Source organism: Oncorhynchus tshawytscha, linkage group LG04 (genome assembly GCF_018296145.1).
Source record: "Oncorhynchus tshawytscha isolate Ot180627B linkage group LG04, Otsh_v2.0, whole genome shotgun sequence".
In the NCBI taxonomy this organism is placed as follows: Eukaryota; Metazoa; Chordata; class Actinopteri; order Salmoniformes; family Salmonidae; genus Oncorhynchus; species Oncorhynchus tshawytscha.
The window spans coordinates 25,450,617-25,738,788 of record NC_056432.1 but is presented as its reverse complement, the minus strand read 5'-3'; the positions used below and the strand labels follow the sequence as shown (position 1 = coordinate 25,738,788).

At 42.1% G+C, this 288,172-nt stretch overlaps 6 protein-coding genes and 1 long non-coding RNA gene across 9 annotated transcripts; 1 reads left to right on the top strand and 6 right to left on the bottom strand.

Moving 5' to 3' along the window:
* Positions 1-8,117: 8,117 nt before the first annotated feature.
* On the bottom strand, positions 8,118-19,169 carry LOC112248419 (carnitine O-acetyltransferase). The gene is made up of 14 exons (XM_024417423.2): positions 18,963-19,169; positions 17,752-18,030; positions 17,286-17,404; positions 16,099-16,152; positions 15,327-15,492; positions 15,005-15,179; positions 14,615-14,793; positions 14,398-14,498; positions 10,151-10,270; positions 9,933-10,055; positions 9,685-9,820; positions 9,524-9,586; positions 9,262-9,399; positions 8,118-9,045 (listed from the first exon to the last, which is right to left on the bottom strand). Exons 1-14 carry the CDS (start codon positions 18,984-18,986, stop codon positions 8,830-8,832), a joined length of 1,893 nt encoding a protein of 630 aa, XP_024273191.1. The 5' UTR covers positions 18,987-19,169; the 3' UTR covers positions 8,118-8,829.
* Positions 19,170-19,541: 372 nt separating this feature from the next.
* LOC112248420 (immediate early response gene 5-like protein) lies at positions 19,542-21,540 on the bottom strand (the record flags this gene model as incomplete). Its single annotated transcript, XM_024417424.1, has 1 exon — positions 19,542-21,540. A coding segment is annotated over one exon (915 nt), but the record flags the coding sequence as incomplete, so codon positions are not given.
* Positions 21,541-37,450: 15,910 nt separating this feature from the next.
* On the bottom strand, positions 37,451-41,659 carry LOC112248418. Of its 2 annotated transcripts, none has more exons than XR_002953227.2 (4): positions 41,604-41,659; positions 40,901-41,121; positions 40,404-40,497; positions 37,451-39,848 (listed from the first exon to the last, which is right to left on the bottom strand). It is a non-coding gene; the product is annotated as an uncharacterized LOC112248418 (long non-coding RNA). The 2 variants fall into 2 exon arrangements; XR_006083211.1 differs by lacking the exon at positions 41,604-41,659 and having other exon boundaries at positions 37,451-39,186; positions 39,735-39,848; positions 40,901-41,582.
* A 3,267-nt stretch (positions 41,660-44,926) lies between these two features.
* Positions 44,927-48,430, bottom strand: asb6 (ankyrin repeat and SOCS box containing 6). 2 transcript variants are annotated; one of them, XM_024417421.2, is made up of 7 exons: positions 48,354-48,430; positions 47,692-47,841; positions 47,332-47,513; positions 47,144-47,250; positions 46,900-47,008; positions 46,466-46,552; positions 44,927-45,994 (listed from the first exon to the last, which is right to left on the bottom strand). In XM_024417421.2, the coding sequence occupies exons 2-7, from the start codon at positions 47,796-47,798 to the stop codon at positions 45,273-45,275; spliced, it is 1,314 nt and encodes a 437-aa protein (XP_024273189.1). In that variant the 5' UTR covers positions 47,799-47,841; positions 48,354-48,430; the 3' UTR covers positions 44,927-45,272. The 2 variants fall into 2 exon arrangements, with proteins under 2 accessions (XP_024273189.1, XP_024273188.1); XM_024417420.1 differs by lacking the exon at positions 48,354-48,430 and adding an exon at positions 48,200-48,347.
* Positions 48,431-52,825: 4,395 nt separating this feature from the next.
* Positions 52,826-57,044, bottom strand: LOC112249489 (sphingomyelin phosphodiesterase 4-like). The gene is made up of 13 exons (XM_042320157.1): positions 57,009-57,044; positions 56,754-56,893; positions 56,530-56,635; positions 56,353-56,412; positions 56,083-56,228; positions 55,900-55,987; positions 55,652-55,728; positions 55,391-55,554; positions 55,145-55,290; positions 54,811-55,029; positions 54,597-54,719; positions 54,384-54,512; positions 52,826-53,210 (listed from the first exon to the last, which is right to left on the bottom strand). The coding sequence occupies exons 1-13, from the start codon at positions 57,042-57,044 to the stop codon at positions 52,899-52,901; spliced, it is 1,746 nt and encodes a 581-aa protein (XP_042176091.1). The 3' UTR covers positions 52,826-52,898.
* On the bottom strand, positions 56,817-61,135 carry LOC112249487 (sphingomyelin phosphodiesterase 4-like). Its single transcript, XM_024419315.2, has 5 exons — positions 60,977-61,135; positions 60,785-60,871; positions 58,503-58,639; positions 58,295-58,370; positions 56,817-57,228 (listed from the first exon to the last, which is right to left on the bottom strand). Exons 1-5 carry the CDS (start codon positions 60,986-60,988, stop codon positions 57,136-57,138), a joined length of 405 nt encoding a protein of 134 aa, XP_024275083.2. The 5' UTR covers positions 60,989-61,135; the 3' UTR covers positions 56,817-57,135.
* A 17,986-nt stretch (positions 61,136-79,121) lies between these two features.
* Positions 79,122-275,423, top strand: LOC112248416 (transmembrane protein 132C-like). The gene is made up of 9 exons (XM_024417419.1): positions 79,122-80,150; positions 109,383-110,271; positions 158,417-158,560; positions 212,034-212,220; positions 250,883-251,026; positions 257,317-257,525; positions 268,700-268,973; positions 271,815-272,006; positions 273,548-275,423. The coding sequence occupies exons 1-9, from the start codon at positions 80,075-80,077 to the stop codon at positions 274,733-274,735; spliced, it is 3,303 nt and encodes a 1,100-aa protein (XP_024273187.1). The 5' UTR covers positions 79,122-80,074; the 3' UTR covers positions 274,736-275,423.
* Positions 275,424-288,172: the final 12,749 nt, after the last annotated feature.

Below are 288,172 nucleotides of genomic sequence, written 5' to 3'. Positions count from 1 at the left end.
AGTCTGGGCCACCGAGGCTAGTGCTGCTCTCTTTTCTTGTGACAGCTTCAGAATGTGGTGGTCAGTGCTAGTCATGACAAAATATAAGAGGCAGTGGACTAGTTTATCTGATGGCCCTGCCATACAGAACACACAGAGCACTCCGAATGACATCCGTTCACTGAGGTATACGTTTCAACCCCCTTCTGTCTGACTTCCCATGCTATATAAAAAACTGCTTAGAAGCATACGCAGAGCGGAAATTGCTGTTGTACCAACCTGGGGAAATAGATCTATGTTAAATTTAGTGCTTCATAAAAACTGAATCCCCTCTCCTCTTTGAGACTAGACTCCCCACTAGTACATTTATTTGAGTTGTGCTGCTATTCCAGGGGGGCAGCAGGGTTTAGTAAAGCAGCTCTGTTGGTATAATGCCTAATACCCAGCTGTTAATTCAGACTGACAACAGGAAGACATCTAGCCGACTAATGGCAGATGGGACTGGAATCCCAGCTTTATAGAGATAAACTATGCTCACTGTGAGTGTGAGAGAGAGAGAGAGAGAGAGAGAGAGAGAGAGAGAGAGAGATTCCTGCCTTGACAACAGAGTTCCATGCCTTGACAGAGTTCCAATTTGTCAAACAACATATTAGTGCAAAATATCTAAAACACCAGATTCTTACAGTTTGATAACATTTGGTATGTGCTACTGCATAGCATGTGTTGATTCAGAGAGAAAAATAATCATGTCTTTATTAACAGTAAGTGAATTACACAGACTCTTTTCTCTTTTCCTGTCAGTTAACATTTCTGGTTAATTAGAACATTGTCTGGGAACTATGATCTCAAGAGGGGCAATTATTTCCCCTCCATAATCATGCTGCAGAGTAGGCTGGCTTGAGCACTGTCAGGGTAAAATAAGTCTATTTAGAATTTAAATACTCACTGCTGATATACCAATACCAGGAAAAACATAGAAATAAACCCTAGGGGGTGTTTTTACCCATTTCATTTAATCAAATGCCTTTAATACAACACAATACCCACTGGGCACAAACATCAGGTCAATGTCTATAGTTTTGATTTAAATTTGGTTGAGTTGTCAACTGACGTGAATTCAAAGTGAAATCAACAAAAACATAACACTATATTATTGGATTTAGGTTAACACGTTGGGTGAAAAAAAGAGACGAAATGCCCTCATGTTTATTATTATTTTTTTTTTAGAAGCTAATCAGTTTCCCACGTTGATTCAACATCACATGGATTTTTGTGGTTTGAATGGATGTGGAAACGTTGATTCAACCAGTTTGTGCCCAGTGGATTAATCAAAAATGAATTCATAAAACATCACTTTGAACTAAACAATTCTGTCTCCATGACTAAGCAAGTAAGCATTTAGTTGGACGGTGTATACCATGTGTATCCTGTACATACTAATACAACTTGAACTTAAGTGAAATAGACATACTAGATGAAGTGAAAGAAGAAAGTTCACAAAAGTAGACAATCTGACACAATGTAAGAGCAAACTGACATGATTGAGTATGGCAGCAAAAAAAGCATGTCAAATTTGTTCCTGGATTTAATGGCATTGTTTGGTCTGACCACTTGCTGGCCTAAAATACTTATTTTAATAACTTCTCCACTCATGTATGTTTTATGACAGTATGGCATAAGTAAGATACAGTAGTCTAATGGGTTAACAATCACCCTATATATATACAGTGCATACTCTGTCAGATGTGAGATGTAGCAGGTTTCACCTTGAAAGCTCACCAGCCTGGCAACCAGTTTGTTCTCCTCCTCAGGGCCAACTGGAGTTGCTGGCTGCCCAGTCTGATCTCCCTTCATCCAACACAAGGACAGCAGCAGAAATATCATATTAGATTTGTCTCAAGTACTTTCTAAACTGCCAAAACCTTCAACGAGTTTAAGGTTTGTCACTTCTAGAAGGGTTTGGCACCAATCAACACCTACAAACAGAGATTAGGGTATATCTTCGCCAATCAACATAATTGGTCATCTAAGATTGGACTGTATGCCTAGACTGCAATATTCTCGTAGAGAAAGTACAGACAACTACAGAATATAAGTAGAAATAAAATCTATTAAATTTTTTTTTTTTAAAGAACTGTCTTATTCAGAGGCCTTCGCATATATTTTTTCAGGATTTCATTCTATTAAGTGACAGTCCAATAACATCAAAGGAATATTGGAAAGGGAATTTAATAGCGTGACCTAGATTAATGGAAACTATTTCTATTTCTAATTGAAGTGCATCAAATGATTGTCTTTCAAGTACATTACTGAGGTGCAAGAATTTCATTTTCCACCAATTATACACACAGCTAAATTATATGGTCCAAGGGCTACTTGTTAATAACGCATCAAAAGCACACAAAATTGTTTGTAAAAAAGTGTCCAAATTGATAGAAGAGTGAGAAGCTCAGTATGCTTCACAGCAAAATACTTCCTAAAGCAGTGACGCTTCCAGAAGTAAACCAACAGGCCAGAGTTGAACTGAATATATTTATATTGGAAACAATCATGGAAAAGTCATTGATCCACCACCAACAGAATCCCAACTGAACCCTATAGACCAGTGGAGGCTGCTGAGGGGAGGACGGCTCATAACAATGGACAGAATGGAGTAAATGGAATGGTATCAAACACATTCATGAGTTTGATCATTCATGTGTTTGATACCATTCACTCCATCCCAGCCCTTAGTAGCCTCCACTGCTGTAGAAATCCCACCTAACACGGAACCCAGACGGCTGCGCGCGTGCGCCATCGTGCGCTATCGTCCATAAACGTATTTTGTCCCCCTACACAAAAGGCGATCACGACACCCAGTTAAAATATCAAAACAAACGGCATTAATTTGGGGACAGGTCGGAAAGCATTAAACATGTAGATGCCAATCACTAGATAAGTTCAAAGATGAAAAAGCCTGGAAGGAGGAGAGATGACTAGAAACGATTCGGTTGGCCGTTTTATGTGTGGATAAATTGGTGGAGCTTGTGCATTTCAGGTAAAATAACAACTCAGAATGTTTATATCCCAGGACAAATTAGCTAGCAACAGCAAGCTAGCTAAATAGGACACATTAGCTAGCAACTACAAGCTAGCTAGCTAAATTGCCATACATGTTTAATGCTTTTCGACCTGTCCCCAAATTAACGTCATTGGTTCAGTTTGTTTTGCTATTTTAACCTGCGTGTCGTGATCGCGTTTGGTGTAGGGGGACACAATAAATGTATGCACGATAGTGCACGCGCGCAGCCGTTATGGGTTCCATGTTAGGAGCATTCAGTCCTGCAATACACCTGCAATGTGACAATAGGCCTTGTCTGCCCTCTAGTGGTACCATATTAAACTGATAAAGAATGCACTCTAACCCACAGAATTTATGATACCACTTGTGTGTGTGAATTTATAAGGTCAGTTTATAGTTTCTGTGAAAATGATAAGGCCAAATTAACATCCTGTTATTTTTGTTGATTTACACACCTATTATGCTCCCTTTGAAAGGCATTGGTCTGTCAACAAGTCTTATTCAAAAGCTTCATTACAAATATTGCACACACTGAGAATACAAAACATTAAGAACACCTGCTCTTTCCATGACTGACCAGGTGAAAACTATAATTCCTTATTGATGTCACTTGTTAAATCCACTTCAATCAATGTAAATGAAGGGGAGGAGACAGTTTAAATAAGGATTTTTAAGTCTTGAGACATGGATTTTGTATGTCAAATCAAAATCAAATGTATGTGTCACATACACATGGTTAGCAGATGTTAATGCAAGTGTAGCGAAATGCTTGTGCTTCTAGTTCCGACAATGCAGTAATAACCAACGAGTAATCTAACCTAACAATTCCAAAACTACTACCTTATACACACACAAGTGTAAAGGGATAAAGAATATGCACATAAAGATATATGAATGAGTGATGGTACAGAACGGCATAGGCAAGATGCAGATGGTATCGAGTACAGTATATACATATGAGATGAGTAATGTAAGGTATGTAAACATTATATTAAGTAGCATTGTTTAAAGTGGCTAGTGATATATTTTACATCATTTCCCATCAATTCCCATTATTAAAGTGGCTGGAGTTGAGTCAGTGTGTTGGCAGCAGCCACTCAATGTTAGTGGTGGCTGTTTAACAGTCTGATGGCCTTAAGATAGAAGCTGTTTTTCAGTCTCTCGGTCCCTGCTTTGATGCACCTGTACTGACCTCGCCTTCTGGATGATAGCGGGGTGAACAGGCAGTGACATCGGGTGGTGTAGGTGTCCTGGTGGGCAGGTAGTTTGCCCCCGGTGATGTGTTGTGCAGACCTCACTACCCTCTGGAGAGCCTTACGGTTGTGGGCGGAGCAGTTGCCGTATCAGGCGGTGATACAGCCCAACAGGATGCTCTCGATTATGCATCTGTAGAAGTTTGTGAGAGCTTTTGGTGACAAGCCACATTTCTTCAGCCTGCTGAGGTTGAAGAGGCGCTGCTGCGCCTTCTTCACGATGATGTCTGTGTGGGTGGACCAATTCAGTTTGTCCGTGATGTGTACGCCAAGGAACTTAAAACTTACTACCCTCTCCACTACTGTCCCATCGATGTGGATAGGGGGGTGCTCCCTCTGCTGTTTCCTGAAGTCCACAATCATCTCCTTTGTTTTGTTGACATTGAGTGTGAGGTTATTTTCCTGACACCACACTCCGAGGGCCCTCACCTCCTCCCTGTAGGCCGTCTCGTCGTTGTTGGTAATCAAGCCATTCAGAGGGTGAATGGGCAAGACAAAATATTGAAGTGCCTTTGAATGGGTTATGGTAGTAGGTGCCAGGCTTGTGTCAAGAACTGCAACACTGCTGGGTTTTTCACTCAACAGTTTCCCATGTGTATCAATAGTCGGTGGTGGACCAAAATGCATCCAGCCAACTTGACACAATTGTGGGAAGCAATAGAGTCAACATGGGCCAGCATCCCAGTGGAACGCTTTCAACACCTTGTAGAGTCCATCCCCCGACAAATTGAAGGGTGCAACTCAATATTAGGAAGGTGTTCCTAATGTTTGGTACTGAGTGTATAATGTGATTTCCATGTGCCAACTCTCATGGGATTGAATGGAACTTTCCGTCCTACACTACTACCACGTCACAACAGAATACTATACATGAAACAAGCATGGAGTAGGTTTGTGGACAAATGTACTGTTCTGCACTGTAAATTACATCCTTCAGTGACCAATAGAATAAACATCAGTGTTCACCAACCAGCTGGGCTTACTCTTTTTAACTCAGCCCACATGAAAACGAGGTCTGTCACTTAACTACGGTCCCTGATTTTTTTGTAAACGTGTGTGACACTTCTCCACTTGGCTGGATCCCATCAGACTCAGTCCAATTGATTGTCAAACAGATGTCATCTGAAATTAAGGGTATAAACTTAACAAGCAATGTTCTACATTCCTCCCTCACACTATGCTGTCTGAGTAGCGGTTTGAGAGGACCCAGCTGGCCTTCATGGCAGAGCAGTGCTCCAGCCCCTGTGCCTGTCCCCCAACACTGTAGGATGTCACAGTTGGGCCAAGACACCTCATCAATCGGAATGGTGGGGTGGAGGGACAATAAAACTACTATAGTTTGACATTCTCCCTCCACCCACTATATCCCTCTGATTGTTCCTCATTACCAGGGGATGAACATTGCAGGCAAATGTGGAGAGAGGGAGAAAACATCATTGTAAGCCCTTGGGTCTCAGTTTGTGGATGGGACTCAGTGTGAAACAGACAGTCCAGCTCCCTTGGGTGCCACAACAGCTTGTCAAAGAAGGGATGTGCCAGGTAAACGCCTGCTTGGGTTTCTCCACCTTAGAACTTTCTAAGAGACAATTTGAAATATTATTAGACCTGACATGTCCTCATAAGCTAATGGGCCATAATTTCTACCGGTCTTCCACCAGCTGTTTGGCTGTGATGGAGTGTTGTAGTCTGGGAAGGTGGAGGAGATGGCTCCTCCTGCAGTCTCACCTCTCAGTCTTACAGTGGTGGTCAGGCCAGAGGTCAAGACACACATCACACCTCTAATCATTCTGGAGAATGACCATATCTATCTCCACCCAGTTGCAGTTAATAAACTCTCCTCCCCAGTTTATTTGATTCTCAAAGTACCTCACATTCCTGACCTTGCCAGTGAATGCCACTCAGGTTCACATTGCCAACAGGGAACCTGTCTTCACTCACCTGGGTGAGTATCTGGGGTGACCGTGGGTGGTTTTAAATGCCTCCCCCCAAAAGAAACAAAAGGACAGTAAGCTAGGTGTCAGGTCTTTTTATCCATAGCGGTGTTGGTTAGGGATCAGTATGTTGTGCCTGGGAGTGGCAGCATGTCATTAAACATCACTCACCCCTCTCTGGAGGACAGTCATCTGGTTCACCATCTGTACCTGACCTCCTGCCTCTCATGGAGGAGCTGCTGCTGCCTGGACCTGTTTCCAAAGGAGACACATACAGGTCAGCAGGGAGAGAGACATTCACAGACATGACAAGACACTCAAAACACAATTTACATTTAATTTAGCAGACGCTCTTATCCAGAGCGACTTACAAGAACAATTAGGGTTAAGTGACTTGCTCAAGGGCACATCGACATATTTTTCACCTAGTTGGCTCGGGGATTCAAACCAGCAACCTTTCGATTACTTCCCTAATGCTCTTAACCGCTAGGCTCCCTGTTGCCCATCACATACAGTGCAAGCTGCACAACTGTGAGAGACACCCAAAAAGAGAAGTTTACTGAATCCTCAAAATAGAAATGAAAATAAAGACGATCACTCCTTCTGCAGGTCTATCTGAAATATGGAGAAGCATATGGAGAGCAAACCAGTCTAAACATCACATACCAATTCTATACACCCATTAGTAATAATGCATTTATGAAACGAGATACCCAGGGGAAGGTGGACCGTTGTTACAACATCCTTCTCTGTCACCTGTGGCTAGGGTAAGTTGGACTAGTAACTGAAAGGTTGCAAGATCAAATCCCCGAGCTGACAAGGTAAACAGCTGTCGTTCTGCCCCTGAACAAGGCAGTTAACCCACTGTTCCTAAGCAGTCATTGAAAATAAGAATTTGTTCTTAACTGACTTGCCTAGTTAAATAAAAAGGTAAAATACAAAAATAAGTCACTTTGGATAAAGTTTCATAGTGCTGTGCTGCCTTTGATGTACAAATTATTTTTGACATAAGAGTTGTAATGTCAAACGTGAGACGTACGATTAAACAATCATTTTTTGTTGTGGTAATAGATCATTTTTCCAAAATAAAAGGAGGACACTGAACTGACCTCCAGGACCAACATCCTGCTGGACTCTCCGGTCTCCTGGAAACAGTCTTGCTCACTTACAGCAGTCAGAAGACCTCCAAGAAGAGTAATCACTCATCACCAGGGTATGACGGTACGGAGCGGCCATGGGCTGAAACAGAAGGTATATTTCAATCATGCAGTGATAGAAGAAAAGATTTGGTAGAATGACATGCGAAATTTCAAATAACATGATTTGGTTCATTTAAGACATACCCATATGCCTCTCAGTGTTGCTCCCACAGACTGATGTCCAGCTGTTTGCTCCCAGCAGAGTCATTGAGAATCCAACGATGACCTCAGCTTTGGGCCGTCTCACCTTTCAAGTGCTCATCAATGCCCCTCCCTCAGTAAAGATCAGGATCCAGCCTCTGCACATGGGCAACAGCACAGCAGCCCAGTCCACCTTCATTATGGTGAGGGAAGAGGGAGACAGTTCTGTTTTGATTCTTCAGTATTTCAATGCAAACTATCTAGTTGAGTGTAAATTAAACAATAAACCTTCATCTTGACATGTATGCCATTGTAAAAAACATTATGTCTCCAATACCATCTGCATTACATACGAGATGTAGTTGTCTTGAAGACCAACATGTTCAAGGGCCAACAGCTCTTTCACTACCGCTCAGCTGGAAACATGGCGGAGATAGAATTCCATGGCAAGTACCTGCATAGCAAGGCTTCTGAGCAAAATACTCATTTGTGGAGCCTTGATCTGTGGCTCGCCTTTCTATTATACAGTATTTAATGACATTTAGGCAGTTACTGGAGGACAGTTTTTCCTTAGTTTAATCAATATTGTCAGGTTTTGTAACATTAAAATAAATACTCAGTGTAAATGATTATCATTACAGCAGTCTTTGGTTTAGTTTTTCTAGTTGTATAGAAAACATTTACCAATGTGAATCACAGCAGAAGCACTCAGCAAGTCATTATTATGGCTCATTTGGTATAGTATGGCACACAATTTCATTACTTAAAATAACTTAACTGTTGAACTGATTATTTTTAAAATATGAAATAACAAGTATGTAGGTAAACAAACTGAATAAATGCATGTAAAAACCAGAATAATATTTAAGACAGCACCAACATGTGTAGACTTAAAAAAAATATATATATATTTTTTAAAAACATAATATAGTCACCATGATCTGGTGTGGATCTTTCTTTAACATAAGGTGCCAACTATCTGGAAATGGACAAACCCATATCATTAAACATGAAATGTATTACTTTCCATCAGTCATACTCACTTTTCACTGAAGTACAGATATAGTCTCCTGGGTATAACAGGACTTTCCTTCCCACACATATCAAGTCTACCTGAAGGGCCCACCTAAATCAGTGCAAAGTGCTTCTCCTCTCTCCATGTTACAGCACTAGATATACCAAGGTGGCTTTAGTTTCTCCCACTACATCCAGCACAGGTTCAGTCCCACACAGCCCTACAGAGGAGCCATGTCCCCTGTGGGGTTTCACTGCTTAGCATTAGCCGTTTCCTCCAGCAGAGACCTCATGTCTCTCAGAGCCTTCTTCACACCCCGGCCAAAGTTGGCAGCATGTGTCTCTTCACAGCTGTTGAAGGCTGTAATGGCAATGTTGATGTGGTCAGTCATGGGGTTGTAACACACTCCATAGCCATCCGGCACCATCGGACCGAAGCACATCACACAGTCCGTCTTAGCACCAGCCTGAAGGAGGGAAAAATTACATTTTAGGCATTAGCATTTACAAATGCGGTCCAAACTTTATCATTGTCTAATAAACTAAAATTAGTACCAAACCTTACAAAGTACTTGTATTTACAATGTGTTTAGTCATGTTACCACTGGCTACAGGTCTGCAACTTGTCCTCTTATGTGTTGCATTTTGGGATGCTTAATATCTCACATAAACAGCCTTCATACCTGGCTGGTGGAGAGATGGAAATGTTCAGCCACAGCATAGGCTGTATCCATGAATATCTCTGGCATGGAAGTCAGTTCTTCAATCGCCTGCAACTTTAGGCCAAGGAGATGTCTGTCTATGGCCTGGCCATGAATTGCCTACTCAGTAACGGACATACATAAAAGCACAAAATAAATGTACATTGCAGTGGGTGAGGACAAGCATGTGTTATTACAGTAACTGTAGATTTCCATCAAAAACTGATTGAGTTCCAGTCCTCACCATATGAGTATATTCTCTGTGGGCTTGGCATGCTTTGTCCAATAGAAAAACCTTCTCTGCATTCTGTCAACATATAGTAAAACTTACATTATTGCAGTACAGTAACAGTCAGTGGTTAGTGTCTATTTACTGTCAACATCCAGGTTTCAGAGTTGACTCACCGGTTTAGCTGGGTCCTCCATCGCCTGGACAAAGTTGAGCGACTCGTTGGAGCAGGAGCGAATGGTGTCTGTTCGACCAAGTGCAAACATACGCAAGGACGCACTCTCATAGGTAGAACAGCACATCTTATACATTCTGAAACATGAAAGATCAGTAAGTCTCAAATGTGGCAAAGTGACAGGTTAAGGTCACCCAACTGCTGTTTCAGATGCTGTTTTTTTTATAGTAGAAATGTAATGAAACCCACCTGAAGTAGGCAAGCTGTAGAGCCATTTGTATAAAGGCATCTGGACTCAACTTGTGCGCCCTTGGAACATTTCTCCCATAGTCAGAAAAGAAGACCACGTTCACATCCAAGTCATGTGACATTCTGGGGTTAAAAAAAAAAGTCAGCCAAAGGGTGAGAAACACTTCAGACATGTTTGAATAGAAACTGCTAGGAAAACCGAAACAGAATCTACTTACATGTTCATATTCTGCTTGGCCGACTCAATATCCTTCTTCACCTCAGGTGTGATGTTGAAACGCAGTTTGGGAGGCATGGGCAGAGGGGTCATGGGAGTGCGTACTACCTCCATCCTCCTCCTGTTTAAACACAAAACAAAGGGCCAATCAGTTGTTGAAACAATAACAAAGCCCCGCCACTGTTTCGGTAATAAGCTGAGGGATTGGGCTAGAGAAATGTAATCACTCAAATTCATGGAAAGAGCTATGGATGCAAGGGCTGACGATCCATGATAAAAAAATCATAGTTTTGACCAAGTTGAGGCTATACAGTGTGTTTCCCTATACTTTGTTTACAAACATTGGAGCAAAACAAGCTTAAATTACGACAGTTGAACTAAGCTCATGAGGAATTTACAAGAATAAATATACAGTGGGGCAAAAAAGTATTTAATCAGCCACCAATTGTGCAAGTTCTCCCACTTAAAAAGATGAGAGAGGCCTGTAATTTTCATCATAGGGACACTTCAACTATGACAGACAAAATCAGAAAAAAAAATCCAGAAAATCACATTGTAGGATTTTTATGAATGTATTTGCAAATTATGGTGGAAAATAAGTATTTGGTCACCTACAAACAAGCAAGATTTCTGGCTCTCACAGACCTGTAAGGGGCTCCTCTGTCCTCCACTCGTTACCTGTATTAATGACACCTGTTTGAACTTGTTATCAGTATAAAAGACACCTGTCCACAACCTCAAACAGTCACACTCCAAACTCCACAATGGCCAAGACCAAAGAGCTGTCAAAGGACACCAGAAACAAAATTGTAGACCTGCACCAGGCTGGGAAGACTGAATCTGCAATAGGTAAGCAGCTTGGTTTGAAGAAATCAACTGTGGGAGCAATTATTAGGAAATGGAAGACATACAAGACCACTGATAATCTCCCTCGATCTGGAACTCCACGCAAGATCTCACCCCGTGGGGTCAAAATGATCACAAGAACGGTGAGCAAAAATCCCAGAACCACACGGAGGGACCTAGTGAATGACCTGCAGAGAGCTGGGACCAAAGTAACAAAGCCTACCATCAGTAACACACTACACCGCCAGGGACTCAAATCCGGCAGTGCCAGACATGTCCCTCTGCTTAAGCCAGTAGATGTCCAGGCCCATGTGAAGTTTGCTAGAGAGCATTTGGATGATCCAGAAGAAGATTGGGAGAATGGGAGAATGTCATATGGTCAGATGAAACCAAAATAGAACTTTTTGGTAAAAACTCAACTCGTCGTGTTTGGAGGACAAAGAATGCTGAGTTGCATCCAAAGAACACCATACCTACTGTGAAGCATGGGGGTGGAAACATCATGCTTTGGGGCTGTTTTTCTGCAAAGGGACCAGGACGACTGATCCGTGTAAAGGAAAGAATGAATGGGGCCATGTATCATGAGATTTTGAGTGAAAACCTCCTTCCATCAGCAAGAGCATTGAAGATGAAACGTGGCTGGGTCTTTCAGCATGACAATGATCCCAAACACACCGCCCAGCCAACGAAGGAGTGGCTTCGTAAGAAGCATTTCAATGTCCTGGAGTGGCCTAGCCAGTCTCCAGATCTCAACCCCATAGAAAATCTTTGGAGGGAGTTGAAAGTCCATGTTGCCCAGCAACAGCCCCAAAACATCACTGCTCTAGAGGAGATCTGCATGGAGGAATGGGCCAAAATACCAGCAACAGTGTGTGAAAACCTTGTGAACAGAGATGCTTGTTCTAGGTCCCAAGAAACAAAGAGATCTTCTGTTGAATCTGACAATTAATCTTAATGGTTGTACAGTCGTCTCTAATAAAACTGTGAAGGACCTCGGCGCTACTCTGGACCCTGATCTCTCTTTTGAAGAACATATCAAGACCATTTCAAGGACAGCTTTTTTCCCCATCTACGTAACATTCCAAAAATCAGAAACTTTCTGTCCAAAAATGATGCAGAAAAATTAATCCATGCTTTTGTCACTTCTAGGTTAGACTACTGCAATGCTCTACTTTCCGGCTACCCGGATAAAGCACTAAATAAACTTTAGTTGTTGCTAAATACAGCTGCTAGAATCCTGACTAGAACCAAAAAATTTGATCATATTACTCCAGTGCTAGCCTCTCTACACTGGCTTCCTGTCAAAGCAAGGGCTGATTTCAAGGTTTTACTGCTAACCTACAAAGCATTACATGGGCTTGCTCCTACCTATCTCTCCGATTTGGTCCTGCCGTACATACCTACATGTACGCTACGGTCACAAGACGCAGGCCTCGTTATTGGCCCTAGAATATCAAAGCAAACATCTGGAGGCAGGGCTTTCTCCTATAGAGCTCAATTTTTATGGAATGGTCTGCCTATCCATGTCAGAGACGCAAACTCGGTCTCAACCTTTAAGTCCTTACTGAAGACTTATCTCTTCAGTGGGTCATATGATTGAGTGTAGTCTGGCCCAGGAGTGGGAAGGTGAACGGAAAGGCTCTGGAGCAACGAACCGCCCTTGCTGTCTCTGCCTGGCCGGTTCCCCTCTTTCCACTGGGATTCTCTGCCTCTAACCCTATTACAGGGGCTGAGTCACTGGCTTACTGGGGCTCTCTCATGCCGTCCCTGGAGGGGGTGCGTCACCTGAGTGGGTTGATTCACTGATGTGGTCATCCTGTCTGGGTTGGCGCCCCCCCTTGGGTTGTGCCATGGCGGAGATCTTTGTGGGCTATACTCAGCCTTGTCTCAGGATGGTAAGTTGGTGGGTGAAGATATCCCTCTAGTGGTGTGGGGGCTGTGCTTTGGCAAAGTGGGTGGGGTTATATCCTTCCTGTTTGGCCCTGTCTGGGGGTGTCCTCGGATGGGGCCACAGTGTCTCCTGACCCCTCCTGTCTCAGCCTCCAGTATTTATGCTGCAGTAGTTAATGTGTCGGGGGGCTAGGGTCAGTTTGTTATATCTGGAGTACCTCTCCTGTCCTATTCGGTGTCCTGTGTGAATGTAAGTGTGCGTTCTCTAATTCTCTCTTTCTCTCGCTCTCTCTCGGAGGACCTGAGCCCTAGGACCATGCCCCAGGACTACCTGACATGATGACTCCTTGCTGTCCCCAGTCCACCTGGCCGTGCTGCTGCTCCAGTTTCAACTGTTCTGCATTATTATTATTCGACCATGCTGGTCATTTATGAACATTTGAACATCTTGGCCATGTTCTGTTATAATCTCCACCCGGCACAGCCAGAAGACGACTGGCAACCCCACATAGCCTGGTTCCTCTCTAGGTTTCTTCCTAGGTTTTGGCCTTTCTAGGGAGTTTTTCCTAGCCACCGTGCTTCTACACCTGCATTGCTTGCTGTTTGTGGTTTTAGGCTGGGTTTCTGTACAGCACTTTGAGATATCAGCTGATGTACGAAGGGCTATATAAATAAATTTGATTTGATTTGATTTGTGAAGACTTACAGAAAACATTTGACCTCTGTCATTGCCAACAAAGGGTATATAACAAAGTATTGAGATAAACTTTTGTTATTGACCAAATACTTATTTTCCACCATAATTTGCAAATAAATTCATTAAAAATCCTACAATGTGATTTTCTGGATTTGTTTCCCTCATTTTGTCTGTCAAATTTGAAGTGTACCTATGATGAAAATTACAGGCGAACTTGCACAATTGGTGGCTGACTAAATACTTTTTTGCCCCACTGTACATATCATTCATTTGTAAGTCCAAAAATGGATGTAACAACTGCTGTGGTCATGGTCACAGCCTGGTCATGGTCAGTAAGCCAGGGTCATGGTCACAGCCTGGTCATGGTCAGTAGGCCAGGGTCATGGTCAGTAGATCATGGTCAGTAGGTCAGGGTCACGGTCAGTAGGCCAGGGTCACGGTCAGTAGGCTGGTCATGGTCACAGCCTGGTCATGGTCACAGCCTGGTCATGGTCACAGCCTGGTCATGGTCACAGCCTGGTCATGGTCACAGCCTGGTCATGGTCACAGCCTGGTCATGGTCACAGCCTGGTCATGGTCAGTAGGCTTCAAATGATAGTTAAGAGTTTTTAAAAAGATGAGGCACTATCTGAACATGACACACTGGAAATCTTCAAAATGCTTGCTATGCTCAGGCACAATGCACCTGATCCGGTTGGAAAAATAGCCATTGCAGCCAGCAATCTGTGCCAAAGTTCTTCTCTAAAGTACACAGTACCCACAGAAATACTGTGTACCATTAATTAATTAATTAAATATATTCTGTAATGCCTTACATGTACTCAACCACATGGTCCACCAAGAACACAATGGGTGGGCCTTCAGCTGGGGCATGCTCATACACCAGACCACATGTACCATCTTCACCCACAATAAACTGGGGATTAAATAACAAACATTATAAAAATGTCAAGAGACTTGTGAATTAAAATATGAAGCACAATATCTAGGAGGATGCAACCTTTGTTCTATAGTTCTAATCTCAGAGCTCACCTGTAACGTCTTATCAAACCAGCGGTTGCCACTGTTCCAGCGACTCCCTCCACCATGCAGCATCTGGGCAGCGACCCGACTCTGGTACCGCTGCTCAGACATCTGTGGCATGGGGGCGTCTAGACACACCGTGAATATGCTCTTCTGGATAGCACGGACAGACTCCTTATTTGTCTTGTCTAGGGGGAAAAAACGACAATAAGCAACCCAACAAGGACCTAGAGGAAATCATTGACCAATAGCTCTAAAACAGTGTGTCCAAAGGGATAGGTTGCTTCCAGTTACTCTTACGTTATGGCTCAAGAATGGCTTTTGTATATTTGGTGAGTCACCCAATATGCTCCTCTGAGCCCTCACTGTCAAAGTGATGTCCCCCCTCCATTGCCACACCTTTGATGAGGTTGTTGTAGGCTTTGCCCCAGGTGTTGCGGTGCTGGGAGGTCAGGATGCCGATAGGCTCCTTGTTGCTCTGCAGGGACGAGTTCCAGACCTTCTCCAGTTGCATGTAGATCTGGTCCACCGTCAGTGGGGAGCCATCGCTGTTATACACATCCAGGACAAAGAACTAAGGCCAGAGGGAGAAGGCCAATCAGCATTTGAGATTTGGTTAAGTGTGTTACAGCCAAGAAACTAACAATACAACAACGTGATTGATCTCCTCTGTGTTGTAGCAACATAAAGCAGCAGCAAAGAGAGCAAAGCTCTAGTTTACCTGGAAGTTATGGACCACAGTGATGTGAGTAGGGGCCACTTTCCCGACAGCGTGGTTGACCACAGTGTCTCTCTTTGGTCCAGGGATACGACAGGAGGACAGGATCTGGTAGTACTGGTCCATACACAGAGGCTTCCCACCCAAATACTCAATAGGCAACGTCTCACTAAGACACAGAGTTAGAGTCAGCCGGGGTGACGAACACGTTAGATGTACAGGTTACTGCCAAAATAAAGGAAACACCAACATAAGGTGTCTTAGTAGGCCATTGGGCCACTACAAGCCAGAAAAGCTTCAATGCACCTTGGCATAGATTCTACAAGTGTCTGGAACTCTATTGGAGGGATGCGACAATTCTTACAGAAGAAATTCGATAATTTGGATTTTTGCTGATGGTAGTAGAAAACGCTGTCTCAGGCACCACTCCAGAAGTGTTCAAGTGTTCAATTGGGAGATCTGGTGACTGAGACGGCCATGGCAAATGACTTAGATCGTTTTCATGCTCATCCAACCATTCAGTGACCACTCGTCCCATGTGGATGGCGGCATTGTCATCCTATGGGGGCGTAGCCATGGGTAGCTAAAATAATTGTCTGCCCTGCATTTTTATACATGACCCCAAGGATAATAGGATGTTAATTGCTTAATTAACTCAGGAAACATCTGTGTGGAAGGACCTGCTTTCAATATACTTTGTATCCCTCATTTACTCAAGAGTTTCCATTATTTTGGCAGTTAACTGTATATCATTAAAATAGATAATATTACTAACCTGTCAATCATTTTTTTGAAGTCCAAAACCCCTGCAATCAATTTTGCAGCAAACCTGAGCAGAAAACAATGTTGAATTAATAATGAAACCATATATGGTATTTCTTCATCCAACTGACACTCAGTCTTTCACCGCTCCCCATCTCATGTTCTATTCACATAATCTACTCCGATACACTTTAGTGCACTATTTTGTTTTCCATGGCCTCATATCTAGTCTAGTGGTTAGGAGTGTTGGGCCAGTATATGAAAGGTCGCTGGTTCGAAAACCCGAGGCGACTAGGTGAAAAATCTGTTGATGTGCCCTTAAGCAAGTCATTTAACCATAATATGCTTCAGGGGAGCCATGCTGCTATGGCTGACTTTGTAAACAACACATTTCACTGCATCTATCCAGTGTATGTGACAATAAAAATGTATTATTTATTATTATATCTCCAACCAGACTTGCTTACGTCAGACTCAGGACCAGGATTATTATAAGAAACATCTGTCTATTTTGATTCTATATCTCCGAATTTCGTGTACTGTCTGTGTCACTCTAGTCTAATTGCTAAGATGGTGTACAGTACAGTATATTGTTGAATAATTGGCTTTTCATATGAGCATTGGAGTCTGCTCTAGTATCCTCTTCTAGCCTACTGTATAAGTTTGGCACTGTCCGTAATATCGAAGCAGTACCACATAGCGGCAAATATTTTGCACGAATGGTCCAGCTGAAGCGAACTCAATGGCAGCACACTCTTACACCCATGTGTGCGTGCTCTCTCTATAGTACATTCACCGACACGTTTTGCTCAACAAAAAGCCACGTAAAACCACAATGTAGACTGCGTACCTTATGGATCACGGTGGTCCAAAAAAGCTGAGCAATGTTTTGAACAGTGAATGTGCCTAAAATAGCCAGCACGGAGGGGAAGTCTGTCTAAAGGTCATTATGAAACTCAAGCCTATTCTCAAGTTCACAAGAGCTATGGTGTAATACAACACTAAAGTCAATCACTTTCTACTAACTTGCTTTTTAAGAAGCAGTAGGCCTATAAAACGTGCTTTTCATTGATGTGTAGGACAGCCATAAAGACCTTTCAGTGATGGAGGACTAATGGAGGGAAGGCATCTCAACGGTCTCGTCACAATGGCTGGTTTTAGTACAGTGGTCTCAAACACGCATGGTTCCTTGTTGCTCACCTCATTTGTCCTTGACGATCTTGGAAGGTCATGCGGGGCAGGGCCACCCCTGGGCTGGAATAGACTGCCACAGGCATCCGGGAATCCAGATAGGCTGACTGCATCCACCACTCTGTGAGCTACATAAACAGCAACAACAATGCTATAGTCCACCAAACATCAGATAATTTTCTCCTAAACACATTCACAGGTTATGACATATGCAAGGGAGTAAACCTATGGGTTAATGTTAAATGTAATCTGGAAAAGTGCAGGAAATGGATGGAATTAACATCACATTTACATAATTGCATAATGGATGTAATACAGGGATCTTTTCCTGCCAATCAACACAGATCTTTAGCTGCCTGTATCCCTCCAAGGACTTATTGTACTCTTCTTTCAACCTCTATGGGCCATGCACTGTCCTAACACATAAACCTCTTCTTTATTTGACCTTCTCTGTTCAACTACAGTATGTACCAACCCAGTTTCCTTTGTTGCTGGCTCTGCGCTCCAGGCTTCTCTGCAACCTGTCTCCCACCCCACCAGGAATGAGGAACTCCTTGACCAGCTTGCGTGTGTGATCCAGCTCCTCCTCACTGAGCAGGGGCTCCAGCATCAACAGGTAGCGCTCAAATGTCTGCCTCAGTGGAGGCACTGGCAGCTTAGGCAAATTATCCTGGTGGTGCGAAGACCTCTCTGGGAGGATAGTCACTGACACTGGCTTGACCAGGTGATATGGCTTCACCAAGCCTGACCTTAGCTAAAAAAATAAAATAAAAAATCTGTCTTTGCATTTCTAATAAATAATTTGTTCTGCAATCAATATGACATAATCCAATACATGTCTAGGATGATATGTTGTGTCTTAAAGTATCTAAAATATTAATATCCACAGTTGATAATCCCATTGGCATATAAAATATATCAACAATGTTGGTTGACAACCACAGAGCTTATTTATAGGCCTATATTTGCCAGCAACTATCAACACCATGACAGAGTGCCATTGCAACAGAAACCATAACATAATAAAAACAGACAAAACTATGATTAACAAAGTGATTAACATTTATTTACATTCGTTTCAATGTAAAAAGGTGTGATCAAAATAATCCTATTTCATGAATCCAAAAACCTTTTGAAATAACAGATTGTTAGAACACTGTATGATCTAATTTTATGACAGAAACTTGAGACCAAAACAGATCTATCAAGTTTAGTATGTTGTTAGGACTATTTGTTTGGACTGTGCTTGGCTGTCAAGTTTCCTGATAGCTTTTTAAAGTTAGAATATAAATAGCCAGTTCTGCTACAGTGCGTGAACACTTGCAATGAACATGCACCACATCTAAAACGCAATCTGTTGGCTTTTTAAAATTGTATGATAGTTTAACCCACTGTTTTATCTTGATCTGATATAGACAACCATTAAACCTTGAAACTGACGGCTATCCATGTTGTAACCTAATATAGAGACTCGAGTGGTAGCTACAATGGGGTAAATGCTAATTTGATATGATTTTCGTGGAGAAATTCGGAGTGGCCTGACTTCACATTTTAGGCTACAATTATAACAGTTGCCTAACCTGGTGCCCCACCCTCATTTACAACAGTAATAGTGAACGCGCTGCTCTTACTTATGGGCGCACAACTGCGCACTCATAAATTAGGTTATACAAACGTTTGACTCACCACTGCTCTCACAAGACCCAGCATTTTTTCATAGAAATGGCCCCGCAAAAAGGCTTTGCTTGTTTGTTTTTTTAAACACCTCGAACTGTCATTTCATTCCTCAAGGACGTAGCCTACGCCAGACGTTTGTTACTCAAATATCGGTGTTCTCCGCAGCCCCCGTCCTTAACCCGAACCTATGGCTAGAGCTGGGTTGTAATCATTACTCCAATTCTGTTGCAAAACGTTTCGTCTGGTTTTGCAACAGAAACAGTCTACTCCAAAAGGAAAGCGTAAACGATAGTTTCTATTGGACAAATTCAAGTAGGTCCCTCCCCGTTTCCGTTGTTAAACGGCAAAAGGTTTCCTTAATGAATACATCCTTGGAGAGGGCTAAGTTGTTGCCTTTTTCAATCGGCCTTCGCTATCTGGAATCCTTGGGAGGTCCGTACCCCTCATTAAAGGAGAAGGCACAGATAAATGTGAAGCATCCGGCTGGCGTTTTCCACTCACTACCAAATATGGTGATGAGAGGAAGCCAAGTGGGAGAAGATGAAGCGAGATGGATTTGGCCGACGTTCTGTACATTTTTCTCATCGATGAAACATTTCATCTCCACACAGTTTGTTACCTAAATTAAAATCTCTCTTAAAAAGTAAAACAGGATAGACTGCTTTTTGTAGACTTTACCCTTTGCCAACGTTTCTAAAAATGGCGTTGTTTAGAAAGAGCGCAAAGGCGAATTGAGTTATTGCACACGCGCACTAAACAGAGTAGGCGTTCCTTAACGGAAATATGCAAATAAATGTATTCTTCAGTTACAAAAAAATTATAGTCCCAAATTTACTTGGTCTACAGGCCTAATTAAAACAGCCTATACTGGTCTATGAAATGCATAACACACCTGCTAATTTTCTTATAATTTCACGGGAGTTATCAAAATGCATTTGGCAATAAATTGGTGTAGTTCTTTTCCATCATCGCATGGTGGAGCTGGTTCTGCATCACACATTTGAGCAAGGCATGCAAGGCACATGAAGGCAACAACTTGGTGCAGGAGAAAACACTATATCCAATGAATTACATATACACACTAGAAAACATTTTGGATGCGCTGTGTTGAAGCCACTGTGCCTCCATCTTGGCACTCCCCCACCAGTGTAAAGAAAAACATTTTGGAAGCTATATAAATGCATTTTTTGCCCACATTCGATTGCTACATGTATTTTATTACAGACACCTTAATGTAAGATACACATTCAAAATGTAAAAAAGATGTTTTAAAAAATCCTTAAAGTATATTTTTTGGGACATTACTAATGTTACTGTCCCCAATAAAACGACACAAATACTTACATACATTTAATTGTTCCCTTGAAACATTTAAATGAAATGCTGTGAAATTCCATTAATTGCTACCGAGGACTGCACGTACTGGGGAATGCCAATATGGCCGGCCCGTGGCTTCATAGCCTCTAAATGGCCAATAGGCATACATAGCATCAGCAATCCATGGTTAGCATAGGTCATCGCACATATTGCGCGAGCCCTCTCCCCAAAGTACAATTTAAATTGAGTTCAACAGCTTTTAAATTGAAAAAGAGCAGAACAGTGTTTAAGTATATCAATTATGTATTTTTTTTGAGACCACCAATGGTTTGTAGAAAAATGTTAGGTGTGTCAATCAAAAAGCCTCAATTGCTCTAGTCCATGCACCGCTGCCCGCCAGTGCTTGTTTACAACAGTTTGTTTGTCCGTTTACTACCTGTTCCACGTCCGTTTGCCAGTTCAACAGCTCAGTAAACCCCGAGCCTAACACTGACATGAGGTTGGAGATGTTCGGTGTGTCCAGTTGTTCAGAATTACAACAAGAAACGTCATCAGACCTAATGCGTTTGCATGACATGGGCACAAAGTCTGACAGATAATCGGAATCAGAAGCATCACTTGAATCCATTTTTCGTTTCTTATGAGAACTTTGCGGGCCCTGACCATGTTGTTTAAATGACACGCAGTAGTCTGGGGGGAGATATCCATTCTCGACAGTAGTCACCACATGTGTGTCCAAGTCCAATACAGTCTTTTGGTTGTGTGTGTTTGAGACAGGAATGTCCTGGTTGGCTGTGTAAGGTTCCGCATAACAGTCCCAGCAGACCCCCGAGGACTTTAGGTTAGGGTCACATTGATAGACAGGAGCCATGAAACAGGCAGGTGCCGTTTGGATCTGCGCATCGGGCACCATTGCTGGGTGGCTAGCCGATTGTGGCGCTGCGCAGTGGTAAGTGTCCAACACATCCCCTGTGTAGTTGCAGCAAAACTCACCAGCTAGATCCTCACAGTTCCCGGTCATTTCAAAAGAGTCCTGCTTTTCATCACAGACAGTCCTCATCTCTCCGTTCTGCTGTAGGCAGCTATACATTTCTGCAAACTCCATGCTCATGTAAAAATCTCTAGCGTTTTTCAGGACATATGTGACCAGCAAGTTCTTGTGGAGCTTGATACCTCCTCTCTGCGTTCTGGAGTTATGCATTTTCCGCAAAGAAATAGAGATCAAATTCTGTGCGTCAACTGCACACGCCATGATAATAAATGTACACTTTTATTTGTTACCTACTCTAGTGAATAAAATAGACTGTCTTCTGGACGTAAAAATATAAGTAATTTGCCTATTATAGAAGTAAATTCGTGGAGAAAATCTGAACATGCTTTATCATGCTTTCTGGGTAGGGGCATGGATTTACGCCCATTTTTGCTGTGAACAATTTAAAGACATCTCACATAGGTTCCTCCCAATCACGGGTTCCACCAACGAAACCCCAGCGTTGTCAAAGACGGACCTTTTTTCCTCGGCTTATAGTTTGTACTGGCCAATAAGGGAGAGGCGGTTCTTCGCTACCATTCAAATATATGTGTGCCAAAAGCGTACCAAGATGCACAATTGCGCATTACGTATAAGTAGGCCTTCATTTCTCCCCAATTATAAAACGTGGAAACTAGTTGTACTTCTGGTATTGCTATTTATTTAGTACATCTTCAAACATTTAAATTAATTAAATTACTTACCATTTCAACTCATCACACACTCACACAGACACACAGACACACAGACACACACACACACACACACACACACACACACACACACACACACACACACACACACACACACACACACACACACACACACACACACACACACACACACACACACACACAGACAGACAGGTTGGGGATGAATCAGTTAATCTGCACCTGGAGGTGATGTCAAGTCCCAGTGATTCACGGAAACCTCTCTGTCACTAAGCATTTATGTCTGGTTGGGAATGCTCCCTGTTGATAGACTAATCAGTCAACTGAACTGCACATCTGCTGGTAGTAGACAGATGGCTGACATCATACAGCACACCTGCACATGGCGTTCATGTTCTGCCAAATAGGTTACAGTAATAGAGGTAGGCCTAACCACTCAGGTAAAAAGTCATAAAGAACCATCTTTAAGGCTATTATGGCCTGATAATACTGTTTGTAAACTTGGTGTGATGGTATGTCTGTCAGTGTAGCATTGTTGTCAGTGTTAGGCAGTGTATTTTTTAATGCGTCCAGAATGAGGTACTCAAATGAGTGTGACTCATTATTGCTTTCTTTGAAGTTTGACACAAGTGATTTCCCCAACCCACAAGTTGATCACTCAAATATCTTTAAAATATAACACACTGGCAAAGAAGGAGGCATCGTGAGAACCATACAGCATACTACCATTATACTAATGTCAGTGTTGTTTGAGTGTAGTAAAATGTAGTAAAAGATAGGAATGAAAGAAAATACCCATAAGAAAACTTGAATGCACCTGTGCAATGACTGAAAGTGCTCAATCTCATCCACGGCCATTTATTTCCTTTTTTTTTGACACTGACATTGCAAATGTCAAGTCAGGGCACATACACTATGACAGCCGCACACAGTTAACATCACTGTCAGAGTGGGGCATATAACAGCACCAATCACTACCAGGATGAAGGTCAAATGTTTAACACCATGTCACCATCTCTGGCAGACAGAGAGACATCTACAGTGGTGCTAATGCGGATATGTGGCCTGCAGCGATACGCCCGTTGTCTAACTCTAAAACTCTTGTCTAACTCTTGTCTAACTCTAAAATAAATTAAATATTGGCATTTAAAGGATGCATAAGCACTCAGATTGTATTTTACACTTAAGCAGCAGTATAAAAATGTCCATATTATAACATGTTAATTACTTTACTTGCCCTTAGCACAATTGATAATAACTCCATTACTTGTTCAAACAGCTCAATGGTCAAACCAAGGAGAAACCATGGAAGGAAGTAGACAAGTAGCCTCAATTTACTCAGCGAGAAAGAATGGGCTTCAGAAATTAGTGATCAGTAAGACGGAGAAACGGCAGCTAGTGACAATGCAGTGCTTCTGTCTGTTTTAACAGAGAAAATAGTCAGGATAGAGATGAGGGTGGAACAACAAGGGGAGAGAGCGCGATGTAGGGGGAAGAGCAGAATAGAGATGAGGGTGGAACAACAAGGGGAGAGAGAGCGATGTAGGGGGAAGAGCAGGATGGAGATGAGGGTGGAGGGAGAGAAATTCTGTTTTATTAATATTTTACCAATCCAGGTCCAGGTAGCATCCTTATGATAGACAGCAGAAGAGACTACCTTCTCAAGAAAAAGTAAGGTATACAATACTTCTTGCAAATTGAATAGCCAGTTTTAAACCTGATACTGTATATTGCCAGAATTCCACTTTGTTAATGCTACACTCCCATTTCAAAACTCTAACGAAGAAAGCAAATGTTAACCTGTCAGTAACCCATAAGAGATTGCTAGACATCTTAATATAAAATATGACTAAAATGTATTGCTGTGGGCTCATTATGGAGCCAACACCTCCTTGAACCATAATACATACCTAAGTTTTACCATCAGTCACTGGTAAATATACAGTATGCAAGGTGTGTTGAAAGTGGCATAGGTTCTATATGACGCTGCATCCATTAAAAATAAAAACTTAATGAACAGGCTGGATTTAGCTTTAATTACCACATAACGTGGATATACAGTATGATCCAATTCAGACCGTTGTACTATAGAATGTTTTTTGATGTTACATGTGGAAAACAGATGTATGTAATTAAATTCATTCACACATGAAAACATATGTTAAATTTAACACGTGCTATGAAAAGGGGGAGAAATCAGTAAAAAGTCTGGAAATTGAGCTTTTTTTCCACAGAGCTTAAGCTTTAGACAAAATATTTCGGTGTGTTCTGTATGTGCACGGCCCACAGAGAGAACAAGAAAGAAAACACTCCAATCCTAACCACATGCAATGGATTTTTCTGAGGCTACATAAATCAACCTTGTGTTTCAGATCTTTCTCACTATACCCTTTATGTTATTCCCAAGATATCCTGTTACTAGTTTCCTCCACAGTTTTCCATTTCCTGTGCGTAGGATCACCTGTACAGAATGCTCTGGTTCCCTGCCCCATGCTCAGACTGGAAAACAGGAAAAAGGGTTCAAGGGTGTCCAACAAGTAGAATACTACTCCCACACACACAGCAGGGAAAACCCAGCATGGCAGTACTCCCAATTCTTAGACCAGTACATTGTGTTTTAAGAACATTGAGCTTCCTTGCCTGAACACTGCCAGAAACAACACGAACTGAGGTGATTTCATTGCTAAATGAGGTACATTTATATTTTTCCACACTGCCTGGACACGCTGTTTTATTTCTCATATATACAGTCACCTTGGCTTAGTCCAGCCAATCAGCATAGCCAACACAATGGTTCACTGTTCTGAGGGGCTTCATTCTATGTATTTTGACATTACACTGTGATCAATACCATGGTGCCCTGTAGGGTGTCCTCTTGACCATGTGCATTTCTGACAGTCAGTCACTTCACTGTTCAAGTGGGGCTCTCTCGCTCGCCTGTGGAAGCATGCAGATTTATTCCTGAGCGATGCTAGCTAGCTCCTGCATATTTGATTTAAGCCTTGTTTGCGTAACCTCTCTTTCGCTCCATCTTCCTCTCCCACTTTCTCCCTCTCCCTCTTTGTATTTTTCTGAGGCATCACTTTAATATGTATGCAAATAGTTGTGCTGCTCCATGCGTTAATTGGTGTGGCCTCCTGCAGTCGATCAGTCAGGCAGGCAGGTGGGCGGATGGTCGGTCGCTGTGGGGAATGTGTTTGTATTTATGAGGCTGCATCAGTCCCTGCCAGCCTAATGTGAGGGAGCGTGACTGGCAGAGAGAGGCTCTGCAGTGCAGCCAGAGTGCAACCTTGCTGCCGCTCTGTGGAAGCCATGCTAGTCACAAACGATAAGTAGAGGTGACAATGTGTATGCCAATGCACAGTCCTACTATTCTTTCCACTTCAATACCTGCCTTAATGAAAATATTACTCCCTGTCATGGTACAAGAACATACAATATATACTGTACCTATAGATTCATTTGGTGGAATGATTTTTAGATCTATCAAAATTAAACAAGAAGCTTTCAGTGACAAGAAAATGTAAAAAAAATATGCATTGAAAAAAAGTGACTGCAAAGTTTGTTGCTGCAAAGTTTGTTGCCCAAGAAATTGGTGGCCTGTTGGCAAATCTTATTGGAAGGAAGGATTAGAGTAGAATATAACTCAATTGTGAGCAGAAGACAAGACATGTCAGCAAGTTGTTTGACTGCTTCAATCATCCTGTCTAAACTGAGCCCAGACGCGTCTGTCATTCAGTGGGTTATTCTCCTGGATTGCCCTTCAAGTTGACAATTTAAGACCTCAGTCTTTGACAGTGATGTGGTTTATCAACTCCCTTCATGTCAGAAACATGCAGATATGAACACATTCATAATTGGACATACAATGCCTTCAGAAAGAATTCATACCCGTTGACTTATTCTCTCACCCATCTACACAAAATAGCTGACAATGATAAAGTGAAAACATGTTTTTAGAAATGTTAACACATTTAATGGAAATGAAATAAATAAATATCTAATTTACAAAAGTATTAACAACCCTGAGTCAATACTTTGTAGAAACACCTTTGGCAGCGATTACAGCTGTGAGTCTTTCTGGGTAAGTTTCACACAGGCTTCCAAGTGGCGCAGCGGTCTAAGGCACTGCATCTCAGTGCTTGAGGTGTCACTATAGACCCTGGTTCAATTCCAGGCTGTATCAAAACCGGCTGTGATTGGGAGTCCCATAGGGTGGCACACAATTGGCCCAGTGTTGTTGGAGTTTGGCCTGGGTAGGCAGTCATTGTAAATATGAATTTGTTCTTAAATGACTTGTCTACTTAAATGAAATGGAGTTTTTCACACCAGGATTGTGCAACATTCGTCCATTATTTTTCAAGCTCTGACAAATTTGTTGTTGATCATTGATAGACAACCATTTTCAAGTCTTACTGTATATTTAAGTGAAACATGTAATTCGGCCACTCAGGAACATTCACTGTCTTCTTGGTAAGCAACTCCAGTGTATATTTGGCCTTGTGTTTTAGGTTATTGTCCTGCTGAAAGGTTATTTCATTTCCCAGTGTCTGGTGGATAGGAGACTGAACCAGGTTTTCCTCTAGGATTTTGCCTGTGCTTAGCTCCATTCCGTTTCTTTTTTTTATCTTGAAAAACTCCCCAGTTCTTAACGATTACAAGCGTACCCATATCATGATGTAGCCACCACTATGTTTGAAAATAGTGGTACTCAGTAATGTGTTGTATTGGATTTGCCTCAAACATAACACTTTGTATTGCAGTATTACTTCAGTGCCTTGTCGCAAACAGGATGCATATTTTGGAATATTTGTATTCTGTAATGGCTTCCTTCTTTTCACTCTGTCAATTAGGTTAATATTGTGGAGTATCTACAATGTTGTTGATTCATCCTCAGTTTTCTCCAATAACAGCCATTAAACTCTGTAACAGTTTTAAAGTCACCATTGGTGGCCTTCATGGTGAAATCCCTGAGTGGTTTCCTTCCTCTCTGGCCACTGAGTTAGGAAGGATGCCTGTATCTTTGTAGTGACCGGGTGTATTGATACACCATCCAAAGTGTAATTAATAACTTCACCATGCTCAAAGGAATATTCAATGTCTGCTTTTTTACCCATCTACCAATAAGTGCCTGTCTTTGCCAGGCATTGGAAAGCCTCTCTGCTCTTTGTGGTTGAATCTGTGTTTAAAATTCACTGCTCGACTAAAGGGACCTTAGAGATAATTGTATGTGTCGGATACAGAGATGAGGTAGTCATTCAAAAATCATTTTAAACAGTATTATTGCACACAGAGTGAGTCCATGGAACTTATTATGTGTGCATATTTGAACTCCTCTCTTAGGCTTGCTATAACAAAGGGGTTGAATACTTATTGACTCAAAACATTTCAGCTATTCATTTTGTATTAGTTTTGTAAACATTTAAAAAATATATCATTCCACTTTGACATTTTGGGGTATTGTGTGTAGGCTATTTTAAATTCAGGCTGTAACACAACAAAATGTGGAAATAGTCAAGGGGTGTAAATACTTTCTAAAAGGCACTGTACATACTGTATGTAGGATCTTAATTTGAGCCAGTTTGCTACAGCAGGAAAATAATCCTACAGCAACAGGAAATGTGAATTAGTATGTGGATTATAATTAATGGACATCTTTTAGGGGTTGATACAGTGGGTTGCAAAAGTATTCACGCACTTGGCATTTTTCCTATTTTGTTGCCTTACAACCTGGAATTAAAATGGATTTTGGGGGGGGGGTTGTATCATTTGATTTACATAACATGCCTACCACTTTGAAGATGCAAAATATTTTTTTATTGTGAAACAAACAAGAAAGACTACAAAAAAACGGAAAACTTGAGTGTGCATAACTATTCACCCCCCCAAAGTCAATACTTTGTAGAGCCACCTTTTGTAGCAATTACAGCTGCAAGTTTCTTGGGGTATGTCTCTATAAGCTTGGCACATCTAGCCACTGGGATTTTTGCCCATTCTTCAAGGCAAAACTGCTCCAGCTCCTTCAAGTTGTCCGGACCTCTGGCAGTCTCTATGGGGGTGCCACAGGGTTCAATTCTTGGACCGACTCTCTTCTCTGTATACATCAATGATGTCGCTCTTGCTGCTGGTGAGTCTCTGATCCACCTCTACGCAGACGACACCATTCTGTATACTTCTGGCCCTTCTTTGGACACTGTGTTAACAACCCTCCAGGCAAGCTTCAATGCCATACAACTCTCCTTCCGTGGTCTCCAATTGCTCTTAAATACAAGTAAAACTAAATGCATGCTCTTCAACCGATCGCTGCCTGAACCTGCCCGCCTGTCCAACATCACTACTCCGGACGGCTCTGACTTAGAATACGTGGACAACTACAAATACCTAGGTGTCTGGTTAGACTGTAAACTCTCCTTTCAGACCCACATCAAACATTTCCAATCCAAAGTTTAATCTAGAATTGGCTTCCTATTTCGCAACAAAGCATCCTTCACTCATACTACCAAACATACCCTTGTAAAACTGACCATCCTACCAATCCTCGACTTCGGCGATGTCATTTACAAAATAGCCTCCAATACCCTACTCAACAAATTGGATGCAGTCTATCACAGTGCAATCCGTTTAGTCACCAAAGCCCCATATACTACCCACCATTGCGACCTGTACGCTCTCGTTGGCTGGCCCTCGCTTCATACTCGTCACCAAACCCACTGGCTCCATGTCATCTACAAGACCCTGCTAGGTAAAGTCCCCCCTTATCTCAGCTTGCTGGTCACCATAGCATCACCCACCTGTAGCACGTGCTCCAGCAGGTATATCTCTCTGGTCACCCCCAAAACCAATTATTTCTTTGGCCGCCTCTCCTTCCAGTTCTCTGCTGCCAATAACTGGAACGAACTACAAAAATCTCTGAAACTGGAAACACTTATCTCCCTCACTATCTTTAAGCACCAGCTATCAGAGCAGCTCACAAATTACTGCACCTGTACATAGCCCACCTATAATTTAGCCCAAACAACTACCTCTTTCCCTACTGTATTTATTTAAGTTATTTATTTTGCTCCTTTGCACCCCATTATTTTTATTTCTACTTTGCACATTCTTCCACTGCAAATCTACCTTTCCAGTGTTTTACTTGCTATATTGTATTTACTTTGCCACCATGGCCTTTTTTTGCCTTTACCTCCCTTATCTCACCTCATTTGCTCACATCGTATGTAGACTTGTTTATACTGTATTATTGACTGTATGTTTGTTTTACTCCATGTGTAACTCTGTGTCGTTGTATGTGTCGAACTGCTTTGCTTTATCTTGGCCAGGTCGCAATTGTAAATGAGAACTTGTTCTCAACTTGCCTACCTGGTTAAATAAAGGTTAAATAAAATAAATAAATAAAAAAGTTGGATGAGTTCCGCTGGTGCACAGCAATCATACCACAGATTCTCAATTGAATTGAGGTCTGAGCTTGACTAGGCCATTCCAAGTCATTTAAATGTTTCCCCTTAAACCACTCAAGTGTTTCTTTAGCAGTATGCTTAAGGTCATTGTCCTGCTGGAAGGTGAACCTCCGTCCCAGTCTCAAATCTCTGGAAGACTGAAACAGGTTTCCCTCAAGAATTTCCCTGTATTTAGCTCCATCCACCGTTCCTTCAATTCTGACCAGTTTCCCAGTCCCTGCCGATGAATAACATCCCCACAGCATGATGCTGCCACCACCATGCTTCACTGTGGGGATGGTGTTCTCGGGTTGATGAGAGGTGTTGGGTTTGCACCAGACACAGCGTTTTCCTTGATGGCCAAAAAGCTCAATTTTAGTCTCATCTGACCAGAGTACCTTCTTCCATATTTTGGGGGAGTCTTCCACATGCCTTTTGGTGAACACCAAACATGTTTGCTTATTTTTTGCTGGCCACTCTTCCCTAAAGCCCAGCTCTGTTGAGTGTACAGCTTAAAGTAGTCCTATGGACAGATACCGCTGTGAATCTCCGCTGTGAAGCTTCACAGCTCCTTCAGGGTTATCTTTGGTCTCCCTGTTGCCTCTCTGATTAATGCCCTCCTTGCCTGGTCCGTGAGCTTTGGTGGGTAGCACTCTCTTGGCAGTTTGTTGTGGTGCCATATTCTTTCCATTTTTTAATAATGGATTTAATGGTGCTCCGTGGGATGTTCAAAGTTTCAGATATTTTTTTATAACCCAACCCTGATCTGTACTTCTCCACAACTTTGTCCCTGACCTGTTTGGAGAGCTCCTTGGTCTTCATAGTGCCGCTTGCTTGGTGGTGCCCCTTGCTTAGTGGTGTTGCAGACTCTGGGGCCTTTCAGAACAGGTGTATGTACTGAGATCATGTGACAGATTTTAATGACACTTAGATTGCACACAGGTGGACTTTATTTAACAAATTATGTGACTTCTGAAGGTAATTGGTTGTACCAGATCAAGTGTATTAAAACATGATGCTCTCATATAAGCATAGAAAATGAATCGCATCATGTATTGTCATATCAGCCATCTGTTCGTTAATCATTACAAGTGGTCTAACTCTAATACAGCCAGGTAGATCCTGTGTGCATGGTATTGGAAAACTCTGTACAGGCTCATATTTCTATACTGACAGATTTTATAGAATAGATATTTGATCGTGAAGATATTTTAGCATAGTGTTTTTTGAGAACAAAAAGTCCAGAAAACTCTTAGATGAATTAACCAAACCAAGGAGGGGGGAAATGGTTCTGGTCCACCATATTATGTTCCTGTTCCCCTAACCTCAGCTTTTGGAAAGGCTGTGGTTCTTCAGTGATTGGTGTGGGTTAAAAGCAGAGATTATTGATCTGCTACCTGGGACCACATGGGATAAGGATCACTGTCTGCAGGAGGTGGACTTGACAAGAAAGGTCAGGTCATCCGGCAAAGACGTACCCTTAAACCATCTCATCAGATGCCCACTTTACAAGAAGGTAACAGTCAATAATGTCTTGGTAGCACTGGATGAAGGCGAATGTGCTTACTCAACAAGGCATTTGGAATGGTTATTTAGCAAGAGCTTCCTCTCATCCTTAATATTTGTTAGATCAAACAAATGTTAGAAAGCAAACTGAAAAGCATAGACTGATATTACAATAAATATAGCACTGAAACACGGAATCATATACTGTATGCTTCCATTCCATACTGCCTTCATAGCGTTCTTGAATTGGGTAGTAGGTGAGGCCGATACTGCTGGGAGGACTCTTTACGGATCTCGATCGTATTTGTTGTTGTATCATATCTGAGTGGCAGGCATTGCCATTGCAACATTTCAACGGCTCTAACAGCTTCCATCTTTCACTGACAGCAGTGGGACGGGAGAGAGGAGAAGAACAAGGGAATGGAGAGAGAGTGATGTGTAGAATAGAGAAGCAATGCTTTAAGCAGAGAGATCACAATGATCCAAATAACAATAAAGCCAAACCACACACACACACTTCTCATAAATAAAGCATACAGTGTCTCGTTAGGCTTTCCATGAGTCAGACACAACCCCCACATCTCTCTCCCCTGTTTGGCGTTGCAGAAGTGAAAATATGAATTCGAGTGATGGCCGGCTCCTGTCAGCAGAGCTTGTGGGGGTCTTTGGACATCTTTCCACCTGCCTCCAGAGCACTCAGGGAAGAGCATCTATCTCACTAGGCCTCTCATCCATATTCATCCCCAGTCACAGGCACCTCTCAGCAGCCACCACCTTCATCCTCACCATCGCTATGGTGTCTATCACCAGGTCCGTCTCCTGTAATGGCTGCCTGGACACCCCCTCTACTGCTTAAAGAGACAGAACACCACCCGAACATCCTGATGAAGCTTTTTACATGCATATGACCAGCATATGATTGTTCCTTACCCAACAAGCTGTTAAGCAGGAGAACATATCTAAATGAAGGAATCTAGAGATACAGTCAGAGACATATGAGTCACACACACATTTACACATTTACATTGGGTTCCAGTACAGATATAATCATGGTCTCCTCTGTTCGAAATAACAGGTAAATGTTATATATATATATATATTTTTTAAAACCTTTATTTTACTAGGCAAGTCAGTTAAGAACAAATTCTTATTTTCAATGACGGCCTAGGAACAGTAGGTTAACTGCCTGTTCAAGGGCAGAACGACAGATTTTGTACCTTGTTAGCTCAGGGATTTGAACTTGCAACCTTTCGGTTACTAGTCCAATGCTCTAACCACTAGGCTACACTGCCTCAATATCATGAATCAAAATGTTCACAATAGGCCTACACACATACAATCACACACCATTTATCTGTCTCATACACAGTTTGGCCCGTAATGTTTAGTTGAGGTGGAGGTGCTTGCTGGGCTTTGGATGGAGGTTGTTTAGAGCAGCAATTCCCCTGGGATTAAAGCAGGGCAGGCTGGGTCTGTTGAAGTGGCTATAACTTTCTGTCATGGCATCCCAGATCCCTGTTGATGAAGCCACACTCCCCAGAGTCGTCAAATATGGCCACAGAGGTGGAGGATACACCATCCAAGGATAGTGCTGTGGTTGTTATGGCAAACAGTGACACAGAATGTGCTCTGTTGTACTATTTTAATAAAACCATTTACAGTGCATTCTTGAAAGTATTCAGACCCCTTGACCTTTTCTACATTTTGTTAAGTTTACAGACTTATTCTGAAATTGATTAAATTGATGAATTGAAATTGATTCCCCTCAACAATCCACACGCAATACCTCATAACGACAAAGCAAAAACAGTTTTGAAATGTTTGCTAATTTATAAAAAATTTAAAAAACGGAAATATCACATTTACATAAGTATTTCAGACCGTTTACTCAGTACTTTGTTGAAGCACCTTTGGTAGCGATTACAGCTTCGAGTCTTCTTGGGTATGATGCTACAAGCTTAGCACAGCTATATTTGGGGAGTTTCTCCCATTTTTCTCTGCAGATCCTCTCAAGCTCTGTCAGGTTGGATGGGGAACGTCGCTGCACAGCTATTTTCAGGTCTCTCCAGAGATGTTATATTGGGTTCAAGTCCAGGCTCTGGCTGGGCTACTCAAGGACATTCAGAGACTTGTCCGAAGCCACTTCTGCATTGTCTTGGCTGTGTTGTCAGGGTCGTTGTCCTGTTGGAAGTTGAACCTTCGCCTCAGTCTGAGGTCCTGAGCGCTCTGAAGCAGGTTGTCATCAAGGATCTCTCTGTACTTTGCTCCATTCATCTTTGCCTCAATCCTGACTAGTTGCTCATCCCCACAGCATGATTCTGCCACCACCATGTATCACTGTTCCAAACTTCTTCCATTTAAGAATGATGGAGGCCACTGTGTTCTTGGGGACCTTCAATGCTGCATAAATGTTTTAGTACACTTCCCCAGATCTGTGCCTCGACATAATCCTGTCTCAGAGCTCTAAGGACAATTCCTTCGACCTTATTTGCTCTGACATGCACTGTCAACTGTGGGACCTTATACAGACAGGTGTGTGCCTTTCCAAAACACCTCCAATCAATTGAATTTACCACAGGTGGACTCCAATCAAGTTGTAGAAACATCTCAAGGATGATCAATGAAAACAGGATGCACCTGAGCTCAATTCCGAGTGTCATAGAGAAGGGTCTGAATACTTACAAATATTAAACAAAAATATCTTATTTACATAATACATTTGCAAACATTTCTAAAAATCTGTTTCCCCTTTGTCATTATGGGGTATTGTGTGTAGAATTCTGAAGATGTCTATTTATCTAATCCATTTTAGAATAAGGCTGTAACATAACTAAATGTGGAAAAGTCACAGGGTCTGAATACTTCCTGAAGGCACTGTATATCTAAAGACTATGGTATATACAAATGGCTGAGATGCAAATTACTGAGTCCAACTGATGCTGGTGACAGAGCAGAGATGCATACCTTGGTGGACTGTAGCACAGACAGTAACCATGACCACATGGCAAGAAGAGCGAGAAGCATAAGAAAATAGAAATGGGTTTCTGCTCAAGAAACAGAAGAATATAGAAAGGGGTTTCTGCTGAGACCTGCACTTGTGGCACTACAGCAATCCCTCTAAAGGGTCCAAGAGAAGAGTGAGATAGGGAGAAGTGTAGACAGACAAGCCCTTATTAAACATACATGCCAACTGTCTCCCTCTGCTCTACCCAATTAGGGTCATTTCCACTTGAGGAGCTGAAGCCAGTGAGGCAGAGCAGTGCATGGCGGCATGGATTAGTTCTGATGAAGGTTGCATGACATTCAGTGGTTGACTTGCACTAGCCCAGTTACACCTTTAATGCTTATCAGATGCTATATTGTTAAGAGAGTGTGATAAGTAAAGTGTAGGACGGTGTGCCGAGCAGGTGTGTAGTGCTGGGGGGGCCCGAGATAGCAGCTCACTTTTCTCAATTTGAGAAAACATGGAGCTGGTAAAACTATATCTGGAAAAACAAATTGGATTAAATGTTAAATGATATTTAATTACCACAAAAATGCCATGAAAAACAATAGAATGACAAACCAAATAAACATGTATATCCGCCTAGAGGTAGGTAAGTTGTTGTTGTCTTCCCAGTTGTATCTCTGGCGGTGGAGAATGATTAAGAATTATAGGCTAGTTGTGTGCAATACCGAGGCCCATCAGAGGCCAGTTTTATTGCTTCTTTAATCAGTACAGTTTTCAGCTTTGCTAACATAATTGCAAAATGGTTTTCTAATGATCAATTAGCCTTTTAAAATGATAAACTGGCAGCTTCATTAAATAGCACCCGCAAAACACCAGTCTCAACATCAACAGTGAAGAGGGGACTCCGGGATGCTGGCCTTCTTGGCAGAGTTCCTCTGTCCAGTGCCTGTGTTCTTTTGCCCATCTTAATATTTTATTGGCCAGTCTGAGATATGGCTTTTTCTTTGCAACTCTACCTAGAACGCCAGCATCCCAGAGTCGCCTCTTCACTGATGACGTTGAGACTGGCGTTTTGCGGGTACTATTTAATGAAGCTGCCAGTTGAGGACTTGTGAGGCATCTGTTTCTTAAGCTAGACACTAATGTACTTTTCCTCTTGCTCAGTTGTGCACCGGGGCCTCCCACTCCTCTTTCTATTCTGGTTAAAGCCAGTTTGCGCTGTTCTGTGACGGGAGTAGTACACAGCGTTGTACGAGATCTTCAGTTTCTTGGCAATTTCACGCATTGGAATAGACTTCTTTTCTCAGAACAAGAATAGACTGACGAGTTTCAGAAGAAACGTCTTTGTTTCTGGCCATTTTAAGCCTGTAATCGAACCCACAAATGCTGATACTCCAGATACTCAATTAGTCTAAAGAAGGCCAGTTTTATTGCTTCTTTAATCAGAACAACAGTTTTCAGCTATGCTAACATAATGGCAAAAGGGTTTTCTAATGGTCAATTAGCCGTTTAAAATGATACATTTGGATTATCTAACACAACGTGCAACTGGAACACAGGAGTGATGGTTGATAATGGGACTCTGTACACCTATGTAGATATACCATTAAAAAAGCTGTTTCCAGCTACAATAGTCATTTACAATGTCTACACTGAATTTCTGATCAATTTGTTGTTATTTTAAATGGACAAAAAATGTGCTTTTCTTTCAAAAACAAGGACATTTCTTAGTGACCCCAAACGTTTGAACGGTAGTGTATATATATACAGTTGAAGTTTGCATACACTTAGGTTGAAAGTCATTAAAACTCGTTTTGCAACCACTCCACAAATTTCTTGTTAACAAACTATAGTTTTGGCAAGTCGGTTAGGACGTCTACTTTGTGCATGACAAAAGTCATTTTTCCAACAATTTTTTACAGACAGATTATTTCACCTATAATTAATTGTATCACAATTCCAGTGGGTCAGATGTTTACATACACTAAGATGACTGTGCCTTTAAACAGCTTGGAAAATTCCCGAAAATTATGTCATGGCTTTAGAAGCTTCTGATAGGCTAATTGACATAATTTGAGTCAATTGGAGGTGTACCTGTGGATGTATTTCAAGGCCTACCTTCAAACTCATTGCCTCTTTGCTTGACATCATAGGAAACTGTAACTGCACATGGGGACAAAGACCGTACTTTTGGAGAAATGTCCTCTGGTCTGATGAAACAAAATAGAACTGTTTGGCCATAATGACCATTGTTATGTTTGGAGGGAAAAGGGGGAGGCTTACAAGCTGAAGGACACCATCCCAACAGTGAAGCACAGGGGTGGCAGCATCATGTTGTGGGGGTGCTTTGCTGCAGGAGGGACTGGCGCACTTCACAAAATAGATGACATCATGAGGCAGGAAGATAATGTGGATATATTGAAGCAAAGCTTGATCGTCTTCCAAACGGACAATAACCCCAAGCATACTTCCAAAGTTGTGGCAAAATGGCTTTAGGACAACAAAGTCAAGGTATTGGAGTGGCCATCACAAAGCCCTGATCTCAATCCTATAGAAAATTTGTGGTCACAACTGAAAAAGTGTGTGCAAGCAAGGAGGCCTACAAACCTGACTCCGTTACACCAGCTCTGTCAGGAGAAATGGGCCAAAATTCACCCAACTTATTGTGGAAAGCTTGTGGAAGGCTACCCGAACTGTTTGACCCAAGTTAAACAATTTAAAGACAATGCTACCAAATACTAATTGAGTGTATGTAAACTTCTGACCCACTGGGAATGTGATGAAAGAAATAAAAGCTGACATAAATCATTCTCTACCATAATTCTGACATTTCACATTCTTAAAATAAAGTGGTGATCCTAACTGACCAAAGACAGTGTTACGGTTTTCTAGGTGTGAAGGATAGTCGGACCAAAATGCAGCGTGTAGATTGCGATCCATGTTTAATCAACAAAACGTAAACACGAATCAATACAAACACTACAAAACAAATAAACGTAACGAAAACCGAAACAGCCTATACTTGTGTCAACTAACACAGCGACAGGAACAAAGACACTAAGGACAATCACCCACGACAAACTCAAAGAATATGGCTGCCTAAATATGGTTCCCAATCAGAGACAACGATAAACACCTGCCTCTGATTGAGAACCACTCCAGACAGCCATAGACTTTGCTAGATAACCCCACTAGCTACAATCCCAATACACACACACCAAAACCCCAAGACAAAACACACCACAATACAAAAACCCCATGCCACACCCTGGCCTGACCCAATACATGAAGAAAAACACAAAATACTTAGACCAGGGCGTGACAGACAGGGAATTTTTACTAGGACTACATGTCAGGAATTGTGAAAAACGGAGTTTAAATGTATTTGGCTAAGGTGTATGTAAACTTCCGACTTCAATTGTGTATATATATATATATATATATATAACTTCCGACTTCAACTGTGTATATATATATATACACACATACAATTGAAGTCGGAAGTTTACATACACCTTAGCGAAATACATTTCAACTCAGTTTTTCACAATTATATATATATATATATATAACTAAATGCATATTCCCAACTGATTGAGATCAACCAAATTACATTTAACCGATAAAACATAAATAATTATCATTCACGATTGATAGTAGTGATGGCCTATTTGATATTAGGTATGTCTAATGTGGTGTTTCAGGGTATTAAAATATAACATTTTCTTGAGACAAAGTGTGTGGGCATAGGCAGACTTTGCAATTGGATAGGCTATTCAATAGTCTACATTTGTCGGTACAAACTTTGATTGATGAACTGATGACTTAGTTAACTTTTTTGTTGGTGCACTCCCTTACCTAAAAAAATAGCACTACACCACTGGTGCCGAAGAAGAGACCCACATATACAGTTTAAACTGAATGAGTGTTGATCCGTGCAACAGTGGTGAGCGCAAATCAGTGGATTCTCAGGGCCATTGCTCTCGTCTAAGTTTGAAGTACACACAGACCAGCCAACCTCCAGTCAAAGCCACAATAGTCTGTAAAACTCAGGTCTGCATATCTGTTAAACAGCAGTGCTGCTGCAGTACTTCAGCATGGGATATTATGGGGTGAAAATGTACACATTATTTCCAATCATTAGATAGCTGTATTTTTGTAATATTCAGCTGCATGACCTGCATCTATTAATCGTTTGTAAGTCTTCATCAACTCCACTGTAGTAATAGGAAGGAGTAGGTCTACATTCTTCTCAAATGAGATCACCACATCTGTGGTCTTGGGAGACTCCCCCCCCCTGTCTTGGGAGACTGTCTGTGATTATTCACACGCGAGCACACAAACTTAGAAGATCCCTGCTTTGGACACAGGTTGACGATTATTGTCAGGAATATTGCCCTGGAGGCAGAACTGAGCGACTTCCGCTAGTAAAAATTCCTTGAAACAAAAAATTTGCTTTCTGGTCATACTTTAAGGTGATGGTTAGGCATTAAGGTTAGCCGTATGATTAAGTTTAGTGTTATGGTTAGGCTTCAAATCCAATTTGATTACTTTGTGGCTGTGCCAGCTAGTGACCACTCTGCAGAGCTGCCTCCAGAACAAGGTTAATTATGAAAAACGCTAAGCTGCATTTTGGACAGAGAGTCTTTGAGACCATAACTAATAGGTCTACAAAATGCTTAAAACGAGTGTTGGGGAAGCTACTCTGAAATCATAATTTACCAAACTACCAATTATTTCACACTAGAAGAAGTTACCTACATTAATGCTACCCTTAAGAAAAATATAGTTTTTTTGCAAATTGCAAGAACAGATCACTCTTGGGTCAGATGTTAACCGAGTGTGCAATTTAGCCTATTAAACACAAAAAATAAAAAATAAAACTATAATAATAAAAACACAAAAAACATGTTTCCACGTTGCCTGGAAAATAATGGTAATTCTTGCCTATTTCACCCATTTTTTCTTCTCTTTTTGCAAAAAGAGTAGTGTGTAGTTTCAGTAGTTAGCTACACCACTACATGGCAAAAAACGAATTAACTACACTGTAGTTGAATTACTAGTTGAATTACATGTAGTTCATTACTCCACCAACACTGCTTAACACTAGTGTGTTTGTATGCCTATTCTCTCTTAACCGCTATCCAGCATCAACCTCCCAATGCCCTCTGTCCTGTGTTACTCCACATCTCTCCTTCTAACCATATCTCTCCATGTCTTCTCCTAACCATCTTCTAGGCCATTCTGAGTCCTGACTCTTTCATGGCTTTGGGAGCAGCTGAGTGTCCAGTGGTGTCTGTAATTACCTTGTGTCTTCACATTGCTGGGTGGAAGACATACACGCAAATTGAGACCGTGTTTGTGCAAGGGACTGTAGTAATCTTAGATTTAGAATTGTGTCAATGTTAACCATGACATATGACAAATCTGTCTCTATATGATGGTGTCATCAACTGCCCTAGACACTCAACAACAGCTTGTGTTTTGTCAGTGTGGTGACAATGTTATGTTATCCACATCATTCAGACAATTGAGAGACATGAGGTGCATTTAGAACTAATTTATGCATCAATTCAAATTACATCATGAGTTTATTATCATAATCACTTATTTTCTGTCCTATTTCCCATGTTACCGATTGTTTCATCATTCTTTTAATGTTGTTGTTTTTCTGTCTGGATATTATATGCTTGAACATCTGAAAGGCCACTGTAGGAACACCAACCCTCAAATCTTCTATTCGGCACAACATTTGTATCTTCACTATTATAATAGAATGGGCTCTGCACAAAGCTGATCACAGTTTATTGGAAATCACTTTTTCAAATAGAGGGGAACGGATACTAAACAGGCCATGAAGGATTGACTTACCGAAACAGGTTCACGGAGTATGAATGTCCCACAATTCTCAACAAGCCCCAGTTTCACTTACTGATGTCAACAGTCTTTTGTTTCCACTGAAGCAGAAAGACCAAGGTAGAGGTACTGTAGGAGAGGAGGGGGAACATTGTCAAGTCAGAGCACAACTTGACTGTATTTATTACTGAATGTGACCCTTTGAGGTTTCTTTCTATCCCATTCCCCAAGCAGACACAGCAGAATGGTTTATTTTAGTGGCCAGGTTGTTCCATTTTCTTATTCCCCTTCTTACATTGTTCTCCCAGAATCCCAACTTCTTAATCTCTTTTCTTCTTGACAGTGTACAGTGTGTGACTGAGACAATTGATTGTGTCCTGGACTGGTCTACTGTCCACTGAGGAACCTGCAGTAGTTGACTATTATATTACACTGATAGGTAGGTAGGCATTGTGTTAACCACAGGTTATAACACTGTTACCACAGGTTATAACACTGTTACCACAGGTCATAACACTAATATCTAAGCACTCTGTTCTTCGAAAATGCATACTGGACAATAAACTATCATCTTTTCAGTGTGTTCAGTGGTAATGCTGCTGACAGTTTGAGGTATGTGTGAACATGTGCTTGTAAACGTTTTTATGTCAGAACATTAAAAAAACTATTAGAGCTCAGACTCACCAAACAATCCCTGCTGTATATAGGCCTACTCAGAAGCCTCTTCTCCATCTTTACAACCTCCCTGGGACACGGCTACAGCAGCTGAGGTGGAGGGCTGAAAGGATGAGGAAAATAATGATGGGAGAATAAGCAGATGCAGAGAAACAGGTAACATTCAATGGGTGCTTGAGAGCAGAGAGAAATAACCGAGTAAGTGACAATAATGAAACAAATTGAAATGTGTACAGAGATGGCTGGCGGAGAACAAAGGAATATATTCCTAAGAATAATAAAATAAAATATGATCCACTGTCAGGGAAAGAAAGAAGGTAGAATGAAATAAGGATTCAGGGAGAAGGAGTGAGAGTATGAGCAGATGGGCTTGTACAGACCCTGAGCACGGGGAAGAGAATAGATCAATAACTCAATTTCAGTGGTGAGATTCAGCCACATTGTTTCTCAATAAATGATAGGTAGAGAGGCTTGGCTCCTCTCTCTTGGTTTCTTGGTTTTATCACCTTTTGCTGGCAGCATTGGGTCATCATTGGGGAATGCTATGTATCTGCCTCAGCATGCTTGTTGGCTGGGGTAAGTTATGCCTTGCCAACTCTCCCTGGTGGCCTTCACAGTCCATGTACACACCACCAAATGATCTCTCCTTCTCAAATCCCACACCTGCTAAAATGTGATGATCCCAACGCAAGGCCAGTGGAAGTCTGGGGTTGGTTTTAGGCCAGGGCTTAGGGAACATGAAACACAAGACAGGAAACAGACTGTGTAAACCAAGTTGATCAAATGTATCTCTACTGTATCAACAAAAAAAATGCTTTACTGTATGTCCCTCGGTCCCCATCTCTATCTCTGTAATACTGTGTTAGTTTCCTCTATAGTAGGGTGGCTTGGGGTTAAACACCCCCCCCCCCTCCTGTAATTCTTACAGAAACCCCTGTCACCACATTTTTGACTCTTTCCCTAGATGCCACTAGTTTTGCTTAACTAAAAATCTCATCCGTCTCATCTCAACATTTTACGTCACCCAACAAAACGAATATAATATTTTGTCATTTAGATAAAAGTTATATATATATATTATATAATCTAATTAAGTTAGATCTATACATTTAAAAAAAATATTTACCAGTAGGGGAACCTAAAGATAAATCATCCACATGGTTAAAAAAAATGTAATCCTTTTTTTATTATATATATTTGTTTAATTACCCCCTTTTTCTCTCCAATTTCGTGATTACGATCTTGTCTCATCGCTGAAACTCGTCAATGGGCTCGGGAGAGGCGAAGTTCGAGTCATGTGTCCTCTGAAACATGACGCGCCAAGCTGCGCTTCTTAACACCCGCTTGCTTAACGCGGAAGCCAGCTGTACCAATGTGTCAGAGGAAACACAATTTAACTGAGGACTGAAGTAGCCTGCAACATTTATGAAGATTTTACACTATTGTGGAGAGATGTACTGTTTGGATTCTTTACATACAATAGAAATAAGCGGAATCATTTTTATGTAATTAATTTCATTATTCTTTTGGCCAAATTTCATATACACAAATGTAAATTTACAAACAGAAAACCACATTTTCGTACCCTACAAAAATAAATTGAACTGTATTTTAAGACGGTTAAATGCTCTACTCACAAAAAAGCTGTTAGAATTGTAAGTATATGCATGTCCCTTAAGGTCCTTGTGTAATTGTAATGTGATATTGTACCCCCTAACTCGATTGTCTATTGTTTGTAATCTATGTATGCTTGTGTTCCCTCATGTGCTTTATGTATTGATTTGTTATTAATAAAAAATACAAATAAAATAAAATCAAAAATAATAATAATTAAAAAAGCCTGAAGTAGCCTGCAGGTGCCCAGCCCGACACAAAGGAGTCGCTAGAGCACAATGAGCCAAGTAAAATGCCCAAATAATCGTATCAATTTGATTTTAACACACTAATCTCATAAATATCTTTATTTTATTCTGCATACTTATTTCCTTTCAAAATGTGTTTGCCTAAAGATAGCCGGTATGCACATGTCAAAATCTGACCAAATTTGTCTATTTTCGGACAGAAAAAAACTATCCCCCCCAAAGTTACCCTACTGTTCTCTCTCAAATCTTTTTTTCCTCTAATCCAAACCTCGACCCCACTACAACCCACCCCACCCCCTCTCCCTAGCGGCTGATGTTGGGGTTTCATCAGAGCGTGTGGAGAGATTCAGACAGACAGGAGAGTGAAGTGCGTGTGGAGCAGTTGCCGCTGTAGCTGCCTTCTCTCTTCAGAGGCTATGACCTAGATAAAGAAGAGGAGTCAATGTGCCTGTCTGCGAGCCAGGCAGCCACCGCCAGCAATGTCAGGAGGGGGTTAGTTGTGTAACACACTGTCCTATTTAGTTTGCTAGTCTCTCTCTCAAACGCATTCATACACACTCCGCTAAAACTGCATTAAAATAATGACTCTGTATAGTAGCATCTGTCCATGCATGGCTTCAACAGTAAATGGCAGCAGTGTAACTGCATAGACTTAAGGGTGAATGAACCATACAGAAAAAGACTGAGATGGTGTGTGAATCACACCAGATTTGTTTCAGAATAAACTCTGAATAACCTTTCCACACCAGCAGACAGTCATCACAGCTCCATTGCGTCCCACAGAAAACCACTACTCAACCAAGACTTCTCTATTTACACTACCATCCACAGCAGCTGTTTGTAGAACTGCAATGCATGTGTTGAATACTGCATATCTGTATTCTCAAACCTGACACAAATATTTAGAACAAAATCTGCAATGGCAGGAAATCAATGTATGCATTGTGAAGTACTAAAATGAGTCATGTGTAGAACGTGGGACATTCAAAATTACTTAAGAAGAAAGTGAGTGTAAAGGATTCCATCTACCACACAACTATTTCCTAAAAAGGCAGTGGATATTGTGGATTTCGTAGATGTAGTCAGTAGAACCAAAACAACCACTGGTCTCCCCCACCCCATTGTGTAACACTGCCATCATCTGGCTTCTTGGTCACAGTACAAATAGTAGCAATCCCTTTTCAATACATGTGCTCAGAGAACATTTTAAAGGAGTGTGTTCTCACATATGTACGTTTAGTTCAGTAGTACATTGAGTCTTTAGGGTCAGGGTAAATCAACACAGCAGATACTAAAAGCGCTGCTAATTAGCCACCTAAAACATACACTGCAATCCAAATCAAACTTTGTCACGTGCCAAATACAACAAGCGTAGACCTTACCGTGAAATGTTTACTTACAAGCCCTTAACCAACAGAGCAGTTCAAGAAGAGTTAAGAAAATATTTACCAAATAAACTAACGTACAAAATGACAAAGAGTAACACAAAATAACAATAACGAGGCTATATATAGGTGGTACCGAGTCTGTGTGCGGGGGTACAATTAGTTGAGGTCATTTGTACATGTAGGTAGGTAGGGGTGAAGTGACTATGCATAGATAAAACAGCAAGTAGTAGCAGTGTTCAAAACAAATGGGGGGTGGGTCAATGTAAATAGTGGCCATTTGATTAATTATTCAGTAGTCTTACAGCTTGGGGGTAGAAACTGTTAAGGAGCCTTTTGGTCCTAGACTTGGAGCTCCGGTACCACTTGCCGTGCGGTAGCAGAGAAAACAATCTATGATTTGAGTGACTGGAGTCTCTGAAAATTTTATGGGCTTTCCTCTGACACCATTTCCTGTAGTCCACGATCAGCTCCTTTGTCTTGCTCACACCTTACCCTTACCACCTAGGGGTAGACCGTCAGGAAGTCCAGGATCCAGTTGCAGAGGGAGATGTTTAGTCTCAGGGTCCTTAGCTTAGTGATGAGCTTCGGGGGCACTATGGTGTTGAATGCTGAGCTGTAGTCAATGAACAGCATTCTCACATAGGTGTTCCTTTTGTCCAGGTGGGAAAGGGCAGTGTTTCTTAGGCTGCGTTTACACAGGCAGCCCAATTCTGATTTTTTTCCCACTATCTGGTCTTCTGACTAATCACATCAGATCTTTTTCAGAGCTGATCTGATTGGTCAAAAGACCAATTATTGAAAAAAAGATTACCTTCTGTGCCAGGTTGATCTGCCCTGTAGCTCTCAATAGAACCAGGCTGCCATTCAGCTCAACCTTCTGACTCCGTAGCAACACCAACTCCACTACCAACTCCCATAGTCACCATACACTGCTATACCGTAATGTGTTAATTGTCAAAAATGTTTTACATTTAATCTGTGTCATTGTTTCCTTATTTATTTTAATAGCAATCTAAGCATAATCATGGGCAAACACATAGAGGTTGATGACAAGATTCAATGGCTCATGAATACAAAGAAAATACATGAAATGTGTATCAGATATAAAAATGTGTTTGAAGTATTAATAGATTTCTGATCGTGTCAAGAACACTTGAATATAATATAAATTGTAATTTGACCTCTTTTTCAGCAACTACCTGCTACAAAGAACAACACTGCCATCTTGTGGCCCATCACTATACTTCAACTGTTATCACTGACACAGAAAAAAGATTCAGAATAACTGATCCTGATTGTTTTATTCAGATGACAAAGTCAAACCTTTTCTGCTAATATTTAACAAAAGACTCATATGCACCCTTCCAGCAGTGCAAACGTATGAATGTTACACAACTTATTCTTAAGAAATGTCTGAGTATAAGTGATCTTGATCTCGTGATAGTAAACATATTCAGATTCTTTGTCTGTATGATTTGGCACACACACTTGAACAAAAAAACAAAGGCCTCAATGGCAGGTTCTGAGTACATTGATAGATTGGTGTCCTAACACCAAATCATTACAAAAGGAAAAAGGTCAATTACTCCATGTGTCATCCCCAGTTACCAGTGTAAAAACATGTGTCGTCAGCGTAGGGTACGCTGGGGCTTGAAGCAGTCCCATCCTGGCTTGGGGCTCAGGGTGTGTTCGGGAAGCAGGTACTCCTTCAGTCTGTCAGGTAAAGGCAGAGCCTTCACCCTGTCGTCCAGGGGCCAGGGCTGCAGGTGATCCCGGATGAAGGCCCTGCAGAGGCAGCGCAGGGGGGGAGGGCCGGTCTCCTGCTCCACCACACGCCGATGGAGGTCCCGCAATGTCTGCGCATTGGGGTCTTGGTCTGGCATAGGCAGATCCAGGGGCAGGGCCAGACTTGGGGAGGACACCCGGGCCAAGTCCAGGAGGACCTCAGCCTGCTCCAGGAGCTCAGCCGCCTGCTCTGCATCAGAACAGTCCAGCAGGGCCGTCTGGAGCCTCTGGAATACCAGCCTGTAGCCTGTCCAGCAGGAGGCTCCGTGGCGAGAGCAGTGGAAGGAGGCACCACTCTGCAGCAGCAGCACTGCCAGGGGAAAGAGCCGATCAAAGTGCTCCAGGCTGGTCACTGTCAGGGAGGGTTCCCCATCCTCCTCCCCGTCGGGGGTAAGGCAGCAGCTGGGGTCAGCCCCGTGGGCCAGAAGTAGCCGCGTGGCCCTCAGACAGAAGCTGCCGATCTCAGCTGCATCCTCCACAGAGCCCTCCAGAGCCTCCTTCACCAGAAAGACCAGCGAGGATACAGCCGTCTCTCCATCCAGTGTGGCAGCATGAACATCTGCACCTTAGGAGGGGAACAAACAACAAAGTTTCCTAAATATAAATACATTTGAACATGCTCTGCTGTTGTTGATGTACAAGCATTTCGCTACACTCGCATTAGCATCAGCTAACTGTGTATGTGACCAATAAAATGTGATTTGATGTTTAGCATTTCTGTCTTTCTGCCCATAAGCCTACTCCAAATTAAAGCGGCAATATGTAACCTTTTGGGCAACCTTACCAAATTCACATAGAAATGTGTACGGTCAAGCAAGTGTAAGAAGTTATATGTTCTATCCGTGTGTGGTATTTCTATGCTTCCCGTTCTTAAGTTTAGTTTTTGCGTCTTTCAGTTTTGTAAACCATTCTCTACACTATACTTGCTTGTTTTGTCACAAACTGAAATTCGGGGAAATATTTGAATTTTAGAACCAGGATAATGCAGAGCGATTCTTGCATAGTGCATTTTTAAGGTTATTTTATAGCACAGTACCTCTCTGAAGTAGCAGCCGGATGTTTTCTGTGTTATGCACAGTGAGTCCATCACTGCTAGCTAGGGCATGCAGCAAGGGTGATTTTCCTTTGGGGACAAGATCAAAAAGGCAGTGTTGAAATAGAGGATATACAGTAAATACAGGTCAAAATGTCAACTCACAATTTTTTATTATGACCCACCAAACCGCGCCTCTTAACACCCGCCTGCTTAACCCGGAAGCCAGCTGCACCAATGTGTCGGAGGAAACACAGTTCAACTGACGACCGAGGTCAGCCTGCAGGTGCCCGGCCCGCCACAAGGAGTCGCTTGAGCGAGTAAAGTCCCCCTGGTTGTGATACAGCCCAGGATCGAAACCAGGTCTGTAGTGACGCCTCTAGCACTGCGATGCAGTGCCTTAGACCGCAGCGCGACTCGGGAGGCCCTCAACTCACCATTTTTATCTCTTGCATTCACATCAGCACCCATGTCCAGCAGTGTGCACATACAAGGCAGTCTCTCTGCCTCTTCACTAGCGAGATCCAAGGGGCTACTTTCATGGATCTGCATAAGATACAGTACACTGTGTTACAGAGCCATAACAACACATTCTGTATACAGAGCAAGAAATGTACTGCAGAAAAGACAGAACAGTAGTATGTTTTGCAGCTATAAGTTCTTGCTACCGGTTGTACTCACCCGATCTCGCTTGTTAATGTCAGCTCCATGTCCAGCCAGCAACCTCACCATAATCGGCCTGTTCCTCAGTACAGCAATGTGCAGTGGGTTGTAATAAGACACAGGGTCTGGGAATCAAATTATATTTAGGTCAATAAAATATAGACAAATAGTCTCCTAATATTTGAATGACAAGTCAGTCCTCTCACCCTCAAAGTTGAGATCTGCTCCATATCGTAGAAGGACTTCTGCTGCACAGACTAGTCCCCGTTCAGCAACCTTAAACAGAGCATAGCTGATCCCCTCCTCAAACACAGCTGACTGGGACTCCTTCTCCAGTAGCTCCACTAAAGACCCGCATAGACTGTCCTCATCCTCCGGGCTACGACTCCTGTAAATCCAATAAGAAGACCAAGGTCAAATACAGATAAATACACAATAGAGGTTTCAGGTTAGCTTACACATTGCCATATCGATTGACATTGTGGAACTTGAGTGTCAGTGCAAATTACTATAGCAGTTACTTATCCCTGAACCAGACTCACAGCATCACATTAAAGTAGACTCACCTCTCTCCAGTGCTTGTCCCTTCCTCCAGACCAACAACACACAGCACGGCGTCCACCAGGGGCTGATACTCATATATAATCCTGCGAAAGCCATGGAGGAAAGGCATACTCTTGGCTGATGTGCCACTCTCTGCTGCTTGCGCTAGAACACTGGACAAGTTACACCCAAATGGAATATAATTACTACCTAAACAGGCTGTTATAAGTTATTTTATTGATAGTGCTTATCTGACATTTTCAGACCGTTAAGGGTGGTCTCTGGGATTTGTATTACGTTACGCCCAAAACAAAATAGCATTATGCATAACTAGCTTTATTCTGCAAGTTGTGAGTGCAAACGTAACAATTATTGCCACATGCTAGCTAATATACCCACAAATTAATATTTGGTATGTATGTGGCTAGTTAGCTATAGTCTTTAAAGCCAACATTGAACGCTAAATACGATTTGGCAAGCTAGCTACTGTAGCTCCAGACATGGCTAAAGTTAGTTCATCATTTGTGTTACCTGGAGCAGAACGACAGAACAAGAATTGACATGACGGCAAAACGTGCCAGCTAGCTAACAAGAATAGGTAACTAGCTATTTGGTTTTGCTTTTAAATTACCCAACGAGCTACCTAATGTTAGCTAGCTGGCTTCAAGATGTAACGCGAGCTTACCTTCAAAACAGGAAGTGTACTTCTTCTTCGATGAGGTTTAACGGCGGTTGTCATCCAATAAATGTTGCATTACTGCCACCTACTAGACTGGAGCACAACTCCCTTATACTTTGAGAAAATAAATAAACAAATACCATACCCTCTAACACTACCCTGCTCCACTATTTTTTTAAATCTATTTAAGCCAACAACCTGAAAGGATTGGACACCACCCCCACCCTGTAATTCTTCTGATGTCAAGTCTCGCACACCCAAATACCTCTCTGCAGCCGCCACCACAACCTCAATTTTCTGCGACTTACATTCCATCCCTGCAGTACAGTTGATAACCATTGCTATAAATGCTAAAAGTTTAATCTTATTGAAACATACTGTATATCACTTGTTGGCCTAAGCGCCTTATACCACCCACCACTGCGACCTGTATGCTCTAGTCGGCTGGCCCTCGCTTCATACTCGTCGCCAGACCCACTGGCTCCAGGTCATCTACAAGTCTATGCTAGGTAAAGCTCCGCCTTATCTCAGCTCATGATAACAATACCCATTGTACACACGCTCCAGCAGGTATATCTCACTGGTCATCCCCAAAGCCAACACCTCCTTTGGCCGCCTTTCCTTCCAGTTCTCTGCTGCCAGTGACTGGAACGAATTGCAAAAATCACTGAAGCTGGGGACTTACATTTCCCTCACTAACTTTAAACAACAGCTATCTGAGCAGCTAACAGATCGCTGCAGCTGTACATAGTCCATCTGTAAATAGCCCACCCAATCTACCTACCTCATCCCTATATTGTTTTTATTTACTTTGCTGCTCTTTTGCACACCAATATCACTACTTACACACCATCATCTGCTCATCATCATCTGCTCATCTATCACTCCAGTGTTAATCTGCTAAATTGTCAATACTTTGCAACTATGGCCTATTTATTGCCATACCTCCTCATGCCATTTGCACACACTATATATAGACTTTATTTTTTTCTATTGTGTTATTGACTGTATGCTTGTTTATTCCATGTAAGTCTGTGTTGTTGTTTCTGTCGCACTGCTTGGCTTTATCTTGGCCAGGTCGCAGTTGTAAATGAGAACTTGTTCTCAACTAGCTCACCTGGTTAAATAAAAGGTGGGGGAAAAAATCCCTCTGTACTGGTACAGATCTACTACTCACACCACTCCTCTCAGGATCCCTCCCCCTTGACCCATATTCCTCTACATATGAAAACTTCTGCACTACTCTAAGCCTGGAAACCTCAACCTGCTTCTCTTGCACATGACATTTCTGATCCCCAGCCCCATGTGCACCCCTACAGTCAACACATGCCACTACACATTCCTTTGCCTCATGCACACTTCTCACACCTAGGAACCTTTATATTTAACTAGGCAAGTCAGAACAAATTCTTATTTATAATGCTAGCCTTCTCAGGGAACAGCAGCAGAACAATGTTTTTTTTACCTTGTCAGCTCAGGGATTTGATCCAGCAACCTTTCGGTTACTGGCCCAAAGCTCTAACCACTATGCTACCTGCCACCCCTACCTCCTACATACTCCTGCCACATGCCCATAAGCTTGACACCTGTAACAACGTAATGTATTCGGCACAAGAGCTAACTTTAATATCACAAAAATCACTTTGTCAGGCAAAGACAACATCAAAACTCAATTGAACAGACAATGACTCCTCTATTTCACCTCTCACTCCACACTGTCTGCGTCGCAGCAAATGACGAACATCCCAAACACCGGGAATCTTCTCCTTCAGTTGGTTAACTTTAACATTTACTGCTACACCAGTAATCACTCCTTTCAATGGCGCCCTTTTCTTGAGAGCAAAACAATTCACATCTCTTGCCCACATTCGTTTAACGCAGAGCACCTGTTCCCTCTGACCAGCAGAAACACAAACAATTTTCACAAGACCACTTCTGTTACCCTCACCAATTCCACAGCTTCCAACTCGGTTTTCACCCACCCTGAAACCGCAAATGGATTAGCCAAAAGGCAAGGGTCCACTTTTTCCAAAAACTTCCCTCCTACTGTCACAGGCTCATCTTTACCCTCGGTGCAAGCCTCATGCCCTGAAAACTTCACCACACCTACCACTTATTCACGTCTTCAGCTCACTCTGCTTACACTTTGCACCATTTTCTTTAACAAACCATCTCCCTTTTTTCCACCATTTTTAACCGAGTCATGCTCACCCTCTGCCTCTCTTTTTCCCTCCACTCATCCTCCGTATCCCAAGTATACATCTCCTCATGATAATACTTAACTTCTCCTGACATACATCTTGTTCTCGCCTTCACAAGGGACACCATTCAACCGGCTGTCACAATCTCCATACAATCAGCACAAACCCCTCGGAATGTAGTGCTCAACAGTGCATCCCTCTTATAAAGCAGCTGCTTCGTCTTGATGTCCTTTTTTATCCATAGCTACCATATGTTTTTCCATTTCAAACTAGTGCAACCTTCCAACCACCATCCACCGTCCTAGCTATTCTGATCACAGGAAGTGTACACGCCCACAATGATTTTTCATATTTCCCCTCCCCAGTAACATGTTGATGGTGCTAAAACGTTCCTAGTTGTCACACCCTGATCTGTTTCACCTGTCTTTGTGATTGTCTCCACCCCTCTCCAGGTGATGCCGATCTTCCCCTGTGTATTTATACCGGTGTTCTCTGTTTGTCTGTTGCCAGTTTGTCTTCTTTGTCCAAGTCAACCTGTGGTTTGTGTCTCAGCGAGTGCGGTTTCCAGTCTCTCTTTTCTTGCTCTCCTGGTTTTGACCCTTGCCTGTCCTGACTCCGAGCCCGCCTGCCTGACCATTCTCCCTTTCCCTGAGCCTGCCTGCCAACCTGTACCTTTGCCCTCCTGGATTACAAACCTCTGCCTTACCCTGACCCATTTTCTGTCCATTAAAAGAATATAAAATTGATCAAATACAGTGTAGACATTATTAATATTGTAAATTACTATTGTAGCTGGAAAAGGCTGATTTTTAAAAATGGAATATCTACATAGGTGTACAGCGGCCATTATCAGCAACCATCACTCCTGTGTTCTAATGGCACGTTGTGTTATCTAATCCAAGTTTATAATTTTAAAAGGCTAATTGATCATTGGAAAACCCTTTTGCAATTGTTAGCACAGCTAAAAACTGTTCTGATTAAAGAAGCAATAAAACTGGCATTCTTTAGACTAGTTGAGTATCAGGAACATCCAGCATTTGTGGATTTGATTACAGGCTCAAAATGGCCAGAAACAAAGACCTTTCTTCTGAAACTTATCAGTTTATTCATGTTCTGAGAAATGAAGGCTATTCCATGTGAAACCTTGCCAATGAACTGAAGATTTAGTACAATGCTGTGTACTACTCCCTTCACAGAACAGCACAAACTGTCTCTAACCATAATAGAAAGAGGAGTGGGAGGCCCCAGTGCAAAACTGAGCAAGAGAACAAGTACATTAGTGTCTAGTTTGAGAAACAGACGCCTCACAAGTCCTCAACTAGCAGCTTCATTAAATAATACCCGCAAAACATCAGTCTCAACGTCAACGGGGAAGAGGCAACTCCGGGATGCTGGCCTTCTAGGCAGAGTTTCTGTGTCTGTTCTTTTTCCCATCTTAATCTTTTATTTTTATTGGCCAGTCTGAGAGATGGCTTTTTCTTTGCAACTCTGCCTAGAAGGCCAATATCCCGGAGTCGCCTCTTCACTGTTGACGTTGAGACGGGTGTTTTGCGGGTACTATTTAATGAAGTCCACTTGATCAATAGTTATTGCTCTAGTATCCTATGGTCTCGCTGGTGTCAATGGCACATTTAGTCATTACATAGTCAAAAAAGTGAATTGTTAATAGTTTCCTAATTTTTAAAAAATATTTCAAATGCCATGGTTCTCCGTGGTAGCCTAGACTCTAAAACATTTCAAATTGATAGGCCATTGTGGAGTGGATTTACAAAGGATTATAATGGACATGTACAATCAGATTTCCTGATTTATCAATAACTCAGCCATCTCTTAACCAATCCATTAGCTTTTTCCAGCTAAGTTAAGAGATTTGTCATGGGCCCACATACCACATTTTGGAGTTATGGTTTGATGAGAATATACGTTTTCCAAAATCTCTAAGATGGAAGAAAATCTATCCGTATTGACCTTATGGGTCCTTGAGGCAAATTTGTTCAGCATGAGGCAAGACATTTACATACAAAGTATCAAGACTCTCGATCAAACAGAGCGACGGATATGAGTGTTTAAGTTAGACTGCTTATAATAGCGTCAACTATAGGCCAATGAGTGCTGTTCTTTTTGAACATGTTACTCATGGCCTTTAGTTTCTGTGTACCAAATTAGAAAAAAAGTTACCAATCTATGCTTAAGTTGTTTGTCCATGTCAAGGAAAACAATAAGGAGTCAGAGAATAACAATAGATTTGACAACTTCACTGTGAACTCCTAATTATCAGTCAATTGAAGTTGGTGAGTTCAAAACACCTTTATTAGGTATAACACACACATTGACGCAGAATAACGTTTTTTTACTTTCCCACGTAGACAGTCATGCACAGTCCATACAAAAAGCTCAACATTAAGATGAGGCATGTGCTGAACAGTGGGCTAATAGAAAACAGAGATCCCAGCGAGTAGAGTAACAGGAGAATGAGTAATGTGCGATAACTCGCAAATGTGCGCAGGGTAAGGCGTGGCCGCAGGTGGTAGTCGTCCTGGCTTTGCTGTGTCACTGTACTCCTTGGGAACCTTCCTTTTACAGTGGAGGTGATAAGGTAGTGTTGTCCCAGCCTTCCCAGCAGGTTCTGTTGTGAGCATAGATCGTTCATGTGTCCTTCAAGCTGCAGGACAAAATTCTCAAGTAATTTAGTCAAACCATGTATCCCTGTACTACTACCAATCATTATAGGTAGGCCTATTGTATGCCATATGCACTGAGTATACAAAACATAAGAACACCTTCCTAATATTGAGTTGCACCCCTTTTGACCTCAGAACAGCCTCAATTAGTCAGAGCATAGACTCTACAAGGTGTTGAAAGCCTTCCACAGGGATGCTGGCCCATGTTGACTCCAATGCTTCCCGCAGTTGTGCCAATTAAATATTTTGTTTTGCCCATTCACCGTCTGAATGGCACACATGCAAAAGTCATGTCTCAATTGTCATAAGGCTTAAAAATCCTTCTTTAACCTGTCTCCTCCCCTTCATTTACACTGATTGAAGTGGATTTAGTGACACCAATAAGGGATCATAGCTTTCACCTGGATTCACCTGGTCAGTCAATGTCTATATATATATATATATATATATATATATATATATATATATATATATATATATATATATATATATATATATATATATATAATAGTGTTCCTAATTAATCATAGTGTTCCTAATTAATCATTATAGAAATATTAAATTGCATATAAAGTCAGACCCAAAGGCATCATGCTCATAGGGGCACAGGGGCACGTGACCCCTTAGATTTGTCATGTAAAATAAGAAATAATTTTAAAAAGTTCACATTTTTGTTGTTGTAATACTGTAATACTACTAGCCAACTAGCAATTTTATTAAGTTAGACAAATAGCAGATACTGTAGGTTCCCAATCTCCCAACCTCATAACTAGGTACCAATACGCCATTTCAGGATATCAATCAAGTTCAAGTAGCGAGCTTGTCTAACTGTCTTAGCTGGTATGATTGCTGGCAAGGTTGGTAGACTTAAGAACAGCAAGCAATTACTAAATGTATTGAATAAGACTCACATTCCTTTCAATCTTTTACCCAGATTTTAGCAGAGGTATGCTTAAGAGTAATGTTTATATATGCAGAAAAATAATGATAGAATTAAGCATGATGATTATGGCTCTAGATTGCAAGAAAAAGATGTTTCAGGTGTTTGAAAAATGCCAACTTCTCCAATTTCCACCCCCCAGCCATCCTCACGCACTTTGTGCCCCCTCAGATTTTTGGGGTGCATGAAGCCCCCGGTAAGACTCCCCACTTACTTTGTTATTGATTAGTGTGGCGATCCAAAACATAAGCTGCACCAAGACTGCGTTTTCATAGCTTCTCACAGGCTGCAGCTGTGGGTCCCCTTGATACTCAATATCAAATCTGCGAAGGCCATTGATAATCTGCAATAGAACACAATTACAATGTACATTTATGTATTGCACCGTATGCACATCATTCATTTTGATTGCAGTAGTTATTTTCACCTGCATTCTGCCAAGGTCTGTCAGGATCAGCCCGTTTTCACTGTGAATACAGTCAGGGAGCTGCTTGGATTCCTCCACTGACCCCATGTTCATCATCATCTGAGATAGATGACCTGTGTTGAGCTACAAAACAACCACAAATGATTTGAGACATCACTTTAACATTGGTTAGTACTACTTGATAATAATAACCAATGTCATATCATCTTCTCACATTGAAAACCTGATTGAGGTGGTCCACAGTTTTCTTTAGTAGCTCCACTGTCTTCATGTCAGACTTGGTCATGTCATTCCCCCCACTTTCTGAATTGGTTTTAAGAATCAACCTCTTCCAGGAACAGAGAAACTGGCCAACTGATACATTGGCTGGCGGATCCAATGTGGTTTTTGCAGTCTGTTGGGCCTGCATTAGTCTCTGGACCAGTTTCAGCACCTACAATGTTCAGAATATAGGAAAGCATTTGTAACCACTATCCATATTTTGTAGATTGCAGCACCCTCAGTCAAATTGTCTTTCTTGTCATTCACTTGTCCTTAATGGGACTTACCTCGGCTCGCATTTCTACCCCAAACATTTGTAGTTTCTTGTTATTGATGTGAGTCTTGGGCAGGGCAGCTATTTCAGTGAGCTGCACCTGAGATGCCATCAGAGTGGATGGGAGGAGGGGACCCTGATGCAATAGCAATTTTTCTCCTGTAAACAAAATGTATGGAGAAAACAAATCTTGAGAGGTCTAATGTTGTTCATTGTGACTGAGTTACAGTGCCCTTCAACTAAAAATAATTGTGGTTACCATTTTCAATCAATTCTGGAAGACTGGTTTGGGCAAATACTTTTGTCATCCTGAAAACCATGGTTGCATTGTCGACGTTGACGAGGTCGACATGAGCAAATCTTTTCAAGAAGAAGCTGAATAGCCTGGTGTACATGAGAATATTCTCCTGAATGAAAGAGGCCCTAAGAGACAAAGACAGCTTTATGTTAGCAAACGCACTCTTCAACCCAATGCTGTGTCTGAGCTATAACACTACTGAGCAAATTCAAAATATCTTACCATTTCTCTTTGTTTTCACTGTACACATGTTTTTGGTATCTCCAGGGCTGGATGTAACTAAGCCACGTCTCCAATACCTGTATTGAGAAACGGCTCATTCAAAACCACTTCTCTTATACATACATTCAGTAGGACAGTAGGATACCTTCCAAAACCAGCTAGAAACACTGCAAATTAAGCAATAACATGGCCAAATGTCAAAGACAGACCAAATGTAAATCCAATGTAGAACTTAAGTGTGCACTCACTGCTCTGAAGGATGTCTCCATAGGCCACTGTTTGAAGCAGTGCAGCAAGAGAAGGTACAACCTCTGTACATATTCTGATGTGACCACTCTGAGTTTCAATAACAACATATTGTTAATATCATCATTATCATTATCCTCATCATCATCATCATCATTGTAAAAAACACTAAAGTGGATATTCACCTTTTAAAATCTTCTGAGAGATAGGTTTCTGAGTGGGCAGAAGGTAAGATATCAGACTGGTCTAGTTTTGTTTTTCCAGAGAGGGCATGCATGTGCTTCACCAGCTGTCTCACCACCAGTATGTGCTCCTCTGTGATGACAGAGACCTGCAGGTTTACAGACAAGTGCCTATCATTAAAATGTAGAATTCAGAATCCATTAGATTAACAATGTGAATAAAAGTGCATGTTAGTCATGAAGAATGAGTCATCGAAGGAAGGTAGGAAAGACCTCATTAAGCTTCTGGTGTGTCTCCAAGGGGAAATGTGGCAGCCATATCTCCAAAAATATCTAAAGCAGGGACAATGAACAAGGCCATACAATGACTCAACAACTAAACTTTTGCGAGACAAGCCAAGATTGCTATATTAAAAGTGTCTCTGTCCAACCCAGATTTTTCTCAATCACCTGTAGCATAGTCCCTGATCTCCAGATACTCTGATTGGTTGTCTCAGCGTTAACAGGGCACTGGCATTTCAACAGGCCTTTGCTTGTTTCACTATACCTAGAGGACCTGGGGAACCATCAAAACAAGCGTTATCAAATATTACATTTCATATTTGCCCTATATTGATAGATGATGTGCTGATCTTATAATGCATTGTGAAAGGCACAGGCTAGCTATACAGCACCTTGGAATGTGTGAGGTCAAGGTGCCTTTGACATCTGAGTGAGGGGATCCTTCTGTAGGGAGGAAGTGTTTGAAATATGCATCCACCAAGGCAAAGTAGACACTGTTTGAGATGGAGGTTTGCTGCCCTGAGTGGTGATCCTAATTTAACAATTAAAAACAGAGAACACCCAGGTTACAAAATGAGATAGCATTGGCAATGGATTGACTTTATTAATATTTGAAACAAATGAAATGGAATAGCACTTCAGCCTACCCTCTGTGTAATGACACTTGTGGCAAAATAAAACATGAAGTACTCAAAGGCATCTGGTGACAGTTAAGAACAACGCTAAACTAAAGTGGACAAAGTTCAATAATACTTAGTAATAGTTGTCATTGCGTCAAACATTGTAAAAAAGGATACTGAGTGACAATCTCTGATGATTCTGAGAGGGTAATTTATTGAGGAAAATCCGGCTATTTGAAATGACCCCCTTGTGGATGGAAATTAAAATGAAAGAGAAAAAAAACTCAGCATTCATACAGGAATATAGACCAATAGGCATTTAACTACTGATATTGTGTTGCAATTATTGCTAACGCAATGACATTGTGAAGTATGCTGAAATAACACTGCACAATTAGCATTTACAGTCACATCTGAAAGTATTGGTGCCCTTGATAAAGATGAGCAAAAAAAGACTAATAAACAAATACAAATAAAAATGATTGTCACCTATTTTCAATACTTTGTGTACCCTCCCCTTGTGAGGATAACAGCACTTAGCCTTTTTCTATAATGTTATGTGAGATTAAAGAACACATTGGGAGGGATCTTAGACTATTCCTCCATACAGAATCTTTCCAGATCCTTTCCAGATCCTTGAAACCACAAGTTTTCAAGGGAGACTAATTTTGTGGCCAATTAACCATTGAATGTGTGCTTGGGGTCATTGTCTTGCTGGAAGATCAACTTTCAGGTCAAGTTCTGTAATTCTCCAACTGTGGGACTAGTCTTTGTCTCCCGAACCATCATCCTCGCTGTGCATGGAGAAAAGATACATTTGGGTCCTCTACCAGGCAAGTTTACACCATTCCAGTGGTTTTAAACTTTGTAATTGTTGCCCTAATAGTGGTAAGTGATATATTTGTTTTTTCAGTAGTTTTTTTGTTGTACCTATGGCCTGATTTACGAAAGTCACCAACCATTTCTCTCTTTTAATTTGTGAGTTCTTTGCCTTGGTGACGGATGACAAATGGATTTTACATGTGTGTGACCAAATGTTTATACCCCAGTGAAACAGGAAGCCATGAAAGGTCACAATACAGTTTCTTGAACTGAGATGAATTTAAAACAATATAATGTTAATGCAGATTAAATTGTTTGATTTATTTATAAGAATCGTTACGGTGCCAATCATTTTAACACCAAGATTTTTTTTACTGGTTAAACAAAATCTTTTTCTCTGAGCAATTAGTATAAAATAATATAATATTGCCTACAATATAGCTTGGTACCAATAATTTCAGATGTGACTGTACTGTATGTTGAAAACTTACAGGTAAATTGGCGACTTGGATCTCAAAGTTGTAGTCTTCAGCTTGAAGTTTATAAACAAGTTTCAGCATTGGGCCACTGCAAAAATATTGTATGTTGGTGAAAACTTCACTTCCATGTTTATTAGTATACTGTGAGTGTAATACACATTAGTAATTTAATATTATGGATAGCAAATTGTGGAATGTCTCAAATCACAGACAGGTCCACCTTGGTTGTAGGAACTCCAGTACATTGCTGTAGTCACTGCTGTGGGCTTGCAGAGAAGAAAGACTCCAACCAACAGTGCTGCCATCCAGGCTGCCAACAACCCTCTCCACCATCCAGGGGAATATAACACATAGCTCCTGTATGAGGCCAAACAGCATCGTTAACACACCCCACACTCAGTTTATACATGTATATGCTACGCTACCTGATTTGAAGAGGAGTTGTGCTATGACACAGTGGCAATCTGAAATCTTTGCATACTGAGAAGCTAGAGGACAATTTGCAACAGGAAGCAGCATATGTACATGATACAGCTGTCTGAATGGCTGTGTCCAGTCACAGTAACACATTGTCTACATCAGCATGAAACAGCAACTGGCTGATCCTCTCTGACATTTACTCTACACATGGCCAATAACAAGCAACTTTTTCATACCGCTTGCAGCTTGTGTGTGAATACATAACCCACTTATGTTAAAACATTCAAATACAATGTGGAAATTGGTGTAGTAGCTAGCAGGGGTGCAACTTTGGTTTTAGAAGTGAGGTGGACATACAGTAGCAGACAAAAGTTTGGACACACCTACTCATTGAAGGGTTTTTCTTTGTTTTTACAATTTCTACATTGTAGAATACTAGTGAAGACATCAAAACTATGAAATAACACATATGGAATCATGTAGTAACCAAAAAGGTGTTAAACAAACCTAAATATATTTTACATTTGAGATTATTCAAAGTAGCCACCCTTTGCCTTGACGACAGCTTTGCACACTCTTGGCATTCTCCCAACCAGCTTCATGAGGTAGTCAACTGGAATGCATTTCAATTAATTAACAGGTGTGCCTTGTTAAAAGTTCATTTGTAGAATGTCTTTCCTTTTTAATGTGTTTGAGCCAGTCAGTTGTGTTGTGACAAAGGTAGGCGTGGTATACAGAATAGCCCTATTTGGTAAAAGACCAAGAACATATTATGGCATGAAAAGCTCAAATAAGCAAAGAGAAATGACAGTCAATCATTACTTTAAGACATTTAGGTCAGTCAATGTGTAAAATTTCAAGAACTTTGATAGTTTCTTTAAGTGCAGTCGCAAAAAACCATCAAGCGCAATGGTGAAACTTGCTCTCATGAGGACCGCCACAGGAAAGGAAGTCCCAGAGTTACCTCTGCTGCAGAGGATAAGTTCATTAGAGTTGACTGAACCTCAGATTGCAGCCCAAATAAATGCTTCACAGAGTTCAAGTAACAGACACATCTCAAAATCAACTACTCAGAGGAGACTGCATGAATCAGGCCATCATGGTCTAATTGCTACATAGAAACCACAATTAAAGAACACCAATAATAATAAGAGACTTGCTTGGGCCAAGAAACACGAGCAATGGACATTAGACCGGTGTAAATCTGTCCTTTCGTCTGATGAGTCCAAATTTGAGATTTTTGGTTACAACTGTTGTGTCTTTGTGAGACGCAGAGTAGGTGAACAGATGATATCCGCATGTGTGGTTCCCACCATGAAGCATGGAGGAGGAGGTGTGATTGTGGGGTGGTGCTTTTCTGGTGACACCGTCAGTGATTTATTTAGAATTCAAGGCACACTTAACCAGCATGGCTACCACAGCATTCTGCAGTGATACGCAATCCCATTTGGTTTGCGTTTAGTGGGATTATAATTTGTTTTTCAACAGGACAATGACCCAACACACCTCCAGGCTGTGTAAGGGCTATTTGACCAAGAAGGAGAGTGATGGAGGGCTGCATCAGATGACCTGGCCTCCGCAATCACCCAACATCAACCCAATTGAGATGGTTTAGGATGAGTTGCACTACAGAGTGACGGAAAAGCAGCGAACAAGTGCTCAGCATATGTGGGAACTCCAAAGACTGTTGGAAAATCATTCCTCATGAAGCTTGTTGAGAGAATGCCAAGAGTGTGGCTACTTTGAAGAACCTAAATATAACATATATTTTAATTTGTTTAACACTTTTTGATTACTACATGATTCCATATGTGTTAGTTCATAGTTTTTATGTCTTCACTATTATTCTACAATGTAGAAAATTGTCAAAATAAAGAAAAACCCTTGAATGAGTAGGTGTGTTCATATTTTGAAAAAAATGCAATTTCAGAATGTCCCCAGTGAAAGTAGTGCCCCTGGTAGTTAGCCATAGAATTGCAAGTTGCAACAGCAATACTGTGATATAATGAAATTAATGAGGACGATACTACAGTATTCACATCATCTCTAGATACAGTATAATTCAGTTGATTGTTTAGCTACCTTGACAGGTTTATCATCAATGTCTTTTGTCATCTCTGTGCATTGCTGTGGGAGTGACTTGATTGTCCAATCTGTCTTCAGATGATCCTGCATGGTAGAACACTCAATCATTAACATCAGCTTTCAAATCCTCTGCTAAAATAAAATCTTGAGCATTTTAAGATTTGAGATTTAAGATTTGTCTTGACTCACCGAAGAGGACATGACTGCAATGTAGTATTCCCATAAAACGCTTATCAGGAACAGTAAACAAGAGATGAAAACACAGTATTGAAGTCAAATAATCAGTTTAAAACAATTCCTTTACCATCTTGTGCACTTTTAGTTCAGACCGTTGTGCCAATGTTTTTGTATAATCATGTCGTTAGAGACTTCGGTGTATGACAGCTGTCCTCTGCAACAGTTGCTTGTGGGCCCCCCACATGTCATTTATTCTGCACCCAGCCCCAAGTCTAGCTGGAGGTGGAATATTCCATGTTGATGAGGTTCAGTCAAAGAACCAATTCAGAGAATTTAGCATTTTTTAAAACACCTGAACCAGCTCTCTCCTGCTATGTAGAGCCATAACCATTATGTCTAATTTTATGTCATAAATAAATAAATAATGTCTATTTTTTCTGCGTAGGTTGTCTAAGAATGCCTCTTTGCCATTCAATTGTAATTTTAATTAGGGTTGCACATAGATTTTTTAAAGAACGTTATGCCTTAGGAGTTTAGTACAAGTGCCACATTGGTATATTGTAGGGCTGTGACGATACCAGTATCGCAGTATTTTTTATAATAAATTAAACTCTATAGCAATAAGGCTCAATGGATAGAAGAATCCCACCAATCCATCTGCAGAGTTGAACTCTATTTCCATATGTCCATGGTTATTTCTTGCCAGGATTGAATATTCATTAGATAGTCACACAATGTCACAATAGTATAATTGGTAACATTTCCTATAAATTCCACTCTTCATAATGCATTATGAGCACATTTATAATGCCTCATGAGCTATGCATGAATCAGAAATTAAGACCCACATACAGAAATGCACACACGCACACAAACAAAAGCACAAAGCACTGTACTTTCACTCCATGTGTTCTAAGTTTTAATGTGTATTCATCCATCACAAATGCCCAGTGGAGGCCAAGTTATTTCCCTGAAGTGGAAGGCAAAACACAGCAGTTCAATCAATGGCTGATTAATCATTCTAATTTCATCACTTTCAGCCAAGCATTATTATAATCACATCCCACCCAGGCATTCAATATAGCATTGTTCACTGCAGGAATGGCAGGCTGCTCTAAATCATTCTGATGTGGCTGCAGTGTCCTGCTATTTCCCACCAAACTCAATTTACTCCCCATTTTTATGCCATGTGGTCATGAATGATCAATTTCCCTTCCCATTTTTGGCAAATCTGCCAGAGATGAGTTCCCCGGCCAATATAGTCTTTGTGCACACACCTGTCTACTCGGGTGCTGCTGTGGATCTCAGATCTCAGCTTCATTTAATTGATATCCTCAGGTTTCACGTTTTATTAGTGATATGTACAGGATACACATGGTGTACACCATCCAACGAAATGCTTACTTGCAGGTTCTTTCTCGACAATGCAACAATAATAATACATATTTAAATATAAGAATAGGAACATAAAGTAAATGGCTCAGTAGAAAATATATTTTAAGTATAATACAGGGAAGCACAATTTATAGTACAATATTCACACATGTATCAGAGAAAGGGGGGATTGGGGGCAAGTGTTTAAATTATGCAGTATTAGCTATAGTATGTAAGAGTCTGGTTGCAGCATTTGCGATGTGTGTGTAGCATGAATGTACAGTGTATGTGTGTGTGCGTGTTTGTGCATGCGTGAGTACGTGTGTGGATGTGTGTCTGTCTGGGTGTGTGCATGAGTGAGTGCATGTGTGCTAAGGTGCGGAGAACACGAGTAGGTGGTCAGTCCTGTTCAACTGTTCAGCAGTCTGATGGCTTGTAAATAGAAACTATCTCTGAGCCTGTTGGTATCAGACTCACTGCTCTGATACTGTCTGACCGACGGTAAGGGAGAGAACAAACAGCTTGTGTCTGGGGTTTGTGTGTCCTTGATGATGCTGCTAGACTTCCTCAGCCATCGTTTCAAGTAGATGTCCTGGATGGGTGGGAACAAGCCCCCAGTGATGTACTGGGCCGTCTTCACCACCCGCTGGAGGGCCTTGCGGTTCATTCCTGTACCAGGCTGTAACACAAACGGACAGGTCGCTCTCGATGGGGCAGCAGTGGTTTTTGGAGAGGATGCGGGTGGCATGACGAATTTCTTCAACCTCCTTAGGAAGTATAGGTACGTTGTTCCCTCTTGACAAGAGTGGTGATGTTGTTGGTCCGCATTTTCCCCAGTACTTTTCAAAAGCAGCAGCACCGACTGGGCCAGTAACCTCTCAGTACATTTTTGTGTTACAGTTCGACATTTACCTGATCTGTCGCAGTCTACCATTGAAAACCATTGAAGACTACATGCAGAAAGTTGTGCTATTTGTATTTGAGCAATATGGGGTGCGTTCGTAAATTCACTCTGTCTGTTTGTAAATTCACTCTGTCTGTTCGTAAATTCACTCTGTCTGTTCGTAAATTCACTCTGTCTGTTCGTAAATTCTGAGAATTTAGCTCTCAGAGCTTTCAGAGTGCACACTTGACGCTCTAGCCGTGGAGTAGGGTTGATCCACAGATATTTCACCAGATGTATAAATGGGAAGCATCTGGTTGGCGTTTCCACTCACTACCAAATATGGTGATGAAAGGAAGCCCAGTAGTGGGAGCGAGATGAATTTTGGCCGACATTCTGCTAATTTTCTCATTAATTAAACATTTAATCTCCATAAAGTTTTCTGTTTCCAAAATTGGAATCTGTAACAGACTAGACTGCATTTTGAAGACTTTACCTAAAGTTTCAAAATAATGGGTTGTTTAGGAGTGCAAGGGTGAATTGAGTTATTTCACACATGCACTTCACAGAGTAGACGTTCCATAATAGAAATATGCTAATAAATGCTCAAATGCACCAATAGGATCTCACTAGCTTGTGCTTGGCTCTGCCCTCCTCCTTGTTTGTTCTGCCCACTATGATTAATTTTCTCTCATTGGAAATGACAGACTCTGGTCTATCTTGGATTAGTTATACAAATCTTTGGTTTTTCCAAGTGTTCTGACCTCACAAAGGCAGTCAAGCACCCAAGCTAACTGGCTAAAGTTTTGCTCACCCTAGTAGAGCTGGTTAGAGTGTTTTCGTCTTATCTAGAGGGATAGTGGCTGTAACTGTGTAATGGCAAGAATTGAATTCAGTTTTTTAGCCAATGTTTACTTACACGTGCCATAACAACCACGTAGCGTTCGTAAATTCCTTAATTATTCTGCTCTCTGGCACTCTCAAACCAATTTACGAAAGCACTCATGATTGTCCTTCATTCAAGCACCACTATGCTCACATGAGTCACAACTTGGTAATAGCATGGCGATAACAAAGATGGTCACCTCGCTTCGAGTTCTTAGGAAACTATGCAGTATTTAGTTTTTAATGTATATTTCTATTTCTTAAATTGTAACCCCAGGAAATCTTAAGTCTTATTACAGCTGGGAAGAATTATTGGATATAAAAGTAACGTCAACGTCAACTTACCAACATTACGACCAGGAATACGACAATGGATCTATTTCCAGTAGGCAATCCAAGGGGGCACTCGGAGTGTCGTGCCAGGAAAACAACTTCTCACTCAACGTCAACAAAACAAAGGAGATGATCGTGGACTTCAGGAAACAGCAGAGGGAGCACCCTCCTATCAAATCAAATCAAATCAAATTTATTTATATAGCCCTTCGTACATCAGCTGATATCTCAAAGTGCTGTACAGAAACCCAGCCTAAAACCCCAAACAGCAAGCAATGCAGGTGTAGAAGCACGGTGGCTAGGAAAAACTCCCTAGAAAGGCCAAAACCTAGGAAGAAACCTAGAGAGGAACCAGGCTATGTGGGGTGGCCAGTCCTCTTCTGGCTGTGCCGGGTGGAGATTATAACAGAACATGGCCAAGATGTTCAAATGTTCATAAATGACGAGCATGGTCGTATAATAATAAGGCAGAACAGTTGAAACTGGAGCAGCAGCACGGTCAGATGGACTGGGGACAGCAAGGAGTCATCATGTCAGGTAGTCCTGGGGCATGGTCCTAGGGCTCAGGTCCTCTGAGAGAGAGAAAAAAAGAGAGAATTAGAGAGAGCATATGTGGGGTGGCCAGTCCTCTTCTGGCTGTGCCGGGTGGAGATTATAACAGAACATGGCCAAGATGTTCAAATGTTCATAAATGACAGCATGGTCGTATAATAAGAAGGCAGAACAGTTGAAACTGGAGCAGCAGCACGGCCAGGTGGACTGGGGACAGCAAGGAGTCATCATGTCAGGTAATCCTGGGGCATGGTCCTACGCTCAGGTCCTCCGAGAGAGAGAAGGAGAGAATTAGAGAACGCACACTTAGATTCACACAGGACACCGAATAGGACAGGAGAAGTACTCCAGATATAACAAACTGACCCTAGCCCCCCGACACATAAACTACTGCAGCATAAATACTGGAGGCTGAGACAGGAGGGGTCAGGAGACACTGTGGACCCATCCGAGGACACCCCGGACAGGGCCAAACAGGAAGGATATAACCCCACCCACTTTGCCAAAGCACAGCCCCCACACCACTAGAGGGATATCTTCAACCACCAACTTACCATCCTGAGACAGGGCCGAGTATAGCCCACAAAGATCTCCGCCATGGCACAACCCAAGGGGGGCGCCAACCCAGACAGGATGACCACATCAGTGAATCAACCCACTCAGGTGACGCACCCCTTCCAGGGATGGCATGAGAGAGCCCCAGTAAGCCAGTGACTCAGCCCCTGTAATAGGGTTAGAGGCAGAGAATCCCAGTGGAAAGAGGGGAACCGGCCAGGCAGAGACAGCAAGGGCGGTTCGTTGCTCCAGAGCCTTTCCGTTCACCTTCCCACTCCTGAGCCAGACTACACTCAATCATATGACCCACTGAAGAGATGAGTCTTCAGTAAAGACTTAAAGGTTGAGACCGAGTTTGCGTCTCTGACATGGGTAGGCAGACCGTTCCATAAAAATGGAGCTCTATAGGAGAAAGCCCTGCCTCCAGCTGTTTGCTTAGAAATTCTAGGGACAATTAGGAGGCCTGCGTCTTGTGACCGTAGCGTACGTGTAGGTATGTACGGCAGGACCAAATCAGAGAGATAGGTAGGAGCAAGCCCATGTAATGCTTTGTAGGTTAGCAGTAAAACCTTGAAATCAGCCCTTGCTTTGACAGGAAGCCAGTGTAGAGAGGCTAGCACTGGAGTAATATGATCAAATCTTTTGGTTCTAGTCAGGATTCTAGCAGCCGTATTTACCACCAACTGAAGTTTATTTAGTGCTTTATCCGGGTAGCCGGAAAGTAGAGCATTGCAGTAGTCTAACCTAGAAGTGACAAAAGCAAGGATTAATTTTTCTGCATCATTTTTGGACAGAAAGTTTCTGATTTTTGGAATGTTACGTAGATGGAAAAAAGCTGTCCTTGAAATGGTCTTGATATGTTCTTCAAAAGAGAGATCAGTGTCCAGAGTAATGCCGAGGTCCTTCACAGTTTTATTTGAGACGACTGTACAACCATTAAGATTAATTGTCAGATTCAACAGAAGATCTCTTTGTTTCTTGGGACCTAGAACAAGCATCTCTGTTTTGTCCGAGTTTATAAGTAGAAAGTTTGCAGCCATCCACTTCCTTATGTCTGAAACACATGCTTCTAGCAAGGGCAATTTTGGGGCTTCACCATGTTTCATTGAAATGTACAGCTGTGTGTCATCCGCATAGCAGTGAAAGTTAACATTATGTTTTCGAATAACATCCCCAAGAGGTAAAATATATAGTGAAAACAATAGTGGTCCTAAAACGGAACCTTGAGGAACACCGAAATTTACAGTTGATTTGTCAGAGGACAAACCATTCACAGAGACAAACTGATATCTTTCCGACAGATAAGATCTAAACCAGGCCAGAACTTGTCCGTGTAGACCAATTTGGGTTTCCAATCTCTCCAAAAGAATGTGGTGATCGATGGTATCAAAAGCAGCACTAAGGTCTAGGAGCACGAGGACAGATGCAGAGCCTCGGTCCGATGCCATTAAAATGTCATTTACCACCTTCACAAGTGCCGTCTCAGTGCTATGATGGGGTCTAAAACCAGACTGAAGCATTTCGTATACATTGTTTGTCTTCAGGAAGGCAGTAAGTTGCTGTGCAACAGCCTTTTCTAAAATTTTGGAGAGGAATGGAAGATTCGATATAGGCCGATAGTTTTTTATATTTTCTGGATCAAGGTTTGGCTTTTTCAAGAGAGGCTTTATTACTTCCACTTTTAGTGAGTTTGGTACACATCCGGTGGATAGAGAGCCGTTTATTATGTTCAACATAGGAGGGCCAAGCACAGGAAGCAGCTCTTTCAGTAGTTTAGTTGGAATAGGGTCCAGTATGCAGCTTGAAGGTTTAGAGGCCATGATTATTTTCATCATTGTGTCAAGAGATATATTACTAAAACACTTGAGCGTCTCTCTTGATCCTAGGTCCTGGGAGAGTTGTGCAGACTCAGGACAACTGAGCTTCAAGGAATACGCAGATTTAAAGAGGAGTCCGTAATTTGCTTTCTAATAATCATAATCTTTTCCTCAAAGAAGTTCATGAATTTATCACTGCTAAAGTGAAAGTCATCCTCTCTTGGGGAATGCTGCTTTTTAGTTAGCTTTGCGACAGTATCAAAAAGGAATTTCGGATTGTTCTTATTTTCCTCAATTAAGTTAGAAAAATAGGATGATCGAGCAGCAGTAAGGGCTCTTCGGTACTGCACTGTACTGTCTTTCCAAGCTAGTCGGAAGACTTCCAGTTTGGTGTGGCGCCATTTCCGTTCCAATTTTCTGGAAGCTTGCTTCAGAGCTCGGGTATTTTCTGTGTACCAGGGAGCTAGTTTCTTATGAGAAATGTTTTTAGTTTTTAGGGGTGCAACTGCATCTAGGGTATTGCGCAAGGTTAAATTGAGTTCCTCAGTTAGGTGGTTAACTGATTTTTGTCCTCTGGCGTCCTTGGGTAGACAGAGGGAATCTGGAAGGACATCAAGGAATCTTTGTGTAGTCTGTGAATTTATAGCACGACTTTTGATGTTCCTTGGTTGGGGTCTGAGCAGATTATTTGTTGCAATTGCAAACGTAATAAAATGGTGGTCCGATAGTCCAGGATTATGAGGAAAAACGTTAAGATCCACAACATTTATTCCATGGGACAAAACTAGGTCCAGCGTATGACTGTGACAGTGAGTGGGTCCAGAGACATGTTGGACAAAACCCACTGAGTCGATGATGGCTCCGAAAGCCTTTTGGAGTGGGTCTGTGGACTTTTCCATGTGAATATTAAAGTCACCAAAGATTAGAATATTATCTGCTATGACTACAAGGTCCGATAGGAATTCAGGGAACTCAGTGAGGAACGCTGTATATGGCTCAGGAGGCCTGTAAACAGTAGCTATAAAAAGTGATTGAGTAGGCTGCATAGATTTCATGACTAGAAGCTCAAAAGACGAAAACGTCATTTTTTTTTTGTAAATTTAAATTTGCTATTGTAAATGTTAGCAACACCTCCGCCTTTGCGGGATGCACAGGGGATATGGTCACTAGTGTAGCCAGGAGGTGAGGCCTCATTTAACACAGTAAATTCATCAGGCTTAAGCCATGTTTCAGTCAGGCCAATCACATCAAGATTATGATCAGTGATTAGTTCATTGACTATAATTGCCTTTGAAGTAAGGGATCTAACATTAAGTAGCACTATTTTGAGATGTGAGGTATCATGATCTCTTTCAATACTGACAGGAATGGAGGTGGTCTTTATCCTAGTGAGATTGCTAAGGCGAACACCGCCATGTTTAGTTTTGCCCAACCCAGGTCGAGGCACAGACACGGTCTCAATGGTGATAGCTGAGCTGACTACACTGACTATGCTAGTGGCAGACTCCGCTATGCTGGCAGGCTGGCTAACAGCCTGCTGCCTGGCCTGCACCCTATTTCATTGTGGAGCTAGAGGAGTTAGAGCCCTGTCTATGTTGGTAGATAAGATGAGAGCACCCCTCCAGCTAGGATGGAGTCCGTCACTCCTCAGCAGGTCAGGCTTGGTCCTGTTTGTGGGTGAGTCCCAGAAAGAGGGCCAATTATCTACAAATTCTATCTTTTGGGAGGGGCAGAAAACAGTTTTCAACCAGCGATTGAGTTGAGAGACTCTGCTGTAGAGCTCATCACTCCCCCTAACTGGGAGGGGGCCAGAGACAATTACTCGATGCCGACACATCTTTCTAGCTGATTTACACGCAGAAGCTATGTTGCGCTTGGTGGTCTCTGACTGTTTCATCCTAACATCGTTGGTGCCGATTCCACATCGAAGGGACAGCAGTGGAGAAGGTGGAAAGTTAAGTTCCTCTGCGTACACATCACAGACAAAATGAAATGGTCCACTCACACAGACAATGTGGTGAAGAAGATGCAACAGTGCCTCTTCAACCTCAGGAGGCTCGATGAATATGGCTTGTCACCCAAAACCCTGAAAGACTTTTACAGATGCACAATCGAGAGCATCCTGTCGGGCAGTATCACAGCCTGGTATGGCAACTGCACCGCCCTAAACCACAAGGCTTTCCAGAGGGTGGTGCGGTCTGTACATTGCATCACCGGAGGAAACTACCTGCCCTCCATGCCACCTACAACACCTGATGTCACAGGAAGGCCAAGAATGATCAACCATTCGAGCTACTGCCTGTTCACACTGCTACCATCCAGAAGGCGAGGTCAGTGCAGGTGCATCAAAGCTGGGACCGAGAGACTGAAAAACACACAAGGCCATCAAACTGCTAAACAGCTATCACTAACTCAGAGAGGCTGCTACCTACATTGAGACCCAATCACTGCCCACTTTAATAAATGGATCACTAGTCACTTTATATAATGCACTCTAAATAATGCCACTTTAATAATTTTTACATATCTTACATTACTCATATCACATGTATATACTGTATTTTATACCATCTATTGCACCTTGCCCATGACGCTCGGCCATCACTCATCCATATACTTACATGTACATATTCTCATTCACCCATTTAGATTTGTGTGTACCAGGTAGTTTTGAGGAATTTTACTTGTTAGATATTACTGCACTGTCGGAACTAGAAGCACAAACATTTTGCTACACTCGCATTAACATCTGCTAACCATGTGTAGCTGACAAATAAAATTTGTTTTGAATATATTTGAATTTCTCAAGCACTCAAGCAGTACGGAGATTGATAGCCACAGTACCTTCAGAAAGTATTCATACCCTTGATTTATTTCACATTTTGTTGTGTTACAGCCTGAATTCAAAATGGATCACTCATCTACACACAATACTCCATTATGACAAAGTGAAAACATGTTTTTAGACATTTATGCTAATGTGTGGAAAACTAAATACAAGCATTCACACCCCTGAGTCAATACATGTTAGAATGATCTTTGGAGTGATTACATCTGTGAGTCTTTCTGGGTAAATCTCTAAGAGCTTTGCACACCTGGATTGTACAATATGTGCTCATTATTCTTTTCAAAATTATTCAGGCTCTGTCAAATTGGTTGTTGATCATTGCTAGACAACCATTTTCAAGTCTTGCCATAGATTTTCAGACAGATAACTTGGCCATTAGTCACATTCACTGTCTTCTTGGTAAGCAACTCCGGTGTAGATTTGGCCTTGTGTTTAAGGTTATTGTCCTTCTAAAAGGTGAATTCATCTCCCAGTGTCTGGTGGAAAGCAGACTGAAGCAGGTTTTCCTCTAGAATTTTGTCTGTGCTAAGCTCCATTTATTTTTTATCCTGAAAAACTTCCCAGTCTTTAATGATTACAAGCATACCCATAACATGTTGCAGCCACCACTATGCTTGAAAATAGGGAGAGTGGTACTCAGTAATGTGTTGTATTGGATTTGCCTCAAACATAACACTTTGTAGTCAGTACAAAAAGTTAATTGCTTTGCCACATGTTTTGCAGTATTACGTTAGTGCCTTGTTGCAAACAGGATGCATGATTTGCAGTGATGACCCGTCATTCAGGGCCTGTTGAGAGCCTCACCTGTTTAGCAAAAAAAATACAAAGAGTATATATTTTTGTGTGTGTGTGTTTTGCATGTTATTTTGGCATTACTACGTGTCACATATCAGTTTGAAAACAATGTAAAAACAATTATGTTGAGTTAATAAAGCCGCATAAAAACATGGTCTCTTCTTTGCTTTCTTGAATAAGGCAGCTCCAAAATGCAGGCATTTCAGCCTAGCTCAGTGCTTTTTGTGGTGGAAGGGCTGCATGTGGAAAATACAGAGTGTAGGGGTTGGGAATCTTCTCTAGTTGTGCAGCGATTGGCTCAGTATTATGTCACTCATGGGGACACTACATCACCGCAACATCTACAGGGAGAGCTAGAAAGTTCAACCCCCTGTGGGTGCTGCCATAGATTTACATTAGAAGTGCCCGTCCATGAAGGCTCAAGGTCATTGGCCACAGATGAAAGGACATCAAATCACGCTATACAGCGCATTCGGAAAGTATTCAGACCCGTTGACTTTTTCCACATTTTATTACGTTGCAGCCTTATTCTAAAATGGATTTTTTTTAAATTATCCTCATCAATATACAAACGATACCCCATAATGACAAAGTGAAAAAAGGTTTTTGGAAATTTCTTGTACAATTATTACAAATAAAAAACTGAAATATAACATTTACATAAGTATTCCGACCCTTTGCTCAGTACTTGCTCAGTTTCTCACATTTCTCTCTCTCAAGCTCTGTCAGGATGGGGAGCGTCGCCGCACAGATATTTTCAGGTCTCTCCAGAGATGTTCGATCAGGTTTAATTCCCGGGCTCTGGCCTGGTGTACAGGGAGAATACTGTAAGAATGGCCCATGTTCTAAATTCTGTCACTGTACATTTCAAAAGTGCTGAACAAATATATTGACTACGTTCGTCTTAGCTCGCTCATTAATATCTCAGTCAAAATTACGTATTTACATACTAAAATCGCCACTGATGTTTTGGAATATTTGTAATCTGTACAGGCTTCTTTCTTTTCACCCTGTCAATTAGGTTAGTATTGTGGAGTAACTTCAATGTTGATCCATCCTCAGTTTTCTCCTATCAGAGCCATTAAACGTTGTAATTGTTTTAAAGTCACCGTTGGCCTCATGGTGAAATCCCTGAGCGGTTTCCTTCCTCTCCGGCAGCTTAGTATATTTGTAGTGACTGGGTGTATTGATACACCATCCAAAGTGTATTTCATAACTTCACCATGCTCAAAGGGATATTCAATGTCAGCTTTACTTATTATTATTTTTTACCAATCTACCAATCTACCCTTCTTTGCGAGGCATTGGAAAAACGTCCTGGTCTTTGAGGTTGAATCTGTGTTTGAAATTCACTGCTCGACTGTGGGACCTTACAGATAATTTTACGTGTGGGGTACAGAGATGAGGTGGTCATTCAAAAATCATGGAAAACTATTATTATTGCACACAGAGTGAATCCATGCAACATATTATGTGACTTGTTAAGCACATTTTTACTCCTGAACTTATTTAGGCTTCCCAACACAAAGGGTTGAATACTTTACATTTTTATGAACTTGTAAAATATTTCTAAAAACATAATTCCACTTTGACATTATGGTGTATTGTGTGTAGGCCAGTGACAAAGAAAATCTCAATTTAATCCATTTTAAATTCAGGCTGCAACACAAGAAAATGAGGAAAATGTCAAAAAACATTCTGAAGGCTCTGTACGTTCACACAGGACACAGGACACAGGACACCCAACATGTTCCCCTGCAAAAAGAAGCGCCCATCAATCTATTCTGAACAAAAATATAAACGTAACATGCAACAATTTCAACCATTTTACTGAGTTACAGTTCACATCAGGAAAACAGTCAAGCAACATATTTTTTAATACGACAAAAATGAGTAGCCTACTCTGCTGACACTGACAAACAGATCAGTAAAAACGACCTTGTCTTAAGTGCAACCATCTAATCTTCGAAAAGGGGAGACACAAATTGTACAAAATTATCTCCATCTAGCCCGGAGGATGAAATTATTGTCCCCCAATAAACTTCCCAGTGGTACTGATGCAGTAACAAAGACGGTGAACGTGTATGCCCTTACAGGGGGATATGGCTGATGCTCTCTGCAGGTGCCAATAAGATAGGATACTGTTCGCTAAATTGGAATTTAGATAACTAGAGACAGATTATAGTATTTTATTTATCTTATTTTTTCAGCAATAGCCACGTGCTTTCTAAGCATTTTTCCCCCTACAATTGTATTTTGAAATATTGCGATTGTCCTTGGCCTATTTAATAGCTTTTTACTGACCGCTGAAACTCAGCAATCAGCTATTTGCTGAGCACTCCCCAAACTGCATGCTTCAAACAATCCAAAGCTCAATTTTAAAAGAAGTGAATGATCCTTAGTGGCAGAATCATGCTCTCTGATGTAGTATTTTGAATGATTTGATTTATTTCTGTATCGGCACGAGTAATTACAGTATATAGCTAATTTTGGCAAAAGTACTTCAATTTACTTAAGGGGAAGCATATTGCATAAAACAGCTGACCGGAAGGCTTACAAGGCTGAGTTCAAATGTAGACATCAAATTCAAAGCAATCGGCGCACTGACTAACAGGCTGACCGGCAAATCAAACTGTCTGGCACTGTCTTTGCTCTCTGCTTTCTTAAGGTGAGAGAAAGGCACCAGGCTGGCAGCTTGTCTCCAAGCGATTACCGCATGGCCCTACAGCCAACCATCAAAATGCTAAACAGTCGTTGCATTTGAATTGGTATTGAAATCATATTGGTCTACTTTTTTGTAGCCTACTTTTACATTTTGGTCTTGAGCTAGGTTATGGGGACTGCCATACCCTGCCATACCCACAATGCCAGCTTATTTACCTCCTCCCTATAGTCTGACTCGTTGTTGTTGGTTGTCAGGCCTATATCCAAGTGTGTTGTCATCCTCAAACTTGATGAGGGAGTTGGTGACGTGCAAAGCCACACAGTCGTGGGTGAACAGGGAGCACAGCAGAGGGCTGATGACACACTCCTGGGGGGCCCTGTGTTAAGAGTCAGTGTGGAGGAGGTGTTGTTGACAATCCTCACAGTCTCTGGTCTGCCCTTCAGGAAGTCCAGGATCCAGTTGCTGAGGGTAGTGTCCAGACCCAGGGCTCTGATCCTCAGCTCCATGTGGTGGGCAGGGGCACAGAGCTGCTTGTCAGACTAATGGAACAGTGGGTGGTGAGACACATGTGGTGCCTGATCCTTGAGAAAAGGGTATATACCAGCCTTGAAGCTCCCCCTGTGTCTTAACATTAACTCAGGCCCGGGACAACACATTGATATAGCTTGTGAACATCACAAATGACCAGTAAATGGGGTCACAATAGCTTTGTAAACATAATCTCCTGATGTTCTTCCGTACATGTTCAGTTATCCAAAATAGATACATACAGTATTTGAAGATTGACCTCGGCTACAGTATATTCTTTAAGCTTGCCCACTTTGTGGTTTTATAGAAACAAACATAGACCATTTTGGTGTCATAAAAACATACCAAAACCAAATAGATGGGACATGTTATGTTCACCTTCGAAGAGATAGCAGTTCAAAGGTGGCAGCCATGTGTCTGATGTCGATAAATTACCTTCATTTGGTGGTTTTTGTTTTGTTTCTCCCATCACATTTTCAGCTGGATTGTGAAAAGAAGGGAGCAGAAAAAGAGAGAAGATAACTGCAATTCCAGTCCTATACCACCTGCCGGTAAATTGGCTCCTTATTACATTTAGGCCACATCTATCAATAAATGGAATGGTATCGAAATGTCTTTGTTGGCCACAAATCGTTGGCAATAGATCCGGTCTCTCCTGAAACAAGGCAGCCATTTATTTGGTCCACAGTTCCTCCTTGGGTGAGACGAAGTAGAACACAAGACTTGTATTTGTTCCCTCAGTGATAGATGTGCCCCCGCTGAACCTTTGATTACCAGCAGTAAAGTAGGAATCCATTAGACAATCATTTAGTGCTGCTGGGGCACCTTCAGATTCTCCCTCTTTCATCAACTGGTGCTACCAGGGAGGCCAGAGACACAGAGAAGACTAATGCCATACCCAGCAAACTGAGAGTGTTACCAGGACATAAGGTAAGTTCTAATTAGGTTATGTAAAGCTGAGAGTCATTTTCTAGAGGGCAATGCATTAAAGTCAAGAATAAATGTGAATGAGGAATATAATATGAATATGTAATGAATTAAATATGAGTCAAATGTTCTACGTTCAAATTAAACTATTTGCTCATACACCTTTTATAGCCACAGACTGTATACCATTGCAAGGTAATAGAGTGCCCTTGGCAAGATGAAGGTAGTGGCAGACTGAAATGGTAATCAAGTGAGGGGGAGATTTGGGAAGGTCTCCCCTGTGCTTGGCACTCTGAGCAGTGGATTTATCAGTCCAGTAAGTCTTTACGCAATATCCTCTTGTGCTTGCAGCATATTGAAGAGAAAAGAATCTGGGTGGAAATGATCAGCTGTATGAAAGGTCAGGGAAAGTTAAGCATGCCCTAAGCAGGTCATGACTCTTCTTTCCTGATAAGAAATAACTGCCCATGTAAGGCAGAATGAGGAAAAAAGATAACCTTGTCCCATTTGTCCTATTGAAATTGCTGAACTGTCACTCAAAATGAGAGTCAGTCAACTGGCTTGATCAAAACTCTCTCAGGGGGAGATATTTGGTTCCTAAAGCTGTGCTTATTGAGAAGTTGCATAATAATTGTGCAATTGTTTTTGCAGAATGCATTGACAGATTAGATTTTTCATGTTCATCTGGCTATGAAATGTTTACAACATTAACCATAGACATGGCCAGTCCACTTCAGGTCTGTATGTTATTTGAAATAGAAGATGTTATTTTGTGCTGTGTCTAAGTGAGTCATATTTGCTTTAAAGGTTAGGCAACAAGAACAAATCAACAGGAGAGGAGCAGTAGCATAACACACCCTCCTGTGACTTACTGAGGGTCATAGGAAGGTCACTTTATTCTTCCCCTGTGGGCATCTTCCTGGCACACAGAGTGAAGATAATAAGTAAATACAATTTTAATGGCCTTCACTCTGAATAGGTGGCTGTAATCTGCACAGGCTCAAGGTGTACTGGGCACCAAAGGAGACAGGGAATAGTCTGCAGTGCCAGTGGTTATTATTAGCGCTATCATAGATCAGATAGAGGAGGAGAATGAAGTGTGATGATGAATTTGGGGCTCCTGTCAACTTCTGTGGGGCTGTCAGGGCCAGTAGGCAAGGGAGCCTGGCTAAGGTCATGGATAAAGGATGCCACCTCAGGGTGGCCCCAAGGGAACTACTCACTACATTACACATATAAAGGGGGAATATATTGCAACTCTGAACTAAAGGTCAGAGGGGGGAACAAAAGTTTCTGTTCACACATGGAGTCACTAAGATTCGTCCCTAAGAGTCAGGTAATTCCCAAAGGTACATAGGGTGATTTATTCATAGATTTATAAATAGAATGATTATTCAATGTCTTTATCTACAAATCTCTCTTAGGTTCCTTTGTCTTTAAACCTCCCCATCCATCTTCATTTCACATTCCCTTACATCAGTCTGAAGTAAATTGATGTGGTGTGCAGCTGATGCCAATGTCCATGTTAAAAACCTAACCACATGTACAAAAACATTCCCTTAACCAATAGACCTGAATACTAATATACTTAGCAGATGTGGATCTATGGGGAGTTAAAGGTATATTATTGTATTTCAAAATGACTTGCAGCCACAGACCGTGTAACCCTAGACATTGAGGCCCAGTCTGGAGCATATGAAAACCTTCAGAAGTAGAATAGATCTCAGTGTAGAATTGGCTTCCAGGGCTCAGTGGGGCCCAGATGCACATGTGCTGCCTCTGGGCTGGCGCCAGCTTTCATGTGAGTAACATGCCAGTTCACCATTACTGCTGAAATACATTTTTGTGAGCCAATGCTTTCTCCTTCCAACTCTTTTAATGTTTTTCACAGATGTTCGAGAGTGAATTTGTTTCCCTCCCAGAGATCACATTTCATACATTCATATGGAACCAAAACATTGGTTCCACGTGGGGAGGGATGGAATTTGAGATAGAACCTGAAAGCATAATAAACAGCATAAAAACAATTATAGTGTGCGAGCATTGTAGAACGAGTATAGCTGATTGAAATGCAGTGGTGGTGCCAACTGTATATCAATGCTGGTCAATGGATCCTAGATATGTGAACACCATCACAAGGTACTGAGGATGGCAGGATATGCTCAGCTTGAGCTCACTCTATTCTGACTTGCATCTGAATAGATAGCAGATTGATCGAGGTACAGTACAATCGAGACTTTTATGATATGGGTCTGTTTCATGTTTAATGTATCTTTCCTACCTACGGACAGAATAGATGCAGGCTGCCCTGTGGATGTTATCCTCACCTCGTGTATTGGGCTTGAAAAGAGATATCAGAGCACTCAGAAAGAGCGAAGAACATGAAAAGAACGACTGAACTAGGCAGATTATAATTGCATTTAGCGCTCATATTCAATAGGATTTTGCTTGGGATTCTCCTTGTCATTCAAAGAAGGCAACATACTTCCCATTGTGAATTCAACTGTATGGTTTTCAAAATGTAATTAATCATCTGGTGAGAGCAAGCTGACGCACACTTCATGTCTGTGTGTGATAGAACATGTTGTTGAATCAATGGCACTACTGATTGAGGGTTAGTCCCTGTCATGTAGAATTGATTTTGAGCATGACAAAATAGATGGGTTTATGATGTGTTTGTGTCTTGGTGGCATTTCGGTCACTCTGAATGCTGGCAGGATACAATTTAACCTATTCAGGTTGATCTTCAAAGTATAGCGACAATGTCACATCATGCAAGATGCCCTGGCAGTGATGATCAGAATACACGGGTTAGATTGATTCATGTTGGCTACCTTGACTTTTTAAAAATTAAGGTTATAATTAATTGTCCTGTAGTTAAGGTTTTGCAGTTGACAATATGTTAGCACTGGTAATAACGGTCTATATCATGAAATGAACGAAGTTAATACATCTATGAACAGTTGTATTCTAAGGATGTACAGGCCGGTCTCACGTTGGGTCTCCGACTATAGTGACTACAGTTGGCTAGATGGAGAGGCTCGGTCTGCGTCTTTCAATGTGTCATCAGCCCCGTACATTAAAAAAAAACATTTATTGTAGTCCACATGGTGTCGCTGTTGCCTGTCAATCAGCATAATCTTGAGAAGTGGACAGGATTTTAGATTGAGAAGAACAATTGAATATACTCAACGTGAGAATCCTGAACCGTTTGGCAATTTACATGGTAAATTTGCTTTTGAATATTAGTTTGTAAGAAATGTGTTAGATATGGTAACAACCCGTTTCCTAAATATCTGCACTCTAGGCTAGAGCTTGGCTACTGCGTGAAGAAGAAACAAGACAAACCTGTAGCCTAGCCAGTTGTCAAGTTGTCATTTATAAATGTCAAAGTAATTCTCACATATTTTTCAAGGCTCTCGAGAGGTCAGATTGGAAGAGATACTTCTACAGCCCAAAGTCGACATAAGACAGAGACAATACAAAACCACACGTAATTGTTGCGATTTGGGCGTTTTGCCCCATGTTAGATTCTTACCCAGGTAGCCTGGGGCTATAGGCTATCCAACTACAAAAATATATATTTCCTATAGCATAAGCAGCAGTAGCAGAGTTATGTGTATGCAGATTGTTTGGCAAATTTAATAGCAGGACCATTTGTGAGTGCGCTAAAGTTTCTAAATGCTTTGCGTAAAATGCACAATATGCTTTGCGTAAAATGCACATATATCTATGGGACGCCTGATCACTGCCGGTTGTGATACAGTCCGGGATTGAACCAGGGTCTGTAGTGACGCCTCTAGCAGTGAGATGCAGTGCCTTCGACCGCTGCCTCACTCCGGAGGCCAAATGTTCAACATTTTAAGTGCGTGCGTGGGGTGCTGAGCAGTCGGTCCGCCTTTACTCCACACTACACGCCCCCTAGACCAGCATTTGCCAATACAAGTTGTGATTTGTGTTCAATTCCCTCTTATTTTTATACAAAGGATGTTGACGATGTGCATTATGCCAGGAGGATGGATTTAAGAGGGCGGAGTGTCAGGTCTTTATAGCTTGGGTATATCTGCAGCAGGGCACATGGATACAAGCGGATACAAATGCAAATAAGTATTTCATACTGCATAGTCAGCGGCCACATGGAGTGCCGAAGTTTGATAAAAAACGGATATAAAACAACAACAACTAACTGACCGCTATGTTGTACTGTATCCGACATGGAATTCATCTTTGTTCCCGCTGTAAATAACACGTATTGGAGTTAGCCGACTCGTGATTTGAAACATTTATTTTTCGACGGGTGACAGGACATCTGAACAACTATATGAAAACACTTTCTTGTGCATTTCTATCACACCGTGAGTCTTTTGCAGCCAAAGTATAATCGATTCTCAGTGAAATTCTTGAGGTTCGACGATAAGAGCTATTAAGCATCGCCAAGAAACTTCACATCGGTCTGCAAACGATGCAGAGGAGACAGGGATGACAAACTGGTGAAGACTGGATTTAAAATCCAGTAATATAATCCCTATGTAAAAATTGTATTTTTGTGACAACGGCTTCCATGGGTGATTTTTCATGATCCCATGTAGCAGAAAACCAATAGGCTACTAATACTATTTTGTCGATAGGTAACGCTGAAGTCACCGTGCGTTATTCAGTTATCTGGAAAGCAATATGCATGTAAACTGCAACTTTTAACAACTATTTTTATGACTTAATATTTACTACATATTGCCACGTTTTCATTTACATTCGATATTCAGATATGGTCACCTTTTGCTGAAGGCTGTTCACATTGGATTATAGAAACGGGCATGACTTTTTGGAACTTAATAAACTATCCATTTGGATGGTCAGTGGACATTTGTAAAAATCCAGAAGTCAGTTTTGATGCAGCCAAGTCTATGATTTGAATCCCCTTTGATTTATCCATTATCACTAAATCTAAATGGATTTTTTTCAAGAGGCGAACAGAAACATGTTGCATCTCCATGCGCTACAATCAATCATGGTACTTTTAGGGGGTAAGTGTAACATTATTTTAAACCATGTGTTTTGTGACCAATGCACACATGCAACTCATTTTAGCTCTATGATTTTGATATTTGAAGAATTTAATATTTTATTCATTCTGGGATGCTTAAGCTTTACAATTGTGTTTTATGTTTCTCTTATTATAAACATCATTTTATGGGGTGTTCATCTAGTGAATTGGGTCGTACCACCAATACTGTGCCTTTTGAGATGTGTAACTTGGTGAAAAAACCCCCATTAGATTTCACTTAATTTTAACATTCTATCATAAAGAGAACACGTTCAACTTTAATAAAGAACATGTTTTTCTAAGTGCCTATTAAGTGGCAAATAAAATAACAGGGTTGACCTTAACAGGGTTGATCATTTCATCTTAAAGCAGTTGTTAATTATTTTACAACATGTTATTATAAGGTTCCTCACCCTGAAAGTAGTCTATGAGCCAGGATACATTTTAACCCATTGTTCGGTTTCTTTAAACAACCACTGCAAACTTTAGCTAAATATAGCCACCGCCAGCTAAACATCTATGGTAGTAATAGTGAACATTTGATTTGGCCATTTAAAAAAATAACAGGAGTTGATTTGAGTTTATTATTTTGGGGGGTTACAGGGGATGTGATGCCCTGTCATTTCCATAGCTTTTTAGCTAACGGTGGCTAAAGTTAGCTAAAGATTGTAGTGGCTGTTTAAAGAAAACCGAACCATGGATTACTGGCCCACAGCCTATTGTCAGGGAAGGGAACCATCTAACATAATGTTGTAAAGTAGTGAACTACTCCTTTAAATCAGTCATAAATCCCCTTCTGACAGGGGAACTGGAAGCTTGTTTATGTGCAACAGGGAGGGGCAATCAAATGCAAGCTTAAAAAATAAATGAAATTGTTAAAACATTTCTAGCCTGTCTATGTATGGGTAACAGGATTGACCAACTCAGTTTTCCACCCACAAAACAACAGAAAAAGGCCCAAAATAGTACAACCAGCTCACCTGCTTTTACTCTATGATTGGATTATTAGCTTAGATGTTCAATGTTTCGTATGAAATAATTATTTAAAAAGGAATAGTTTCCCCATATTAAAATGAGTTCAGTTCAGAGTTGACCTTTAAAATGAGGGACAGGTTTTTCTTTCTTTTTTCACTTTAAAATAAATCACTAATGACATTTAAATACATAATCTTCAGAAATGACTTTGTCAAAGCAACAAAATAACTAGGGCTTTCTAATGATGGTGAAAACAATGGTGATGATGGTGACATGTGGTGAAGTGTTTGGGATAAGTGGGTTAAAATCATTCTGGAAGTCAAGAGGGTGCATGTCAAAATTGTGCATTTTTGCACTTTTTCAGATTGATTGAATTCTACATGTGGTCTGTATTAAAGGGCACGTCAATACATTTAAAAGGCTTTTAAAATTCAAGATTTGTGCACAATTTATCATTGAAATATCAAAGGAACACAAAAGGCACTCATTTCGTAGAAGGAGCCAATTATAGTTGACCAATATTAACGCCTCACACGGATAGCTTCGTCATGGGAGTCTTTCAACATAATTCTTAAGGCTAAGTGCTTACAACAGAAATTCAAGAACCAACTGATTTTCTGTCAGCATCAACAGTTCTCTACACCCCATTCTCAAACCCAGCTACATGTGACAGACATAGGGTTGGGCGGTATCTAGATTTTCATACCGTTATACTGTTTCTGTACCATACTGGGATGTACGGGATTACCGGACGTGCAGACAAGGGGAGTTATAAAAAATTATAATAATATCCAGTACACTGGGGCGGCAGGGTAGCCTAGTGGTTAGAGCGTGTGACTAGCAACCGGAAGGTTGTGAGTTCAAACCCCCGAGCTGACAAGGAACAAATCTGTCGTTCTGCCCCTGAACAGGCAGCTACCCACTGTTCCTAGGCTGTCATTGAAAATAAGAATTTGTTCTTAACTGACTTGCCTGGTTAAATAAAGGTAAAATAAGTTGGACACCAAGGGTTTTTCCTTATTTTTCCTATTTTCTACATTGCCTTGATGACAGCTTTGCACACTCTTGGCATTCTCTCAAACAGCTTCATGAGGAAGCTCTTGAAGGAGTTCCCACATTATGCTCAGCACTTGTTGTCTGCTTTTCCTCCACTCTGCGATCCAACTCATCTGAAACCATCTCAATTGGGTTGAGGTCAGATGATTGTGGAGGCCAGGTCATCTGATGCAGCACTCCATCACTCTCCTTCTTGGTCAAATAGCCCTTACAAAGCCTGGAGGTGTGTTGGGTCATTGTCCTGTTGAAAAACACATGATTGTCCCACAAAGTGCAAACCAGATGGGATGGGACATCGCTGCAGAATAAACAAAACATACAGTAGAAAAAAATAAAACAAAACGTCTATATACAGTGAGTGCAAATGGAAATAAATATGCCATGGTGGCGAAGTAATTACAATATAGCAATTAAACACTGGAATGGTAGATCGGCAGAAGATGAATGTGCAGGTAGAGATACTGGGGTGCAAAGGAGCAAAATACATAAATTAATAAATACCAGTATGGGGATGAGGTAGGTAGATAGATGGGCTGTTTACAGATGGGCTATGTACAGGTGCAGTGATCTGTAAGCTGCTCTGACAGCTGGTGCTTAAAGCTAGTGAGGGAGATGTGAGTCTCCAGCTTCAGAGATTTTTGCAATCCGTTCCAGTCATGGGCAGCAGAGAACTGGAAGGAAAGACAACCAAAGGAGGAATTGGCTTTGGGGTGACCAGTGAGATATACCTGCTGGAGCGCGTGCTACGAGTGGGTGCTGCTATGGTGACCAGTGAGCTGAGATAAGGCGGGGCTTTACCTAGCAGAGACTTGTAGATAACCTGTAGCCAGTGGATTTGGCGATGAGTATGAAGCGAGGGCCAACCAACGAGACCGCACAGGTCGCAATGGTGGGTAGTGTATGGGGCTTTGGTGACAAAATGGATGGCACTGTGATAGAGTGCATCCAGTTTGTTGAGTAGAGTGTTGGAAGCTATTTTATAGATGACATCACCGAAGTCGTGGATCGGTAGGATGGTCAGTTTTACGAGATGTTTGGCAGCATGAGTGAAGGATGCTTTGGTTGCGATATAGGAAGCCGATTCTAGATTTAATTTTGGATTGGAAATGCTTAATGTGAGTCTGGAAGGAGAGTTTACAGTCTAACCAGACACCCAGGTGTTTGTAGTTGTCCACATGTTCTAAGTCAGAGCCGTCCAGAGTAGTGATGCTGGACGGGCGAGCAGGTGCGGGCAGTGATTGATTGAATAGCATGCATTTAGTTTTACTTGCGTTTAAGAGCAGTTGGAGGCCACGGAGGGAGAGTTGTATGGCATTGTAGCTCGTCTGGAGGTTAGTTAGCACAGTGTCCAAGGAGGGGCCAGAACTATACAGAATGGTGTCGTCTGTGTAGCGGTGGATCAGAGAATCACCAGCAGCAAGAGCGACCTCATTGATGTATACAGATAAGAGAGTCGGCCCGAGAATTGAACCCTGTGGCACACCCATAGAGACTGTCAGAGGTCCGGACAACAGTCCCTCCGATTTGACACACTGAACTCTATCAGAGAAGTAGTTGGTAAACCAGGCGATGCAATCATTTGAGAAACCAAGGCTGTCGAGTCTGCCAATAAGAATGTTGTGATTAACAGAGTCGAAAGCCTTGGCCAGGTCGATGAATACGTCTGCACAGTAATGTCTCTTATCGATGGCGGTTATGAAGTCGTTTAGAACCTTGAGCGTGGCTGAGGTGCACCCATGACCAGCTCTGAAACCAGATTGCATAGCGGAGAAGGTATGGTGGGATTCGAAATGGTCAGTAATCTGTTTGTTAACTTGGCTTTCGAAGACCTTAGAAAGACAGGGTAGGATAGATATCGGTCTGTAGCAGTTTGGGTCTAGTGTCACCCCTTTGAAGAGAGCCTGATTCATGCCGTCTCCTCTGAACAGTTGATGTTGAGATGTCTGTTACTTGAACTCTGTGAAGCATTTATTTGGGCTGCAATCCGAGGTGCAGTTAACTCTAATGAATTTAACCTCTGCAGCAGAGGTAACTCTGGGTCTTCCTTTCCTGTGGCGGTCCTCATGAGAGCCATTTTCATCATAGCGATTGATGGTTTTTGCGACTGCACTTGAAGAAACGTTCAAAGTCCTTGACATTTTCAGGATTGACTGACCTTCATGTCTTAAAGTAATGATGGAATGTCATTTCTCTTTGCTTATTTGAGCTGTTCTTGCTGTAATATGGACTTCGTTTTTAGCCAAATAGGGCTATCTTCTATATACCACCCTTATACAAATGATTGGCACAAACACATTAAGAAGAAAATAAATCCACAAATTAACTTTTAAGAAGGCACACCTGTTAATTTAAATGCATTCCAGGTGACTACCTCATGAAGCTGTTTGAGAGAATGCCAAGAACGTGCAAAGCTGTCATCAAGGCAAAGGATAGCTACTTTGAAGAATCTAAAATCTAACATATATTTGGATTTGTTTAACAGTTTTTTGGTCACTACATGATTCCATGACTGTTATTTCATAGTTTTGCTGTCTTCACTATTATTCTACTATGTAGAAAATAGTAAAAATAAAGAATCTCTGGAATGAGTAGGTGTGTTCAAACTTTTGACTGGTACTGTATATATAATATATGTGTATGTCTGTACGACACACAAATAGAAATGCAAAATGGAACAATTTCAAAGATTTTACAGAGTTACAGTTAATTTAAGGTAATCAGTTAATTGAAATGAAGTCATTAGGCCCTAATCTATGGATTTCACATGACTGGGAAAACAGATATGCATCTGTTGGTCACAGATACTTCAAAAAAGGTAGGAGCGTGGATCAGAAAACCAGTCAGTATCTGGTGTGACAACCATTTGCCTCATGCAGGCTGTAGTTTGTAGCCTGTGGAATGTTGTCCCACTCCTCAATAGCTGTGCGATGTTGCAGGACACTGGCGGGAAATGGAACACACTGTCGTACACGTCAATCCAGAGCATACAAAACAAGCTCTGGGTGACATGTCTGGTGAGTATGCAGGCCATGGAAGAACTGACTGATGTCGCGAGAGTGCGCGACTCCCAATAGATAAGCTTGGAGATGCATGCTATGGAGCAATCTAAATTAAACACAACCCACACACCACAGGATGTTGGTGGCACCTTAATTGGGGAGAATGGGCTCGTGGTAATGAATGGAGTGGAATCAGTGGAATGGTATAAATTACATTAAACCATGGTTTCCAGGTGTTTGATTGCATTCCATTTGCTGCGTTCCGGACATTATTATGAGCTGTTCTCCCCTCAGCAGACTCCTCTGCTACACACAGAGGCCAGGCAAAAACAGACACACCATGCACAGCCGGGGCTGGGCAGACCAAACCAAGCACACCATGCACAGCCGGGGCTGGGCAGACCAAACCAAGCACACCATGCACAGCCGGGGCTGGGCAGACCAAACCAAGCACACCATGCACAGCCGGGGCTGGGCAGACCAAACCAAGCACACCATGCACAGCCGGGGACAGGCAGACCAAACCAAGCACATCATGCACAGCCAGGGACAGGCAGACCAAACCAAGCACATCATGCACAGCCGGGGACAGGCAGACCAAACCAAGCACACCATGCACAGCCGGGGCTGGGCAGACCAAACCATGCACATCATGCACAGCCGGGGCTGGGCAGACCAAACCAAGCACACCATGCACAGCCGGGGACAGGCAGACCAAACCATGCACATCATGCACAGCCGGGGACAGGCAGACCAAACCAAGCACATCATGCACAGCCGGGGACAGGCAGACCAAACCATGCACATCATGCACAGCCGGGGACGAGCAGACCAAACCAAGCATATCATGCACAGCCGGAGGAGGCCGTGTCTTTTAATTACATTTTTCTGATCCTTGCTAATAATTGGAGACAGACACAGCTCTAACAGCATTCTGAATGTTAGTACATAATTAAATAGGCTAATTCACTTTCACCAAAATATATTTGCATTCACAAATCTAAATAGTGTTCATCAGGCTTCCATGAGATGAGAACATTGTGTAGAGACATTTTGGGAGTCTTTGAATGCTTGTATGGTATATCTACATCCTAGTCTGGGTAACCAGATCAAGAAAAATGCATGTTTTTAGATAAATAGCCGAGACCTTTTTCACTTCCCAATCTCTGGTGCTCTCGGATTTGGTGTAAAAAAGGATACATAAGACATGGGAATGTATCATCATGGCAGAGCAGGGGACGTTGCTGTTACTGTTTCAAGTGTTTGGTTGTTGTACTTTTTCACTGACATTGTAACTGAAGGATTAGTAACCATAGCAGCACAGCACCACTCTAAGGCCTCTGTCTGTGGATCACTGCCAGTAGTGGGTGATGATGGTAGTAATGGCAAGAGGACTGTTGTTTTGTTTCTGAAGTATTTTGAGTGAGATTTTTGCTGGGGTTGTGAGGATTTGTACGCAACTCAGAGGGCGAGAGAGAGAGAGACGGAATGGGTTCGAATTCCATTCAACAGGGTTGCCTTGGGTAGACATCATAGGGTTTTTTATATTTGGTTTGTTTTTAGTCCCATCCTTCAGCGCCACTCAACCCCTCCCATCTATCTCTGAACATCATCCAGTTTTGATTTCAATTTGCCATGTATTTTCAACTGTTGTGATGTTTCATAAAAGTTCTGAACCTTTCTATTCTCATAGATTCTACATATTGTATCACAGATTATTCATTTTATATTCTAACAATGGATAGGTAGTTGAGCATGAAAATGAAATTAACTGTCTGGTGCACTTAAAATTGTGATTGAGGCAGTCAAATTAGCGGCAGACAGATCGTAAAAGAAGCAGACAGTGATGAACTAAATTATTCAGAGATACATTAATATCTTCATACATTTTGCATCCAATTTGAATCACATTGTAATCATTTTCTCTGGCTAATCGTCTGTTATCCTTGGGTTCATTCATTCTCAGTGTTCTGTAGAGACCCCATCACATTTGTGTTAGAGGGGGCCCTGGGGTGAGGAGGGGAGGAGAGAATGCAGGAGCAGATAGTGGTGTAGAGGGGAAGGTCGTGCTCCGTGCCAAATCAACCTCTTCTGCACGGAGCCCACAGAGCTCTGTGTTGCGCTGGACGCTGTGACTGCCAGGGCGCCCCTGACTCACTGATGCCACACGGCCATGACAGAACTGCCCAGGAGTCACAGGCCCCTGGCACAACAAGGACACGGCAACTGCTGTGTAGGATCAAACAGCTAAGACAGGACGGGAGGGTAGCAGGATGGAATTTGTGTTTGAGAATGTTCTGCATGTAGTACAGCCACGTAGGCCACCATTTCGTTGGCTAGAAATGAACAGGACCAGTGCACAGACACGGTTTCTGACTGAATGTGGCCTCAGTGGTTTTGGTGTTCTTTGTTTAAAATAAGTGTAGACGATATGAACATTCACTCAGTGGAGTTAATGAAGACGAACCAGTTCCTGTGTGAAAGGCAGATGTACTGATTGAGCTCCGAGTGGCCATTACCTCCACTCTGATTAGGAGCAGAGGATTATGGCACGTTGATTGGAGACACAGAAACACTCAGGCTTTCCAATTACACTCAGAACCTCACTCCTAGTTACACTTCTGTTCCTCAGGCCATTTACATGACTGATTAGAGTTGGACACAAACACAATCAATCAGTGAGTCTATTTCTTCTGTAGTTTCAACAGATCACATGATGCAATTCTCAATAAAAGCTGGTGTACAGCACATAAAAAGCAGAGGATGTTTTAACATTGACCACACAGCCACCAGTGAACGGACAGAGAATGTATGGGGCAGATAGATGGTGTGAGTCATGGTTTCATATATCCCGGCCTGGTGAGTAAACCCCTCCACTGCACCACTCTGATCCAAATCAGAGGGAGATGGCAGAGGCTAGAGGGGGCCTGTTTTGGCAGGAGAGGAGAGCGATATGATTTAAAGTCTTGTAAAATCGCCTACTAAAACAACCTTCAATGTAAGGGTTATCTGAGGGTCCGTGTTTGGTTTGACATTGAATCTTCAAGCACAAGAGTAGCAGATATATTCGTGTCCTGTTTATTATCTTTAATAATTTGTTATCCTTATCTCTTTTTTTCAGTTATTTTCTTAAAACTGCATTGTTGGTTAAGGGCTTGTAAGTAGGCACGTGACGAATAGAATGTGATTTGATTTGATCCAATAAAGCAGCCATGTCCATCCATTTAGCTGTTGTCTCCCTGTACAGGTCCTGCCCAAATACCCTTTCTGTCCATTACCACAGACTGACATTTTGATTAAAGTCCAACCGTTTTAAAAAAAGTGCATTCCATCACAGATAATGATACCCTGTAGAAGGAGCTTTTGTATTTGCTGAAGTCAACAAAGAATATTAACCGTGTATAAAATGTGACACAAATATCTGGCATTATCAATTTTCAACATGATAAGCAAATCTACAAATCTACTTGGAAGATCTCCAGCCTGAGAATGAGAAATGCACTTTCGGCTAACCTTTTTGTTTCTAAATGCTCTCTGACTCACTCATCCCCAGCTCTCAGTAACAGCCTCACTCTGAATCACAGAGAGGTGTCAAGACTCCACACTTAACATAATCCTGACAGTCTATACACCTCACCACAAAGAAGTAAATGGCCCTTGAGAATATACACCTGTCATTGCCTCTTCTAATGCATTTAGCTCTGATTCCTCCAATAGATGCTGACTGTTACTCACAGAGACTTCCCTCTGATGGTCTGTAAACCTTCGTCCAGCCACCTGTGCATAATTTTTCATTCCGAAAAAGAGATGCAAAACAAATGTGCATGCCAAAGATGGATCTATCCAGCAGAGATGCATTTTTGGGGAGAACAATTCAGATATCTATACAGCTTGCCTTGAAATTCAGCAGGGTTGATGGGTGGACACCATACGATTTATACCAAGATGTAAATCATCTTTCAGTGTCCCAGATTATGCATTTTTATATTCTAACAATGGATAGGTAGTTGATCATGAAAATGAAATGAACTGGATGGTTCACTTAAAATTGGGATAGAGGCTGTCAAATTAGAGACAGACAGATTGTAAAAGAAGCCGACAGTGTATGCAATGAAGCGTACAGGTTAACTTAAATGCCTCCAAGCGCATGTTGCATTAATATCTAATATCATGTTGTGCTGGTTTAGTATTTTCTCCAAGGCTGTCTGCAACTGTAATACCATCTCTAGTAATGCAGTAATGAAAACATAATACCTTTGCTGCTTCAAAGTCATTTTGAATACCTCATAATTAGACACGTTTCAAATGTAGCTGAATGTTTTTTTTCTTCTGTATGTTGGACCTAGACACCAACAGTCAGATCTGTCATATGTACAGTAGGAAACCAGCCAAGCAAAACTTGGACAATCTGATATGAAGGTTTGTGAACTTCAACTTGAGTACAGAACATCTTTTTTATAAAGAAACTGGGCAGTAAGTAGCCAGTGATAATGTGATTATCCCAATTCTGAGTGTATGCCTTCTACAGTCAGTAATGAGTTGGGTGGTCCCACCCCACACAGTAATGAGAGCCCAGTTGTAAATGTTGCATGGTAAACCATAGCTTTGAACCCAGACAGATTGACAAGCCGGAGGTCCTCTGTTTTGACCTCACAAGGCTGGAGAAGGGATAAAGCACAAACACTGAATCAACAGGTTGTATTTGGCGCACGTGATTTGATTGTAATTCCTAATTCTATGGGTGAATCATATGAGAGTGGATATCACACTCATAGTATACTCAACAAAATTATAAACACAGTATGCAAGAATTTCAATGATTTTTCTGAGTTACAGATCATATAAGGAAATCAGTCAATTAAAATAAATGTGTTAGTCTCTAATCTATGGATTTCACATGACTGGGCAGGGGCACAGCCATGGGTGGGCCTGGGAGGGAACCCCAGACCCCCCGGGCCTACGCACTGGAAAGCTTTATTGCAGACCCCCCCCGCACCCCCCTCTGACAACCCTGCAGGTGAAGAAGCCGGATGTGGCGGGTCCTGGGCTAGCATGGTTACACATGGTTTGCGATTGTGAGGCCGGTTGGATGTACTGACAAATTCTCTAAAATGACATTGGACGCTGGCTTATGGTAGAGAAATGAACATTCCATTTTCTGGCAACAGATCTGGTGGACATCCTGCAGTCAGCATGCCAATTGCATGTTCCCTCAAATCTTGAGACATCTGTGGCATTGTGTTGTGTGACAAAATGGCACATTTTAGAGTGGTCTTTTATTGTCCGCAGCACAAGGTGCACCTATGTAATGATCATGCCGTTTAATCAGCTTCTTGATATATCACACCTGTCAGGTGAATGGATTATCTTCTGACAGAGCTCCAGAGTTTGTCTGTTAAGATGGGTCAAACTTACAGAAGGACAACCATCTCTGCAGAACTCCACAAATCATGCCTTTATTTTAGAGTGGCTAGACATAAACCACTCCTCAGTGAAAGGCCTTGACAGCCTGCTTGGAGTCTCTCAAAAGGCATCTAAAGGACTCTCAGACCATGAAAACAAGATTCTCTGGTCTGATGAAACCAAGATTGAATTCTTTGGCCTGAATGCCAAGTGTCATGTCTGGAGGAAACCTGGCACCAACCCTACAGAGAAGCATGGTGGTAGCAGCACCATGCTGTGGGGATGTTTTTCAGCAGCAGGGACTGGGAGACTAGTCAGGATTGAGGGAAAGATAAACAGAGCAAAGTACAGAGAGATCCTTGATGAAAACCTGCTCCGCAGTGCTCAGGACCTCAGACTGGGGCGGCAGGGTAGCCTAGTGGTTAGAGCGTTGGACTAGTAACCGGAAGGTTGCAAGTTCAAATCCCCAAGCTGACAAGGTACAAATCTGTCATTCTGCCCCTGAACAGTCATTGAAAATAAGAATTTGTTCTTAACTGACTTGCCTAGTTAAATAAAGGTAACATAAATAAATAAATAAACTGGGGCGAAGGTTCACCTTCCAACAGGACAGCAACCCTAACCACACAGCCAAGACAACACAGGAGTGGCTTTGGGACAAGTCTCTGAATGTCCTTGAGTGGCCCAGCCAGAGTCTGGACTTGAACACGATTGAACATCTCTGGAGAGACCTGATAATAGCTGTGTAGCGACACTCCCCATCTAACCTGACAGAGCTTGAGAGGATCTGCAGAGAATAATGGAATAACTCCCTAAATATAGCTGTGCCAAGCTTGTAGCGTCATACCCAAGGAGACTCGAAGCTGTAATTGCTGCCAAAGGTGCTTCAACAAAGTACTGAGTAAAGGGTCTGAATACTTACAGTACCAGTCAAAAGTTTCAAAGGTTTTTCTTTATTTTTACTATTTTCTATGTTTTTGAATAATAGTGAAGACATCAACACTTTGAAATAACACATATGGAATCATGTAGTAACCATAAAAGTGTTAAACAAATCAAAATATATTTTAGATTGGAGATTCTTCAAAGCCGTCAATGACGGCCTTTGCCTTGATGACAGTTTTGCACACTCTTGGCATTTGGCCAGAGCAAGGAGTCTGGGTAGCCAGGCAAGGTTATTAATTGACAGGGATACAGTTAATGCTGGGACAGTCACAGTAGCTGAAGGAGGAGACAGCATGGTTTGTGTGCCTATGCTGCCAAATGTAGACTATCCATGCTTGATCCCGAATTGCATCTGGATGAGAGGTAGGGATGGAAGATGGGTATTTCTCCTAGCCAGCAGTCCCATTGGGACACCGTTCAGTAGTTTTCAATTAAAAGAGGGGTGAGGTTGAGAAAAACATATTACAGTTTGAACTTTGGGGGGGAGATATGAGAAAATTAATTTCATTAAATAAAATAAAAGAATGGGTATGTTTAGCCCTTATAAATGACTGTTTTATGAGGTAGCAATTTGCCTATTCTGAATGTACTATCTTACAGTAGGATTCAATATATTGAGTCAGTGCTTTTCCTCCCATTCCATTTATGTTTTCTGTGTGTGTGCTGTAATTAATGTGCATAACCTCCACCAACAAATGTGCACACACACAAATTGTCTGTCTGTCTGCCTCCTCCCTCCCTCTCCCTCCCTCCCTCCCTCCCTCCCTCCCTCCCTCCCTCCCTCCCTCCCTCCCTCCCTCCCTCCCTCCCTCCCTCCCTCCCTCCCTCCCTCCCTCCCTCCCTCCCTCCCTCCCTCCCTCCTCCCTCCCTCCCTCCCTCCCTCCCTCCCTCACAGATCTATGAGCTGAGCCGGAAAGCTGTTTTTCTTCATTAATAGTGGAAATGCAATCTATGAAACATTTTCATCAAATCAGTGAAAATGTATAGTTTCCAACTACAGTAATAACTTGCTTAATACATATACAATAAATACAGACCCATAGATGACAAGCAAAGAGCTGAACAGTTTCAGACAAAATATGATATAAAATCTACTTAGTCCTCTCCCTAAACATCAACCAAATGAATGAGCTTATCATGGACTACAGCAGACAAAGAGGGAGCATGTCCCCATCCTCATAGACGGGACCACAGTGGATAGGGTCAAAGCTTAAAGTTCCTTGGCGTGGACATCACTGAGGACCTGAAATGGTCTCACCACACCGACACCGTGGTGAAAAAGGCATAACAGCACCTCCACAACCTCAGGCGGATGAAGAAATTAAGAATGGCCCCTTAGACCTTCACGGATGGGCTGGCGAATAACCCAAACGTCTAGCAATTAAAATGTTGCGAGTTTGAATCTCATCACGGATAACTTTTCAACTTCTTAAAAGTTTTTAGGTACTTTGCCACTACTTATCATGTTAGTTAACCCTAACATTAATCATTTTACCCAACTCCTAACCTTAACCTTAACCCCTAGCCTAGTTAGCCAGCTAGCTGTTTACATTTACTTTGTTGACCACCATTGGAGTAAAACAAGTTTATATTTTGGGTTATGATGGTGTACAACAGTTGAACTAAGTTCATGAGGCATTATAAGTTAAATTCTTCAAGAATCAATGGGTACATTAATTTATAAGTCCAAAAATGTATGTAGCAACTGCTGATTGCCCCTTTAAAACTACAAGGGAACATCCTGGTATTGCAGTGATTGGCAATGTCCTATTTTAAGCTCTATATCAATTTTTTTGTGACTCAAAGGGGCTATAGGTCCTCATTATGAGCAATAATATTGGAGCATCTCACATCATTGATGATAGTATTCACTGCTTTTTTACTTCTTGTTTTTAACTTTAGCTTTACCATGAAAAGCTCCATGGTTGTGGAATGGGAGAGATAACAGCATTGTCCCGGTAGCATTCCTCAAGACTAGATTGCTTGACTGTCCATCTTGGCAGTCAGGTAAGAGGGCTTTGAAAATAAAATGTGCTCAGCATTGCCCTTCGCACAAATATTTATTTTTACTTAAGAGACATTGTCTGAAGCAAGACAGCACTTTTCCTTGTGATCTAGTCTGAAATAGAATACTCCCTCTCCCCTCTCCCCTTGTTGTGTCCTTAATGGCTTTCTTCTCCTGGAAAAAAATAGAGCTACTTGGTTCCCACTGACAGCTTTTGGGTTTAACCACAGATTTAGAGCCAGTCCATCTGGAGCTGCAACAAAGGTTATTTTAAAAAGGAAAGAGCCACAGTGAGGTGAATGCACACTTCCTCTTTAGATAGATTATTCTACCGCATTTTCAATAATGGGTTATGAAAATAAATAATTTAAGGCTATTTGTATGTTTTGTAATGGCTTTCGCATTCAAAACCTACTGTCTGTGGATTTTTTTCTTCAAAGGATTGCAATATTTCCATAGATACATAACTAAGATAGTAAGGTTCTGTTTTCAGTAAATGCCAAATTAGCAGAAACTATGAAAAGACGGATTAAGCCAGGAGTAAGGTCTAGTAGAAAAAGTGATTTTTCTGGTCTGGTTCCCTTCATAGAAATGCAGTGTTGTCATGTTGTAGAATGTATTGTCCGGTAATATGGGTGACCCTGGGAAAGGTTTACCAATATATTCAGGAGGGTAGAAGGGCCTGTGTGAATGTAAAATAATACTGAGCTACCATGCTGCACTGGCTTTTAATGCACCAGCTCACTATTTTAAAGCTTGCGTTCCTTCACCTGCGTTCCTTCATCAGCTACAGTACAGCCACAGTACCCGGTTAGTAAGAAACTCAAGTCATGTGAAACAAATTATGAAAGGAATATCTGGTCAGCTTTGTAGTTCTAGACAGATGTTTGATTGTAGTTGTACTTTGGTGTGAGATACTAGCTTCTCTTCCCTGGCAGCCTAGGATGATCTGATCTCAGTGAGGTGTCTGAACTGTGGTGGCGTATTAAAGAACATCCTGAGGCTGAATCCAACTGACACGTCCTCCATCCTCTAATGTGAGCTGCCCTCCATTTCTCACAGCCATTAAAGAAGCCTGTAGCTCAGTCAGTCATTGGCTTTAAACCCGCACACTTCCTTCCACCACCATGCACAACAAATGGTTGCTACTGCTACACTGAGGTGTTGTGTTGTTATAGTCACATGTAGAGACCTGTACTGTAGAAATATCCTGTTAAATATTTCACATTTTTTAAATATCTATTTGACAGATTTTAGCATTTTGAGGGGAAATGACTAACGGGAGGGTTTGAAAAGGTGTGTGTGGCAGTGTGCAGATTACTTTCTTGCCTGCCGTCACACAGCCACCTATTTGATATGCCATTTTTAGACTCTGGGTATGTGTCTTCTGTAGTAGAAAGAGGAGAGGGTTACATGCCAAGCTAGATGCTTAGCCTCTGACTGGAGAAGTAGCTATTGTCCTCAGGTCTCTTAGGCAAGTGATTGTTCCACAGATCCTCTTACTCCTCTGTATACACAATTATCATTAAGAGTAGTTTTGATTACTTGTCATCAATGACATTGTGTGAAGTCAGTAGTAATATTTTTTCAATATTCTGTAGATGTCCTGATTTGTGATAAGATGACAGGAGGTCAACTGGTACTGTAGGTGTTATACTGTCCCAATGAAGAGAGAGTGAAGTGGTTTGTCATGGCCACTTGTAGCTGTTAAGGACCAGAGCAATAGACTCGACTCTGGTAAGGACTATCCTTGACTATCCCCCCCAGCTGTTATCTTTTTGGTTTCTGTCATGTTAGGAGGTAATATTGAAAAGGCAGCCACATTCTCTCCACAGCTCCACCAATCTGTCTCCCATTACCTCGGTCCACACGGTGCGTATTGTTCTTACTCTGCTCTTCGCCATCATTGTTTTCGTCTCACGTGCTGAGTGCTCTTTGACTATTGGCAGTAGTCCTTGCCCAATTGTGTCGTAGCACTGCTCATACTACAAGATGCACAACCAACATTTCTGACAAGGCAGATAATTATTGGGAAATCTGTCACGGGTCTGGAGAACGGAACAACAGTGCGTCCTTTACCCGCTCAAACGACGCGAGTCTTGACCTACCTGATCCTAGCCCAAGTTTATATGATTTCACCCGAAAGCAAAAATGTGTCGAATTCATGGAAAAATCGGTTAGTGTATGCCCGACATAATGTAACAGCCCGATGACGATAGTCACTACAATTCCTTATATTACAGCAATGTATCTGATCTTTTTTGTCTTCATATTTTACACTGTAAATCTTCTGCAATGAATATTGCTGAGCTTCAAGTTGTGGTCTGAGAGCAATCCTTTTGGGTGATATGAAAGTGTAATCAGCATTTTATTGACCTGTGCTTAGTCAGATGTGGCGAGAATGAAGATTTCAGTGTGTGTTTCCTGTAGTGAGACCGGCGGAGAAATGAACTATATCTTTTTTACAATTAAAATGTTTTGCATTTTCTCATCTTCGTAATGTTTACTGGAACATTTTTATTTGGTTACATACTTAATTTTTTTACACCCGTTGTGCCCTGCACCGGGCAGTGTGTTGTCTGGGCAGTGTGTTGTCTGAGCAGTGTGTTGTCTGAGCAGCAGCGTATAGATCTTTGGTGGGTTTGTGTCCACTTATTCCCCTGGTCTGCTCTCATTATTAAATGTCCCTCAGTGCACACAAAGAGGCCGACTCACTCTGCCCTCCGAGAGGCCCTGTGTTTGCCCTGATTTACGATATCACTTTGCAATAAAGGGCAGTGTGAGGGCAAGAGATTCATTAGGCGGCCAGTTTATGTTTTAGAAAAGTCCGGAGTGGCCCTGGGAATACTGATTGGCACACAAATCTGTGCTTGTCTCATCCTCCCTGTCCAGGCCAAAAGCTCTCTGGCCTGGCCTTGTATCCTCCCCTACAGCCGTGTGCTCTGCCTGCTCTGGCACAATGGAGCCCTTCTTCTCTGCATCCAGGAGACCAGTAATGTCTACAGCCCAGCCCAGGTCACTCACTGATTGATAACCTCTGTGATAACAGTGTTCCAGACACATCAGGCCTCATCCCAGCACCTGAACGTTCCTTTTTAGAAACTAATGGTGTCCCCGCTGTCTCTCACAGCGAGGCACATTGGGACGAGAATGTGGTGGCCGGGGTTCTTCTCTTCTCTGCCCCACAGCTTTACCAAACACATCCAAGGAGTACAGCTACTCCTGCTGCTGTTTACTTTTCCCTGGTCAATACTCTTTCATCTCCAAGATGATGCTTTCTCTCATAAACTCAAAAATAGCTATTCTCTTAGTGAAGCCACAGGCCCATTACTCTTTATTAGCTCTTACGGTGTAGAATGTGGCCATCTATTTAAGGTCAGGCAGCAAACAGCTACAGCAGGTTCACCACTATAGTCGAAGAGGAAACTGTTCTACACACAGCAATTTGCACATGAGTAGTTATTATAGATGTAATTTTGCTCATCTCAGGGATAGAGAGGGAGGGGTAATAGCGCCTAGGGAAAATGTCAGTTTAAAGTGATTCTCGTAGTGCTCCAAAAGTGCTCTTATTGACTCTGTCTAAATTATCCTCTTTCTGTGGGAAAAGTAAAAATAATTTTGTTCTGCCCGATTCCATCAAACAAAAATCCCCAAATTCTGTTTTCTCTGTTTTTGTTTTTCCAGGTTTCTGTTTAAAAAAAATAAAAATCAGGTTTTCGGCCTCAAAATTGTTTGTTTTTTAAATAGAAAAACAACCAAATTGGATGTTCTAAGTCCACAACAATGCTTAAACCACCTCAGGAGACCACCTTTGAGGTCTTGAAAAATCTACAAAATTTAGATTTTCGGGTGGGTTGCACTTTAATTCAAGTGTGCACCAGCCAGAGCCCATTGTTTGGATGATTTTCTGTAGTGTGCATGTGACTGCAGAGTTTGGAAAACAAATAGCCAATGGATTGATGCAAATAATCGTGATATCATTCTGGCATGTAGGCATAGGCTACTTTGTAGTTAACATTTAATTGAGAAGGTTTTTGGGAAAGCCTTTCCATCTCTATGGTTATCATTAGCATCATCGCTAATGGCTACATAAAGTGTAGTCGTACGTGTGCACCTCAGACACACACAGACAGGGGCATTCCTGTGCTGTTTCAGAAAGTTGCAGGAAACTACAAATCACTGAAGCATTTTGTTCATGTCTTATGATTAACTAGGGCAAATGAAATAATAAAGTTAATTATATTTAGTGGATTTACTACTAAGTTCAATACATTTTTGAATATCGTTGAATTTCTTTTTTATTCTCTGTCTTCTGTAATTCCGTCCAAACTTTCCATAGCATAGATTTTATACGGCCCTAGAAAAGTAAACAAGCGAAAATAATATCATATTGTATCGTGTGTAGATTCGTCCCCTAGTGCCTTTTGCCACTTTCTTACATTTCTTGGTGGCTCAACAACATAGATCATTCTCAAATGATGCTTGAAATAAAAAATATATTTATTATTGTTGACACTAGGGCACATATTCAATAGCCCTTATTAATGACATATTATGATAGATACGCTGTTGGTAATACATAGGGATGAGAGAGCTTTAAGTCATTCTTCATATTTAAGGAATGTCCCATTCAGATCAAATCAAATTGTATTTGTCATATTTGCTGAATACAACAGTTGTAGACCTTAAAGTGAAATTCAACATGTCAAATCGGAGGCCCTGTTGTCCGGACCTCTGGCAGTCTCTATGGGGGTTCAATTTTCGGACTGACTCTTTTCTCTGTATACATCAATGATGTCGCTTTTGCTGCTGATTATTCTCTGAACCATCTCTACGCAGACGACACCATTCTGTATATTTCTGGCCCTTCTTTAGACACTGTGTTAACTAACCTCCAGACAAGCTTCAATGTCATACAACTCTCCTTCCGTGGCCTCCAACTGCTCTTAAATGCAAGTAAAACTAAATGCATGCTCTTCAACTGATCGCTGCCTGCACCTGCACGCCTGTCCAGCATCACTACTCTGGACGATTCTGACTTAGAATATGTGGACAACTACAAATACCTAGGTGTCTGGTTAGACTGTAAACTCTCCTTCCAGACTCACATTGAGCATCTCCAATCCAAAATTAAATCTATAATCTGCTTCCTATTTCGCAACAAAGCCCCCTTCACTCATGCTGCCAAACATACCCTCGTAAAACTGACTATCCTGCCGTTCCTTGACTTCGGTGATGTTATTTACAAAATCGCCTCCAACACTCTACTCAGCAAATTGGATGCAGTCTATCACAGTGCCATAAGTTTTGTCACCAAAGCCCCATATACTACCCACACTGCGACCTGTATGTACTCGTTGGCTAGCCTTCGCTTCCTATTCGTCGCCAAACCAACTGGCTCCAGGTCATCAATAAGTCTTGCTAGGTAAAGCCCTGCCTTATCTCCGCTCACTGGTCACCATAGCAGCACCCACCCGTAGCACACGCTCCAGTAGATATATTTCACTGGTCACCCCCAAAGCCAATTCCACCTTTGGCCGCCTATCCTTCCAGTTCTCTGCTGCAAATGACTGGAATGAATTGCAAAAATCACTGAAGCTGTAGACCCAAATCTCCCTCACTAATTTTAAGCACCAGCTGTCAGAGCAGCTCACAGATCACTGTACCTGTACATAGCCCATCTGTAAATAGCCCATCCAACTACCTCATCCCCATACTGTTTTTTTTTGCTCCTTTGCACCCCAGTATCTCTACTTGCACATTCATCTTCTGCACATCTATCACTCCAGTGTTTAATTGCTAAATTGTAATTATTTCACCAATATGGCCTATTTATTGCCTTACCTCCCTTATCTTACCTCATTTGCACACACTGTATATAGACATTTTTTTCTCTATTGTGTTATTGACTATGTTTGTTAATTCCATGTGTAACTCTGCATTGTTGTTTGTGTCGCACTGATTTGCTTTATCTTGGTCAGGTCGCAGTTGTAAATGAGAACTTGTTCTCAACTAGCCTACCTGGTTAAATAAAGTTAGGGAAAAAAACAGTAGCAGCAGCAGCGTAATAAAGGGGGGGGCAATGCAAATAGTCTGGGTAGCCATTTGATTATAATATCAATAGTCTTATGGCTTGGGGGTAGCAGCTGTTTAGAAGCCTCTTGGACGTAGACTTGGCGCTCTGGTACCGCTTGCCGTGCGGTAGCAGAGAGAACAGTCTATGACTAGGGTGGCTGGAGTCTTTGACCATGTTTTAGGGCCTTCCTCTGACGCCGCCTGGCATAGAGGTCCTGGATGGCAGGATGCTTGGCCCCAGTGATGTACTGGGCCGTGCGCACTACCCTACCCCACGTTGGGTTTGGCCGGAGTAGGACGTCATTGTAAATAAGAATTTGTTCTTACCTGACTTGCCAAGTTAAATAAAAACTAAAAACTCTGTAGTGCCTTGCCGTCGGAGGCAGAGCAGTTGCCATACCAGGCAGTGATGCAACCAGTCAGGCAGGAGGCTCTCGATGGTGCAGCTTTAGAACCTTTTGAGGATCTGAAGACCCATGCCAAATATTTTCAGTCTCCTGAGGGGGAATAGGTTTTGCTGTGCCCATTTCCTGACTGTCTTGGTGTGCTTGGACCATGTTAGTTTGTTGGTGATGTGTACACCAAGGAACTTGAAGCTCTCAACCTGATCAACTACAGCCCCATCGATGAGAATGGGGGTGTCCTCGGTCCTCCTTTTCCTGTAGTCCACAATCGTCTCCTTTGTCTTGATCACGTTGAGGGAGAGTTTGTTGTCCTGGCACCACACGGCCAGGTCTCTGACCTCCTCCCTATATGCTGTCTTGTTTGTTGTTGGTGATCAGGTCTACCACTGTCATCAGCAAACTTAATGATGGTGTTGGAGTCGTGCCTGGCCGTGCAGTCATAGGTGAACAGGGAGTACAGGAGGGCAGTGTGGAGTGCAATAGAGATTGCATCATCTGTGGATCTGTTGGGGCGTTATGCAAATTGGAGTGGGTCTAGGGTTTCTAGGATCATGGTGTTGATGTGAGCCATGACCAGCCTTTCAAAGCACTTCATGGCTACAGACGTCAGTGCTACAGGTCGGTAGTCATTTAGGCAGGCTACCTTGGTGTTCTTGGGCACAGGGACTATGGTGGTCTGCTTGAAACATGTTGGTATTACAGACTCAGACAGGGAGAGGTTGAAAATGTCAGTGAAGACACTTGCCAGTTGGTCAGCGCATGCTCGGAGTCCACGTCTTGGTAATCCGTCTGGCTCTGCGGCCTTGTGAAAGTTGACCTGTTTAAAGGTCTCACTCACATAGGCTGAGGTGAACATGATCACACAGTCCTTTGGAACTGCTGATATTCTCATGCGTGTTTCAGTGTTACTTGCCTCGAAGCGAGCATGGAAGTAATTTATCTCGTCTGTTAGGCTCGTGTCACTGGGCAGCTATCGGCTGTGCTTCCCTTTGGAGTCTGTAATAGTTTCCAAGCCCTGCCACCTCCGACGAGCGTCGGAGCCGGTGTCGTACTTTTAAATCTTAGTCCTGTATTGACGCTTTGCCTGTTTGATGGTTTGCCGGAGAGCATAGCGGGATTTCTTATAAGCTTCCGGGTTATAGTCCCGCTCCTTGAAAGCGGCAGCTCTACCCTTTAGCTCAGTGCAAATGTTGCCTGTAATCCATGGCTTCTGGTTGGGGTATGTAACTACAGTCACTGTGGGGATGACGTCATTGATGCACTTATTGATGAAGCGTGACTGATGTGGTGTACTCCTCAATGCCATCGGAAGAGTCCCGGAACTTATTCCAGTCTGTCCTGGAAAACATTTCATCATTTCATTTCATCTGACCACTTTTTTATTGACTGAGTCACTGGTGCTTCCTGTTTTAGTTTTTGCTTGTACGCAGGAATCAAGAGGACAGAATTATGGTCAGATTTGCCAAGTGAAGGGCGAGGGAGAGTTTTGTAACCATCTCTGTGTGTGGAGTAAAGGGGGTCACTACAAAGATACAGGCATCATTCCTAACTCAATTGCCAGAGAGGAAGGGGAAAAAATTCAACTTTCAAGGTATTGAGAGAACTTGATACATTGTATCAGAAAGACAACAAAGTTGTTAGTATCATACATACAGTAACTCATTAAACCAAAAAAATGCCTGTGCTATCGACGGTTATATTGGTCCACTAATACAGGACAATTAAACACACATGCTTAATTTGTAAATTATGTTTGAGTGTTGGAATGTGTCCCTCGGGGATTCGATCTTGCAATGGTTACTAGTTGCACTAGGCTTATGTATATTTATACCCAAATACTTTTAGACTTTTACTCAAGTACTATTTTACTGGGTGACTTTTACTTGAGTCATGTTCTATTAAGGTATCTTTACTTTTACTCAAGTATGACAATTGGATACTTTTTCCACCACTGCTTTCAACTTTATTCACCCGGTCAGTCTATTTCATTGAAAGAGCAGGTGTTCCTAATGTTTTGTGCACTCAATGTACATGATTTATTTTCATTCCAAGCACTGGCATGCTGACTCTTGGTTACTATGGATTTGGGTTCAAAGTTTTCCCATCCTTCTTTATTTCCTTTTTCACTCTTGATGTTTTCTGTTTTTTTGAGGTTATAAATTCTGAGCCAATTCCAGAGACTGATTCCATCAGAGATTTGCATACAAATACCCAGTGCCTGGGAAATGGGATCTCACAGTTGTCTATGGGTGTAAGCATATTGTAGACTACAATATGCTGCAGTTACTCTACCACATAGTCACATAATGAACTACTCATAGGTTGGTGGCTTCAAGCTGCTTTTATTAAGATAAAAATTGTGTAAAAGGTTTCAGAATTATTTTCTGATGTAAAAACACATTCAGTGCTTTGTGTATTTGTTGTAAACATACAATTCCAACCTCCTTTATTACATACATCAATTAATCTATCTCCAGCATGTTATTTTACAATGAGCATAGAATGGCTTTGTCTTTCTACAAAGCTGCCTCACAAAGATTGCATCGAGGAATGTAGCTATCTGCTTTTGAATACACATGTCAAATTCATAACTATTTTTTATTGGTAGATTTCATGTGGTCACACAGGGCTTCCATTTGTTGCTGGTGCTTTGAATGGAATTCAATAATCTGCAAAGACTTTTACGTTCTAGGGAGTCTGAATTTATAACATCCCTTTTTTTCTTCCTTTAAACTTTTGTCCTCTCAGTTTAGAAATCTTACTGCTAAATTCGGTCACAAACAAATAAAAATTATGTTTGTTAATGAGCTCCCTCTGAGAGATCTTGGCCGTGCTTGTAATTGTAATAAGGTTAATTAACTTCTTCTTTCTTTTGTATCAAATGTTCACAAATGGCTAGAATGGTCCTCAGAAATTTAAACAAGGCATCATTTAACAATGATGTAGCACCCCCTTGGGCCATTCAGTATAATTTTGTAAATTACGGATAATTCAACCAAGTTTAATCAAAATCGGGCCAGTGGTTTCTGAGAAATCGTGTGTGACTGACATACATACAGTTGATAACTATAGCGCCCCTCTTGGGCCATTTTGTAAATGCCGGATCTCTATGGCAAAGCATATCATTCACCTAAGTTTAGTCAAAATTGGGCCAGTGGGGTCTGAGATATTGTGTGGGTCAGTTACTCATGTCCCTGAGCATGTGAGTCAAACAGATCAATAGATATACAGTACCAGTCAAAAGTTTGGACACACTTACTCATTCAAGGGATTTTCCTTATTTTTTAATATATTCTACATTGTATAATAATAGTGAAGACATCAAAACTATGAAATAACACATATGGAATCATCTAGTAACCAAAAAAGTGTTAAACAAATCAGAATATATTTTATATTTGAGATTCTTCAAAGTAGCTACCCTTTGCCTTGATGACAGCTTTGCATACTCTTGGCATTCTCTCAAACAGCTTCACCTGGATTGCGTTTCCAACAGTCTTGAAGGAGTTCACACATACACTACCTTTCAGAAGTTTGGGGTTACTTAGAAATGTCATTGTTTTATATGAAAATATACATGAACTGAGTTGCAAAATTAATAGGAAAAATAGTCAAGATGTTGACAAGGTTATAAATAATGATTTTTAATTGAAATAATAATTGTGTCCTTCAAACTTTGCTTTCATCAAAGAATCCTCAATTTGCAGCAATTACAGCCTTGCAGACCTTTGGCATTCTAGTTGTCAATTTGTTGAGGTAATCTGAAAATATTTCACCACATGCTTCCTGAAGCACTTCCCACAAGTTGGATTGGCTTGATGGGCACCTCTTACATACCATACGATCAAGCTGCTCCCACAACAGCTTAATAGGGTTGAGATATGGTGACTGTGCTGGACTCTCCATGATCCCTTTAACCCTGTACAAATCTCCCACTTTACCACCACCAAAGCACCCCCAAACCATCACATTGCCTCCACCATGCTTGACAGATGACGTCAAGCACTCCTCCAGCATATTTTCATTTTTTCTGCGTCTCACCTCAAACTTAGAATCGTCTGTCCATTACACTTTTTTCCAATCTTCCTCTGTCCAGTGTCTGTGTTATTTTGCTCATCTTAATCTTTTCTTTTCAGTGGCCAGTGTGAGATATGGCTTTTCCTTTGCAAATATGCCTAGAATGCCGGCATCCCGGATTACCTCTTCACTGGTGATGTTGAGACGGGTGTTTTGCGGGTACTATTTAAAGAAGCTGCCAGTTGAAGACTTGTGAGGCGTCTGTTTCTCAAACTAGACACTCTAATGTACTTGTCCTCTTGCTCAGTTGTGCAACGGGGCCTCCCACTCCTCTTTCTTTTCTGGTTTGAGACAGTTTGTGCTGTTCTGTGAAGGGAGTAGTACACAGCGTTGTACGAGATCTTCAGTTTCATGGCAATTTCTCGCATGGAATAGCCTTCATTTCTCAGAAGAATAGACTGACGAGTTTCAGAGAAAGGGTCTTTGTTTCTGGCCATTTTGAGCCTGTACTCAAACCCACAAATGCTGATGCTCCAGATACTCAACTAGTCTAAAGAAGGCCAGTTTTATTGCTTCTTTAGTTAGCAGAACAGTTTTCAGCTGTGCTAACATAATTGCAAAAGGGTTTTCTAATGATCAATTTAACCTTTTTAAAATGACAAACTTGGATTAGCTAACACAATGTACCATTGGAATACAGGAGGGATGGTTGCTGATAATGGGCCTCTGTACGCCTATGTAGATATTCCATTTAAAAAACAGCTGATTCAAGCTACAGTAGTCATTTACAACATTAACAATGTCTACACTGAATTTCTGATCAATTTGATGTAATTTTAATGGACAAAAAAAATAGATTTTCTTTAAAAAAACAAGGACATTTCTGAATGACCCCAAACTTTTTAAAGGTAGTGTATATTGAGCACTTGTTGGCTGCTTTTCCTTCACTCAGCAGTCCAACTCATCCCAAACCATCTCAATTGGGTTGAGGTCAGGTTATTGTGGAGGCCAGATCATCTGATGCAGCACTCCATCACTCTCCTTCTTGGTCAAATAGCCCTTGCACAGCCTGGAGGTGTGATGGGGCATTGTCCTGTTGAAGAACAAATGATAGTCCCACTAAGCGCAAACCAGATGGGATGGCGTATCGCTGCAGAATGCTGTGGTAGCCATGCTGGATAAGTGTGCCGTGAATTCTAAATAAATCACTGACAGTGTCACCAGCAAAGCACCTCCACACCATCTTCAATGCTTCATGTGGGAACCACACTCATCCGTTCACCTACTCTGCATCTAACAAAGACACAGCGGTTGGATCCAAAAATCTCAAATTTGGACTCATTAGACCAAAGGACAGATTTCCACCAGTCTAATGTCCATTTCTCATGTTTCTTCTCCAAAGTAGTCTCTTCTTCTTATTGGTTTTATTTAGTAATGGTTTCTTTGCAGCAATTCGACCATGAAGGCCTGATTCATGCAGTCTCCTTTGAACAGTTGATGTTGAGATGTGTCTGTTACTTGAACTCTTTGAAGCATTTATTTGGGCAGCAATTTCTGAGGCTGGTAAGCTCTAAAGAACTTTATCCTCTGCAGCAGAGGTAACTCTGGGTCTTCCTTTCCTGTGGCGGTCCTCATTCATCATTGTGCTTGATGGTTTTTGCAACGGCACTTGAAAAAACGTTCAAAGTTCTTGAAATGTTCCGTATTGACTGACATTCATGCCTTAAAATAATGACGAATTGTCATTTCCCTTTGCTTATTTGAGCTGTTCTTGCCAAAATATGGACTTGCTTTTACCAAATAGGGCTATCTTCTGTATTCCACCCCTACCTAGTCACAACACAAATGATTGGCTCAAACGCATTAAGAAGGAAAGAAATTCCACAAATGAACTTTTAACAAGACACACCTGTTTAATTTATATGCATTCCAGGTGACTACCTCATGAAGCTGGTCGAGAGAATGCCAATAGTGTGCAAAGCTGTCATTAAGGCAAAGTGTGGCTACTTTGAAGAATCTCAAATATAAAATATATTTTGATTTGTTTAACACTTTTGTGGTTACTGCATGATTCCATATGTGTAATTTCATAGTTTTGTCTTCAGTATTATTCTACAATGTAGAAAATAGTACATTTTTTTAACCAATTATTGAATGAATTGGTGTGTCCAAACTTTTGACTGGTACTGTAAACATGTGCCGTTATATTGCCACCGTGTGGTCGATATGAATTTTCTTGCATATGTTGAGTCTTGACACTGTTTGCAACATGTGTACCAAATTGTGTTACAATATGAATATCCTTGACAGATTTATATGCTTTTACGTGCCAGACCACACCCACCTGAATGTTTATTGTCAATAGCGGCCATGTTGTTTTAGGTACTAGTCTGTAAAATATTTTTGAGAGACCTTTGTCCATAGTTTCCAAATATCAAGTTTTGTGCAGATCGGTCATTCGGTGCTCGAAGAGTATAACAAAAAATACATAATGGCGGACCTTATGGGTCCCTGAGGCAAATGTGTTCCTTGTGAGGAGAGGGAACTATGTACTGAATTTCATGAATTTAGGTCAAAACGGTGTGAGGAGCGTGACCTTTTAAAGTTTGCATTTTCAATCTCTTGTTATAGTGCCACCACCTGGCCAATCGCCGATTGCTATGGCAAGATGCATCATTCACCCAAGTGCTGCCTTAGATATCGCGTGTGACTAATGTATGAATGTACTAACAGACGGAGCCAGTTCCACAGTCCCTTCCACGATTTCAATGTGGGGGACAACAAATTCAGTCAACTTCGCAATAATATATTAAGTCTATAAAGGTTTTCCTTTCAGCACACACTGCATAGCTAATCTCTGTGATAACGCTTAACATTGACAGGTAATTCTTCTCTTGAAAATATCTCAGACTTTTGTTGACTCCATAGACACCAAAATGTTGCCCACGCAGTCTATGGTATTTGTCATTCACTGTCAATACAGCGTGACTAACGGTTAGAAAATGGTCATTTGACAGCTGTTAAACAAGGGAATAAATCTGACTGACTTTAAAAACAGGCCGATTGACTGAGAAGACGAGTGATCCCATTCGTAGATGTGTATACGTGCACTTAACAGTGTTCTATGTGAAGCATTAGCCTATGTATGTGAGGCACAAAGGGACATTTAATTCCTTCTCAAGTGTGTTATGGCATCTGCAAAGCACAGACGATAAATATCATTATGGTAGAGACATGAGAGAAATGCTGAAGCCTTTGGAGTAAGTGCTTTGTCTTATAAGGCTTGCTGGATTGAGACAGCAACCTGAAATGCGAATAGAAACATTGCCACCATGGGACCACATAGGAGGAGACTTTGTTCCTGATTGTTCTATCTTTTATTGCTCTTGCTGGACTATCAAGCCTTTCATTTGTTAATGTCGTCGTACCATCTGCAACAATGCTTCTTGTGTACAAACAACACTTCTCGAGTATGTTCAAAAAATAACAAATTACACTGCGGTATAGTATTGTTCAATGGTCTCTGTCTTCTGTTATAACAGCTAAGTGATGTTTAAGTGGAGCTGATATAGAGAGAGAGAGAGTCCCTAAAATAAACAACGCAAGCCCCTTAGCTAAACAGTGTTGTATTGCCCTTCAGATGCAGAGGTAGGTAGGCTGCATCCCTCACGACCTCCAGGCTGCCTCCATGGGCCAGACAGGGCCGAGGTCCAGTGGGCGCCATGAATCACAAATCCCTGGCTGATTTGTAAATTGTCGGGACATTGATTTACAAGGCTGTGCTAAGGAATGAAATCCTCTCCCAGCAAACGTTGAAGATGGAAGTGTGCTGTGCGGGTGGGGGGAGGGGTGTAGTAATCACAGCAGATTGCTCTTAAAAGGAAGGTCATAGCCCACTCTTTGGGTGATTAAAACCTTTTTACCAGTGTAGTGTTTTCTCCCTCATCACACAGGCCATCATGGAGTGGGACCTGTTAACAATGGCCCACCAGAAACAACTCATGATTACTCCACATTACATACATAAACTCCAATGATTACATTCATTCATACAGTATGTTCATGTACATCTTGCTTATTTAAAGGTGATATATTCAGAAATCGCTCTGCCATTTCCTGGTTGCTAAAATTCGAATAGTTTGCCTAATTTCAGTTTGTGACAAAACAAGCAGTGTATAGTGTAGAAAATCACTTTACCACCTAAAACATATTTTCAATAACCGAAAATATTGTTTTCAGCTGTTTGAAGCTGCCGTACAAAACTGAAGGTAAAAGATGCAAAAAACAAATTTAAGAACAGGAAGCATAGAAATAGCGCACATTGAACAGATCTGCCGCTTGTTAGACTTGGTTCAATGAGAATGACAGATTTATAACTCACATTTCTATGTGAATTTGATCGGGTCACCCGAAAAAGTGCAGAATTTCAGCTTTAACACAGTGAATTGTAGGTACATACATACATCTACTTAAAGTAATCTTTCATGAGAGTTGCAATATGATAATTATACCTGAGCTTTTCATGAACATTATACATATTTAAATGTTTACTTGTTCTTGTTTTATCATAAGCCGTGTTGATAATCTTGTCATCATACTGTTGGTGTCGTCTGTGTTGGTGCCTCTACTCTCCGTCGGCACCTCTCTGGCTTTGTGCAGTACTCTTTGTTCTCACACTAGAATATTGCATATTTTCCTTTCCATCTGGAGCATGAGCTGAGCTCAGCTGAAAGATTGATTTACCAGAGGTTCAATATAATTGGATCTCACTCCGTTTTCAGAGCAGAATATTTTGAATGTTAGGTGCAGCCAACATGAAGGGAGCGGGGGAGGGGGCAGCAAAGCATGAAAAGGATACTAGCTCTAAGTAGAATATCATTGACCAAAACTTATGATGTGGTTATTCCAGATGTGCTTCCCAGAAATGTGACCATTTCGGTCTTTGTGAATTTCAAATCAATATGTATTATTATTGTTGTTTTATTACAAAATGAGAACATATATGGATAGTAATGTAATGTGCAATGGTCCTGACTCATGGAGTTAGTTTCCTTCATTTTAAGAATATCAAAACATTACAATAACCGTACACCATGAAATTACATCTACAACATAATTAAATGTATTGTAAAGTAGGCCTGACAGTAGCTTACATTAGTCACTGTCATCTCTGCTGTCTGTGTGTAGTTCTATCAGGTCTGTCTGTTAAACTCCAGTCCAAATGGCCATTCTAGTTTTACCTGAGGGAAGCTTTAGAGGAAATTTACAGGATGTAGAACAAGCAAGCACTGTCTGAGCTTGTCCTGACTCAGCCCTTCTTTTCTGTCTTGTAGTAGCAGACTGTCGAGTCTTGGAGGGATTGCAGAGGTTTTCGTCCATCCCCACCTACTTGCCTGTCAACTACCAGGTGGTCAACGCAGAGTCTGCCTTCTTCCTGAAGGAGGCCAACCAGGAGTTTATGAGGAACTCCAGCCTGCTGTCGCGGACAGAGCCCTTCTTCATTTATCAGGCCCGCAGCATGCCCTCAGTAAACGCCAGCTATGGACCCCTCTCTGTGGAGCAGCCTGTCCCCCCGGAGCTCATCCAGCACCCTGGAGCCTTTGTGGCGTCCTCCATGTTCACCTTCAACTGGAAGGTTCAGACCTTCATCATTCAGGAAAGGATCTACCTGGCCAAGCCCAGGGTCCAAGTGCTGTTCTATGTGGCCGGCAGGGACTGGGACGACTACAGCGCCATCGACAAGCTGCCCTGCGTACGCATGTTTGCCTTCCATGAGACCCAGGAGGTGCGTGGCACCTGCCAGCTGAAGGGGGAACTGGGGCTGTGTGTAGCTGAGCTGGAGCCCCTGGCTGGCTGGTTCAGCCCCCCCAGCGTAGTGCCTGGGCGTCAAAGGACCATAGAGTTGGCCGAGGGAACCACCGTGGAGCTCTACTACATGTTACAGTCAACAGAGGAAGGGGAGTGCCACTCGGAGGAGGCCCGGAAAGGCAACTCCATCCGCTCGGATCAGGAGGGTCTGTTCGGCTCATCCACCTCCACCCCCATGAGGAGGATCGGCAGTGTGCGTCTGTACCAGATCCCTGCCACTCCTTTCCTGACTGAACACAGGCTGGATAGTAACTTCCTGGTCATGGTGCCAGCCATGCCCATGAGGCAGAGGGACACTGTCTCTGCCTTCATCACTGCCTCAGCCTTCTCTCCTGTGGAAATGTTCACTCTAAGGTAAGACAATACTGTACATGCTCTGATATTAAAGGTTCATAAGTAGACCTGTGCATATCTTCATACAAAGTGTCTCTGCAATGCTGTATTAAAGAGTGAAGACTTTGAGAAATGAACAACTCTTTGTAATACAAATCAAATTAAAGTGTATTTGTCACATGCGCTGAATACAACAGGTGTAGTAGACCTTACAGTGAAATGCTTACTTACAGGCTCTAACCGATAGTGCAAAAAAGGTATTAGGTGAACAATAAGTAGGTAAAGAAATAAAACAACAGTTGTAATTTAAAACACCCTGGTTGTAAATCAATTAGCAAGGAGTATATGGCAAGTGTAACATTTGGCAGTTTGGCTGTTAGTTCTGATTTAATTATAAAGTTATCTCAGTGTTTTTGCGGTCTCCAAAATTAAAGTTACTTTACTCATTTTAGCCAAGCTTATATAACTCAGTGAAAACAGGGAGTGGAGCATCTCTATCTCAGAAAAATTGTCAGATTCATTGAAGCTGTAAATTGTAATTAGAATGTGCAGATGAGATTAAGTGATTTAGATAATTAACACACAATGCAAATGAGGATGTCATTAATTAAAATGCATTTCCATTAGCGTAATGACTGCAAGCCTGATCTTAATCACACTGGTTGGGAACATTTATAAACCATAAGAGATGTCGTGCCTTAGGGTCAAGCCAATTTGTCAACCTGTGTAAATGAAAACAAGCCAACTGGCTGATTGGATTGTTTTCTGAGTAGGTGAATGGAAATGCTGAAACTAGTTTAAGTTAGTTACACTATACCTTTCTCATCCTGAACCATGGAAATAGAGGACAAGTTGTCATAAATGTCCAATATATTCCATTGTTCTCAGAGTCTAGATTTGATGTTGAATATCTCTCTCAGCGATCTCTGACTTTCACATGAAATCTAAATTATAATCTAGAAAACTAGAACATAACATTTAATCACCAGATATTTATTCTGGTGAGATGAGGTAATGGCAAGTTTGTAAATAATCTTCTTTTTTTTATCCCATTAATAAAAAACTGGTCACACAGACTTAGCCTGTAGTGTTTATATTTGGCAGTAGTGTATTTTGTGATTACCAGTCTGTACTGGCCAGCTGAGAGATTCAGATATGGAGAGGCCTTTGGTTTCAGGCCTCTGCATGTTACTAGGTGATAAGAGTGTCCTCGTGTGTACATGTGTCATGCCCAATCAGCAGGACAAGAAAATACTTAGATCTCTTTATACACAACGTTATTATGTTTTCTGTACTCAGTTCCTCAACTTCCAACACCACTGGCTGCATGGTGTCTCATTTGTACTATTTTCACAACCAGAATATGGGCATAGTAGCAAGTGGTGGCGCAAACAGGCTGGGTTTTGATTAAAAAACAAGTTGAAGTTGTGTTGAGGCTTGACCACTCACTGGCCAATCAGAACGGCTAAATACAGTTGAAGTCGGAGATTTACATACACCTTAGCCAACTACATTTAAACTCATTTTTTCCACAGTTCCTGACATTTAATCCAAGTAAATATTCCCTGTCTTAGGTCAGTTAGGATCACCAGTTTATTTTAAGATTGTGAAATGTCAGAATAATAGTAGAGAGAATTATTTATTTCAGCTTTAATTTCTTTCGTCACATTCCCAGTGGGTCAGAAGTTTACATACACTCAATTAGTATTTGGTAGCACTGCCTTTAAATTGTTTAACTTGGGTCAAACGTTTCAGGTAGCCTTCGACAAGCTTCCCACAATTATTTGGGTGAATTTTGGCCCATTCCTCCTGACAGAGCTGGTGTAACTGAGTCAGGTTTGTAGGTCTCCTTGCTCCCACACACTTTTTTAAAAGTTCTGCCCACAAATGTTCTATGGGCTTGAGGTCAGGGCTTTGTGATGGCCACTCCAATACCTTGACTTTGTTGTCCTTAGGCCATTTTGCCACAATTTTGGGGTCATTGTCCATTTGGAAAACCCATTTGCGACCAAGCTTTAACTTCCTGACTGATATCTTGAGATGTTGCTTCAATATATCCACGTAATTTTCCTCCCTCATGACGCCATCTATTTTGTGAAGTGCACCAGTCCCTCCTGCAGCAAAGCACCCCCACAACATGATGCTGCCACCCCTGTGCTTGACGGTTGGGATGGTGTTTTTCGGCTTGCAAACCTCCCCCTTTTCCCCCCGAATGATCTTTGTCCCCATGTGCAGTTGCAAACCGTAGTCTGGATTTTTTATGGTGTTTTTGGAGCAGTGGCTTCTTCCTTGCTGAGCGGCCTTTCAGGTTATGTCGATATAGGACTTGTTTTACTGTGGATATAGATACTTTTGTACCTGTTTCCTCCAGCATCTTTACAAGGTTCTTTGCTGTTGTTCTGGGATTGATTTGCACTTGACGCACCAAAGTACATTCATCTCTAGGAGTGAAATCATCTGTCTGTAAACAATTGTTGGAAAAATTACATGCGTCTCTTTCCTGAGCGCTATGACGGCTGCGTGATGCCATGGTGTTTATACTTGCGTAATATTGTATGTACAGATGAACGTGGTACCTTCAGGTGTTTGGAAATTGCTCCCAAGGATGAACCAGACTTGTGGAGGTCTACAAACATTTTTTTCTGAGGTCTTAGATTTATTTTGATTTTCCCATGATGTCAAGCAAAGAAGCACTGAGTTTGAAGGTAGGCCTTGAAATACATCCACAGGTACACCTCCAATTGACTCAAATGATGTCAAATCAAATCAAATCAAATTTATTTATATAGCCCTTCGTACATCAGCTGATATCTCAAAGTGCTGTACAGAAACCCAGCCTAAAACCCCAAACAGCAAGCAATGCAGGTGTAGAAGCACGGTGGCTAGGAAAAACTCCCTAGAAAGGCCAAAACCTAGGAAGAAACCTAGAGAGGAACCAGGCTATGTGGGGTGGCCAGTCCTCTTCTGGTTGTGCCGGGTGGAGATTATAACAGAACATGGCCAAGATGTTCAAATGTTCATAAATGACCAGCATGGTCGAATAATAATAAGGCAGAACAGTTGAAACTGGAGCAGCAGCACAGTCAGGTGGAAGTTGAAACTAGAGCAGCAGCATGGCCAGGTGGACTGGGGACAGCAAGGAGTCATCATGTCAGGTAGTCCTGGGGCATGGTCCTAGGGCTCAGGTCAGTTGAAACTGGAACAGCAGCATGGCCAGGTGGACTGGGGACAGCAAGGAGTCATCATGTCAATTAGCCTATCAGAAGCTTCTGAAGCCATGATGTCATTTTCTGGAATTTTCCAAGCTGTTTAAAGGTACAGTCAACTTAGTATATGTAAACTTCTGACCCACTGCATTTGTGATACAGTGAAATAATCTGTCTGTAAACAATGGTTGGAAAAAGTTATTGTGTCATGCACAAAGTAGATATGCTAACCGGAGTGGTTGAAAAACAAGTTTTAATGACTCCAACTTAAGTGTATCTAAACTTCTGACTTCAACTGTACGTGGTTGCTTTAAGTTGTTTATTTATGGTATTTTATGTATTGCGTTGTCATCAATGGCAATTTGAATGTTAGTCTGTTATAGACTAGTTTGTTAAATAGCCTACAAAAATAAAATAACAAAATGTTTTTGAACAGTAATTGCATGGCTTCAATATGGAAGTATATGTTGTCCGTGATCATGTTGTCCAAATGTTGTCCGTGATCAAGATTAAATAACTATTGATAAGAACTAAAAAGACAGTGAATAATTCAAATCAAATTCTAATAAAATGAAACAACAACTTGTTTTAAATAGGCTATGTCTAAATACAGTTACAAGCACCATTATTGCTCTCTGTGGGCGTATAACATTGGGCCTAAGACAACGTAGACTATGGAGAGTTTTACGCACTTCCAACATTTTACAGGAGCTGGGAAATTATCCAATATAAAGAGAGAGAGAGGGAATGTTCACTCATAGTTTAATGACCCAAATATACACAGCTATAGCTTTCCATCGCCTTTGATATGGCCAGTAGTGACTCCCATGTGAAAGGTAAACAAACAAAGAGGAAAATATAGTCTACAAGGGGATTCAGCACCATGGACAGCAATCGGAATTCCCGCGATTAACAGTTAGGTCCATAGCATTTTTACAAAATGATCAATGAAAAACCATAAGCAGCCTTTTTAAATATCTTGATGTTCCTAAACAGGCTTCTTTGACACCTTTCATGCAATGGGCATCACACATAATGAGTCCAAATGTTTCACAGGAGCTGGACAAAGATAATGTACAATATATAAAAAAAGAATGTCTGTCGACTGTTTTGCTGCTTGTGATATTTTAATAAAACATTGTTGATGTACTGTGTGTGCACCTCCGCTGGCAAAATCAATGGCATAACCAAATGCGTTACTGCTAAGACCAACTTTTGGTCGGTCTTAAATATCCCTAGTTGTGCACACGTTTTTAAGGACACACCTCAAATATTTCCTCCCCTCCAAACTCAGCGCAGGAGAGCTGAGACAGGTAAATTACCGAACCTGGTGTAAGTAGTGGTGTTGTGAAGGGTATATGCAGTTATACGCCATATACCCACTTATTTGTCAGTGGGCATTGTGTATACTCACTTCTTAATCCCCACAATGCATATGAAAATAGTGTAGTGGAGGTATACACCGTATCAATTAATAAGGCTGATGGAACAGATCAGAATTTTTAGCTTAAAATCTTCATAAACTATTATTTCTTCACATTTTAGGCGCAGCAACGTGCACACAGTGGTAGGTCTACACACAAATGACACCATTCTACAATGCGCACCGCACATGCGAGCGGTTTCATGGACAGCGATGGAAATATATGGCAGTGTGCCAGTTTTTACATTACGAAATTGCAAAGTGTCATGCGTTTGACACTTGTGCCTTCCTACCGCCAGCCAAAAATAGTGCCCGTAGTCTCTCTACATAGTAAACAGTAACCTACTATGAGCCACTTCATTCAGCAGTATACAGATCAAGCTCAATGTAATTACAGCCTGTCAGTGGTACTGTAAACAACTTTATCCTTACCCTCTGATTCCCGCTCTCAATCTTCACCTCCCTCAACTCCATGTTTATTCAGAGACTCATGCTGTGACCGCAACCAGAGATGAGAACTCAAGTACAATCATAGCCAGCCAATGGGTTGTTTGATTGACACCTCATTTCTGGACCCTCTTGAATATTTCCGTCTTGTTACAACATGTCTAGTGTGATTGGAATAGAAGGAAGTTCGGATCTGGCCAAGATCCATGGGTGATTAAAAACCCAGAAGGAAAGATTATATCTTTACTCTAATTTGTGTACTTACAAGTTAATTCAGACTGACAACATAAACAACCAGATTGAAAGAATCTAATATGGATTGTGAAGTGATTGTGCAGATTTTTTGACCTTCACCTTATTTAATAACAGGAGAGAAAAGTGATCAAACTTGACAATCTATCCCTTGGAAGAAACATATTTGTCCACACCTTTACCTTGGTTTGCTGGCTTAGATGTCGTGGAATTTCCTGAGATCTGTCTGATGTGTTACATGTGTCAGATGGAACAATCTCCTCCACCAGATCACAAAGGCCTGAGCTGTAACTACTTGGAGCTGTTAAGAGTCCAAATGACCACTGAATGACAAATTACTCTCTATAGGCTGAGACATATACAGTCTCTCTTGTTTCCAGTGTCCCAAAGGAAGAATTCTTTTCACCATGGTATATTTTTGCATGATCGGAAATTGTCCCCGTATTTAATTACAAAAGTGTCCGTCATTTTGAATGTTACTCTCAATATGAGTATCGGTTGATTCAATGCTGCTAACATGAGTCAGTGTTGAGATTTGCAATTACCAATGGCAATTACCGTAATGTATCTAAACAACTTGAACAAGTTTTGAAATCAGAGGAACATTGCTGTACACCATAATAAACATTCTGGACTGAATATGATTAAACTGGATTAGGCCTGATAATTGTTTATTCTTCATAGTTGATTCTCGCTTGATATTTTCATGCTGTGTTAAATTGATGAGTGGGTAGTAACAGAATGTCTACACAACTGATTGCACTATCAAGTCCAATTATGCCATTTCATCTTGTTTATCTGTATTGGATTCCTGCAACTGGGCCAATTCATCTCCTTTCAAAAAAAAAAAAAAAAAAAAAAAAAAGCATAGGAATAAGCCTAGCATCCACAAATTGAAGGACAATTAACATAATGCAAGTAATACATAACATGAAGTCATTAGCATAATATCTTTTCAGCAATCATTGTAAGACTAGTATGGTTATAAGTCATTGATAATTTACTATCCCTCAGTATTAGATGGTTTATATGCAAATCAGATTTTCCACAATAGCTAGAATACAGATTTAAAATTATATTTTCCCCAGGACAAAAGCATATAGTATCATAAAGAAAGGCAAGTTCACTAAATAAAAGTGCCCTACTTACAAGCAATTCAATCACTCAGCATGCTAACTGCCGAACAGACTTTCTTTGTAGCCTATGTACTGTTGATCAACATCAATGGATTCTCCATATTGCTTGCATTTTGACGTAGATTGATGGGAGTCACACAATGACTTGCTATTAGAGGATGGTTACTATGTTCCTGTCTAATTATCTAAAGTAGCCTCCGCATCCAAACAAGTGCAGAGACAATATCTAGAACAGGGAGATGTGCATTAGATCTAAGGTAGCTCAATAACACAATGCAGTGTTTCATGATGAAACTCAATATGCTGAGACATTATAAAGTGAGGATCATGTCTTAGAAGTTCTTCTGAAACAACCTCTGTGTGATCAGAAAAGTGTCATTAGATGTCCTTAGCATGGCCTCTTTCATCAGGGACAGCAGTGACTTCAGGGTAGATTGAAAACAGTGCACTGATTCAATATTGGAATCAATATATTGGCATGGAATAACACCACTTGATTACATGTTTCTTTCAAGGAGGGTCTCAGGTTTTTATAGACTGAGACCGTGTTTGTGTATGTGTGCATGTCTGTGTGCATTGTGCAGTGCATGGTTGTGTGTATGTGGGTGTTGTGCATTATGTTGATTTTGTTTGTGTGTGTCTGTGTTTACTTGTACCGCCAGATAAATACTGTTGCTTCTCCCCTCGTAATTTGTTTGAATAATTTGCCCTCTACCAAGAACAATTTACAAACATTTGTCTGAAAACAAATTTAAATAAAACTTGGAGCTGTTGCCTGTGGGAGCAATAGGGAAGTGTGTGTGTAACGTCTGCGTCCAACTCACACTCTCAAACACTTAGATCCCCAGCTCACTCTCCAGATCCCAATCACCGGAATTCTAATCACCTGTTCACACACCTGCATGCCATCATCCCACACTATTTAGTTCAGTTCCTTGCACCCCATCACTGTGAGGTATTGTTTGTTTGTTGAGACGCACTTTTTCAGAGCTCTGGTTTTTCCCGTCCTTCTCGCCTCCTGTGTATGATAGTTTTTGCCTGCTTCACTCACAACGCCTTTTGCATATTCCCTGCCAGTACTGTAGCCATTTTTTAACCTACCATGTATGACCTTTTGCCTGCCCCTGGACTCAGCTACCTACCTCCTCCTATGGTCCCCTTCATTAAACAGCTGCTGCGCTTTGCGCTTGAAACCAGCTCTCTGTCTCCCTTGTGTTCATTACAGAATACCTCACCGAAAACGACAAATGGATTCAGTGGATTGCAGCTACGTCTAGCCCGACAGGAGGAACGGATTGATGAACTCTGCGACCTCCTTCGCTAGTCCATTCCTGCTTCAGCAATATCAGGTGCCACAGGCTCCTCTCGTTCATTCTCCACTAGATCCATGCCTAATCAATACGACGGCTCCCCAGTGAAATGTCAAGGATTTGTCATTCAGTGTAACCTGTACATAGGCAATCACCCTGCTGACTTCACCTCTGACAAAGACAGGGTGGACTTCGTCACCTCCCTACTCACAGAAAAACCTCTGTAATGTGCCACAGCCCTGTGGGCCTCTCAAGGTTCTGATCTGTCCTCTGAATCACGTTTCCATGCCCTCTTCAAGGAGGTGTTTGACCATTCAGTTTCAGGTCGTCACACCGGGGACCTGTTATGTGAGCTGCGACAGGGCCGTCGCTCCACCACTGAGTATGCCCTTGAGTTCCGCACCATGGCTGCCGGCAGTGGATGGCGTGAACCAGCTCTCCTTGCAGTGTACTGGAGGGGTCTTAATCAGGAGTAACAGACCGAACTAGCCTGCAGAGGCAATTTAGCAGATCTAAACCAATACATCTGGATGTCCATATCTATTGGAAACCTACAGGTGGGCCGCAGCCCTATACAGTCGCCCATTGCCTGCGATTCTTCCACGCCCTTCTCTCATCCACCACGGTCCAATAGCCCCGAACCCATGCAGCTCGGCCGCGCCCCTCTAACGCCGGCTGAGAGACAATGGAGGTTACGTGTGAACCTGTGCCTCTATTGTGGAGAGAGTAACCACCTACTCACTAGCTGTCCAATTCGCTCCCCATGAGGGGTTGACCACAACCCCTCCACTTCTGCCCAGGTAAGCACCTCTACGTTTTTGAATATTACCAAAAGGCAGTTTGGTATCCCGGCTCTTCTTTCTGCTAATGGGGTCACTCAGTTTGTGGAGGGACTAGTGGACTCGGGGGCTGCAGGAAATTTCATTGACGAATAATTGGCACAACAGTTAAGAGTCAAACTAATCCCTGTTAATCCTCCCTTTAGGATTAATGCGCTGGACAGACAACCTCTCGGAACTGGTCTTGTGATTTGCATGACTGACGGTATCACCTTTCAGATTGGCCTCCTTCACTCTGAGGTCATTCACGATCCTGCCATCTCCTGGCAACAAAGGGAACTGCTGCCATGGTCTCCCGCCTGTTTTAAGAACTGCTTCAGTCTACCCTGTCGAGCCACCTCTATAGAAGTGTCATGACGTGGCCCTTTCTGGGTGTAGATCGTGGCTTCCCCTTCTCTCACTCTCTCCCACACCCTGGTTCTGTTATCTCCGGTCGTAAATTCCTGGCGGAGACACTCTTCCCCTTTTCATACAGAGAGAGGCCACAGAGTGAACAAAGGATTTCACGTGGCCAAAATCCTAAATCCCCAAAATGGGAAAATTAAACTATATGTCCACTTGTGAGAATGTGGGAAGGGTCCGTGGACACTCCTCAGTCTCAGTTGCTAATATATGCATATTATTATTAGTATTGGATAGAAAACACTCTAAAGTTTCCAAAACTGTCAAAATATTGTCTGTGAGTATATCAGAACTGATATTGCAGGTGAAACCCTGAGGAAAATCAAAACAGGAAGTGGACTCTATTTTGAAATCTCCATGTTCCATAGCCTCCCTTTGCTCGATTTAAAGGGATATTAACCAGATTCCTTTTCCTATCGCTTACTCAAGGTGTCAACAGTCTCCAGACATAGTTTCAGGCTTTTATCTTGAAAAATGAGCCAGAACGATAACATCGCGTCAAGTGGTCACATGAGTTTTGCTCGTGCAACAGAGTTAGGATAGGTATTGCTTTTCCATTTCCTACTGTGAAAGACATTTGCGGTTGATATATTATCGATTATATATTTTAAAAACAACCTGAGGATTGAGGATTGTGGACATTATGGAAACTATGTGGAATTTTCGTCTGCGTTGTCGTGACCGCTCTTTCCTGTGGATTTCTGAACATAACGCGCCAAACAAACGGAGGTATTTTGGATACAAAAATAATCTTTATGGAACAAAATTAACATTTGTTGTGTAACTGGGAGTCTCGTGAGTGAAAACATCCGAAGATCATCAAAGGTAAACGATTAATTTGATTGCTTTTCTGATTTTCGTGACAAGGCTACCTGATGCTAAGTGTACTTAATGTTTTGTCGTGCGATCGATAAACTTACACAAACGCTTGGATTGCTTTCGCTGTAAAGCATAATTTCAAAATCTGACACGACAGGTGGATTAACAAAAGGCTAAGCTGTGATTTCATGAATATAAATATTTATTGTAATATTTGAATGTAGTGCTATGTTATTCAGCGGTTGTTGATGACACTTATCCCGCTGGTGGGATTGCAGCCATAACAGTTAAGGGACAGTTATGTTGAGTGTGTTTCATTTGGTGACCTCACGAAGGACAGGAAATATACAACCATATTTCTGAATATGCACATTTCTCAATTATGGTGTTTGCATCTAATTGTTGTATAAAATGAATGAGTAGAGATTAAACTATTTGTGAAATTATGTGATGTTAACTTTTAATTTTGAGAGAATTGTATTCCCTGTAAAGTTGAACAAGTCAGCGGCCACACCCCTGTGAGCACAGACATGATCTGGCATCATGAAACCACCTTCTTCTATTGTTACGGATACAACCCTATCCTGAGGAAATCCTCTTCAGACAACGCATGCTGAGGTGGCACAGGTTTGAGTACCAAGACTAAGTGAGCCCACAGCAGGCCCTGTGATTGCGAATAGTTGAGTACCAAAACTATACCACGTGGAGCATTGGCTACACGGCTGGAAATGGTTAAACTCAGACTATCGATCCCTAAAGAATAAGAGCAAATCATAGATACCAATTACTAGTCTGCAGCTAGAAATTGTTAACCTGGGATGTGAATACCGACAACCCGCGAAACATCTACTCTAAGAACAATATCCATTACAACAGACACTATCAGGAACCGCCGATCTAGAAACCACCATGAGTAACCAGAGACTCTGATGAACTGACTCTCCAACAGAGAAGACAACGACATATGGGTGTAAATATATGATTTGCAATCATTCCCAAAGGAGCGAGCGTTCATGTGCAAAGGATTAGCATTTCAATGAAAATAATTATCCAGTGTGTAGTGTGTAGTGATCTATTTAGTCTTTCCTGTTCTTTCTCAGTCCACACCCCCTTCCCTTTGTCCAGCAAGCTGTCATATCGGTTTTGTCCACTAGGGGATCTTCCCTATCATTGTAAGTAACCAATATCTACTGTTTGTTTGTTTTATGCATTTCTGTGATTATTTAGTTGGTAAATAAATGATTAAGCCAATTTGTGTATGGATGATTCATAGTTTAGGCTGGGTTCGTGCAGCTAACCAAGAATTCGACGACATTTGAAATGAGACTGATGTAAGGTAAAGAATAATTCATTAATAGAAGACTAATTGATCGGATAATAATCTATCTGAAAAGTTATATCCGAGCATTCCAAACATCTTCCATTTAAGAATGATGGAGGCCACTGTGTTCTTGGGGACCTTCAATGCTGCAGACATTTTTTGGTATCCATCCCAGATCTGTGACTTGACACAATCCTCTATTGGAGCTCTACGGACAATTCCTTCAACCTCATGGCTTGGTTTTTGCTCTGACATGCACTGTCAACTGTGGGACCTTATATAGATGGGTGTGTGTCTTTCCAAATCATGTCTAATCAATTGAATTTACCGCAGGTGGATTCTAATCAAGTTTTAGAAACATCACAAGGATGATCAATGGAAACAGGATGCACCTGAGCTCAATTTCACGTCTGGGCTGAATACTTGTGGGGACAACATCACCAATGCAATTCCTAATGAAGCCAGTGGTTAGCTCATTGATGTTATCGGTGGAGTCTCAGAACATATTTCAATCAGCACTAGCAAGCTGTCTTAAAAAAAAAAAATTTTTTTTTTATTTAACTAGGCAAGTCAGTTAAGAACAAATTCGTATTTTCAATGACAGCCTAGGAACAGTGGGTTAACTGTCTTGTTCAGGGGCAGAACTACAGATTTTTACCTTGTCAGCTCAGGGATTTGATCTTGCAACATTTACGGTTACTGGTCCGACGCTCTAACCACTAGGCTACCTGCCGCCCCTGTTCTGTAGCATAAGCTCTGATTCTGTCTACCATTTCGCAATGGAGCGAGTCACGAGTACATCCTGTTTGAGCTTCTGCTTGGAAGCAGGAGTATGGAGTCATGATCTGGTTTGCCGAATGGGGACAAGGGAGGGCCTTGTATGCATGCTTGTGGTAGAATAACAGTTGTCCACGACTTTATCTCCCCTAGTGGTGAAGTAGATGTGTTGATGGGAGTTGGGCATCACGTGTCTTAATGACACAGAATTGAAATCGCCAGCAACAAATAACGCAGCCTGCAGATGCAAGTTTTCCTGCTTGTTTATAGCCTTGTACAGTTCGTTAAGTGCCAGCTTGTTATTCATCTGGTCTTGAGTTACAATGTATACAACAGTCACAATAGCAGCTGAAAACTCTCTTGGGAGGTAAAAGGGTTGGCATTTGACCATCAGGTATTCCAAGATGGGTGAGCAATGGGCCGAGACTTCCACTGTGCTCGTGTCGGCACACCATTTGTTGTTGTTGAAGAGGCAAATACCTCCCCCAATCAATTTCCCTGATTGAGTACACTGCTGTACAGTCCTGTCTGCTCAGTGAATGTGTGTATGTATGTGTGTGTGTGTGTGTGTGGGGGGGGGGGGGGTGTACACGCAGGACCGGATGCACACTCTGAAAGCCAAAAGCATGAACTACTTAGGGAGAATAAATTTGCCTCATCTTTAAAAGGCAATGCATCAGTAAGCACATTATCATTATGTGTGCTGATGGACAGTGAACTAATGTATGCAGCGATGGCCTGAAAAAGAAATCAGCAGGTGCAGGATACTATGACTCAGAGAATGCTCAGAGGAGGGGAATGGAGGAAGGGACTCGCAGAGATGCCAGGTCTTTACTAAAACTTCAGGGCGAGTGTGTTTGAATGCTGGCAGGTGAGTGGGCAGGTGAGTGGGCTGTGGTAGTGCGTGGTGGACTGTGGCTGACTTGTGAGTTAATTAGCTTTCTTACGTTTTTCCTGGACAGATTTTACTTTTGATTATACAACAGCATGACCCATAATGCTTCAGTAACACAGTCCCTCTCTTTCAATTCCTATCACAGAAAGGCATATCCTCAGCTTTTGCTCTAAACCTTTATTCTAATCCAGGCCTTTAGATGGGGTTTATTCTTGGTCCCTTTTAATTTAAGACTCGAATCAGGCACAAAGTAACCTAGTCCTGCACGCTCAAATCCTGCCCACTACATTCTGCACCCTGTGGTGATGGTGGTGCAGCTCAACTATCTTCCTCATCCATATCAGGGAATGCTGTCTCAATTCTCACCCCTCTGATGTATGACTGGTCGACAGCAGTGTACTCAGTATGAGTATCAGTATGGCCAACTAAGGCCAGGGTATAGGAAGTAGTGATGGGGGGGTAGATCAGAATTCTCTTCGATTATAATCACAGTCGTGTACAGGGCAAGGTGACCAAAAACATGACCGAATACAAACAGTGTAGCTATTCCTTCCGCAAGGCAAACAAACAAGCTAAGTGTCAGTATAGAGACAAAGTAGAGTCACAATTCAACGGCTCAGACACAAGAGGTATGTGGCAGGGTCTACAGTCAATCACAGACTACAAAAAGAAAACCAGCCCAGTCGTGGACCATGATGTCTTGCTCCCAGACAAACTAAACAACTTCTTGCTCGCTTTGAGGACAATACAGTGCCACCACAACAACCCGCTACCAAAACCTGCAGACTCTCCTTCACCGCAGCCAACGTGAGTAAAACATTAAAACGTGTCAACCCTCGCAAGGCTGCCGGCCCAGACGGCATCCCTAGCCGCATCCTCAGAGCATGCGCAGACCAGCTGGCTGGTGTGTTTACGGACATATTCAATCAAACCATATCCCAGTCTGCTGTACCCACATGCTTCAAGAGGGCCACCATTGTTCCTGTTCCCAAGAAAGCTAAGGTAACTGAGCTAAACGACTATCCCGTAGCACTGACTTCTGTCATTTGGAGCAGTGGCTTCTTCCTTGCTGAGCGGCCATTCAGGTTATGTCGATATATGACTCGTTTTACTGTGGTTAAATATACTTTTGTACCTGTTTCCTCCAGCATCTTCACAAGGTCCTTTGCTGTTGTTCTGGGATTGATTTGCACTTTTCGCACCAAAGTACGTTCATCTCTAGGAGACTGAACATGGTATGACGGCTGCGTGGTCCCATGGTGTTTATTCTTGCATACTATTGTTTGTACAGATGAACGTGGTACGTTCAGGCATTTGGAAATTGCTCCCAAAGATGAACCAGACATGTCGAGGTCTACAAATAATTTTTCTGAGGTCTTGGCTGATTTCTTTTGATTTTCCCATGATGTCAAGCAAAGAAGCACTGAGTTTGAAGGTAGGCCTTGAAATACATACGTAAGTACACATCCAATTGACTCAAATGATGTCAAGTAGCATATCAGAAGCTTCTAAAGCCATGACATCCTTTTCTGGAATTTTCCAAGCTGTTTAAAGGCACAGTCAACTTAATGTATGTAAACTTCTGACCCACTGAAATTGTGACACAGTGAATTATAAGTGAAATAATCTGTCTGTTAACAATTGTTGGAAAAATGTCCTGACTGACTTGCCAAAACTGTAGTTTGTTAACAAGAAATTTGTGGAGTGGTTGAAAAACGAGTTTTAATGACTCCAACCTAAGTGTATGTAAACTTCCGACTTGAACTGTATATACATCAATATTATTTTGGAGGATATCATAACTATACTTTGACTCCAAATATCAATTTGTAAAAAATGTAATACTGTAAAACTTCAATTGAATACTGAGTCTCATAGCCAACTGTCCCTTTTGATAGTCGGGAAACAGCACCGATTTCCGCAAAGTAACGCCTCTTTCAAATAAACGACAGGTCTAAATAAAAAATTGAGGTGAACATTAATTGTTTACGAGGCTTAATGTTTGATTTTATACATTCAGAAATTCTGTAATGACTTGAAAGAATGATGGCAATCATCTGTTTTTATCACCAGCAAGAAACTGCTATCCATTGGCTGCTAACAGCTGAGAACTGCTAGCTAACACCGGTTGAAAGTAAGATCTGCTGTAAATGCAAGGTCAAAGACAATAATATTTATTCTGTCAAGGAAGCTCTAGGAATAGTCTTGGTGGTTCTAATGTTCCAATGTTTTGGTACCCTTCCCCAGATCTGTGCCTTGACACAATCCTGTCTCGGGGTGTCTACAGACATTTCCTTCAAACTCATTGCTTGGTTCTTGCTCTGACATGCACTGTCAACTGTAGGACCTTATGTAGACAGGTGTGTGCCTTTCCAAATCATGTCCAATCAATTGAATTTACCACAGGTGGACTCCGATCAAGTTGTACATAGCTATGTAAATGTGATATTTCTGCCCTAGCAGAAAGGTGAGGGACTTCTACCTGGGCCTGACATGGTGCACTGCTTTAAACTGGAAGGTCTCTCTCTGATAGTGTGTGTGTGTGCTTACTGCATAGGAGACCAGACTGTAACATGGCTGATTTCTCTCCCTCTCTCTCTCTCTCTCTCGTAAAATACTTGGGACAATAATTACAGAATTAGATGGTAATAAATGCTTGTGTATACAATAATGGACAACATTAACCAATGCCTTTGTGGAAATGCACTACCTGGCTTATTGTGTAAAAAGGCCAAGCGAGTGAGTTTCTATCCAACAGCTAATGTTAAACTATTCTGATCTGTCCCAGAGGCCTGACACTTACACCAGACCCCTAATGGTGTAATCTCATTTGAGACATAATCATCTACTATAAACAGCTATGAAATCAGTCGCTATTTCAGTTGGAGTGCAAGATAGAGATGAAAGCCCAAGTGGATGCCACTTAATGTAATGGCCAGTATCATTGCCCTACGCATAGCCGACCACATTCTGATGAAGCTATTATTTTATATGAAATTGAGATGTAAGCACCCCAGAGATCAGATGGTTGAGATGAGATAAAATATCCAAACCTAAGGTGGATTGACATGAGTTTGAGTGATATGAAGGATTTGATGTGAGATCTGCCAATTGGCAGTTGTGTTTGTGAGTGGTTCCGCAACATTCAAAATTGATCACAAATTGCAGCTGGCATAAACGAAAAACTATTTTCTTACTACAATTCCAATGGCCAATAGAGCCATTACCAGAGGCATGGATCAGTTTGATTATCGTTTGTCTGATTTTGCAGCTGCCCAATTGCTCAGTGCGCTGGATTTAATTTGTTCATCTGAGCTTGTGAGCACAATGATAAATGGGTTCAGTAGAGAGGGACAAAAACCCAGCCCATCTGAGCACGGAGCAGATAGTTTTACTGGTGGCAATTCTCCTCACGTATTTAATAAGGCAGCACGGAGGCGCCAATATGTGTCAAAACCTGACACCTTTTCTGCTGAGCTAGCCTATTGGAATTTAGCCCATTAATGTCTTACATTTTTATAAGCCGGCAGATTGGATCACATGTGCATCTGTGGCCCAGCCAGCAACCCACTGGGAAAAAACTGGTTGAATCAATGTTATTTCCACATCATTTCAACAAATAAATTCAATGTGATGACTTTGAATCAACTGATTAGATTTGCAAAGTGTCATCAATGTAAGGGAGTATTTTTTTTCACCCAACTATTAACCTAAATCTAATAACATGGCACATTTTTTTTGTTGATTTCATGTTTTATTCACCTTAGTTGACAACTCAACCAAATGTAAATCATAACTAGACGTGTAACTTGATAGAGATTCTGTTGACACACATCTGCAAAAACCCTTGCACAATGCAATGCTGCTGGCCCTTGCCCAGACTGTGCAGATGAAATCACTACTAACATGGCCTGTGTTTTAATTATTCTTCTGATGTTGACTAAATATAACCCTTCTTCTTCCCCTCATTGTGAATATGAATATACTAATCGAAAGCTGACAAGTGTGTGACACCTCCCAGGTATTAATGTTCTCTGTGGGAAGTTAATGGAGGTCAGACTCTTGATGCGGATGAAAACACTGATAAGAATAGAGTTCTAAGGAATGGATCTCCACACATGTTCTGATGTTCTATCTTAATACGTACATGCATTCAAGTGAATTGTTTATGTGCAGAACGACTGAATTATATCACGATCATGTATTCTATTCATTAGAGAGGACTAATTAATGGGTCAACTTATTAAATCATCATAGTGTTGTATTTCCTTACTGGAGCCCCCTTTTTACTCTTCTCTGATCAAAGCAGTGTTGTTATAATTAATTGCAATCTCTAATCCAGACTCATGTTATGTGGCCTTTGTTCAACTCTAATTTCATTATTTTGCTCATTGTATTAATTGATTCAAGATCACCTTAGATGTTCAGGAAAAGCATGCTGAGTCACACAAGTAAGCATTAGCAGTGATGGCATAGCATTTTAATTAGGGAATCTGAAAAGCTGGAAAACAAGGATTTTTTTCTCCTAATCTCAGCTCGTTACCTGTATAAAATACACCTGGGAGACAAATCTTTCTGATTAAGAGGGGGTCAAATACTTATTTCCCTCATTAAAATGCAAATCAATTTATAACATTTTTGACATTCGTTTTTCTGGATTTTTGTTATTCTGTCTCTCACTGTTCAAATAAACTTACTATTAAAACTATAGACTGATCATTTCTTTGTCAGTGGGCAAATGTACAAAATCAGCAGGGGATCAAATACTTTTTTCCCTCACTGTATATAATTTTGCATATGGAGATAAAATAAAATCAGAGTTTAGCTCCTTACAACAGCTGTATAAAAATCTGTCAATTAAGAAATAAACTGATCAAGGTTGCTCTCCCTTATATAGTTTTATATTAACCATATGTTAATTTTCCTTGATATTTTCAAAAAGATCACCATGCAGTGTTGTAAATTGGGACACAGAAAGTAACAACATTTCCCATAATTGATGTTAGTACTAGATTGCCAGAATGTACAGTATATCCCCAGGCTCCACATACAGCGCCTAGTAAAAATCTGCACACCCCTTGAACAGTTTTGACATTTTGTGGTGGCAGCATCATGTTATGGGTATGCTTGTCACCGGCAGAGACTGGAGAGTTTGTCAGTATTAAAAGAAGTATGGAACGAGCAACGCCCAGGTAAAAAGTTAGAGGAAACCCTGCCTCAGACTTCTGAATACCTAGCCCTGGGATAGAGCCTTTTTCTCAGCTGGACTATTGCACACATGTTAATGCCAAAGACACACCAGAATGGCTTTCCAATAGGTGTTGAGTGTTCTAGTCTCAGTCCTCTGACTTAAATCTGCTTGAAAATCAGAGACAAGGATTTAATATTGCTGCCCATCAATGATTCTCAAGCAAATCTACTGAGCTTGAACTACAGTATTTCTGCTGCACCTGAGCAAAAACAATGGATTTAATGTTGCTCTAAGTAAGAGTTGTGCAAAGTTGGTAGAATCTTATTCAAAATTGTTCACAGCTTTAATGGCTGCCAAAGGTACTTCCACCAGGTATGAACTACGTGTGAAGACAAACACAATCAATACTTTTTAAACATGTATTGTTATACTTTTTCTTTCACTTTGAATATGTGAAGTAGGTTTTGAGAAAATTTTAAGGCAGCAAAATGTGTAAACTGTGTAACGGGTTGTGTATACTTTCACTAGGCACTCTACCTCAAGTAGGTTATCCTTGTAAATTTCCAGTAAAGTGCATTTCATGAGTTCTCATTAATCAACCTCATTTGAAAAATGTGAGAATTCTTACTACGAAACTGATTTTGGTTTAATTTGAATGTCAAGTGCATTCTGTCACAACTTTGTATCATATCAGTGAATAGATTCAGAAATGCATATAGACATGAAATAATAGAGTTATATGCTATAATCCAAAGTTTGGGCTTTTAAAATAATTAGTCATGATGGTGTGCTATGTGATGTGGGAAAAGCCCAAGGACACAACCTCTTGTGGGAGCCCATATAATCACTGTCTGCTCGGTTTCTCTATTGATTCTAAAAGGGAGGGTTCTGTTACTTCAGCCACGGGCAGAGTGGGATTTTAACCCTTTTTATCTGAAGAATATCTTATGATTTCAGTATCATTATCTGTTCACAGATACAACTGTGTTTAGCCTGATATGTAACTCTATCTTGCCTAAGCATGAGCATCTCCTCTGTGAGATGGGTGTTGTGGTGTACCTAACCCTGTGTATCCCTGGTATATTTACCTATAGCCTGAAGGTAGTGTGGTCAATCATGTACCCAACTGTGCTGGAGGTTATTTATTTCTGACCTGTTGCACATACAATATAAATTATCCATAATCTCTGGCATCTACTGATGACCTCCCAACCATAGTCGCTGTTGGAAACCCCTCCAAATACAGGATTGACCCGGATCATCCCCCTAGACTGTGTTAGATCTATTTGGGATGTTTATCTGTCAGTCTGTCTGGCTGCATCCAGAGATCAGGCCAGATAGACTAACCGTGCCCTCTCCTCTCTGATCAGAGTAACACACTGAGCATCGCATGCCATCAGCACTGCCAGTTCCTTCTTGCTCCTCTCTAACCTACATCAAATAATATGGATTAGTGAATTAATGCCCTATAAGCTTCTCCATTACATTCACGGTAACTAATGCTATTTGGAAGAAAAATGGTGTGTCTAATTAAAATGTTGTGGTGGCATTCTAGCTCCCTAGAATAATAATCTGTGACATATTCATTTTTCACAAGCAGATGTTTTTTTTTAACATCAATGTTTTTTTTCCATTGACACCACCTCACCTTACTCAGTCACTCATTGTTTTTTGGTTGTTTTTGGGTTCATACTGAGCATCAATCAGGGAGGCGGCAGGTGGCCGAGCAGTTAGAGCGTTGGGCCAGTAACCGAAAGGTCGTTGGTTTGAATAACCTACCTGACAAGGTGAAGAATCTGTTGATGCGCCCCAAACTACTATGGCTGACCCTTTAAAACAGCACATTTCACTGCACCTATCAGGTGTGTGACATAAAAATCACAACCACGCAGCTCTTTAGTATCTCTAGCGGAGATGTCTCGCAGAATGGATGTGGTAGAATTTCAGTACATAAATGCTCCATGTCACGCCCTGGTCTTAGTATTTTGTGTTTTCTTTCTTTATTTGGTCAGGCCAGGGTGTGACATGGGTTTATTTTGTGGTGTGTTTGTGTATGGGGGTTTTTCGTAGGTTTTAGGATTGTGGCTTAGTAGGGTTGTCTAGAAAAGTCTATGGTTGCCTGAGGCGGTTCTCAATCAGAGGCAGGTGATTTTCGTTGTCTCTGATTGGGAACCATATTTAGGCAGCCATATTCTTTGAGTGTTTCGTGGGTGATTGTTCCTGTCTCTGTGTTTGTTGTCACCCGATAAGCTGTATAGGTTTTCACGGTCCGTTTCTTGTTTTTGTATTATTGTGTTTTTTCGTTTATTAAACATGTATCAAAATTACCATGCTGCATTTTGGTCCGACTCTCTTTCGACGGAAGAAAACCGTAACACTCCAATGACAGGTTGTTTCTTCTTCTCTTACCAACATGCTGTAGGTAACGTCACTGCACAACTCTGTGAAGTGAAGTTATCCATATTACATGTGAGGCTTTTAAATGCTGGTCAACCATATATTAATGTCTACCAGCTTTGAAAAAATGATTCTGAGGTCTATGGAAGCAGATCATGTTCTATTAGAATATAGGTGTAGGATTACTTATTTCATATAAGAACTGGCCATGATAATAAGATGCATGATACCAGTTGTAGGATCTTAATCTGATAATTATTTTGTTGCTGAGAATTTGCAAACAAAGAACTTTCTTCTGAAACTCGTCAGTATATTCTTGTTCTGAGAAATGAAGGCTATTCCATGTGAGAAATTGGCAAGAAACTGAAGATATCGTACAACGCTGTGTACTACTCCCTTCACAGAACAGCGCAAACTGTCTCTAACCAGGATAGAAAGAGTGGGAGGCCCCGGTGCACAACTGAGCAAGAGGACAAGTACATTAGTGTCAGGTTTGAGAAACACATGCCTCACAAGTCCTCAACTGGCAGCTTCATTAAATAATACCCGCAAAACACCAGTCTCAACATCAACAGTGAAGAGGCAACTCTGGGATGCTGGCCTTCAGAAGAAAGTTCTTTGTTTCTGGCCATCTTGAACCTGTAATCGAACACACAATGCTGATGCTCCAGATACTCAAGTTGTCTAAAGAAGGTCAGTTTTATTGCTTCTTTAATCAGAACATCAGTTTTCAGCTGTGCTAACAGAATTGCAAAAGGATTTTCTAATGATCAATTAGCCTTTTAAGTTGATAAACTTGGATTAGCTAACCCAACGTGCCATTGGAACACAGGAGTGATATTTACTGATAATGGGCCTCTGTACTCCTGTGTAGATATTCCATAAAAAATCTGCCGTTTCCAGCTACAATAGTCATTTTCAACATTAACAATGTCTACACTGTATTTCTGGTTAATTAGAGTATTAGTTATTAGTTATTTTAATGGTCAAAAAATTGCTTTTCTTTGAAAAACAAGGACATTTCTAAGTGACCCCAAACTTTTGAATGGTTGTGTGTGTATGTACTGTATATATATATATACACACACACTACCATTCAAAAGTATATATATATATATATATATATATATATATATATACATTTTTGAATGGTAGTGTGTGTGTGTGTATATGTGTGTATATATATATATATATATTTATATATATATACATTGACAAATGTATCACTAACAGCTAAAACAAACAAACATTAAAGACATGTTTACACGATTCATATATATATTTATATATGAATGGTTTAAAACATCCTACACATATATATACATATATATATATATATATATGGTTTAAACATCCTACACATATATATATATATATATACATATATATATATATATGTGTAGGATGTTTAAACCATTCATATATAAATATATATATGAATCGTGTAAACATGTCTTTAATGTTTGTTTGGTTTAGCTGTTAGTGATACATTTGTCAATACATACTGTAGGTTATTAATGTTCTGTTGATTTATGAAGGTTCTCTCATGATTCACAGGTTACTGTAGGGTGTGAAATGTATTTAAATGTGTGACCTGCAATATGTGTGTGTGTGTGTGTGTGTGTGTGTCAGAACCAAGATGATTTGGAGTAGTCCAACATAAAACTACCGCACTAGGTATTCCTCTTCTGTTCCCATGCTGGAGACCACGGTTTGATTACAACCTGTTACAATGGTGCCAACATTTTGTGGCTGATCTTTCAGCAGGGGCGGGGGAGTGGGTGAATGTGCCAAATACCTGACTGGGCCGAACACCACTTGGGATGGCTAGGTTTTGTTGTGTGCATGTGTGTGTACTGAGAAACATGTAACTTGGTTCCAGAAGAAAGACACTCAATTTCTTTAGGTTGGGGGTTTTCATCACGGTGAGTGTTTCTTGGTGTAACATCATCCCCAGGCTATTGCACACACAGCACATACAAGCCTGGGATATCAACCATTCAAATTTGGCCTTAGTGGGAGTGACCATGGAATTCTATAGTGGTGACCTTACTGAGTAAAGTATTTCTCATCGTCACTACTTAACACAGTCAAAAAGTAAGAATTATAGCTAAACCCTGCCCATTTCCACAATTTATTTTCTTAATATTTGATTTTACACCTAACCCTAACTAATGACGGCCAAGTTTGATGCGTTGGTCCATCAGACCTTCCCCACGGAAGTGGGCGGAATTGTCTGGGAATGAGATTAGTTGTAATGTGACTAACATTACATCACTTTAGAGCATATGCCATCCTTAAGCACAAGTCACCCTTTATAAAGCACATGCTTATATCATATTCAACATAGTGGGATATGTCATATTTGACATGGGTGATTATGTCACACAGTTATGCCACATTTATTAATTATTTATAAAGCATGACAAAGTTATAGATGCTTTGCAACACATTTATGTAGTGCTTATGAAGGCATTACGAAGGCTTTATGAAGTCTTTATAAGCTGAAGGTAATTTAAAGCTGGACTAAATAGGGTCAATAATGTCCGCATACAACAAGAAAAGAGAATGCATTTTTCTGTCCTAGATTTCTGTTATTCTGAAAGATGGGTTCAGCTAGTCTCAGCCTCAACTCCTACCACAGTACCATGGGATTTAACCAGAGAAGAAATGCTATACAACACTGTGGCATTTTACATGCGCTTCCAAAATGTGTTGGGTTATTTAACAGGGTGGCATTTCCAAAGGTCATGGCCTTTCTTTGTTCATATGGTGCTTTCGATGTCAATGTTTCAGTGTTCAACATCAGTTTTTTGAGTGCATTTGTCAGCGGCCTGATCCCTGTTAGGTCTGCAGAGATGGCTTATCAGCAGGAGGGATTGATTCTCAGCCAGCTCCCTGTGATCTTTTCCACCTGTCACTCTCCCCTTCATCTCCCAGGCCTAATCGATGGGCTGCACCCAGATACTAAACTCTGCTGAATTACAATTGCACCTGCCAGCCAGTTTGGGGAGGGAGGGAGTCTCGACAATGATTTACAAGGCCCCTGTGGTCTATAGGTCTAGCTAAACACACAACGTAATGACTAAAAGTTGACCCATACACTTTACCCTTGAGTCAGGAATAAGGAACTTCTCTGCAGTTCAACTTCTTCTAGTCCGCTGAATTGTTTCTTCTTTTTAATGTTTCATTCCTTCAGATGAAAATCCGGTCACTTTTCAACTAGTATCAAAGTCCAGACAGTGAGAACACGACATACTTTCCCCAGGCAGGCAATTAATCATTATATGAAAGAAAAGGAGGAGCAGAAAGAAGTGGTTTTTCAGAGTCCTCCTGGATCGGGAGAGATGAGCCTTGTGGCCTTTTCTTTCCCCTTAAAGGAATCTTGGGGCCCCTCATGGAGGAGTGAAGTTAAGGATTCATCACTGACAAGGAAATAAAAGTGTGTGTGATCAGGGTGGCTGGGTCAGCAGCACTGGGCTTAATGGAAGACTAATGGGCAAGGGGTGCAGGCCTGACGGGCTCTGAGGAGCCCTGTTCACACTGCCTACACCTGCCATCTATCACACTTCCAGCTGATACTGGGAGATAGCTGTACCACGTGAAGGGTTGGGGGACTGGGGACCAAACAGCCAGCCAGCTGCATGGGGACACAGACAGTGCGACATATCATTAGGAACAGCCTGTGTTGTAACCATCCTTTCTGCATCACATATTGAGGCGAAGAGTGTGTTGTCAGTTTGGGATTTGTGCTCAGTCTTAAGGCTCGTACACATCGTACACCGAATGTGGATCTAGCGTTCATCTGCCGATCGTTCAGCGGCCAGTGTTTTAGAGACTACCCTCTGTAGATGTCTGACTGCTGAAATTTTTCACAGATTATACAGTTGTCAAATCGGTGTGCACTCAGTTCTCAAATTACGTTCAGAGGTGCTAAGTAATCTCGGCCAGCAAATGTATTGGTGTGTCTGAGCCCGTACAAGCAGGGCCTTCCAGCTAATCACAGTGTCATCATGTGGTGTATGATGTTATATGTTCTGGTATGAAATTCGTAGGATATTTAAGTTGGAAACAATTGATAGCATCTGTATGAGAGGAAGATGATTGAATCTCCATCTTTGTCAATTGAGATGTGTTGGTAATTAAAATGGTGACGTATTCAGCCCAAGTAGGCAATGTCTTGTATAAGCTGTTACGCGCTCAGTGGTCAGTCTGGATGTTTCTGTTAAACAGTGAGGGTTCAGATGTTTTCCTACAGTGCGGGAGTTTAGGGAGGAATGTGAAAATGATTGTAAAGAAGGGTAAAGAAAACAGGTTATGGATCTATTTGATCACCTGCCTTCTATGAGTCTTTGCCATGGCAAAACTTCAAAACTGAGTGAATGCTGCTCAGATTGAATAATGAGTACAAAAGCTATTCTTCAGCGCAAGGTTGCTATTTACTGTGCCATTGTATAGAATAGATGGAAAAACATCAACAACATCCTTGCCAAAAAACTAAATATTTTAAGAGCTAAATGCAATTACAAACAAGAGAGAGGTAGGCAGGCTTATAATGCACAAAGACAAGAGGGCGGGGGGGTGAGTGGGTTGTCAACACAGGCTTTGATTCAAGCAGATGTAGTTGTTGATGTATGCCCCGGATGGCTGTTGGTAGGTGTAAGGAGGTGTAAGGAGTGTAAGGAGGACATGATTAGAGCTGGATTACCCTCCTCCCCAGCTCATATAAACCTGGGACATAAACAAATCAAAGTTGGCCATAGTGGGATTAACCATAGAATTATATGGGAGTAACCTTACTGAGTAAAGTATTTGTCATCATTTAATTTTAGCGAATCACAACACTGAGAAGGTGTTGTGGGAGATGATTGGTTGGTAGATTTAAGCCGATTAAGACAATGCCTATGTGCTGGGAGTTTCTCCCGGTCTTTCTGTATTGGCTAACAAAGGCCAAGCTTGACGCGTTGGTTCACCAGACTCTTCACTCGAAGTGTCTGGTAACGAGATTAGAGCTGGGTAGAAGAAGGGTGAAGTAAGAGATGCAGATGCACAGAGTATTGTATTGATTACTACTACCACTTACAGTAGCACTCCTGTATCCATCTTTAGTAGCTGTCTACGTGAACTAGTTCTCCTCTATCTGTAAATATCTGTATAACTCCTGTTCTTACCTGTAGAAAATCATACCTATTACCACCCGTGTCAATGTACCTGCTTTATCTCACCTCCATGTACAGATGTGGGATCTTAATTTGAGCCAGTTTGTTACAGCAGGAAAATAATCCAGCAGCAACGGGAAATGTGAATTATGTGGATTATAATAATTGGAAATGTTTGTAGGGGTTGATACATTTTTCGTTCGTGCAAATCAGATCTGAAACTTTAGAAGCCTTTAAAACTCAAATACCCTACAAGGTTGCATTTCCTGCCTGCTATGCAGGAACATTCTCAGCAATAAAAGAGTGATCAAATTAAGATCCTACATCTGTACCTACAATTGTTTACTGAGGCTCCTCTGCTTGTTGTCAGTTGCAATCCTGTGTAGCTCTTAAAAATGCAAATTGCATACAGGGTAGCTTTCGAGCTAGCTTTTGTGTGCAGTCTGCAATTTACTTTGTAATGTCACTCTCTCCTTGTCACTGAACAGTGAACTTGAGTGTCAGCAGTATAGCCTTCCTCCTGAGTCCTGGTGGAATTACATAGTATCTTTCAGAAAACGCTGCAGCATCTCCCTGATCAGCATGGTGACAAATAGTGTTAAAAGCAGCCGGCTGTTCTGTATACTCTCTAATGTATGCGGCCGTGACAGTATTTGCGTGCCTTTTATATGTCTTTTAATCAGGGCTCCTGAAAGGAGCAGTGGTCTCTACTGCATCTCAGTGCTAGAGGCGTCACTACAGACCCTGTTTCGGTTCCAGGCTGTATCACAACCGGCCATGATTGGGAGTCCCATTGGGCGGCGCACAATTGGCCCAGTGTTGTCCGGGTTAGGGTTTGGCCGGGGTAGGCCGTCATTGTAAATAAGAATTTGTTCTTAACTGACTTGCCTAGTAAAATTACATTTTAAAAATGATGGCAGTCCAGAGAACCTTAAGCGTTCCTCCTGTAGATATACAGTAGCTAAAGATGTTGAGTAAAAAGCTTTACTGCAGTGAAATTTCAAAAAATTCAAACAGACTTCACACTATGTCTCTGATAAATTCAGGGACAGCTACGTGCATTAATTTACGATGTACTTTTTCAGTTCTTCTGGCTTTTGAATGATACCCCCTAAATGAATTCATTGTGTGCAATACTGTGCAAACATTTTAGGCAGGTGTGAAAAAATGCTATAAAGTAAGAAGGCTTTCAAAAATAGACATGTTAATAGTTTATATTTATCAATTAACAAAATGCAAAGTGAGTGAACAGAAGAAAAACCCTACATCAAATCAATATTTGGTGTGACCACGCTTTGCCTTCAAAATAGCATCAATTCTTGTTGGTACACTTGCACACCGTTTTTGCAGGAACTCGGCAGGTAGGTTGGCCCAAACATCTTGGAGAACTAACCACAGTTCTTCTGTGGATTTAGGCAGCCTCAGGTGCTTCTCTCTCTTCATGTAATCCCAGACAGACTCGATGATGTTGAGATCAGGGCTCTGTGGGGGCCGTACCATCACTTCCAGGACTCTTTGTTCTTCTTTACTCTGAAGATAGTTCTAAATGACTTTCACTGTATGTTTGGGGTGATTGTCATGCTGCAGAATACATTTGGGGCCAATCAGATGCCTCCCTGATGGTATTGCATGATGGAAAAGTATCCGGCTGTACTTCTCAGCATTGAGGAGCGCATTAATTCTGACCAAATCCCCAACTCCATTTGCAGAAATGCAGCTCCAAACTTGCACGGAACCTCCACCATGCTTCACTGTTACCTGCAAACACTCATTCGTGTACAGCTCTCCAGCCTTTCGGTGAACAAACTGCCTTCTGCTACAGCCAAATATGAAAACATTTGACTCATCAGTCCAGAGCACCTGCTGCCATTTTTCTGCGCCCCATTTCCTGTGTTTTTGTGCATAATTGAGTCGCTTGGCCTTGTTTCCACATTGGAGGTATGGCTTTTTGGCCACAAGTCTTCCACGAAGGCCACTTCTGACCAGATTTCTCCGGACAGTAGATGGGTGTACCAGTGTCCCACAGTTTTCTGCCAATTCTGAGCTGATGGCGCTGCTGGACACCTTCCGATTGCGAAGGGAAGTAAGCATGATATGTCTTTCATCTGCTGCAGTAAGTTTCCTTGGCCGGCCACTGTGTCTACGGTCCTCAATGTTGCCAGTTTTTTTTGTGCTTCTTCAAAAGAGCTTGGACGGCACATCTGGAAACCCCTGTCTGCCTTGACATCTCTGCCTGGGAGCGACCTTGCTGATGCAGTATAACTACTTTGTGTCTTGTTGCTGTTCTCAGTCTTGCCATGGTGTATGACTTTTGACTGTAAACTGTCTTCAGCAACCTCACCTTGTTAGCTGAGTTTGGCTGTTCCTCACCCAGTTGTATTCCTCCTACACAGCTGTTTCTGTTTCAGTTAATGATTGTGTTTCAACCCACATATTGAATTGATGTTCATTAGCACCTGTTTGGTATACTTGTTTAATCATACACCTGCTATGCCCACAAAATCCCTGACTTTGTGCAAGTGTACCTACAATAATGTATGCTGTTTTGAAGGCAAAGGGTGGTCACACCAAATATGGATATGAGTTTGATTTTTCTTCTGTTCACTCACTTTGCATTTAGTTAATTGATAAATATAATCTATTAACATTTTTGAAGCATTCTTAGTTTACAGCATTTCCAGCATTACTTTAAAGCATTCTTACTTTACAGCACCTGCCTAAAACCTTTTCACAGTACTGTATATTACAGAGATTTCCAACCAGTTTTAACCTGCCAGGCAGAGCCACAATCTAATTACAGTGCCTTTTTATAGAACTTTATTCTCAGGGTGGCAGGTAGCCTGGCGGGTGGGAGCATTGGGCAAGTAACTGAAAGGTTGCTGGATTGAATTCCCAAGCTGACAAGGTAAAAAATCTGTCGTTCTGCCTCTGATCAAGGCAGTTAACCCACTGTTCCCTGGGTGCCGATGATATGGAGGTAGATTAGCGCAGCCCCCCGCACCTCTCTGATTCAGAGGGGTTGGGTTAAATGCAGAAGATACATTTCAGTGATATGCATTCAGTTGTACAACTGACTAGGTATCCCCCCTTTTTATTTATTTATTCTAAACCTATGGCATATGGTGACAATACCTGTCACACCCTGACCATAGTTTGCTTTGTATGTTTCTATGTTTTGTTTGGTCAGGGTGTGATCTGAGTGGGCATTTTATGTTACATGTCTAGTTTGTCTATTTCTATGTTTGGCCTGATATGGTTCTCAATCAGAGGCAGGTGTTAGTCATTGTCTCTGATTGGGAACCATATTTAGGTAGCCTGTTTGGTGTTGGGTTTTGTGGGTGATTGTTCCTGTCTCTGTGTTTTTTTTGCACCAGATAGGCTGTTTAGGTTTTTTCAAGGTTATTGTTTTTGTATACTGTTTGTGTTTTTATCTTTATTAAAGGTGTATACAAGTAACCACGCTGCATTTTGGTCCGCCTCTCCTTCAACGCAAGAAAACCGTTACAATACCATATGGTACTGTAGTACCTTCCCTGATATAGTGTAATGCTGACCTCAGAGAGAGGTCTGCAGTGTGATCTGTGTTCCTTCCCTGATATAGTGTAATGCTGACCCCAGAGAGAGAGAGAGATCTGCAGTGCTCTCTGAGCTCCAGCAGGTCTGCTGCTGTTTATGCACTGGACTGTTGCCATCTCCTGAGAAGCTTCAGTCACCGCACACTCACCCAAATGCTAGGCCTGGCACAGCAGGGGACTGCTGCTGATTCCAGCAGCTGGATTCTCCATACTCCCTCTCTCCCAGCCACCCTCTCTCCCTGCCTCCCAGCCCACCTCCCCTGCCTCCCGCCACCCTCCCTCCCAGCCACCTTCTCTCCCTGCCTCCCCCTGCCTCCCAGCTGAGAAGAAGACTCTGTAGGGAACATCACAGCCCGTTTGTAAACATGCAGCATTAATTGTCACAGTCTCATTAACTCTGAGACTGAGAGTAAACAGAGCGTTGGCTGAGATGAAAGTAGTGCTGAGTTGGAAGAGCATGGCGCTTGCAATGCCAGGGTTGTGGGTTTGATTCCCATGGGTGACCAGTATGAAAATGTATGCACTCACTACTGTAAGCCATTCTGTATAAGAGCATCTGCTAAATGACTAAAATGTAATGAAATGAAGCTTACTGAAAATAATGTGTGTTTGGCACGGGGAAGAATGCTAATGTTTGTGTGTGTATGTGAGACTAGTTTCCATCAGGATTATACAGCACTTCCCTCTCCCCTGTCATGACATTGAGTCATCACAGCTTCAGGGAAGTGCCCTTGATGCCATAAATCACACTCTTTATTAACATGCTCCTGTTTATGGAGGAACTAGCCATGAAATAAAGATCATTTAACGAGCCTCTTTAATCCCTGTTTAACATGGCATCTACTTACTTCTACCAAATCCTGTCTGGCTGTCATCTTGGGCACTAACTGAACTTTTTTTATACTCTCACAGATTTCTGTGAGAGTATAAACCGACCATGCTGGTTAAAATGGATGTGAGGAATATGAGAGTGCAATATGCAGTAGAGGTCTGTTATAAAGACACTAAGCACACATAGTACTTTTGTAGCACATATTCTTTTCCAATGTGATGCCAGTCTGGTAGCATTGATCAAAACAAATCAAATCAGGTTTTATTTGTCATGTGCGCCGAATACAGATGTGGACCTTGCAGTGAAATGCTTACTTACAAGCCCTTAACCAACAATGTAGTTTTAAGAAAAACAAGTGTTAGTAAAAAAACAAGTGGATAAGTAATAAAAAAATAAATAACAACAAATAATTAAAGAGCAGCAGTAAAATAACAGTAGTAGGCTATATAACAGTAGTAGGCTATATACAGGAGGTACCGGTACAGAGTAAATGGTTAGTCGAGGTAATTGAGGTAATATGTACATGTAGGTAGAGTTAAAGTGACTATGCATAGATAACAAACAGAGAGTAGCAGCAGTGTAAAAGAGGGGGGTAGCGATTTGTCTGGGTAGCGATTTGATCATCTGTTCAGGAGTCTTATGGCTTGGGGGTAGAAGCTGTTAAGAAGTCTTTTGGACCTAGACTTGGCACTCCGGTACCGCTTGCCATGTGGTAGCAGAGGGCCAATGACTATGACTAGGGTGGCTGGAGTCTTTGACCATTTTTAGGGCCTTCCTCTGACACTGCCTGGTATAGAGGTCCTGGATGGCAGGAAGCTTGGTCACAGTGATGTACTAGGATGCTCTCAATGGTACAGCTGTATAACTTTTTGAGGATCTGAGGACCCATGCCAAATCTTTTCAGTATCCTGAGGGGGAATAGGCTTTGTCATGCCCTCTTTATGACTATCTTGGTGTGTTTGGACCATGATAGTTTTTTGGTGATGTGGACACCAAGGAACTTGAAGCTCTCAATCTGCTCCACTACAGCCCCATCGATGAGAATAGGGGTGTGCTCGGTCCTCCTTTTCCTGTAGTCCACAATCATCTCCTTTGTCTTGATCACGTTGAGGGAGAGGTTAATATCCTGGCACCACACGGCCACGTCTCTGACCTCCTCCCTATAGGGTGTCTCATCGTTCTCAGCGATCAGGCCTACCACTGTTGTGTCATCAGCAAACTTAATGATGGTGTTGGAGTTGTGCCTGGCCATGCAGTCATGGGTGAACAGACAGTACAGGAGGGGACTGAGCTGGTGTTCCTTTTGTGCAGGTGAGAAAGGGCAGTGTGGATTGCAATAGAGATTGCATCATCTGTGGATCTGTTGGAGCGGTATGCAAATTGGAGTGGGTCTAGGGTTTCTGGGATAATGGTGTTGATGTGAGCCATGACCAGCCTTTCAAAGCACTTCATGGCTACAGACGTGGGTGTTACGGGTCAATAGTTATTTAGGCAGCTTACCTTCGTGTTCTTGGGCACAGGGACTATGGTGGTCTGCTTGAAACATGTTGGTATTACAGACTCAGTCAGGGACAGGTTGAAAATGTCAGTGAAGACACTTGCCAGTTGGTCAGCGCATGCTCGGAGTACACATCCTGGTAATCCGTCTGGCCCTACGCCTTGTGAATGTTGACCTGTTTAAAGGTCTGTTTAAATCGTGGTCACACAGTCGTCCGGAACAGCTAATGTTCTCATGCATGCTTCAGTGTTGCTTGCCTCAAAGCGAGCATAGATGTAATGTAGCTTATCTGTTAGGCTCATGTCACTGGGCAGCTCGTGGCTGTGCTTCCCTTTGTAGTCTGTAATAGTTTGCAAACACTGCCACATCCAACGAGCGTCGGAGCCAGTGTAGTACGATTCGATCTTCGTCCTGTATTGACACTTTGCCTGTTTGATGGTTTGTCTGAGGGCATAGTGGGATTTCTTATTAGTGTCCGGGTTAGAGTCCCGCTCCTTGAAAGCGACAGCTCTAATCTTTAGCTCAGTGCGGATGTTGCCTGTAATCCATGGCTTCTGGTTGGGGTATGTACGTACAGTCACTGTGGGGACAACGTCATCGATGCACTTATTGATGAAGCCAGTCTACACGTGGTGTACTCCTCAATGCCATCGGAAGAATCCCTGAACATATTCCAGTCTGTGGTAGCAAAGCAGTCCTGTAGCTCAGCATCAGCATCATCTGACCACTTTTTTCTTGACCATGTCACTGGTGCTTCCTGCTTTAATTTTTGCTTGTACGTGGAAATCAGGATCAGATTTGCCAAATGGAAGGCAAGGGAGAGCTTTTTATGCGTCTTTGTGTGTGGTGTAAAGGTAGTCAATATTTTTTTTTCTCTGGTTGCACATTTCACATGCTTCTGGAAATGAGGTAAAACGGATTTAAGTTTCTCTGCATTAAAGTTCCCTGCCACTAGGAGCGCAGCCTCTGGATGAATGTTTTCCTGTTTGCTTATGGCCTTATACAGCTCATTGAGTGAGGTCTTAGTACCAGCATCGGTTTGTAGTGGGAAATAGACAGCTACAGAAAATATAGATGAAAACTCTCTTGCTTAACAGAGTGGTCTACAGATTATGATGAGCTACTCTACCTCAGGTGAGAAAAACCTTGAGACTTCCTTAATATTAGATTTTACAAATATACACTGACCGCCACCCCTTGTCTTACCAGAGGCAGCTGTTCTATCTTGCCGATGCAGCGTAAACCCCGCCAGCTGTATTTTATCCATGTCATCATTCAGCCACGACTCAGTGAAACATAAGATATTACCGTTTTTAAATGTCCCGTTGGTAGGATATTTGTGATCATAGCTCGTCTATTTTATTATCCAATGATAGTACGTTAGCTAATAGGACTGATGGCAGAGGCAGATTACCCACTCACCATCGGATTCTTACAAGGCACCCCAACCTATGTCCCCGATATCTCCATCTCTTTCTCATGCGAATGACAGAGATGTTGGTCTTGTCAGGTGTCTGAAGTAAATCCTTTGCGTCAGACTCGTTAAAAAAAAAATCTCTGTCCAGTACGAGTTGAGAAATCTCTGTCCTTATATCCAGAAGCTCTTTTCGGTCATAAGAGATGGTGTCAGAAACATTACCTACAAAATAAGTTACAAATAACATGAAAAAACACACACAATAGCACAATTGGTTAAGATGGCAGCCATCTCCTTCATAAAATGGCAGCCATCTCCTCCGGCGCCATTCAGTCCATGTAACTACTGTTGATGGTTAATATCGTCATGCATTATACATTCAGCCTCCACCTGCCGGTAGCCACTCCTTATCTCTGTCTTCTGCCATCATATCTGTGTCATGTAGACCTTGCGTTTATGGTTGGGTCATTTTATCAATCAGATAATGTAGAGGTGTTGAATTATTCATAAAGCATTAACCTCTCTGGTGTTGCATATGATGTCTGTGTAATAGAAATGTCTTGCCATAATTGTATAAAGACTAATACAGAAATTCACGATTACTTACTCAACGCTCACTAGTTGACTATTTGTGCAGTGTCTAAATTAGGGCTCTCCAACCCGGTTCCTGGAGAGCTACTGTCCTGTAGGTTTTCAATCCAACTCCAGTTGTAACTAAACTGATTCAGCTCATCAACCAGCTAATTGTTAGAATCAGGTGCGCTAGGTTACGGTTTAAGTGTGAACCTACAGGACAGTAGCTCTCCAGGAACAGGGTTGGTCAAGATAATCAGACATTTTCTTCAGAAAAGAGGGAAGACAGATTGAGATTGGAGTACTGGGCTGCATACTGATGTGTAACATAAAAGTCTGTTAAAAGCTTGCTAAAGTTGATTTAAGTCATGTAGCCTTTGTACTGAAAGAACTGAGCTGTTTATGTTTCTTCAAACAAAGCAGTTGTCAATACCTGTCCACAATGACTGACCGAGTCTGTCTTCTACAGTGAGACACATGCAGTAAGGTCTCTCTCTCTCTCGTAAAATACTTGGGACAATAATTACATAATTAGATGGTAATAAATGCTTGTGTGTACAATAATGGACAACATTAACCAATGCCTTTGTGGAAATATACTACCTGGCTTATTGTGTAAAAAGGCCAAGCGAGTGAGTTTCTATCCAACAGCTAATGTTATTCTGATCTGTCCCAGAGGCCTGACACTTACACCAGACCCATAATGGTCTCTCTCTCTCCCTCTCTCTCTCTCTCTCTCTCTCTGTCTACATATTGAGTTCACCTCTCCTTTCACTGAAGTCCTTAGCTCATCAAACACCTATTGTTTCAGAGCAGTGATGTTTTGGGGGGCACGGTGGGGGAGAGGGGACAGGGGAAGAGGGGGATTGAAGGACACTTCCACTATGGGGAAATAAAAAGGCCCTTTGTGTGCACCTTAAGAGCTGAGCTGGTGGCACAGCCTGGGCTGTGTTTGGCCAGGTCTGTCTGTCAACAGGGCTGAGGATGAGGCCTGGGCACACAAACAGGACAAGGACACAAAAAGGCTATCCTGTCCTTCCCAGCCATCCTCACGTGCTCACCTCACTCCCATGTCAATGCCATATGCCTGTCATATGCTCTGTCACCTGTTACTCACTGGGCTTAATGTGTTGTACAGTTCACATCCTAGGACAGGGGGACCAGTGATGTCCTAGGAATGATTTTCTCTGTGGAAGACCATTCTAGTATGAGTCAGAGGAAGGGAAGTGAGCCTGTGTCTATGCTGCAACCCTATGATCAGTGTTCGGTCAGTAGAGAGAGAAAGTGTGATTGGAAAATGATGGGATGAGGTCTCTCCCCTCTCCTTTTCTGTTCTCTTCCCCTCACCTCCATCTTTTTCTTCCTGTTCTGAGGCCACCGTAATGAAATGGGGTGGTTATTGGAGGCAAGTGTCTTTATCCAGGATTAAACACCAGCATCCAATACCAATTCATTAATTACACTAATTAGGATGCACTTTGTTATGGGGCCCGTCCTCTCTCTGCCCTGGCTCACCTTTCCCCATCCTCTGAAGAGTAGATGGCCTCTGATTGACTCCAACATACTCTCCTCTCCTGTTTTGGGCTCTTAGTGGTACTCAAGTCGTTTTACATGATTTGAATAGTTCTGGCATCACATTAGTGAACCCAGTTCCCTCTAATCCCATCTGGCCTGTGGTTAGAGACAGATAGACAGGGTGCCAGCAGAGCCACTCAGCTGAGAGAATGGGGAAGTAGGCTCTAATAGAAGCATCCCTAATTCAATTTCAATGAATGTGTGGCTTTAATGGATTTTACCTGGTGGGCCTGAAATTGGAAAGATTTCAGGGCACATTAACCTGTTTAAAGTAATTGGAAAAAGTGTCTGATTTTCATTTTGTGGGGAAGGAAATAGTTGGTGACATGCAGGAGATTATGATCTATTTCTTAGGCCACGTGAGTAGAGTTTTGATTCGGCGTAGCTAAAGTGTTCCTTCCCTTCCGCCTATGGGGTTGGTCTTTTATCTCCCCCATGACATTTGATGTACTCTTCCACAGATACGCTGCACAGTGCACACCCACCCCTCTCCTCTCTCCTTCATTGTGTTTTTAGGGATGTTGAACTTCTTGCTTTGTCATCTCTTTGTGTTTCTCCTGGGTGAGGTCTTTTTTTAGTACTCTGCTCTCTGCCAGTTGGGGATGGCCTCCTTTCATTCCTGCTTTTTTAAAGGTCAGCGTGTCTGGGATAAAGATGTGTCGATCACAGGATAACCCTGGCTGGACGGGTAATTTACATCAAAGCTGCTGTGAGAGGGTGTTGGGTTCTGGAGCACCCAGGGGCCTCTCTCTTTCTTTCTCTCTCTGAGGACTTCTCCTCAATGCTATTAGCCCCACTGAATTACGGTGGAGATATGGCCTTGAGTCTACTTCACCCTGTCTCTCTCTTCATCTCAGCCAAATGGTATGTATCTCTGCACACTATTTAGTATTCCATTGGTGATGCAGAGGAAATTAGTGAGCATCATAGGAACATTTAGAATTTTTTGTACAGTCACCTGACAGAATTTCCAGAGGAGCACGGTAGTTGATCCACCCACGCTAGACTTTGTTCCTCTCTTCCAATCTTTTATTCAGTCTCTTCGGCAAGTAGCCTAGCGTTTAGTGTTGGGACAGTAACCGAAAGTTTCCTTGTTTGAATACCTGAGCTGGCAAGGTAGAAAAATCTGCTGTTCTGCCCTTTAGCAAGGCTGCTCCCTGGGTGCTGATGATGTGAATGTTGATTAAGGCAGCCCCCTGCAGCTCTCTGATTCAGAGGGGTTGGGTTAAATGTAGAAGACACATTTCAGTTGAATGAATTCAGTTGTCCAATTGACGAGGTATTCCCCTTCCCTTCTCTTCCTCCTCCTTCTCTCTGTTAGTTTCCAAACATGGTTTGCATTGATTTATTCTCATCCACCAATTAAAAGTAATTTTGTGAGTATTAGAGTATGCCATGCTGGGAACCTTGTACCACAGCAGTCTGTTCATTAACTCACTGAGAGTTTATGCGTACAGTGTGTGTGTGTGTGTGTGTGTGTGTGTGTGTGTGTGTGTGTGTGTGTGTGTGTGTGTGTGTGTGTGTGTGTGTGTGTGTGTGTGTGTGTGTGTGTGTGTGTGTGTGTGTGTGTCCGTGCCTACATTTTTGTGTGTGAGTGTGTTTATCTGAGATTCCCATCACGTGCAGGGCATTCATTCTCTGTTCTCAGGCTAAATCCTCATGTTGTTGGAACAGTGTCAGTAGCCTTTGCTGCCACACAATGCTTATTACCTTAACCCCATGGCTGTAGAGGGGTCATTGACCCTGGGAGTGTTGAGAGGAGGAGAGGAAGCCACTGGTGTAAATAACACTGGGCTGTGATGGCTGTGAAAAAGGCCTGGAAGCTTCACAAAATACCAAGTGTCACTGCATGCCCAGCTCTTCCTCCCCACGTAGCCTACTGCCTGCTGTCTTAGTAGTAGTGGAGCTCTGACTGCTTCTGTGTGCCAATGCCACTATTTACACTACATGACAAAAATGTCAAATGGAAAGCACATCTTTAAATATACACAACATGACCAAAAGTACACCTGCTCATCGAACATCTCATTCGAAAATCAAGGGCAATAATATGGAGTTGGTCCCCCTTTGCTGCTATAACAGCCTCCACTCTTCTGGGAAGGCTTTCCACCAGATGTTGGAACATTGCTGTGGGGACATGCTTCCATTCAGCCACAAGAACATTAGTGAGGTCGGGCACTGATGTTGGGCGATTAGGCCTGGCTTGCAGTCGGCGTTCCAATTCATCCAAAAGGTGTTCGATGGGGTTGAGGTCAGGGCACTGTGCAGGCCAGTCAAGTTTTTCCACACCGATCTCGACAAACCATTTCTGTATGGACTTTGCTTTGTGTACTGGGGCATTGTCATGCTGAAACAGGAAAGGGCCTTTGGCAAACTTTACAGTTGGCACTATGCATTTGGGCAGGTATCGTTCTCCTGGCATCCACCACAACGATTCATCTGTCAGACTGCCTGATGGTGATGCGTGATTCATCATTCCAGAGAACCCGTTTCCACTGCTCCAGAGTCCAGCGAGCTTTACACCACTCCAGCCAACGCTTGGCATTGCGCATAGTGATGTTAGGCTTGTGTGCGGCTGCTCGGTCATGGCAACCGACGACAGACAATTTTTACCGGCTACGCGCTTCAGCACTAAGTGGACCCGTTCTGTAAACTTGTGTGATCTACCACTTTGCGGCTGAGCCGTTGTTTCTCTTAGACGGTTCCACTTCACAATAACAGCACTTACAGTTGTCCGGGGCAGCTCTAGCAGGGCAGAAATTTGACAAACTGACTTGTTGGAAAGGTGGCATCCTATGATGGGGCCACATTGAAAGTCACTGAGCTCTTCAGTAAGGCCATTCTACTGCCAATGTTTGTCTATGGAGATTGCATGGTGGTGTGCTTTATTTTATACACCTGTCAGCAACTGTTGTTGCTGGAATAGCCAATATGCACAAATTTGAAGCGGTGTCCACATACATTTTGTATATGTAGAGTATACTGTAGGTATGAAAGTGGATATGGATGGACCTCACTCCATCCTTCATTGTCCATCACAGGGTTTGTGGAATGAGTCGACTCTCCTCTTCCCTCAACAGCTGATCATCTTGTGGAACATCATTATCTCCAGGGAGCACATCTGGAGCTTTCAATAGGCCTTCCATTTACAACCAATTTCCTCCACGTACAGAACTATTTATTCCACCTATTTTCAAAAGTAAGAACGGATGAAAATTTGAGTGAGGGAAGAAAAAGGGGGGAAAACAAGTGTGAGGGTAAATCAGTCTCCTGCCTCAGGCGACATCCCGGCATTATCGCTCCGTCACAGCTTAGTGGAGGCCTGGTCGTGTGTGTGTGTGTGTGTGTGTGTGTGTGTGTGTGTGTTGAGACTGAGAGGTGGTGTTGTGCTGTAAATGATAGGCATGTTTACCCGTACGCACACGTTTGCCTGCAGATTAGCCTGTGCCTGCCGTAGGAATCAGTGGAAACACACTCCTCTCCTGCAGGATGGGAGCCTCTCTTTTCTTGAGCTTAGCTCCTCTGCCTGCTCTCTCTCTTTTTCTGTTTATTTTTATTTTTTTAATCAGTTCATCTCGAACAGGGTGACACTTTTAGGTGGGAAGATACTGCCATATACAGGATAGATGAGCAGTTGAACTAATCCTCTATGTAAATGAGTAACTGTACAAATTACGGTCTAACTGCCATCCAAGTCAATGATTTCCTCTTGGAATAGTTGAGGCAAGGAGTTAGAGCCATCTAAGTTCTTGGTTAAGGTAATCTTACGGAGATACAGGAAAGCAATGGTGCCTCTGAGTTGAATTGAATGGAACACCTCTGATTGGATGGAGCAAAAGTGGAAATGTTTTGCAAGTGTCTTAGTTATGTATGAGTATTATTAACTTACCATTCATATTTATCTCTCTGCTTCTCTCTTTGTTGTGTGTTCCCCATCTTCATCTCTGTTTTGTCTACCCCTCTTTCTCTGTCTCTCTCTGTCTCTCTCTGTCCCCGACTGTCATCAATGTACAATTAGGAGACATATTTGTGAGGAAACCACAGATCCACACAACATGATAGCAGGCATATGAATTCTCAATATGGGTTTGTAATGCTTCCTTTTTGCACATAGCTCAGCGTGTTGACACAAAGGGTGGTGTAATTGTCACACATATATGCATACAAATCAATTTTCCTCTCTCCTGTATGGGCACTCAGGAGAGCAATGGCACAACATACAGTCATCTCTGCTGTGTGATTCTGAAATGCAAAGCCAATGAAACATGTTCCCTCTGTGAGGTGGAATGTTCGACCACTGAGGGGATGTTGTAGACACTTGCGGTCCATGGTATAAAAGGTACAGTAGGCTACATGGGCCAGGGAGCCACAAGTTCACTGCTATGCACCATAGTCACATTGGTCGCAGCCCTTTCTTTTTTACTGAGCCACTTCAGGTCATCTGCCATCCCAGTCTGCCATGCCCCTGTCAGTATGGCTACAATTATAAAATACATGAGGTTATGTAATAGATGCAAATATGGCCATGGGCGCAGGTGGGGAATTCTAAATGCCTTCTTATCATTCATGTTGACATTGTGATGGTTAAAATGGACACTAGATGAATAATTCATGAGAGATTAAAAGTGGGGGCTGATATGGCTGATAAAACGACTGTCCTGGGAGATAATGTGTTTACACTGATTTCCTAAGGTGTGTTGTTGTGTGTGTGCTGTTGACAGCCTCTCTGAGGCTAGGCTGTTTACAGTGAGACTTCATATTTATTCATATTTATAGAAGTATAAAATGTGTGACAAAATGTTGGATTTATTGTAATCCTATTAACATTTTATTATGACTAAAAACTGCTTACCAATAACATATACTGCAGTTTCCAGATGGTAGTTACTGTTGTCTCTGATAGTGGTCCTATAGCAGCTGTTTCCCTTCCCTGTTGAATGCCAGAGATGAGCGGCACGACAGATCGATTTAACTAGCAGCAGAGTGCACAGTCACGCTTTGACTGCAAATGTAACAGGGTTGGTTATGTTTCCACTTGGTACTGCAGAAATATGTATTCCTATTGGTTGGTTGAGTTTTACATATTATACAATTGGTTATGCTTGCAGAAAGGGGACGCGAACGTCACTTTTTCCCAGTCTATTGACATGCAAGCGGTAGGTCACGTTCAGAAATAGCGTAATCTATTTACGTATATTTACAGTGTGTATGAGTTAACTATGTACATTTCCTGATATACTGTACATATACAGTTGAAGTCGGAAGTTTACATACACTTAGGTTGGAGTCATTAAAACTCATTTTTCAACCACTCCACAAATTTTTGGCAAGTCGGATAGGACATCTACCTTGTGTATGACACATGTAATTTTTCCAACAATTGTTTACAGACAGATGATTTCACTCCTAGAGATGAACGTACTTTGGTGCGAAAAGTGCAAATCAATCCCAGAACAACAGCAAAGGACCTTGTGAAGATGCTGGAGGAAACAAGTACAAAAGTATCTATATCCACAGTAAAGCGAGTCCTATATCGACATAACCTGAAAGGCCACTCAGCAAGGAAGAAGCCACTGCTCCAAAATCGCCATAAAAAATACAGACTACGGTTTGCAACTGCACAGTGGGACAAAGATTGTACTTTTTGGAGAAATGTCCTCTGATATGATTAAATAAAAATAGAACTGTTTGGCCATAACGACCATCATTATGTTTGGAGGAAAGAGGTGGAGGCTTGGAAGCCGAAGAACACCATCTCAACAGTGAAGCACGGGGGTGGCAGCATCATGTTGTGGGGGTGCTTTGCTGCAGGAGGGACTGGTGCACTTCACAAAATAGATGGCATCTTGAGAAAGGACAATTATGTGGATATATTGAAGCAACATCTCAAGACATCAGTTAAAGTTTAAGTTAAAGCTTGGTTGCAAATGGTTCTTCCAAATGGACAATGACCCCAAGCATACATCCAAAGTTGTGGCAAAATGGCTTAAGGACAACAAAGTCAAGGTATTGGAGTGGCCATCACAAAGCCCTGACCTCAATCCTATAGAAAATGTGTGGGCCAAACTATAGAAAATGTATGGGCTAAACAAAAAAAGCTTGTGCGACCAGCGCTGTCTGGAGGAATGGGCCAAAATTCACCCAACTTATTGTGAGAAGCTTGTGGAAGGCTAATTTTTACCAGGATTAAATGTCAGGAATTGTGAAAAACTGAGTTTAAATGTATTTGGCTAAGGTGTATGTAAACTTCTGACTTTAACTGTATGTGTGTATGGTACATATTAGATATTGGGGGCATCCTTGGATGTACTTTTGCATGTTATTTCTGTAAGACTAAGTTAGAGAGCATGCTACAATTGTAATGGTCGTATTAGCTCCCTGCTAATTCACAGTTATTTCCATGCTAACAGACAAAGGACGAATCTACAGCCATCAATATACTGTTGTCTCGCACATCTAATGTGCTTCCTTGCTTGTGTCTGTTATCAGAATAAACACCAATCAACTGGGACTGCTGGCTGGGTATTCCTTTCTTTTAAAAGACAGAGCAAAAGAGTTACGATCAAATTTGTTACAGTGGTGCCGAGACCAGTCTTCTTGTCTTTGCTGGACATCTGTTACACAAACGCACACACAAACACACACACACTGTGAACTCTTTAGCCATCGGATGGGAGAGGGCAGACGATACTGTATCTGTCACACTACAGTGGCCCACAGTGAACTGAACAAGAGAACTGACTAGACATGCACGCCCATGTAATAGACATGTACATCCTCCTGTTCTCATCCTCATGTTCTCGTCCTGCTGTTCTCGTCCTCCTGTTTTCGCCCTCCTGTTCGCGTCCTCCTGTTCTTATCCTCATGTTCTCGTCCTCCTGTTCGCGTCCTCCTAGATCTATCCTCTGCCTTCGACAGCGGGAACTATCAGATCCTCCTTTCTACCCTCTCAGGGCTGGGCTTCTCAGTTTCTGCACAATGCTGGATTGCATCCTGCCTGGCAGGTTGCTCCTACCAGTAAACGTGGAGAGGGTCTTTGTCTGCACCATGAGCTCTCACTACTGGTGTCCCGCAAGGCTCGGTTCTAGGCCCTCTCCTCTTTTCTCTATACACCAAGTCGCTCTGCTCTGTCATATCCTCACATGGTTTTATCCAATCATTGCTATGCAATTGACACTCAATCACTTTTCTCCTTCCCCCCTTTTGACACCCAGGTGGCGACACATCTCTGCATGCCTGGCAGACATCTCAGCTTGGATGTCGGCCCACCAACTCAAGCTCCACCTTGGCCTGCCTTCTCCAAGACTTCTCCATCACGGTTGACAACTCCACAGTGTTCCTCCCAGAGTGCTAAGAACCTTGGCGTGACCCTGGACAGCACCCTGTCGTTCTCTCGCTACTGCAGGTTCATGCTGTGCAACATTCGTAGAGTATTAGTGTTCCTCACAGAGGAAGAGGTGCAGGTCGTAATCCAGGCACTTGCCCTCCCAGAGTGCTAAGAACCTTAGCGTGACCCTGGACAACACCCTGTCGTTCTCTCGCTACTGCAGGTTCATGCTGTGCAACATCCGTAGATTACGACTGTTCCTCACAGAGGAAGAGGTGCAGGTCCTAATTCAGGCACTTGTCATCACCCGTCTACTGCTGGGCTCCCTGCTTGTGCCATCAAACCCCTGCAACTTATCCAGAATGCCGTAGCCCGCCTGGTGTTCAACCTTCCCAAGTTCTCCCATGTCACCCCACTCCTCCGCACACTCCATTGGCTTCCAATCAAATCTTGCATCCACTACAAGACAATGGTAATGACCATGGGAACTGCCCCTCCCTACCTTAAGACTAGGATCAAACCCTACACCCAAACCTGAGCGCTCCGTTCTGCCACCTCTGGTCTACCACCTCTGAACTCTTGGCCCTCCCACCCCTACTGGACTCAGCTCCCACCCAGCCCAGTCAAAGCCCACTCACCCCAATAGTGGAACGAGCTCCCCCTAACGTCAGGACATCCTTTTCAAAGAGTATCTTAAATAAATCCCATGGCGCCCCCCCTACTACCAATGACTTTGCTGATAACTACATTATTGAAGAAAAATGTACTTGGTACGACTGTGATATGTGGTTGTTTCACCTAGCTATCTTACGATGAATGCACTAATTGCAAGTCACTCTCGATAAGAATGTCTGCTAAATTAGTTAAAATGTCAAATGTAAACACTCATTAATGTAAAATATGTGTGCTGAATGAGACATCTGCATTCCAGAAACCTGCAAGCTCTGCGTACCAAATATATTATTTACAAACATCTCAGGTGGTCTCAGACAACCCTTAACAACCTCCATGTAATGCTGAACAAAGCATCTGTCTTGGTGGGTCTCATAGAGCATGATGTTTGTTCTGTTTACTGTCCAAAGAGAAGAATAGGGTGAACATCCGTATGTTTCAGTGTTGCACATTACTACAGTATAATGAGCTGTTTTTTTGCAGTCTGGGCCAAGAGAGTGTGTAAATGGGTTTCATGTTGTTTTGTATTCCAGGTAAGAGTGTGTGAATGACCAGATGTTGTCGTGTAGTTCAGAGTAAGTGTGTGTGTTAATGGCTGGATGTTGATGTTGTGTATTCCAGGGCAGGGTAGCCTAGTGGTTAGAGCGTTGGACTAGTAACCGCAAGGTTACACAATCGAATCCCCGAGCTGACAAGGTACAAATCTGTCGTTCTGCCCCTGAACAAGGCAGTTAACCCACTGTTCCTAGGCTGTCATTGAAAATAAGAATTTGTTCTTACTGACTTGCCTCGTTAAATAAATAAATAAAGAGTGTGTTATGTGTTAATGGCCTGATGTTTTGGTGGTCTGGGTACATCCCAACAGTCTTTTTGATAGTGTCAGCTGCTTCTGAGGCGTTTCAGCTCAGCTTCCATTAGCCACGAGCCACAAACCATCGCAAACCACCATCCCCCCTGTTGTCCCCCAGCAGTCCCCCTGATGACAAACTCACTTTGTCCCCTCCCTGCTGAGCTGTCTCATTCACCCACACTGTGTTGGAGGGGGTGGACCAGTGTAACAGTGAAACATGGCCTCCTGCATGCAGCGCCTAGCCTGGTGATGGAGGATGCAGATGGGCCTCAGCAGAGTAATGGAGGGAAACGATGAGCAACAGAGTGCCATCCCTCTCCAACGGCCTGTGCTGCATCATGGAGCCAGGCAGAGCGGAGCGAGGGAGAGGGGAGCGAGAGGCCCAGGAGCATGCAGGGGACTGCCGGCTGGAGACCACTGTAGCGCAGCTTCCAACTTATTGGATTCCCTCTGAAGATGTTTGTTTCCTTCACTGCTCCACTGAGGGACAGTGCTTAATTCCTAGTTATCTCATCATTATTTATTGAGGGAACCCTCCAAGGAGACAGAGTGTGGCTTCTGCAGTCGATCAGGGTCTGAATGAGGAGGTAGAGTGTTAGGCAAGGGTGTAACCTGGTGGTGGGGGGCCTGATGTTATTCAGAAATGGTGTTAGAATTGAGAGTGGACTATAGTAACTTTCTGATGGCCTCAGGATTAGCAGTGTCCACTTTGTTATGTTCAGCTCCATTTTGATTTGCTATGCTGACAGATTTGTGAAGTAGCATATTGTGACTCCCATGCAGTATCTGAGAGTATTGTTAATGAAGTATTGGCAGTTGAAAACATTTAAAAACGCATGACATTTCCTCTTCAGTTGATGTGGGTATTATATTTTCTTTATTAATTTGTTACTGTGCATTATTTGGTATTCGGGACATTCAATTTGGCACATAGCTCAATACGTTCAAAGAAAATATATTCCCTGACGGGTTGGACCCAACAAGTATTGATATAGAATAAGCCTCCACCTTTAATTTCTGTGAAAATGTCAGCTCACAGCTTTCCTTTGTTCAGAGTAACACCCAATTTCTGCATTTGTGACCGATGTGAAATGGCTAGCTAGTTAGCGGTGGTGCGCGCTAATAGTGTTTCAGTCAGTAAGGTCACTCGCTCTGAGACCTAGAAGTAGTTGTTCCCCTTGCTCTGCAAGGGCCGTGGCTTTTGTGGCGTGAGGGGTAACGATGCTTCAAGACTGACTGTGGTTGATGTGTGCAGAGTGTCCCTGGTTCAAGCCCAGGTTGGGGCGAGGAGAGGGACGGAAGCTATACTGTTACATTGATGCTGTTGACCCGGATCACTGGTTGCTGCGGAAAAGGAGGATGTCAAAAGGGGGGTGAGTGTGGCCGATGTGAAACGGTTAGCAGTGGTGCTCTAATAGTGTTTCAGTCGGCAACGTCACTCGCTCTGAGACCTAGAAGTAGTTGTTCCACTTTTGTGGCGCGATGGGTAACTATGCTTCGTGAGTGACTGTGGTTGATGTGTGCAGAGGGTCCCTGGTTCGAGCCCAGGTTGGGGCAAGGAGAGGGACGGAAGCTATACTGTTACACATTGTATTCTGTAAGTCTCAGACTGTCCTATGACTTCACTAGCTATTTGGGTGTTGATTCCCAATAGTACAGAGAGTGCTACTACATCCATTAGTGTTGCTTTGTGAGAGGGAGATGTACAAGTAGAGATAGAAAACGACAGATAAAAATGACTATTCACTATTCGGTCTGTATGCTGTTAGTGAATTGGCTGAGCTTCTTTAAATTTTGCCACGTTTTCCAGACTCCATTGTGTATTGTGGAGGCAATACACAATGGCAATTTTCTTGATTTCATGTTTCATAAGAACATCGCACGTAGATATTTCCTTTCGATTAGTTGTGCCAGCATTCCATTTCAGCACCATGACAATCCCACGCTCACCCTCGCACTGCCACTGTACACCACTCATTGGCAATAAGACCAAGGTGTCACACCTAATGAGTCTCTCAGGAGTTGCTTTCATATTCATAGTCTATTTGTATGTTATGAGTATTCACTCCCTCCCCAGCTGTCAAAGACATGAAAAGCACATTTGCCATAATTCTGTTCTAAATGCTATATGTCAGTTTAAAAGTTTAGAAAAGTTGAAAAGCTCCAGTATTTGAAGTGGTGTATCCACATGGGGAGTGTTAGATGACCAACATTAGAGGAACTCTGATGGGCCTACAGAGCTGCAGGAGGCTCCTCAACTGGATGCAAGGCCATATTGAACATTAAGTCAATAAAGGGACTTTTACTTCAGTCAATGTACTCAATGCACTACACACTACACTCCCAGCTTCGACATGGTTGGGGAGGTTAATGCCCTGTATTCCTAAGTGCTGGATTCAGTCGAGTACAGAACATTCTCAAATCCAATGTCTGGATGGGAAACTACTGAGAGACATCATGTTTATTCAAGTGAGGAGAAACAAGAACCATGTCCCCTTTGCTCTCTGCCTCCTCCTGGAAAATAAAGAGAGTGAGTGAGTGAGTGAGTGAGGCCTTAGAACATACCTCTACTGTATTTAATATCTCTAAAGTGTGTGAGAAGCGAGAGCCATCTTAGATGAGTGTGTTTACCTGGAACATTAGCTTAAATACTTCATACCCGCATTCTGGGTATGGCATTCAGTGTGTTTGCTTCATTTGAATCCCTGAAATGTAATCTGAAGCACCCTTCTCTTTTTCGTATGATCCTGTAAAATTAGGTCTATCTGTCTGGCTTTACTATTTTTCATCCAAAGGGAGCTTGCTCAAACAAACATCCAAGACAAAGAACAAGCTGGTCAAGAGAGCTCAAATCTCTAGAAAGTAACACGCAGCCATGCATTCTGAGTGACCATTAGCCCTGGACTGTATCCCCAATCTTGTAGAGAGTGGAACCACACCATCTGTGCTGCTGTCTTATTATGCTCCAATCATTGTTCCTGTAATACGCTAATAAGGTTTCACATCAAAGTATTTATTTTGACTGGCCAGTGACGGTTTTGTCATTGCATATATGTCTGGTGATAGAAAACGTTTGTTATTGCTGTAGTGGCAGAGGGCAGCTGGCATGGATTTGAGCTAGACAGAGTCTCAGGACACAGACGTTCAGTGAGACATCAGAACTCAAAATATATGTTTTACTTCAACGTTTGTAAACAAAGTAAATGTTAACCCTATATAGTCCCAAAACATGGTTAAAACTATAATTTGTATAATCTTGGATGGTCATTCCTTCCGTCCATGTGGTGTTGAGAAGGTGTTTGGTATTGGAAAGGTGTTTGGTGTTGGAAGATGTGTGGTATTGGGAAGGTGTTTAGTGTTGGGAGGGTGTGTGGTATTGGGAAGGTGTTTGGTGTTGGGAGGGTGTAGCAGGACACAAATGCACCATACTGGCCTCAGCCTGATTAATAATGTAAAGAAAGGCAATCTTTTCCGTTTCTTTCCATCATTTCCCCTCAGAAACCCGACTGCTCTACAGTATGTGCAGTGAATGGACTAATAACATTTCATTTGTAGATTTTCCCTGTGAACATTATCCCTTTTTGCAGTATTTTCTGCCAAGGACATAGGCCTACTTTAATTTGCTACAGTGACTGAACACATTTCATTATATCCTTTTTAGATTCAGAAAATGTTTGTTATTATAATCATTACTGGAGGATAATAGACATTGTATCTATTATACACATGGAATCAACTTGCATAGTCCCTGTGCCAGGGACAAAGACTTTTGTTAATCTACTTCAATAATACATGTTGAAGCAAAACACATCATGGTTTTACTGTAAACAATGTTATTTCTACCATTATATGTACACACAGTGATACAGTTTTTTATTGAACTGAAGAACAGCAGTTACACCACAAAACAGAGATAAAAATGTACGCCTGTCCACAATTTTCCTCTTATAGGAGGATACATCTGTTCGTCACATAATTGGCTGGAACGTGACAGAGTTTGAGTAATTATTTCATAGGAAGAAAATAACAGACAGCTGAGACACATATGAAGAAAAAGGGATTTGTTGAAACCATCTGATCCTTTAATGTGTATTTCTATGGCGAAGACGACATGGTCTGTTGGGCCTCAGCTGTTTGGAGCAGGTTCAGCTGGATGCATACAATGATTCAGTGAATTAAAGATCTGTTTGATTTAACCACATGTTTAACCAACCCATGCTGCACTGTGTTCTCTCTCATCCTGAGTTTCTGTGTGTTTTTTCCTCTTCCCCAGGGTCAAGTTGAAAGAGGGCATGGTGTTTCTGGGTGCCCGGCCCAGCAACCCCACCCTGTGGATGGTGAGCCAGGATGTGAGGAGCGAGGGGCACAGGGTGGTCACCCTCCATTGCCGCAGGAAAGAGTCCAGCTACGGACAAAGGTCAGTCAGGAGCACCTGGATCTCCCCACTGTGTCCTATTGGACATCACTGGTATACTGTACACACAACCATCTACAACCTGCACTCACCCATCTACAACCTTCCCCTATAGGACCGAAGTCTGCCTTATAACTCTTGACTCTAAATATCACAGTGTTGGCCTGAGTAAACCCAGCAAACACATAATGTTCTGAGAACCATATGTTTCTTAGTTCTTGGTGAGAGCATGGTTGTCCTATGATTATTTTGCATACAACCTTCCCAAAACCTTCTGGGAATGGTGCAGTATAGTTGCTTGGCTTTTAAACATACTCAGCACATTTAAGGAACTTGACAAAATAATTTTCTTGGTATTTCATTACTTTAACAGAACATTTCATAATAGTTCAAACATGGTTACATGAGCGTTCTCCAACTGCTTTGACATTGGGAATGTTCTCAAATAGTTCAGAGAATGTTAAGAAACCGCATTCTTCTGTGGGAATTTCAGTACTTCAGCATAACGTTTCTTACAGGTTTCGTCATGGTTCTACTTAAAGTCACGTTCTCAAATTGTTCCAAGAACATTAAGATTTTTTTTTTAGAAAAACCACAAAAAAACTTTAACAATGTTGAGAGCAGTTCTAAGATTGTTATTTAAAAACATACATTCCTTTCTCAGAATGTTCAGAAAACATTTCATAAAAAACACAAGAAAACTTTAGTAATGTTCAGAGAACATTCTAAGAATGTTGATTAAATACATATACATTCCATTCTCAGTGTCAACAAAACTCTCTATCCTCTATCTTGTTAAGTGTGTTCAGGTGTTGGCCTCTCCCACTAATTGGCAACACCTGATCTTAATGAGTGCTTGTTTCCTTTGCGATGGGGTCTTTTTGAATAGACTAAAATGAACAGCATTGCATGCGTATAAAAACAAGGCATACTAGCTCCATCCTGATGCCCGATTGGATAGAGAACAGAAGATTATAGGTTCTAATCTTACTGATGTCATGTCAGAATACAATGTACATTTGTTTGCATGATTAATGCTTAAGGAAATGAATTTCTGTGGGTCCTATCTGCCCTTTGAATTCCAAAAAGTTAACCCAAAATAAGCTATCAGTGTTAGTAAAATTTGTATTGAAACATTCAGTGAAAGTTAAGGAAGTTATTCAAAAACCTCAAAATAACCTATCCTTTCCGTTCTCAGAGTGTTAATTAAACCTCCCAGGAAAGCTTTCAAGGAACCAAAGTAAAATGTTCTCAGAACCTCCCTGCAACCTAAAAATAAACATTTCCAAAACAATTTTCACTTCTGTTCTCAGAACGTTTTAAAGACAATCAGTTTTACCGGTCAGGGAACTTATGGCTTCATTCACAGAACCAATGGGAGAACCATGGGAAACCAACAATGTACGTTCCCACAACTTCCAAGCAACCAAATGTGGTGATGCCTATGCCCGTTTTTTATTATATATTTTTATTTAACCTTTATTTAACTAGGCAAGTCAATTAAGAACAAATTCTTATTTACAATGACGGGCTGGCAAGAGTTAAACGGCCTCCTGTGGGGACGGGGGCTGAGATTAAAAATAAAAACAAAACAATGTAAGACCAAACAGACAACACAGACAGAAGACACTTGCAACAGCACAAATACAACAGCAAACAAACAGTGGATGTGTGTGTGTGCAGGCATGTGTGTGGTGTGTGTAAAGTAAAACAACATGCTTCCTTACAAAAGGCAACGCAAACTAGAATCAACTACATGTCTCAACAACCTGTTCATCTATTTGTCCTTTGAACTCATATCGTGGAAATTCGAATCAATAATGAGGAGAGACAAGGTCAATCACCAATCAGGATATTAACGTTATTAAAAAATCTATCGATAAGGGAGCAGGTCAATAAAACACACACATACAAGGTGAATCGATTGAGTGCTCCAATAACAAACTAGTTTTTTAAAAATAGAAACCCAAGAACTGCTTAGTCATGGTTGGTTCCACCCCTCCCCAGCAGATCAAGGCATCATAAGCTTCCTTGTTTTGTTCTTGTGACCAGGTGTAACAGGTCTTAGCGCACAAAGAAGTGATAACTGCAGTTCCGTTTACTCCTATCTCTACCAAGCTAGCCTCTGTTCTCTTCCATCCCCCCCCACAGCGGTGCCCTTGGAAGATAGTAAAATAACAGGATGGGCTGAATAACTGTGGTCACTTCTCAGAGACTCTTTGTCTTATGTCGTGTGACCAGGTTGCTCAGAAACAAAGAGAAATTGAAACTATACAGGTCTATCTGTTCCTCAAGCTTATCTCCATCCCATGTCCCTGACCACATGGCTAGACCAGCTGCGGGGAGTGAGTGGTGAAGAGATTAACCATCCTTTCTCAGAAGCACAGCATTGGCACTAAAGAAATGTCTCTACTATTGTTAAGCATATTCCTTGTTAACTATTAACTATTTTTAAACAAATCAGGTAAATACGTGATTATTTCTCTCATACTCCTCCAAGGACACCAGGTCGGGGAGTTTTAGGTTGGCTTGTAGGGAATTCCAATTTTCAGGACTGTTAGCATAAAACAAGATTGAGAGCAGAGTTTGTATGTGTTTTTTATTTCGAGCTAGAAGAGAGGATACATAAAATGGCAGTTTTTCTAAAATGGCCTTATAAATAAGAATGTAACCGCGTTTGAGCCTGCATTTTGCTAGTGATGTCCACTTGACAGCCCCATGTCAAATATAGTATGCTCTCTTTTGATTAGCATACTAATTCCCCCAAACTGAAATAGGAAATTACCAAACAACTTTAAGTCTATCTGTATTATGTACTTAAATGTATCTAGTGAATAGGAAACAGATTCCCAGGATGTGAAAAAGGTTACTGCTGTGTTAATTAAGCTGGGATGCGGTGTAACGTCTGTCGTCGGAATGAGACCAAAGCGCAGCGTGGAGAGTGTTCATGAAATGTATGAAATTAAACACTCAAACAAAAATAACATTCAGAAGCGAAAGTGAACATTTCCGTCAGGCACAGACACTAAACAGAAAATAAGATCCCACCAAAACCCAAACGGAAAATCACAACTTATATATGATCCCCAATCAGAGACAACGATAGACAAAACAGCAAAGAAATAGAAAACATAGATTTTCCCACCCGAGTCACACCCTGACCGAACCAAACATAGAGAATAAATAAAGATCTCTAAGATCAGGGCGTGACATGCGGGCCCTTTGTGTGTTCTACTGGTTTTCTTCTATGGATCAGAAAGTTGGGTTAATAAATCTAACTTTTTAGTGACAGGTGTAATTATACGGATTAGCGAATGATTGAGAGGTTGGAAAGCTCTGATTATTAAGTTCATCAGCATCATTCTACTCTACTTATTTTTAAAGAAAAGAGAAGACTTTAGAGTTTGACCCTGTCACCTTCAATTCATAGTATGCCCTGTGGTTGTTTGAATTTAGCCTTTTAAACTAATTCTAATATATTTTTTCCAGTATTCTTGCTTAAATTCTTGTTAAACAATTCCTCCCACAAAAAGTATTAGGGCAGTAACCATCCATTGATTACTTTAGTTAGTTCAATGCAGAGCTGTGTGTTCAAAAGAAGTAAAAGAGTGATTGCTATTCCAACCTCAAAGAGTCTAGAGACTTTGAATGTTTAGGTCTGTTGTATAATTCATCTTGATATCATAAACCAGGGAGGTACCCCTACATGGTCCTTAGCAGTACTACAACACTGATTATCAAGCATCATGTACAACATAAAAGAAAACATCCAGGCAAACAAGTCTGGCACAGTCAACCTGGCACTCAGGTCTTCTACTTCTCTTGCCTCATCTCCCTGATATAATGCTCAGTGTACTCTCAGCGCTCTGTCTCAGCAGCACCAGGTTGTGCCGAGTCTCTCTCACATGAGTGTGTAGTGAAGTCAGTTTCATTGATTGAAGTGAGGGAGTCAGAGACAAGAGCGAGCATGTTCTGTCTAATCCCTGACTGTCCTGTTGGGCCATGTTGGATGGACCACTGCTCCCTAATCCCCCATCTGCCCCAAGTCACTCCATAGGCACAAGAAGCCCAGCCGTGGCTATAATATACAATTATCCTTTATTTTTGCATTGCCTCTCCACCCCTTTCCCACTCCCAATCTTTTCATTGGAGCCCTTTGGAGGGATTAGATACAGCCATCTCATCTGTTGAGCTGTCTTTCAATTTATCAGCCTCACACTGACTGCAATATTTCTCCATCCCGTTCTCTCTTTTCAAACTAGCACAATGAGTGGATGTGAGTACTGTCGGTCAATCTGCTGTAGCTGCAGTTTTTTTACCAGGGGGAAATTTATTATCCACTTTATTACCTGTTTTTTCACTAGTACCTTTATCCTTGTGTATATGATGTATTTTATAACCAGTACAAGGGCAGTGCAGCAGGCATATTGTTCCTGCTATGTATTAAAGGGAATACTATAGGTGACTTGGACGAGTCACACAATCTGGAGTGGTGGCAATTCCATTGAATTGGCTTAAAATTTGCACCAGATAGCCTATCCACACCCAGCGCTACTGTATAGGCCTACTGTAGCTGTTGTAGTGTACTATAGTCGTACAGTGCCTTCAGAAAGAATTTACACGCCTTGACTTTTTCCACATTTTGTTGTGTTACTGCTTGAATTTAAAATCTATTACATTTCAATGCTGAAATGTCTAGAGTTAATAAGTATTCAACCCCTTTGTTATGGCATGCCTAAATAAGTTCAGGAGTAAACATTTGCTTAACAAGTCACATAATAAGTTGCATGGACTCACTCTCTGTGCAATAATGGTGTTTAACAAGATTTTTTTAATGACTACCTCATCTCTGTACCTCACACATACATTTATCTGTAAGGTCCCTCAGTCCAAACAGTGAATTTCAAACACAGATTCAAATACAAAGAACAGCGAGGTTTTCCAATACCTTGCACAGAAGGGCACCTATTTGTAGATGTGTACAAATAAAAAAGCAGATATTGAATATCCCTTTGAGCATGGTGAAGTTATTAATTACACTTTGGATGGGGTATCAATACACCCAGTCACTACAAAGATACAGACGTCCTTCCTAACTCTGTTGCAAAGAGTAAGGAAACCGCTCAGGGATTTCTCGAGGCCAATGGTGACTTTAAAACAGTTGCTGAGTTTAAGGGCTGTGATAGGAGAACGGAGGATGGATCAACAACATTGTAGTTACTCTACAATATTAAGCTAATTGAGAGAGGGAAAAGAAGGGAGCCTGTACAGAATAAAAAATATTCCCCCTTTTCAAAAAGGCACTATAGTAATACTGCAAAAAGTGGGGCAAAGCAATTAACTTTTTCTCCTGAATACAAAGTGTTATGTTTGGGGCAAATCCAATATAACGCATTACTGAGTACCACTCTCCATATTTTCAAGAATAGTGTTGACAGCATCATATTATGGGTATGCTTGTTAATCATTAAGGACTGGGGTGTTTTTCAGGATAAAAAAAGAAATGGAATGGAATGGAGCTAAGCACAGGCAAAATCCTAGAGGAAAACTGGGTTCAGTCTGCTTTCCACCAGACACTGGGAGATGAATTCACATTTCAGCAGGACAATAACCTAAAACACAAGGCCAAATTTACACTGGGGTTGCTTACCAAGAAGACAGTGAATATTCCTGAATGGCAAGATCTGAATGGTTTGTCTAGCAATGATCAACCAATTTGACAAAGAATAATGGGGAAATGTTGCACAATCCATGTGTGGAAAGCTCTTAGAGACTTACCCAGAAAGACTCACAGCTGTAATCACTGCCAAAGGTGCTACTACAAAGTATCAACTCATGGGTGTGAATACTTATGTAAATGAAATATTTCTGTAAATGTCAAAAAACATGTTTTCACTTTGTCATTTTGGGATATTGTTTAATCCATTTTGAATTCAGGCTGTAACACAACAAAATGTGGAATAAGTAAATAGGTATGAATACTTTCTGAAGGCACTGTGCTGTCTGTCATACTAGCTTGCTTTCTATTTCCACAAGGCCACCACAGCTGTAAAATGCCCACTTCACACATCTCATTCAATGGAATATTTTCAAAACCAGAATGACTATAGTGATACATTGTTCATTGTTATTGGATTGCACTCCAGAACTCCAACTCTGCCAGAAAAAAAGTGACATTAATATTTGTTCTAATAGACAGAATCTGACTTTATTCGCCAGGACACAACTGCTTACTCAACACAATAAAGTGCCAACTTCTACCCGCCTTGCATGTTATGAGAAAACACACGCTTTGAAATAGTGCGCTTTTTCAGTTACAGATTTATTTTCTCCCTAATACAGTACTACTGTACAGGAGGATCAGAATAAGCTCCTATAGAAACGCACAGATATCAGCTAAAAGAGCACTCTGGGAGATTGGAAATTCACTTGCAGTGGCACTAAAGAAAAGCAGCACATTTAAAACAACAGCAGCCCTGCTTCCTCAGCATGTCATAATAACCCAGTCTAAGTGGGCCCTTATCTCCTCAGTAAAAGTGCCTTGTCTGGCCCAAGTTAATGAAGACTGTCTCAGTCCAGATGGATATCCCCTCGGTGGCCATTGGGAGAGACCTCATGTAGAGCAGAAGCGGGCTCTTTAGAGAACTAGTTCAGTCATTGTAGCCAATTCCCAGGCCTCAGTGAAGAGATACTGTCACACAGACTGAGATTGAAACACACTGTAAGTGTCAATTCATCCCAAAGGTATTCGATGGGGTTGAGGTCAGGGCTCTGTGCAGGCCAGTCAAGTTCTCCCACACCGATCTCGACAAACCATTTCTGTATGGACCTCGCTTTGTGCATGGGAGATTGTCATGCTGAAACAGGAAAGAGCCTTTGCCAAACTGTTGCCACAAAGTTGGAATCATCTATAATCTTTGGGCTAGGTGTGCCGCTAGCTCTCCACCTCAACAACATCCGGTGAAATTGCAGAGCGCAAAATACAAAATTCGTAATATTAAACATCCATGAAAATACAAGTGTCTTACATCGTTTAAAAGCTTAACTTCTTGTTAATCCAGCCGCTTTGTCAGATTTCAAAAGGCTTTATGGCGAAAGCACACCATGCAATTATCTGAGGACAGTGCCCCGCATACAAAAGCATTAAACATTTTCCAAACAAGCAGATGCGTCACGAAAGTCAGAAATAGCGATAAAATAAATCACCTACCTTTGAAGATCTTCCTCTGTTTGCAATCCCAAGGGCCCCAGCTATATAACAAATGGTTGTTTTGTTCGATAAAGTCCTTCTTTATATCGCAAAAAGTCAGTTTGATTCAGTAATCCACCGGTTTCCCTCGTTCAAAATGCATACAAATGAATCCCAAAAGTTACCAATAAACTTCGTCCAAACAAGTCAAACAATGTTTCTAATCAATCGTCAGGTACCCTAATATGTAAATAAACGATCAAATTTAAGACGGAGAATAGTTTGTTCATTACCGGAGATAAATGACGAAGTGAGCACCCTCATCCACGCGCGCCAAAAAACTACAGCCAAAATGGGAGCCACTTAGAAAAACAAAAAATTCTAGCTCATTTTTCCAAAAAAAAGCCTGAAACTCTTACTAAAGACTGTTAACATCTACTGGAAGCCCCAGGAACTGCAATCTGGGAGGTATTCCATTGATTTCCCATAGACAGCCATTACAATGAGTGGTGAGCTCAAAAATAAAAATGGATGGATGGATTCTCCTCGGGTTTTCGCCTGCCATATCAGTTCTGTTTTACTTTTTTTTTTAACAGTTTTGGAAACTTTAGAGTGCTTTCTATCCAATGCTACCATATGCATACTATTATATGCATATCCTAGCTTCTGGGCCTGAGTAACAGGCCGTTAACTTTGGGCACCTCAGTAATCCAAACCTCCGAATACTGCCCCCTTAGCCCTAAGATGTCATTGTATGCCCGAAAAATGAAAAACAGCCCCAGACCATTATTCCTCTTCCAGCAAACTTTAGAGTTGGCACTATGTATTTGGGCAGGTAGCATTCTCCTGGCATCCGTCAAACCCAGATTTGTCTGTTGGACTGCCAGATGATGAACCATGATTCATCACTCCAGAGAACGCATTTCCACAGCTCCAGAGTCCAATGGCGGCAAGCTTTACACCACTCCAGCCGATGCTTGGCATTGCGCATGGTGATGTTAGGCTTGAGTGCGGCTGCTTGGTCATGGAAACCCATTTCATGAAGTTCCCGACGAACAGTTCTTGTGCTGACGTTGCTTGCAGAGGCAGTTTGGAACTCGGTAGTGAGTGTTGCAACCGAGGAAAGATCATTTTTACTCGGTACACGCTTCAGCACTCGGCGGTCCCATTCTGTGAGCTTGTGTGGACTACCACTTTGCGGCTGAGCCGCTGTTGCTCCTAGACATTTCCACTTTACACTGACAGCACTTACAGTTGACCAGGGCAGCTCTAGCAGGGCAGAAATATGACAAACTGACTTGTTGGAAAGGTTGCATCCTATGACGGTGCCACGTTGAAAGTCACTGAGCTCTTCATTAAGGCCATTGTCATGTCTGGACTATCATTAAATGTGAAGACTTATTTATATCAAATCAGTTCTCCAGGTTTAATTATTACATGATTAAACTAATCATGTAAACATGCATTAACTAGGAAGTCAGGGCACCACGGAAAATGTTGAGATGTACAGAGTTATCATTTTCCGAATATAACTATTTAGATACTTTAATATCTGATCAATTCGTTTTCTATTCATAAATTATTATTATTATTATCATTACCTCATCAGTTCTCATTACTGAACGTCGCAAACCCTTGGATATCTGCACGAACCCTAGTTTCCATTAATGAATCAGCAATATACAAATTGGCTTAATTGTTTATTTACTAACTAACTAAATAATCACAAAAAAACATATCAATCGAACAGTAGATATTGGTTACTAACAATGATAGAAAAGTCCCTGGTTGCAAAGCCTATATGACGGCTTGGTAAACAAAGGAAAGGTGTGGGGACTGAGAAAGAGTGGGAAAGACGAAATGGATTCAGTACCCACAGTGGATAATTATAACCATTGAAATGCTAATTCTTTGCACATGAACGGCCGCTCACTCAAGAATAATTGCAATCTATATATTTACGCCCGTATGTCATTGTTGACTTCTCTGTTGGATTCCGGTCTGTCTGCTGGAGAGTCAGTTCATCACAGAGTCTCTGGTTAACTTCCCCAGAAGTCACAATGTACTTCGTGGTTGTAGGTGGTTAGAATGGATACTTCAGAGCACCATTTGGAAATGTTCTCATAGAATAGCTGCTTCGGCGGTTGTCGGTATTCTCGTTCTAGACTTACGTAATTTCTAGCTGCAGACTAGTAATTATACGTCTAAGATTTGTTCTTATTCTGTAGTGATCAATAGCCGTGTAGCCAAAACTACAGCTGCAGGGTCTCCGATGGCCTATAGAATTGTGGCCATTCCAACGTGGGGACTCTGTCCCAGTGTTCTCTGGTGTATATTTTGTAGGAAGTGGGTTTTATACTCTGTAGAAAAAGGGGTGGTTCAATGATGTCTGGGTAATGGGGGTGTGGCCACTGACTAGTTAATCTATATATGAAAATTCATACTCTCATTCAGAAGGTTAACATCACATTACATCTTTTCAAAAATAGTTTCCTGTTTAATCACATACGTTTCACAATATTTAGATATAAACCTGACAGCTGGGGAATGTACACTTTAAGAGATACAGTTACAGTTGAAGTCGGAAGTTTAAATACACTTACATTGGAGTCAATAAAACTCATTTTTCAACCACTCCACAAATTTCTTGTTAACAAACTATCATTTTGGCAAGTTGGTTAGGACATCTACTTTGCACATGACACAAGACATTTTTCCAACAATTGTTTACAGACAGATTATTTCACTTATAATTCACTATCACAATTCCAGTGGGTCAGAAGTTTACATACATGAAGTTGACTGTGCCTTCAAACAGCTTGGAAAATTCCAGAAAAATATGTCACGGCTTTAGAAGATTCGGATAGGCTTATTGACATAATTTGAGTCAATTGGAGGTGTACCTGTGGATGTATTTCAAGGCCTACCTTCAAGCTCAGTACCTCTTTGCTTGACATCATGGGAAAATCAAAAGAAATCAGCCAAGACCCCAGAACAAAAATTGTAGCCCTCCATAAGTCTGGATCATCCTTGGGAGAAATTTCCAAATGCCTGAAGGTACCACGTTCATCTGTACAAACAATAGTACGCAAGTATAAACACCATGGGACCATGCAGCTGTCATTCTGCTCAGGATGGAGACGTGTTCTGTCTCTTAGAGATGAATGTACTTTGAGGCGAAAAGTGCAAATCAATCCCAGAACAACAGCAAAAGACCTTGTGAAGATGCTGGAGAAAAAACAGGTACAAAAGTATCTATATCCACAGTAAAACGAGACCCATATCGTCATAACCTGAAGGGCCGCTCAGCAAGGAAGAAGCCACTGCTTCAAAACCGCAATAAAAAAGCCAGACTACGGTTTGCAACTGCACATGGGGACAAAGATTGTACTTTTTGGAGAAATGTCCTCTGGTCTGATGAAACACATATAGAACTGTTTGACCATGATGACGATCGTTATGTTTGGAGGATAAAAGGGCGAGGCTTGCAAGCCGAAGAACACCATCCCAACCGTGAATCACGGGGTGGCAGCATCATGTTGTGGGGGTGCTTTGCCTGTAGGAGGGACTGGTGCACTTCACAAAATAGATGGCATCACGAGGGAGGAAAATTATGTGGATATATTGAAGCAACATCTCAAGACATTAGTCAGGAAGTTAAAGCTTGGTCGCAAATGGGTCTTCCAAATGGACAATGACCCCAAGCATACTTCCAAAGTTGTGGCAAAATGGCTTAAGGACAACAAAGTCAAGGTATTGGAAGGTATTAAAATTCACCCAACTTATTGTGGGAAGCTTGTGGAAGGCTACCTGAAATGTTTGACCCAAGTTAAACAATTTAAATGCAATGCTACCAAATACTAATTGAGTGTATGTAAACTTCTGACCCACTGGGAATGTCATGAAAGAAATAAAATCTGAATTAAATGATTCTCTCTCCTATTATTCTGACATTTCACATTCTTAAAATAAAGTGGTGATCCTAACTGACCGAAGACAGGGAATTTTTACTTGGATTAAATGTCAGGAATTGTGAAAAACTGAGATTAAATGTACTTGGCTAAGGTGCATGTAAACTGCTGACATCAACTGTATGTGTGTTTCCTGTCCTTCATGAGCTCACCAAATGAAACACACTCGACATGACTGTCCCTTAAGTGTCCACGGACCATTCCCACATTCTCAACAATTTAAATATTATTTAGTTCGCCCATTTTGGGGATTAGGAGTTTTGAACAAAGAGAAGCTTTTTGTTCTGGTGGACTCTCTCAAAACTGCATGGCAGTTTCTAGCAGGTATTTATGACCTGTCGTAAAGCCATAAAACTTGTGGAGAGATTGAGAGAAGGGGGAGCCACGATATACACCCCAAAGGGCCACGTCGTGACCATTCTACTGTCAATGTTTGTCTATGGAGATTGCATGGCTGTGTGCTCTATTTTATACACCTGTCAGCAACGGGTGTGGCTGAAATAGCCAAATCCACGAAATTGAAGGGGTGTCCACATACTTTTGTACATATAGCGTATAAGCCTTCTCCATCTCCCCTTAAACCCATATATCCTGTGTGTCTTTGACAACTCGACTCTGTATCCCAGCAGAAAGGTCCCTACAATACCACTTTAACAACAGTAGGGAATGAGTAGCATACAGTGGGCCTTAATGTAGCAGAAATCAAGGCAGAAAGGAAATGGGTCTATTAGATTAGTCCTGTAGTGGGCTGTTAGCATGACTGTCCTAATGATAGCACCCTTTCATTCACATAGAGGAGGCCCATTGGCATTTCCACCAATGCATAATTGTGTCGGCGCTGCTCAATTTATATATTCTCCTCTCACAATTGGAATGACGTGTGATCAATTCTGTTATTCTCTACTGCAGCCCAGTCCCATCAGAACTCTTCACTGCTGGGTTTTTAAGATGTACAAATAATGGGAAAGGGACATTCAATTGGGTTGCTATGCAATGAATCAGCCCTCTTTGAGAAAGAGGGGAGATGAGATGGTGTCTTTGATGTCTTGAATAAGACATCCTTATAAAGGCTCAGGGCCAAACCCAGATGCAGATACGGGAGGCAGATGGTTTGAGTGTTTGATATTTATTAGTAGTAGGCAAGAGAATAGTAGTGGACAGGCAAAATGTCAAACCAGATCAGAGTCCAGGAGGTACAGAGGGGCAGGCAGGCTCGAGGTCAGGGCAGGCAGACTGGTCAGGCAGGCAGGTACTGTGTCCAGAAAACGGGCAAGGGTCAAAACCGGGAGGACTAGCAAAAGAGAGAATAGTAAAAGCAGGCAGGCACACAGGGGAAAAAACACGCTGGTTGACTTGAAACAGACAAGACAAACTGGCACAGAGAGATATGGAGCAACACCTGGAGGGGGTGGAGACAATCACAAGGACAGGTAAAACAGATTAAGGCGTGACAATCCTGGTGATTACACTAATCGCTGTAGATTACACCCGAGTAGCACAGTGCTCTTTCTGCTTCTATTACGTGGCCAAGCCAAAGAAACAATCTGGAGATTGAACAAAATGTCCTAGTTTTAGTTGTATAAAGTACTTAAGTAAAAATACTTAAGTAGTATCTGTTCTTTACTATTTCTTTTTTCGACAACTTTTACTTCACTACATTCCTAAAGAAAATGATGCACTTTTTACTCCATATATTTTTCCTGACTCCCAAAAGTACTCGTTACATTTTGAAAAGAAAATTGCCCAATTGACGCACTTATCAAGAGAACATCCCTGGTCATCACTACTGCCTCTGATCTGGCGGATTCACAAAATGTGTAAATTATGCCTGTGTTGGAGTGTGCACCTGGCTATCCATAAATAAAAAATATAAAATGAAATTGTACCGTCTGGTTTGCTTAATAGTAAGGAATTTTGAATTATTTATACTTTTACTTTTGACACTCAAGTATATTTTTGCAATTCCATTTACTTTGGATACTTTGTCCCCTTACGTATTTTTAAAGCCAAGTAATGTTAGAATCAAATCAAATCAAAGTTTATTTGTCACGTGCGCCGAATACAACAGGTGTAGACCTTACAGTGAAATGCTGACTTACAGGCTCTAACCAATAGTGCAAAAAAGGCATTAGGTGAACAATAGGTCAGTAAAGAAATAAAACAAGAGTAAAAAGACGGGCTATATACAGTAGCGAGGCTATAAAAGTAGCGAGGCTACATACAGACACTGGTTAGTCAGGCTGATTGAGGTAGTATGTACATGTAGATATGGTTAAAGTGACTATGCATATATGATGAACAGAGAGTAGCAGTAGTGTAAAAGAGGGGTTGGCGGGTGGTGGGTGGCGGGACACAATGCAGATAGCCCGGTTAGCCAATGTGCGGGAGCACTGGTTGGGTCGGCCCAATTGAGGTAGTATGTACATGGATGTATAGTTGAAGTGACTATGCATATATGATAAACAGAGAGAAGAGGCAGCATAAAGAGGGGTTGGGGGGGTGCACACAATGAAAATAGTCTGGGTAGCCATTTGACTACCTGTTCAGGAGTCTTATGGCTTGGGGGTAAAAACTGTTGAGAAGCCTTTTTGTCCTAGACTGTCCTAGTCAGGATGCTCTCGATGTTGCAACTGTAGAACCTTTTGAGGATCTCAGGACCCATGCCAAATCGTTTTAGTTTCCTGAGGGGAATAGGCTTTGTCGTGCCCACTTCACGACTGTCTTGGTGTGTTTGGACCAGTCTAGTTTGTTGTTGATGTGGACGCCAAGGAACTTGAAGCTCTCAACCTGCTCCACTACAGCCCCGTCGATGAGAATGGGGACGTGCTCGGTCCTCCTTTTCCTGTAGTCCACAATCATCTCCTTAGTCTTGGTTACGTTGAGGGATAGGTTGTTATTCTGGCACCACCTGGCCAGGTCTCTGACCTCCTCCCTATAAACTGTCTCATCGTTGACGGTAATCAGGCCTACCACTGTTGTGTCGTCTACAAACTTAATGATGGTGTTGGAGTCGTGCCTGGCCATGCAGTCGTGGGTGAACAAGGAGTACAGAAGGGGACTGAGCACGCACCCCTGTGGGGCTCCAGTGTTGAGGTTCATCTTCACTGAGAGCTGTAGTCAATGAATAGCATTCTCACATAAGTGTTGTATTTTCCTGGATCAATTTTACTTAATTTGTCATTTTGTGTTAAAGTATTTTTACTTTTACTGAAGTATGACAATTGAGTACTTTTCCCACCACTCACGAGTGTCACAATGTGCAGGTGGGGCGACATAAATCAGTAGGTAATAACTTCCATTAGAAAAGCAAACCAATGAGGATGTGGGTCACCCATCATGGTTACACAAGTCCATATCAATGAGATTCTGATTTGTGCTCCCAGGCTCATTACTGACTTAATAGCTCTGTGAGGGACACTGTACATTGTTATTGGAATGAATTTGTGCCTAAAACAATATGTGGTAAATATGGGCCAGGCTGCTTCGTGAGCCAGAAGACTGATAGACAGATTGAAGTTTGCATGTGGTCTCCCTGGCCCACCGTGGGTTCATGTGTTTCAGATTTGTAAGGGTTTATGAGTTTATGAGAGTGAATATCCTGCTCTTAGAGGTTAATCCCAAAGGATTTGAATGTGGCTACGGCACATTAGTATACAGTGTTGTCTCTAACAACACACAGTAATATCCAAACTCCTCCCTGCCTGCCTCCCTCGCTGCCTGCCTCAGTACTGCAGCATAGACCTAGATTCAGCTCTCCGCTGAGGGGGAGCTTTGGTTTTGTTGTAAAAATGCTGCTGTTCCAAACAAAAGGACATAAATAAGCACAGCGTGGTCTTCATAAACCTGCGTGGATTTATTACTCATGCATTCCACCCATAAACAGATTTGTGACTACATACCCCTTCAGGCAGTATCTCATGTTGTCTAAAAAGCCAAACACAATTTTCTTTAAATTAGACCCGTGGTGAGAGGCAATCTTGCTGTTTTGGAATGAGTCTGCTAAAACGAGAACTCTGCTGTGTTAGCTACAGGTAGCACTAAGCTTGGAAGACAAAGTGGTCTTGTGCATAATTTTACAACGGGTGGTTCTAATCCTGAATGCTGATTGGTTAGAAGCGCATTCCAGCCAGTGTCTGTCCCACAAGTTAACACCGGCTAAATCTATGACGTTAAAATGCCTGTTTACTCTGTTTCATCTGACCGCTCAAAACCACTGTCTCGTCAGCCCAGCCAGGCAATTTATAAACTTCTCCACTTCTCCACTATAAAAAGCATCTTATCTCACATTTCTTCTAGAAAAACACTACGTTTTCTAGAGAGGAGATTTGATCTCCAGCTGTCTAATAGCAATGCACTCGGGAGTCGGGACGAGAAAGACAGACAGGCAGTGTTTCTCAGCCAGTCGAAATCATGAATCAGCTGGTAATCAACGGTATTGATATATACAAAGAAATGTAAATTGATAAAAGGTCAAACGAAACGAAGTTCAGCTAGATTGCAGTCTTTCCAGCTTCAGTTTGAAGTGATTGTGTTAGAGGTGTTGTTGACTAGCTCTTCTAAACTAGCTCGTCCTGACGAGTGAGCACATTTTCTATGCCAGGTGAAATCGCACCTTATTAGCTCATTGTTATGGATGTATCCAAATAAATGTCACTAGAAAACAGCTTAAACAAATGCAAATGCAGCTACTTTGCTGTTATTCTGGCCACACTTTTTGACTTGACTAAGTTAGTCGTAGTTGGCTGCTTAAATCTGTTTTACCTCATCCCTATAGCTTGTCACATGTTCAACCAGAGGGGAAAAAAACTATAGACCACCTTTACTCCAAACACAGAGACACATACAAAACTCTTCCTTGCCCTCCATTTGGCAAATCTGACCATAATTATTTTCTCCTGATTCCTGCTTACAAGTAAAAACTAACGCAGGATGTACCAGTGACTCGCTCAATACGGAAGTGGTCAGATCACACGGATGCTACACTACAGGCTTGTTTTGCTAGCACAGACTGGAATACGTTCCGGGATTCATTCAATGGCATTGAGGAGTATACCACCTCAGCCATTGGCTTCATCAATAAGTGCATCGACGACGTCGTCCCCACAGTGTCCGTACGTTCATATCCCAACCAGAAGCCATGGATTACAGGCAGAGCTGCTGCTTTCAAGGAGCGGAACTCTAATCAGGACGCTTATAAGAAATCCCACTATGCCCTCAGATGAACCATCAAACAGGCAAAGCGTCAATACAGGACTAAGATTGAATCCTACACAGGATCTGACTCTCGTCGGATGTGGCAGGGCCTGCAAACTATTATGGACTACAAAGGGAAACCCAGCCACAAACTGCCCACTGATGCAAGCCTACCAGATGAGCCAAATTCCTTTTACACTTGCTCAGAGGCAAGCAACACTGAAGCATATATGAGAGCAGCAGCTGTTCCAGAATTCTGTGTGATCACGCTCTCTGTAGCCGATGCGAGCAAGACCTTTAACTTCTTGGCGCTACCCATCCCTGTCGCGGGATCATTTTCGTCAGAAACCGCTGAATAGCATAGCGCCACAATCAAATAATATTACTAAAAAATATTCATATTCATGAAATCACAAGTGCAATATTGCAAAACACAGCTTAGCCTTTTGTTAATCCACCTGTCGTCGCAGATTTTGAAATTATGCTTTACAGCGAAAGCAATCCAAGCATTTGTGTAAGTTTATCGATAGCCTAACATAGCATTATGTACACTTAGCATCAGGAAGCTTGTTCACGAAAATCAGAAAAGCAATCAAATTAACCGTTTACCTTTGATGATCTTCAGATGTTTTCACTCACTAGACTCCCAGTTACACCACAAATGTTCCTTTTGTTCCATAAAGATTATTTTTATACCCAAAATACCTCCGTGTGTTTGTCGCGTTATGTTCAGACATCCACAAGAAAGAGTTGTCACGACAACGCAGACGGAAATTCCAAATAGTCTCCATAATGTCCACAGAAACATGTCAAACATTTAAAATATTCTTATTAAATACTTTTTTCTTTACATAGTTGAATGTGCTGACAACAAAATCACACAACAATTATCAATGGAAATCAAATTTATCAACCCATGGAGGTCTGGATTTGGAGTGACACTCAAAATTAAAGTGGAAAACCACACTACAGGCTGATCCAACTTTGATGTAATGTCCTTAAAACAAGTCAAAATGAGGCTCAGTAGTGTGTGTGGCCTCCACATGCCTGTATGACCTCCCTACAACGCCTGGGCATGCTCCTGATGAGGTGGCGGATGGTCTCCTGAGGGATCTTCTCCCAGGCCTGGACTAAAGCATCCACCAACTCCTGGACAGTCTGTGGTGCAACGTGGCGTTGGTGGATGGAGCGAGACATGATGTCCCAGATGTGCTCAATTGGATTCAGGTCTGGGGAACGGGCAGGCCAGTCCATAGCATCAATGCCTTCCTCTTGCAGGAACTGCTGACACACTCCAGCCACATGAGGTCTAGCATTGTCTTGCATTAGGAGGAACCCAGGGCCAACTGCACCAGCATATGGTCTCAGGGGTCTGAGGATCTCATCTCGGTACCTAATGGCATTCTACCTCTGGCGAGCACATTGAAGGCTGTGCGGCCCCCCAAAGAAATGCCACCCCACACCATGACTGACCCACCGCCAAACCGGTTATAGTGGAGGATGTTGCAGGCAGCAGAACGTTCTCCACGGCGTCTCCAGACTGTCACGTCTGTCACATGTGCTCAGTGTGAACCTGCTTTCATCTGTGAAGAGCACAGGGCGCCAGTGGCAAATTTGCCAATCTTGGTGTTCTCTGGCAAATGCCAAACGTCCTGCACGGTGTTGGGCTGTAAGCACAACCCCCACCTGTGGACGTCGGGCCCTCATGGAGTCTGTTTCTGACCGTTTGAGCAGACACATGCACATTTGTGGCCTGCTGGAGGTCATTTTGCAGGGCTCTGGCAGTGCTGCTCCTGCTCCTCCTTGCACAAAGGCAGAGGTAGCGGTCCTGCTGCTGGGTTGTTGCCCTCCTACGGCCTCCTCCACGTCTCCTGATGTACTGGCCTGTCTCCTGGTAGCGCCTCCATGCTCTGGACACTACGCTGATAGACACAGCAAACCTTCTTGCCACAGCTCGCATTGATGTGCCATCCTGGATGAGCTGCACTACCTGAGCCACTTGTGTGGGTTGTAGACTCCATCTCATGCTACCACTAGAGTGAAAGCACAGCCAGCATTCAAAAGTGACCAAAACATCAGCCAGGAATTATAGGAACTGAGAAGTGGTCTGTGTCACCACCTGCCGAACCACTCCTTTATTGGGGGTGTCTTGCTAATTGCCTATAATTTCCACCTGTTGTCTATTCCATTTGCACAACAGCATGTGAAATTTATTGTCAATCAGTGTTGCTTCCTAAGCGGACAGTTTGATTTCACAGAAGTGTGATTGACTTGGAGTTACATTGTGTTGTTTAAGTGTTCCCTTTATTTTTTTGAGCAGTGTATATTCGATAATATATCAACCGAGTGTGTAGGTTTTTCAATAACACCAGGTGGAACAATGGCCGCTTTACTATGTAGCGCAAAACTCACCAAGGCAACCCGCCAGAGACCCCGCGTAAACGGGGCCAACGAGCGCCGTAGCTGGGGAGATCCACCGAGAAGAGCGCGACGCGCGTCCAGTCGCCGCTGCCAACCGCCGGACCCAACCCCTCACCCCTCACCTGATGAACCCCCACAAGCAGCCCCTTGCGAGACCACGAATGAGAGCCCCCGAGATGGACCGCACGACGAACTTCCTACGGTGGCGAGAGGAGGGCGGCGGAGCAACTGCTCCCCCAGCCGCGGCTCGAGCACAGCCCCGCTTCGATACCCAGTCCGACCGACCCAGCCCTTAGAGCCAATCCTTATCCCGAAGTTACGGATTAACATGCCAGTGGCTGTTCCCCTTGGAGACCTGCTGCGGATATGGGTACGGCCCCAGGTAGTAAGGGTAGGCAACAACATATTTTTTAATTAATTTTTTAATTTCACCTATATTTAACCAGGTAGGCCAATTGAGAACACGTTCTCATTTACAACTGCAACCTGGCCAAGATAAAGCATATCTGCCACACTGATCCTCAACACGGGGGTTCCTCAAAAGGTGCATGATTAGTCCTGTCCTGTACCCCCTGTTCACCCACTACTGCATGGCCACGCATGACTCCAACACCAACATTAAATTTGCTGACGACACAACAGTGGTAGGCCTGATTACTGACAACAATGAGACAACCTATAGGGAGGAGGTCAGAGACCTGGCCGTGTGGTGCCAGGACAACAACATCTCAACCTCTCCCTCAATGTGAGCAAAACAAAGGAGCTGATCATGGACAACAGGAAAAGGAGGGCCGAACACGCCCCCATTCACATCGACGGGGCTGTAGTGGAGCGGGTCGAGAGTTTCAAGTTCCTTGGTGTGCACCAACAAACTATCATGGTCCAAACACACCAAGACAGTCGTGAAGAGGTGACGACAACACCTTTTCCCCCACAGGAGACTGAAAAGATTTTGCATGGGTTACAACTGCACCATCAAGTGCATCCTGCCTGTAGTGTGGCAACTGCTCGTCATCCGACCATAAGGCGCTACATAGGGCAGTGCGTATGGCCAAGCTTCCTGCCATCAAGGACTTATATACTAGAAGTGGTCAGAGGAAGGCCCAAAAATTGTCAAAGACTTTGTTTTTACACTGCTGCTACTCACTGTTTATTATCTATGCATAGTCACTTTACCCCTACCTACATGTACAAATTGCCTCGACTAGCAAATTGACTCGGCACCGGTACTCCATGTATATAGTTTCATTATTGTTTTTTTATTGTGTTGCTTTTTCATTTAATTTTTTACTTTAGTTTATTTAACAATTAACTCTATTTCTTGAACTGCATTGTTGGTTAAGGGCTGGTAAGTAAGCATTTCATGGTAAGGTTGTATTCTGCGCACGTGACAAATAAAATTTGATTTCATTTGATGGAAAATAACAGAACAATGTCAATTAAATTAACCCCAAATATTACTAGCTTATCTTTCCTTATTTGGGTCAAGGTGAAGATTAAATTGTGATGCAGTGCAGCAATATCACCACTTCTGCTTCAAGACTTCCACATAATGTTTTGCTATTGTGGCGGTCTTTATATGTACCACAAGAGAACCAAGAAATCAAGAGTGACACCACGGCTGTCTTTGGGTCTTTTATGTCGATCTGCAGTAGTATTGTGAAAAGACAGGACAGGAACACATCAGTCTCCAATGCACCATCTGACAAGTTGTTCTATACAGGAGCATGAAGAAAGGTAAAAACACATATCCTGTCTCACATCCACAATATATTGCTAGGTGCTTTCAGTGTTGACAGTATTAAAATACAACAACTCATGTACAAAAATACTGTAATACAAACAAGCTACAACATGAAATCGCTTTTATCCAATTCAGACCATAGAGGGCTAAAACTGCATCTCCCATAATGCAACGCTAGCATCAGTCGGCAGCTCAGCTAACCGTTTGCATCACAGAAACAGTGTTGCCAACTTAGCGACTTTGTCGAGCATTCAGCCCCCTCTAGCGACATATTTTCAAAAAAGCGACTAGGAACAAATCTAGCGACATTTTCTGATGTTATTGGAGACTTTTAAGGACTGACGTGAAAACACGTATCGTTCTTACTCTTCTCAATGAGCAGCCGTCCCACCCCGTCCCAAAGCACTCACAGGCGGCCCAGTCCTCGTGCAGCAGTCCCTCCCAGCCGCAGTTAGAGCAGGAGATGTTCACCCCTCCCCTTTCAGACTGCAAATGAATCGGGCATGCGGGAAGCCGCCGCTGGCTGATCCCGCCCTGGCTTACATTCAGGGCGGGATGTAAATGTAAAATAAAAAATAATAACTAAGGAACTCTGCCAGAGTGTCTCTATTGCGTCACTTTTGCCGGTCCCAAGCCCGGATAAAGGAGGAGGGTTGGAGTTGTGACAAAATAACAAGAATCGACAGAAGAAAGTTCATTTGTAGTTCTAAACATATTTAGGGTGTTTTTTTACTCACTTTTTGTCTTTCTTACAACATTATTCCTCTCTACTACAGGGTCCATCACAATTACATGCACATGGCCAATTATGCAATTATCATTTAGCAACTTTTAGGACAGCTAATAGCTTCTTTCCTTACTGAGGAGTTGGAAACACTGCACAGAAAGTTATGCTAGCTAGCAACAGCAATACTTTTTAGTACTCTGTAAACTATATTAATAACAACAATAAAACTCTGAAAGTTACATGTTTGAATAGTCTCACACTCCCTTATAACAATATCTACAGCATTAACCTTGGGATGTTTTATTTATTTCACGTTATGGACTTCTACAAAGGAGTAATCTGCAACAATACCTTACCAATACCAACAATACCTTTCTCTCAGTGTTTTCTCGGACTGAGGAGAACGGGAGCTACGGGTAGCACCAGGGTGTTAGTAGGTGACGTAAGCACCCAGATGAAATAAAATACATTTAATGAAATAAAACCTGAAGATGTTAACATCATTCAGCTACTGTAGCTGCCTACTTAACATCAACAGGCAGCACTAGTAGCGCAACAATTAAAAATAGACATCAAAAGTAACGTTCCTGTCGATCATAGCGATCTGACTCCCCCCTTCTGTCTGAACTTGGAATATTCCTGTTCGTGGGTTTGGGCCACTGACCCTTAACCTGGTTGTTCTGTTCTGCATGGTGTACTATTCTAATCATTTGAAGTTTGATGGAATAACGTGTTTAACTCTTCTACACTATGAAAACTCCTTAAAGTTGTATAAGTAACAGTGATGGTCAATCCACTATCCCCTGTATTTATCGATGTTACAAAATAACCTTGGCTTCCAGTTGGTACCAATTAATTCCTCTCACCCTCTCTTTTGAGGTGATTGGCTTTTATAATGCATGGCACAGCATATTCCAAGAGTATATGACTGTAAGATTGCTTGTCTGGCACCAGGGCTGTCTCATTTCTGTAACCTGTGAAGGAGAGATATTCAAATGACCCTATTAAATCAAGGCCTCAGTTCTGCAGAATGGTGGAGACGTAGAATTAACATTACATTTTACACATAGGGTAGACATACTATGGGCTGAGAAAATACAAGATATGAGATTGTGAAGAAGAGAGGAAAGAGATGTTTTTATCCTGCTGAGTGTTGGGCCACTGGAACCCTCATCACATTGAACACAGAGTGAGAGCTGCTCTTCTTACTCTTCTCAGTAAACAAGCTTACAGAATCAATCAGCCAGAGGGCAGCGGGAGAAGGAGAAAGGAGTCCAGGCTCTTTGTGAGAGCGTCTTGTCCATAGTGTGTGCTGAGAGCAGCAGGGCCATGGACTCCCCATGTCTATGTGTCCTCCTCTGTCTCATCCCATTCCTGCACCAAGCCAAGGTTAACAGGTAGAACTGGCATCCACTTGATGAAATGCAATAAAAACTCAAATGCTAAATGCTCATTCTCTGTGCTGCTGCCTGACTCCCCTTTAGCAGGCATTTACCAGTACTGACATGTAATCAGACGCACTCCACTCTGAGGGGTATCAGTACACCTACCCCAGGCCCCGGGCTCCATCATTAGCAGGGCCCTTCACTGCCGGCCCCCCAGCCACATTCCCCACCAGTAGATGAGATGCCACACTCTGTTCATGTCACCTGCCACAACAGGAGATGCCAGAGATACACAGAGAGAGACAGGTCTCCTGTAGCAGGGTATTTGCCTGAAGGAACACTGTGTGTTGTTCTAGGAGCACTACAGTACTTCTGTGACCTGAGGTGTTATTGGGCAATCAAATAACTTATTGTTTCACTGGGATCATCAATGGAAAATTAATAGCTTTTAAAGCAACTTACAAGAATACAAGTGCTTGATAATAAAATATACACATGCTTCTCTTGTTCTATAGGATAGGTTATTGAAGTCTGGGACAATATGAGTTTATGTACAGTATATATCTAAGACATGTTTGGTTTATTACTATAGTGCAGCAAAAATGAATTAAGGGAGAAACATTCTGTACATTACCTTGGAAATAATGGATGACGTTGTGGGACGAGGCGGAGTCGTTCATTTGTATAAGCAAATTCATACTTTCTTATCTTTTGAGATTGCCTACTCATCAACACTGACTGTTAGTTACGAAGAGATTGTATTGCATATCAAACCCTAGGCTAGAAGCTATTTAAATAGTTTGTTGCTAACAGACCTGCGAATATGACAACCAAATGAACAAGTATCAGTTCTGAAACCAGCTGGTCAAACTAGAAACATGGGAGGATTTGACAGAATAGCGCCACTTGTGTCATGACTGCAACGACCAGAGGAATTCATGTTTAGCACTCACCATGCCAGGCCATCAGATGCTCCAAAACAATATGCCTGCAAAAACAAATCAATGCTCGCTAGCTAACTATGTTTTTCTTCGTTACAGTTTATCTCATTTCGGTTTTGTGTAGTTGTTGGTTTAGCTTTCTGTAAATGTGTAGGGCGTATGAACTACATGTGTAGGCACTTACTGGGTCATGATTGCAAGGTGTCCTGATATATTTTCCAACTGTCCTGTTATCTGGTTTTAATGTCCATTCTAGAATGCACTTCTAGACAATCAGAAACGAGTAATCAACAACGCTGTGGTATAATATAATTTAATAAATGAAAATATCAACAAAAAAAGTATTTCTACCAGTAAATGTGTGCTTTCATATTGTTTGTGGTATAAGCAGAATAAACGCCTTCATTTTGTACATTACCTTGGAAAGATTAACTCTGCTGTGTCATCCATTATTTCCAAGGTTAAAGTACAGAAAGTCAGTGTTTATTCCTTACTTAAAATGTGCCTCAATCCCATTATATGATCTGTTTTACCTGTTTGCCTTGCTATCTAAGACTTATAATTTCTCTCATAGTTCTGGCTTGTAACCAATGTTGAAACAGTGTGTGAATATGTAAATATTTGCCATTAAGTTCACTTTCTCTAATTAGTCATCATATTTTATGACTGAGTGCTTCCAATTATGGATCAATGTCTCATTTCTGTAGATGGACCCCTGAGTGAGTGGAGGCAGTTTAGCGGTTATGATTCATAATTTCTACACTGCTGAGAAGAGTGCTCAGCTCACACCAGACTGATTACCTGATCGATGGAAAGCTGCACAGGCTATTGGAAAACTGCATGTTTGCAAATTAGGTTGTTTTTTGTGTGTATTAGTAGTTTTGTATGATGTCTGTGTGTGTCTGTGTGTGTTGTGTGTGTGTGTGTGTGTGTGTGTGTGTGTGTGTGTGTGTGTGTGTGTGTGTGTGTGTGTGTGTGTGACATTCATGTGTTTAATTGCTCTGGCTATAATGTAGCACTGAGCTCATTAACTGGTGTACCACAGAGGGGGCTAAATTCTGCTAAATACTTAAACACACTTCTGACACACTGTGGGAGAGAGATGCAGCTGTGATGTGGGTTGTGTTCACGTAAAAAAAACACTGTAGTGCTGGAAAACACTGCCATTGATGTTTAAGGATGTTGGTCTTACTATTGGCTGGGGTCTATAGCCAATGTTACTTATGTTTACAGAGGTGATTTCCTACATACTGTAGGTCATCGTAGTTGTCGTAGTTATCACCTGTAACATGTTGATGACATGAACATTTATCGCTCCATTGTCTTTTCATTGTCTTGAGAAACTAGAACAGTCACAGGGTGACTGCCCCCCCCCCACCCTCCCAAGAATTCAGCAACAAAAAAAAATAATTTAGGAAGTCTGTTCAAGTATTCCCACAAATAAAAAAGAGACTTACTGTATGTGATCGTGTCTCAATGTAATCCAGGTATGAAATGATTGTTATTTTAAAACATAATCTATTTTTGGGCTATGTTGTGGTCAGTTTGCAGTGTACAAATTATAATAATTATGTTCTGGTCCCCCGAACATACGCTCTGACAAAAATTGTCCCGTGACTGATTCTAGTTGCCTACCCCTGGACTAGAACATGGAGTAGATGGTATTCTTATTGAATCTGTCCATCCCCAAACCATGTTCACGCTCTCTGTCTGTGTTAACATCTCAGGGGTCACACTACAATCGATCGAGGATCTCTGTGTGTGTGTGTGTGTGTGTTCCTGTCTGAGATGGGGGATAAGAAATAAGGCTCTGCGGGTAGGCCTGGGCGGGGGGGCGGTGCCTCTGTCCACTGAGCCCTGACTGATTGCAGTGAGCCTGTGGGGTGTGAGGCAGCAGAGCCAGCATGGGACTGGAGTCTGTCCTCTCTCAGCCCCAGCAGTACGACAGCCCCTCACTGCCACTGTCATAACAACACAAATGGTGTATTTAGGTGTGTGTGTATGTGTGTGCCTTCAAATGTGTTTGTGTGTTAAAAAGTAGATCTATATTGTACAGATCTGTCTGAATAGGCTCAATTTAGTCCTTGATACCACTAAGACTAAACTTAAATAACATGGATGCATTTTCCTTGTTTACCACTGACCTAATTGAGGAGCACATCCTTGTTGAACTGAAACGGATTCCCGCCGTATCCTCTTCCCCTCTCAGACTCAGAGAGCCTGAATTAACAGTGTTGTTAACCTTTTTCTTTTGCATTTTGCCACAGCTAAAGAGCGATTTTGATAGAGTACCATTGATTGGACACTCTAGGCACCCTTAGTCAATGAACCCTGTGTGTGCCCTGGGTTCAGTTGCCGTGCCAACAATGGTGGACTTCCAAGGTCCAGTCTCATTAGGCTGTAGAGGAGGACAGGCTCTCCCAGTCTCTCAGCTGCAGGTGGTCATCACGTCATGTCACTTACTAAAGACCCCCGAAGAGCCAGGAAGAGGATATCAGATTATCTGCTGCCCCCTTGTGTGTGGATGAGTGCTGTACCCACTGCCCACCCACTGCCCCAGTGGTCATCTATGGTCAACTCAAGCTCCAGTTTGTTGCAGAATATGAAAGGGTGGGGTTGAGATTTACTGATCCTCTCTCTTCGGGTGAAAGAGATTTGGGGGTATGAAGTGAGAGAGTTGGAATGGTGGAATGGAATGTTTTGGAGAGGAGCAACAATACTGTTGAAACAGTAGCCTAAAATAAGTATACTAATAACAGGAAACCATAACTCTAAGCTGAGGCAGTTGATGATTTCCGTAGGCATTCTGGGGTATGGTGCTAATGATGTTCTTCTGTAGAAAGGCATTCATTTCGGATTGGACATCTGGTGGCACAGGGCATTTGCTTCACCTCTTCATGATGACTTATGGAGTCTGTGGACTGCTGCTGCTATGTATTGAATAATATCCAATACCTCTTCTCTGTCTGCTGCATTTCTCAGTTCAACTTTAAACTGCATGTCTGCTTTGTACAAAGTGTTAAAGTAGCGTACTTGCAAAATATTTTCTCCAGCACTTAGAATAATGAGTTGTTGGTATTCGTGCTTCCTCAATAGAGCACTGAATTGTACAGTTTATATAGCAACCTATGACAACATAACTACTAATTTAATGCATGATCCTGTAAGACTCATGATCTGCTTGTGAGACTCATGAGAGACTCATGATCCTGTGAGTAAATACTTAGCAGGACCCTCTTAAGTAAAGAGAGTATATCTGCTTGTGTCCCTGTTCCTATGTAGTGCATGACAACCTTCATGGGTATCATTCTTAAAGAACATTACTATTACTGTAGAGGGCTACTCTCCTTTTTGGTGTGTGTGTGTGTTGTGTGTGTGTGTGTGTGTGTGTGTGTGTGTGTGTGTGTGTGTGTGTGTGTGTGTGTGTGTGTATGTGTGTGTGCCCGTGCGCCTGTGTGTTAGAGAGAGATTGGTCGAGACAGGGAGTATGAGAGGAGTGTGTGAGAGCTGGGGTTTGTTAGCTGATGAATGCTGCAGAATGCTGTTAGGCTAATAGGAAATGTGATCCCTTCTCTGGGTTTGATACACTCTAGCGAGAAGCCTTTGGTTTATGCCCACGGTTCATTATAATGGTATAATTAATACCACTCAGCCTTTTCTCTGGTGACACAATATAAAAGGTTGAAGAAATAAATGATTCATTTAAAAGAATCTGATGCATATTAAAACACTTCTTTAATTCAGTAACAGTAAGTTATTCTAAATCTAATTGCCAAATCTTTTTACATGTTTTCAAGAGAATACGATGAATGGAAATTAGAATGTTCACCTCCTTCCCTTGTTCATAGAAAATACCAACTTAAAATCTAATATAGCGCTGTGGAACACCTGTTCTTTTGGTAAATATTTGATTTAAATAAAGTTGAAGGAGTAATAATGAGACACAGTGTAAATCTATATGTGCATGTATTGACATTGATAGAACATAAGTTTTACTGTTAATTAAGAGACAAGTATATTTAGACATGCTTCAGTTGGTTTTGCTCGTTCTAGTTCCACATTTAATATAGCAGACAAGTAATGTAGGAAAGCTGGATCTCTGTGTAAGGAGATCATATTCAGAGACAGGTGGCATATGTGTGGTCATCAAATTGTTATTTGTATCCACGTTTGTATGCTATGTGTAGCACTGTCGATAGTGTACATGTTCACTGAATAGTGTCTGGTGGGCTTCCCCTTCACAATCTCAGAAACAAAATTCATTTCAGCTAGCAGCTTTGTATCAGTCCAATTACCAAGGCAACCTGCATGCCACTGCTTCATCTTCCAACTTTGATTTTAGGAAATATGACTGGAATACAAATTTAGATTCAACCTCTCTTCCTCTGTCTCTCTCACTCACTTTCTCACACACACGTGCGCACACGAGCCATGTTGCAATAGCAATTCTCATTCCTTCTCACTGCATAATCACATGGACAATTTGCCTTCTTTTCTTAGCTGGGTCTGTTGTAATGCTCTCGCTGGCAGTTGCACTTGTGAATGAAAAAGCTGGTTGACTGTCATGCCATTAGAGAATAGCACCAGCTTTATAGAGTGAATGTCAGGTCCTGCTGCTCATGGACTGCAGTTAAGAAGCACTTAGTGGGGAAGTGTGACACTGACCGCAGAGAGCCTCCCAGACCGGCTGCTCAACTTATCTCTATTCAGACAGACAGACAGACAGACAGACCTGACGGACAGACGGATACACTCTTAAAAGAAACCGTGCTATCTAAACGTAAAATGGTTCTTTGTCTGTCCCCTTAGAAGAAACCCTTTGAATAACTATTTGGGGTTCCATGTGGAACACTTTCCACAGAGGGTTCTACATGGGAACCCTTTTTTGGAACCCTTTTTTATAAGAGTGTAGATGGCAACCTTCACTGGTAACCTTCACTACTCAACAGTACACACCTCTCTGCTTTCACCATGGAACCCATTGTAAAACCCCACACATGGCCGGACTACCACATTTGGGGCCCCGGGGCACCAACCTCCAGGAGACTGATTTTTTTGGGGAGGGAAACAGTTAACTTCATGCATTTCAATTTGCAATTTTATAATGCTATTCTACAAATCTTGCCATTGCAGTTTTAAAGCAGGAATCCGCAGGTTGTGTGTGCCTCCATGCCACCCCACCTCTTGTGGTGTTTTTTCACTTACAATGAAAACAAGGGGGTTGAAACCTGAGCCACCTTGAGCTGGCCTTCTGGACAAGATGTGTCTTTGAGCGAAATCCCACCTACTCAAATGACCCTTGCTGTGCCATGGCCACGGAGCTGGAGAGGAAGTCACGTGCAAGAAACAAACACAGAGCAGACGAAGCCAATATGCTAGCTACCATGTTTGCAGATAAACTGTTTCGATAGAAGGGACAATGTTTTCATAAAATGTCGACAGAAACAAGCATCATGTGCTTTAGAACAGATTATGATAGAGACAAGAGGTTTGGACCATTGGTTTTCATAGAGAAGTATCTACACAATTAACCTCTACGAGATTGGTGTCCCTATACCGGGATGGTTGCGCTAACGTGGGCTAATGTGATTAGCATGATGTTGTAAGTAACATAGAACTTTCCAGGACATAGACATGTCTTGTTAATCTAACTGCACTGCGAAGCATCAATCCAGGACTAAGATCGAATTGTACTACACCTGCTCTACACCTCATCGGATATGGCAGGGCTTGCAAACCATTACAGACTACAAAGGGAAGCACAGCAGAGAGCTGCCGAGTAACAAGAGCCTACCAGACGAGCTAAATTAATTCTATGCTTGCTTTGAGGCAAATAACGCTGAAACATGCATGAGAGCACCAGCTGTTCCGGAAGACTGTATGATCACGCTCTCCGCAGCCGATGTGAGTAAGACCTTTAAACAGGTCAACATTCACAAGGCCGCGGGGCTAGACGGATTCCCAGGACGTGTACTCCGAGCATGCGCTGACCACCTGGCAAGTATCTTCACTAACATTTTCAACCTCTCCCTGTCCGAGTCTGTAATACCATCAAGTTTTAAGCAGACCACCATAGTGCCTGTGCCCAAGAACACTAAGGTAACCTGAATAAATGACTACTGCCCCATAGCACTCACGTCTGTCGCCATTAAGTGCTTTGAAAGGCTGGTCATGGCTCACATCAACATCATTATCCCAGAAACCCTAAACCCACCCCAATTTGCATACCGCCCCAACAGATCCACAGATGATGTAATCTTTATTGCACTCCACACTGCCCTTTCCCACCTGGACAAAAGGAATACCTATGTGAGAATTCTAGTCATTGACTACAGCTCAGCGTTCAACACCATAGTGCCCTCAAAGCTCGTCAATAAGCTAAGGACCCTGGGACTAAACACCTCCCTCTGCAACTGGAATCTTAACGGGCCGCCCCCAGTTGGTAGGGGTAGGTAACAACACATCTGCCACGCTGATCCTCAACACGGGGGCCCCTCAGGGGTGCGTGCTCAGTCCCCTCCTGTACTCCCTGTTCACTCATGACTGCACGGCCAGTCATGACTCCAACACCATCATTCAATTTGCTGATGACACAACAGTGGTTGGCATGATCACTGACAACGACGAGACAGCCTATAGGGAGGAGGTTAGAGACCAGGCCGTGTGGTGCCAGGACAACAACCTCGCCCTCAACGAGATCAAGACAAAGGAGATGTTTGTGGACTACAGAAAGTGGACCGAGCACACCCCCGTTCTCATCGTCGGTAGTTCCTTGGTATCCACATCACCAACAAACTAACATGGGGTCCAAGCACACAAAGACAGTCGTGAAGAGGACACGACTAAACCTATTCCCCTCAGGAGACTGAAAGATTTGGCATGGGTCCTCAGATCCTCAAAAGGTTCTACAGCTGCACCATCAAGAGCATGACTGGTTGCATCACTGCCTGGTATGGCAACTGGTCGGCCTCTGACCGCAATGCACTACAGAGGGTAGTGCAAATGGCCCAGTACATCACTGTGGCCAAGCTTCCTGCCATCCAGGACCTCTTTAACAGGCGGTGTCAGAGGAAGGCCCTAAAAGTTGTCAAAGACTCCAGCCACCCTAGTCATAGACTGTTCTCTCTACTACCACCGGCACGCGGTACTGGAGCACCAAGTCTAGGTCCAAGAGGCTTCTAAACAGCTTCTACCCCCAAGCCATAAGTCTCCTGAACATCTAATCAAATGGCTACCCAGACTATTTGCATTGCCCCCCCTCCCCCTCTTTACACCGCTGCTACTCTCTGTTGTTGTCATCTATGCATAGTCACTTCAATAACTCTACCTACATGTACATATTACATCAACTAACCAGTGCCCCCGCACATGGACTCTGTACCGGTACCCCCTGTAAATAGTCTCGCTATTGTTGTTTTACTACTGGTCTTTAATTACTTGTTACTTTTATCTCTTATTCTTGTCTGTATTTTTGAAACTGCTTAGTTGGTTTGGGGCTCATAAGTAAGCATTTCACTGTAAGGTTGTATTCTGCGCATTTGATGAATATAATTTGATTAGTCTAATTTAGCTTTTACAGTGAAAAAATACCATGCTATTGTTTGACGTGCACAACAACAAAACACTTTTATCATGGCAACTGGTTTAATACATTCACCAATGAAGGTAAATAATGTTTTTACATTGTTATCTTGCTCTTATTTTTCATCCTGAGGGTCCCAGAGATAAAATGTAGTATAGTTTTGTTTGATAAAATAAATTGTCATATTCTAATGTAGGAACTGGGTTCTACGATGTAAACCCCTGCTGTCTCTGAAAAAAGGGTCAGATTCTTAAGAGGCTAGATATGGGCCATCAAGTAATAAGATGGTTACATTAGCATGACACATTACACGGGTTACAGCACAACACCACATCCTATGTTTGTTTTTTACCTCGATTTAACGAGGCAAGTTAAGAACAAATTCTTATTTTCAATGACAGCCTAGGAACAGTGGGTTAACTGCCTGTTCAGGGGAAGAACGACACATTTGTACATTGTCAGCTTGGGGATTTGAACTTGCAACCTTTCAGTTACTTACTCAATGCTCTAACCACTAGGCTACCTAGTGCAAAATACAGTGGAGTGTATTTTGCATTGTACCATATACTATTGAAGTAAAAAGTTGTTACATGTTTTCCCAATGTCACACTATGGACATTTTGGATGGAGGAAACAAAATCAGCCATTGATGATGATGAACATTCTAACCTTTTAGCTACACGGAATGCATCGCCCTAAGTATTATGTCAATGTGACATTCTACCACCTCCACCAGAAACCAACCGAATCAACTTTATTTCTCATTATTTCAATTCACAAGATCGAATGGCGTGAGGTCATAATCGAAGTAAGCACACGGCGATTAGAAAACCTGATTTTCGGAGCCATCTTTCGAATTATTAGGACATGTAAACAACTTAATCTGTGTTCCAGCTGTGTATTTGATCTGCACATGCCTCCCTCTTATGAGCAAGTGAAGTGAGTTCGGAAAAACTGAAAGTATGCATCTTATAAAAACACTATATATACAAAAATATGTAGACACCCCTTCAAATTAGTGGATTCTGTTATTTCAGCCACACCCGTTGCTGATAGATGTATAAAATTGAGCACACAGCCATACATTCTCCATAGACTAAAACTGGCAGTAGAATGACCTTACTGAAGAGCTTAGTGACTTTCAACATGTCGGCATCACAGGATGCCACCTTTCAAACAAGTCAGTTCGTCAAATTTCTGCCCTGCTAGAGCTGCCCAGCTCAACTGTAAGTGCTGTTATTGTGGAGTGGAAATGTCTAGGAGCTACAACCGCTCAGCCGCAAAGGGACCGTCGAGTGTTGAAGCGTGTAGCGTGTAAAAATTGTCTGTCCTCGGTTGCAGCACTCACTACTGAGTTGGAAGCAACTACAGCACAAGAACTGTTCGTCGGGAGCTTCATGAAATGGGTTTCAATGGCCCGAGCACCCGCACACAAGCCTAAGATCACCGTGAGCAATGCTAAGTGTTGGCTGGAGTGGTGTAAAGCTCACTGGCTTTGGACTCTGGAGCTGTGGAAATGTGTTCTCTGTGGAGTGATGAATCACGCTTCACCATCTAGTCCGATGGACAAATCTGGGTTTGTCGGATGCAAGGAGAATGCTACCTGCCCCAATGCATAGTGCCAACTGTAAAGTTTGGTGGAAGAGGAATAATGGTCTGGGGCTGTTTTCATGGCCCCTTAGTTCCAGTCAAGGGAAATATTAACGCTACAGCATACAATGCAATTTTAGACGATTCTGTGCTTCTAACTTTGTGGCAACAGTTTGGGGAAGGCCCTTTCCTGTTTTAGCATGACAATGCCCCTTGCACGAAGCGAGGTCCATACAGAAATGGCCTGTCGAGATCGGTGTGGAATAACTTGACTGACCTGCACAGAGCCCTGACCTCAACCCCATTGAACACCATTGGGATGAATTGGAACACCGACAAACATTTTAAACAAACTATTATATTAACCTGACTATCCATAATAATCACATTATTATGTGCATGTAACAGTGCTCATTGTAATAGTCACATTTTCGGGGTGAAAACAGACCCTTTTACCTAGTATTATTTTTATTGTGAATTTAAATACAAATGTGGATTTTTACATAATAGAGATTCATAGTCAGTTTTTTTTATCATGCAGCAAGTCTCCCACGGTTATGTTACTCTGGCAATGTTGATGCTGATGGAAGAAAAAAAAGTGTCAATGGCCTTTCCAAACCAAGTTTTCATAGAATCAATACTATCTCAATGTAATTTTATATTAATTTCTCAAGCCCTATGCTTAGATGTTCCTGAAGAAACTCTTGCTTGGTTGATAGTGGGACTAGCTACAGATTGTTACCCCAGATAAAATCATCTCAATCAGTGAGAGCAGACTTGAAATAGACAAGCCCGGCGGCGTACACATTGTTAGATTACTTTATGGCGCATTTATTTTAGATTTTTTAAATAATGGAGCATTTTCTAAATTCAAATTGACCCCCTGCAGCCGGACACAGACATTTTATGACATGAATTGAGGACGAAGACAGTATCGCTAAATTTGGTTGAAAATTCTCTGTGCTATACCCAACAGTACCTATCCTGTAACTACCAGTAATGGATAATAAACATATTTGCTTAAATCACATTATCTGGTGTATTAGTAGGACATCAGGGACAAGTCCGAGTCTGTGGGGGTTGTTGGCACTATGTGGGAAAACATGAAATAAATTGTTACTTCAGTAGTACACAGTATAATGCAGTCATATTCCCGTATAGACCCCACTGTATCCTGTGCATATGCCAAATAAACGTTGATTTTGATTTGATAACATAATATTGATGTAATATGAGTACATTGTAGTGTGAAAGTACACACCATTAATTCATTCAACCACGTTTTCTCCTTTGCTTTCCAGGGTTGTGAATCGCCATCAATGCTCTGTTGACTACACCTAAATGGGGGGTGGAAAGACATTACTACCAAATAAGAAAAAACTGTCCTTTACATACATAGGATGTGGTGTTGTGCCGTAACCAGTGTAACATGTGTCGTGCTAATGTAACCATCCTATTACTTGATGGCCCATAGCTAGTCTACCAATATGTCATGCAGATGAGCCATTGTTAATTTGACTGACCACATTGGATATTCATTCAGTCCTTCAAGTTGGGTTGTTCACAGTAGGATTCAAAGCTATGCAATGTAGGCAAAGTGCTCAACAGGCAAACGGCCTCATATAGCTAACTATAACTATATAGCTAACTATTTTGGTTGATTACAAACCAAATTATTATTGAATCACAAAGCATCAGCAGACTCAACTGCCTTGGTTTCTCAAATGATTGCCTCACCTGGTTCACCAACTACTTCTCTGATAGAGTTCAGTGTGTCAAATCAGAGGGCCTGTTGTCCGGACCTCTGGCAGTCTCTAGTCTCTTCTCTGTGTACATCAATGATGTCGCTCTTACTGCTGGTGATTCTCTGATCCACCTCTACGCAGACGACACCATTCTGTATACCTCTGGCCCTTCTTTGGACACTGTGCTAACTAACCTCCAGACAAGCTTCAATGCCATACAACTCTCCTTCCGTGGCCTCCAACTGCTCTTAAATGCAAGTAAAACTAAATACATGCTATTCAACCAATCGCTGCCCACACCTGCCCACTCGTCCAGCATCACTACTCTGGACGGTTCTGACTTAGAATATGTGGACAACTACAAATACCTAGGTGTCTGGTTAGACTATAAACTCTCCTTTCAGACTCACATTAAGCATCTCCAATCCCAAATTAAATCTAGAATTGGCTTCCTATTTCGCAACAAAGCATCCTTCACTCATGCTGCCAAACATACCCTCGTAAAACTGACCATCCTACCGATCCTTGACTTTGGCGATGTCATTTACAAAATCGCCTCCAACATTCTACTCAACCAATTGGATGCAGTCTATCACAGTGCCATAGGTTTTGTCACCAAAGCCCCATATACTACCCACCACTGCGACCTGTACACTCTTGTTGGCTGGCCCTCGCTTCATACTCGCCGCCAAACCCACTGGCTTCAGGTCATCTACAAGTCTCTGCTAGGTAAAGCCCCGCCTTATCTTAGCTCACTGGTCACTATAGCAGCACCCACCCATAGCACACGCTCCAGCAGGTATATCTCACTGGTCACTCCCAAAGCCAATTCTTCCTTTGGCTGCCTTTCCTTCCAGTTCTCTGCTGCCAATGACTGGAACGAACTGCAAAAATCACTGAAGCTGGAGACTCATATCTCCCTCACTAACTTTAAGCACCAGCTGTCAGAGCAGCTCACAGACCACTGCACCTGTACATAACCCATCTGTAAATAGCCTATCCAACTACCTCATCCCTATACTGTATTTATTTATTTATCTTGCTCCTTTGCACCCCAGTATCTCTACTTGCACATTCATCTTCTGCACATCTACCATTCCAGTGTTTAATTGCTATATTGTAATTACTTTGCCACCGTGGCCTATTTATTTCCTTACCTCCCTTATCCTACCTCATTTGCACACACTGTATATATACTTTTTTCTACTGTATTATTGATTGTATGTTTGTTTATTCCATGTGTAACTCTGTATTGTTGTATGTGTCGAACTGCTTTGATTTATCTTGGCCAGGTCGCAGTTGTAAATGAGAACTTGTTCTCAACTGGCCTACCTGGTTAAATAAAGGTGAAATATATATATATATTTTTAAAGTATTTCTTACCTCTCTTTTGGTGTTACTTTTTTACCACAACTTCTACAACCTCAGGTTTCCTCGAAATGAGAATGTGTCCACCAGTATCTCCCTGAGAAATACATGTTTGTGTGATGTTAGCATAGATTCAATGGAATTTGACCAATGTCAATGGAAATGCCATTGAAATGCATGGACGAAAGATCAAGCCCAAGCCCAAGCCCAAGCCCAAGTCGGCTCATGGCTCAACCCACTTTGTTGAAAGTGAAAAAGCAACACAAGAGGTGGGGCAGCATGGGGCTGCCAACGACCTGCGGATTCCTGCTTTAAAGGGAAAAATTTAGAGAAAAAGATTGCTGTTTTATAGCTCAGCTCATGCTATTGTTCACATTTTGCCTGAGAAAAGATTTTGCAGTTTTAAAACATATATCCTGCAATTCTACACATTTTGCTATCATATGATATCTGGACAACATTCTGTACAGGCTACTACTTCACGCTGAATGCAAAGGTCCTCTGCTGTGATAACATGATATTATGTGTGCGTTTGGCTTGATTGCATTTTTAAAAATATTTTATTTATTTAACCAGGCAAGTCAGTTAAGAACAAATTCTTATTTACAGTGATGGCCTACTGGGGAACAGTGGGTTAACTGCCTTGTTCAGAGGCAGAACAACAGATTTGTACCTTGTCAACTGGGGGATTCAATCCAGCAATGTTTTGGTTACTGGACCAACACTGTAACCACTAGGCTATCTGCCGCCCCTTTACCCTTGCCAGCTTCATCTCTCCAGTGGCCACTTGAATAACCCATGCATCTCACTGCATAACCATGACCATTCCAGAGCAAACGCCCAGCAACATCTCCCTGACATGTATCACTATTATTCTCATTCTTGTCTTCCTGTTATTTGACAGTGTCTGAGTGGGAGTTTACGTATTTTCTCCTCCTTTCGCTATCTCTCGTTCTTTTCTGGACAGGCTGTATTGAAAAGCTCCGTTGGATATTGGTCTCAGAGGGGACTCAGCTTGTTCCCCTGTCTCTCTATCGTTCTCTCTCTTCCTCATTGTCTTTCTGTCATTCTCTCTCACTCTCATTCTTCCACTGAATAGTTAGACGACTAGAAAGCCTCTAGAATAAATAGTAGTCTACTAGATGTTTTTTTTTTTTTTTCTCCTCAAACTTTATTTCAAGATAATTTGTCCCATCACCTTCTTTGCCTATTATCAAAAGTGAATACACTTGAGGCCACGTCAAATACCCAGCCTCTTAATTTACTGATAATGCCTTATGCACCTCCTGAATTTATTCATGGTTGTAACATAGCTATCCATTATTTTTCTGTTTCATAAAATTGTTACTCTCCTACCTCTTGACTCTGTAATGCACAGTATTTCCCTGTCAGTAATCAAGCATTGAGGGATTTAGTGAGGATGTAGGTTAGGAGATTGTTGGGGGGGGCTCCTAGATTGGGTTTCATGCTCTGACTGTTGGGGTCCCATCTCACGATGCAGCCCTAACAACAGACTCTCACCTCTGGGGTGGGTGCGTGACGAGAGCGGCCTTGGCTAAAACACTTCTGACGGGCTCCCCCACGGCTGTGAAATGAAATTCCCCCACAGCTTAGTGAAATTTCATCTGGGCTTCACTGACTATTACCACCGCAGTTCCTTCTCGTCCTATTTCCTACACCCACCCTTCTCACCTTCCTAAACCCTGGTAGTTGTAGTTTGACTAAAAGGGCTTTGTAAGTTAAACTGATTCTATCCTTCTGATGTATTATCATTGTCAAGGCTAACCAAATTGCAGCCACATTTGAAAAGAGTTGGCCGAAGTAGAAAAACAAAGCCGGCTGCTCTCTGTATTCATGCAGGACGTTTGAGGAAATATACACAGTAGCTATGATTGGCTTGTTGAGGTCTATGTTTATACAGCCTCTCCTAGTCCATAAGCTTATAAGGATATATGTTTGACCAATTGTTGTTACATTTTCCCCTTTTCTGCAAATTTGCACTATATATTGTAATTTTATATTTTCTATCATTGCAGCTGAGAACAGTGTGTGCATGTTTTACAGACTGTTTTGAGCACAGCACAAGTCTTCTTCGTAGCACACACAGGCGTATATAGGACTGGTGCTTTTCACATGTGACTTCCATTGATTTAATTTGCTGAGATAAGGAAATAGAAAATTACAGTTTTGCTAGCACTTCACTTCTGCTAGAGTTGTTTGCATATTTATGACTGCCGGTAGCTTTGCTCAGAGACAAGCCAGATGACTCTGAAGCACAGAATCAGTCAGCAAGCAGGTGAATGACAGTAGTGAGTAATTGGCAGTTAGCGTATTGCATAATTTATGTGAAATAAAATTACCTTTTTAGCCACAGGTTATATTATACAATACATCCAGGAATTCATAAAAACGTGGTCTACACAATTTCTGAGCACTTTTTATAGTCTCTGTATTAGTCATATAATATAATTCCCATAATGCCTGTATCCTATCTTCAAATATTGTGGATTTATAAAAATGTAGTAAAGCAAGGTGATGTTTGTGAACTATTGATTCCTGATCGAATATGACAGGTTATCTTGCATGTGTGAGGAGCCCTCCTCTCAGAATAAATACGTTACTCTGTGTGTGTGTGTGTGTGTGTGTGTGTGTGTGTGTGTGTGTGTGTGTGTGTGTGTGTGTGTGTGTGTGTGTGTGTGTGTGTGTGTGTGTGTGTGTGTGTTGTGTTGCAGAGGGCTGATAGATCACTGTTCCACCCGGATGAGCATGGGAACAGCAGACATTTCAGGGTAGTGTTTTCTAGCACCACTGGAGCCCTAAATTTGATTATTTTTTGAATTCACAAGTGCTGTGGAGTTTGCAAGAGGCCCCCTTCAAAGCCTTCCTGTAGTGTGATGTAGTATAGTGTGGTGCTTCTATTCTACTGACTGTGTGCAGGATATGTCCATCACCACATCTCACACTGGCCTCTGACACCTCATTTCCCCATCTCTTACAGACTGTGTGGTGCTATGTGTGGTTGCATCCTGGCTTCTCAATGTCCAATTAGCTATGTAGTTTTCATGAAACACATTCATGAAAAATTCCACCCTCCACACACACACACACACACACACACACACACCTATGATGGTTGCGTAGCAGTGTAAGCCCCAGCAGTGTAAGGGAGAAAACACAGAAGCACCTATCACATCTCTCAGAGATTAAATGACAGTGTCACAGTGAAACATTGGCTCTGATAATAGGACAATAGAGCCAGTTTCAATTATGGTCTTTCTCTAGAGAGGACTGCAAGAAATGAATTACCTCAGGAAGGACAGTTTTATTTGTTCAATCAGTTTATTCTTGGTGACATTTAAATCTTTATTTCTTTAGACTCCTTGGGGCTTAAACACTCAATAGCTAGCCTCCTCTTACCAAGATAGGCTTTTGTTAGCTGTGTGTGACTGAAATCGCTCAGGTATCTCAAATGTGAGTTTCAGACCATATCAGAAGTACCAGAACAATACACCATGAACCACATACTGTTGTTTGTAAAGGACTTGTTTTTAGCATGAAATGAGTACCTGTATCATTGTGAATAGCAGAATGTTGTTTTAATATATGTGATGGCTGGGTCTTATCAACATGTTTATTTCACCCCTGCTGGTAATGCTTTGTTTTAGTGATTGAGAGAATGAGAGGTTTGAGATGGCCTGTCCTGTGTGTAGCCTGTCTCCTCTCCTCTCCATGCCAGAGTGAGGACTCTCAGTTTTGTCAGCTCTCTCTCCAGCTTCCCATCTCATCTCAGCCAGCCTGCCAGCTGCTCTTTCCTCAGTCCTCCACAACCCTTATCTAGCTCTTCCCAAACGTGTCTCTGTGGTGCTGTTGGCTTGACTGCCTGTCTGTGTGACCTGGCTCAGACATGGCCCCGCCTCAGTAGAACAACACAGCCAGTTTACAAGTGATTATCAGCCCAGCCGTATGGAACACATCCAACGGCCTTTGGTGTAAATTAAGTAGAGTCCATGCTGGAAGTCTGAGAGACTGTCTGTCCCAGGGTCTGGAGGGAGGGAGCTGGTCCCCCTGTGATGCCTGTGATTAACTTTGCAAAATGGCGCCGACAGAGATGGCCACCTTGCTTCTAGTCTTTAGGAAACTATGCAGTATTTCGTTTTTTTATGTATTATGTCTTACATTGTTACACCAGGAAATCTTAAGTCTTCTTACATACAGCCGGGAAGAACTATTGGATATAAGAGCGACGTCAACTTACCAACATTATGACCAGGAATACGACTTTCCCAAAGTGGATTCTCTGTTTGGACCACCACCCAGGACAATGGATCTAATCCCAGGAACCGACCCAAAACAACGGCGGCACAGAAGGGGCAGATGGAGTGGCCTCCTGGTCAGACGTAGACGTGCACATCGCCCACTGCTCCCAAGTATACTACTCACCAATGTCCAGTCTCTTGACAACAAGGTAGACAAAATTCGAGCAAGGGTTGCCCTCCAGAGAGACATCAGAGATTGTAACATTCTCTATTTCACGGAAACATGGCTCTCTCGGGATATGTTTTCGGAATCGGTTCAGCCACCGGGAAGGGCGGGGGTGTATGCGTCATGATTAACAACTCATGGGGTGGCAGGGTAGCCTAGTGGTTAGAGTGTTGGACTAGTAATCGGAAGGTTGCAAGTTCAAATCCCTGAGCTGACAAGGTACAAATGTGTCGTTCTGCCCCTGAACAGGCAGTTAACCCACTGTTCCTAGGCCGTCATTGAAAACAAGAATTTGTTCTTAACTGACTTGCCTAGTAAAATAAAGGTAACATTTTTTTTAAATGGTGTAATTATAACAACATACAGGAACTCAAGTCATTCTGCTCACCCAACCTAGAATTCCTTACAATCAACTGAGGGCCATATAACCTCCCAAGAGAATTCTCGTCAGTTATCGTCACAGCTGTGTACATTCCCCCTCAAGCAGACACCACGACGGCCCTCAAGAACTTCACTGGACTCTATGTAAACTGGAAACCATATATCCTGAGGCTGCATTTAATGTAGCTGAGGATTTTAAGAAAGCAAATTTGAGAACAAGACTACCTAAATTCTATCAGCATATTGATTGCAGTACTAGCGAAGGTAATACACTCGATCACTGCTATTTTAACTTCCGCAATGCATACAATGCCCTCCCCCGCCCTCCCTTCGGCAAATCAGACCACAACGCCATCTTGCTCCTACCGTCTTATAGGCAGAAACTCAAACAGGATGTACCAGTGACTAGAAACATTCAACGCTGGTCTGACCAATCGGAATCCAATATTTTTTGGATCACGCAGACTGGGATATGTTCTGGTCAGCCTCAGAGAACAACATCAATCTATACGCTGACTTGGTGAGTGAGTTTATAAGGAAGTGCATTGGAGATGTTGTACCCACTGTCATTATTAAAACCTACCCTAACCAGAAACCGTGGATGGATGGCAGCATTCGCGCAAAACTGAAATCACGGACCACCGCATTTAACCTTGGAAAGAGGTCTGGGAATATGGCTGAATATAAACAGTGTAGTTATTCTCTCCGCAAGGCAATCAAACAAACAGAATGCCGACACAGGGACAGAGTGGAGTTGCAATTCAAAGGCTCAGACACGAGATGTATGTGGCAGGGTCTACAGGAAATCATGGACTGTAAAAAGAAAACCAGCCACGTCACGGACACCAACGTCACGCTTCCAGACAAAGTAAACACCTTCTTTGCCCGCTTTGAGGATAACACATGTGCCACCGTCACAGCCCGCTAACAAGGACTGCGCCCCCTCCCATCTCCTTCTCTGTGGCCGACGTGAGTAAAACATTTAAACATGTTAACCCTCGCAAGGCTGCTGGCCCAGACAGCATCCCTAGCCGCGTCCTCAGAGCATGCACAGACCAGCTGGCTGGTGTGTTTACGGACATATTTAATCACTCCCTATCCCAGTCTGCTGTCCCCACATGCTTCAAGATGGCCACCATTGTTCCTGTACCCAAGAAGGCTAAGATAACTGAACTAAATGTGATAACTAAACTACTCTGTGCAATTGGGTTCTGGAATTTCAGACGGGCCGCCCCCAGGTGGTGAAGGTAGGAAACAACATCTCCACTTTGCTGACCCTCAACACTGGGACCCCACAAGGATGTGTGCTCAGCCCCCTCCTGTACTCCCTGTTCACCCCAGACTGCGTGGCCATGCACGTCTCCAACTCAATCATCAAGTTTGCAGATGACACAACAGTAGTGGGCTTGATTACCAATAACGACGAGACAGCCTACAGTGAGGCCCTCGGAGTGTGGTGTCAGGAAAACAACCTCTCACTCAACGTCAACAAAACAAAGGAGATGATCGTGGATTTCAAGAAACAGCAGAGGGAGCACCCCCTATCCACATCAAAGGGTCAGCAGTGGAGAAGGTGGAAAGTTAAGTTCCTCGGCGTACACATCACAGACAAACTAAAATGGTCCACCCACACAGACAGTGTGGTGAAGAAGGCACAACAGAGCCTCTTCAACCTCAGGAGGCTGAAGAAATTTGGCTTGTCACCCAAAACCCTGACAAACTTTTACAAGTGCACAATCGAGAGCATCCTGTCGGGCTGTATCACAGCCTGGTACAGCAACGGTACCGCCCTCAACCGCAAGGCTCTCCAGAGGGTGGTGCGGTCTGCACAACGCATCAGCGGGGTCAAACTACCTGCCCTCCATGACACCTACAGCACCCGATGTCACAGGAAGTCGAAAAAGATCATCAAGGACAACAACCACCCGAGCCACTGCCTATTCACATGGCTACCATCCAGAAGGCGAGGTCAGTACAAGTGCATCAAAGCTGGGACCGAGAGACTGAAAAATACCTTCTATCTCATGGCCATCAGACTGCTAAACAGCCGACGTTGAGACCTAATCACTGGACACTTTAATAAACGGATCACTAGTCATTTTAAGCAATGCCACTTTAAATAATGCCACTTTAATAATGTTTACATATCTTACATTACTCATATCGTATGTATATACCGCATTTTATAACATCTATTACACCTTGCCTATGCCGCTCGGCCATCGCTTATCCATATATTTATATGTACATAATCTCAGTCACCTCCTTTTGATTTGTGTGTATTAGGTAGTTGTTGGGGAATTGTTAGATTACTTGTTAGATATTACTGCACTGTCGGAACTAGAAGCACAAGCATTTCACTACACTCACATTAACATCTGCTGACCATGTGTATGTGACCAATAACATTTGATTTGATTTGATTTTGATTTGATAACAGACAGAAGTTTTGAGGAATAGTCCTAGATGGATCTCTCTTCGTGTATCTTTAATTCATTAGGACATTGGACCAGTATCTCTCACAAATGTTTACTACTTTGTATTATTTATTTGTTCATATTTTTTATAAAGTGTACTGTACTGTTGAGGAATTCTTGCAAGTAGACTTTTTCACTGTACACATTACACCCTGTATCCTGTGCACGTGACAAATCAACTTTGATTTGATTTGACATGGGTCAAGTGCAACAGTAGCAACACATCAGCAGAGCCTGGACTGTAACAATGGAACTGTACATGCAGTGTTACAGCAAGCCATCTATTGATAAATAGAAAATAAATAGAAGATAAAATAGTATTTTCAGCCTTCCTCTCCTGCCCCGACCATCCATGAAAACTAGTGGTTTATTGGCCAAATGAAGTAAGGTACAGTATCTCCTTTACCAGTAATTCTTTTTTATAGCAAATCTCTGTTTTAAATGGCATGTAAATGGCATGTCATAGAAGTGTCCAGACACTTTCTTTTGTTGCTATTTCACTTGAGAAACTTACACCACCAGCAATATATGCGTGTGCTTTCTCATTTCTCATATCACCACAATTGGAACGAGAAAGAATGCGCATGCTGGCACATGGAAAAACATCGCTCGACTCCAACAAAGTGGAATTCGACGTTGTGGATAAAGTTCGGAATTACACATTTTCATGTGTACAACATCTAAAGACCTGCATCACTATACTGAGAGCTTTGCCGTTTCTAAAAGGACGTGTTTGGGTGTTTTTGGAGCTTTTGTTAATGTTTTTCCGTAGCCCCCATACTGCAGAACAAGCAATGAGGAAGTCTATTGCTGGTGAGGTAAGTTTCTCAAAACCAAGTGAAATCGCAAAAAAAGTGCCTGGACACTTCTGTAACATGCCGTATACATTTACATCTGAAAAGAGATTTGGTAAAAAAAAGTGAACTTGTCCTTTACGTGTACTTTATTTAATTAAATGCATCGCATTCTGACAGCTTACATGGTCTGTCGAATATTAGCACATAACACACGGACACTTTCACGCTGTATTTAAACTATATAGCGGCGTTCCTATTCAGTGACTCACAGTGAGTGTTACTATGGTGTAAACTAATGTTTTTTCAGGCTTATCTACACTCACCTGCATGGTAGACCTCCCCTACCAGTCTATCCAGTGTTAATATCCACTGACAAGCTGCTCACCAGGACTCATTTCACAGTAGCTGTTGCCATTTGTTTCCACTGCTCGTATGAACAAGGTGGTGTCATCAAAGTCAAAGGGCCAAAATAATATGTGCATGTAGATATATGAATTTCTCTTTTCCTCAATATTTCCTCTTTCGTCACAATCTCTATTCTCCTCCCATATCCTCCCCTCTCCTATCTTATCTATTTTTCTAAGGGCTTCATTACTCAAAAATGTTTCTCTGCTCTTTTTATTGTAGTCAGATTTTTTTGATTGACAAAATTGCTAAATGTCTGTGTGTTAATGATAAGCTCAGAGAACAAAGAAAACTGTCATCTGGCATCATATCTTCCTGATATCTCAGAAGCTGGTGTGCTACTGTATATTCAAAGGAAAATTAAACCTCGTAAAGTCCTTAATTTTCACAGCCACCTTTGATATGCCATAGGGAGGGCAATATTTGGCATCTATATCAAAAACCTGAAATCATCTTCTGTTCCTGTGCAGAATAATTTGCGGAGAGAATTATTAATTTTTTATTCTTTCAGTGTTTAAGTTCACCCTTTTGGAACCCTTTTTTTCTAAAAGTGTAGCTTGCCATATCCTGCTGCTCCTCAGTCACTTTTATTAGTTTGACTTTACTTCAGTGGTCACCAACCGGTCGATTGCATTGACCCACTTTTTTTCTTGCACTGGCTCTATGTACACTGTTATTGATATTCCATTCACCCAGCTCAATATAACATTGACAGGTTTAGGCTACTACATGATACTCAAATTTCCCTGCACCCATCATGAGGTTGCCTCAACCTAGCCTATGATTGAATGTTTTCAACACAGGTGCACAGGTAGAGAGAATTTTGAGTAATCAAGGTGACATACAGTGACACAATCAATACTGCCTTGAAAACTATTGCCTGCATCTAGCTGATCTAGGGTGAAAACAAATGTGAGTTTCTATTGGACAAAGTAAGGTATGTTTATCCCTGTTTCCTTCCATTTGCATCTGTTTTAAGAAATGTTTTTCAACAGCATCGGTGGAATGAATACACCTCTGATCACACGCAAACAGTTCACTTCCATAGCGGCCACATAAAAACAGCATGATCATTTTGCTCATTGTATATATAATTCCTTCTTGCAACTATCTACACACTCTCCTCCTCCCTTCGCTTGTGGACTTCAGTGCACAACACATCAGCTGTCTGTGACCAGGCGAAAATACTTTTCCAAGCCAAACCTACATATCATGACTGCTAACCGCTAAACACAGCCTACATCGTTGTCACATCATAGTCAACTAGAACTACTACAACTAGCGTTAGTAAACCCGCTGCAATCATGCAGTACAGTGTACAGTCAGAAAGCAGTTTAGCAGTTACACCAACGGACCACGGTGTTAATAAATGAATTAAACCAAAAGCTTACCTTGATTTAGAAGAGTTCCAGTATTGGTTCTATAGCCAGCTAGCTAACATAGCATGCCTCTCTGTTTGAGCCAGATGTTTAAGTAGGCTAAACTAGCTAGCTGCATTTGCTTGCTAAGTGAAGTTTTTTTTAAAATTCAACCAAATATAGCTACTTAAATATCTCTCTCTCTCTCTTCTTAATTTTGGTAGAAATGTATTTGTTGAAAACTATTGTCTTTCTCTCTCTTTGAGTTAACTAGTCACCATATTTTATGATCTGCAGTGCTAGCTAGCTGTAGCGTATGCTTTCAGTACTAGATTCATTCTCTGATCCTTCGATTGGGTGGACAACATGTCAGTACATGTTGCAAAAACTCTGATAGGTTGGAGGACGTCCTCCGGAGGTTCTCATAATTACTGTGTAAGTCTATGGAAGGGGGTGAGAATCATGAGCCTCCTAAGTTTTGCATTGAATTCAATGTACGCATAAGAGGACAGAAGCAAGCCATTCTCTGGCTACACCATGGTGTTACCCTACAAAGTGTTGCTGAAGCTACTGTAGACCTTTGTTGCAAAACAGTGTGTTTTAATCTGAAAAGGATAACTTTTTAATGGAATTCACTGAGGAGGATGGTCCTCCCCTTCCTCCTCTGGGGAGCCTCAACTGACTCAAACATTGAACACACTTTCATACTCATCACATATGTGACCGGCCAGCTCGATTCGGTCTTAAGTAGCAACATTTAAATTGTGTTTTTTTACATTGGATTAAAGTACAGACTTTATCAAACTTGTATATCATACACTACAGTTAAGGAACAATGGGAAAGTAATTCTGCTTTGAAAGCTGATAAACTTGTAACCCCACTTTTGAGAAAATGGCCCTTGAGTGTTTTGGTACACCTACTTGGACAGCTTTTCTTTGTCTACACCCATTCAGCATTGTTCACACTTTCTTAAGCCTTAGCCCCATACATCTCTTTAAGGATTCGCATGTGAAGCCATGTACTAAACAACCAAAGATGTCAAGACTAAAGGCTGGTTTATATTACATCTATTGACAGTTGATGGAGTGACATCATGAACATTCTATTGTCATCTGACATCAAACTTGTCGTTGTGAAGTATACACATAAAAACTACAGGCTGCATGACATTAGCAGCCTGGTTGTCAAAAATTGCATAACTGGAGAATTTTAACACCAATAAACCCGCCCGTTTAAAAATGAATTTAGTATATGTCAATCTAGCACACCAGGCAACTAAAAGCAACTTTATAAGCTTGTTAGATTGTTAGATGGCTAGCCAGTTCAAATAATGACCATATCATATAGCTGACAATGTCTTCACTAGCTAATTTGTATTCATTATTACAGGAAAATAAACTCAAAACAAGAGAATTATTTACAAGTTAATGGCGAGCCAATCACAGAAAATAGCTTACGGTTGTATGATGAAATAATAACAGGGAATTCTACCAGAGCATTTTAGAACTTGGACACTGTCTCGTGGGCCTAACGTTATATCCTAATTTGACTTTGGTGCAGGTCATGTTGTTCTTCACATTACCATCTCTGGTAAACACATACTATATCAAATCAAATCAAAGCTTATTTGTTACATGCACAGGATACAGAAGGTGTAAATGGTACAGTGAAATGGTTACTGCATATGGAGTATTTTGTTTGGACATGTAGCTAGCTAGCCAAACAAGGAACCATAATCCCAACTCATAACATTACTACCCGGCATGAAATTGCAAGTATCTAACCAACCAGGTTCATTGTTAGCTGGCTCTGAGATACGAATAATAGTTATTCACAGATCATACACGTAATGTTAGCTAGCAAAACAGCCAGCTAATGTTGGCTAGCTAGCTAACATTATGTTTTAACTTGCAAAGATAACAACTTTCGGACAAAATTAGAAATGTATAATATGTGACAATTTAGCTTGCTAGACTCTTTTACCCGTATACGTGGATGAACGCTTCTCCCTCCCTGTCACGGATGCCATGGTTGCCCTTAGTTTGAAGTTGTAATCCGGAGACAGGTGTTTTATACAACAGCCTTCTGTGTGTTCTCTTTTTGACTCCCTCTACATATTTGCAATCAAAGCCATTTTCCCAATATCCTTAGCTATAAATATCCTAATTACACTGGGCATTCCACTGATTTCAAAACTTGGTACTCCAGAAAGGGCAGAGCAACACTTGCAGATCTACTACGTGATATCTTTAAAGAAAAAGCAGCGTTAGAAAGGATTACCTACACATACTGACCAACTCATGTCATAGACAGAAAGAAGTGTTCTACATGGCAGACCATTCCAAACTCATCTCTCGGCATGTCCAGCTCACACAATATCTCAGACAATCATGGCTAGCGGGAAGGTTCCTGTCTTTTCCTAGGTTAAATCAACTAGGCTCCAGTGATGGAAAAAGTACCCAATTGTCATACTTGAGTAAAAGTAAAGATACCTTAATTAAAATGACTGAAGTAAAAGTGAGTCACCCATTAAAATACTACTTGAGTAAAAGTCTAAAAGTAGTTGCTTTTAAATGTACTTAATCTTGAAACTACCCCTCCCGGATCCGGGAGAATTGTCTTCAACTGCACTAATTAGCATAACGCAACGGACAAAAAATCTTACTAGAAAATATTCATATTCATGAAATCACAAGTGAAATATAGTGAAACACAGCTTAGCCTTTTGTTAATCACCCTGTCATCTCAGATTTTGAAATGATGCTTTACAGCCAAAGCAAGACAAGCATTTGTGTAAGTTTATCGATAGCCTAGCATAGCATTATGTCCAGCTAGCAGCAGGCAGCTTGGTCATGAAAATCAGAAAAGCAATCAAATTAAATCGTTTACCTTTGATGAGCTTCGGATGTTTTCACTCACGAGACTCCCAGTTAGACAGCAAATGTTAATTTTGTTGCATAAAGATTATTTTTACAGCCGAAATACCTCCGTTTGTTCTTAACGTTTTGTTGAGAAATCCACCGGAAATTGCGGTCATGACAACGCCGAAAAATATTCCAAATTAGATCCATAATATCGACAGAAACATGGCAAACATTTTTTATAATCATTCCTCAAGGTGTTTTTCAAATATCTATTTGATAATATATCAACCAGGACAATTGGCTTCTTAGTAGGAGCGAGAGGATCAATGGCCGCCTTTGTCTATTACGCACAAATCACTCTGAGAGCCACCAGCTGACCACTGACGCAATGTTGTCGTTCACGCTCATATTTCAAAATAAAGCCTGAAACTATTTATTGTGACTGTAGGCACATTAGGGAAGCCATAGAAAAAGGAATCTGTTTGATATCCCTTTCAATGCTCAATAGGGAGGCATAGGAACGCAGAGGTTTCAAAATAAGAGTCGCTTCCTGATTGGATATTTCTCAGGCTTTCGCCTGCAATATCAGTTCTGTTATACCCACAGACAATATTTTTACAGTTTTGGAAACTTTAGAGTTTTCTATCCTAAGCTGTCAATTATATGCATATTCTAGCATCTTGTCCTGAGAAATAGCCCATTTACTTTGGGAATGTTATTTTTCCAAAAATGAAAATACTGCCCCCTAGTCTCAAGAGGTTATTAAGTATCAAAAGTAAATGTAAATCGCTAAAATATACTTTATCAAAAGTAAAAGCATAAATAATTTTGCATTCCTTATATTAAGCAAACTAGACGGCACGATTACATTTAAAAACTGATAGCCAGGGGCACATTTCAACACTCAGACTTCATTGACATCAGAAGTGTTTGTGTTTAGTGAGTCTGCCAGATCAGAGACAGTAGGGATGACCGGGGATGTTCTCTTGATAAGTGTGTGAATTAGACAATTTCCTGTCCTGCTAATAATTCAAAATGTAACTAGTACTTTTGGGTGTCAGGGAAAATGTAAGGGGTAAAAATGAAGTTAATTTCTTTAGGAATGTAGTGGAGTAAAAGTAAAAGTTGCAAAAAATAAATACTAAAGTACAGATACCACAAAAAACTATTTAAGTAGTTCTTTAAAGTATTTTTACTTAAGTACTTTACACCACCGCTAGGCTCATAATTTAACAATTGTATCCATATTTACAGATAGCATAGAAGTTTGTTATTAAGTGACATGAAAGTTTACATGTTCCAAAAGGCATTTCTGCCAAAAAAAACACATTTTGATTTAAAAAAATTCAAATGCCTCTCCTTTGAAGTAGTGACATATGCCTAGTTTCCTGAAACGAGTCACGTATGCTGCTGCTACTCAGTTTATTATCTATCCTGATTTCCTAGTAACTTTTATCCAGGGCCAGCTCCAGAATGAATCAGTTGGATGGATTTTGTTAATGGGTCTGGGGAAGCATACAATTTATCCTACCATTTCTACCTATCTGCGTGCCAGTTATGAATATTTTTATATGCGCATTTTCGTGGAAAAGTTTAATTTCAATAGTAATGTTTTTGTTTCTCAAAATTACTGTCATGTGTTTAATCATAAAAATTTGAATAAAAATAATACAAATGTAAAAGTTCAAATTCAACTAATGCAAGAACACCAGCCTTTGCCATATGGACTCATTGATACACCATGATCCATTGGCAGCTATAGAAATTAGCGCATGGAACTCAAACACAGCCTATTGGCCAATGCAGCAGTAGACCTATAACTTCAATTGTCAACTAAATAAAATGCATAGACCTAAAGCTGACAAATAAAATAAGAAAATAAGCTTATTTTTTAAAATAGCTGTGGATTGTTTCAAATCACAAGTGCATAGGCCTATGCCTATGCCTATTTGGGAAGCCAGAAATTTGGGCAGCGCGTGTGCCAATAGGCCTAAGAGCTGATTATTGAGTTCCGGCTGTCATTGAAAAGCATCTCAAATGTGTGAAGATAATGTGTCTTGAGTATCATATAAAATGTTGAGACAAGAAGAAGGGGAGGGGCGTGTGGCGAAGATATGGGCATCTCTCTCCAGAATGCTTGCACTCAGCTCTCCAGAATGTGCCTCACTGTCTCCCGCACATTCATTGTGTCATTGTGTGAATCTAATTGCCCTTAGATTGTTTATTTTGATCACATACAGAGACAGAGGGGTGCTGTGCTGTTTCGCTCTCTCGGATGCTTTATCTGAGATTGATGCGTCTCTGTTGGTGTGCGTCTCAGTCAAATAAATTAGAAATATATTTCAATATTTTATTTGGACGTGCAAGGAGGTACAGTAGGGCGGGCCACCCTTAACCCAGGTCCTGCTTTTACCCCTACCTACTGTATATGTATTATACATATTACCTCATTTACCTCAACTACCTCGTACCCCTACACATTGACTCGGTACCGGTACACCTTGTAAATAACCTTGTTATTGTTATTTTACATTGTTACTATTTCATTTTTTACATTTTTTTTTTGACTTTTTAACTGCATTTTTGGGAAAGGGCTTGTGAGCATTTCAAAGTAAAGTCAACACCTGTTGTTTTCCACGCATGTGACAAATAACTTTTGATTTGATTTGAAATTGGCATCTGTTTTGTCTGTGGAGGAAGCAGTTATGTAAGGCAGTTTTCTGTCATGCCATTGCTCTGACAGCACAGCACAGCCCATCTCTCTCCACACTGATTGCTACTCTGTTATGGAATGTGGCACAACTTATTTGGTTGTTATTTTAAATATTTCTACACACTTCTGCTTCATGGAGAAATTGGGTTGTTGTGCGCTCGGACGCAAAAAATCACTCATTCACTCTGAGTGAAAAAAAATATGTGAATAGGGAGTGAGTGTGAGCCTTACAAAAACCCAGGTTTCAGCAAATAAAACGCCTGATCTATTATTAATTGTTTTCCTGATTTCTTAATTGGTGTATAACTTTGACCCCTTCTCCCCAATTTCGTGATATCCAATTGGTAGTTACAGTCTTGTCCCATTTCCGCAACTCCCGTACAGACTCGGGGGAGTCAGCGTGCATGCGCCTGGCCCACTACAGGAGTCGCTAGAGTACGATGGGACAAGGACATCCCGGTCATCCCTAACTCTCCCCTAACCCGGACAACGCTGGGCCAATTGTGTGCCGCCTCATGGGTCTCGCGGTCGCGGCCAGCTGCGACACAGCCTGGGATCGAACCTGGGTGTGTACTAACACCTCTAGCATTGGGATGCAGTGCTTTAGTCACTCGGGAGGCGTTTTCCTGTTTTCTGAGTCACATTCATAATTGAGAGCATTATATATTTGCTCAGATGTCTTTTCTCGAAGTACAATGCTTGTTGCTTGTTGTTCTTTGTTCATCACAACAATAAAAAAGGGAAATTTATGCTGGAAAGGGTGCCATGTGCCATATGCACTGTAGACAAACTGGCGTCGTTGTCCAAGCAGCATAAAGGAAGCTTTAGAGAGAGTGCATATTTATCTATTTCAATATCTCTTTCTTTCTGGCAAGCCTCAAATGAAGGAGATGTTGTTTAGTGCCAGTGCGCTTCGGAGACACTGTGTGAAATGTATTGGCCCTGAGCCCTGCCATTTGACACACAAGACATGGCTAACAGATCTGGTGCCATTTCCATTCTCCTCCTGCTCCTGTGTAAAGCTGACCTTTGCTTCCTCCTGGCTATATTTAAACTCTGAGCACCGGAGACTGTCACTGGGAAATTATATTATGAATGCTCTCCATTTGTCTGCCCTGCCGTATATTCTCCTTGCATACAATTATATATATTCATATTGTACTTTTGCAAACAAGGGCAGTGGTAAACACCCAAGCCTTCATGTCCAGAGCAGGCACCTGTATTATTCTGTACGTAAATCTGAGAGGCTCCATTTAGTGTGATATGTTACATTTCGTATGGTATGTATTAATTTGTGGAAGTCCATCACCCATTTTGTATGATATGTTTTGAATTACAATTTGTATTGTATGTTATGAATTTGCAAAACGTACAAGGTAGAAATTTACAAAACGTATGATATGTTACGATTTCTAGCTAGGAGGCTAACAGTAGCTAGCTTACTAACGTTAGCTAGGCTAAGGTAGTTAGTTAAGTTTATGTTTAAAAGTTAGGAGTTAGGTTAAAGAGTTAATGTTAGGGTTAGGGGAAGGGTTAGCTAAAAGAGTTCAAGTTATGGTTAGGGTTAGATAACATGCTAAGTAGTTGCATAATAGCTAAAAAGTAGTAAGTAGTTGAAAAGTTGCTAAAATGCTAAAGTTGTCTGTGATGAGATTCAAACTCTCAACATTTTGGTTGCTAGACGTTCATGTTAAACACCCATCCATCCACCCCGACCAACCATTCTACTTTTGTTTTTTCCTTAAGTAACCATCTGTCTTACGTAACCATATCAAACATAACATATGTTAATTTTATGCTTATTATGTTATGTCTAATCTATGAGACAAGGCTGGAGCAGGGTAACAGTTATGTGGAGCTTCCCTCTGAGCTACAGACTCATATATATTACTGTACAGAGCAACTGTGTAACTGTATGGGCAGTACACAGCATGTCAATACAGAGTTGTGAGAAATAGCTAACAGTGCATATCATACCAAGGACCAGAGAGTTAAAATGTCATGGTTTACAGACATTGATTTAGTCATTAGACGCCACTATTTTTAGTCATAGGAATGTGTGTTGATAGAGCTTATGGAAACACCATTAGTTTCTCATAAAATATTGATCCTCTCCCATCTCTCTCTTTGTCTGTGCTGCAGGTCAGATGTGGGTTTCCAGAGGGTCCTACAGGTGGATCTGGAGGTGGACAGCTTCCCGGGTCCACTGGGCAGCCGCTGGATCACGTGGCAGGTTGAGTACCCGGGCAGCCATGCCACCATACAGGAGGCAGAGACAGAGATCCGGCTTGCCCAGAAAGACCTGGGGGGCATTGTGCCCCTGGCTATGGTGAGTGGTGTCACTCAGTCAGTCAGTCAAAGTCACTACAACACATAAAGCAGATGGGCTGTGCCAGAGTTCTGAAATTCATTCAAAGTTCTATGGGTTACACAGTGTGCATCCTGCTGTTCAGAACAGTGACAACACTTCCCTTAACAGCATCTTATATTTACTTTTATACCGTAATGTGATTAAAATATATTGAACAAAAATATTATCGCAACATGCAACAATTTCAAAGATTTTTCTGAGTTATAGTTCATATAAGGACATCAGTCGATTGAAATAAATTCATTCGACCCTAATCTATGGATTTCACATAACTGGGCAGGGGTGCAGCCATGGGTGGGCCTTGGAAGAAGCTGGATGTGCAGTTCCTGGGCTGGCATGGTTAAGCGTGTTCTGTGGTTGTGAGGTTGGTTGGACACACTGCCAAATTCCCTAAAACTACCTTGAACATTCCGTTCTTTGGCAACAGCTCTGGTGGAAATTGCTGCAGTCAACAGGCCAATTGCACACTCCCCAAAAACTTGAGACATCTGTGGTATTGTGTTGTGACATTGTGTTGCCTTTTATAGTACCCAGCACAAGGTGCACCTGTGTAATGATCATGACGTTTAATCAGCTAAATGATATGCCACACCTGTCAGGTGGATGGATCATCTTGGCAAAGGAGAAAGGCTCACCAACAGGGATGTAAACAAATTTGTGCACAACATTTTTCAGAAATAAGATGTTTGTGTCTATGTAACATTTCTGGGATCTTTATTTTCAGCTCATGAAACATAGGACCAACACTTTACATGTTGCGTTTATATTTTTTTCAGTTTAGTTAAATACAAATGTAAGAAGAACAAAGACACATCATTTTTTAAAGATAAACAAAATATGGAATGCCATAGGATTACAATCATACTGTACACTATGATTTTGGCGTAATACATTTACTGTATAGTTATCGTACATTACAAAATCAATATTAGATCTGATATAACTACACTGATTTGCAGAGCTGTAGCTCCAGTGTTTTGCCTGTGGAGTGTGTGTTTTGGCATGGAGGAGTGGGTACATGTGGCCCCCAGCAGGCCCTGTGTCTGGGGCCCAGAGGCTCTCTGTGGCCTGAGGCAAGGCCTGGAGGTGTGTGTCTCTCTTAGGTTGCTATACAGATGAGCCTCTGCTGGGCAGATTCATCAAAGCTACTCTATTTAACTTCACAGAACATCTCACCCCATTTGCCTTGGTTTTCTAAACAGAGTTAGATCCAGAAAAGCAACTTAAAGATGCCAGAGAGATCAATTACACCCACTTACAAGGATGACGTGTTGCTTGCCAGTGTTGAGTTATGTGATTGTGATGCATCTGTAAGGGCTTCATTTTGTGGTATGCTAAATGAATGTTGTGAGTGCACTGTCGGGACCTTCTTAAGGATCTGACCCTTTTTTTCTTTTTTTGTGCCTAAAATTACATACCCAAATCTAACTGCCTGTAGCTCAGGCCCTGAAGCAAGGATATGCATATTCTTGGTACCATTTGAAAGGAAACACTTTGAAGTTTGTGAAAATGTAAAAGGAATGTAGGTGAATATAACACAATAGATCTAGTAAAATACAATATAAAGAAAAAAACAACCGTTCTTTTGTATTTTTTTTGTACCATCATCTTTGAAATGAAAGAGAAAGGCCATAATGTATTATTCCAGCCACAGTGCAATTCAGAGTTTGGCCACTAGATGGAGGCAGTGTATGTGCAACGTTTTAGATTAATCCAATGGATCATTGTATTTCTGTTCAAAATGTTGTATCAAGACTGCCCAAATGTGCCTAATTTGTTTATTAATAACTTTTCATATTCAAAATTGTGCACTCTCCTCAAACAATAGCATGGTATTATTTCACTGTAATAGCTATTGTAAATTCGACAGTGCAGGTAGATTAACAAGAATTTAAGCTTTCTAACCAATATCAGATATGTCTATGTCCTGGGAAATTTTCTTGTTAGTTACAACCTCATGCTAATCGCATTAGCCTGCGTTAGCTTAACCGTTATTTATAATATATATATATATATATAATGTATAAATGGTTCCATATTAGCAGTTTCTATAGCTACGTTATAGGTGGCCGTGGGTGTAAGGCAGCCCCCGAAGTGACTCTCCCACTACATGGGTGACTGTGCCTGTATTCCTTTGTTGCTGTGCTGAGAGGAATGCAGATACTGTAGATCTTGTTCCCCAAAAGTATTTAGGATTTTTTTAAATGTATTAGGATCCCGTAAACTGTTGCTGAAGCAGCAGCTTCTCTTCCTGGTGTCAACAGACTCATGTCCCGGATAATTGATGCTATGTTTGCAGAGGTACAGTGTCTTATCCATATTTCCCTTTTCATATTCCTTTTCTTCTGATGTTCCAACAAAAGGATAATTGCACCCACACTTTGCATTGACACAAATTGTATAGAGAATGTATCTTTCTCATATCAGTATTTCATACCGTCTCTGTGAGGGAACTTTATGTGAGTACCAGAATGAGCATGATACCCACTTACGGCTCAGTCTTTTTTATTTGCAGATAAATTAGCTTATATTTTAGTATAGAGTATTTGCAAACTTATTAATGAGGGAATACTATTTGAGATGTTTTTGTAGCTGTCAGAAGTGCAGACTGACTTGGGATCTTTGTGAAGTACTGTACACTCCAAGCCTGGGGCGTTGCCAGAATTTTGGAGCCCCGTGAAATTAACAACTACCGGGCCCCTAACATAGAAATAAGAATGTTTCAGATTAAAATAACGTACTGAACAGTATGTGTTATTAAATGTACTAACTATAAGCTTCTGCTGCTCTATACTACAATTGTACAGATTCTAGTTTCCACCTTCATCCTTTGCCTATATTAATATTACTGCAAAACATTTTGGTTCCTAATGTTAACAAAAGCTGTCTGTGTCTTGAGATTTTTATGATGCTTTATTATAAATAACTACACAATTGGTGACATATTTTTTAATATATGGTATTGTAGTCAGTTTTAATGAAGAAATGACTAATGATCCATGTTTCAGATTAAAGAATGTATTACCAATTCTTATAAACAAGGCTAACCCTCTTCTGCCCTATGCATAATTCCTAAATAAATGCCTAAATAGCATACCTAAAATAAAAATAAATCCTGAACTATGTGGGGTGCAGGCATAAATGTGGTACCTACAGAGAACAAGCATATGTGAAATTACAACTGTAGTGTCAAGACATTATGTGGGCATTCCTGAGTAAGTTCAACAGGGGATACACCATAGCAGAAAATACTCTGAAACAGTATTTTGCCCGTCCCCGTGCAGGCTTGTGTAGAACATGTTAAGGCATTTGACCTTGTGTTTGTTCCCTCTAAACAAAACTCAGAGGTTACACTGCTCCAATAGCCCAGCGTCAAGCCTTCTTGTGAGCAAACTAATTTACAGTGCCTTTAAAGTTTAATTTTCTAGCTAACTGGTTTTCAATTGAAAGGATGGCATGGCTGTTCAACCTGTCTTGGCACATTGTAGATCTTAGATAGTTCTTTATACGTTTCGGCTTACTGAAGGCACGTTCACCCACAGCAAATGTTACAGACATTCGCAATTCAATGCACACCTCTCCAAAAATGCTCTGTAGCTGCATCTTGTGGATGTCATTTAGGAGCTCTACAGGAGAAAGACCATCTGAAAAAGTGGCACCATATATTGTCTAATAATGTCACACTTCATTTTCAAATCCATCTGTGAGATCTTTGGAGTAATTCTTTCTCAATTTGTGGCAAGATACACACATTTGCTTTTCAGTCATTTTCCTAAATGTAAGTATTGATGAAAACTCCTTGCATATAGCTGCAATCGCATGTCCAAATGACTGATTATACCATCCAGAGCCACATAAAACACTGTTGCAAAATCCAGTGTCTGACTTCTGTTCATTTGCTATGTCATCTTCATTCTCATCAGGGAAACGTTTTCTTTATTTCTGGTGACTCCTCTGTTCACTGTGAAGCTGAGGAGCTACACCCATTTCATTTGCCACCATGGAGGCTTCTGCCAGAAGAGTGTCCCACTGATTACAAAGAGCCTGTATTTCTTCCTGTAGTGCCTTATTAATGTGAGCTGATTCAGTGTCCAGAGAAATATTTCCTGACTGAAGAATTAGGCTTCTATTCTCAATACACTGCAAAACCTTTACCCAGAAAGTGAGCAGGAAGATTGCCTTGAAAGACATGAAGTAGCTTTTCAGACCTTTTGCCTCAGATTTGGCTTTGTGTGTCAGGCTGCAGGTAACAAGAAGCATGTTTAGAGCCTTGATGATAGATGGTAAATTAGTTGACACTGGTCGGACCGCAGCAATACGCGCACTCCATCGCGTGTCTGAAAATTGGTTAAGACAGCAGCCAGTCTTTTCCTTGAGAATGGCCCATCTCTCTGGGCTGGAACTGAACAGATTGTAAAGACAATTCCCACAGCCAAAAAGGTTGATACTTCTGGGCACGACTGAGCTGCATGTACACCCACAAGATTAAGAGTGTGGGAGGCACAAGGTGAGTATGTGTCCAGTGGATTATTTTGCAGTATGTGTGCTTGAACTTCCTTCACTTTCCATGACATATTTGCACCAGTATCATAGCCTTGACCACGGCAATCTGCTATGTCAATACCATGCCCTTCCAATGCACTCAAAATCATTTCAGAAATGTCACTGCCTGTCTTTCTAGCAAAGTCTTTAAATTCAAGAAAACATTCAATTATTTCCCAGTCACCTGTTCCCTGAACTTTATCTTTGTGTACATATCTCACCAATAATACATTTTGCCCAGTATGGGAAATGTCTGGATTTGCATTCTCTTTCATAAAGTACTGCTTTCAAAACCCTTTGACCACATATTCCTATGAAGTCGTTTTTGCTCTCAGAGCTGAGGTAATGAGTCAGTCGTGCTCCTTTCTTTTTGTCTCTGACTTTCTGTAAGTGCACACGTAATAGTGGGTCATAATTTGACAACAGCTCAAGTAAGCCTAGGTAATCTCCATTATGCACATCATCAAGATCATCAGATTATTATTAGATGCTAAGTACAGTGTCACATCCAAAATCCTTTCTATAAGTGCTCTGTTTTTATTCATTTCGGACTGGATTTGTTTCTGCAGCTGACTGTCTATACATGTAGCTGTAGTTACGGTATGCTGCAGATTTTTCCATTTCCAGTAACAGTTCTTGTGAGACACACCCTCCTCATGCTCTGGAAGTTTGTCATACATTCTCCACCATTTCACGGATGATATCTTATAGCCATCCTTACCATTCAAAGAACTGGGTGATGGTTTACTTTGCTCATGATAAAAAAGAACACAAGGAATGCAATATAATGCCTTTACACTCTTAGTATAAATAAGCCAGTCTGCACCTTTTCTCTTCCGTTTGCTGACTTACTGTACTGTAAATAGATGGGTAATGGCTTGCCTTCTGAGTCTGGGGGCATGATTATATACAGTTCTGTCTCCTCACCACACCTGTTGGCTAGTCTGCAAACAATAGCTTCTCTTTCATGGTCTTGTACTTTCTCTGGCCACAGTGCTGGATCATCTAAAAGCTCATTTTCCTCACTTTGAATCTGTCCAATCTCTTCCTTTCCCTTATTACTTGCTTGTTCAATCTCTTCTGTCAGTCCTTCACTGGCACTACTCCTACTCTTTAACTCCTCTTCCTCCTTCCTGCTCTCCTCTGCATAAGAGTCTGTCTGACAGCTTTCGGCTGAAATTTTGCCTGCCTGGGGCTCTTTAGGCACTAGAAAGTGAGTAAACAAAGGGAATTGTAGGTTTAATGTTCGCTCCTACGAAGGTTACCATACTAAAAATCTACCACTGAAAGAAAAAACGTTTTAATAGAATACATATCAAATAGAATACGTATTTAAGTGTGTCTAAGTCATCATGTGCCTATCTTTACAATTAAAAAATGGTCTAGTTATTCTGCTGCTGCTACAAAACAACTGCCTCACCTCCAAGGTCCTCTGTTTCAACTTCCTGTAGTAGACAGACGTTGGGATCTTTGTCTACAGCAGTAGTAGTAGCATCTACAGTATGGATAGGTAACGTGAACTAACTCACTTTTGTACATCGCGCTGGTCTGTACAATTGACCTTTTTTAAGCGCCCAAAAAACGTAATACTTCCAGATCAACTGTAATATCAATACCATTGTAAAGCACAATTTCTCCCATTTCCAATAAAATCTATAACGAGACCTTCATGATGCCCATCTCTGCATGATTCAAGAAGGCAATAAGCTCTGTCGGGTCTTTTTAAAAATGGCGGGTGGGGAAGCGAAACCTATTGCGTGATAGTTAGAAGGAGAGATGTGGGGGGAAACTGATTTTTTCACTCGATCTGTCCATCTTATCACCTTATAGCCTCTAAAATGTAAATAAAACACTATAAAGAGTTTATATAATGTGTCATTACATACCTATTTGAAGGTTTGTGTCAAATTAGAATCGGGTATTTAGGGTGGTGCCAAAGGGATCTTCAGAAGTAAACAGAGGCTTTTGAGAGTCATGATAGCTTGCATTGATGACCCAAAAAATGACTAGATATCCCCCCTTACCCTGTCCCTTTTTAAATGGTGAGAGAAGTGCTACACCTGGTGGGGAGAAGCTGTAAGACAGAATTAGTTGCTTTATGCGTGCTGTACGTTACATCGTGACGTGTCATGGCGTCGGAGGGGTCAGTTTTTTCAACTTTTCTCCAATACTATAGAGCCATTACCATGTCATGTCCAGATTTTGTTGTCAACGCAGTCGCTACAGTCACATTAGCTTTCTTTGCAGCCTCGTTTGAATGTCGCGGTTGTGCACATTTGTACGGAATGGGGTTAGCGTACGTTAGGCTACATGTTAGGTTTTAATTTGAGTTTGGCTAGCTAGCAAATATTGGGGAATACAGTTATAATAATATATAAATAAAAGCTCATTAGCTAGCCATAGCTGGTAGTGGTAGCTCATCATCATGTTAATAATTACTGCTCTGACCGAGCAAGCTATCAAGCTAGCTATATTGGCTAGCTAGCCTACTCTGTTCGCAGGCCGTCTGCATTGACTTACCACTCAAATCCTTCTCTTCATTTTGTTTTCTGGGAAAAAAGTGGTGAGTCATTTGTTTCCTGAATTTTGCAGCATCTGTCTTTGTTTCCTTTCTTTCCTTTTCTGAAAACCCGATTTCGTTTCGATATCTCTCATGCTTAGGCTACATGCCGGAGCAACTGTCAGAGGTAATGGACCAAACCATGTGCATTATGGGGGGAGGGGGGTACAAACTGGATGGTTGGGTAGAGATGCCTAATCTGATTATGGTTATACGTTTTAATTTTCATCACAGATTTTTTGGTCTAACATTTTTTTAAATTATAAACAAATAATTCTCTAAACATTTAGGGGCCCCTACCAGGCTAGGGTTCATGAATCATTCATGTTTACCCCCCCTTAACAACGCCCTATTACCCATCATTCTAATAGTATCTCATAATATGATGAAATCATTATGCATTTTGAGTGCAATAAGGATTTATGGTTCAAGGCCGATTATAAAGGTTTTTATAAAGCGACAAAGATCTATCATAATTAATCTGCTATTAGAATCACTTGCTAAACTTGGCAGAATCAATTATGGACATAATCATCATTGCGAGAGGCTCATATGAGAAGATGAAGGGTGTATTCAAATACATTAGAGCAGGTTACATACGTGTACAGTGTATGGATATGCTATGCAAACTCTGATGCTTAGTCATCCTTTCCTGATTCTGTATTCTATTCAGGAAGCCTTCCATTAAGCCAGTTTTGACCTTGGAAATAGATGCCTGTTCGAGTGATTCTATTTTTATGGTTATGACTATATGTAATGGAGTGACTCAACATTTCAATGCATGCCTATCTCAGGACTGCACCTGGTCAATGCTCGGTGGACATTTCCTTTGCTGATATTGACATTGTGAGCTGTTGTTGTCCAGCCTTACTCCAGTCCTATATCAATTCATTCACTCTTCATTCATTCAATCATTCAATCTGTCTGTTTCTCTATTCCCTTCTTCCCTCCATTTGTTGTAGTGTCCAATCTTACCTACCATTGTAGTTTCCTGGCTAGTAAAGTGCAGACTCATGTCAGACCATTCTCATGTTCAGTATACAACCGGGTTTTCTCTCACTGCCTCTCTTTTGTAAATTGTCTCACACAAAACCCACACAAAATAGACTCATATTATGTACACAACTCACACACACAACCTCAGACATAGTTTTGACCAGCACGTCACATGTGCAACCAGAAAAAAAAACTGTAGACCACCTTTACTCCACAAACACAGATGAATACAAAGCTCTCCCCCGCCCTCCATTTGGCAAATCTGACCGTAATTCTATCCTCCTGATTCCAGCTTAACAGCAAAAACTAAAGTAGGGAGTACCAGTGACTCGCTCAATACGGAAGTGGTCAGATGACGCGAATGCTACGCTACAGGACTGTTTTACTAGCACAGACTGGAATATATTCCGAGATTCATTCAATGGCATTGAGTAGTATACCACCTCAGTCATCGGCTTCATCAATAAGTGCATCGACGGCGTCGTCCCCACAGTGACCGTATGTACCTATATATCCCAACCAGAAGCCATGGATTACAGGCAACATCCGCATCGAGCTAAAGGCTAGAGCTGACGCTTTCAAGGAGTGGGACACTAATCCAGACGCTTATAAGAAATCCCGCTATGCCCTCAGACGAACCATCAAACAAGCAAAGTGTTAATACAGGATTAAGATTGAATCCTACTACACCGGCTCTGAAGCTCGTCGGATGTGGCAGGGCTTGAAAACTATTATGGACTACAAAGGTAAACCCAGATGCGAGCTTCCCAGTGACGTGAGCCTACCAGACAAGCACCAGCAACACTGAGGCAAGCAACACTGAAGCATGCAAGAGAGCACCAGCAGTTCTGGATGACTGTGTGATAACGCTCTCAGTAGCCAATGTGAGCAAGACCTTTAAACAGGTCAACATTCCCAAAGCTGCGGGGCCAGACGGATTACCAGGACGTGTACTCAAAGCATGCGAGGACCAACTGGCAAGTGTTTTCACAGACATTTTCAACCTTTCCCTGACCGAGTCTGTAATAACTACATGTTTCAAGCAGACCAAGGAAGCGAAGGTAACCTGCCTACATGATTACAGACATGTAGCACTCACGTCGGTAGCCATGAAATGCTTTGAAAGGCTGATCATGGCTCACATCAACAGCATCCTCCCGGATACCCTAGACCTACTCCAATTCGCATACCACCCCAACAGATCCACAGATGAAACAATCTCAATTGCACTCCACACTGCCCTTTCCCACCTGGACAAAAGGAACACCTACGTGAGAATACTATTCATTGACTACAGCTCAGCGTTCAACACCATAGTGTCCACAAAGCTCATCACTTAGCTAAGGACCCTGGAACTAAACACCTCCCTCTGCAACTGGATCCTGGAATTCCTGACGGACCACCCCCAGGTGGTAAGGGTAGGTAACAACACATCCGCCACACTGATCCTCAACACAGGGGCCCCTCAGGGGTGCATGCTCAGTCCCCTCCTGTACTCCCTGTTCCATCATGACTGCACGGCCAGGCATGACTCCAACACCATCATTCAATTTGCTGATGACACAACAGTGGTAGGCCTGATCACCGACAATGACGAGACAGCCTATAGGGAGGAGGTTAGAGACCTGGCCGTGTGGTGCCAGGACAACAACCTCTCTCTCAATGTGATCAAGACAAAGGAGCTGATTGTGGACTACAGGAAAAGCCTGGCCGAACAGGCCCCCATACAGGGCTGTAGTGGAGCGGGTCGAGCGTTTAAAGTTCCTTGGTGTCCACATCACCAACGAACTATCATGGTCCAAACACTGCTGAACAATTAATCAAATGGCCACCGAACTATTTACATTGACACCCCCCCCTCCAATTGTTTTGTACACTGCTGCTACTCGCTGTTTATTATCTATGCATAGTCACTTCACCCCTAACTAAATGTACAAATGACCTCAACTAACCTGTACCCACGCAAATTGACTCGGTAACAGTACCCCCTGTATCCTCGTTGTGTTACTTTTTATTCTTTTTTACTTTAGTTTATTTCGTATATATTTCCTTTACTCTTCTTGAACTGCACTTTTGGTTAAGGCCTTGTAAGTAAGCATTTCACGGTAAGGTCTGTTGTATTCGGCGCATGCGACAAATAAAGTTTGATTTGAGTCACAGTGCACAATCAGTGTCTTCAGAGAGTATTCAGGCACTAAAAGTATTTTCCACATTTTGTTGTGTTACAGCCTGCATTTCAAATGGATTACTTTTAGATTTTGTATCACTGATCTACACACAATGGTCCAAAATGTCTGTTATGACTTCTATGAATGGTGAGTGGAGGAGTCAAGCGCAGAGAGCAGGTAATTCTGTACGTGGATATTTTATTCCAAAGACAGTGGAGACACGGACATGCGAAACACAAGGGCGCATGAATCAACCCGTACAAAAATACAAAGGACTAAAACTGTCCGGAAAAATATAGATCACACTAATACACCAACACCAAATAACAGAGAACAAGCCTGCACAAATACCCAGCGGGCCTAGTGCCCTTAAATAGCCTACAAACAAACACTAACTCAAAACAGGTGTACCCAATAAACAGAAACAAACGGAAAGGGAATCGATGGCAGCTAATAGGCCGGCGAGGACGACCACCGAGCAACGCCCGAACAGGAAGAGGCACCATCTTCGGCGAGATTCGTGACAATGTCAAATACAATCGAGTAGTGAATTTCAAGGAAAGATTCAACCATAAAGACTAGTGAGGTTTTCCAATGCCTCGTAAAGAAGGGCACCAACTGCAGTGGCGATTTTAGCATGTCAATCTTGGTGGCGCAACAACATCAAAAAACTAGTGGGATGCAGGACAGCTAAGCCACTACACTACACAACATAACACTAAACTATACATGAATTGCACTATAACAGTGACAAACGGTACCCACAAACTGTTAGGTGTCACGTGTGCTCCCTCTCCAGCCTTTAGGTCACCAGGCTGCTTGTTATGGAGCACACCTGTCATCATCGTTACGCGCACCTGCGCGTCATCAGACTCACCTGGACTTCATCACTTTCCTGATTACCTTCCCTATATACAGTATGTCATTCCCTTTGGTTCCTTCCTCAGGCGTCATTGTTTCTGTTTCAGTTTCATGTCTGTGCGTTCTTCAGGTTTTGTTTTATGTTTCGTTCATTTACTAAATTATTCATTCCCTGAACTTGCTTCCTGACTCCCAGAGCACACATTACATTAGGGCCTACATAAAGCTGTCCCAACAGCAGTTCCAACATCTTACCTCTGCTACACGTGGTTATCAGTGGAGCCTTGGCTGGCAGCGAAACAGTTAATTCAGCCTCATTTACTGCCTTTAAAAAAAACATAGCTGATATGGCTAACTTGCTTAAACAAAGGTGGTTTGTAAAAGTGAGATGTACAAACTATGGCATAAGGGGACAATGAGCGTATGAGAGTCAATCGATTAAAACATGAATGAGCATGCTAGGACGGACATAGACAATATAACTATTTGTTTAGCACTTTTTGTTTAGTACAGGTTTCAGAACATGGGTACAGATTTCAGAACATGGGCCGTTCTTACAGTGTTCTCCCTGTACACTAAGTCAGAACCATAGGATAAATAAAGGGGGTATATAAGCAGACAATGAAAGCTCTTACAATATTATATGATTACATTTCTCTAAAACAGGTTATAGGCTACATGTGCACCAACAAGTCAGAACAGTAGGTGAAATTAAGAGGGGTAAATAGACTAAATTATTAGGGGGAGGCACATAGGCTACTAACATCTTACTACACAACATACACTTAGTATTACTTTCTCAGCTACAGTATGCACACCTCCCTGGCATATTATATCATTTATGCAGCAGCATACAATATATTTTTGGACTCACCTTGTTGTGCTGTGCTCACTTGAACAGAAAGGTTGCGCGACGGTCCTTCGTGGGCAAATTATGTCATCAAAGTCTGGCATTCTCTGGATTTATGGTGCTTTCAAAACAACTGGGAACTCAGAAAAAAAACAAGGTTAAATCATGATGATGTCATTGATCTTCAGGTTGTAGCTCTAGAAAGAGGCCAGATTTACAATTCCGAGTTGAATGACCACTCAAAACGTATTTTTCCAGTCGGAGCTCGTTTATTCCCAACTTCCCAGGTGTCTTGAACACACTGAAGTCAAGTTTTCGCAGTTCCGAGTTACAGTTGTTTTGAGCACGGTACAAATCATGCTTTATTGACAGAATGGCCAATGTTGAATGTTTATCTGGGATTAAGAGCCCCTTAATCCCAGATTTGGGACAACACAGCCACTGTCACTGATTCTGTCTAAACCACTCATTGTTGAATTTGCAATTTCCATCTTGTTGTGTAATGTTTATGTCCACTGGCCGTTGAGCATCGATACCTTTTATCTATAATTTGTCTTCATTATTTATCTTCATATGACAAGGATTAAAAAGATTTGCCAGTAGATTGGAGATTTGATTCATGATGATGACTGCTAGCTAAAATTTGTTTCCATGATCAATCCAATCAAAGCTACTGTACAAATAACATGATTTGACATCCTTTTATCTGTGGCCAATGACCTTGAGCCTTCTTGGACGGGCACTTCTAATGTAACTCTATGGCAGCAACCAAGGCGCTAGAATTTTTAAAGTCAACCCTTCGACTTGGCAGTGACGTAGTGTCCCCATGAGTGCCAGACCTCTGAGCTAATAACGGCGCAATGCCCCGTATTTTCTGCTGGCTTGCTCCACCACAACAGAAAGCATTGAGCTAGGCTGAAACACCTGCATTTTGGAGCTGCCTTACTCAAGAAAACAAAAAAGAGACCATGTTTGTATACAGCTTTATTAACTTAATGATATGTATATTTTTACATTGTTTTCAAACTATTATGTGACACATATTAATGCCAAAATAACATGCAAAACAAGCTATCCCCAACAAGAAAACAATACTTTTTTAATACATGTTTTTGCTAAAGATGTGGGGCTCAAAAACAGAAACAGGGTCGCCTCTGACCAATTGGTTGATGTCAACAACAAAAAAGTAGACATTGAATATCCCTTTGAGCATGGTGAAGTTATTAATTAGGCTTTGGGTGGTGTATCAATACACCCAGTCACTACAAAGGTACAAGCGTCCTTCCTAACTCAGTAGCCGGAGAGGAAGGAAACTGCTCAGGGATTTCAACATGAGGCCAATGGCGATTTTAAAACAGTGTTTCATGGTTGTAATAGGAGAAAACTGAGGTTGGATCAACAACATTGTACTTACTCCACAAAACTAACCTAAATGAACGAGTTATAAGAAGGAAGCCTATACAGAATAAAAATATTCCAAAATATGCCTCCTGTTGGCAACCATGCACTCATGTAATTTTGGAATAAATGTGGCAAAGAAATTAACTTTTTCTCCTGAATACCCAACATTATGTTTGGGGCAAATGCGATGTTGATTATGGCAGCCCCCTGCACCTCTCTGATTCAGAGGGGTTGGGTTAAATGCGGAAGACACATTTCAGTTGAATGCATTCAGTTGTACAACTGACTAGGTATCCCCCTTTCCTTTCAACACAACGCATCACTGAGTACCACTCTTCATCTTTTCAAGCATGGTGGTGGCTGCATCCATGTTATGGGTATGCTTGTCATCTGCAAGGTCTAGGACGTTTTACATTTTTTTAAAGAAATGGAATACAGCTATAAGCACAGGCAAAATCCTAGAGGAAAACATGGTTCAGTCTGCTTTCCAACAGACACTGGGAGACTAATTCACATTTCAGCAGGGCAATAACCTAAAACATAAGGCCAAATCTACACTGGAGTTGCTTACCAAGATGACATTGAATGTTCCTGAGTGGCCTAGTTACAGTTTTGACATAAATTGGCTGGAAAATCCTTGGCAAGACTTGAAAATAGCTGTCTAGCAATGTTCAGCATCTTGACAGAGCTTGAAGAATTTAAGAAGAATAATGGCAAATATTTTACAATCCAGATGTGGAAACTCTTAGAAATGTACAACAAAATACTCACTGTTGTAATTGCAGGTATTTCGAAAAAGTATTGACTCAGGGGTGTGAATACTTATGAAAATGAGATATTTCTGTATTTTTATTTTCAATACATTTGCAAACATTTCGAAAAACAGGTTTTCACTTTGTTATTGTGTGGAGATGGGTGAGAAAAAACATTTAATCCATTTTGAATTCAGTCTGTAACAACAAAATGTGCAAAAAGTCAAGGGAAGGTGTATGAATACTTTCTGAAGGCACTATATGTTCACTCACTCACACACTCACTCGCACACACACACACAGAGAGACTTGAGTATGTGTCGGGAAATGTGTTTGTGTATTATGCATGCTTCAATGCAAGAGAAGGCACACCAGCGAGGAAGGCTGAATTAGATTACTTGGAATCACTCTGGCATGAAAAGCCTCTCTGCTCCTCTCCTCTCCTCCCCTCCCCTCCCCTCCCCTCCTATCCTCTCTTCCTCTCCTCACCCTCTCATCCTCCCCTCCTCAACCTGCTGATGGAATAGAGGAAGTAAGGTAATATAAAAGCAGTTCTTGATTCTGCTCCACTTCCCACCTGCCAGAGGGAGAACATGAACATGAACTCTGTTTCTGCATTACATTCTGTCTCTTTGGTAGGACAGGACAGGGGACTGCACAAAGGCCTGTATCAGTGACACAACACTGATGTCTTCCAACTGTTGATCCTTTTTGTTTGGGGTGTAGAGGGTTCAGAGAGGAGAGCAGGCAGCTCTCTATAGGCCAGGGAGAAGAGAAGAGCATTATTATTACTGATGGGTGACAGAGAACCAGAGAGTGGTATAGTAGCCTAGCGGTAACCTAGAAGGTTCAGAGAGGAGAGCAGGCAGCTCGCTATAGGCCAGGGAGAAGAGAAGAGCATTATTATTACTGATGGGTGACAGAGAACCAGAGAGTGGTATAGTAGCCTAGCGGTAACCTAGAAGGTTCAGAGAGGAGAGCAGGCAGCTCGCTATAGGCCAGGGAGAAGAGAAGAGCATTATTATTACTGATGGGTGACAGAGAACCAGATTGTGGTAGCTTAGTGGTTAGAGCATTGGGCCAGTAACCAAAAGCTCACTAGTTTGAATTCTGGAGCCGACCAGGTGAAAGATCTGTCAATGTGCCCTTGAGCAAGGCACTTAATCCTCATTGCTCTGGATAAGACCGTCTGCTTCATGACTAAAATGTAAATGTACCAGAACCCACTGGATTCTCCAATTACATTGAATGAACTACTGGACCAGATATAAAAATCCTCCAACCCATAAAGCATTGATGGTATCCTAAATTAAATGATAAACTATACAGACCACAAATTCAAATTAGCTATACATTAACATCACCCTCAGCTCTGGCATCTTCCCCGATATTTGGAACCAGTAGCTGATCACCCATCCACAAACGTAGGGACAAATTGGACCGCAATAACTGCTGTGGGATCTGCGTCAACAGCAACCTCTGGAAAATCCTCTTCATTATCATTAACAGCTGACTCCTACATTTCCTCAGTGAAAACAACGACCTGAGCAAATGTCAAATTGGCTTTTTACCAAATTAACGTATGATAGACCACATATTCACCCTGTGCACCCTAATTGACAAACAAACAAACCAAAACTAAAGTATGCTTTTCTTAGGCTTTGTTGATTAAAAAAATATTTTGATTCAATTTGGCATGAGGGTCTGCTATATAAATTGATGGAAGGTGTTGTTGAGGAAAATACTGTACATATGACAAGATGACATCCATCAACAAGTGTATGCTTAAATTGGCACAAAAAAAACACAGGAGCTCCTCGGGCTGTGGGGTGAGAAAGGGATGCAGCTTGAGCCCCAACCTCTTCAACATACACTGAGTGTACAAAACAGTAGGAACACCTGCTCTTTCCATGTCATAGACTGACCAGGTGAATCCAGGTGAAAGCTATGATCCTTATTGATGTCACTTGTTAAATCTACTTCAATCAGAGTAGATTAACAGGAGGAGACAGTTAAAATAAGTATTTAGAGAGCCTTGAGACAATTGAGTCATATATTATGTAAACTTAGCAACAACAAAAAAAACTCCCTTTTTCAGGACCCTCTCTTTCAAAGATAATTCGTAAAAATCTAAATCACTTCACAGATCTTCATTGTAAAGGGTTTAAACACTGTTTCCCATGCTTGTTCAATGAACCATAAACAATTAATGAACATGCACCTGTGGAACGGTCGTTAAGACACTAACAGCTTACCGTAGGTAGGCAATTAAGGTCACAGTTATGAAAACTTAGGACACTAAGGAGGCATTTCTACTGACTCTGGAAAACACCAAAAGCAAGATGCCCAGGATTCCTGCTCATCTGCGTGAACGTGCCTTAGGCATTCTGCAAGGAGGCATGAGGACTGCAGATGTGGCCAGGGCAATAAATTGCAATGTCCGTACTGTGGGACAGGTACAGGATGGCAACAACAACTGCCCGAGTTACACCAGGAACGCACAATCCCTCCATCAGTGCTCAGACTGTCTGCAATAGGCTGAGAGAGGCTGGACTGAGGGCTTGTAGGCCTGTTGTAAGGCAGGTCCTCACCAGACATCACCTGCAACAACGTCACCTGTTGGCACAAACCCACCGCCGCTGGACCAGACAGGACTGGCAAAAAGTGCTCTTCTCTGACGTGGTTTTGTCTCACCAGTGGTGATGGTCGGATTCGCATTTATCGTCGAAGGAATGAGCATTACACCGAGGCTTGTACTCTGGAGCCGGATCGATTTGGAGGTGGAGGGTCTCTGTCATGGTCTGGGGCTGTGTGTCACAGCATCATTGGACTGAGCTTGTTGTCATTGCAGGCAATCTCAACGCTGTGCATTACAGTGAAGACATCCTCCTCCCTGATGTGGTACCCTCCCTGCAGGCTCATCCTGACATGACCCTCCACCATGACAATGCCACCACCCATACTGCTCGTTCTGTGCATGATTTCCTGCCAGATAGGAATGTCAGTGTTCTGCCATGGCCAGCGAAGAGCCCGGATCTCAATCCCATTGAGCACGCCTGGGACCTGTTGGATCGGAGGGTGAGAGTTATGGCCATCCCCCCCCCCCCAGAAATGTCAGAGAACTTGCAGGTGCCTTGGTGGAAGAGTGGGGTATCATCTCATAGCAAGAAGTGGCAAATCTGGTGCAGTCCATGAGGAGGAGATGCTCTGCAGTACTTAATGCAGCTGGTGACCACACCAGATACTGACTGTTACTTTTGATTTTGACTCCCCCTTTGTTCAGGGACACATTATTCCATTTCGTTAGTTAGATGTCTGTGGAACTTGTTCAGTTTATGTCTCACTTGTTGAATCTTGTTATGGTCATACAAATATTTACACGTTAAGTTTGCTGAAAATAAACGTTCACAGAGCGAGGACGTTTAGTTTTTTGCTGAGTTTATGTATGCTACTCAAAGGGGGAATTTGCAAGACAAAAGATTTAAGTGCCTCCGAACAAGGTATGACTGTGTCAAGAACTGGAACGCTTTGGGGTTTTTCACCCTCAACCGTTTCCGGTGTGTATCAAGAATGTTCCACCACCCAAAGGACATCCAGCCAGCTTGACACAACTGTATGAAGCATTAGCGTCAACATGGGCCAGCATCCCTGTGGAAAGGTTTTGACACCTTGTAGAGTCCAAGCCCTGACTAATTGAGGTTGTTCTGAAGGGGGTGCAACTAAATATGACGGAGATGTTCCTAATGTTTGTATACTCAGTCTATATACTGTATCAACGAATTGGTGAGGGCACTAGGCCAGTCTGCAGTACCTGGCCTCACCCTACTAGAATCTGAAGTGAAATGTCTACTGTTTTCTGATGATCTGGTGCTTCTGTGCCCAACCAAGGAGGGCCTACAGCAATACCTAGATCTTTTGAACAGATTCTGTCAGACCTGGGCCCTGACATTGAATCTGAGTAAGACAAAAATAATGGTGTTCCAAAAAGGTCCAGGAATCACGAATACAAATTCCATCTTGACACCGTTGCCCTAGAGCACACAAAAAAACTATAGCTACCTCAGCCTAAACATCAGCACCACAGGTAACTTCCACAAAGTTGTGAATGATCTGAGTGACAAGTCCAAAAAAGCATTCTATGCCATAAAAAGAAACATAAAATTCTCAATTAGGATCTGGCAAAAAATACTTGAATCAGTTATAATACCCATTGCCCACTATAGTTGTGAGGTCAGTGGTCTGCTCACCAACCAAGAATTTACAAAATTGGACAAACACCAAATTGAGACTCTGTATACAGAATTCTGCAAAAACATCTTCCGTATATAACCTAAAACACCAAATAATGAGGACGATATCTGCTAATTATCAAAATCCATAAAAGATCTGTTAAATTCTACTACCACCTAAAAGGAAGCGATTCCCAAACCTTCCATAACAAAGCAATCGCCTACAGAGAGATGCACCTAGAGAAGAGTCCACTCAGCAAGCTGGTCCTGGGGCTCTGTACACAAACACAAACAGACCCCACAGAGCTCCAAGACATCAACACAATTAGACCCAACCAAATCATGAGAAAACTAAAAGAGAATTACTTGACACATTGGATAGAACTAACCAAAAAACTAAACAAACTGCAATGCTATTTGGCCGTAAACAGAGAGAGTACACAATGGCATAATACCTGGCCACCGTGACTGACCCAAAATTAAGGAAATCTTTGACTTCGTACAGACTCTGAGCATAGCTAGCTCTCGAGGGAAGACAGGCTAAGTGCCCACTTCCCACAAAACTAGGTGGAAACTGAGCTGCACTTTCTACCGTCCTGCCAAATGTACAGTGCATTCGGAAAGTATTCAGACCGCTTGACTTTTTCTACATTTTTTACGTTACAGCCTTATTCTAAAATTGATTAAAAAAACGTTTTTTTTCTCTCGACACACAATACCCCATAATGACAAAGCAAAAACAGGTTTTTAGACATTTCTGCAAATGTATAAAAAAATAATAAAACTTAAATATCACAGTATTCAGACCCTTTACTCAGTACTTTGTTGAAGCACCTTTGGCAGCAGTAACAGCATCGAGTCTTCTTCGGTATGACGCTACAAGCTTGGCACACCTGTATTTGGGGAGTGTGCCATCCCAGCAGCAATATTTGTGACCTGTTACCACAAGAAAAGGGCAACCAGAGAAGCACAAACACCACTGTAAATGCAAACTATATTCATCTGTCTATTTATTTTCCCTTCGTACTTCAAATATTTGCACAATGTTACACGACTATACTGTACACAGCCAGTAATATAACATTTGAAATGTCTCTACTCTTTTGAAACTTTTGTGAGTGTAAGTTTTACTGTTCCATTTTGTTTATTATCTATTCCACTTGCTTTGGCAATGTAAACATGTTTCCATACAAATAAAAGTCCTTTGAATTGAATTGAGAGAGAGAAAGAAAGAGAAAGAGAGAGGGTGCTGCTCTAATCTCTTTAATCTAGTTGAGTGGGGGAGACTTCAGAGAGAATGCTGAAGGCATCTGTTGATTTGCGCATTGCTTTGGTTTAGAAAAGGCTTTCATCTGTAATTAGGACTAATTAGACTAATAGGCTAGATTGTCTTTTGCCATAACAGAGAAGCTAATTTAGACCAGAAATAATCCCTTAAACAAAAATGGGGAATCCATAAGTGACCATGCTGCAAAGGTTATTATGTAATAAAGCTAATGACTATGAATAATGGCAAGCATATTCAGGGTTGGATCACATTTATGGCTTATTGTCACAGTTGCTCCTAAACTAATTTATGGCATGACCTAATTTACTGTGCCTTTGCTCTAATTGATTATAACAACAAAAAAATAAATGTTATTACATTTCCAGAGCCAAGTGATAGCGGTCTACTGTAGGTGACACCTCTGAGAGAGAAGAATGTTTTGAAATATTAACACTCTTTCTTTGGTCTTTGAAGCATCCTCCTCCTGAGAGTTATAGCAGGGACACCTACACGCTGCCAGCTCACAATGCTGCTCAATGGTTTGTCACCCATTTCAAACCATGAAGCAGGATTTCTGGAAGTGCCCAAAAATGTCAAAAGGAATTCAGATATATGGTAAATAGAAATCAAAACTGGATGGTCTATAGAGACAGATGGAAGGGGTTGAGGGTAGCTGAAGGATGGGACTAAAAACAAACAAAAGATAACTCATGTAAAATATACTGTGTCTGTAAAATGTATATAGTATGTATAAGCTGGAAGTAGAAGCCTATGTGTCGTTGTCCATTAGTTTAGGGGATGGGTGGGATGGATGGGATGGGATGGGGATGGGTGGGATGGATGGATGGATGGATGGATGGGATGGGTGGGATGGATGGATGGATGGGATGGGTATGGTGGGATGGGATGGGTGGAATACCTTAAAACAAAAATTTCTCTCCCCCTTTTTCTATGGCTCTCCTTTTCTCATTTGTGCTTTTTCAAAAGAGCTCTCCCTCACATTTTTTTCCTCCTCCCTTCTTCCTTCTCTCCCTTCCCTCCTTTCTCTGTTTACTTCAGACAAACATACAGTGCATTCAGAAAGTATTCATACCCCATTTTGTTACGTTACAGCCTTATTCTAAAATGTATTAAATTATTGAATCTGCAATCCCATAATGACAAAGCAAAAACAGGTTTTTAGACATTTTTGCAAATTTGTAAAAAAAAAAATAAAGAACTGAAATAGGACATTTACATAAGTATTCAGATCTTTTACTCAGGACTTTGTTGAAGCACCTTTGGCAGCGATTACAGCCTCGAGTCTTCTTGGGTATGACATTACAAACTTGGCACACCTGTATTTGGGGAGTTCCTCCCATTGTTCTCTGGAAGGTTCTCCTATCTCCACAGAGCAATTTTGGAGCTCTGTCAGAGTGACCATCGGGTTCTTGGTCACCTCCCTGACCATGGCCCTTCACCCCCGATTGCTCAGTTGGCCGGTCGGCCAGCTCTAGGAATAGTCTTGGTGGTTCCAAACTTCTTCAATTTAAGTATGATGGAGGCCACTGTGTTCTTGGAGACCTTCAATGCTGCAGAAATATTTTGGTACCCTTCCGCAGATCTGTGCCTTGACGCAATCCTGTCTCGGGGCTCTATGGAGAATTTATTCAAATCAAATCAAATCAAATCAAATTTTATTTGTCACATACACATGGTTAGCAGATGTTAATGCGAGTGTAGCGAAATGCTTGTGCTTCTAGTTCCGACAATGCAGTAATAACGAGCAAGTAATCTAACTAACAATTCCAAAAAAAAACTACTGTCTTATACACAGTGTAAGGGGGTAAAGAATATGTACATAAGGATATATGAATGAGTGATGGTACAGAGCAGCATAGGCAAGATACAGTAGATGATATCGAGTACAGTATATACATATGAGATAAGTATGTAAACCAAGTGGCATAGTTAAAGTGGCTAGTGATACATGTATTACATAAGGATGCAGTCGATGATATAGAGTACAGTATCAACGTATGCATATGAGATGAACAATGTAGGGTAAGTAACATTATATAAGGTAGCATTGTTTAAAGTGGCTAGTGATATATTTACATCATTTCCCATCAATTCCCATGATTAAAGTGGCTGGAGTAGAGTCAGTGTCATTGACAGTGTGTTGGCAGTAGCCACTCAATGTTAGTGGTGGCTGTTTAACAGTCTGATGGCCTTGAGATAGAAGCTGTTTTTCAGTCTCTCGGTCCCAGCTTTGATGCACCTGTACTGACCTCGCCTTCTGGATGACAGCGGGGTGAACAGGCAGTGGCTCGGGTGGTTGATGTCCTTGATGATCTTTATGGCCTTCCTGTAGCATCGGGTGGTGTAGGTGTCCTGGAGGGCAGGTAGTTTGCCCCCGGTGATGCGTTGTGCAGACCTCACTACCCTCTGGAGAGCCTTACGGTTGAGGGCGGTGCAGTTGCCATACCAGGCGGTGATACAGCCCGCCAGGATGCTCTCGATTGTGCATCTGTAGAAGTTTGTGAGTGCTTTTGGTGACAAGCCGAATTTCTTCAGCCTCCTGAGGTTGAAGAGGCGCTGCTGCGCCTTCCTCACGATGCTGTCTGTGTGAGTGGACCAATTCAGTTTGTCTGTGATGTGTATGCCGAGGAACTTAAAACTTGCTACCCTCTCCACTACTGTTCCATCGATGTGGATGGGGGTGTTCCCTCTGCTGTTTCCTGAAGTCCACAATCATCTCCTTAGTTTTGTTGACGTTGAGTGTGAGGTTATTTTCCTGACACCACACTCCGAGGGCCCTCACCTCCTCCCTGTAGGCCGTCTCGTCGTTGTTGGTAATCAAGCCTACCACTGTTGTGTCGTCCGCAAACTTGATGATTGAGTTGGAGGCGTGCATGGCCACGCAGTCGTGGGTGAACAGGGAGTACAGGAGGGGGCTCAGAACGCACCCTTGTGGGGCCCCAGTGTTGAGGATCAGCGGGGAGGAGATGTTGTTGCCTACCCTCACCACCTGGGGGCGGCCCGTCAGGAAGTCCAGTACCCAGTTGCACAGGGCGGGGTCGAGACCCAGGGTCTCGAGCTTGATGACGAGCTTGGAGGGTACTATGGTGTTGAATGCCGAGCTGTAGTCGATGAACAGCATTCTCACATAGGTATTCCTCTTGTCCAGATGGGTTAGGGCAGTGTGCAGTGTGGTTGAGATTGCATCGTCTGTGGACCTATTTGGGCGGTAAGCAAATTCGTCCTCATGGCTTGGTTTTTACGCTGACATGCACTGTCAACCGTGGGACCTTATATAGACAGGTGTGTGCCTTTCCAAATCATGTCCAATCAATTTAATTTACTACATGTTGTAGAAACATCTAAAAACTGATCAGGATGCACCTGAGCTAAATTTCGAGTCTCATAGCAAAGGGTCTGAATAGTTGTAAATACATGTAGATAAAGTATTTCTGTTTTTTACTGTTAATACATTTGCTCAAATTTAAAAAAAACCTGTTTTCGCTTTGTCATTATGGGGTATTGTGTGTAGATTTATGAGGTAAAACAAATATTTCATCAATTTTAGAATAAGGTTGTAACAAAATGTGGAAAAGTCAATACTTTACGAATGAATTGTACATTGATATTAACAGTGTAGATTAATTGCTTTCTCCTGACATCTCCCCACTTACTCCCCATGGCTTCTCTTCTCTCCCCAATAGTGGGATGTAGCTGTTTGTTTTTTGGGTCACTTAAAGATGGATCTTAGACGAAGTAATTGGAGGCTAAGCTGATTCCTCAGCAGCACGGCAGGAGGCTGGTCTATTATCTTTTACCATCCTGAAGTAATACGCTCCTGTCCAGCCCAGCCTCATCATCATCATTACCTATGCTGCACTGCCCCAGTGATGGAGAGAGACTGAAAGGACAGGGCATATATCATATCACCACTCGTATGTCGTCCTGTCCCAGCCTTCCTCGGCAGCAAACTGTGCTCACTCACACACAGCACGTTCAAACAGCATGGAGATGAGGAGAAATGAAAGGAGCAGTTTGTATTCATGTGCGCTCCGAATGGTATCGTTAAACAATAGATCATCACCCTGGTCTTCTCCGGCTACTTTGTCTCTCACATGATATAGTCATCAATCAACAATACTCAATTGAATGTTTCATTATTTATTTGTTATTTTCAACAACAACAAAAATTCCTTGCACCTTAGTACACAACTTCTCAGCCATGCAAGTGAAATAGCAGGATAGGGGTTTATCAAACCCTACCAGACACACAGGTAGGAGAGCAGAACATGCATCCAGCACCCAGCCAGACATGTGCTCTGGTAACAGGATATGAGCACACAGACATTGAAGTTTATACACTGTTTTCAGATCAGGCTCTGGGTGCGGATACACAAATATACAACTGAATACTCTAAGTATTAAGGTACAGTGCCTTCAGAAAGTATTCATACCCCGTGACTTATTCCACATTTTGTTGTGTTACAGCCTGAATTCAAAATTGATTCAATATGAATTTTTCTCATCCATCTACACACAATACCCATAATGACAAAGTGAAAACATGTTTTGAATGTTTTTTGTCCAAATGTATTGAAAAGGAAATACAGAAATATCACATTTACATAACTATTCATACCCCTTTGTTATGACACTCCAAATTGACCTCAGGTGCATCCAATGTCCTTTGATCATCCTTGAGATGTCACTACAACTTGGAGTCAACCTGTGGCCAATTCAATTGTTTGGGACATAATTTAGAAATAAACATACCTGTCTATAATGTCCCACAGTTGACAATGCATGTCAGAGCAGAAACTATACCAGGATGTCCAAGGAACTGTCTGTAGATCTCCGAGATAGAATTGTGATGAGACATATATCTGGGGAAGGGTATAAAACAATTTCTAGAGTGTTGAAAAACTATTCTATGGTCTGATGAGACAAAAATTGAAATTTTTGGCCTGAATGCAAAGCACTACAGTATATCTAGAGAAAACCAGGCACAGCTCATCACCCTTCCAACACTATCCCTACCATGATGCATGATGGTGGCATTCTTTTCAGCAGCAAGGACTAGGAGACGGGTAAGGATAGAGTGAATGAATGAATGAAGCCAAATACAGGCAACTCCTTGATGAGAACCTGCTTCAGAGTGCATATGACCTTAGACCAGGGCGAAAATTTACGTTCCAACAGGACAATATCCCCAAGCATGCAGCCAAAGCAATGCTGGAATGGCTTCAGACAAGAATGTGAAAGTCCTTAAGAGGCCCAGCCAAAACCCAGACTTGATTCACATTGAAAATCTTTGGAAAGACTTGAAGATTGTTGTTTCCTGCCGCTTGCCATCTAACTTAATACAGCTGGAGAGAATCTGCAAGGATGACTGGGAGAAAACCCCCAAATCCGTATGTGCAAAGCTGATACAGACATACCCAAGCTGTAAACGCCGCCAAAGGTGCTTCTACAAAGTATTGACTCGTGTGGGAATACTTATATGAATGAGATATTTCTGTATTTCATTTTCGATAAATGTATATAAAAATAATAATATTTAAACAATTTTGAATTTAGGCTGTAACACAAAATATTTGGGAATAAATCAAGGGGTATGAATACTTTTTGATGGCACTGTATAAGTTCTCTGGTCTCAATCAATGTCTGAACAGCACACGACACGACACTACACTGCACTGCACTGAATTACACCACAGTACACTACACTACACTAAATTAGACTTTAACACTACACAAAATTACACTATACTACACTAAATTACACTACACGTCTCTACACTAATCAATACTACACTAAACTCATCTATACTACACTAATCTACACTACACCAAATTACACTACACTACAGGGACCTGTATTTGCCCCCTAATTTCATGGCACTCAGGCACTGCTATAGCTGATTGCCTTGCCAGGGTAAAGCATTGCATTTCTTTGCATAGAATGACTCATAGAGTCTACAATGGAGGCTGATGTATGAATCCCGAATCCATTAGAAGCTGGTACAGTATAGCTGGGAGGTTGATGAAAGAGAGCACTAGCTTTGAGCCTACTGCGGTGTTCACATGTCATAATACATAGAATGTTAATGAGTACAACATATAATGAATGGTCCTCTGATCCGGAACCACTCTCTCCTTGATCACAGAGGACTCGCTGTTTAAATACCTTTTTAAACTGCATTCTAAATGAGAGGGATCAGTTCTATCTATCCATGTTCCGTCTCTACAAAGCCTTCTCTACAATAGGCTGGAATAGATAGGCAGAATGATTCTCACTTGTTGTTGATAAGGATTCTAGCGGCAAGCCTAGTGTGGGCGGAACTAAGTTTGCAAGTTTGCCATTTTCAAAAGAGTAGAAGTGCTTATTTTAATGGTGTATTCTTTTGGTGTCAGATGTGAAATACAGAGTGTCTTGAAATGTCTACATAATTGAAAGGCACATTTTTTTTGTTGTGATTGTGGCTTCTTTTAAAGTTGACTCTTTTATGGGTGTATACAGGAGTAGAAGCAAGCCCATGATTAGAATCTCCAAAGTTTTGCTCTCCAAACATCAGCCCAAAATGTAGATGCCCCACTGATGTTTTCTGAACAATGACGTTTCCTGCCCTGTGTCAAACTGATAGATCACATTACGGTCGCCCTAAGGGACAAACCTGCTTTCAAAATAACAGCCTGCAAAGTTTGGTAATATAATGCAAAGTTATTTACAGGAAAACACTGGAAAGAGAGGATTGTCAAAAATAAGAATTTCTTGACATATCTCAATGGCAGTATTTTCACAAATGGTCTGTATTGGTCTTGTATCTGAATGCAAATGTGATCCTGTGAAGCTTGAGAGAAAACAGACCTGGTGTTATTTGGGGTTGGTAATGGACTCGGCAGTGGAGTTGACCTTTGAGCCTGCGGAGGGGGGTTTCTGTCCAGAGGGCAGCTAAGCCAAGCTAAGCTGGCTGTATGGATCTTGATCGGAGCCGGGTGAGGAAATCAGTCAGAGAGATCAGGAGGTCATTCCCACCAGACCTGAGCAAGAGCATAGGAAGAGCTCTCTATCGATCGGCTGAAAGTGATAGATAGGAGGCTGAAATGGAGCAGGCTGATACAGACAGAGTTGCATCCCTGGCTGCATCTCTAGAGCCTTGAAGCCCAGGCTCCACAGCGGGTAGTAGAGCATCAGCAGAGCATCAGTACAGCATCAGCAGAGCATCGCTATACCACCACCAGCACATCCAGATGCATTAGCCCCACTGCTGCTGCCCTCATCCTTCCCCAAACCATGCGTGTGCTTTGGGGCAGGCGGAGAGCCTCATGTGTCCCTGGTGCATGACCTTGGTGTCTTCTCTCCTGGAGCGCTGCAACTCACTGTAATTTTTACTCATCAGGGATAAGGACTCCTACCACCCACCTGACTCATTCATCTATACTGAACAAAAATATAAACGCAACATGTAAACATGTTGGTCCTGTGTTTAATGAGGTGAAATAAAAGATCCCAGAAATGTTCCATACGCACAAAAAGCGTTTCATCTCTGTTAGTGAGCATTCTCCTTTGCCAAGATAATCCATCCACCTGACAGGTGTGTTATATCAAGAAGCTGATTAAACAGCATGCTCTATACACAGGTGCACCTTGTGCTGGGGACAATAAAATGACACTCTAAAATGTGCAGTTTTGTCACACAACACAATGCCACAGATGTGTCAAGTTTTAAGTGAGCGTGCAACTGGCATGCTGGCATGTCCACCAGAGCTTTTGCCAGAGAATTGAATGTTAATTTCTCTACCATAAGCTGCCTCCGTTTTAGAGAATTTGGCAGTACGTCCAACCGGCCTCACAACCACGCCAGCCCAGGACCTCCACATCCGGCTTCTTCACCTGCGGGATCGTCTGAGACCAGCCACCCGGACAGCTGATGAAACTGAGGAGAATTTCTGTCTGTAATAAAGCTCTTTTGTAGGGGAAAAGGGCTGAATGAATTCATTTCAATGGACGGATTTCCTTATATGAACTGTAACAGTCAAATCTTTGAAATTGTTGCATGTTGGGTTTATATTTTTGTTCAGTGTAGATGTACAATGTATCAGATATGGTATTCATGAACTCTGCAGGGGATTTGTCCTATAAAGTTAAAATATAGTGGTTCTACTTCCAGCCATGTTTTATTCACCAGCTTCCTAGCCTAGCATGAGATGTAGCAATTCCTCGCCACTGTGCTCCAGAGGGTGGTTCACTTCCTGTCTGTTCACTATAATAGCCAAACCTCAATACCCTCAAAAGAAAGGTCATTTGTACTTAGACAGAGTTCTTATATGTTTACAGTGCCTTGCAAAAGTATTCACCCCCTTGGCAGTTTTCCTATTTTGTGGTATTACAACCTGTAATTTAAATGGATTTTTATTAATTTATGTAATGGACATACACAAAATAGTCCAAATTGGCGAAGTGAAATGAAAAAAATAAATTTAAGAAAATAAAACATGGAAAAGTGGTGTGTGCATATGTATTTACCTCCTTTGCTATGAAGACCCTAAATAAGATATTGTGCAACCAGTTACCTTCAGAAGTCACATAATTAGTTAAATAAAGTCCACCTGTATGCAATCTGTGTCACATGATCTGTCACATGATCTCAGTATATATATATACACCTGTTCTGAAAGGCCCCAGAGTCTGCAATACCACTAAGCAAGGGGCACCACCAAGCAAGTGGCACTATGAAGACCTTGGAGCTCTCCAAACAGGCCAGGGAGAAAGTTGTGGAGAAGTACAGATCAGGGTTGGCTTATAAAAAAAAATCTGAAACTAAGAACATCCCACGGAGCACCATTAAATCCATTATTAAAAAATGGAAAGAATATGGCACCACAACAAACCTGCCAAGAGAGGGCCGCCCACCAAAACTCACAGACCAGGCAAGGAGGGCATTAATCAGAGGCAACAAAGAGGCAACAAAGAGACCAAAGATAACCCTGAAGGAGCTGCAAAGCTCAACAGCGGACATTGGAGTATCTGTCCATAGGACCACTTTAAGCCGCACACTCCACAGAGCTGGGCTTTACGGAAGAGTGGCCAGAAAAAAATAACAAACATGTTTGGTGTTCACCAAAAGGCATGTGGGAGACACCCCAAACATATGGAAGAAGGTACTCTGGTCAGATGAGACTAAAATGGCTTTTTGGCCATCAAGAAAAGGCTGTCTGGCGCAAACCCAACACCTCTCATCACCCTGAGAACACCATCCCCAGATGGTGGTGGCAGCATCATGCTGTGGGGATGTTTTTCATCGGCAGGAACTGGGAAACTGGTCAGAATTGAAGGAATGATGGATGGCGCAAAATACAGGGAGATTCTTGAGGGAAACCTGTTTCAGTCTTGCAGGTTCACCTTCTAGCAGGACAATGACCCTAAGCATACTCCTAAAGCAACACTCGTGGTTTAAGGGGAAACATTTTAAATGTCTTGGAATGGCCTAGTCAAAGCCCAGACCTCAATCCAATTGAGAATCTGTGTATCTGTGTTTTCCATTGAAGAAATCAACCAGAAGTTGAAAGCGTTCTCAGACATTATAGACTTTCTTTAGACAGTGGAAAGAGCAAAAAAACACCAGAGAGCTTACGAGAGACAAAGCATTGTCACAAAAACAACAAAAACAAACTAATACATTTTTTAGAAGCCATGATTGATGCTGTTGTTTTTAGAGCTTCAACTTGCTTTTGTAGTTTTGTGGTTTGTCCACCTTGTATTTTACACCACTCAACTCACATCGCAAGGTATTTTGTTTTTGAATGAAAACTTGTCCATGTAAATTATGGAATGGAGCACAATCCATAATGTACTGTAATTAATATTTTAAAGAAGGATTTGTCCAATCAGCAGAGTGTCATTGAGACACTTTGGTTGCTGAAGGACAGGTTCACCCATAAATCATGTGTACTCATAAATAATGTAGAACTATAGCAAATCAATGAGACTAAAGGGTCAATACTATCTATGAGCTGTCATATAGATTGTCATGCCCCCACAACCCCCTCATACCATCCATAACAGACAGAGGGCTCTCTGGTTTAAGCATATGTACAGAGCAGCAATTCACCCAAAGTATTTTCCCTAGTAGGAGATGATATCTATGCATTTTGGAACCTTATAAATCAGTAATACTACACTTTTCAAAAAGAATGTGTTTAAATTATAGTATTTATTTTTAGAGTGTGACATACGGTTGTGTCTGAATGTTATCTCTCCACTGTGGATATTCTCCTGAATCTTCTCTCTTCAAACCCACTCCTCCTTTCCTCAGGGCATTGCAGTTAGTTAATGAGTGAGTTTATTTAAAAAAAAAATGTATTTAACTAGGCAAGTCCGTTAAATTCTTATTTACAATGTCGGCCTACCCCAGCCAAACCCTAATGACGCTGTGCCAATTGTGTGCCGCCCTATGGGCCTCCCAATCACAGCCGGTTGTGATACACCCTGGCATCGAACCAGGGTCTGTAGTGATACCTCTAGCACTGAGATGCAGTGCCTTAGACTGCTGCGCCACTCAGGAGCCCGAGTGGCAAACAGTACTGCTGCACAGTAAGAAAAATGGAGGAGGTCCAATGATTTTCATCTAGATCTTGGGTTGATTGTTTTTGTGTGATGTGGATTATATTGCACAGCAGAAACGCCAACAGTTCAGAGGAGAATTGTTTGCTTCCTTTTGAATCTGGCCTTTTATTATAACCATATGTACCACTCATTATGAATTTAACTGGCAATCAGCTCATACAATTTTCTGTACTGAACAGACATGATGTTGTAAACTGACAGGAATGGGCAGAACAGGTGAGGAATAATGAGAAGTTGTTGGAAAGAAGGATGCACATAACCATGGTTATGATGAGTACTGTACTGTTGAAGAGTTGTGTGTCAAGTGTGAAGCACTGACATATATAGTGATACCTCTCCAACTGAAATTATATTGTGCATCACTAGCATACGCTACATTATCTTATTCACAGGGGGAGCCAGGAGCCTCTTCTTAGGCCAAATGATCCCATTTAAAATAGTTGCATACTACGGTACTTCCAGGGGGATTGATCCAAACTTACACACTGTCATATTGATGTAGAGGAATCAGTTTCCCACCGTACACAAACATCTATACCATGTCATGTTCATACGTATAAAGCATACTTCTGCATCCTTTGCCTCAAGCTCTGCATTCTGACAGTTAGAATTAGAACAAAGCAAGCAACTTGACAGACATATACAAATTATTCTGTTCTTCTCCGAAAATATATTAACCGTTTTTGTTCCTTGTTTTCCTTTTTAGAAAACAGCCATTGTCAGCAGTGAGTTCTGTGTTTTCCAGGAAATTTTCCAACTCTCTCTATAATGCCCCTGAATTAAGTCAAGATAAATTAAATGTAATACCACCAGCCAAATGAGGCCTCCCTCGTGATAGCTGTGTTTAATTTCCGACACCAATAGACCGTGGCCATGGGATTACCAGCATGCTCTCTCATTAGACCTCTGTTCCCAGGCTGGCACTCACTGAAAGATCTCCACTATCAAAGCAGCCATTGAATCCAGTAGCACTTCCCACCTTGTCTCCCCTGTACTGGCCTGTGGAAGAGAGACAAAGAGGGAGAGAGAGTTGGCTTGGTCTCAGGTGGAGAGAAAGAGAGAGAACAGAGAGACCCTCATTAAAAGGCAGAGTTCATTTTACAAACATCCCCAAAGTTGTCATGCAGTGATATATCGTCATGTGTTCCCCTCTCCTCCACCATACTTACTTCCTCCCAATTTAAAGCCCTTTGGACTGAGAGAGAGGAAGAGACACTGGGAACTACACAGAGAGGAGAGTACAGTGGGTGAAAGGATGTGTCTCTCTTAGCCTGCTTAATAGCATCCTGACACAGTTTGACACTCATTTTATGCCTGGATCATATTCATCATCATGTTATTCTGCTCGTATCATTTTCTCTGGTCACAAATAATGTGAAAAGTAGAAAACGCTTATTTCAGAGATGTGGGTTATCTAGTCACTCAAATTTCTTGACTGTTGAAGGACTGTCACATTTGAAGTGCACATTCTGTCTCGTTCAACCATCACATGCTCATGTTGAAAATATATAATGAGTGGCCCAGTATTATAATACAGTTATCAATCAAATGTAACATATTAGGGATTAAGCTGGGTTTAAAACTGCCACAGTGGTGTGTTGACATTAATAAGTATATATACAGTACCAGTCAAAAGTTTGGACACACCTACTCATGCAAGGGTTTTTATTTAGTTTTACAGTGTAGAAAAATAGTGAGAACATCAAAACTATGAAATAACACATGGAATCATGTAGTAACCAAAAAAAGTGTTAAACAAATCAAAATGTATTCTATATTTGAGATTCTTCAAAGTAGCCACCCTTTGCCTTGATGACAGCTTTGCACACTCTTGTCAATCTCTCAACCAGCTTCATGGGGTGGAATGGATTTCAATTAACAGGTGTGCCTTGTTAAAAGTACATTTGTGGAATTTCTTTCCTTCTTAATGCATTTGAGCCAATTAATTGTGTTGTGACAAGGTAGGGGTGGTTTACAAAAGATAGTCCTATTTGGTCCATATTATTGCAAGAACAGCTCAAATTGTCACGCGGAATGACGCTGGAGAGACGAAGCAGGTACGGGGAGTAAAACATTTCATTATAACACAGAGGCGAGACAGGAACAGCGTCAGAAACCAATTCAAAAGACAAAAACAATACAACGCAGCAGCGGGGAACAGAGCAGGGAACTGATCTGGGAACAGAGCAGGGAACTGATCTGGGAACAGAGCAGGGAACTGACGAATATAGGGGAGGAAATAACAGGTGATAAGTGAGTCCAGGTGAGTGCAATAACGCTGAAGCGAGTGACGAGGGAGGACAGGTGTGAGTGATGATGGCAGGAGCGTGTGATGCAGGGTAATCTGGCGCCCTCAAGCGCCAGGGGAAGGGAAGAGCGGGAGCAGACGTGACACAAGTAAGCAAAGAGAAACAACAGTCCATCATTACTTTAAGACAGTCAACACGGAAAATGTCAAGAACTTTGAACATTTCTTCAAGTGCAGTCACAAAACATCAAATCAAATCAAACAGGTGTAGACCTTACAGTGAAATGCTTACTTACAAGCCCTTAACCAACAATGCAGTTTCAAGAAAAATACCTAAAAAAATAAAAAATAAAAGTAACAAATAATTAAAGAGCAGCAGTAAAATAACAAGAGCGAGGCTATATACACGGGTAGCGGTACAGAGTCAATATGCGGGGGCACCCGTTAGTCAAGGAAATTGAGGTAAGATGTACATGTAGGTAGAGTTATTAAAATGACTATGCATAGATAATAACAGAGAGTAGCAGCAGTGTAAAAGGGGGGGGGGCATGCAAATAGTCTGGGTAGTCATTTGATTAGATGTTCAGGAGTCTTATGGCTTGAGGGTAGAAGCTGTTTAGAAGCCTCTTGGACTTAGACTTGATGCTCCGTACCACTTGCCATGTGGTAGCAGAAAGAACAATCTATGACTAGGGGGGCTGGAGTCTTTCACAATTTTTAGGGCCTTCCTCTGACACCGCCTGGCATAGAGGACCTGGCTAGCAGGAAGCTTGGCCCCAGTAAAAAAACATTTAGCAATATGATGAAACGGGATTTCTTGAGGACCGCAACAGGAAAGGAAGACCCAGAGTTACCTCTGCTGCAGAGGATACGTTCATTTGAGTTACCAGCCTCAAAAATTGCAGCCCAAATAAATGCTTCACAGAGTTAACAGACACATCTCAACATCAACTGTCCAGAGGAGACTGCGTGAATCAGACCTTCATGGTCAAATTACTGCACAGGAACCACCACTAAAGGACACCAATAAGAAGAAGAGACTTGCTTGGGCCAAGAAACACGAGCAATGGACATTAGACTGGTGGAAATCTGTCCTTTGGTCTGATGAGGCCAAATTGGAGATTTTTGGTTCCAACCGCCATGTCTTTGTGAGATGCAAAGTAGGTGAACAGATGATCTCTGCATGTGTGGTTCCCAATGTGAAGCATGGAGAAGGAGGTCAAATCAAATCAAATTTTATTTGTCACATACACATGGTTAGCAGATGTTAATGCGAGTGTAGCGAAATGCTTGTGCTTCTAGTTCCGACAATGCAGTAATAATCCAACAAGTAATCTAACTAACAATTCCAAAAAAAACCTACTGTTTTATACACAGTGTAAGGGGATAAAGAATATGTACATAAAGATATATGAATGAGTGATGGTACAGAGCAGCTTAGGCAAGATACAGTAGATGGTATCGAGTACAGTATATACATATGAGATGAGTATGTAAACAAAGTGGCATAGTTAAAGTGGCTAGTGATACATGTATTACATAAGGATGCAGTAGATGATATAGAGTACAGTATATACGTATACATATGAGATGAATAATGTAGGGTATGTAAACATTATATTAGGTAGCATTGTTTAAAGTGGCTAGTGATATATTTTACATCATTTCCCATCAATTCCCATTATTAAAGTGGCTGGAGTTGAGTCAGTGTGTTGGCAGCAGCCACTCAATGTTAGTGGTGGCTGTTTAACAGTCTGATGGCCTTGAGATAGAAGCTGTTTTTCAGTCTCTCGGTCCCAGCTTTGATGCACCTGTACTGACCTCGCCTTCTGGATGATAGCGGAGTGAACAGGCAGTGGCTCGGGTGGTTGTTGTCCTTGATGATCTTTATGGCCTTCCTGTAACATCGGGTGGTGTAGGTGTCCTGGAGGGCAGGTAGTTTGCCCCCGGTTATGCGTTGTGCAGACCTCACTACCCTCTGGAGAGCCTTACGGTTGTGGGCGGAGCAGTTGCCGTACCAGGCGGTGATACAGCCCGCCAGGATGCTCTCGATTGTGCATCTGTAGAAGTTTGTGAGTGCTTTTGGTGACAAGCCGAATTTCTTCAGCCTCTTGAGGTTGAAGAGGCGCTGCTGCGCCTTCTTCACGATGCTGTCTGTGTGAGTGGACCAATTCAGTTTGTCTGTGATGTGTATGCCGAGGAACTTAAAACTTACTACCCTCTCCACTACTGTTCCATCGATGTGGATAGGGGGGTGTTCCCTCTGCTGTTTCCTGAAGTCCACAATCATCTCCTTAGTTTTGTTGACGTTGAGTGTGAGGTTATTTTCCTGACACCACACTCCGAGGGCCCTCACCTCCTTCCTGTAGGCCATCTCGTCGTTGTTGGTAATCAAGCCTACCACTGTTGTGTCGTCCGCAAACTTGATGATTGAGTTGGAGGCGTGCGTGGCCACGCAGTTGTGGGTGAACAGGGAGTACAGGAGAGGGCTCAGAACGCACCCTTGTGGGGCCCCAGTGTTGAGGATCAGCAGGGTGGAGATGTTGTTGCCTACCCTCACCACCTGGGGGCGGCCCGTCAGGAAGTCCAGTACCCAGTTGCACAGGGCGGGGTCGAGACCCAGAGTCTCAAGCTTGATGACGAGCTTGGAGGGTACTATGGTGTTGAATGCCGAGCTGTAGTCGATGAACAGCATTCTCACATAGATATTCCTCTTGTCCAGATGGGTTAGGGCAGTGTGCAGTGTGGTTGAGATTGCATCGTCTGTGGACCTATTTGGGCGTGTGGTGTGAGGGTGTTTTGGTGGTGTGAGGGTGTTTTGGTGGTGTATTGGTGGTGACACTGTCAGTGATTTAATTAGAATTCAAGGCACACTTAACCAGCATGTCTACCACAGCATTCTGCAGTGATACGCCAAATCTTCTGGTTTGTGATTAGTGGGACAATCATTTGTTTTTCAACAGGACAATGACCCAACACACCTCCAGGCTGTGTAAGGGCTATTTGACCAAGAAGGAGAGTGATGGAGTGCTGCATCAGATGACCTAGCCTCCACAATCACTTGACCTCAACCAAATTTAGATGGTTTGTGATGAGTTGGACCGCAAAATGAAGGAAAAGCAGACAGGTTCTCAGCATATCTGGAAACTCCTTCAAGACTGTTGGATAAGCATTCCAGGTGAAGCTGGTTGTGTGTGCAAAGCTGTCATCAAGGCAAAGGGTGGCTACTTTGAAGAATTTAAAATCTAAAATATATTTTGATTTGTTAAACACTTTTTTGGTTACTACATGATTCCATGTGTTATTTCATCGTTTTGATGTCTTCACTATTATTCTACAATGTAGAAAATGGTAAAACATGAATGAGTATGTGTGTCCAAACTTTTGACTGGTACTGTATATCCACAACAGACGTGTGTTTACATCTCTCCTCTCTCTCTCTCTCTCTCTCTCTCTCTCTCTCTTCTCTTCTCTTCTCTTCTCTTCTCTTCTCTTCTCTTCTCTTCTCTCCTCTTTCTTCTCTCTCTCTCTCTCTCTCTCTCTCTCTCTCACTCTCTCTCTCTTGCCACACCAGTGCTTTATCAATAATACAAGCCTTCCAAATCCATGGCTCAGTGTGCTAGACCTGCTCTAGTGGGAGCACTGGCCAAGTTTCCTGGGTTAGAATGTGGATGTTTTAGGGAAAACAGAGGCAGATGTGGTGAGCGGATCACTAGCCTGTAGGCTGGGACAGCATTTGGAGCTTGGCTGGCTGCTTCTCATGCTGGCTGTGTCACTCTGGCTGACACCATAAATCTCACTTATTTTCAGATCCAAGCCAGACGCAGGCAAGAATTATGGTCCAGACAACATTGCCAGGCAGCGACTGCACCGTGCTGAATGCTAACAGAGAACCGCATGATAAACTGGGCAGCCACTTCTCCTACACGTTACAGGGCAAAGGCTGAAAAACACTCTCAATCTGTGTGGCTGAGACAGGGCTGATTGGCTATCAAATAGAGTTCAGAACTGGTAGCTATTTGCTCCTGGGTCGCAGAACAACACGTGTCAAGGCCATGTGAGGTAGTCGCTCAAAATAAGTGGGTTGTAGGTATCTGGTTTCTCAGGTACAAGAGTGACAGAAATGTATCCCATATTTAAAGAGTCTAACTCTCCCAGTCAGGTGGTAGCATTACTAGTTAATAGAGTAATCATTCCTATACTACAGGAATCTGGCTCATATTTCCCTATGACCTCTGTCCCATACAGACTCAGCTTTAAGTAACTCTCCTGTTGTGCACCAATGCTCTCTGTTTTGCATTAAATTGCACTGTCTGTGTGTCGCTGGCTGTGTGGGCCATTGAAGCATCTCTGTGAGATTCCACTGTGGCTTATTACTGCCAGGACCTGCTCTCTCGCTTCTCTTGCTGGTTCCAGCCTGCTGGGTCACTTCCAGCCTCTGTAATGCTCTGTGTTTCACCGAGTATCAACCATTTACCTCATCATCTATTATAAAAGACCCTCTGGAAATGGAGGAATCCCAGCAGGGACAGAATTAATTTACTGCAGCCCCTAATTTAGGGGATTTGAATCAAAGTCAGCAAAGTCAGAATCTATATGATTCTATATGCTATATAACAATGTTACAGTCTATAAATATAATGAAAAGACATTTGATGATAGTGCCACATTATTGATTTTGTGAGTCCTTGGTATTTTTTGTCTCAACCAATAATAATTTCACTCCAAAGCCTGAATGGACTGGTAATTGACGCTTACAAACGTCTATGCTCTTTTTAACAGAACTTAATCCCCCTTTTCTCTCTTTTTTCCAATGCCTCTTATTCACAAGCACACAAACACAAGTGAAAGTCTTAAGGAGCAGTGTACAAATCCATGTGTTTTCCCCTCATGCAGAGAAAGGGCAATGTTGACAGGAAGTCAAACACACAGCAGATAGAGCCTGTCACAAGGTGTCAGTATTAGTGATATGAAAGGATAGAGACGTCGTTTTAGAATTAGGTTAATATCCATACCTAAATTCTGCATAATGTCATGCCGTCGTCAAAGCATTTGAGAGCCAAGTCTTCAATGCAGCTTTAACTGAGCAAAGTAAAGAGAGCCGCTCAGTTTCTGCCCATTGTAAAGCCCTTTCAAAGCCAAACCATTGAAATGATTGTGAACCTCTTTATAGAGGTTTCACAGTAGCAATTAAACAAGACGACCTTGCTTGGTATGACCTTTTTCACTCTATAGGATTCAATTGTGGGTTCCTCAATAGAGCAAAGAGCAGACAGTCCTCAATGACTTAAAGGCTGTGTACCTTGGCTCCAAGGCATTTCTAGTGGTGGTTCAGCTTATTTAGCCGTCTAATTGAAATTGAGATGTAGTGAATGGCTATAACAGACAATGTAATGTTCATGTCTGGCTAAGACAGTAAAGCCTTTCCCGGGCCTATCTTAATTGAACCAAGAATATCTTCTGACAGTGTGATGGCTGTGTAATGAAAGGTTAAGAGCTCTATTGGGAGTAATGAACCCCTGCCGATCCTCTTTCTCTACTAGGGTTCCCATTCACTAACAGTACTAAGGTCAGACACAGCTGCCCACTCACTAATAGTACTGAGCTTGCTTCTCTACCCAGAGCTGTGAACTCACTAACAGTAATGAGTCAAAAGCGGTGTTCGTTCTAGAGCTGTCCACCTAGAAGCAGTGCTGATTCTGGAGCTGTCTACTCCACAGCCGTCCACTCAGTAATGGTGCTGATTCTGGAGCTGTCTACTCCACAGCCGTCCACTCAGTTTATGGTGCTGATTCTGGAGCTGTCCATTTTAGAGATTTTCACTCTGTAATCGTGCTGATGATTCTAGAGCTGTCCACTCATTAATGGTGCTTATTCTGGAGCTGTCCACTCTAGAGCTGTCCACTCAGTAATGGTGCTGATTCTAGAGCTGTCCATTCAGTAATGGTGATGATTCTAGAGCTGTCCATTCAGTAGTGGTGATGATTCTAAAACTGTCCATGGTGCTGTTGTAGAGCTGTCCACTCAGTAACGGTTCTGATTGTGCAGCTGTTTTTCTCCTTAGTGTATTCTGATATTACCCTGTGTTTGACTGTGATGGTCCCCTGTCTCTCTCTCAGGACACAGAGATCCTGAACACGGCCGTGTTGACAGGGAAGACGGTGGCTGTTCCGGTGAAGGTGGTGACCATCGGAGCAGACGGCACGGTCACTGACGTCTCAGAGGCAGTGGACTGTCGCTCCACAGATGAAGATGTGGTCAAGGTCAGTCAGGGGAAACTAATCCGAAAGAAATTATTTGAGTCATAGACAACAAAAAATCTTTATTATCAAACTTATAATAAATGTTTTTCTAAGCCTCATTGCATTGAAGTATTTCAATATGTTTCTCTTCTCACTAGCAGTGTAATTTTGAAACATTGTCGCTCAAATTACCATAACATTTCAAGTAATTTATGTGCATATTGAGTTTGTATATGGTTAGAAAATATTGCTGTTCGAAAAAGTGGCAGCATGTTTGCATGAGTGTTTTCTTTTACATGTTGGTATTATTTGAGTGTGCAGATGTCTTAATTGAATTCCAGTGACTAGTGTTTAGTGACCAGTGTTTAGTGACCAATCTTTAGTGACCAGTGTTTAGTGACCAGTGTTTAGTGAGATGGGATTCAGCTAGCTCATGGAAGGTGGAGCATATTGAAGAATGGTCAAGTGCAGTTGCATGGTCATTTATTGTTGTATTGATTGTAGTCTGAGCCTTACTCATTGCCAGTTGCAAGAAGTGACAAAGCTCAAGTATGTTTAGAAAAATGTATTTGTATTTCATTTTTCATTCATCCAAACTCTTTTCAGTCTTCAGACTTTGGATATTGACTTCATTCCACACATAACACTGCTTTGAAGCACTGTGTTTTTCTTGTGTTCACATACAGTGTGGCAAAAAAGTATTTAGTCAGCCACCAATTGTGCAAGTTCTCCTACTTACTACTTATTTTCCACCATAATTTGCAAATTAATTAATTAAAAATCCTACAAATGTGATTTTCTGGATGTTTTTTTTCTCATTTTGTCTGTCATAGTTGAAGTGTCCCTATGATGAAAATTACAGGCCTCTCTCATCTTTTTAAGTGGGAGAACTTGGTGGCTGACTAAAAACTTTTTTGCCCCACTGTAGTTTAATTATAATCTCAACTGCTATACACAGGCTGTAAAGTGCCTTAGGATTCTATTCAGGTTAGCCACTGACATGTGACAAATAGGCACACATTATTTTCATTTGCACAGCAGTAAAGACAGAACAATAGGGGTGCATATGGGTGTGCCTGATTATGCAACAACTAAGAAACTGGGAGTTATTTCTTTGAACTAAATAGGATTGAATGAGAGCAAATATGTAATGATTGACAATATACATGGCATTTTGGCCTTGCAAAGAATTGTACGTTCAAGCTTACAGTATGTTAAATCAATAAACAAATCCGGAACAGACAAGAAAACTCTCTATTTTTAGAGTGTCTGTTTTCAGATTAAGCCCCAAGACAGGATACACAAACACAGAAAAAGAAAGCATTTAATAGGAAAACATCACAGGTCGCTTGAGTTTTCTTTTCTTTTCCGTGACTCTCTCAAACCGAGGGCACACTACACAAAACACAACACCAAGCCCAGAACAGTACAGTGGGATTCAGGCAGAGCCTCCACATCAATGGCTTACTTCTGTTCTCTGAGAAATCCTCCTCCTGACTCACAGTGACTGGTTCATTATCAATGGAATGGCTAACTCTCCAGAACACCAACTGGAGTAGAGACAGAGCCTTCAATCTGTCCACAGTCTGTTTCCCATCCTAACTGGCTGAGCTGTCAACAGACAGGTCCATTATGTGCCAAAGGCTCTGTCAGTTGATGTCGGTTTCCCTCTCTTTGAACATGTCATGAAGATGAAGATGAATTCAGCCAGGGAGACAAAAACCTGGGCCATCCTAATTACAGGCACATTTATTATTAAGACATCCAATAGAGATTCCTATAAGCCCAGTATGATAGTGTTAACTGACCATTGTAAAGAAAGAGGTAGCTACTCTGTTTACTCTGATGAGCTACAGGGAGGATGGAATTTTGGCCTTGTTTTTACACTCCACATCTAAAAGATGATTTTCTTCAAGTGTGTGTTTGAGGAAACTTTTTCCGTCGACTACTCTACCACATTAGCATTGTGTTGTCGGCTATAGTTAGAAAACTGAAGACCCTCCACAACAGAGTGATTTTCTGAGAAAAGGAACAACCGCATATAAAGAGGTTGCTGATACAGGATGCCTGTGCTTTGAGTAGAAATACACGTGTTTAATGTATGAACCGGTTGGGTGAAGAAGAGCTAGATTGAGTCAGTTCATTTCTAGTCATGAGTGTAAACATAACTACTTCATGTAATTTGGGCCTGGGGAATTGAAGGCAGTGTTAAGTAAACACAGGGTGCCACATCACCTGAATAATGAATCACTGTGCTCATTTCCTGCTGCTTTATTCACTCTGTAGCTTTATAATTACACTGAATCCTTTTAAAAGGATGCCTCATCTGACATTCTCCCTTAACCCCCGCTAGAAAATAACGCTACTTAAAAACAGATCTGTGTTGACAGGTACAGGCAAAAATTTGGCCATATTATCATTTTTTTGCATATTTGTATACATACTTTTTTGGGGTGCATGGCTTTGACAGGCCTGCAAAAGGACTGATGAGACCCAATGTAGGCAAACGTGCCAACCAGTAAAGAGAGTAGCGTATGTGAGCGGCCCACACTCTCCCCTGGTTCCAGATCAGTTCGGTGTCCCACTCTGTGCAGTATTTGTGGGTACACTGAGGTTATTAGTCTGACAGTAGTTGAGTTGCCCTCTCCAGGAGGTGTTAGGCATTCTGCTCTGCAGAACGTGTGATGTTTGGGTTCTGTGTGTCCCCTCTCTCAGCCAGCCTCTGGCATCACTCATTGAAGATACTGGTGAGGGAGAATGATTGCTCACATTCAATCACTGTAGCTCCTCTGCTAGACCTAGCGTCTACACAAACCGCCCATTTAGGTTTGGATTTTTTTAAATGTTGATGAAACAAACGCAGGGAGCATGAAATCTTGCACCTCACCATGCACACGCTAGTCTAGGGTACATATTCTCACTTTGAATTACACGGTGAGAGCTAAAAAGAGTAGGAGAGAGCAAAGGAGACAGAATTGTCATCACAAATACCATTCCCTTTATCAGGCTGCCGTGATTGGTCTGACTCCATTGCTGTAACTACCCTTTGTTCATCCTTTGGCTTTACTCTGACAATCATGTATGTGGTATTTATGTGCTATTCTTCTCTATCGCCTCCTGCTTGAGATTGCTCAGATGAGCCCAATGTTGTACTAGTTAACCCCGTTTAATCCATATATCTGTCATCCATAAAGCTACAAACTATAGGTTGAGTCAGTGCAGAAGTACTATGACAGATGAGATCTGGGGTATCAATCCTCCTCTCCCAGCTCCACTGAGCGCTGCTGTCACCACTAGAACCACTGCACTCAGGATAAATGATAGCTGTATAGACCAGTTCTCAGGAAAGCAACATCATCACTCATTCTTGTTTTCTCCACCTCTGATCTGTGTAGCGTGAAAGATACAAAATGTTTGGGACATTCTACATGTAACACAATAGCCTTGGTGTGAAAGTGAAACCAATAAAACTCTCAATCCCAGACCTGAAACATTATGTCTAATAACAGTCCTGGTCTTTAAGTGAAGGCATTTTTTCATGAAGAGCACAAGTTAATTTAGATTTAGCCATTTCAGGTGCTTCACTCAATTAATTTTTATGAATTTAAGCACTTATCTTTGAAGGGAGGGATCTGATTTACGTGGATTCCTGGTCTGTTTATTGCCATGTAGATGGGTTCCTCCAACCAGGTAGGGGGCACAGGAGGATTCACGGGTGCCCCTAGGTGCTGTGCTGATATGAGTGGCACGGCTGATGTGGACCGTGGGTTGCTTAATTGATTCTGTCAAGCCAACTCCTATATTCAACACCTAGGCCTGCCCACCGTCATGCTTCTCCAATCCCATCCCTCATATCTACCACTGATTGTATCTGTCTGGCGAGTCGTTCATTTCCTGGGCTAGATCCCGAGACAGCCTTAATGTCCTCCGTAAGTATTCTCCCGTTAGCTGCCTAATGTGTCTGATTAATGTGCCTCTGGATCCTCCTGGACGTTTATGATATCTTGAGGGATGAGTTTGACAGGGACTGTATAACTCACAGTGAAGTGGTCGCTTCCCTCCAGTCTTCTACAATACCAGCCTTCCCGTGTCAGCCTACTGAGGAGGAGGATGGTGAGTGTGTACGTTAAAGTATTGATTGTGAGTTAAGATGGCTGATAATGTGCCACTGGGGGCCAGTGTTAGTCCGTGTAATGTGTTAGGATGGCTGGACTTCATCTACCATGTCCTCCATAATAGTTTCTGCTCAGATTATTGTGAATTAGAGAAGCTGCAGCAGGCAGTTACCTTGGCTGTCAGGTGCCATAGTGTTGTATGTGAATCAATCCCAGCACTCAGACAAGCTGTTAGGACATGTTGCTGTCCTCCTCACTCACCCCTGACAGATGTAGGTTTAATATAATATCGCAGACAGTGATTATCTTTGCGGCCAAAGCACTGCTGTGAATCATAAAGCGTTGCATTGTGTGTGTGTGTGGGTGGGTGAGTGGGGGGGTACATCAAATGGCACTTGAAGAAATGTTGCTTAGTGTCATTTTGTTTATCAGTGATGTTACAACCGTGATGTGCTGTGCAGACCTGTTGTAAAGTTTCAGAGAGAGAGAGAGAGAGAGAGAGAGAGAGAGAGAGAGAGAGAGAGAGAGAGAGAGAGAGAGAGAGAGAGAGAGAGAGAGAAGAGAACAATAGAGCCTGATAAGAAGTGAGGACTCCTTTGACATCTTTATCAGTCCAAACAGACTCACACATCAAGCTCTGACAGAAGAAGCAGTTTCAATAACTTTATTAGAAACCAGTAGCAATACAGCAATGCTGCCAGTCTTTAAAATAAAAAAATTACATCATCATCATCCTCTTCATTATTTGTGCCATTATAAGTTGTAGAAATAGTAGTCCTAATATGTATTGGTTTAACACAGAATTACTATTCCCCAGACCAGGAAGAAACAATAAGACATAGTGTGGTGGGTTCACCTTACAAAGCTTCCTATTGCAGACGTAGAAAACTACAGCAGCATGCTGAGCGAAGATATCCAGTGGTAAGAAATCCATTTGAGAATTGAAGTCTAAAGCAGTCCTTTGAAGGAAGCTCTGATAGTTGACTGTAGCCCTTGGGCTGCCCTACAGTGTACCCCAGACCTCCTTAGAAGGATTCATGTCAGGGAGAGCAAATAAGTAACAAAGGCTTGAAACCCAGAAAGGCTTGTGCTTTTGTTTGGTGAAAGTGAGGGAAGGACATGAGCAACAACAGGAGACATGGAGCATTGAGCAGGTGGGAGTCTGGGGTTCTAAAGCTGCCTCAGACGAGCAGTGATGCAGGGAGAGGAGAGTTCGGGAAGAGCTGGGTATCTGTCACACAATCCCTTTTCCTTGAAGACACACTGTACGTTCTGTGAATGATGATTGCTTATTCATCTCTTATATCTGGCAATAAAGAAGCAACTTGGAAATGGGAAAATATATTTTATGATTTCATCTCAATTCATCTCATTGAAGTAGTAAACTGTTAACGGGAGCTTTCTCAAAATACCTGCTTTCAAAATAGATCAATTCCATACTCTGTATGCTTTTAGAAGTGTGTGAGTGTGTGTATGTTTGTGGCTGGGCAGGTGTGTGTGTGTGTGGGGGGTTCGATGCACTCCTGTAACTGCCGGCCACCCCTCTGAAGGCCCTTTGAGGTTTTGTGTGTATTTGTGGTGCTACATGGCTACATCATAGGGCTTTAAGAGAGGGAGGCTGGGTGTGGATCAAAGAGTAGTTGCTAGTGAAGGAGCGAGGTCAGCCAGCTAAAGCAATGAGGAGCTGTGAAGCCCTGCTTCTTTCAATGGCATGCAATTGGCCCAGTGATTTCCTCTAAAAGGCCATTTATGAAACAGATGATTTTGAGTTTGTTATGTTATCAGCGGAGACCTGCCTTCCTCTCTCTAGCTGCCATCTGTTGGTGCTGCATTTAGCCCCGGGGCATATCTAGGTAATCTAGGAGGCTGCATTGCAACCCTCTATCCACACATTCAAAGATGTGCCCCTGCCCTCTTCTCTCCTTTTGTAGTTTAAATAAATAGAGGGGATGGCAATAAATAATCATGAGGGACACAACACTTTATCTGGCCTATAGTGCATCTCATTCTGTAAGGGTCGAGATAAAATACATCCTGCAGTATAGTACAGTACAGCACAGTTTGGAAAGTGTGTGTGCGTGCCAGCATTGTCCGTTGAGTTTGGTTTGGCTGGTCCGGATGGTGCTGCTTTGTCTGGGTATCTCCTTGTGATACTTACACATGCTTCTCTCCCCCTCCTCTCCTATTCCTGTCCAGGTGTCAGACAGGTGTGACTATGTGTTTGTGAATGGGAAGGAGATGAAGGGCAAGGTGGGGATGATGGTGAACTTCACCTACAGCTACCTGAGTGCTCAGCTGGAGATGAACGTGTGGATCCCACGGCTGCCCCTCCAGATCGAGGTGTCTGACACAGAGCTCAGCCAGATCAAGGGGTGGAGGGTGCCCATCATGGCAAGCAGCCAAAGGTATGTGTCCCTCTTCCCCTTCCATAGAATCACATAGGCTCTTATTCATGCATGCTGTCCTAGCCAGATAAGTGGACAGAACATGGGAAATGGGGATGATTGAAAGACATGCACAACAGCTCTTATCGTAGACATAAGATACCTTGTTCTGCACTTTGTATGAACACGATGGATATATAAATGCCTGCCATATTTATCTCCAGCCAACGTGATTTTCTGGCAGTATAGGATCTTGTTGTGTGCTATTGACAAATACATCATTTGTGTCCAAGTTGACATCAATTTAAAACGTCTTAGTTATTAAGTCCCCATATGGGGATGCCAAAAAGTCCCACCTGTTTGCTCTCTGTTTCGACTCTCTAAGAGGAGCTGAATTGAAGTGTGAGGTTTCAGACCCCACATTTGCATAGGGAGTGACGTGTCATGTTTTCTGGCCTATCCAGACAAAGAATAAAATGATCTCTTCCACTGAGCGAGTGAGCTCAGCTTGAAAGACAGCAAATTAATGGTGACTGTCACCGTCCAGACATTGTGGTTTCATCTCACTGGGATATTCTCAGCTGGATTTAGAGCTGTCAACATGAAAAACATAGTAAATAATTTCATATCATTTAAATAAGAGCACTTTCTCTTGATCACCTGCTTAAAGCTGAAGTTACAAGGAGTTTGCACACATTTTAATGTTGTCTTTGTACCGCTCAGTGGACAATTAGCTGTCAACAGTTATATCAAATAGTGCCAATACTGTCACTAAGTATGATCATATTTATTTTCCAGTTATAAGAAATGTGACATTTTATTGTAAGTCATTTATAATTTGTTTGTTACTATATTTAGAAAGCACTTCAGTAATTTCAAGCCTTATTGACAAACTTTTGTTGTATAGGAAAAAAACCATGCTGGAGCTTGTGTCCTCAAAAGTTAGCACCTGAGCAATTTATTTAAAAAAATACCAGAAAGGTGAGTTCCCGAGCTTTCTAAAGCTATACAACATTACCAGTTATTGTTTATAGCTATCATAAAAAAATGATTATGTTTGAGTATATCTATTTAGGCAGAAATCTAAATGTTGTCCAATCATTCAACTTGAAGTGCAATGTTGTTTTTAGAATTGAATGACCCTGTACCAGTGCCTCTTGCCCCTCTGTATTAAGTATATTCTCCTGTGTGTAGTATTGTGTACAGTGGGAGCTCTGATCACACTGACTGTATTGGATTGCCATCATGGTGGGCTCACACAGGGTAATGAGGGCTGTGTTGTGCTGGACACAACTACCATGGTTTCTTCTGGCTCACTGCAGAGCCTGACATTATTAGAGCTGTCTGAAGGTCACCCCTCTCTCCTCCGAGGCCTCGTCTCCAATAGCACCTTACCCACCATTCTGCTGGCCTCACACTCTTTGACACCCATCAATGGAGGGAGCAGACATAGGTCAACATACTATAATTAGTACTGGACATGTTCACTATTGGACCTGGTTTGAGTCCCCTCTCTCACCTGCCAGCCTGGACATGAAGGCGTCTGGCTCCTTTATAATTAGCTGTTATCTTATTCAACATTTTCACTAACTGAGGTGAGAGGTATATAGTTTGGATTTGTGGGGGCTTGTTGTGTTATGTTGTTTTCCTATTGTGTGTTGGTATGCCCCTATCAGCAGGGACAGTCCATTTCTGTTGTACTTGTTGATGAGTGTGTTTGGTCTGGCATGGAAGCTGACAGAGCGCTGGGAGTTTGTTTCCTCCCTCTCCTCCTCTCATCTTTGTTTATCAGGGAATAACAGGCGTAACCTTGCAAAATAGCGGGGTGACTGGTGACGAGAGCGGGCACCGGGCACCCGTCCACAGTCCAAGGAACCCACAGAGCACGGGCCCATTCAGAGCCTCAATACCAAGAGAAGGGACCTGCCATCGTCAGATAGGCTGCTAAGTGAGCCACAGAGACAAGACAGAGAGAGAGAGAGAGACACCATTGGGATCCAGATTATGTGTGTCCAGGCCTGGGAGTGGGATGCTTGCCAGAATGCTAGCTCCACAGTCTTGCATTTGCGGGGTTTGCCTCCCCCTCCCAGCAGCCCCAATCAAAACATGGACAAGATAAGTGTTTACAGGCAGGCACATGAATGAATTCCCCTCGCTCAGGGATACAAGTGTGCTCTCTGTGAGGGATGTGCAACATGTCATGATGATTTTCTTCTCATGGCAATGTTTCCTTTGTTCCGGGACCGGGTAGTGTTGGTGAAGGGTTCTTATGTTCTGTTTTAAGAACATCTGCATGTTTCTTATTATATAAGTGAGTGTATGTTGTCCTCAAATGCTGAACTTGCCAAAACAATGTCACTAACTGTCCTCTTTCGACATTACAATTTGGACACGGTCTCTCCCCCGGGGGAGAGACTGTGCCTGTCTGACTGCCTGCTCCCCGCCTGTCCTGGTCTGTCTCTCCCATTCTGGTACAGGTGCACTCGCCACTCTCCCTCTCCCCATAGTTTTGCTCACCTACATCATATTCATACATCACTGACTTCTTATTGATCTGCTGTTGGACTATTTGATTAGTGACTCTTAGGACAATAAACAAACATGTTACTGTTGTTCATTTTGCTGTTGTCTACCCTTGGCTTTTACAATGTTGCCGATACTTCTAACCCATTTGTTACGGTTTTCATGTGGTGAAGGAGAGTCGGACCAAAATGCAGCGTGTAGATTGCGATCCATGTTTATTCAACAAACGTAACACGAATCTAAATACAAACACTATAAAACAAATAACATAACGAAAACAGCCTATACTTGCGTAAACTAACACAGAGACAGGACCAAATACACTAAGGACAATCACCCACGACAAACTCAAAGAATATGGCTGACTAAATATGGTTCCCAATCAGAGACAACGATAAACACCTGCCTCTGATTGAGAACCACTCCAGACAGCCATAGACTTTGCTAGATAACCCCACTAGCTACAATCCCAGTACATACACACCAAAACCCCAAGACAAAACACACCACAATACAAAAACCCCATGCCACACCCTGGCCTGACCCAATACATGAAGAAAAACACAAAATACTTAGACCAGGGCGTGACACCATTGCTCTATGAATGACAAAATATATGACTGTTTTTCCCTCGAGTTTTGTGAGAAACCCCACGCTAGCTCCACAATGCACGTGAGAACTATGCACATTTCTCCCAAACAATATGGGAGAAATCGGACTCTCGCGCTCACATGTCAGGACTATTCTCTTAGTACTTAACCATGTCTCTCGGTTTTACACATCTCCTGAAATATGTTACGTTAAAGATTCTGGTGACTATGGATTCTCGTTCAAGTGCTGTCTGTAAAATCCAAATGTTGTAACCCTCGACCTAGACTTACCATTATCTTGCTGCTTCTATGGTCTGGAAATGTGCAATCTAACCCAGGTCCTGACATTCTTACCCCTGCCAAATTAAGTAGTCAGAGTGGTCTGAAGTTTTTGCATATGAATGCAAGAAGTCTTGTAACGGCTTTCTTCCGTCGAGGGAGAGTCGGACCAAAATGCAGCGTGGTTAGTTCGATACATGTTTAATGAATAAATAAACACGACAAATACAAAAACAAGAAACGGAACTTGAAAACCTATACAGTCTGTCTTGTGAATACAAACACACTGAGACAGGAACAATCACCCACAAAACACACAGTGAAACCCAGGCTACCTAAATATGGTTCCCAATCAGAGACAACGAGAATCACCTGACTCTGATTGAGAACCGCCTCAGGCAGCCATAGACTATGCTAGACACCCCTACTCAGCCACAATCCCAATACCTACTAAAACCCCAATACCAAAACACAACACAAAATAAACCCATTTCACACCCTGGCCTGACCAAATAAATATACAAACACAAAATACTAAGACCAGGGCGTGACAGAACCCCCCCTCCCCAAGGTGCGGACTCCCGGCCGCACACTAAAACCCATAGGGGAGGGTCCGGGTGGGCGTCTGTCCACGGTGGCGGCTCCGGCTCGGGACGTGGACCCCACTCCAACCAAGTCTTAGTCCCCCTGTAACGCGTCCTTTGATTGGCGACCCTCGCCGCCGACCTAGGCCTAATAACCCTCACCAAGGACCCCACTGGACTGAGGGGCAGCTCGGGATGAGGGGCAGCTCGGGACTGAGGGGTAGCTCGGGACTGAGGGGTAGCTCAGCACTGAGGGGAAGCTCAGCACTGAGGGGAAGCTCAGCACTGAGGGGAAGCCTAGTACCGAGAGGAAGCCCAGTACTGAGAGGAAACTCAGGCAGGTAGTAGGCTCTGGCAGATCCTGGCTAGCTGGTGGTTCTGGCAGATCCTGGCTGACTGGCGGATCCTGGATAGCTGGTGGTTCTGGCAGATCCTGGCTGACTGGCAGATCCTGGCTGACTGGCGGATCTGGAAGATCATGGCTGACTGGCGGATCTGGAAGATCATGGCTGACTGGCGGATCTGGAAGATCCTGGCTGACTGGCGGATCCTGGCTGACTGGCGGATCTGGCTGCTCCATGCAGACTGGCGGATCTCGCTGCTCCATGCAGACTGGCGGCTCTGGCTGCTCCATGCAGACTGGCGGCTCTGGCTGCTCCATGCAGACTGGCAGCTCTGGCTGCTCCATGCAGGCTGGCAGCTCAGGCTGCTCCATGCAGACTGGCAGCTCTGGCTGCTCCATGCAGACTGGCAGCTCTGGCTGCTCCATGCAGACTGGCAGCTCTGGCTGCTCCATGCAGACTGGCAGCTCAGGCTGCTCCATGCAGGCTGGCAGCTCAGGCTGCTCCATGCAGGCTGGCAGCTCTGGCTGCGCTGAACAGGCAGGAGACTCTGGCAACGCTGGAGAGGAGGAAGGCTCTGGCAGCGCTAAACAGGCGGGAGACTCCGGCAGCGCTGTAGAGGAGGAAGGCTCTGACTGCGCTGAACAGGCGAGGCGCACTGAAGGCCTGGTGTGTGGTGCTGGCACTGGGTAGATGACATGCACAGGAAGCCTGGTGCGGGGGGAGCTGCCACCGGAGGACTGGTGTGTGGAGGTGGCACTGGATAGACCGGACCGTGCAGGCGCACTGGAGCTCTTGAGCACCGAGCCTGCCCAACCTTACCTGGCTCGATGCCCACTCTAGCCCGGCCAATACGAAGAGCTGGTATGTACCGCACCGGGCTATGCACCCGCACTGGAGACACCTTGCGCTCCACAGCATAACACGGTGCCTGCCCGGTCTTTTTAGCCCCCCGGTAAGCACAGGAAGTTTGCGCAGGTCTCCTACCTGGCATAGCCATACTCCCTGTGAGCCCCCCCCATACATTTTTGGGGCTGACTCTCGGGCTTCCATCCGCATCGCCGTACTGCCTCTTCATACCAGCGCCTCTCCACTTTTGCCGCCTCCAGTTCTTCTTTGGGGCGTCGATATTCACCAGGCTGTGCCCAGGGTCCTTTTCCGTCCAATATTTTCTCCCAAGTCCAGAAGTCCTGTGATCGCTGCTCCTCACGATAAACAGGGGGAGTTGGCTCAGGTCTGAACCTGAACCTGAACCTGAACCTGAACCTGCGCAAGCATTTCGCTACACTCGCATTAACATCTGCTAACCATGTGTATGTGACAAATAAAATTTGATTTGATTTGATTTGAACCCTGACTCTGCCACACTCTCCCTGAGCCCCCCCCCCCAATAAATTTTTGGGGCTGACTTTCGGGTTTCCTTGCCAACCGTGTTCCCTCGTATCGTCGGCTCCTCTCTCCGGCTGCCTCTGCTCTCCTAAGTGCCTCCACCTGTTCCCATGGGAGGCGATCTCTTCCAGCCAGTATCTCCTCCCAAGTGTAACAACCCTTGCCATCCAAAACATCTTCCCATGTCCATTCCTCCTTTCGCTGCTTCTGCTGTCACTGCCTGTCACCACGCTGCTTGGTCCTGGTGTGGTGGGTGATTCTGTAACAGCTTTCTTCCGTCGAAGGAGAGTCGGACCAAAATGCAGCGTGGTTAGTTCGATACATGTTTAATGAATGAATAAACACGACAAATACAAAAACAAGAACAAGAAACGGAACGTGAAAACCTATACAGCCTATCTGGTGAATACAAACACACTGAGACAGGAACAATCACCCACAAAACACACAGTGAAACCCAGGCTACCTAAATATGGTTCCCAATCAGAGACAACGAGAATCACCTGACTCTGATTGAGAACCGCCTCAGGCAGCCATAGACTATGCTAGACACCCCTACTCAGCCACAATCCCAATACCTACTAAAACCCCAATACCAAAACACAACACAAAATAAACCCATGTCACACCCTGGTCTGACCAAATAAATATATAAACACAAAATACTAAGACCAGGGCGTGACAAGTCTTCTGCCGAAGCTTGATTTTGTGAATATATGGATAAAAACTGCCGACCCTGATGTATTTATGCTTTCTGAAACCTGGCTACAAAAATCTATTACAGGCAAAAATAGTGGCATAAATGGTACAATGTTTTTCATACAGATCATGAATCTGAGGGTGGTGTTGCTGTATACGTAAAAGACAAGTTCTCAGTGGTCATTCTGACTTCTGTTACTAAACTTAAGCAATTTGAATATCTGTCTTTGAACCTAAACCTTGGCTCATTTTTAAATATTGTTGTATCTTGTTGTTATAGACCTTTATCTACTACTGTTGGAACTCTGGATTGTATTTTCGAATTGTTATCACAGCATGTCAACAGAGTGGGCAGATTATTGGATGGCTTTTAAATGTCTTCGAAATATGGGTTTGGCTATGATCCATAAATTGAAAGCAGACCACTACCTGAAAACTACTTCAGATAATTTAAATAATCCATCCAAATTCTGGCAAGTAGTGAAGGGTTTGGAGTGCAAAAAAGATACACAGCTTCAAACAATTGTTGGTCGACACACAGATTGTAACTGAGAGAACTTCCATTCTGAAAGCCTTGAATCAGCATTTTTTTTTATAGATGCAGGCAGTTTATTTGAAAAGGCCAAAGGTATAATTGAGCCCCCTATGAATTTACCTGACACCCTGTGCACTCCTTCACCAGGTTCTCCTTTTCATCCTTCTCTGTTTCAGAAGTGTGTAAAGCCCTGAAAGAAATTGTTGGAAAGAAGTCCCCTGGCCCTGATGAACTAGACCCCCACTTCCTGCACCTAGCTGCAGACATTTTTGCTCCCCCTTAACATGTATTTTTAACCTCAAGCTTGATGTTAAGGAAATCTCCAAGTTATGGAAATCTGCTTTCGTACTGCCTCTCCTGAAAGGTGGAGATCCTTCGCTACTTGACAACTTCAGCAACATTGAAGGTTTTAAATGACATTCACTGTGCTCTTGACAAGGAGTTACATTGTGTGCCTGTCTTTATTGATTTGTCGAAGGCGTTTGACACCGTGGACCATGCTGTGTTAGTGCAAAGGTTAAAATGTTGTGGAATTACTGGTCATGCTCTATATTGGTTTATAAATTACCTATCAAATTGCACACAAAGTGTATTGGCAGATGGTTGTAAATCTGAGTTCATAGAGGTGTGCTCAGGTGTTCCGCAAGGTTCTATTTTTGGCCCCACTGTTGTTCATTGTGTATATCAACAACATTGGGGATCTTATTGAAACAGCGGATGTTCCATTTTATGCAGATGATACTGTTCTTTATTCAAGAGGTAGTAGTTTATCTTTAGCTTTTGAAAATGCCCAAAGAGCATTTAACATCATACAACAGAATCTGTATGATTTAAAGCTCAATCTAAATTTGTGTAAAATAAAATGCATGGTATTTTCAAATGCCAGGCATGTTACTAATCATGTCATTGCTACATTGGCTGGACATACTATAGCAAGTTATAGCAAGTTAAAGTACAAATATATGGGTGTGTAGGTTGATGATAAGCTGAGCTTCACTGTGCATGTAGAGAACTTGATAAGGAAGCTCAAGCTGAGAATAGGTTTGTATTACCGGCATAAGGCTTGTTTTTCTTTGGAGGCCAGGAAGGAGCTGGTATGATGTACATTACTGGCGGTTCTAGATTTTAGTAATGTTATATATATGCAGGCCTCAACCACTACCCTGAGAGCACTTGATTCAGAGTATCATGCAGCCCTCGGGTTCATTACAAATCAAAAACGTCGAACACATCATTGTGATTTCTACAGCGCTGTGGCTGGTCATCATTGACCTTGCGTAGGCTTAAACACTGGTATACACTGATTTACAAGGCCATATTGGGTAAAATGCCATTTTAATGCCAGTTCTTTTTTAATCAGGTCGGTAAATTATGGTCCCATTCTCATTTGCTTCTAACAGTATCAAAAATTAGAACAGGTCATTGTAGAAAGAGTTTTAGTTACTCAGCTCCGTGGTCCTGGAATTCTCTCCTGAACATTTTAAAATTTGATGATCTAGTTGGTGGAGTTTAAACACTTGATCGATGTATATATCATAGAAGAGTATAATTGTCTTTAGGACAGCTGTTTTTTAGTCAAGACTTTCGTGTTTTTTAACGTAATATGTAATTGTTGTTCTGTATGTGTGTTTATAGTTTTGTTAGTGTATGTAAGTTGTTTCGTCTGAAACGTTGTTCCCCCTGCTGCATTTGGACCAGGTCTCTCTTGGAAAAGAGATGTTATCTAAATGAGAAAAACCTGTATGAATAAAGGTTAAAATATATATAAATAAATAAGTGGCTGGTAGTCTAGCAATTAAAAGCTCTTTCCCCAATAACTTCCTCACTCTGCACCAATCACATCCTCACTTTGCACCAATCACATCCTCACACTGCCCCAAACACATCCTCACACGGCCCCAAACACATCCTCTCTCTTCCCCAAACACATCCTCTCTCTTCCCCAATCACATCCTCACTTTGCACCAATCACATCCTCACACTGTCCCAATCACATCCTCACTCTGCTCCAATCACATCCTCCCACTCTGCCCCAAACACATCCTCCCACTCTATCCCAATCAAATCCCCCCACTCTGCTCCAATCACATCCTCCCACTCTGCCCCAAACACATCCTCACACTCTGCCCCAATCACATCCTCACACGGCCCCAAACACATCCTCTCTCTTCCCCAATCACATCCTCACTTTGCACCAATCACATCCTCACACTGTCCCAATCACATCCTCACACTGTCCCAATCACATCCTCACTCTGCTCCAATCACATCCTCCCACTCTGCCCCAAACACATCCTCCCACTCTGCCCCAATCAAATTCCCCCACTCTGCCACAATCACATCCTCATACTGCCCCAATCACATCCTCACTCTCTGCCCATACTCTGACTAATCCTCTAGACTGGAGCTAGTCACTATCCAGACCCGGGTACTAGGAGCTGGAAGACCCTCACTGTAGAGAGTATGAGTGGATGAAATTACAGTAATCTGTGAATAAATAAGATAAGATGAACCATAACCACAGTTAAGTTGGAAATGTCACGCTACAGTGTAAAAAAAAAAGGCAGACAGGCGTTTGCAGTTCTTTATTCACTTTTCTTTTCGTATTATTTCTTACTGAAGACTAATTCCTTGATTTGAGTGCTTGTGCATGTGAAATAACCCTCGTCCTGAAATCCCTCTTATCTTGTCAGTGGAAGTTCTGTGCCTTAACTCTACTACTCAAGGCTGATCTCTAACACTCTTAGCTCGCGTCTTCATTGCCAGACCCTAAATAGAGACAATGAAAGAGGATAATCACAAGAATAACATTTCAAGTGAATAACTTAACTCTTTTCTCTCCCATCATGATGTCAAACCTTGTGTGTGTGTGTGTGTCCGTGCATGTGTGTATGTGTTTATGGCCAGACATGAGGTGATTAGGTGATGAGGCAGCAGGACAGGCGAAGCCCTGTGATTATTACACTGTTGACGACTCACATTCTTGCTGTGAGATGTTACCCCACTCTTCCACCAAGGCACCTGCAAGTTCCTGGACATTTCTGGGGAGAATGGCCCTGGACCTCACCCTCTGATCCAACAGGTCCCAGACGTGCTCAATGGGATTGAGATCCGGGCTCTTCGCTGGGCATGGCAGAACACCAACATTCCTGTCTTGCAGGAAATCATGCACAGAACGAGCAGTATGGCTGGTGGCATTGTCATGGCGGAGGGTCATGTCAGGAAGAGCCTTCAGGAAGGGTACCACATCAGGGAGGAGGATGTCTTCCCTGTAATGCACAGAGTTGAGATTGCCTGCAATGACAACAAGCTCAGTCCGATGATGCTGTGACACACCGCCTCAGACGGACCCTCCACCTCCAAATCAATCCCGCTCCAGAGTACAGGCCTCGGTGTAATGCTAATTCCTTCAACGATAAACGTGGATCCGACCATCACCCCTGGTGAGACAAAACCGTGACTCGTCAGTGAAGAGCACTTTTTGCCAGTCCTGTCTGTTCCAGCAACGGTGGGTTTGTGCCCACAGGCTACGGTGTTGCTGGTGATGTCTGGTGAGGTCAGCTGTCCGTTCTGTCTCCCTGTAGTGCTGTCTTAGGCGTCTCACAGTACAGACATTGCAATTTATTCCCCTGGCCACATCTGCAGTCTTCATGCCTCCTCCTTGCAGCATGCCTAAGGCACGTTCACGCAGATGAGCAGGGACGCTGGGCATCTTTCTTTTGGTGTTTTTCAGAGTCAGTAGAAAGGCCTCTAGTGTCCTAAGTTTTCATAACTGTGACTTTAATTGCCTACCGTCTGTAATTAACAACCGTTCCACAGGTGCATGTTCATTAATTGTTTATGGTTCATTAAACAAGCATGGGAAACAGTGTTTAAACCCTTTACAATGAAAATATGTGAAAAAGGGACATTTCTTTTTTTGCTGAGTTTATTTATCTCACTAGAAGTGTGCTATGTGTGCTATGTATCTATGACATACAATTACTTGTTTAAAGAACTTTACAGGTGAATTCCACGAAAGCAACATTTTAACCTTGTAAGCCTTGTTTTCACATTGCAATAAATATTCTCATTGAGACACAGTCCATTCTTTGAGAAGATGACTGGTTGCTTATGGCAACTTGAACGGGATTTGCTGTCAGTGGGTGGGTGTTAGATGTTCATGTTTCACTTAGTATGTTCATCTTAGACATGTCCAGTGTTGGGGTTAGTTTAGGCTTTCATGTTGAAAGACTGCCTCTGTTTGTGATGGCAGGTCTGCGCGGGACAGTGATGATGAGGATGATGAAGACCGGAGAGTGAGGAGCTGCACGTTACAATACCAGAATGCCATGGTTCGAGTTTTGACACACTTTGTGGCCGAATCTACCAACCCACGTGGTCAGCCTGCCTTCATGCTAGGCAGTGATTGGCAGGTGGACATCACTGGGCTGGTGTGGGACTTCCTGAAGGTGGAGAACCCCCAGATAGCTAAGCTTCAGGACAGACGTATACTGGTGGGACTGGACATGGGGATGACCACCATCCAGGTACGCTGTATATCTGTGTGTTATAATCAGCAGTTTCCATTCAATGGCAGAGCAAAAATTAACAGAGCAAGTGAGTTAGGAATGAGGGAGGATGGAAGGAATTTGAAAATATAACCGTAAAACATCCCTCTGTTTTAATAATAGGGCTGACAAATACCTTATAACAGTCATCTTAAGTCAGTTATAACAATGGGATGGGAGGAGATATCTATATTTTTGTTTCACCAACATTTTCCTTATCATTTTGTACAGTCAGCCAGGCAGGTTGTTATCAATGGTCCCATGTCCCCAGCTTTAGGCTGTGGTGACAGTAAATGGCCTCACTCTGGTGCAGAAAGAAAGGAGGTCATCTCTCACTAGCAGGGCCCCTTCATTTGTCAGCCTCCGCTGGCTAACTGGATAAACAGCAGTCCGTTAATGATGTCTGTGTGAGACTGATCAGCAGTCTGACAGTGTGGACACATCCATCTGTCTGCAGGCAGACGTGCCCTCATCTCCACACTCATCCATACCCGTCCCCTGGCTCCCGCCTCCCGTTAGGCTGGGCACAGAGGAAAACACCCTCCAGCCCAACAGTGGAAAACAGCACGAGATGAGACAAAACTGTGAAAAACGTTCTGTTTGTCTGTCACACCGACTACCTCACAGAGAGCTGGTAATGGGTTTCTGTGAAAGATCTCATTTATTTTCAAAATGACATTAATGAAATTAGATTTGCACTAATTAGATTACCAGGAAAATTCCATTAACAGCTGAAATTAGCACTTGATTGGTCCTTGCCTACCTCCGTGTGAATGATGGTGGTTTTCTGTCCACACCAACATTTGATGAACGTTTTATGAACAAACACACCTGACAGTGAATACTGGAAGGGCTTGTTCAGGTCACCCCAATTACTGACAAATAACTAAATATATATACTCATCATTGTAATTGGAAGCCAGCATAATGTTTACAGAGCATATAATGTAATAACAGGCTCCCTACCTAAACAAGGTAATGTGGTTGCGTGACAACACAGTGAAGGTGATGTTTGATGTCCACTCAGCCATGAGCACATGAATATGAATGAGTATGTGGCATTATACTCAGGGGTATACCAGCCTTTTATATACAGTGCATTCAGAAAGTGTTCAGACCCCTTGACTTTTTCCCACATTTTGTTATGTTACAGCCTTATTCTAAATTTAAAAAACACTCATCTATCTCACACAATAATCCATAATGACAAAGCAAAAGCAGGTTTTTAGAAATGGTTGCAAATGTATAAAATACAAAAAACTGAAATATCACATTTACATAAGTATTCAGACCCTTTACTCAGTACTTTGTTGAAGCACCTTTGGCAGCGATTACAGCCTTGAGTCTTGTTGGGTATGACGCTACAAGCTTGGCACACTTGTATTTGAGGAGTTTCTGCATTTCCTCTCAAGCTCTGTCTGGTTGGATGGAGAGCATTGTTGCACCGCTATCTTCAGGTCTCTCCAGAGATGTTCGATCAAGTCCTGGCTGGACCACTCAAGGACATTTAGAGACTTGTCCCGAAGCCACACCTGCATTGTTTTGGCTGTGTGCGTAGGGTCGTTGTACTGTTAGATGGTGAACCTTCACCCCCAGTCTGTGGTCCTGAGCGCTCTGGAGCAGGCTTTCATCAAGGATCTCTCTGTACTTTGCTCCGTTTATCTTTCCCTCGATCCTGAGTAGTCTCCCAGTCCCTGCCGCTGAAAAACATCCCAAAAGCATGATGCTGCCACCAACATGCTTCACCGTAGGGATATGCCAGGTTTCCTCCAGACGTGACGCTTGGCATTCAGGCCGAAGAGTTCAATCTTGGTTTCATCAGACAAGAGAATTTGACCAGAGAATTTTTCCTTTAGGTGCCTTTTGGCAAACTCCAAGCGGGCTGTCATGAGCCTTTTACTGAGGAGTGGCTTCCGTCTGGCCACTCTACCACAAAGGCCTGATTGCAGAGATGGTTGTCCTTCTGGAAGGTTCTCCCATCTCCACAGAGGAACTCTGGAGCTCTGACAGAGTGACCGTCATGTTCTTGGTCACCTCCATGACGAAGGAGCTTCTCAGTTTGCTCAAGTGGCTAGCTCTAGAAAGAGTCTTGGTGGTTCCAAATTTCTTCCATGTAATAATGATGAAGGGCCACTGTGTTCTTGGGGACCTTCAATGCTGCAGACATTTTTTGGTACCCTTCCCCAGATCTGTGCCTTGACACAATCCTGTCTCTGAGCACTACGAACAAGTCCTTCAACCTCATGTCTTGGTATTTGCTCTGACATGCACAGTGGGACCTTACATAGACAGGTGTGTGCCTTTCCAAATCATGTCCAATCAATTTAATTTACCACAGGTGGACTATAAACAAGTTCTTGAAAGTTATCAAGGATGATCAATGGAAACAGGATGCACCAGAGCTCAATTCCATGTGTCATAGGAAAGGGTCTGAATACTTATGTAAATAAGGTATTTCTGTTTTTTATATTTAATACATTTGCAAAAAGTTCTAAAAACCTGTTTTCGCTTTGTCATTATGGGTTATTGTGTGTAGATATTTGATTATTTTTTTTAGAATAGGGCTGTAACGTGACAAAATGTGGAAAAAGAAAAGGGGTCTGAATACTTTCTGAATGAACTGTATCTAATGAAATGTGTTGAAAGACCAGCTCACCTAACATCCCCTGTATATCAAAAGAGTTCAGGTTTGATGATGTTTGGGTAAATCGTTTATCCTCACAAGTAACTTGTTTCTTTCAAAGAGAATACTTTTCATGTCCCGCCCATAATCTGGATCCCAATGGTCTCTCTCTCTCTCTCTTGTGTGTACTGGCCCAGGTGCTGTCCCCCCTGTCTGACTCCATCCTGGCAGAGAAGACTGTGACGGTGGTAGATGACAAAGTGACCATCACAGAGCTGGGGGTGCAGCTGGTCACCGGTCTGGCTCTGTCCCTGCAGCTCAGCCCAGGAAGCAACAGGGCCATCCTCGCCACGGCAACCACACAGGAAGTGCTGCAGAGCCCCAAACAGGTCTGTTCAACATTCTGTATATCTTCAGAAACTACTGTCCTACTCGGTTAGTAGTCCCTTTGAGTAAGAGGGGGGATTTTACCACGGTGATGCAACAGTAACAATGTTAATTACTGTAGTTTATTTAATGTGAGCCATGACTCTTTTCATCCCATTTTACATAATTGCAGTCCTTTAATGTAAACATTTAGTAAGTACTGCAAACTGTGCGTGTGTGCGTGCGTGCATGGTTGGTTGTGTGTATTTATTTGTTCCACTGCATTCCTAGCCCTCTTAATTCCAACTCTTGAAAGGCAGCGTGACAGAATGTTTCCTTAGGCATCTAACAGAAAGGGAAGCTTAATCTCAGAGCATGTAAAAGCAACACTGCTCGAGCTGTCCAATCGTCTTTCGCATCCCTTTCTCCCTTGTTCTCCTTCTCTCGTGACCTCTTTGATCTGTCCATCAGCTCGCCCAACACACCCTCTATCTTTCTTTTCCTCTCATCCCTTTCTCTTTCTAGTGAGGGATAGAATGGAGGACAGGCTAGTTTTATCAGTCCAATCTCTGTAGGGAGGATGTCCGTGCGGAGATAAGCGGCCAGTAATTCCCTATCGGATCTGTAATTAGAGAGCAATGGCGGACTACTGAAGGGATCTCCACCCCTGCTCCTGGGGATTTGTCCTGTGGCCAAGATTCTTGTATGTGTCAAATCCCCATTTGCATGAACTGTCTTTAATGTGACTGTTCTTTTCCCTATCTTTTATTCTGTGGGCCCTCGGCTCTCAGAGCACAGCAGCTGAGTTAGCGAAACAGTGGGTCTTAGTTAGCTATCCTCTACCCTCCCCATTCCTACTATTATAGTATATGAGTCTGTATGGCTCCCAATGGTGTAGGCCTACATCTCTAAAGGTAGTACCAAAAATAGTACATCTTGTTGTTTCTTTACGTTCTGATCTTTTGAACCTTGTCCTGTTGAAGTGTTGAGTAGTCAGGCAACTTTGCTTTCTTGTTCCTCATGGATTTAAAAAAATATATATATATTTTTTTTAACCTTTATTTAACTAGGCTTGTCAGTTAAAAACAAATTCTTATTTTCAATGACAGCCTAGGAACAGTGAGTTAACTGCCTTGTTCAGGGGCAGAACAACAGATTTTTTACCTTATCAGCTCAGGGATTTGATCTTGCAACCTTTCAGTTACTAGTCCAACACTCTAACCACTAGGCTACCTGCCTAACAATTACTCTACAAGGTGCTGTATACAATTAGCTTGCCTAATGAAATAACAGCGCAGGAAAAATGCAGAAATTGTAAATGAATTTTAAATAGGTATTTTTGAAGCCTTCATTATTCTCTACTTATGTTGAGATTGCTGTAGCTCTTCAAAATGTGATAATGTGACCTGTGTGAGGTCACTGTCAGTGTTACATTAGAAAAATATTTGTTTTTATTTGCTCTTTTTTTTGCTCTTGTTCATTGTAAGTAGTCATGTCTGTGTTTGGTTCTGTGTGTGTTACCTACTCACTGTGTGTTTGTGTATGTGTGTGTGTGTTTGTCCAGGAGGCCCTGATCAGCGCGTGGCTGCAGTTCAGTGACGGCTCCATGGCTCCTCTGGACATGTACAACCCAGACTACTTTGTCCTGACGGCCACGTCTCTGGATGAGGAGGTGGTGACGGTGCAGCAGGACCCCTCCTGGAAGTGGCCTGTGATCGTAACCGAGTCAGAGGGCCAGGGCCTGCTGGTCAGGGTGGAGATGACTGTCTGTGAGCTCTGCCAGAAGTTCAAACGTCGCAGCGTGCTGGCTGCAGGGAACTGCAACGTCAGGGTGAAGTTTGGCCAGAGCGACAGCGGCACCTCCAGGGGCAGTGACTACGGTCCGGAGGGCGAGGAGCTAGAGAACAGGGCCAGCGACCGCAGACAGCAGTCCCCCTCCCAGGACAGGACTGGTCTGGATGGCCACTACTACGGCAGCTCCATCTCTGACATGGACAACGGGGTCATGAGGAGGGTCACCACCACCACGAGTACCATCGTCCGGAGGCCCAATGGAGACAAGCTGTCAGACGATGGGAACCAGGTCCAGAACATGCCAGACTTCTCTGAATTCCCTGCTCATGTGGACCTCCCTCGCAGCCGCAACATGGACGATGATCTGATCCAGACAGCCCGGGGCCTCACTGACCTGGAGATTGGCATGTACGCCCTGCTGGGGGTCTTCTGCCTGGCCATCCTGGTCTTCCTCATCAACTGCATCTCCTACACCCTCAAGTACCGCCACAAGGAGCTGTCCATCGAGGGCCAGGAGAGCATGAACCACGCCCATGACTGGGTGTGGCTGGGGAACGAGGCGGAGCTGCTGGAGAGTCAAGTTAGTCTGTCCCCCCAGCAGGAAGAGCTCACCTCCATGGTGGACTGCACCGCAGGGTTGGAAGAGGGTAGCCACCTGCTCAACGGGGCTTCTGTCCATAAGAACGTGCAGGGCCAGGTGCACCGGGCAGCAGACACGGGGGGCTGCACAGCCAAGGACAGCAAAGGAGACTCGCCGACCACAAAGAGGAAGCGTGTGAAGTTCACCACGTTCACTACCATCCTGCCGGACAATGGTTGCCCCACTGTCAGCACACTGAGCATGGGTCACAGCCAGGACATTAAGTGGGTGTGTCAAGATGTAGAGCTAGGGGACTCCAAGGAGCCCTGGAACTACATGGAGAGGTTGAATGACAGTGCTTTAAAAGAGGTGGCGTAGTCTGTGTGCTCAGTGCACTTATAGCGAACTCACCCTTATGCCTTTCACAGTGAAGTTGGCCTGGACAGCACCTAATGCTAAACCCAGACGAGGTTGAAATCTGGAAAATGTATTTAAGGGGACAAAATAGTAATGATACCACACAGGAATAATGGCAAATCATTAACTTGAAAGAAATTAGGATGTCTGTTTATTTTTTGATAATTTGTTTCTCTCTTAATATCTTCCTACCTTTTTATCATTATTTCATTATGGTTATTTTGTAGGTAGACTTAAATCATGTTCCCAGACTAGCTCTGCATTATTGACAAAACTATGAAATGTTACGCAGATGATATGTAGATTTAAGAATGTAACATGAATAAATATCTAAGATGTATATAAAGTACTCATAGAAAGGTTTTGGAAATTTTGTAGCATTTTGAATATTGATTTCCTATTCCATGTCGTTTTTTATTTATTCATTTCTTTATAAATGGCTGGCCTCCCAGAATAGACCAGAGTTAGTCTTCAGAACATCCTGCATGTGGTTTGAAATAAAGGCACAAATTTGAAGTTCATCCTCATCTTTACCAGAAGACACAGAGAAACGGTTATGTATATACTGAACAGTCCTCCTACAAGCCATTGTATTGTTGCTCTGTATATTGTATTTTCATATCTATCATTTAAAGAATATTCAACAATGTAGAGTATGCGTGTCCACTTCTATCCACCAACCACATGGAAATACATTAAACAAGCCCACACTAACTTCTCTTTGCTGCCCACTATCTTCAATGACTGGAGATTAGTGCTTTTCCAAGTTATGTCCTCATATAAGCCACACAGTATAGTTAATATGGTGTAGGAGTTGTAATCAACTACAGTAATTACCAGTAATGGAATCATTTCACAAAGGCTACATTTCCTTGGTGAAGAAAACTATTTACCCATTAGGCAACTGTAAGTAATTTGCTGCTCTTCTATTCTCAGAATTTAGCCAAACATATTTAACTCAACTGTATATTAGACCAATCCATTAAGCTTGGTAGCACAACAGCTAGATTTGGATAAAGGATGAAGATGTCACCAATTATTCTACCAGCAACTATTAGAGTGATTCTCTACAATAACATGACGCCTACCTCATGAATACTGATTGTACTACATGTCAATGTGACATTTCCTCTACAACCCCTCACATTTAAATGCCAATTATAGTCAAATGAACCCGTCTCTGAGCCTGCAGAAACGCTCGGTGAGGACAAAGTGGATTTCTTTTGAAATGAAAAATTTCCATCATCAACCCTAATAAATAGGCCAAGCCTTCTACTGTAGATGGGAAAGAGGAAAGAGCATAGGGAAAACATTTCCACTGGAGTTACTTCAAATATGAGTCATTTAGCTAACCAGCACAGCCATAATATCAATAATCAATGTAACGTTTGTTACAATATCTACTGCTAGGGAGTAGACACCAGACAGACGGGCGGACGGACAGAGACAGACAGTGAGCAAACACTCCTCTAAAGTAAACAGCTGAGCCAGCAAATTACAGCAATATCCTTTCCACTGCTGAGTTAAACTAGCTGTTGTCTACGAGGCCCGTGGAATAGTGCTCTCCTGAAAGCTCCTGTGCACTGCTAGGGACCCTCCTCATTCCTTTATTCATTTAGTTCAAGTAGCTTGTCTACATGATTCCCTGCTGCTCCTGCGGAGGCTCTATGGTGAATGAAAACCTCCCTTCTATATCTGTTTCTCTCTTCCTCCTTCTGTCTTTCCCTCTGTCTCCTCTGCTTCTTTGTCTCTGCTTCTCCACTGTCCTGATGAATGATTATTTATTTTCCCTCTGTCTCCTCTGCTTCTGTCTCTGCTTCTCCCCTGTCCTGATGAGTGATTATTTATTTTCCCTGTCTCCTCTGTTCCTCTGCTTCTCCCCTGTCCTGATGAATGATTATTTATTTTCCCTCTGTCTCCTCTGCTTCTGTCTCTGCTTCTCCCTGTCCTGATGAATGATTATTTAATTTCCCTCTCTGTCTCCTCTGCTTCTGTCTCTGCTTCTCCCCCCTGTCCTGATGAATGATTATTTAATTTGTCTCCTCTGCTTCTGTCTCTGCTTCTCCTGTCCTGATGAATGATTATTTAATTCTGTCTCCTCTGCTTCTGTCCTGCTTCTCTGTCCTGATGAATGATTATTTATTTTCCCTCTGTCTCCTCTGCTTCTGTCTTTTCTCCCCTGTCCTGATGAATGATTATTTATTTTCCCTCTGTCTCCCTGCTTCTTTGTCTCTGATGAATGATTATTTATTTTCCCTCTGTCTCCTCTGCTTCTGTCTCTGCTTCTCCCCTGTCCTGTCCTCTGTCTCCTCTGCTTCTGTCTCTGCTTCTCCCCTGTCCTGATGAATGATTATTTATTTTCCCTCTGTCTCCTCTGCTTCTGTCTCTGCTTCTCCTGTCCTGATGAATGATTATTTATTTTCCCTCTGTCTCCTCTGCTTCTGTCTCTGCTTCTCCCCTGTCCTGATGAATGATTATTTATTTTCCCTCTGTCTCCTCTGCTTCTGTCTCTGCTTCTCCCCTGTCCTGATGAATGATTATTTATTTTCCCTCTGTCTCCTCTGCTTCTTTGTCTCTGCTTCTCCCCTGTCCTGATGAATGATTATTTATTTTCCCTCTGTCTCCTCTGCTTCTGTCTCTGCTTCTCCCCTGTCCTGATGAGTGATTATTTATTTTCCCTCTGTCTCCTCTGCTTCTGTCTCTGCTTCTCCCCTGTCCTGATGAATGATTATTTAATTCCCTGTCTCCTCTGCTTCTGTCTCTGCTTCTCCCCTGTCCTGATGAATGATTATTTAATTCCCTGTCTCCTCTGCTTCTGTCTCTGCTTCTCCCCTGTCCTGATGAATGATTATTTATTTTCCCTCTGTCTCCTCTGCTTCTGTCTCTGCTTCTCCCTGTCCTGATGAATGATTATTTATTTTCCCACTGTCTCCTCTGCTTCTCCACTGTCCTGATGAATGATTATTTATTTTCCCTCTGTCTCCTCTGCTTCTGTCTCTGCTTCTCCCCTGTCCTGATGAATGATTATTTATTTTCCCACTGTCTCCTCTGCTTCTCCACTTCCTGATGAATGATTATTTATTTTCCCTCTGTCTCCTCTGCTTCTGTCTCTGCTTCTCCCCTGTCCTGATGAATGATTATTTATTTTTCCTCTGTCTCCTCTGCTTCTGTCTCTGCTTCTCCCCTGTCCTGATGAATGATTATTTATTTTCCCTCTGTCTCCTCTGCTTCTGTCTCTGCTTCTCCCCTGTCCTGATGAATGATTATTTATTTTTCCTCTGCTCTTTTTCTTCCCCCGTGTGATTTGACCTGTGCTGTGGCTCTATCAGTGGAGTGGAGGGGGATTGATGTGGGGGATGTGTGCAGTGCAGTGCGCTGGGACTGTGAACGCTGTGCACTGTGGACTGTGAAGGGCACAGAAAGCTAGCTAGGCTTAGGAGGAATTTAACATGATTGATGGAGGGCCCTCTGTAATTAACACACCACTATCACTCTGTTTCTTTGCCCAGTGGTAGCTTTGGCCTTTTTACGTAGAGACAAAGCAGCAGCACATGGTATTACAAGTCCCCTCGTTTTTCCCCTCCTGAGTCTCTGTGTTTGGTAATAGGTATACCTACATGAAATGAAAGATATAATACATGCTTGCTTGGTACAGGCAAACATAAATAAACCTCCCATAGGACTCCACTTGGATAGACTTAATTTAATTGATCATGAGATCAGCAGTACACTCACAGTAAATTATGAGCTGTTCCTTTCTCCCCATGGTAGTGATGTACACTCTCTGTGCTTACTCTCTTGAAATTCACTGATTGACTTATATATCTTATTGTTTTTCTTGTTTTTGTAAAAAAAAACATTCAGTGTGCTATACTAACACACACATCATTTGAGGTAGAGTTCTCAGAATGCTGGTGATCCTTCTAAATTTTGGAAAACAATAAATGCACTGAGTGTGGAAATTCCTCTCTTTCCCTGCCTAAGCAAGTTGTGTCAGACTCTGGCATCATTACTGAGAAAAATAAGATAAGTGATGCTTTTAATCAGCATTTCATCTCTGCAGGTTTTTTATTTGAAATAAATTGTCGTTTAATTAACCCTGTTCAATCAGTCGACTGCTCTTCCCTCTCCCACCCTCCAGTTGGATCATTGGAAGATCAGTCAATTTATAGCAAATCTTGATGAATTTTCTACTTGTGATGGCTAGATGCCTTCCTTAAGATGTAAAAAAAAAAATCCACTGGGGGTGATTTGCTTGATCCATTCTTGATGCAGATGTCTGCTCCCGATTGTGGAGTCAATAACCAGGTTTCCATCCAACCTTTTCATGTGAGTAAAGTGCATGTCGGATACAAAATGTCATGACAGGCCTGATGGAAACAGAAGATTTTTCATGAAACTTTCCAAATGTCGACAAAACTAAACACGCTAGAAAAGGGGGGGGGGGGATCTTTTTATGTTGGTAAAATGATAATAACCGTCAAATCGAAGTAAACTTGGAGTCACGCGAGGTTGTGTGATCCTCCAACTACTGCTCGTCAGGAAAGCATGTAGTTTATTATGCTAGTTTAAGAAAACATATAAGTTATGAACTTCATAGGATGGTGAAAGTGCAAGGGGACGCATGATTCTTCTAATAAATATCAAGGGTCTTATTCTGTTGACATTATCATCGACGCTTGGCAAATAAAAACAATCTCATCATGTGATACCATACTGTATCTGCGCCCTGTGCGCTGTTGGCTAGAGCGCACCTGTCAATAACAGTCGGCACACTCGCTATATATCACACACATTTCTGTGAGAAAACAAGAGTTGAAAAAGTGAAGTTTTATTTGGTACATGGGAATTTAACCGCACAAGGTACATTATTTTTATGTGCACTACGTCATCACGCACAGCTTTTTATCAACAATTACATTTGATGGAAACACACATCTGGTGGGGAAATGCAGATTTTAGAATATTCACATGAAAATATGTCCCCAAATGGTCAGAAATCTAGCTATTGACATTTTTTATCTGACGATTATCTCGGGTGCTATCCCCTCCTCCTTTCGAAGGAGGCCCATGTGCTCCCTCTCCACAAAGGTAGATCAATGCATTGCACTCTATGTTTCGAAAGCCCTCCTGCATAAACTTCTGCCATACCTTACTTCATTGTTAACCTGTTGACATAGGAGATACAAGACCCAGGGTTGGCTAACTCTGGAGATCTCTTTAATTTTCACCACAGGAGTCTGCTTAGGGGAGAACAGCTCATAATAATGCGGAAACAGAGAAAACGGAATGGCAAACACCTGGAAACCATGTGTTTCATGTATTTAATACCATTCCACCATTCTGCTCCAGTCATTACCACGAGCCCGTTCTCCCCAATTAAGGTGCCACCAACCTCCTGTGATCTCCACGAGTTGGGTAGATCTGCTTTTAACGGCTGTTGGGGAATCTTTTTACTGAAGAATGTGTCTGTTTATGATTGTGTTTTTCTTTTCCTGTATTGTTGTGTATTTTAATGTCTATCTGGATGTGCAGTTTAATGTGTATATTGTATTTTGATATGTATTGTTGTGCTAAACAGGGCTCATCTGACAAAAAGAGACCTTGGTCTGAGCATCGACTCCCTGTTAAAATAAAGGTTAAATAAAAGAAAAAGAGCAGCTGTCAAGTTCAGCTTGCCGTTCCAGTCTAACCATATTTTATTTTACAGATGGAGCCCTGGGGAACTGCAGACAGCATTGTTAAAAAACACAACCCTGGTGCCTGAGCCAAGTAGCTGTGCCTTGTAAACAAAGCCTCCCGCCTGACCTGTGCACCTCAGTGGGATGACAAACAACAACATTCTCCCCGCTCCCCACCCCCCGGATCCACTACAGAAAATAGCAGTGATGACTCAAACACCCAACGGCAATGAAAGATTGGCTGGCAAAAAGCCTCCAGCTGTAAGATGAGGGGTGCACCCAACCATGACATATAGTGAGGCTGGTTGGGAAATGTACCACTCCAAGACCTGGTGGGACATTTTAAACCTGCTTGAAAACAAGTGAAGGTCACAAGGCCAGAGCGATATACAGCTGATGATAACAGCAAGCTTTGTCAAGGCTGAGGAAGATTTTTATATTTTGATGGGACTCTGGCTGTATGCCTACATAAACAACCCTGGCAGATAATGACAAATCTTAGCAATACATCCTGGTACATACAACATACCTGCAAATATGTTTTTCTGGTTATCTGTTCACATGTCTGGCCAAACTAATGTGGCATACCTTAACGCTCCCCTGCCACACACCCCGGTGCTATGGAAACCGGCACTGACAGTGACAAAACATGCTGTGGTACTGAACAATAGATACGTGAATAATAACAACAACAGGTTAAAGAAGGATTTTTAAGCCTGGAGACATGGATTGTATGTGTGCCATTTAGAGGGTGAATGGGCAAGACAAAAGACTTAAGTGCCTTAGATCGGGGTATGGTAGTATCTAGCCAACTTGACATAACTGTGGGAAGCATTGGAATCAGCATGGGCCAGCATCCCTGTGGAACACTTTCGACACCTTGTAGAGTCCATGCCCCAATGAATTGAGGCTGTTCGCAGGGCAAAAGGGGGTGCAACTCAATATTCGTTACACTCAGCGTATAAACCAATGATGTATATAAATCATTGGTATAAACACTAAATGACTAGGGTATTATTATTTTGACCAATTAGATAAGCTCTGAAAAAGATCTGATGTGATTGGTCAAAAGACCAATCAGTGGAAAAAAGATCAGAATTAGAATGCCTGTGTAAACACAGCCTTTAAGGCTCAAGCAATTAAAAGGTTTTAATGGTCCCAATAGCCTATCTTAATGAACAACATGTGAGAAAATGTGAGATAATACCATCTTACTCAATAATTACAACTGCAAGACTCAATTATCGTTAGCGAGGGTGTTTGATAACAGGGTTGGTTAGGTTACTTTCTAAATGTAATCCGTTAGTTACTAGTTACCTGTCCAAAATTGTAATCAGTAACGTAACTTTTGGATTACCCAAACTCAGTAATGAGATCGCATTCCGTTATTTTTAGATTACTCTCCCTTTAAGAGGCATTAGAAGAAGGCAAGAATGTATGTTACCAATTGAACGACATCTATTGCAGGATAAATCATGTTAAAGTTTACATAGCTGGCCATATATGGATGTAACATTTTACTTTATGGGTTGGTTATGTAGGCTTTGTCAAACCCATCGCTTTCTCCTACAAATAATAATACGATTAAATTATATCTTTACATTAAAAGCCAAAGTCTATCAGAATTCCACTCATTCCAATAAATGACTGGAATTCATAAACAACAGAGTAGGGCTGGCTAATAAGTCCTTAGTTTTGGGGTCATGCTCAGGTAAAACACAGAATCTTGAATGAGTAGGTGTGTCCAAAGGTTTGGACACACCTACTCATTCAAGAGTTTTTCTTTATTTTGACCATTTTCTACATTGTAGAACAATAGTGCATACATCAAAACTATGAAATAACACACATGGAATCATGCTGTAACCAAAAAAAAGTGTTAAACAAATCAAAATATATTTTATATTTGAGATTCATCAAAATAGCCAGCCTTTCCTTGATGACAGCTTTGTACACACTTGGCATTCTCTCAACCAGCTTCATGAGGTAGTCACCTGGAATGTATTTCAATTAACAGGTGGGCCTTGTTAAAATGTCAATTTGCGTGATTTCTTTCCTTCTTAATGCATTTGAGCCAATCAGTTGTGTTGTGACAAGGTAGGGGTGGTATACAGAAGATAACCCTATTTGGTAAAAGACCAAGTCCATATTATAGAAAGAACAGTTCAAATAAGCAAAGGGAAACAACAGTCCATCTTTACTTTAAGACATGGTCAGTCAATGTGGAAAATGTCAAGAACTTTGAAAGTTTCTTCAAGTGCAGTCGCAAAACCCATCCAGCGCTATGACAAAACTGGTTCTCATGAAGACTGCCACAGGAAAGGAAGACACAGAGTTACGTCTGCGTCAGAGGATGAGTCCATTAGCGTTACCAACCTCGGAAATCGGCAATCAACTGCACCTCAGATTGCATCTCACAGAGTTCAAGTAGCAGACATCTCAACATCAACTGTTCAGAGGAGACTGCATGAATCAGACCTTCATGGTCAAGTTTCTGAAAAGTAACCACTACTAAAAGGACACCAATAATAAGAAGAGACTTGTTTGGGCCAAGAAACACGAGCAATGGACATTAGACCGGTGGAAATCTGTCCTTTGGTCTGATGAGTCCAAATTTGAGGGTTTTGGTTCCAACCGCTGGTGTAATGGTGTGGGGGTGCTTTGCTGGTGACGCTGTCTGATTTATTTATAATTCAAGACACACTTAACCAGCATGGCTACCACAGCATTCTGCAGCTGTACACCATCCCATCTGGTTTGCACTTAGTGGGACTATCATTTGTTTTTCAACAGGACAATGACCCAAAACACACCTCCAGGCTGTGTAAGGGCTTTTTGAACAAAAAGAATGATGGAGTGCTGCATCAGATGACCTGGCCTCCACAATCACCCGACCTCAACCCAAATGAGATGGTTTGGGATGAGTTGGACCGCAGAGTGAAGGAAAAGCAGCCAACAAGTGCTCAGCATATGTGAGAACTCCTTCAAGACTATTGGAAAAGCATTCCTCATGAAGCTGGTTGAGAGAATGCCAAGAGTGTGCAAATCTGTCAAGGCAAAGGGTGACTACTTTGAAGAATCTCAAGTATAAAATATATTTAGATTTGTAACTTTTTTGATTTCATAGTTCATGTTTTCGCTATTATTTCACGTAGAAAATAGTAAAAAATAAAAACCCTTGAATGAGTAGGTGTATCCCACCTTTTGACTAAAGTAAAGGGAACACTTAAACAACACAATGTAACTCCAAGTCAAACTCACTTCTGTGAAATCAAACTGTCCACTTAGGAAGCAACACTGATTGACAATAAATGTCACATGCTGTTGTGCAAATAGAATAGACAACAGGTGGAAATTATAGGCATTTAGCAAGACACCCCCAATAAAGGAGTGGTTCTGCAGGTGGGGACCACAGACTACTTCTCAGTTCCTATGTTTCCTGGCTGATGTTTTGGTCACTTTTGAATGCTGGCTGTGCTTTCACTCTAGTGGTAGCATGAGACGGAGTCCACAACCCACACAAGTGGCTCAGGTAGTGCAGCTCATCCAGGATGGCACATCAATGCAAGATTGATGAAGGTTTGCTGTGTCTGTCAGCGTAGTGTCCAGAGCATGGAGGCGCTACCAGGAGACAGGCCAGTACATCAGGAGACGTGGAGAAGGCCGTAGGAGGGCAACAACCCAGCAGCAGGACCGCTACCTCCGCCTTTGTGTAAGGAGGAGCAGGAGGAGCACTGCCAGAGCCCTGCAAAATGACCTCCAGCAGGCCACAAATGTGCATGTGTCTGCTCAAACGGTCAGAAACAGACTCCATGAGGGTGGTATGAGGGCCCGACATTTGGCATTTGCCAGAGAACACCAAGATTGGCAAATTTGCCACTGGCGCCCTGTGCTCTTCACAGATGAAAGCAGGTTCACACTGAGCACGTGACAGACGTGAGTCTGGAGACGCCGTGGAGAACGTTCTGCTGCCTGCAACATCCTCCAGCATGACCGGTTTGGCGGTGGGTCAGTCATGGTGTGGCATTTCTTTGGGGGGGCCGCACAGCCCTCCATGTGCTCGCCAGAGGTAGCATGACTGCCATTAGGTACCGAGATGAGATCCTCAGACCCCCTGTGAGACCATATGCTGGTGCGGTTGGCCCTGGGTTCCTCCCAATGCAAGACAATGCTAGACCTCATGTGGCTGGAGTGTGTCAGCAGTTCCTGCAAGAGGAAGGCATTGATGCTATGGACTGGCCCGCCCGTTCCCCAGACCTCAATCCAATTGAGCACATCTGGGACATCATGTCTCGCTCCATCCACCAACGCCACGTTGCACTGTCCAGGAGTTGGCGGATGCTTTAGTCCAGGTCTGGGAGGAGATCCCTCAGGAGACCATCCGCCACCTCATCAGGAGCATGCCCAGGCATTGTAGGGAGGTCATACAGGCACATGGAGGCCACACACACACACACACACACACACACACTACTGAGCCTCATTTTGACTTGTTTTAAGGACATTACATCAAAGTTGGATCAGCCTGTAGTGTGGTTTTACACTTTAATTTTGAGTGTGACTCCAAATCCAGACCTCCATGGGTTGATAAATTTGATTTCCATTGAACATTTTTGTTTGATTTTGTTGTCAGCACATTCAACTATGTAAAGAAAAAAGTATTTACTAAGAATATTTCATTCATTCAGATCTAGGATGTGTTATTTTAGTGTTCCCTTTATTTTTTTGAGCAGTGTACAATTTACAAGTACAAAAGTAGATGTAGCAACTACAGATATGTCACGCTGGCATAAATGATTTGGGAGACAGGTGCAGGAATGCGTAATATGGGTTTTTATTACACCCAAATTATGGCGTGCCGTATAAGGGCATGGGGACAAAAACCAAACAAACACGTAACAAAACACAGGGTTGAAAGCCAAAACCCAAAACACAAAGTTGAAACCCAAACAAAATGATTAACAAGGATTAACACATGGGACGAGACCCGTAATCATCTGCGCAAACCACAATGGCACGAAAGCCAAAACACACAGCACAGGTACTCACACACACGAACGGACATTGTAACAATAATGGACAGCCCAATGGAAACCAAAGGACACACTTAATACAAATACTAATCTGTGGGAATATGGGACAGGTGTGCGTAATGAAAGTTCTGGAGGGATCCGTGACAAGATTGCTACTTTAAGTCTATCAAAAGTGTGTGCAAGTTTGAGCATGTGTCCATTAGGTCAATAGAAAAATGTTTTATCAGCATTTATCAGGTGCTTCACTATATCACATTTGACAAAAAAAATCATACAATGATGGAAAGACCTGTGTGTTGTCCTTGTTAATGCAGACAGAGAAGAGCTCCAACTTCTTAATCATAGCCTCAATTTCTTCCCGCACATTGAATATAGTTGCACAGTCCCTGTAATCCTAGATTCATCATGCAAGCGGTCAGTCAAATGAAAATTATGGTCAGTAAAGAAAACTTTAAGCTAGTCTCTCAATTAAAAGAAACATGTCAATACTTTGCCCATTGATAACCAGTGCACGTCTGTATGTTGTAAAAGTGTTGGCTACATACGGACCATTTGTGGAATTCCCGCAAGAGAATAACGGTTAATGTGATTGGATGTTAATTATTTGACTAGGCTACCTGTATTTGACATTGTGTTGTTATTTCGCTGAACAATAGATGGTTTAATTTTATTTTTGGTAGTGAAACGAGGCTACTCAGGTGAGAAATTTAAAAATATATATTTTAAAAAATAAAAATCACCCAAATGTATAGCCCCGTTGTTTGAAAATGTGAAGAAAACAAATATGTAAATGTTTTGTTCAATTTGATTCACATTTTTATTTGGCGTTCCCCAGTTTGGGAATACCTGGTCTAGATAATGAATAGAAACACACAGAAACAATTGACTCATAAATAGCTTACAGCACGTCAACTCTACTGCTTTGTAAAGCCTGGTCTATAAATCTGACCTAAACCCAGAACCTCAAAAGCAATATCTCAATTATTCAGTATTTTTCAATGTTATTGCCCTACAAGACTTCCTCCATAACCACTCATATCTGCCAAAAAGTAATCTTGTGAGAAAGAAGCGGCCACACAGCTATAATCTGGAGGCATTGTGTTAAGTTCAAACATCAAGCTGTCTGTTCTGACACGCTTGTGTGGTCTGAATCCAACCACCAGACTCCATCTAATTTACTATACAGGAAACAGCCCAGAGTTGTTGCCTCGGCTGTAAGGCCTAAGCATTAACACATGATTTGTGGGGACGTGCCAATTTCAATCCCAGTCTGATGAAACATGCATTCGCCTCACTGGAAATGCTCAATTTCACCCATGAGTCACAATAAGAGCTCTGTGTTATGCAAACTACTCTATGCCAACCTGCCAGCGGGTGTCTCCCATGTCCAAGAGGAATAACAGGGTAACAAAGGACTGGAAGAGGCTTACCGTAATCGATAAATAATATAACCCTGACTATGGCAAATATATGCTAATGCTCATGCTACCATAACAGTTAACATACAGTTGTAAAACATACAGCATCAATATGACTAAAATGCTTATGGTTTGTTATTTACCCATCTTTAAAATAGACGTCAATCATTACAAGTCCTAAAGGATAAGCAATCTCAAACAAAGTGTTTCCTTTAGAGAGTCGAATGTAGAAAAGACCGATTTTAATATTTTATTAGCAAAAATAACCCCACAAAATCATTCTAAATACAAATGCTCCAGCATAATTAAAACAGAATACATTTTCAGAAAATGTTTCTTCAAAAGCTGTTAAGTTGACACAAAAAAGAACCACCATTCATCCAACAAACACTATAATAAAACAGCCAAAATAATGTTTTCAGCCATTGTCAATGAGTTAGTAAATGGTTTCAATGTGTTAGCTAAAAAGGTCAATTCAAGCCACCAACCTGAGAATCTGTAAACAACTGTACTTCATGAGATCTCAAAGACAGTTTACTAACTCTTCTAAACAATTGTATTGGTATTCTTTAATAATTCAATTATTCTACCTCCCTTGAACCCTGAGTAGATTTTGGTTTGTAAAATGCCTTACTTTCAGCTTGAACGTTTTGCACTTAGGTCTACTGTAGGTAAAGCAAACCTGCAGATCGCTCCTAAACAATCACTTGTCGGGTAAAGGAAAAAAATCTCGCTATTTAACCGAACATACATAGTTTTGTAGTGCCAGAGTCAACAATTAAAGAGCTTTGACTGGGGTGAAATATACCAACTACATGGAGTGCTCTGAACATTGTCTACCATATAAGTACACAGTCACAACCCCCAAAAGCTACAGTATGTAAAAGTCCATAAGGACACCATGTGGTGACTACAGACATCCATTAACACATCCAAATCTGAGGCTAGACATTGTCAACAGTTAGACTAATACTGCAAATTAACATTTTCATCTTAACCGTCACCCCAAGTGCATAAAGAAACCGGTAACTCTAAAATTGTGGTTCAGTCTGAACTAATGTCGACTTAATGAAAACATTTACTTTCACGATACAATTCACGTTGTTTTCTGCTGCAGCAATCACAGAATAACAAGACATTGTGCCATTGCTGGCTAGGGATGATTATTCTGAGTAAATGATGATGGTAAATATACCAAAATGGTTTTCAAGTTGAACCAACTGGCAATATATACATTTATTGTCATTATTTTTTTTGTAGTCATAT

What these genes read in the sequence shown, in the direction of transcription:
- LOC112249489 (XM_042320157.1), bottom strand. Translation starts at nt 57,044, where the DNA reads ATGTTTTATTTTGCCACAAGTGTCATTACACAGAGG. An exon ending in CACACCAGAAGCTTAATGAG is followed by an intron (nt 56,229 to 56,352) that starts GTCTTTCCTACC and finishes GTAAACCTGCAG; the next exon opens with GTCTCTGTCATCACAGAGGA. An exon ending in GGGTAGAAATGCGAGCCGAG is followed by an intron (nt 55,030 to 55,144) that starts GTAAGTCCCATT and finishes TGAACATTGTAG; the next exon opens with GTGCTGAAACTGGTCCAGAG.
- LOC112248419 (XM_024417423.2), bottom strand. Translation starts at nt 18,986, where the DNA reads ATGCTGGGTCTTGTGAGAGCAGTG. An exon ending in CTGTGGTCCATAACTTCCAG is followed by an intron (nt 15,180 to 15,326) that starts GTAAACTAGAGC and finishes CTCTGGCCTTAG; the next exon opens with TTCTTTGTCCTGGATGTGTA. An exon ending in GCCAAGCAGAATATGAACAT is followed by an intron (nt 10,056 to 10,150) that starts GTAAGTAGATTC and finishes TTTTAACCCCAG; the next exon opens with AATGTCACATGACTTGGATG.
- LOC112248416 (XM_024417419.1), top strand. Translation starts at nt 80,075, where the DNA reads ATGGATTTTTTTCAAGAGGCGAACAGAAACATGTTGCATCTCCATGCG. An exon ending in GCATTGTGCCCCTGGCTATG is followed by an intron (nt 212,221 to 250,882) that starts GTGAGTGGTGTC and finishes TCTCTCTCTCAG; the next exon opens with GACACAGAGATCCTGAACAC. An exon ending in ATCATGGCAAGCAGCCAAAG is followed by an intron (nt 257,526 to 268,699) that starts GTATGTGTCCCT and finishes TTGTGATGGCAG; the next exon opens with GTCTGCGCGGGACAGTGATG.
- asb6 (XM_024417420.1), bottom strand. Translation starts at nt 48,231, where the DNA reads ATGTCAATTCTTGTTCTGTCGTTCTGCTCCAG. An exon ending in GAATGCAAGAGATAAAAATG is followed by an intron (nt 46,553 to 46,899) that starts GTGAGTTGAGGG and finishes TTGTCCCCAAAG; the next exon opens with GAAAATCACCCTTGCTGCAT. An exon ending in CCGGCTGCTACTTCAGAGAG is followed by an intron (nt 45,995 to 46,465) that starts GTACTGTGCTAT and finishes TCCCCTCCTAAG; the next exon opens with GTGCAGATGTTCATGCTGCC.
- LOC112249487 (XM_024419315.2), bottom strand. An exon ending in TTGATGATAAACCTGTCAAG is followed by an intron (nt 58,640 to 60,784) that starts GTAGCTAAACAA and finishes GGCCTCATACAG; the next exon opens with GAGCTATGTGTTATATTCCC. An exon ending in CTGGAGTTCCTACAACCAAG is followed by an intron (nt 58,371 to 58,502) that starts GTGGACCTGTCT and finishes ATATTTTTGCAG; the next exon opens with TGGCCCAATGCTGAAACTTG.